The 288,358-nt window shown below is 37.0% G+C and overlaps 6 protein-coding genes, 1 long non-coding RNA gene and 1 other non-coding gene across 13 annotated transcripts; 4 read left to right on the top strand and 4 right to left on the bottom strand.

Moving 5' to 3' along the window:
- Positions 1-90,273: 90,273 nt before the first annotated feature.
- LOC101738364 (uncharacterized) lies at positions 90,274-98,897 on the top strand. Its single transcript, XR_009975396.1, has 2 exons — positions 90,274-91,066; positions 98,829-98,897. It is a non-coding gene; the product is annotated as an uncharacterized LOC101738364 (transcript).
- Positions 98,898-102,408: 3,511 nt separating this feature from the next.
- On the top strand, positions 102,409-143,281 carry LOC101738233 (sodium-independent sulfate anion transporter). 3 transcript variants are annotated; one of them, XM_004932418.5, is made up of 13 exons: positions 102,409-102,905; positions 117,634-117,843; positions 118,312-118,507; positions 125,558-125,697; positions 127,446-127,526; positions 127,869-128,032; positions 132,722-132,876; positions 134,511-134,672; positions 137,315-137,427; positions 138,117-138,290; positions 139,265-139,415; positions 139,684-139,857; positions 141,204-143,281. In XM_004932418.5, exons 2-13 carry the CDS (start codon positions 117,643-117,645, stop codon positions 141,392-141,394), a joined length of 1,902 nt encoding a protein of 633 aa, XP_004932475.1. In that variant the 5' UTR covers positions 102,409-102,905; positions 117,634-117,642; the 3' UTR covers positions 141,395-143,281. The 3 variants fall into 3 exon arrangements, with proteins under 3 accessions (XP_004932475.1, XP_062529354.1, XP_021207797.1); XM_062673370.1 differs by lacking the exon at positions 102,409-102,905 and adding an exon at positions 103,455-103,611; XM_021352122.3 differs by lacking the exon at positions 102,409-102,905 and adding an exon at positions 104,394-104,526.
- On the bottom strand, positions 103,794-104,250 carry LOC134200455 (uncharacterized). The gene is made up of 2 exons (XR_009975397.1): positions 104,126-104,250; positions 103,794-104,018 (listed from the first exon to the last, which is right to left on the bottom strand). It is a non-coding gene; the product is annotated as an uncharacterized LOC134200455 (long non-coding RNA).
- On the bottom strand, positions 143,275-212,864 carry LOC101743051 (zinc finger protein hangover). 3 transcript variants are annotated; one of them, XM_004932541.4, is made up of 9 exons: positions 212,334-212,864; positions 150,901-151,064; positions 150,562-150,776; positions 149,474-149,575; positions 148,872-149,261; positions 146,113-146,329; positions 145,390-145,843; positions 145,129-145,263; positions 143,275-144,742 (listed from the first exon to the last, which is right to left on the bottom strand). In XM_004932541.4, the coding sequence occupies exons 3-9, from the start codon at positions 150,767-150,769 to the stop codon at positions 144,605-144,607; spliced, it is 1,644 nt and encodes a 547-aa protein (XP_004932598.1). In that variant the 5' UTR covers positions 150,770-150,776; positions 150,901-151,064; positions 212,334-212,864; the 3' UTR covers positions 143,275-144,604. The 3 variants fall into 3 exon arrangements, with proteins under 3 accessions (XP_004932598.1, XP_012551266.1, XP_062529355.1); XM_012695812.4 differs by having other exon boundaries at positions 149,474-149,572; XM_062673371.1 differs by lacking the exon at positions 150,901-151,064.
- On the top strand, positions 195,234-254,007 carry LOC101742755 (heme peroxidase 2). The gene is made up of 24 exons (XM_012695839.4): positions 195,234-195,514; positions 219,968-220,135; positions 221,327-221,481; positions 227,041-227,207; positions 232,399-232,468; positions 235,099-235,228; positions 239,938-240,130; positions 240,724-240,861; positions 241,306-241,535; positions 241,851-241,976; positions 242,545-242,697; positions 243,139-243,314; positions 244,491-244,629; positions 245,065-245,339; positions 245,798-245,971; positions 246,551-246,727; positions 247,200-247,403; positions 248,260-248,502; positions 249,019-249,203; positions 249,423-249,691; positions 249,801-249,950; positions 250,030-250,176; positions 250,879-251,035; positions 251,414-254,007. The coding sequence occupies exons 1-24, from the start codon at positions 195,498-195,500 to the stop codon at positions 251,603-251,605; spliced, it is 4,035 nt and encodes a 1,344-aa protein (XP_012551293.2). The 5' UTR covers positions 195,234-195,497; the 3' UTR covers positions 251,606-254,007.
- A 2,437-nt stretch (positions 254,008-256,444) lies between these two features.
- On the bottom strand, positions 256,445-263,254 carry LOC101742609 (serine-threonine kinase receptor-associated protein). 2 transcript variants are annotated; one of them, XM_038016707.2, is made up of 8 exons: positions 262,915-263,254; positions 261,570-261,704; positions 260,838-260,996; positions 260,299-260,420; positions 259,388-259,469; positions 258,448-258,615; positions 257,590-257,810; positions 256,445-256,717 (listed from the first exon to the last, which is right to left on the bottom strand). In XM_038016707.2, the coding sequence occupies exons 1-7, from the start codon at positions 263,027-263,029 to the stop codon at positions 257,617-257,619; spliced, it is 975 nt and encodes a 324-aa protein (XP_037872635.1). In that variant the 5' UTR covers positions 263,030-263,254; the 3' UTR covers positions 256,445-256,717; positions 257,590-257,616. The 2 variants fall into 2 exon arrangements, with proteins under 2 accessions (XP_037872635.1, XP_062529353.1); XM_062673369.1 differs by lacking the exon at positions 262,915-263,254 and adding an exon at positions 262,478-262,744 and having other exon boundaries at positions 261,570-261,736.
- Positions 263,255-263,360: 106 nt separating this feature from the next.
- LOC101738101 (signal peptidase complex subunit 1) lies at positions 263,361-263,824 on the top strand. The gene has a single exon (XM_004932417.4). It carries the CDS (start codon positions 263,472-263,474, stop codon positions 263,751-263,753), a length of 282 nt encoding a protein of 93 aa, XP_004932474.1. The 5' UTR covers positions 263,361-263,471; the 3' UTR covers positions 263,754-263,824.
- A 528-nt stretch (positions 263,825-264,352) lies between these two features.
- LOC101737839 (GPI inositol-deacylase) lies at positions 264,353-279,172 on the bottom strand. Its single transcript, XM_038016705.2, has 17 exons — positions 278,794-279,172; positions 278,636-278,727; positions 278,373-278,503; positions 277,967-278,124; positions 277,261-277,539; positions 275,943-276,113; positions 274,770-274,891; positions 273,016-273,150; positions 271,325-271,481; positions 270,152-270,423; positions 268,631-268,759; positions 268,048-268,269; positions 267,236-267,424; positions 266,476-266,629; positions 265,815-266,248; positions 265,178-265,279; positions 264,353-264,869 (listed from the first exon to the last, which is right to left on the bottom strand). The coding sequence occupies exons 1-17, from the start codon at positions 278,944-278,946 to the stop codon at positions 264,530-264,532; spliced, it is 3,240 nt and encodes a 1,079-aa protein (XP_037872633.1). The 5' UTR covers positions 278,947-279,172; the 3' UTR covers positions 264,353-264,529.
- Positions 279,173-288,358: the final 9,186 nt, after the last annotated feature.

The raw sequence follows: 288,358 nt of genomic DNA, 5'->3' as shown, positions 1-288,358 counted from the left end.
GTTCTTATAACACAGGTTCGTGTACATAATTCGTCGCGACACGATCTCCTATCTTACGACGCTATTATTCTTTTACAAGCCGTTCACAACGTCCATAATACGTGACTTTTTTCACAGATGAGAACACAGCAGCTCATGGCTAACGTTTATCCGGGTAAATTGATTTCGAACAGGATATATTGTAAATTTGCTAGGTACGCTTGGATCAACTCAGTGTCAGCAAAACGTCACTGTAAACCGGAATGCGAGAGCTCACAAAATGCTTTTACTCTTTCCATTTACAATTACGCTGCAATGCTCCATTAAGCGGATTAAAATGATATTCTGATGGGAATTTCGTGGGTGTTCGCGCAGTTAAGAGCACCTCGTATTTGAATGTCGGTATAGTGTGGATGTTTCGCCTTAAGAGGTTTCGGTTATTAAAATGAGTGCGAGGTTAAATTTCCGTAGCTAGATAGCTACAACGGGTAGGTACCACCGCCCTGTCTATTTCTGCCGTGAAGCAGTAATTTCGGCTTGAAGGGTGGGGCAGTGTTGGCGTTGTAAAATTGATACCTACCTAGAGCTCATGTATCAAGATGGGTGACATTTACGTTGTTGATGTCTATGGGCTTCGGTAATCACTTAATACCAGATGGGAAATGAGGTCGTTCACTAATCTAAGCAATCAAGAAATTTTTTTTAGGGAATGCGTTTTTATCGTGGTTATAATGACAGACACATTAATTTTATTTTTATTTTATTTTATTAGGAAGACAAACAGTGAACTTAAACTATATAAACTCTAACCTTACAACTAGACACCATTTAAATGTCTCCGCATTTAAATAACTACAAACGATTGTGGCGTCGCATCGCCTAGAATTAAAAAATTAAAGTAAAACATAAAACTAAAACAAAAGTAAAACAGTTTGAGAAAAAAAAAACAGAAAAACGTAGTAAATAGAAAATAATTAATTAAATATTTGCATTCAACCATCGACTGACTAATTTTCTCCTAATACTCTTAGTAGAAGTGTTGAAAATGTCCAGTTCAGGGAAGTCAACTAGAGCATTGAAACTGCTAGCAGCTCTTATAAAGAATGCATTACGTCTGTAATTTGTACCACCACGAGGTACTCCGAGACGAGATGATTGACGGCTCTCGCGCATTATGGTTCTCGGGCCATTAAAGAGCCTTTTTTTTTTTTTTTTTTTTTTTTCGGGTAGAGGGCCGAACCTCCTACGAGGTCCCCGCGCAAAAGGGGCGCGCGGGGTATGTGAGACTCAACGATCTGCATGGTGTTGTGAGCAGACCGCGGGCCCAAGGATTTTAGAGCCCACCCACTAAACGACTCCCCTGCACTCTTACACCCGACGTCCGATCCCCTCCGAGGTCAGAACCCGGATGAGGTAGGGGGGCTACCGCGGTCAACACTACAACCAGACGGCGCGGCTCACCCCAAGGACGCCCAGCCGACGGAGCCTTCGAGGCGAATCGAAGGCTCTGAAACGTCGGCCGTCTCGGTACGGCAGCCCGTCGGGCCGCCCAGACGGTGCCGCTGGTGTCCCGGAATACCCCGCTGGACCAGAACCAGCCTGCCGGGTCGGGACGCGATACACCGTCGACCGGTCGCTCTAATCACTCCACGGCAGCGCGCTAGAGTGCTGGTAGCGCGCCGCGCGGCCTCACCCCCTCAGGTCGCCCCTTGACCTTCACCGGGGGGAGGCCGCCACCTACAGGGGCCGGGACGTACGGGCGTATTCCCGCCTCCGGCCCCCGGCTCGACGGCGACGGATCGGTGCGGAAAGGGAAGAGCTCTCCCTCTCTCGCTCCGCCGCCTCCTTCTGCGATATGGTGGACTCGCAGAAGTCGAGCATCGCCTTCCAGGACGCGTCGCTGCCGAGCATCGTAGCCACGACGCGCGGCAGCGAGAGGTCCTCTCCAATGACCGCGACGAGGGCGGCGCGTTGCTCGTCGAATCCAGAGCAACGCGCCAGCGTGTGTTCCGCTGTGTCTTCCTCGTCGCGGTCCGCGCAGTGGTGGCACTGCGCCGTCGGTTCCCTTCCGGCTATCTTGTGCAAGTACCGGCCGAAACAACCATGGCCGGTAAGCATCTGCGTTAGCCGGAAGGTGAGGCATCCGCGGTCGCGGCCCACCCAGTCAAGCCATTAAAGAGCCTTAAACTAGAATTTTTTTTACCGAAAAGAGTCTAATTATGTCCAGATCCAAAATACTATTAATTGTAAATTGTTTTAATAAGTTAATAACTCCAACCGGGAATTGGAAGTTATGTATTACTAAAAAATATAGGCAAGTACATAATTACAAGGAAACGGCATTGCACCTCAAAAAAAAACTTTGTTCTATAAACGGATTTTAGAATAATTAAAATATTTTTTTCGGTTTCATCAATCACGCGTTTATTACTTCCATTTGGACATACTTACATCGATTATTAAAAAACCGAAGAAGATAATATTGCATTTACAAACATGGGCATGAAAAAAAAAAATTTTAATTTGAGTATCAAACATCCATACGGATTATCGTGAAGACGCCGTTTTCGTTATGGTTTTCGTGGAATCTGAAAGTACAAGGGACAATGTACTGAATAGCGCGTTGAGCCTACTAATCTGATAGATTTGAGGGACCGATATGCAATGTAAGTTTTGAAACGTATTTGTGATATCGAATATAATCATGAACCTACGAGAGAAGATGAATATGGACACATTAGAAAATAACCCACACATCATTACTTTAATGGGTTGTCGGGTGTATTGTGATTCAGCACGGGTAGATCAACTTCATCTTGTTCTTACCCTTAAACCACACCATATTTGGTCAACGCAGCATGTCCTTTTTTTATAATTGAGATTACTGGTGGGGCGAGCAAGAGCTCAACCAGGATGGGTGGGATTTGCTAACAGCCACCCGAGCGCCTCCAAGGAGACCTAACAACTCAAGAGTAGCTGCTTTGCGAATGAATCTACTACCGTACCGGAATCGCGACCCGCTGAGAAGATCCGGCGAGAAACTCAGCGGGTTGATGTTTAGGTTAGGTTGCACGTCAAGCTCTTTGTTGACTTCGATGAGTACGGCTACCCGGGTCCCTAAGCCTGCTCCTAGTTTTAGAGCTAAATGCGTCTAATGCAAGGGTTATTGGATCTGATGGATCCGTAAGCACGTGTCTAGAGAGTCGACGGTGACTGGCTCCTGCGTGAGTATGTCCTCTTTCCTGTATAGGCATTTGGCATAGGTTCCACGACCGGCCGCCTGTTTGACGTCAATACTTCTTAAGCTAGATCTCCATATTACATTAATTGCAGTGTACCATAATTAGGATTTTTTCTGTTTTTTATTGGGGTATTTCTTTTACTTCATCCGTTTTTGGTTCTACGATTTCCATTTTATTATTATAAAGATATACACTAAAATTTAAATTTTCAAATATCAAAAGAAAAAAAATTACATATTTACATTAATAGGACAGTAAGGGTAAGTAAAAAATCTCCTGCCTATTTCTATAGCGAATTGATCATGCTCTTTGCATTTTAGGATTGTAGTTGGAACTTAAGATTTTTTGTCATAATACGTTGTTTCAACGAATGGATGTATTTAATAAAAGTATATTAAAAAAAACACTAAAAAGCAAAGATAATTTGACGAGGTGATTTGTGCTCTCTGGACATCAACTCAAATTTGATGGATACGAGCTCCATTATAAACTAAAGCTCAAACAAAGTTCTTACTATAATTAAGCTCTGATATATGACCAACGTGATTAACCCTCGAATTTCAGCGCAGAATTACGGCAGTTTCAGACGTCACCAGAACTTTTCTTTAGGTGATAAACGTTCGCGCAAATTGCTCACATTTATTTGGCCCGTGGGTAACCGCACCAAGAATGCGGATAGAAGGACACTGTGTTCACGAAACTTTCGGAAGGCAGGCTTTCTTTGTCTCATCGGCTGACTGTTAATTGTTATCTCGATGCCTCAAATGAACACTACTCTAACTCAAAATTTTTTAATTTTCGTTTTTCACGCAAATCGCTTCACTATTTTAAAAGTATTACAAATTATATTGATGGGGTTCGAAGCAAGAGTAAATCAGCTAGCTACACAAAAAAAAACCATCAATATATCTGCAATAATAAAGATTTTATCAACTTTTTTCGTTTAAACGCTCCTCCTGTAAACCTAAGAATTTTTGGAGTTAGCGTAGTGTTCATTGGAGGCATCGATCTCACTCATCACAAAAATATGTGTAATTTTAACAGAACTTATGAAATTCTTTCAGATATTTTACTTGACTCATTAATAATTATTTGCATACACAACCAAAAGACTATACTTAATGCTTTCTAAGAACAATCTATGGACACGATCTATTTTAGTTTTTTTTATCCCTGCTTACTCGTTGATAGACTAAGGGACAATTTCAATTACTCACGGATTCAACCTGAAAGAATTTGCCAACGCACAGACCTAACTAGAGCAGTACTTCGCTGGATCGGAATTAACACACGGAGGAGAACCGTGGACAAGCTCAAAAAATTAGGCTAGTATACCACAACCACGGATATTTAAGTCTTCAGACCAAATGATATGATGAAAATCAAAAATCATATAATTAAAAAATGTTCACTCATTGCTTTTCGATTTCTGATTTGATGCTTAGTGAGAAGAGCCCTTTACGTTACTACGATTTATAAACTGCGCATTCATTCATACTACACAGGGCTCAATCGAACATTCGCTGCAAATGCATTGGAAATCGTTTTTTAAAAGCATTAATAGTTCTCAGCGAGATTATCAAGGAGAGATCGTTCAATTAATTACCCTTATTTCAAGTTAAATTATAAACATGGCATTTTAAAACGCTTTTTGTCTTATAACTACACTATTTGTTGATATAATAATATTGCTAAAACATATAATTCAAAAGATGAAGTCAGTAAACTGGTTTTCATTGGAACAATTGTTTGGTGTTATCCCACAATTTCTTCTTTACATACCAAAATTCCTTCGCATTATCCTAGCGATATGTCAATGAGCGACGTCGAGAACTCTTCATCGGTTGAGCCGTGTGCTTATCTGATTTCTATTTGTCAATATAAACGCATTCATGTACATTAAAGTGATTTTTAAACAAACACTTATCTACACTAATATACAAACCTACAGTGGTTTTTACGGATGTTCCGTTATAACTACCGAACCATGCATCCGATTGACTTGAAACTTGGCATCCATGTAGAAAATACATGTACTTAATGGATAGGCTAATATTTCTATGAGTGTTGGACTCCCTCCACCAGTTGCGGAGGCGTTAATGATGAAAATCTTTGTGGGGGTGAGAAATAATAATGTTATTTTAAATGCCCAGCGAAGCGGACGGGTACAGCTAGTAATTATTAAATTTAACAAATAAGTCGTGCAAAAGTGCAAAAGGCACAAACGTGTCAACGACGGATTTAAATTTCGGATTTTCTGTATCGCGTTAAATAAATGTAAGTCAGAAACATAATCCGTTTATCTTATTACCAGCGTTTTATTTCCAACTAAGAAGGAAGATTCGTTTTCACCTTTTGTTCTTTTGGTTTTCGCCAGAATCCCAAAGCTCACCGGATTAACCTCTCGGGGAGTTGTCCCCATTTTATTTGTCGCTCCAAAAGCAACGTCAGAATCTTTGTTGTGTTCACTATCCGCAGTTACAGTTAAATGTGATCCGATATTCGATACGTCTCCCAGCTTTAAGGATATGTGGGTCGTGAAGAAGTTAAAAAATATTTGCAAGAATTGAATATCAATTAAACGATGCTGACAGTCGAGTTGATCGAAATCGGATTAAAAAAATAACAATAGTATATGGCATTATTTTAGTTGAACGTAAATATAGTAAAGAATAAAGGTAGGCAACGCACTGGCGTAAACGCTGGTGACCGTGGGCGGCGGTGAATCACTTACCATCAGGTGACCCGTCTTGCTCGTTTGCCTCTTAGTTGTTATAAAAAAAAAGAACAGCTAAGAAACGTGTCATGAAGATAAGTCGAGATATTAGTCCTCGGTTTTGGGCCACACGATGGCTATTGCCAAAGGCTACCGAATACGTAGCTCATATCCAAGTTGATGGCTATGAGGTTGCCTTTCTGAGGTTTTACTGAGGATATTCGATATTGTTTATTTAGCTAGGTATACCAAACAAAAATTCACTTCTGTCATACGTTTGATATTGTTATATTCAATCATTTTTGAAGTCCAAGAACTCTCCTAAAATTTCGTAGCTGGATGTGTCATAGCGCTCAGGAAAGACCGTCCAGAAAAATTTAACCCAAAAGCGGTTAATTGTAAAAAAGGTCTCGAAAAACACGTTATGGAAGAATGCGGTGATTCTAGATAGTATTAATGAACTTTACTCCGGTAGTAGGCAGGCAGAGACAAAGGGGTCATCCCAAACAATTTCTCAAAGCAATCACCATGTACCATATGATAAAAACCAAAAAAAAGATCCGATCACAAACCCATTCCAGTTGGTACATAAAATAAATAGTGTGACTATTCCAAATATTCAAATATGTCCTGTATCCAACTCACGATTTTCATAAAATCAACTCAAAATTGTGATGTGACAGTCCACACCACAATTCACTAATATCGTTCTAAAAGACTCAATTTATCCTTGAGCACCATTTATTCCAATGAAAAATACATCGGCGTGGTGTCTTGTTCTCTAGCATTAAAAGTCACGTAGTACGGTCACTATTGGCTACCGAAAGTCTATCTAGAAGCTGGGACACGAGAAACGACAGCTTAAAAATAGAAAGAAACCATTTTTTCAGGTTAAATGAAGACTCCACTTGTAAACTTTGCTCAACAAGTCCCGTAATTTTCTTGTCTTAATGGACGCATGTTGTTTAATTTTTTCAGAGATTAAGGAAGATCTTTGTAATGGAAATTTAAGACAAAAGAGAAGGTCACAAAAATACGTTGAGGCAAATTTTACTTGGCTCCGTGCTATTTTTACAATGCTTAATAAGATTTAATGAGCCTTAAAAGATTTGACAGATGCCACATAACTATACATAAATTTAAATGGACTTAATGAGAGGAACGAAGCTGTGTGAATTGTTTTATTTTGTTAATTTAGTGTTTCCTCAGATTTAAATGTGTAATAACGATGATTTATTAACTGTTTAGCATCTGTAAAAGAGCACATATGTGGGAAAATGAAACAAAGCCGCTGGACGTAGCTTCTCGGGATCTCCCAAAAAGTCCACTGAAAAAGTCTCAGTAAATGAACACTATCTTACTGAGGATTTTTTACTTTGGAATGAGCTCCCCTCCACGGTGTTTCCCGAGCGCTATGTCCTTCTTCGAACGAGGCTTGTGGAGAGTAGTATTAAACGGTAGGCAGCGACTTGGCTCTGTCTTGGTATTGCTGATGTCCATGAGCGACGGTAACCGCTTACCATCAACTGGGCCGTACGCTCGTCTGACTGCAAAGACAATAAAAAAAAAACACTCCATATCATTTTTCATAAAACACTATACAAAAGATCAGAGTCGGTTAGCAAATTCCACACATCCAGGCTGAGCCCTTGCTCGCCCAACTGCCCTGGTGAAACTAGAAAGGCCTCCGGGCCACTAGAAGTCATTCAATCATTAAAAAAAAGTAGGCTGTATGGTATGATACCTGAGCCTTTCCAGTTGAGAAAATAAAAACTATTACGTATATCTAAACGCCACAATGATTGTCACTACGAACAAAGTAACTTCAAAAACAAAAACTATTTCTTCTGAACCAATTTTTAATGGTAAGTTTTAAAAAAAAACGCTTGTATCTTTAATTTAAAAAATATATTTTGCAAACAAAATAATTATAATTAATATTTTAATAAGGAATATTCACGAGAATTGTACAGACTTCGTTAAGTAAATTTCTCAACAAAACCGAAAACAAAAACATAAGAAGATCTCATAATCGAAAGTATTTACTTGAGTGTTCATAATCTCTCTCTTTACGGGGCACCGGATATTGAGCTGGCTAACTTTTACGTCAACAAAGCAGTTTGATGTAGTTCGTTCGAGTTAGACAAGCAGAGGCTCCAATATTTATGACAAGTTCCCGCCTTGAATACAAACATAAAGTTCAAAACTAGCTTAACCCTTCGAGAGAACTCTCATCTTAAGGAAATCCGAACAATTTGGTTTGGAATTGAACTGTTTTCAGATCTTAGTGCCTTAATTGAACCATTCGCTCGAAGTTCTAAATCATCACTGTTAACTTTATTAATGCTTTGTTATTTGAAAGTTTATGGAAATAATAAACAAGGTGCTTAAAACTTCAATGCGTGTTTAATTTAAAATGCAAATTTGAACAAGGATTCGAGATTAGGTGTTTGCTGCTTTTTTATAATTTTTGCAAGCTCTGGATCAATTTTTTGCTTTTGGATGGGAAAGTCTTCTTTTGATAGATCGGCATAACGATTTACTTGTACCTTCATAGAGTTTGGTTGAAGATTAATACGGTTAACCTTTCTTAGGGTTTGCAAAAAGTTAAAATAACGCTTCTGGTAATCACTTTGTCCTTTAAACGTTTTGTTATATTTCTTCACAAAATGAGCATAAATTGTAGGGGCGTTTTCAAGTTTATAAACAAAAGGATAACTCAATTCCTGCGCGCAAAACAAAAACACGTTGCAGAAAAAAAACACTCCGATAATTGCTATCAAATTTTCCATGTCGTAAAAACGTATCCTCCGATAACATGAATCTTTGCTAGGCAATTGATTGGTCGCCATCATAAAATTATATTACGGTGAAATTTTATGCGTGAAATTACAATCTGAAATTTAATCTTAACTGCAGATGGCATCTAAAAGAGTTTCGGGTGACCATAAAAAGCGAACGTCGGGTATTCTTTCGGGATGTTTTAATTATCATAGCACTGAGCCTGAGGGCTGACTTGCTCAACCCCTTTCTTGTAGAAGAGCCGGTTCGGATCCTAATCAAAACACACTGCCCGAAATTTGCTTCGTACTACGGCGCTACTGATTATTAAATATATTATTCAAAGATCAACTTGTTTTAGTTCTCCTAAAACTAAGCAACTTTTAACATGCCCTTTATTAGCTTGACCTGTATTGGGCTATTTCATCGAATCTATTAACTTAATTTGTTTCACAAAAATTCAACCTTCAGTTATCTTGAAACTTTTGCAAACGTATCGATAACTGATGACAATACGATAAACGAAACTATTAACATTTCCTTGAAACTTGGGATTAGACCCGAGATAATCCTAGCACGGGACAATTGATAAGGAACGATTAAAATTTAAGTATTTTGTATTGACAATCAAATAAATTCTACTATGCGGTCGCAATTCACTCTGTACGATCATTCGAATTGGATGACGCAGAGGCATTCCCATTTATAAAAGCCAATGAAATATCTCAAAGGCAATAGAAATGTATCCATCCGTTTCATTCCGTCGCCGTCGTTGCTTCACAGTTGAGGATATTCGCCAAATAAATGGATATAAATGTATCTTCGCAAGGAGACTGAAGTCACTCGTCTGTGACAGGAATATGTCTCAGAGAATGGAACGTATCAGTACTTCGATATTATGATTTATAATAAAACTCTAGAGCTCAAACATTACTAGCATTACTAACGGAACAAAATTATGAGTTTTAATTATAGTAATAACAACAATAATTCGAAGATAACATAATAATATAGATAACTAAAAAGACTGGAAAGCAAACTCTATTTGCGTTGACAGATTTTTCGAGCAGTCGACATAGGCCGAAAAAACACTCCGCTAAAAACGTCGAGTCAGAATATCTTTTGAAAAAGACATTAGTCTTTACGACTTGCTGAAACAGCTTCCTAAGTGCAGTTTCGGCGGGTCACAGTGAGTAGTGACCAGCTAATGGCCGAATGAGACCGTCCCTTTCCTTGTACCTGGGGAGACTGCTCAAGTTGTCACCTAGACGCGTTCTTAGTCCGAGGAGTCGTAACTCGGTACCTAAGTAAGTTACGAAAACTTACTTAGGTACGAATATACGTCACCTCGTATTTTTCTCTGTTAATGCGACCATATAAGGTACTCCCGAGACATAGATCGTTGACTTCAATATACACAGTCTAACATTACGACGAGAATGGGCGGCTTGAGGCAATAATCTTCAGAAAAAATTGGAATTTAGGTCCATAAACATAAATTCATAATACAAGAATGTAGGTTGAAATACATTTATGTACATATGGAATGTTTCTGTCTATTGTCATGTATGTTTTTTGTATTATCGAATTTTTTTGCTTTAGAAAATGTGGTATAAATCTTTGAATACATTAAAATTTAATAATTTGCTTGTTTGTTGATCAAAATTGGAATTGTAGTATCATCGTTCAATACTGAGTGGCTGACTGAATAGAGGTCTCTCACATATGTGTCGATAGTACAAACTTTATCTTACAATTAAATAGCATACTTTCATTGGAAAGATAATAAAATTCTAACAGCTCTCCAACAAACACAATGTTTATTACAGTGGAAGCATAAAACTTTTAAATAAAACGAACAACCCAAAACACGATACTTATCGCAGGCTTATAAAACATTATTTTTATGGGCCTCTCTAAATGGAACCTAAATTACGGATTCTAGCAACGAAAGACTGAACATCTACAGAATATTTAGAAATAACTTAGTTTCTCATTTGAAGAATATCTCTGGGATCACAGGGTATAGTTATCCTTGAAACTTTAGTGGGCTTAACGCACACGTATCCACCACCAAGTCTTAACACGTTCCATGATGATGAGGCAATTCAAGCTTTGGTGCAAGGAGAAAAATACTTAAGCTGTTCGTAGCATTAGCCTTTTCTTTGTCAAACCCAAATTTAAGTTAATTCAAGAAAAAATAAGACTGTGTTAAAAATAGGCAATCATCTTATATCTGGAAGTGGCTGGTAAATAAGCTGGCTGGTAAATTGCTGTGATTATTCGAATTATGTAATTAAATTGGGGAGCAGGTATTTAGATACTGATACAAGAAAGGCAACCTTTCGGAAGGATTGTCCAATTTAGAAAGATCCCCCAATAGTCACGAACGGCACCTTCCAAAAAAATCAATACACGAAATGGAAGCAATCCATCGCTTTGTCTATCTTTCCGCTATCTTCCCTCTTGACGACATGAGATATAAGGCGTGTCTTCAATCCTTAGAAAGAAATCTAATGCAGGTGAATGAGTTTAACCGTAATCTAGCTAAGTATTACAGCGGCTTAACGCAATTTTATCTGTCAATTGGGAACTTTTTTTTTATTGCTTGGATGGGTGGACTAGCTCACAGCCCACCTGATGTTAAGTGGTTACTGGAGACCATAGACATCTAGAACGTAAATACCATCCACCTTGAGATACGAGTTCTAAGGTCTCAAGTATAGTTACAACGGCTTCACCCTTCAAACCGAAACGCATTACTGCTTCACGGCAGAAATAGGCGGGGTGGTGGTACCTACCCCTGCGGACTCACAAGAGGTCCTACCACCAGTAAACTCAGTTATATCATACATTAGTATCATGAAATCATACCATAGAAGGTATTTTTCACCATAGTGTGTTGGGATATTGACCAGAAGATATAAATATCGTGACCTCTTCGTCAAGGCTATCAGCAGAGGAAGGAAAAAAAATGCTTTGACTATTCGGACATGGTATCAAAGTAGGGTTCATTATCCCTCCGAAGCATCAGCATAACTTACATGTTTAAGTTTCAATTTCGTGTATATTTTTTTTAGCTGACAGCCTCACTGCTTGACATAATTTATATTATGTTTATGTCATAAGCAATAACGTACATTTTAATTATTACTTTTGAAGGTATTACTACTATTTACTAAATTTATTTGAATGCCATGTTTTCTTTTTTCAATAAATTTTGTTAAATTATGTTTTGTTGCCCATAATGTATAAATTATATTTTAAATTATAACGCTATAAGTATACTAGCTGAAAGAGAACGCATATCTTAAATAAACTCGCCCTTGTTTACTTATTTTTGCGAATTTTTTTTGAGTCGCCTACAATTCAGCTGTTTAAGTTATTTAATTTTAATTAATTTAATTTAATCTTTTAGTCGATTCAATGTGTAGCGTAACTTAGGCACGCCTCACGTATTTCAGTCAAGTAAGACGAAATAATCAAACATAAGCAAAATTAAATACAATCTTATTTATAATTCAAACAAAAGCAGTTTTACGAAACAATTAGATTAATTCATATTTAAAAAAAAAAAACGAACGCACGTAATTTGGCGAGAGGTTGACACTTGGCTTCGTCCGCAACTTAATAACTACGTTTTCATGAAGCCATAATTACGTTTAAGAACTATAAAAGAGTAGTTAACACGAATAGATGGTATCATATTTCCATTCCAATGGTTGTTCCTACAAGGATATAAGAATGTATTTTTTCACATTGTTGTTTTATAACAATCAATCAAAACAATTTTTATGTGGATTATCGTGGATCGTTAAGGACACGATTTTTGTTCGTAAAATCAATAACGTAACCAACAAAAGAACAGACAAACAAAAACAAAAGTTGATTATTCTTTCATCTATTAACATTATGATTTTAGATTTGTTGGTCATTGATGTTTTCAATCAACCACAATACACATACAACATACATACAACCACAGTATTATAGTAAAAGAGAAAGTGAGGAGACACGTATTTATTTATTTATTCAACTTCATGCACAAAGGTACAATGGCGGACTTAATGGCTGAGGCATTCATTCTCTATCAGTCAATCAAGGGTGACGTAGAGTCGCATTACGTACAATACGTACACAATATTATATCATGATAATAATATAAAATTTACACATATATCTATACTTCTATACTAATATTATAAAGAGGAAAAATTTGTTTGTTTTTTTGTATTGAATAGTCTCCAAAACTACTGAACCGATTTGAAAAATTCTTTCACTGTTTGGAAGCTACACTATTCCCGAGTGACATAGGCTATAATCTTTTTTGAAAAAAAATAGTGGTCCTTACTAAAACTCCAATAATGTAACCCAAGGTGTAAAAAAAATACCTAAAATATTCTTTACATCGCGTGCCCTGCGAAAACTATTGATGATAGAATAAAATAATGTACTACGACTTTGTAGAACACATTATTATTTACAAACAGTTATGCCGTAATGAGTGTTCTTTTATTTAAAAAAATAAAACAACATCAAATATCGTTGAAATTTTTGTTAAAGGCCCGAGCGGAGCCGGAGCGGGCCGCTTGTCTATATATAAATTCACATACATATATAATCATATACACATTTATACACAACATAAAAATATAACACATTTATCAGATATAAAGAAGAATATAGTATAAGTATAATAAGATTATAATAGTATATTGCATAGAACACACTAGATTGCGAGTCGAATTTTTAAGTTTGCGCCAATTCATTCGTAAAAAGTTGCCGAACGTTTATTTTGAAAGTTAGGCGATCAGTGGAAGTGAATTCCAAAGTTGACGTATTTATTGTTTTATTAACTTTAAATCTGACATACGGAATTTTTTTTTTGACATTCGTGAATATTACTTTCCGGATACCTAGCCCAGAGGTAGCTGCCCATCTGAATCTAACCTCTGGATAGACGGCCTCTTCACAGGCAATTTTAGCATTTTAAAATGAAGCTTGATTACTTTATTACAACGGATGAAGGTATCGACCTAAACATGCCCTCTACATAATTTACATTCAGTACCTGTATTAACTTGTAAATTTTGAGTTTATTTATAGTACGTGATTCTAATTAAATATTGTGTCGGACTACAATAAAAATAAATATACCAAAGAGAACGATTTACTTATGCGAAAGGTTATTCGTTTCTGAATGCAAAGAGTTTGAATCACCAGCAGTACTATTTTGCATAAAGTAACACTTGCGTTTGAATATCAAACCATGTATGAATATAGTCGAGGTTGACAACTTGGCACTGGCATCACCGTGAAATAGAGTCGCTAAAATTACTTTCCGTATGAATGCGTTTTTGTACAACCATCATAAGAAATACGCCACTGACTCAAATTGGAATGTCTGTTTAATTTTAAGGAAAAATGCAAATTTATTTATCTTTGTGTATTAATTTGTGTGCTCTACTAGGCCACTAGCCATGTGATCAGCCACGAAATCCTTATAGTCTTATCTTATACATTTTTCTATCTATTGTACCAGCTATCTTGCTCTGGCCCAAGCAACACTGCATTTCTCTATAAATAGCAAATTATCATCATTTCTATTTTTGTCAATGTGACTAGTACTTAATATTTTTTATTTTACTTAATGCCTTAGTTTTAATCACTTTTCAATTCATCATTTATGCATTTGTTTCAATGTATCTTAGTATTAAAAATGGACAAATATAGATGAAAACTCGGAATACAAATAACATGATAAAGAAGACAGAAAAACAGGTATAAATACAGCGTTGTCGTGAAAAAAGCGATCTGGGTTTGTAATCTAGTTTCAGGTGTAATAAAATAAAAAGTTCTAATTTTTTAATATCTAGTGCGGATTACTGTTAATAAATGTCTCGTAAATCTATATATTATACGTGAAGCAAAAACTTTGTATCCCTTTTTACGAAAATTGCGCGGACGGAGGAGTATGAAATTTTCCACACTTATAGAAAATATAGAGAAGAAGTGCACAATGCTAATATTTTTTTAAATAATGCCTAAAAGATACATTAAATCAATAAAGAAAACATTACACACACTACATACCATGTATTTTACGCACACACGCATGCATACTATTTATAGTCAAACTTTTGTTCTTGACGTCTGTTGTCAAATTGAGAATAGATTAAATATTGTTTGTCTTTGTTAATATTTTTTAGTGTAGTCTTGGTGAAATTTGTGATTATAGAAGTATAAAATACAATCATAATAGTGTACAAACATACAATTCCAATTGATTATAGTCGAATTTCGACCACTGCGGGACCTCTAGTCTTTTTAATTAGGTCCGAATAATTAGTCGCATTTGCGCTTTTTGCATGAGCGTGGGCAGAGTCGTAAAAGTGCGATACCCGGTTCTAAATTGCAATAAAGAATCGGGAATAAATCACAAACGGTCATCTAGCGCCGAACTAATACTCCCTGTACTACCAGAACCAAAAGCGAATGTATATACGTATACGTAAGATATGAAACATCATGTTATATGGTAAAAAATTTAATTTAAGGCGTACTGAGAAAACACATTAAAAGATTATATCTTCTATCTGGACTTAAATAATAAGGTTTCCCATAATTATTAGCAAAAATGTTTAAACTAATAAAATGTTATTTGTTGCAATTAAAGGCAAAACGACCACATGGTCCTCCTGATAGCAAGCGGTCACCATTGTAGATGCCATCAATTCAATTGTTTAAATAAAAATACATAATATATATTAATAGCATTTACTATCCTGTAATCAACTCAAACCCGTAATTCAGTTTGGATTCTACCTATGTAATATTTTCTTCAGTTTTCGAGACTCGCAAATTAAATTGAAACTGCTTTTGTGTCTTAATATTGCGTTTATTTTTTCAGAATAGACGGCAGTTAGCACAAGATTCAAGTGTCAACAAATAACAACTTAATCATCTTTTACCACCAACGTAAAGTATTCGAAACACGAAGATAATAAACGCGAGATTTAGCTGTAAAAGGGCTCATCCTTTTAGGTATGGCTGCCATACTAATATTAGTTTCATAATCCCACAAAAACTGCTCTATGTCTCAAAGAATAGTTATTGCTTTATTATCTTTAAAATAAAAGGCTCATTAAAGATTCAACGCCTGTTTTTTTTTTACTAATTTAAAATCTATTTAAATCTAAAAAGTAAGTAGATTTTCTTTTAATTCTCGATGGATGACACATAGAAAAATGAAGAGAAATTTTCACTAGACTGCCGGAGAAATCTTAATAATTAGATACACCGATATTTAAGACGGAACATGTTATAAATAAACTATATCCGCTTTTTTTTTTCCACATTAGCATACATATGGAATTTAATAAAGCTAACAAAATTGTAGTTTCTGTGAGAACACCAGCGGTGTCTTATCTCACTGTGCTTAACGACAGTCGTGCCCCTGCATGCACTCTACCACAAGTATTCGCACATATTGCTTATATTATTATCTACTTTGAATATAATACACGACTTTAATATAAAGTTAGTAATATGATTAATAATATATTATCTATATATTATGAGAGAGAGAAAGATAGAGAGAGAGAGAGAGAGAGAGAGAGAGAAAGATAGAGAGAGAGAGAGAGAGAGAGAGAGAACATACATTATTGCCCACTCTTCCAGGCAACGTTTAATTACCCTAAATTATGTTAATGTCTGGGCGTGATCGCTCTTATCAGCAAAACTTAGCGTCGATTGTACCTTCTGTCTTTAACGTTTTGTATTTGCTTGTGATTTTATATTGGTAGAAAGTAAAGCAAATTCTATTCTACTTTATTTTTTATAACACTGGAATTACCAGTGTTTGGGAGAAAAGTCGTGTATAAGGTTAATTCGAGCTTTTTCAACACCATTCGAATTATTTCTTTTCTAATACATTATTTTTGTGTTAAAAAATTCATAAGTCTATAAACAAATAGTTTTGGGAGTTAATTTATTAAATTACTGCATTAATATCACTCGTCCACCCACGGCAGCAGCATCTTCGCTTATTTTTCAAACTAACTTCTAAGTTCCTGACCTTGTCATAATGTTATATGCATTATGCAATATTTCGACCAACGCTACCTAATGTATAATTTTTCATCTTATTTCTGGGACCAAATAGAATTGCGTTCCGTTTTCCATATAATAATATTCTTTATATAATAATAAAGATATTACATTACATAATACGACTACATATCTCAAGGTAACCTTGAGATATGTAGTCGAAATTTAAATACCACATTTAATGTGGTATTCACTTTGTTATCTAAATAGACTTGGCACCAGGAGAAGTGTGACTTCGTTCATCCATATATTAGAGAAAAAATATTCAGAAGGTACAATGTGTTGTTAGTCTAGACGAATTGATATCGCCTTCCTATTTCCAGACCCGCTTTCCGATTCGACAGGAAGACCGTGGTTACACTAATGCAGTTGAGGTGTCAAACTATGCTGGAACGCAGAGACTTCGTGGCTTAAAGGATAAGAGGTCCGGTGCATTCGTGCTGAGCGATGCACCTGTGTTCGAATCCCAGGCGGATACCAATTTTTATAATGAAATACGTACTCAACAAATGTTCACGATTGACTTCCACGGTGAAGGAGTAACATCGTGTAATAAAAATGAAACCCGCAAAATTATAATTTGCGTAATTACTGGTGGTAGAACCTCTTGTGAGTCCGCATGGCTAGGTACCACTACCCCGCCTATTTCTGCCGTGAAGCAGTAATGCGTTTCGGTTTGAATGGTGGAGCAGCCGTTGCAACTATACTGAGACCTTAGAACGTATATCTCAAAGTGGGTGGCGCATTTACGTTGTAGATGTCTATAGACTCTAGTATCCACTTCACATCAGGTGGGCTGTGAGCTCGTCCATCCAACTAAGCAACAACGAAAAAAAAACCAGCATTTACGTTGCAGTTTCCATGAGTTTACTAGAAAGAACACGTATTTTAATAAATTTGTAGCTTCTATTGTTTATACTTGACTGGGCTATGTACGTACGAAATACATTTCCTGATTCTCGGTCTATGAGACAATACCGCAACTAAATATAATGATGTGGTTGTTAACGAAGAGAATTCATTTCAAAAGACCCTCGCTTTATCCATATCATAAATGAACGGTACAAAATAATGTACCATTTGTAATAAATATACATACATACGTATATATAACGAGAGATTATTAAAAGAAGAGTTCACAGTTGTTATATAGAAAGCCCACTGAGTTTCTCGCCGGATCTTCTCAGTGGGTCGCGTTTCCGATCCGGTGGTAGATTCAGCGAAGCACTGCTCTTGCTAGGGTCAGTGTTAGCAACTCTCCGGTTGAGCCCCGCGAGCTCACCTACTAACGTTAGGGTGAAACTGAAATAGCCTCTCAAGGCTATCAGCATAGGCAGGAAAAAAAAAAAAAAAAGTTATATAGAATACTAGATGAAGACCGAGCTTTGCTCGTTTTTTTTTTTTTTTATTACGCCATCTTGTTGTGTCTTTAAAGCAGAAAATAGTATTATTATTCGCCAATAGATGTCGGGAAGAGTCATAAAGTTGATTATCGATAAAGTTGATTATTGAAAACACGAATAAAACAACATTTTCTGAAAATAAATCGTAGCTAGATCGATTTATCGCCCCCGAAATCCCCGTATGCTAAATTTCATAAAAATCGTTGGAGCCGTTTCCGAGATTCGGATTATATAACTAGTCAGGTCATAAGTATTGTCACACAGTAAAAACTTTTCTTTTAGAATGCTGGCCACAAAAAAGTTTATTGAATTCGAATTTCGAATTGTTCATGAAAATAAAAATGTATACTTTTAGAATTTTACTCATTTTTAAATATGGAGTGGACGCTTAAAGAAGACCGTGTTGCAGTCAATGCGTTGCATCGTTGCGGTTACGCGCCAATTCAAATTTTTAACATACTGAAAAATTTGAATATAACCAAAAGATTCGTTTATCGTACCATCAAACGATACAATGAAGACTCTAGTGTAGATGACAGGTCAAGAAGTGGTCGCCCTCGGTCTGTTAGGACTCCAGAAGTGATAAAAGCTGTGAAGGCGCGAATTCAAAGAAATCCCAAACGTAAGCAGAAACTGTTAGCCCTTCAGATGGGGTTAAGCAGAACCACGGTGAAAAGGGTGTTAAATGAAGACTTAGGGCTTCGGGCATATCGAAGAAAAACAGGACATCGTTTGAATGCTCGTCTAATGGACCTGAGACTGAAGAGATACCGCGCTTTGTTGAAGCGGTACGCGGGAAAAAAATATCGGGAAATTCTTTTTTCGGATGAAAAAATTTTTACCGTAGAAGAGAGCTACAACAAACAAAATGATAAGGTGTACGCACACAGTAGTGAAGAATCGAGCAACCGTATTCCGCGTGTCCAACGAGGTCATTTTCCATCCTCGCTCATGGTATGGTTGGGAGTTTCTTATTGGGGCTTAACAGAGGTACATTTTTGTGAGAAAGGTGTAAAAACGAATGCAGTTGTGTATCAAAATACAGTCCTGACGAACCTTGTGGAACCTGTTTCTCATATCATGTTCAATAACAGGCACTCGGTATTCCAACAAGATTCGGCGCCAGCTCATAGAGCGAAGAGCACACAAGACTGGCTGGCGGCGCGTGAAATCGACTTCATCCGGCACGAAGACTGGCCCTCCTCCAGTCCAGATTTGAATCCGTCAGATTACAAGATATGGCAACACTTGGAGGAAAAGGCGTGCTCAAAGCCTCATCCCAATTTGGAGTCACTCAAGACATACTTGATTAAGGCAGCCGCCGATATTGACATGGACCTCGTTCGTGCTGCGATAGACGACTGGCCGCGCAGATTGAAGGCCTCTATTCAAAATCACGGAGGTCATTTTGAATAAACTTTAGTGTCATAAGAATTTATGTTTTGTTAAGTTCATTTTGGTATATGAATGGTTACATAATGAATAAACTTGTTTCAATTATTTTACATTAAACATGTGACAGAATTTATGACCTGACTAGGTATATATATATACAAGAATTGGTCGTTTAAAGGTATAAGATTTTCTCAAAGCTTCATTCTGTGAGATCCGTATTTATATTAACTGCCTCAATTGAAGTGTAACGACTTGGTATCATGATGTCTCTTTAGAGCCTATTTATCAATGTAAAAGCTAAAATAGCGAAATTTGATCTGGAGTGAATTTGTGTTAAAATTGGAAAACCCAACCCGCTTTGAGACATGACTCGAATTCCTAATTACATTAGAATAATCGTTAGCATATACTTACTGGTGGTAGAACCTCTTAAGAGTCCGCGCGGGTAGGTACCACCGCCGTGCCTATTTCTGCCGTGAAGCAGTAATGCGTTTCGGTTTGAAGGGTGGGGCAGCCGTTGTAACTATACTTGAGACCTTAGAACTTATATCTCAAGGTGGGTGGCGCATTTACGTTGTAGACGTCTATGGGCTCCAGTAACCACTTAACACCAGGTGGGGTGTGACCTCGTCCAATCATCAAAGCAATACAAAAATTAAAAAACATATGCTCATCCAACAGATGAACCACATGATTGTAGAGTTATGTAGTGTCGGAAAACGCTGTTTTTTTATTTTTTGCCTAGATGGGTGGACGAGCTCACGGCCCACTTGGTGTGGTTACGGGATCCCCCAGACATCTAAAATGTAAATGCCGCCACCGACCTTGAGATGAGAGTTCTAAGCTCTCATTATTCTATGTACAGAACAACGGCTGCCTAACCCTTCAAACCGAAACACATTACTGCTTCACGGCAGAAATAGGCAGGGTGGTGGTATCTACCCGTGCGGACTCACAAGACGTGCTACCACCAGTAATTACGCAAACTATAATTTTGCGAGTTTCATTTTTATTACACGATGTTATTCCTTTAACCGTGGAAGTCAATCGTGAACATTTAAATTTGTTAAGTACGTATTTCATTAGAAAAATTGGTATAATATTTGCCTGCGGGATTCGCACACCGTTACATCGCTCGATAGGTTTTTTTTATTGCTTAGATTGGTGGACGAGCTCACAGCCCACCTGGTGTTAAGTGGTTACTGGAGCCCATAGACATCCACAACGTAAATGCGCCACCCACCTTGAGATGTATGTTCTAAGGTCTCAGTATTGTTACAACGGCTGCCCCACCCTTCAAACCGAAACGCATTACTGCTTCACGGCAGAAATAGGCAGGGCGGTGGTACCCACCCGCGCGGACTCACAAGAGGTCCTACCACCAGTAAAAAATACGAATGAACCAGGAGTCTTATTCTTTAGGCCACGACGACTTGATCAACTTTCTAGAGGGTGGATATAGTCTGGTAATGATACCATAAATCATCAGCTGTGTGGGGGCAGTGTGCGATCGTTAGTTGTTCAGCAAAAATAGCTAATTCGGTATTGAGTTGGTGTCGACCGATTCACATATATTTATTGTTAAGATGAGTCAACTAGCTCACGGCTTACTTCCTGTGCTTACCTGACGTCATAATGTGAATTCCGCCACCCATTACATTTCAAAATACACAACAGATTCAAAGCCCAAATACGTGAGATAGTGGTGCCCATATGGACTTATTATTAAAGCCAGTTAACGCCAGTTGGCGATGGCTTGTAATATTTATAATATATACTTATAATAGAATACTTATAAAATACTGTTGCTTATTCTTCGGAAACTCCTTTAGTCGTCTTTCACGAGACATGCGGGAAGAGATGACATGGCGTCACATGGCGATATTCTGGGCCGACACCACACACCTGAAAATTCGACAAATGTTGATTTACTGCACCATTCTTTATTCATAGAAGTTGTTCGTGGAAATGTGTTAGGTCCATATATACTTAAATGAATTGGTACGTAGCCAAAATAGAACCAGATATAATGGACAGTGGTTTTACTACATCTGCAGAATGATAATGGTAAAATCGTAGTAGAAATCGAGATAAATAGACGTAAAAATTATAATCACGTGCTCCTAAAATATTATTAACGTTTAAAACTGCAAGGAATGAGATATTATGAGTATCATTACGACAGCTGTGTCGTAGAGTTATAGTGTGACAAAAAATAATGTAGATGAATGTTGAAGGCGAGGGTCGCACCGATAAGGACCCACGTTAGAACCTGATGAATTCACGTTGAGGATTAGCCCTTACAATATGAGCACAATTTCACAAACGCCAAGGGTCTAAGGGTGACAAATGCTGGCGTGAACGTAGCACAATTTATTCGCGGTGTCCCATCTTACATACACCTCGCCTTTAAGTATATTTTCTAATAAAAATGGTAATATGAAATATTTTTAACGGGCTTATGTGAGTTCATGCGTTGTTGTAAAATGCGGCAGCTACGATTATGTCGTCGAGATGTGGATAAGCTTGAAACTGATAAGTTAAAAAGAAAATACTTGGATAATGTAAGACGCTTCGTTTAAATGTTGTAATACTTTAACGTTTCGACAAAACACGACTTTGTGACATAATGAGATTAATATAAAATTAAATTATACAAAAACTTTAGATGAACACCTAAAATCATGTCATCATTGTACGTAGTGTCATTTCTTTATTATATTATAAAGCTGTTTGTTTGAACGCGCTAATCTCAGGAACTACTGGCCCGATTTGAAAAATTATTTCAGTGTTAGATAACCCATTTATTGAGGAAGGCTATAGACTATATAACATCACGGTAAAGCCAATACAAGTGGAGCACCAATAAAGAATGTTTCAAAATAGGTGTTTAAATAGCTTATTAACATTCTATAATTCAAAAATATTTTGACTTTCTACGTAAATGAAGTGGGGGTAAAATTTAACGTTATGCCAAAGTAACTATTCCACGCGGACGGAGTCGCGGGCAAAAGCTAGTATTAGTTGTATAGCAATACTGTTATAATAAATTGTCCATAAATTTGGGGCTTAATCAGATTTACTACAAATAACCGTAATAGAATGATACAAAAAAGACTTTCACGAAATTCAATAAGGTCTTTTATAAAAAGGTTCCAAAAATTCAATCACACAATTACATTTATTAAGTAGGACCTTCAAGAAAACCTGCGTAAAACGCACTTTTCGTTACTTTCTTTAGTAACGTCGAATTCGCAATCACATTATAAAAATAAAAATAAAAACCAAATAAATTTCCGAAAACGAAATATTTAATCTCCGTAAACGCGATAAAATTGAATTCGGATGAAATGATTATTGTCAAATGGCTTCGTGTTTTTCCTACCGATCGCGTTCGATTTTAAACAAATTGCTTACTCAAACATCCGTTGCGAATTATAAACATTTTCTGTTTACTTTCCCCCTCTCCGCTGCCGATATTCATACGAGATCGTCATTGGAAAATTGCTGATCGGTTCGCAGTCAATAAAAAGAGAATAACGTAACAGGGTTGATGGGGCTCGGTCGTTGTTTTTGGACTCTAGGGAGTAACTGGCTGTTGATCTAATTTACCAATGGAGCAAGGGTTGTTCGAAGTTTGTACGGAATGCGATCGCTTGGTTTTTGCGGACCGCAATAAAAAGGGTAGGAAATGAAGCATGCAAAGCCAAGAATGCAGCTTACTTATACATTCAACCCTCAAAATGTCGTGCTTTGCGAGCAGTCATATATAACAATCTCAATCTATAAACAATCTCTCCTTTCCTACCTAGCTGAGAGCCTTGGGAGGCTATTTCCGCGAAAACTTAACTAGTAGGTGAGCTCACGGGGCTTAAGCCTGACGACGTTGCTGTCTGGGAGACCTATATCAACCTATCTATATATACAATATAAATTAATTGCTGTTCCTGTCTCGCTAAAACTCGAGAACGGCTGGACCGATTTGGCTAATTTTGATCTTGAATTATTTGTGAAAGTGCAGAGAAGGTTTAAAAAGTATAAAAATATGAAAATGCTCGGAATTAAATAAAAATAACAAATTTGTTTTCCCTTCTATACGTCCCACGTCGGACGGATTCCTTTTGTTTGTTTTAAGTTTATTTTATATAAAAATTTAGGTCTTTTATGTTTTTTTTTTTTTTTTTATGATTGAAAGTTTACTGGTGGCCCGAAGGCCTTTCCAGTTTCACCAGGACAGGTGGGCGAGCAAAGGCTCAGCCAAGAGGGGTGGGATTTGCTAACAACTGCCCGAGCGCCTCCGAAGGAGACCTAACAACTCAAGAGCAATTGTTTCGCGAATGAATCTACTACCGGATCGGAATCGCGACCCGCTGAGAAGATCCGGCGAGAAACTCAGCGGGCTGATGCATGGGTTAGGTTGCACGTCGACCTCTTTGTCGAGTTCGACGAGTACGGTTACCGGGGTCCCTAAGCCTGCCCCTAGTATTAGAGCTGAAGGCATCTAATGCAAAGGTTATTGGATCTGATGGATCCGTAAGGACGTGTCTAGGGCGTCGACGGTGACTGGCTCCTGCATGATCAGGATTCGGGGAGTAGTCAGCGGCGGCAACGATAAGGCGATTATCATGACGCATAGCCTTATCGAAGTATCGTTCCGACGCTGACTTCATGTATTTCCGAATTGATTCGAGGCCCAGGTCGTCGTGTAGGTCAACGTTCCTCACGAACCACGGAGCCCCGACAGCTAACCTGCAAAAGCGGGATTGTAGGGATTGGAGGGTGTCTATGTGTGTGCGGGCCGCGTGAGCGAACACCACACTCGCGTAAGTCATGACGGGCCTTATGCAAGTTTTGTAAAGTGTCACCTTGTTCCGAAGGGACATTTTACTCCGCTTACAGATCATGGGGTAGAGTCTACCGAGAATAAACGCGGCACGGTCACGGACTGATTTTATATGCGGGCGGAATGTCATCGATGCATCCAGGGTAACGCCCAGGTACTTGACCTTCCTGGCCCAGGGTATGGGTTGTCTAAAGAGAGTAATCGGGGGTGTGAGATTCCTCCTCCTAATCCGGGAGGAAATCCGTGTGGAGCTTCCCCTCTGAAATAGCACCGCAGTACTTTTCGCTGGGTTGATGTCTATGCGCCATTTTCGGAACCACTGTCCTAGGGCTAGGGCTGCGCTCTGAAGCTTCTTCGCGATTAGGGACTTATTTCTACTAGAATAGTAAACAGTCGTGTCGTCGGCGAATAAAGCTAAATGGGTCGGCGGCGACCGGGGAATATCGTTGACGAATAAGCTAAATAGGAGGGGTGAGAGGACAGAGCCTTGCGGGACTCCAGCTGTGAGAGGTCGTGAGGAGGAGCGGGTTCCCTCGACTCGATATCGAAAAGAGCGGTTCGACAAGAAGTCCCGTATGATGAGCACGAGACTATCCGGCACGCCCATGTTGAATAGTTTGAAAATCAAACCATTGTGCCAGACTTTGTCGAACGCTTTTGCGACGTCGAAGAAGAGAGCTCCCGTGTATAACGGTTTTGGTCGATTAAGCCCCACAAGAATGTGCTCCGTGAGGCGGTGCACCTGTTGAACGCATGAGTGATTTGTACGAAATCCGAATTGTTCATCGATGAGAATGCCCTTGGATGAGACGAAATCTCTGAGGCGCTTGTAGAGCAGACGCTCATACAGTTTGCCTAGAGACATGAGGAGGCTAATCGGGCGGTAGCTCGTCGGATGATTTTTTGGTTTACCGGGTTTATGTATGCCGATAACGTCCGCTTCTTTCCACACCGCGGGAAAGATACAGTTCGCCATAGCGGCATTGAAAATAGATGCCAACATCACGATGAGTTGGACGGGTAGAAGTTTAATAACGCGGTTAGATATACCGTCGGAACCGGGAGCCTTGCGAGGACGTAGGTCTTTGATCAAGTCTTTAACTTCCATCGGGGTGACGGGTGGTAACGCATCCGAGGGTGGCGAGGAGGCTCTGCGTTCTACCTCACTGTCTACTAATTCTACATGAACAGGGTCCACGGATTGAGTGCTGGGCGTGCACTGGGTTTGCAATGTATCGGCCAGTAGCTCTGCTTTTTCGTCATCATCGAACGCCGCGAGTCGGCCTGAGGGGCCTACGAGGGGGGGCATAGTTACTACCGTATCCGATTTGAGAGTACGAGCTAGGCGGTAGTAAGACCTTTGGGAGGGCGCGAGTCCTTCTAAGAAATCAGACCATCTGGCATCTCGGACTTCGGCGATGCGAGACTTTACGTCGCGTTGTAGGGCACGCATTCGAATACGATTTTCCGCGGTAGGATACCTGTCGTAGGCGCGTATCGAGGCGTTCTTAGCTCTAAGGAGTTCCCTAATATCGTCGGACAATTTGAAGCGGTGAAGGAAGTCCTCCGCTACAACTTGTTTCGATGACCTATCTAATGTCGAGGTGATGTGTGATGTTAAGATGTCTATGGCTTCAGCGGTATCCTGAGGAGACGGGGTAGAGTCCGGGTTAAACGGGAGTGATGGTGGATCAGATTCAGCCAGGCTGATGCCCAGCGTGTGCCAATCCACCACAGTCCTCGTGACGGGAACGGAATCGGGAGCGCGACCGAGCTTCATAACGACGGGACGGTGGTCTGAATCTAACTCTGAAACTACTTCAATCGAGTGTAAGCGCAGAGTTACGTTTTTTAATAACGCTATGTCGAGTATATCCGGGCGATGCGCGATATTTAGCGGGTAGTGAGTCGGGGTTAGCGGAGCGACGATATCGAAGGCGAGATCATCGACTAACGCGTCAAGCCGCCTGCCATTTGGGGTTGCGGTGTGTGAGTTCCACCTGATGTGTTTACAATTTAGGTCGCCCGCCAGAATGACAGAGCTCCCCATACCGAGCAGCGCTTCGATATCACTGCTTAGAACGATCTTATCCGGTGGAAGATAAACGGACGCGATAACGATCGGCGCGTGTCCCGTCAGTGAGATTCGGCACACTGATGCTTCGATATTAGCGAGCGCGGGAGGATCGAGCGGGACGCAATGCAGGGCTCTTCTATAGTAAATGACGGTACCACCACCACGGGCAGAGAGCCTGTCGTTCCTGACCATGTTATAGTTCGCGATTTTAGGGTCACGGCGCGCGGGCTTAAGTAGGGTCTCCTGCACTAAAAAGATATCAATTTGATGGTCACGCAAAAAGTCAGAAACCTGATCACGTTGATTTGCGAGACCGTAAGCGTTAAAAAATCCTATCGTTACGGATAGGGGCTTTATTCTACTTATATACGCCATTGATTACCGGCGGAGTGAGGGGAGGACGTACGTATTTAATGACGCGTATACGTCGGCGTATTCCTGCACAACGGCGATAAAGTGTTGTGCAGTGGAGGCAGCGCGAATGGCGTCGCCCAAAGCGTTAACGCGCTCAAAGTTGATCGACTGAAAGAAGTCGATCGCTAAAGCGAGATTTTCGGACGCGGTCGGAGGGCAAGTCGCGGGAGAGGGACGAGTCGCGGGGGCGGGACGAATCGCGGAGGAGGGAGTTGTAGCCGTGTTCGTGTACGGCAGCGGTTTTGCCCAGGCCGAGACACTGGGCACCGCCGCCGGAACGAACGCTGGCTTAGCCTGCGACGCAGAGGGTGCCGAGGCTTTGATGTCTGGGCCGGAAGCTCGGAGGCGGTTTTGGCGGGCGACGCGGCGATTTATTTTAGGGGCTCGGGGGCAACCACGGTAATTCGCGGGGTGACCCTGTGTTCGACACAGGACGCAGCTAGGCGGTTCCGTCGCGGTTGTTTGGTCGCGAGCGCAGAGGGCCGTGGCGTGATCGCCCAAACACTTAACACATCGGGGGCGCGCGTGACAGTTACGGGAAGAGTGCCCGTACAATTGACAGTTATGGCACTGGCTAGGAGTGCCTTTTTTATGGGGGGCTTCGACAGCGATACCAGAGAGCCTACAGACGGTCTGTGTGTTAAAGATTTTCTTACCCTCGGGGGTAGGCTGGAGAGCGACTAGAACCATATTATATGGCTCCCTACCGCGACCGGTGTGCATACGGTGCACAGAATTCACTGGTAGGCCTTGTTCTAACAGGTCGGCTTTTACGAGCTCTACATCTAACTCTTTAGGGATTCCGCGTATTACAACGCGGAGTTCGCGCTCCTCCTGGAGCGTATACGTATGGAAACTTATACGCTCCGTACGGAGGTAAGAAGAGAGGGCCCTATGGTCGTCGGGTGTTTGAACCTTAATTTGAATGCCATTCGCAAGGTTACGGGCATTCGTGAAATTTATATTTTTGGCCTTAAGGGCTAGGCAAACTCGATCCCAAGCTGCCTTCTCCTGAAGGATAACCGGGGGAGGGGTCTGGGTTTTATTTTGTGCCACCGGATGCGGCGACGGAGTGGCACGGGCTGGGGGCGCAACGGGAGTCTGAGGGCGGGGGCGCGACGCGTTCACGGCTTTGCTAATTTTAGCGGCCGCGGGAGCTCGAGACTCCGCGGCACGCTTCTTACCCTTCTGTACCAGGGTGAATCCATCCGTCGATGAGGCGGGGGCGAGGTCGACCTCCATGTCCGAGTCAGAGTCGGAGCACGAGGAGGCGGGTGCAGGCGACCTACGAGCAAGTGTAGGTGTTTTAGAGGGCGCGACGGAGGCCGCGGATGATCGCTCAGCTGAAACGATGGTCACGGCGGACGACGCAGCAGCTTTTCTCGCCAGTATAGGCGACACGGGAGCGGCAGGCACGACAGAGGCTGCGGTGCTCAATGCAGAAGCTCTGCACGCAGGTACAGGCGACGCAGGAGCAGCGAGCGCGGCGGAGTCCTCGAGAGGGCTCGCAGTGTGATTGGCCTTGAAGGCCAGAAACTCCGAGGCGAGCTGTGGGTGGCGAAGTCGGAGGGATTCCGCGAATACAGCGTCCATGATCGCTGAGTACCCAGGTGGGGCGGCCCCGGGTCTTGAAAACACTCGCCTTGCGGCGAGGCCCCAACTTCTCGGACCTGAGCGGTTCTATTGAACACAGGTGGCAATGCGGCGCGATTACTACAGGACAAAGAAAAAGCACAACAAAACAGAAATTACGAAAAGAAACAAAACAAAATAAATACTTGCAGGAAACCACTTTGTCGGCAAATGTTCCACGAACACAAAAATAACTAAAACAAAACAAATAAAAGCTTCCAGGAAACACACTTGGTCGGCAGATGTATCACGAACACAGGCCGCGCGAACAATGGCCGGGCTAACAAAAGCCGGGCGAACAAAGACCGGGCGATCGAGTGGACGATGAGCACGTCCGCACGTGACGGGTGCCTCTATCGGAATGTGTCTTTTATGTATCGATTGACGCACTACGAAGTCTGCCGGGTCAGCTAGTTTCAAATAAATTTTAACTTATCCGTGATCTGTCAAATACAAATAAATACATGTGCTGTAAGCCAGTCATTTAGATAAACAGAAAGTTAGCTATTATCCGCTACTAGCAATACAAAACGAAATGTAATTACAAGGCGGTATGCTAAAACGAATGAATAGGTAACATAATTATCAATTTAGTCCATGTCAGAGTGTCAACACAATGAAAGACACATTTGTAATTATCTATTTAGTTACTGTGACCTTCACCTGTACTCCACAAATCGATACAGGCGCTGTAAAGATTAAAGACTTACTCAAAATTAACTGTAATTGTCTTCATGCTCAGTTATCAAAAGATGTACATATAATTAAGGACCATTTTTACTTACTTGCCAACTCTTGAACATAATTCACACAAAATTTGATAAAAGCCGTTATCAGAAAATCTAGAGATTAATAATGAAAGATATACATTTATTTATCCCTTGCTCAGTAACAAAAAAAGTCATCATCATTATCATCAGTCTAGAGACGTTCACTGCTGGAAAAAAGCCTTTTACAAAATTCTTCTTAAATACCGGTCTTGCACTGCGCACATCTGGCGGATTCGACCTTCATCAAATGGTCAGTCAATTATCTCAACAGCCTATCCAGATACCTTTCGATGCGCGGTTACCACTTGAGAACTCTTTGGCGACAGTGGCCACCTATTCTACGAACAATGCTATGCTCTGCTTTAACCTCGCAATATTTCTGCCACTGTCTACTAGCATGATTCCCCTGCGAATCTCCTTATTCCAGACTAGGTCGAGAAATTTAGACCTTCATTGTTCTTTAAGAATCTTTAAGCCTTCCTCTTTAAGCAACTTTAAACCTTATAATAACCAGTTTGAGCGACTACGTGTCAGTGCCGTAAGCCGTAACTGGCCAAAAATTTAAGGTCAATCTTTGGATACTTCTCGGATAGACAGCATTTGGGATGCTGCAGAAAGTTATCTCAACAGCCTATCCAGATACCTTTCGGTGCGCAGTTTGGTAACTGAGACCACTTGAGAACTCTTTGGCGACAGTGGCCACCTATTCTACGAACAATGCTATGCTCTGCTTTAATCTCGCAATAGTTCTGCCACTGTCTATTACCATGAATCCCCTGCGAATCTCCTTATTCCAGACTAGGTCGAGAAATTTAGACCTTCATTGCTCTTTAAGCAACTTTGGGCCTTCTAATAAGACCAGTTTGAGCTACTACATGTCAGTGACGTATGCCATCATCATCATCATGCTTTCCTATTACCCTCTGCTGGGGTGTAGGGCTCGAATCAAATTTTTCCATTTGTATCGTATGCCATAACTGGCAAAAAATTTAAGGTCAATCATTGGATCCTGCTAGGATAGACAGCATTTGGGATGCTGCGGAAAAGTATCTCCTCCCAAATACCGCAGTGTTTCAATACGAAAGTCCTCGATCAGTGTTAAAAAAATAATTTCATTATACGTATTGTTTACTATACGCAATGTTACGCAACTAAAAATGAGCTGATGTGGTAGGGTAAAGAAGGCAACCGTTTCCCGCCAGACGCCTTATCCTTTAGGCCACGACAACTTCAAAAATGTCATGTATTAACACAATACAACATTCCTATTTTCAGAGTGAGTGACACACCTATTATTTTGTGATTATAATAATAATATAGCTAAGCAACGCATAGTAAACAAAAGTTAAAATTACAAAAAAAATGTGAGCCGTCACGGGACGCCTGGCAGATGTGAAACATCGACTTTATTTTGCAAAAGTAATATGCAGAAAAGAACAGATTGTGATAGTAACTAAATATGTCATAGTGATAACATAAAATAATACGAAAAAATAATTTGATTTCAAGTAAAACACAGGTTATGTGTACTGTAGTAAACAACACTGTATACACTACGGAGTATACACTATAGGTATCCGAGCTCAGTGTAGCGAGAGAGAGGCTTAACGCCGGATCGAGTGGGAGAGAATCGCACAGTCGATTGCGCATGGCGACGCGTCGCCACACCGTACACACTACTGCATAAAGACTGTATATATACCATCGTATAGCGTGGCGATGCGTCGCCACGGCATGCGTCGCCACGCCAGAAATCGGTTTTACGTGCAGCTATGGATGTTTCACATCAAAAGAAAAACAATTCGCTGAGTATTGTTATACACATGTAAACTATCGATATTTAAATGGAATAGAATGACGCAATGACAGCCATATTCGTTGATCATATGAAAAATATATCTACTGATCTTGTTTACACTGACATCGTAATCCGTACGGGCTGGGTACGCATTTTTACGCTTTGCTGACTAGATACGAGAGTACAGGGCTGCCTTGTTTTGACAGTACGCTGGAAGAGATTTAGAACGCGAACATTTCTTGGAAACACTTCGAAGAAGGAACGTTAAAAATATGTATAAGTTCGAGCGGTATGATATTCTTTGTTTATTATATAAAATATCTACATTACCTTATTAGATATTAAAATGAAACAAAAACAATCTCAAAATTGAAAAAGCTACATTTAACTTCAGTGTGCTTGCTTATTGCGAGTTTTTTAACGTTCTCGAAAGCATAAAAGTTAACCTGAATTTGTATGTATAAAATGATCCCATTCCATACAAATTTGAGTTAACTTTTACGTTATCGAGAACGTTAAAAAACTCGCACTAAGCATACTGATCATGTGCAGCAGATCGATATAACTGACCTATTTTAATGAACAGTTCGATAAATCTGATACAATATGAGCTAATTTAAAGATGCCACTTTAAAGATGGTACTTTTGAAATCGTCGTGGCCTAAAGGATAAGACGCCCGGTGCAATCGTATCGTGTGTGCTGACGTTCGAATCTCGCAAGCAGGTACCAAATTTTCTAATGAAATTCGAATGAACAGCTTTTTATGAATGACCAAATAAGTATAACTACACTAATGGAAAGTCATCGAAGCCCTTCATGCGGCCAATGATCGGAGGCGCTGGAGGGATATTACAAGGAGTATCAGGTTTGAGCCCCGTTAGCTCACCTACTAGTTAAGGCGACGCTGATATAGCCTATCAAGGCTATCAAATAAGTTAGAAAAAAAAAAAAACAAGGACTAAAATCCTGTCGAAATATGATGGTCACGACCCTCAGCGGTGAGGAAACGACGCGAGGAGAAAAGTCATGAATATCGCTATATTGATTTGCATTTAAATTCAAGCAAGTTTTATTTTACATAAAATAAATTGCATGCACTGTGACATTATATAATTATGTATATAAATTATTGGTGTTCTCTTGTCTTCTTTTCTCAGCAAAGGCTTCGAATTTAGTATATGAATATACGAGCTGAAGGTTCTTCAAACAAACTTTAAGTTGTTTCTCTCAATCGTGAGCTACGTACAGCCTTAGGCAAATGAGGAAACCGACTAGCATTCGTATACCCATATCTCTGAACTTGCTCAGCCATTCTATAAGTACAAAGAATTATGTCTCTGTATATACAAAATGTAATGTGAACGCGAGAAATATTTTTTTCCCATTTCTTTTGATCCTGTTATGACAGCCCTGAAAAAACGAGGTAGCGAGGGAATCAAAATCCTCTTATCGTACAGGAGCATAAAGCTTAAAATTGGAATTTAATAACTATATCGAATGCGATTTTAAAATATGCTTCAAACTAACACATCGGTGGATGTCAGATCGCAAAACGTACACGAGACTTTACGGGGATTTAAACTTTCCTTTTAAATTTTGTTAAAAAAATGTATTCCGTTTTAGACGATTTACTTGTCAATTATTTTATTAAATTATACATTTTTTTAGAGATTACAGTGATTTTTGTGTTGTGGATTTGAAAAATGTTGCGCGTATAAATTTTGTGTTCTATAAAAAGTATAAAATGTTGTTGTTATCTACAATGATATATAATAAAAACTTATAAAATAAAAATCTTATAATTCGCGACATCACAGTGTGTTAGTATTGAAAATAACTTAAGACCTATGTTACTCTTTAAGTAAATTTAAGTTACCTAAGGTCGATGCATCAACTCTTTCTGCTAATACCGAAATAATGAAAGATTACTTCATTTTAATGTTTCTCCATTGCTAAAAAACATATTATTTGCTATAATTAGTATTGTTTAATTATTCAAGATACCTTCTAAAATAAAGACACATTCTCAACTGCTAGGAGTACCAAGTAACAGGTATGTTCAACACGCTCTAGATGCATAGAAATTCAATGATTTTTGTAGTCACGAGGCGGACAACTATCATCAAATTACAGGATTTTTTTTACTAAAACAGCTCAGATTTTATTCCTCGCTTATACACATGTACTTCACAGAATCCACACGTAACTTGTTCAATCATTGTAAAGATTGACATCAAACGCATACATAAATCTTTTAAAGTTTCTTTTATGATTTTTGGCATGATTATTATTACAATTACGATTATTCTCGAATTATTCTCTAAAAATAAAAGTAGCTTTCTGAATAAAATAAACGAATAGTTGATGATAGAAATATTATAATATAACATATGTAGGCAGGGAATGTTTGTTCTCCAATTGCGTGGGTAGCAACCTTCATCAACTTACATCAATTCCAACGTGTTCAGTTGGGAAAAATCACACTTACACTTTTTATGGTAGTATAGTTGCAATCTAAAGCAATGGAGACTTTATCCTTGTTTTTTAAGATAAAAAAAATATTTACTGTTCTTATTGTTTCACCTATGGGTTCAGGTGTATATTTAAGTTTTAGGTAAAATCTTCTTCAGCACCGCTGTGATTTAAAACATGATGAAATGGAAATGACTCTAAAAAATGTGATGTTGCATTAAAGAAACTTATACTATGTATGTATGTATGTGTATAAAATTAAGCCTGTGTGATAATAATATAGTAGAATACTTGTAAAATATATGAATTTCATCATTTGTTATTATTATTATTTTATGTCAAATCGAAGTTTAAATTGAATCTTATAGCAGCAATCTCACCCTTCAAATGCATGAATAATTCGCGGTAGACACAGGCAGACTGGTTTTATTTACCCTTGGGGGTCCCGATAGGGAGGCCCAAGTCCAGGTAGAAAGGTTCGTCCCTTGGCCCGTATCGTGCTCCGTAGCGCACGACGACTTCATTTATGCCCTACCGCCAACCTGTGCGAGCCGGTGAGCCCAGGACCATCTTACCCATTTGCAACTATAAAAATTTTTAAAAAGAGTAACCAGAAATTTCGAACGTTTTATACACTTAAAAAATACTAGCCGTACTCGCTCGCTTCGCTGGAAATTTAAAATTTAAAAGAAAGTCCAACATTCATATAAATATTAGCCTATCCATTAAGTACATGTATTTTCTACATAGATACCAAGTTTCAAGTCAATCGGATGCATGATTCTGTAGTTATAACGGAACATCCGTAAAAACCACTGTAGATTTACATATTAGTATAGACGGTATATTTTCATTGTCAAAAATCACGACATTTAATAAAACCAGTGCTGACGTATGTGAGCAAACAAAAAAGGGACGACGAGTACGTGATAAAAATTTTAAGTTCAATTTACTGTATGATTGTAAGAACATTATGATATGACAACCGAAGCTCGCTGTTTTATTTGTACAAATTTATTCTTGTAAATTGGATTATAAAACAGCATTAGAATCACGTCTGTTCAAGCTCGGCTCGTTTCATTTTGGTCACGATTTTTGTTTTGTTTTCGCGAAACATATGTTTTTCATTTGTTCGCCTGAAATTGATTTCATAATATTAGAAAAGCACCCAAATAAATAACAGAGAAAATAACAAAACCTCCTTTACAAAACAAAAGTCAACGGAGAGCTCACTATGTTAAATAGTGAGCTTTGTTTCTCGCACATAAGTCCCGTCCTGTCAATCACGCATCCTGCGGTCTACTGAATAATACAAGAGAACGTCACAAGAGCAACATGTATTTTTAATGAAATAACCAGGACTTTATCCACATCTCATGTAGAATTCAAACCTAGGTCTCTCCAACCAAAGAAACCTGTTTAAGACAATGTTGAAGGGCGGTTTGTTTTGTACGTCGTAATACGCCCAGGGAGTTCGTACGCGGTAATTATCTACATACGATAAGAACTTTGCCCTTAATAACATGCAAAATTTCTAACAAGATTTAAGTAATCTTGCTTGTTTTGCTTCAAGTTATTTGATATGTAAATGTAGGTACGTTATGCGTAAATTCTTGTTTTAAAGCATTTTATTCGCATCGATAAATAAGATTATTTTCGTGGTAAGGTAAATAGTATTATGATATAGGCAATTTCTAGTAGATACATGGTGTAGGGCTTGGTGAGCTCTTTGGTATTTCTTTATCATACTGCTTATTATTTGTCTAGTACTCCAATACAGTACTGATTAACAGCATTCTATCGACAAATTCCACAATGAGGTCCGAACTAATGAATGGAATTTAACGCGCAAAATGTTGGTGAACGACTATAATATCCTATCATATTAATGCCTAAATTCAACCTATAGATGTTTTTTGCGATATCAGGAAAAAATAAACTTGTAGGGAAAACAATAATGTAAAGTAAAGCAATGTATTTTTTTCAATTAATAAAAGAATACGAAATTTGAAAAGTAGTCGATAAAAAATTACTTACATAGAAAAAAGGAATCGAATCTAATAACTAGCAGCTAGGGTCAATGACACTCGTAATTTGTAATTATTGCATACCATATACATTCCAATTTTAGTTACTTTCGGGCAGTTTTAGGAATGTCTTCCAAAATATTCGCAGTATCCGAAATTACAGGCTTCCTTAGATTCTCTAGTATCGAGAAATTCCCGACAAAACGCCTCACTGTCACTAATTACATTACTAACAGCATTGAACACTATGAAAAGATATTTTTGGCTTTGGATTGTTGAGCACAAAGGTAATAAATTTACCAGATTTTAATTCGTAGATAAAACACCATTCGAGACTTCTCATGTTTCAGGGTACATGGCAACATTAACGTTAGTTTAAAGGGCACCAGAATAAACACCAGATTGAGCATCCATCTACCCATCATCATCATCGTCATCAGCAGCCCATAGCTGTCCGCTATTGGACATAGGCCTCTCCCAATTCACACCATTAAGCTCAGTCTTCGGCTCTCCTCGTACTGGCCACCCACCTAGGGAAAGTACATGATAAGTGACATAAAATATAGACACAATAATGTTAATACTTTTATCCTAACGTAGTAAACCTTGTTTCCGTTATTTATGAATTTTATGACATCGTAAAGCTTCCTGCCTACGACGCAAATGTATCAAACCAACACAGATCCATATTTTACCTTATTCAATTTGGTTTCACGTTGCCCATGTTTGCCTATCGCCGGAATCGAAGTATTCAAGGACCCTTTGGAGTTAGATGGAAAGCAACGTGCATATCGGGTACTCTGTTTCATATGTACTAGCGTTATTTGCGACTTTAAAACTCTCTCTCTCTCTCCCTAGCTATTCATGCCACATGGTGGTAGGGTCAGTTTTCCTTTTTTTCTACTGCAATTCGCTCGTCTTCGATATCGTCATTACTAACATTGCATCCCCTTTTGTCCATCAGCACTACATCTTTCCACGGTGTCTTAAGACTTCCACTAGGTCTCCGACCGGGAATTTCAAACCTCTAACCTCTAACCTCTAAACCCAAATTCCCGACGTAGCCTGATGGTCTCCATTTTACGTGCTCATACAATCATATCCTACTTCCCTGTATCTTGTCGGCGACGTCTCGTACACCAGGGATCCTTTGTATGTACTCGATGAGTGTAGCTGTTTTAAGTAGTACTCCAGAGGATCTACAAAGGCCACATTTCACTTAATAATTTTCTTCCTTCGAACAACAAGCAAAGTAAAATAGAATATTATTGTATACTGTAAGGAAATAAATTACATTTGTTTACAGCACTTGCGATTTATTTATGTAAATTTCAGTATAGTGACGTAACAATTAAAAAGATCAATTTTATGAATGTGTTTTTAACAGATTCTAAATAGCTATTTTTCATTCTATAAATTCACAAATTAGGACTTTTTTTTTAATAGAACCGATATATTGCAAAAAGTTCGCAGAATATTGGACGCGGTAACTAATTGGCTGAAAAAGCGTACCAATTAAATTATAGTCTCTCTGATGTTGTTAACAAAGACCTCTCGAATTTGCATCAGTGATTAAGATAATGGAGTAATTAATAATGCAAACAAGTTGTTTATTCGCGAACTGTCAGCGACGAAGCATTTTTTTGACAGTCACAGCTTCGTAGGATTTGAAATGCTCTTTTTAATTAATAGTTATTTTTTATTACTCGACATATTTGAAACCTTGATATATTTCAAAACATAACTGTGTCATACTTCTTCTCTGGTGTATGCTTAATGTACTGAAATACTCGATTAATTGTGCTTTTTTTTTTGTTTTGTCAGGATGAAATCACCGGACTTCCGCCCTCCACTGGGGATGGAGGACGGGGCATCTCGAAGTTGAACCGACTAAAACCTCCTGTCGCTCAACAACCAGCATCCAAACCTTGCGTGAGGCAGAACTCATGAAAAGGCAAAGGGAGGAAAGTGAAGCGCTTAGTGCGGAGCACATCTCTCCCATCACCCTTCCCCTCTGGACGCCGGACCGGCAGTCGTCGGCGCCACGACCACGAGCCCTCTCGGTCGGCAGGCTATCCGAAGACCGCCTAGATAGTGCCGGTTAGAATGGTCCGATTAATTAGGCTAGTAACTTCTTCTTTTTCTTTCAGGCCACAACCGTCCACTGCTGGACATAGCACTCCCTGCTAGCCACTCATAATAATAATAACTATCTACTTCCATCGCTCAACCGTCTACGAGTATTATATGAAGTTGGTATTTTTTATACATTGAAATTATTTAATCAGAAATAATAGTTGTGTAGAAATGTTTAAAGATTGACTTTGCCTTTTGTATCGTTTCATAAGACTTAATAAGAAGTCTTTATAAAAAAATTACATACAACTTTATCTTTGTCTTTTTCTTTGTATTTCTATACACTTATTTTATTTCCATTTGAATTTGCTGTTTAAGCTGATGTATTATAATATAAATGAACTTTTAGTTTAATATTTTTGTTAATTTAATATGTACCCACATGAAGGAGAAAGCCCTGAACAGAGCAGTCTGGAGAGACATACTGGACCAGGCTAAGGCCCACCCTGGGCTATAAGGCCTAAGATGATGATGACATGTTGGATTACCTTGAAACTTTTGAAAAATACAATCTAGTCTTATAAAAAAGCAGAAGTACATAATTCCAACGAAAACGAAATTAAATCTCTTTGCGAAATATAATTTATACGTTTGATATGAACTGTTTCATTTGATGCTGAACAAAGAACACTGTTTATTATAAGATAAAATGAATGTTGTCCAATGTAAGTAGATCAAACCTTACTTCTTACTAGTCGTGTTTAATAAAACAGTTATCCCTGTTCAATGATCTTGCGCGTCATGAAAATCCATGGAGACAATAGCTGTGCGGGAAAAGGTTCGAACAACACCATAAACTCCCCCTTCGGCAACTTTAAAAGCTTAACCTTTACAACATTTACAAAACAATTAAATTCAGCTTTGTGAAAGTTGTCCTACGAACTAATGATATCGCTCCAACAAAACTTAGTAAAGTTAATGTACTAAAATAATTGGCTTACTAAAATTTTATTTATAAAAGTGTACTCCTCTGTGATCGTTCATTATATTACAGCTTCAAAGTCTTTTGAACACCCTTTTTCATTTCTTGCAAACAGGATTAAATAGGTACGTAAACCCTTAAGTTCAGAAGGGCGGGGAAGCGTCAAACCTCATGGGAGGAAAAGTGGGAGGGTTCTTCAAAAGGGTCAATACCTATGACATCACAAGGGCACGGCAAAGGTACGGGGCTGTAAATAATCAACATATTTGTATTTTTTACTTCCTTGTTATTTGTTGAATTTGTTCATAATGGTAAAGGAAAACATTAGAAGAAGAAAAAAACATTGATTAATATTACCAAGAAACGATTTCCTTAAAGTTCTTAGAGAGCGAGTGTATTTTTTTAGATTATTCATCATTCTCCTGCCCTTTTCTCAGTCACCTGTGGTCGGCGCAACAAGTTTTCTCCTTCCATACCCCTCTTATTATATACCATTTCTTCGCTCACTCTCTTCTTACACATATCGTCTTTCACGAAATCTATCCATTTCTTCTTAGGTCTACCTCTTCCTCTATATCCTTCCACATTCATAATTAACATTCTCTTACCAACCTCATTTTCATTTCGTCTCATCACATGTCCATACCATCCCAAGCGCGTACTTCTCAGCTTCTCTGTTACCGGTGCCACTTTCAGACTTCCTCTAACATATTCATTCCGTATTCTATCCATTCTACTTACTCCACACATCCATAGCAACATTTGCATCTCTGCTGCATGCAATCGCCTTTCATCCACCATTTTAGTCGCGATTCCATGCAGCAGAGATGCGAATGTTCCGATGGATGTATAGATATATAGCATTTTTTAAGATTATTATGATGTGATAAAATTTCTCAATATTTTTTGTCGACGCCTTTATCTTCTTCTTACTTACTTATTGTAGTCGCAGTAGTCGGTTGTACCTTTATTTGTCACATTACTCGCCGAGGAAATTTATTTATAACTAATCAACTCCTGAACTTATTCGAATGTCTCTAATCGTTTTTATCATCGCGTCTGCAAACTTGTGTATAATGACAAGTTAAGGATGTATATTATAAGGTATGCTGCACACAGCTTTTCTAAAATTGACAAATTCATTTTGTAATTGTAGAAAATATTAATTAAAGTAAAGGCCACAGTCGTTGTTATGTTTTTAGATTCCCGAGCTGTAGAAGCATTTAACTTTCACTAGTCTAAATAATGTAAGAGTTTAAGGGAATATTTTTTGGAGTGATTATATTAAATCGGCTTGCGTTTCACATTAGTGACAGTGTTGAATTTATGTATTATTACCAAAGTCGTCATGAAATGTGACATCGCAACAGAAAAGGCCATGATATCTTTTCTTACCTCCAAACTCTTTTTCAATACTGAGTATCCGAGCGATGTTCGGAGTTAAAGAGTAGAAAGAAGAAGAATGATACAAAATATCCTAAAGCTCAAAATATCGGATAATTGTTTACTCAGTCTCTAAATAATGGGCAGGATAAATGTAAACAGCAACCACAAAATATTGTTAATCGAATACTCAAATGATAATGGCTGATTAATATTTGCCTATCGTAAAAGGGTCAGCTATATATTCGTTGTGAGAATTTAATTTAGTGCCTCTCGAAGCCCCACACTTGTCAGACTCATCTATTCCCAGTGAAGAGTACTCTGCAAATGTTGATGTCGAAACGTCATGCACAAACGTCAAAATCTCACTTTAAGCCCCAACACTTAGACAAATCATAAAACAAGAGGAAATTAAATGATTGTGAAATTAATATGAAATAGTTTTATTTATTTGATTTGATTTGTCGTTTTGGACGACACAAGTATTTCATTATGCTTTTTATTCTCATATGTACTTACATATTAAATATGTGTAGATCTATTGTATTTTTTATATTTTCTACAATAAGTATTTCGTAAGTATAAAATTATATTTTTTTTATCTAAAACCGCTTTTCTGCTTACAAGCTTGCTTGCAAGAGATCGCTTAAGCCGATGGGGCTGATTAAACACTCTGTTCTGTGTTAAGTTTCTATAATTCATTTATATTTCAAAGGAGAGTTTTCTATTCTCTCCTATTATGGTGCAAAATCACAGGACGATAGATATAGTTTTATAGAACAGCGATCTTATTGGTCGGCGGCAATCCCGCTTAATTTTTTATGGGCAACCGCTAGGTCTGAAGCATCTGGTTATTTTGACTAATAAAACAAATGCGTAAATCTGTAACAATAAAAATCTTTAGTAGGTAGGTATATGCGGTTAATGAAATGGAAAAAATACGAGCACTATATTTAAATATAATATAATATCCCCCAAAATTGAATGGATCCGACAAATGTGACAGATCTAACCTAACCTTTATACAAAATTTATATACCTAAACGCCTAACCCAGCTCCAAATCTTCATTATCATTCGAGGTAGTATAACTTGATTCAATACTGTTCTTCGATTTTAACACACAAGTTTAACGACCGGCATCAATCCTAAGTAACGAAAATGCTCACCGTAATTTTCACAGATTAACCATCCAATTAAACAAAAAAATCGCCCACGTATCAATGATTGTTCACAGCATAATAATTTTATTACTTTTGCAAAATATCTAGTTTCGTTTGCCATTAAACCGGGGTTTTGTGTTTTTAAACTACCTACCTAGCTAGATATATTTAGCATTAATTCACATTATGGTGGAAGTCGAATTTCCATGAAAGTACGGTACCTTATCCTTTAGGCCACTACGTCGATTTCAGCTTAGCAACGAGGAAGCCCCATCGAGTCACACATATCCCACGCACCCGCTCTGACTCGGGAGATTTGTAGAAGGCTCGACCCCGACCAGAAAAAAAAAGTTGCAAAAGATTTGTATCTTTCATCAGTTCATCAGGCTCATAAAGGCTCAGGCTTATAAATAAAAGAAATTCTTATAACATTTAATAAATAAGTATGTAGTTGTTTTCTTACATCAAATGATCTAGCGTGACGCTAAGGTTAGAAGCAAATGCAATTAATTAACACTACTTTTCAACGGTGTCAATTGAAGATCAAATTTATTCTCTTAATTAACTACAAAATGTTGATGCTATATGTTTAAACTATAACGTTATATAATAAGTTGTAGTGTGCTTAATGGTTATTATAAACTTTGAATATGTACTTAATAATACTTATATTTTTTTGTAATAAAATTAGGAACATTAATAATTAATAAGTATATCACTTCTTCGTATTGACAAACATAAACAAAGAAAAGAAAATAAAAATACCTTCTAACCTACACGATTTAACATTTGAAACAATTGAAAATGTAAAATGACAATAGTCAAGACAACTATTTCGAAATAAGCATGCTGTGTGCTTAATACTTTGACGGGCTTCCAACTTTTAGAGCCAGACTACAAACTGAGGTACAATCAGAGGGAATGTACTCGATTTAAAACGAAAAGCCTTCACTTTGAATGCATCGAGTGATTGCCCGATGCGACTTAACATAATGAAAACATGAATAATTTAAAAGGTTTTTGTGATTTTAACTGATATTAATAATATATCTTGACTAGATCGATGAGACTTGAGAGATTATTTATATTTATTTTATATTATATTTATATATTTTTTTGCTTATATAGGTAGACGAGCTCACGGCCCACCTGATGTCAAGTCGTTACTGGAGCTCATAGACATCTACAACGTAAATGCGCCACCCACCTTGAGATATAAGTTCTAAGGTCTCAGTATAGTTACAACGGCTGCCCCTCTCTTCAAACCGAAACGCATTACTGCTTTACGGTAAATATAGGCAGGGTTGTGGTAATTATCCGTGCGGACTCACAAGAGGTCCTACCACCAGTAATTACACAAATTATAATTTTGCGGGTTTGATTTTTATTACACGATGTTATTCCTTCATCGTGGAAGTCAATCGTGAACATTTGTCAAGTACGTATTTCATTAGAAAAATTGGTACCCGCCTGCGGGATTCGAACACTGTTGCATTGCTAGATACGAATGCACCGGACGTCTTATCCTTTAGGCAACGACGACTTCGATGATGTTACTGTGATCATCGATAAATATGTATGTACAATTCGTGTTTCACCTATCATTAGCTGATGATGGAATTGTTCTAGAAAACTGCCAGGAAAGGTCAAGAATGCTTTTAGAAAATAATAGCAAGGCTGCGCTTAGTCATGCTTCTACCTCGGCTAATGAAACCACAGTTTTTTTACACGATTCGATCTATCGTTCGTTTCTATGTATCTTTTTTGAGTATTAGGGACATTCCAAAATTAGGAAAACACGCCATTTTTATAGTGTGCTTAGTGCGTTTTTTTTAACCATCTTGATAACGTAAAAGCTATCTCAAACTGTTACGCAGTTAGAACAGCGCCCATAGCGGCAAACGTTGGCAAACTTTCCAACTCTATACAAATTTGAGATAACTTTTACGGTATCGAAAACGTTAAACAACTCGCACTAAGCACACTGGTGTCTTTAGCTGTTCCATTTTTCGGCGAACTCTTTCCGGTACGAGCTTAAAGTCTCCATTATATTTATATGACCCTTCTCCCACCTCTTTTTTTACCCTACCTATTCGCTGGTATCCTTTTCTTTTCTTTTCTTTTTTTTTTTTTTTTTTTTTTTTTTTTTTTTTTTTTTTTTTTTTTTAACGCTGGGGAATCCATTTACGGATACCCGGTCGAGGGGGGTAACGAACCGGGTTATGTCGGACTCCGGCGCCTCCTGAGAGGAAGAAGGAGAGAAGAGAAGGGCCGAGGTCCTTCACCTCCCCCAATTTCTCACAGGAGACTACGCCTTGAAAAAGGCGCGCGAAGCACTTGCCCCGCAGAACGACTACCGACTAAACCCCATCGAGCTCCACCACACCGACTACACGAAACTTACGGTACCGCGATGCGCGCCGAAAGTCTCGCCTTAGGCGGTACCCGTACCAATGTTAAGACGGGATTTCATCCCCGGGAAAATCCCGTAGAGCCTCGTCTCGGGCGACACACCGTGAGCGGCGCACAGGAGCCACCTTGCACCGCTTCACCACCGGACCAACAGTCGAGTGCCGGGAGCCCCCGCACCCGGCACTCGATAGTCCCTACGAGGGCTGAGCGGCGGCCTCTCGCACGCGCCGTCCACCCCGCCTTCTACGCTGATTCTTATATTTATTATATACCTTCGCTGGTATCCTACGAGACTATTTCAACCAATCTCGGACAGCCCACCTCCTCTTCAGAATAGAACGCACTATACTTACAATACGGTACACCACCAGTAAATCCCGATTGGCGATACCAGTACGCCGGTATAATAATATTGTAAAAACACCGTTGAAAAATGCGTTATTTTTTTTTATTGTCCTTGTAGGCAGACGAGCATACGGCCCACCTGATGATGAGTGGTCACCGTCGCCATGGACTTCAGCAATGCCAGGGGCAGAGCCAAGCCGCTGCCTACCGCTCTGTAGTTACTCCCACTAACTAATTCTTCAGTAACGCTAGAACAGATTCTCATTCTTGCTTGTTTTTTTTGTAGCCCAGTTATTCAATGTAAATTTTGGTGAAAGATATCGGTATCCTAAATAGTTCCAAAGTAATTTAAAGTTGGCAGTCAGTTAAAAGGTTAGATAAATAAAACTGGAAGGTAAAATGTAACAGTTTGATGCATGCTCGTGAAGTTCACTCCGGAACTAATTTAAACTTTGAATGGCAGAGTTATTTATTTGCCACTTTCGTTAGTTTTCAGTTTGCGACTAATTTTTGTAACTTTTCAATTGTTTTTGTTATATATGTGAAATTGATAATTTTTATCATTTTTTTTGTAGAGCCTGCCACATTTTGAAGCATAAATTGTGGAAGTGTTCATTATATTAAAATTGTCGCGAAAATTATATATCCTATACATAATATGACTATATAAAAATACATACAGAAAAACATGTGAATAAGACAGACGATTATGAGACCAGCCTGATAATAAGTGGTCATCGTAGCTCATAGATATTGGCGATCTACTACTGAAAATCCCTTTCAAATCACGTTTGAAGAAGGGTATATCCGTGTACAATTTTTTATTCTTAAATTTGTATACACGCAATGTTAAATAAATTTTTTTAATGCTTAGCTGGGTGGACGAGCTCACAGCCCACCTGATGTTAAGTGTTACTGGAGCCCATAGACATCGACAACGTAAATGCGCCACCCACCTTGAGATATAAGTTCTAAGGTCTCAGTATAGTTACAACGGCTGCTCCACCCTTCAAACCGAAACGCATTACTGCTTCACGGCAGAAATAGGCGGGGTGGTGGTACCTACCTGCACGGACTCACAAAAGGTCCTACCACCAGTTAAAAATCATATATTGTGCGGAGTACGTTAACTTCAGATTATAAACTCACTAAATATATAGTTACTAAAGAGACAAGTTTCTCGATCTTAGAAACACCTTTCGATCATAGAACATATTGTATATATATATATACCTAGTCAGGTCATAAGTATTGTCATACAGTAAAAACTTTTCTTTTAGTATGCTGGCCACAAAAAAGTTTATTGAATTCGAATATCGAATTGTTCATGAAAATAAAAATGTATACTTTTAAGAATTTTACTCATTTTTAAATATGGAGTGGACGCTTAAAGAAGACCGTGTTGCAGTTATTGCGTTGCATCGTTGCGGTTACGCGCCAATTCAAATTTGTAACATACTGAAAAATTTGAATATAACCAAAAGATTCGCTTATCGTACCATCAAACGATACAATGAAGACTCTAGTATAGATGACAGGTCAAGAAGTGGTCGCCCTCGGTCTGTTAGGACTCCAGCAGTGATAAAAGCTGTGAAGGCGCGAATTCAAAGAAATCCCAAACGTAAGCAGAAACTGTTGGCCCTTCAGATGGGGTTAAGCAGAACCACGGTGAAAAGGGTGTTAAATGAAGACTTAGGGCTTCGGGCATATCGAAGAAAAACAAGACATCGTTTGAATGCTCGTCTAATGGATCTGAGACTGAAGAGATGCCGCGCTTTGTTGAAGCGGTACGCGGGAAAAAAATATCGGGTAATTCTTTTTTTGGATGAAAAAGTTTTTACCGTAGAAGAGAGCTACAACAGACAAAATGATAAGGTGTACGCACACAGTAGTGAAGAAGCGAGCAACCGTATTCCGCGTGTCCAACGAGGTCATTTTCCATCCTCGCTCATGGTATGGTTGGGAGTTTCTTATTGGGGCTTAACAGAGGTACATTTTTGTGAGAAAGGTGTAAAAACGATGCAGTTGTGTATCAAAATACAGTCCTGACGAACCTTGTGGAACCTGTTTCTCATACCATGTTCAATAACAGGCACTGGGTATTCCAACAAGATTCGGCGCCAGCCATAGAGCGAAGAGCACACAAGACTGGCTGGCGGCGCGTGAAATCGACTTCATCCGGCACGAAGACTGGTCCTCCTCCAGTCCAGATTTGAATCCGTTAGATTACAAGATATGGCAACACTTGGAGGAAAAGGCGTGCTCAAAGCCTCATCCCAATTTGGAGTCACTCAAGACATCCTTGATTAAGGCAGCCGCCGATATTGACATGGACCTCGTTCGTGCTGCGATAGACGACTGGCCGCGCAGATTGAAGGCCTGTATTCAAAATCACGGAGGTCATTTTGAATAAACTTTAGTGTCATAAGAATCTATGTTTTGTTAAGTTCATTTCGGTATATGAATGATTACATAATGAATAAACTTGTTTCAATTATTTGACATTAAACATGTGACAGAATGTATGACCTGACTAGGTATATATATATATTAGTTAGACCACTAATACGGCTAAAATAAAATATTATTACATCACAATACAATGTTTTTTTTTTTTTTTTTTTATTGACGGCGGGCGGAGCATGTCGGAGTCGAAAAAACCTCCTGTCGCTCAACAACCAACGTCCAAACCTCACATGAGACAGAACTCATGAAAAGGCAAAGGGGGGAAAGTGAAGTGTTTAGTGCGGAGCACATCTCTCCCATCACCCCCCCCTTGGGACGCCGGACTGGCGGTCGTCGGCGCCACGACCACCAGCCCTCTCGGTCGGCAGGCTATCCGGAGCCCGCCTAGATGGCGCCGGTTAGAGTGAGCTATCCTACGGAATACCCCACTGGGTCAGAACCAGCGTGGGTCGAGGATAGCCGGCCTTCCATCACCCGGATGCTCTTGCGTAAAACGCGTGCAGAGCAGCTTGCACGACGTCTTCTTAGGTCCCCCTCGCCGGTCCCCAGACCGACATATGAGGGGGACCCGAAACACTTAGAGGGCCAGGGCTTGGGCGAGATCCGCCTCCCTGGCCCCCGCTCGACAGCGGCGGGCTTGCGCGTCTCTAACGCGCCCCGCCGCCTCCTTCTGCGAGATGGTGCACTCGCAGAAGTCGAGCATCGCCTTCCACGACTCGTCGTCGCCGAGCATCGATGCCACAACACTCGGCAACGACAAGTCGTTTCCTATTTTTGCGACGAGGACACGGCGCCACCCCTCCCATGCGGGGCAGGCTACGAGCGTATGCTCTGCCGTATCCAAGTCGCAATCACAATGGTGGCACTCTGCCGTCGGCTCGGCTCTGATCCGGTGCAGGAACTCACCGAAGCAACCATGCCCAGTGAGAACCTGCGTGAGCCGGAAAGTGAGGCGTCCTCTGTCACGATTCACCCAATCCACAAGGACTGGGCGAATCGCCTCGACGGTCCTACGACCAGCCGAAGGATCGGCCAGCCGCCTGGACCATGATTCCAGCACGGACCGCCGAGATTGGGCCCTCCGCGCTCTGACCACACTGGGGCTGGGACGCGCCACGCCCCGGGCACGAAGGTCAGCCCGCCACTGATAGTCAGCGGCGAGCGCCTCCGCTTCCAGAACCCAAGGCGGCGTCCCAGCCAGTAGACACGCCACCTCGAAGGAGATGGTGCGATAACCACGAATGACCCTGACCGCGATGGTGCGTTGCGGCTTTTGCAGCAGCCTCGCCACCCCCACGGCCAGGGACTGGCCCCACACGGGCGCCCCGTATAGGGCCATTGATCGCACCACAATACAATGTAACCATTGAAATTGAAAACTATCATTGTCAATATTCATTGCGTTTACGAATTTTTGCGCCAATCTTTGTTAAATATTCTTCGACCATTAAAACAGAACCGGATTGCTGCAATAGCATTACACAATGTAGATATGGAGCCAACTACATTTTTACTCAATCAGCTTGGTATCGGTCGAATGCTAGGAGAACAGGATTCGATAAGAATAGTGAAATATTCTAAACTAGTGAGAAAACAATCTGGCCGTCTACGTAAGTTTTGAACTTAAAAAAACGATCAAAGCAATAAAGGAAAGAGTCTAAAGAAATCTGTTCCGAAAGCAAAATGGCTTATCTAGGGGAATGAATATAAAAAGCGCTAATCGTGTGACAGCGTTAGCATTATCCGACTTTAACGATTGTTCGGTGGAGTATGAGGTATTGTTACTTAAGCCCTTTTTGGAGCAAATTTTTCAAAACATCAGCTCAAGTGTGTACCATAAACGTTAGTTTGTGATAAAAAAAAACAACACACATAAGAAGGTGGAAGGTGATTATTAACATTTTGAATCTTAACAGCATCAGACTTCACAATCAAGAATCCTTTTTTCGGCAAGAATCAACACCGGGTCATAATTCATTTTACACAAACAATATCGGAAAGGAACGTGTCTGAATTAACCATAACTCAAACTTTACTACTACATCAAACTACTTGTACTATTTTCTTTATCAAAGAATTACGCATCTCTTATTTGGTTCAGAATAAATTAGAGAATCGGTGACTTATATTTAGTAAGAACTGAACGTTTATGTGAGAATGCGTTAATCATAGTTATTCACATAGTTTTAACTCGTAACAAAATCCATTAAAACAAAATTTTACCTGCAAGTGTTAAAACTGTCAAGATAAATGAAATTTCATCTCATTATATTCCGCGAAAACGGTACTACACGTCCCAAAAGTGAACTTTAAATGTCATCCCTTAGATCAACCTGTGAAGCGGTGCGGTCAAAGGGACCCACGTCCTCACCAACTTCTGCGATGTTTTATACAACGCGGAGTCGGGTTTTGATTTCTGTGGACCCCTGTTTGTTCAAGTCACAAGTTAATGTTGTTTTAGGACTAATGAGGTCTTTGAATTTTTGTCACGATATTCGCACGGCGATACCTTTGACTTCTTGGTGTAGAACATCTCATTTATTATTTAAAAAAATAACTTTGTTCTTCAGTACGATTTAAGATTGAATGTTTTTGTCTATTTTAATCTACATCTTCAACAAACAACAAATCGTAAACTTGTCTATTAATACGTGAAGAAAAAACTTTGTACACTTTTTTACGAAAATTGCGCGGCCGGAGGCGTATGAAATTTCCCACATTTATAGAGAGTATAGAGAAGGAGTGCAGAATGCTAACATATTTTTAAAATTTTATATAAATAACACATTAAATCAATAAAAAAAACAATACACACACTACCATGTATTTGTCACACATACATATGTAAGCTTGTAAACTGCATGTTGTGTACGTGGCCATAGAGTAAGATGATATATAAGAATGACATTGGCACTGACACACTCAGATAGAGAATTTGATCTTAACCGTGAAGTGATTTATGAAATATTGGAAGTAAAAAACCTTTAATTGTCGATTTTTCTATTTTTAGGTAAATAGATTCACAATGTTTTTAGTGTTTAATTTTATAATAACAATAAACTTTTCTATTTTTAGATAAATCAAATTTGCGTTATTTACTCCAGTACCATCTGACATATTACAAATCGACAATTGTCAGAGTTTGATTGGATAATAGTAGATCATGAAAAAATTACAATTTGAAGTTGAGCTGGCGGCAGATGAAGACCCGAAGAATAACATCTTGATTATAAAATCAGTAACAAAAGAAGATGGAACAACATATCTCATACCACCATGTTTGCAAGCAGCGAAACATCACCCTCAATTGGTAAAGTTACCAGAATTTTTGAAAATAAAAAAAACATTACAGAGAAGAGGTCATAATAGAAAGATGTGGATGTCCATGCCAAGTGATGTTTTAGCACTATACATGGATGATGCTGAAAATATGGTATTTAATGATTATTTATTACAAGAAATGACTCAAGTCACAAGCCAATCTATTACAGATGGAAAATTATTAGAAATATTAGAGAAATTAAGTGATAAAACCAAGGTCAACAAAGAAAAACATAACAAGTTAAGCAAATTGAATGAAAAATTTGTTTTAAAGAAGTTTGATAACAAAATCACTAACGCCAAACAATGGTTGCAAAATTTTGAGAGTGAATGTACAAGATTTGATTTAAATGATGATACAGAGAAAATTAGTGCTTTGAGATTATTTTTAAATGACTCAGAAAGTGACTGGTATGAGTCTATGTTAATTAAACACAGCTTAAACTCGATGTGGCAAATATGGCAAGCAAGTTTCCTAAACACGTTCGCAGATAAAAGTTGGTCCTCTGTAATGTATGCATTGAGTTTCAAACATTTAAATGGCTCTCTTCTGGAATATGCATTGAAAAAGCAGAGATTGTTACTCGAGTATAATAGTGATATAGATACCAGAACTCTCACTGATTTAATTGTTATAGGATTGCCAACTTATATTACAAGTAAACTAGATAGACAAGAGGTAACCGACCCAACTCTTCTATTTAATGCCTTACGGATGCATGAAAGTCAGAATAAATATGTACAAAAACATTTTACTGAAAAGAAAAGCTGGACTAAAACAGAAGCTGAATATAAAAAAAAAATACCTTGTCAAATATGTTACAAGATGGGAAAGAAAAACAGATTTCACTCTGAAGATTTGTGCTGGTTCAAAGAAGACAAGAAGAGTAACGACAGTGTAAGACACTGCAAAAACTTGATGTTGGAGATTGATGAATTTCAGGATACAAAAAACTAAATATTCCCCCACTAATAGATGTTGAAGTTACACTGGATGACACATTGAACTGCACAGGTATTTATGACCCTGGCTCAAATATAACCTTAATAAATTCCAAATTAATAAAAGTAACAAATTCAAAGAAAAATTACATAGAAAGTAAATTCAATACAATTGGTGGTGGGGGAAAAACAACAGGTTTAATAAGATTAAAGGGAAAAATACTGAATATTGAAAAAGAAATAAATGCATTCGTTTGCAAGGATAAAAACTTCACTCATGATTTACTTTTGGGACTGGATACAATAAAGCGGTTTGGATTGACTCATGATGGGAATTTAAACATCCAACTACAGAAAGGTGCCAACCCAACTGAAAATAAATATGTCAGCCCCACTAAAGAAATGGAAACCAGGGAGTTTAATTATGAAATAAATTTCAATGAGGGCATAGATGTGAATAATTTTGATATAGATACTACTTACTTGGAACATGACCAAATAATGAAAATTAGTACATTATTAAATGATTATAAGCACATATTTGCCAAAGATAAATATGATGTAGGCCAAGTGAAAAACTATGAAGCATTTATAGACCTACAAATAGATAAATATTGCTCAAAAAGACCATATAGATGCTCCTTAGATGATAAGGAAGAAATTGAAAAGCAAATTGGACAATTGCTAAAGAAAGAATTAATTGAAGAATCTTACAGCCCATTCGCAGCACCAGTAACATTGGCATTCAAACGGGATGAAGGAAAGAAGTCAAGATTGTGTATTGACTTTAGAGATCTTAATAAGATTATTACCCCACAGCCACAGCCGTTTCCTCTAATAGAAGATCTAATGGTAAAAACGATAAACTGTAAATATTTTACCACCCTCGACATTAATTCTGCTTTTTGGTCTATACCATTAAGGATTAGCGACAGAAAAAAGACAGGCTTTGTTACACAAGAAGGTCATTATCAATGGACTTGCCTTCCCTTTGGACTGAAAACATCTCCGGCAATTTTTCAAAGAATCCTGACTAATGTAATAAGAAAACATAAGCTGTCAAGCTTTGTGATTAATTATATTGATGATATTATGGTGTTTTCGAAAACTTTTAGTGATCACATGAACCATTTATCGAAACTACTGGATGCAGTTGCTGAAGAAGGATTCCGTCTGAAATTAACAAAATGTAAATTTGCAGCACAGTCTGTAAAATTCTTGGGACACGTAGTAAAAGGTAATACAATCACACCTTTGAAAGATAACCTCAGATCTATAGCAGAATTTGCAGCACCACAAAACAAGAAACAAATAAGACAGTTTCTAGGTAAAGTAAATTTTTATAATAAATACATTCCGAATGCTACAATAACTCTTGACCCAATACACAATCTACTTAGGAAAAACGTCAATTTTGATTGGTCAGCTGATTGTGAAAAAGCTTTCCAAACAATAAAAAAGAATTTATGCTCTGCCCCAATTCTTGCTATTTTCGATCGAGAAGCGACAACCTTTATATACACTGATGCAAGTATAAAAGGAATTGGCGCAATACTAAAACAAACACAGAAATGTGGAGAAATCAAACCAGTGGCATACTTTTCAAAGAAGTTGAATGAATCACAAAAGCAGAAGAAAGCCATATTTTTAGAATGCTTAGCCATTAAAGAAAGTTTAAAGTTTTGGCAACACTGGCTAATAGGAAAATCGTTCACAATTTATACGGACCACAAGCCACTAGAAAATTTAAACATAAAAAACAGAACAGATGATGAACTGGGAGACATGACTCATTACCTATCACAATACAACTTTGAAATAAAATACAACCCTGGTAGAAATAATATAGAAGCGGACTGCTTAAGCAGAAATCCTGTGTTTGAAAGCCACGAAAACGAAGAAGATAATTTGAAAACAGTAAATATTGTAAGGATTGAGGAAATATTGGAGGACCAGAACAAAAATCTAAATATACAGAACAGACATAGTTTTATTAGAGAAAATGGTATATATTACAAAAGGAACAACAAGAGGAAAAAAATCATTTTGTCCGAAGACTACAGTAAAATATTAATAAAAAAGGTGCATGAGCATTTGTGTCATGTAGGAATAAATCAGATTGAGTCAAAAATAAGACCTTTCTACACAGCATCAAATCTACTGGATAATATAAAATTGATTTGCCGTCAATGTGAAGTTTGTATAAAAAACAAATCACGGTTGAATAGGAATTATGGACTCATGTCACAATTAGGACCGGCAGAAAAACCTTTCCAAATCATGTCCCTAGATACAATAGGAGGATTCGGTGGTAACAGATCTTCAAAAAAGTATCTACATTTGTTGATAGATCATTTCACACGTTATGCTTACATATCATGCTCGAAGACACAACTGGCTAAGGACTTTATAAAACTGGTAGACCAAGTAATCAAGGATAATGAAGTTGAAATATTGCTCTCTGATCAATATCCAGCACTGAATTCAAAAGAGTTTAAAAAATATTTAAAGGACTACTCTGTTAATTTAATTTTTACAGCAGTAGATGCTCCTTTTTCAAATGGTCATAATGAGAGGTTGAACCAGACGCTGGTAAATAGGATTAGATGTGTCCTGAATAGCAAAGAGAAAAGAACAGCTTGGACAACCGTGGCAATGGATTGTGTGAAAGCCTACAACTCAACAAACCACACAGTGACAGGTTATTCGCCTCTATATCTGTTAAGTGGGGAACCAACCGATGTACTACCAATGAATCTAATAAAAAAACAAGTGGAACCAGGAGAACTGGAAAAAGACCGTCATACAGCATATCTCAGATCAAAAAAATCACATGAATTGAACAAGGCTATTTTTGACAAAAACAGAATAAATTACAAGTTTCAAAAAGGTGATATGGTTTACATAATGGACTGTAATAAGTTAAACAGATCTAAAATGGATGAACTAAGAATAGGTCCTTTTGAGATCGAAGAAATGATATCAGATTCAGTATGTAGAATCAACACTGGAAAGAATAAAAAGTCTTTGGGATTGTACCATGTGACAAAACTCATTCCCCAGTTGGATTATTCAAATTAGCCCGAACTAATTTGCACTTTTGAGGGGGGGAGATGTAAGCTTGTAAACTGCATGTTGTGTACGTGGCCATAGAGTAAGATGATATATAAGAATGACATTGGCACTGACACACTCAGATAGAGAATTTGATCTTAACCGTGAAGTGATTTATGAAATATTGGAAGTAAAAAACCTTTAATTGTCGATTTTTCTATTTTTAGGTAAATAGATTCACAATGTTTTTAGTGTTTAATTTTATAATAACAATAAACTTTTCTATTTTTAGATAAATCAAATTTGCGTTATTTACTCCAGTACCATCTGACATATTACACATATAATATACTTATATAGGTATACCTTGTTTATTGTCAAACTTTTCTTATTGCTTAGTCTGTGGTCAAATTGAGAATAGATTAATATTGTTTACCTTTAATATTATTTGTCTATAGTGTAGTCTTGGCGAAATCTGTGATTATACAGGTATAATTAGTCTTTTACAATAGAATTTTAATAATGTTCAAACCGATAATTTCTATTAATTATAGTCGAACTTCGACTACTGCGGGAACACTGGTAAATATTGGTCACTCGAAACTAAATAATAAGCTCCATTAAATATTAGACTTGTCCAACAAAAGTCATTAACAATTATTTTTTGATGAACATATCAATAGTAACATAAAGTACACACAGTCATATATACTTTAATTAACTTTTAAAGTACCTAAATAAATCTATATATATAAAAATGAATTGCTGTTCGTTAGTCTCGCTAAAACTCGAGAACAGCTGGACCAATTTGGCAAATTTTGGTTTTAAATTATTTGTGGAGGTCCAGAGAAGGTTTAAAAGGCATATAAATATGAAAATGCTCAGAATTAAATAAAAATAACAATTTTGTTTGTCCTTTGATGTGTCCCCCATCGGACGGATTCCTTTTGTCTTTTATTTATCGACTGAGGCACTACGAAGTCTGCCAGGTCAGCTAGTACATATTATTATATAAATACAGAGAAAAAGGATCATAATAATAAGCATTAATGAAAACATAGTCGTCATTGTTGTCATAGATTAAATGCTTGTTTGAACTAAGATCTACTCGTTTGATCACAATGTGGCAGCATTTCCAGCAATGTAGTCATCACCGAAATTGTTTTCAAAATCGACGCTATATTCGTGGATGTTTGGAACTTTGCTTGCTGATTAAACATGGCCCATCATGTTCAGCTCAGATTAAATATTGGCTGTCGTCGGGCTGCATCGCTACGTACTCACTAAGCCCTTAATTAAACCGACATTTCATTAACCAAAACAATATGCGTCCAATATACGCTAGAACAGTCACTGCTTTTGAGCGATATTCGAATTTAACCAATGATTACTATCAGCATTACATCTGCATATTAAATACAAAACTCACAAGAGGAACACTTGTAGTAAAAAAACCAATAAACATTCTGAATAGAAGCTGTATTAAACTATTTAAATACCGGGAATGCTTTTTTGAACCATCGGTTATAATCCAATTCGTGTTTTGTAAATTTCACCTATAGAAACGGAATCCGCTCGACCATTAGTAAATTCCTTTTTCAAGTGAGCCACGCAAATTACATGCAATTTGCTTGAACTGTTTCCCTGCTACCTAAAGTTATCAACGTTTGCTATTTCCACAGTATTCCCTCTATTAAGCGTTTACATAATCCAAGTTTCTCAATTTGTTTAAATTGCAATAAACGGCCTTTTACCTTCAGTAATTGCCTTTTGAGCAATCTGTAGCTTTCCCGAAACTTTCACAAAGTATTTGATGTTCAATGTCAGTCTTGATGCTTTTCTTTAGAGTACACTATTGTTAATCTGGGTTTTGCTGTATTTTTTTTAAATTTAGTTATAGCCTCAAATCAGGTTAGCTACATTAAGTGAATGAATAATTTTAAATGTTAATAAGACTTTTTTTTGTTAAATTTTTATTCTACTATTTCTGTTATTGGTTTAAAAAAGCTTAGTTTAGTTACAGCTATTTGCAAATTTAAAATAAAACGTAGTTTGTGTCACCTAATAAAATATTTTATCTCATAGTTTACTATAATATAAATCTGTCGTCAAAACAAGCTGGTGTTGAATTTTATTAATTTTTTTGGTAGGTGTTTGTCCCCTTAATCCTTAATAAGATTTAGAGCCATATCTTATTCACAAATGTTGCTCTTATCTGAATCGATAATTAAATCACCCTATTTTACCAATTCAGACACCGTTCAAACAAAAACAAGAAGCAGATATCGGGTGCTTGCGATCTCGTATAAAGCTAGCATAGAAATTTACCAGTTTTCGCCTCGGATAAGATCAGCAAATCCATTATTCGTCGCGGTCATATCTCGAATAGCCCCAATAGGATTAAGCGCTGCTCCATTAGATACTGTTTTACTACTCTTTTGTTTTATGATCGTATTTTTCCGATAATGTATTAGAAGTGGTCAGTAATATCTTTTGTTTACACTAAAAATAATGTATTGGCAAGAAAACAGAAAGTAAAATATTAAGTATGACTTTTAGGTTTTATCTTTATTGTGTTTGACTACCTGTTGGTTTTATCTTCGGGTTTTTTTTCTATATTGACTGTTTAAACGATAAAGAAATGGATAAGTTTGGTATTTAATGTGTTTAAAACGTTCAAAAACAAGATTACTTGAGAAATTATGAGGACCTGAAATCTATCAGATGTTTATGCAATTCCTATTTTAGCTATGATAGTTCTGAACAATTAAAATGTAGATAAGTTATGCAAATTTTTATCTTAAATTTATGGTATGATACAGATAGCTAACAGGATTCTCCAATATTTTGAATACGTATCGCGACGGCCAACAGAGTCTATTGAGAAACTTGTTGTTCAAGGTAGGGTCAATGGTAAAAGGTCACGTGAATGAAACCCCATGTGCTGGACTGATCAGACGAAAATCCTTACCAAAATCCCACTTAACGAGTGCGTGCGCCAGGCCTTAGTTCGCGAACTATGGAAAACAGCTGTCAAGGCTTTAATAAACAAGAATTCCACATGAACACGACTGCTCTGCCAAGAGTAGCCGACTATGATGTTGATGACAGATAGATGCCAAAAATAACTCGGACAAATATTTATCCAATTGATAAATGAACTAGGAAATTTTAAAATATTTTTATCTCGAACTCGTGGTGCCTAAAGTTTAAGATGCTTAATGTACTCGTTTAAAACGATGAGACTACGCTGGTGCTTAAATACAATGGAATCTATCTTTACTATATGAAATACGTACTAGATACGAATCAACTCCACGATGAAGGATTGTCATCATGTAGCAAGAATCAATATGCGTAATTGCTATAAAGTTAAGACATAGACCTTAATTTTCAAGGTGAGCGGCAGCAATAAAATAATATTGTTACTAAGAGGTGTAAATATAGTGGTTGTTAAACTATTGATGTAACTGAACAAGTTGAAGTTAGGCTTTTGATACACGAGGATTGTGGTCGGGCCGCGTAATTAGTCCGCATGCAAAATCAGTGCGGTCAGCTTCATATGTTTTTGACATTATCCCGGCTAGCAAAAAGTACTTGCTGTTTTGCGAACACGTGCGGCTTAGGCAATTGCGATTTAAACTACGAAATTATTTTAACTGATATAAAGTACTCGTAATATCCACACTAAATAGCTTGCTTTATTTAATGTTGCGATAATGCGATTCTGATTTCAGATTATTTAATTTAATTGAAGCACCTTTAGCGATGTGATGTAATATGGAAGCCGAGTTAAGATCAGACTATCATGCTCTCCTCGTAGTCCAATCTCTTACAAAAGTCCACTTCGATAAGCGGCGCAGTATATGTGGAACTCCCTCTTTGTCGACTCCTCTGCTATTTTCGCCCGAGCATCTGAGCCCAGGGAGAGAACCGGAAGAGATAGTCACTAGACTAACATCCCTAACTTCAGATTTGAGTCACTAGTACCGACTAAGCTTGAGGTCTGTACTACGGAGTTAGGTTTCAACGAGTATTTGAGGTTTGGATGTACTTATTCTCATTTTGAATGTATTTACTGGTAATAGGGCGAGTTATGAGCCCGCACGCGTAGGTACCACCACCTTGTCTATTTCTGCCGTGAAGCAATAATGAGTTTCAGTTTCAAGGATGGGGCAACTGTTGTACTATAAAACTAATACAGCACAATTATCAGCACCCAACCTGAGCTATGAAGTCGAAGTGCTTTTTGCAGTGGAACAATTTTTTACTTGAACATTACTCCAACCTCTTGCCAACTAATCAATTTTAACACGGCTAATTCCTTTAAATTGAAAATTAGCCACGAACTAGTGAGCAATATAACAATAGCCTCGCAGTGAAATGCTTTATTTGTTCTACAGAAATTATTTATTGTAGCAATTATAGCTGTTTTTTAAATAGCTTTAAAAATCACCAAAAGCTACCATCGAATCATGCATGCAATTGACGGTATGGTCTCAGCCTAAAATTGACAATACACCATCTTTTCACGTGGGTGTCGTAAAAGTTGATAAAGGGATTTACCAAAAAATGGATAGCATTCATTAAGTATTATACCAAAGAATTGCGATCGCCAACCGAGATTTACTGGTGATAGGGCGTAATGTACGCCTGCAGAGATAGGTGCAAACATTCTGCCGATTTCTTTCCGATTTGAAGCATAGGATATTAGTATTTAACAAAACATCGGTCAGAAAAGCGAATAAAATATAAATACTAGCTGAGAAGATTATCGCCGCTGAGCTATTTAGTTCTACAGTTTTCTAAGTCAAAGTGAACACGTCCACTGGCTGAAACACAACGAATTCTTTGTTAAGCCGAATGAGGAACGCCCTTACATGTCAGCTGATTCATATTTTTGAATAACCGAATCAAATTTGGAATTTGAATACTTCGAATACATGATATCGAGTGCACGGGGATTCACAGTGCTCGTTTTGGCACAAAGGGGATTGTCGGGAAAAAACGACAGCCTCGGCCCGAAACGCTGAAAGGTGCGCGCCACTGATTGGCGAGTGCGGAGCTTTGCCACTGATTAACGAATTTCGCACATGCCTCGCCAACAGGGCTGTCAGCTATGTTAAAATTCAAAAGTTTTACTCATTTGTAAATAGACTAATGTAACTCACAATTTATATTCATAAACTTCTTTATTTCTTTCGACTGTCTCGTCTTAGTGGTGACTGACGCTGACTACTATGGCTGGTCTTTTATTTTATACATTTCCAATACAAAAACGTGACAACCTTAACTTGGATGGAATCTTCAAGAAGAGTAATGTTTTTGTTAACACTCACTTAAATTAAAAAAATAAAAATATTTTACCTTTGACCTTATTAAAACCAAAGTCGCTATCTAATTTATAAGCAAAATCAATGTTACTTGACTGACTAAAATACAATGCCAAGCTTTAATTTACAAACCCAATTTACCATGTAATCTTCTAAGGTACTGTTTCTATTGTAACACAAAAAGGTGAATCTTGGAGTTTAGCCTACTTTTAATATTACTCTTGTTTTTTATATTTACAAGCTATACCGATTTTTTCCTACTACACCTTATTCAATGCCTTCATTTTGTGCTAAAATGGAAAGTTGCCTGAAATTCAATAGACCCCTAATGTTTTATTTTACTTTTACGTTGCTAAAAGCGTATTCATATCAGTTCCATATTTACAAATAAAACAAGAGTAATGATTGGTTATATTCTGATATTTTTGCGGAAATTCAAACAGGAAGATTCGAGAATAATTCGCCAGTGCGATTGAGCTACACGTTCGGTTATGTTCACTTTTTTTTCCTACCTAAGCTGATGATCTAGAGAGACCATATCAGCGTAACCTTAACTAGTAGGTGAGGTGAGCTCACGGGGCGGACGATGTTGTTAACATGAACCCTAGCAAGAGCCGTGCTTTGCAGAATCTACCACCGGATCGGAAACGCGACCCACTGAGAAGCTCCGGCGAGAAACTCAGTGGGCTGTGTCTGTGGGTTAATTTACTCGCCGAGCCCTTCGTCGCAAGTGACGGGTTCGACGAGAACGATGACCGGTTCACATAATGAAAATCGACGTCTAACATTTACTAGGTTTGCCCCCAATACAGTACTTTATACTGTACATATGTACACTTATTCAATGAAGTCTAAATTTTGCGGCCGTTGTGCATAAAACCAATCTTTTAATCGTTATTTTTGGTTCAACCCTGAGACGAAAACATCTGGTACCATCACCCACACGAATTTATGTCGAAGTAATTCTGGTAGCTTTAATCATTAGTTAGGAAATATCAGCATTTAATATCACAGAATTTGATTGTATTTTTTACTTATTTAAATTGTTTTCACTTTCACTAAACGAAGCTCATCATGTCAAATATGGAAACATTTATTGCTGCATATGGCTTAGGGTCCATCTAGTGTTAAACAATTACCCTTGTGCTTAGTGCGAATTTTGTTAACCTTCTCTATGGCATAAAAATCGTCGTGGCCTAAAGGATAAGAGGTCCGGTGTACTCGTATAGAGGGATACGACTCTACCGGTGTTCGAATCCCGCAGGCGGGTACAATTTTTTCTAATGTTTCTCTATAGCGTAAAAGTAAACTAAAATTGGTATGCAGTTGGAACAGCGCCCCTATCGGCAAACATAGGAAAACGTTCCAACTCCATACAAATTTGAGTTAACTTTTACGCTATCGAGAACGTTAAAGCACACTGAGCCCTTGAAACATGAGGCCCAAGTCTCAAGTCGTTAATACATATACATATATAATATTCTTTGTCTAGTTTAACATTGTTGTACCGAAGTAGTTCAATGTATATTATACCACATAAATATACTAAAACATTATAATATTGTAATGTTTGTATGCACTCCTAGTATTCACGAGAAATTCGTCGGACAGTACCAGGAGTAGCGACAATGCCGAGAAGTATTTAGATATTAATTACACTCATACTATGTTTGTTTATTTATATAATTTAACTTTTACTGATTCATAATAAACTCGATACTAGTTTCACATACGTCCTGATCCCGAGAAAACAGTATTTTCACAATAAACAGAAATTAAACTAAAATTGTTAAGCTGAAAATTTTCTCATATATCTTTCAACATTAACGGTACTTGAACCATTGTACCATGGTTCACTTGCGGACTAAACAATAATAATAATAATAATGGTTGGTTCGAAGTAGGTATCAGTGGAATGAAATTTTTGAAATGTATTCAACTGATAACTACTTTTAATAAATGTATCTTTTTTATTTGATTGGCTTTGTTAATTTTAAGTATGTTTCAATGATACTATGTACACATATGGACTTATTGTTGTCTGAAATAAAATAAATTATTCATTCATTCATTAAATCTGGACTGCCTAAGCCGTAATCAAACAGCCGACATCTAATCCATTTAAATAAACAATACGTTTCCGAGGAGCATTAAGTCTTCATCGATCAGAAGCGGGTGATTAAACGTTTGTAGTACCAACTCGGCCGAAGGAGAAGACGTTTGTGGACAAGTGACAAAAGATACGCTGCGGTCTCGGAGCCTCGCCGACAGCCAGCCAGATTTACGGCGAAAGACAGGGTCGGAATCTAGACTCTCTAAGCAATATTATAGTACATTCAAATTAAGCTGTGAACTTTTTGTGCTCGTACCGACTAATGCAACTGAATATGCAACGCTCTGTAAATGTAAAATGTTCAGGAAAGAAAAAAAAACTGGTTATTTTCTAAAGCAGTGTAAAATTTAAAATATTAACTTTTGAGATATATTTTAGTGTTAATTAGCAATTGAAAATTACTGGAAGTATTATAAAATGGGTGTAGGTAAACCTCAAAATTACATGTATATGAAAAAACGTATTTGACAAAATAGGCGACATGTGCCCTTTTCGAAATTGCATATTCAAGTATACTTTAGCCCAAATTCTATTAATAATATTTCTGAATTCACATCTCGTACGCTCACGAATAAATTCCACAATGAATCGTGAATTCCACATCGTGTAATGAAATAAAAACAATAATCTCTTTCTGACCCTTTTACTTGAGCCACTTTATATGGGGCTACCATCGCAACGCTTGCTGGAGTCATGGTCCAGACGGCTGGCTGATCCTTCGGCCGGTCGTAGGACCGTCGAGGCGATTCGCCCGGTCCTTGTGGATTGGGTGAATCGTGACAGAGGACGCCTCACTTTCCGGCTCACGCAGGTGCTCACTGGGCATGGTTGCTTCGGTGAGTTCCTGCACCGGATCGGAGCCGAGCCGACGGCAGAGTGCCACCATTGTGGTTGCGACTTGGACACGGCGGAGCACACGCTCGTTGCCTGCCCCGCATGGGAGGGGTGGCGCCGTGTCCTCGTCGCAAAAACAGGAAACGACTTGTCGTTGCCGAGTGTCGTGGCATCGATGCTCGGCGACGACGAGTCGTGGAAGGCGATGCTCGACTTCTGCGAGTGCACCATCTCGCAGAAGGAGGCGGCGGGGCGCGTGAGAGACGCACAATCCCGCCGCCGTCGAGCGGGGGCCAGGGAGGCGGATTTCGCCCAAGCCCTGGCCCTCTAAGTGTTTCGGGTCCCCCTCACATGTCGGTCTGGGGACCGGCGAGGGGGGCCTAAGAAGACGACGTGCAAGCTGCTCTGCACGCGTTTTACGCAAGAGCATCCGGGTGATGGAAGGCCGGCTATCCTCGACTCACGCTGGTTCTGGTCCAGCGGGGTATTCCGTAGGATAGCTCACTCTAACCGGCGCCATCTAGGCGGGCTTCGGATAGCCTGCCGACCGAGAGGGCTGGTGGTCGTGGCGCCGACGACCGCCGGTCCGGCGTCCCGAGGGGGAGGGTGATGGGAGAGATGTGCTCCGCACTAAACGCTTCACTTTACCCCCTCTGCCTCTTCATGAGTTCTGTCTCATGCGAGGTTTGGACGTTGGTTGTTGAGCGACAGGAGGTTTTAGTCAGTTCGACTCTGACATGCCCCGCCCTCCATCCCAGTGGAGGGCGGAAGTCCGGCGATTTCCTCCTGACAAAAAAAAAAAAAAAAAAAACCATCGCAACGCTTGCCACCGGAGTAGAGTTCACCCACAGTACTTTTCCAGAGATATTTTCTGCTGCTAACCTAAGCTTTGTAAATAACTACCCTCCTTGATGTTTCTCGAGCGCCATGATATGTCTTTTTTCAAAATAAGCTCACGGTGTGTACTCAGCCGTAAACAGTGGCTTGGCTTTGCTCCTGGCATTCTTGATGTCCATGAGCAACGGTAACCATTCACTATCAGATGGGTGCTATGCTCGTCTGCCTACAAGGGTAATAAATAAAAGCTCGTATTATTTTCCATTGAGGCCTATCAAACGTCATGTCTGAAGTGACCATTTGGTCGCATATCCTCTATCACAGAGTCCATCCAATTATTTTTAGGACGCCCCGCAAGATTCAACCAACAATACATATATATTCATAATATACCTATATATCGGTATTGGTAATATACCCGTATTGTAAGTCCCGGTAAATCCAAGAGAGGACGGAACACAGTTCACCTTATCGCATAAAAAGTGTACAATTTCCAAAAATATTCGAAATTGAGTTAATATGCCTTAATATTTGGTATCGCCAGTATTTTTCCCATAAATACTTTCAAAAGAGCGTAGTTTTTTTTTTTTTTAGTTTACCTGTTTTAACTCCTATTAACAAAATGAATACATAATTTTATCTTACTTTAAAAGACAGATAATGTAACTGGTAAAAAAAAGTTGCAAATATGATTAATATCAAAGATATTACATGTGAAACCTTTAAAACACTTTCCTGTAAAATTAGTAAGTTTTGAGATTATAGAGTTTTAATTCGAGAAGACGAGTTATTAATTCCGGTTTGATTGGTGGGCAGTCTTTCAACAATAAAATTTTGGTTTTCACTTTTTGTCTCAAGGTGGATGATGGAACTGAAGTTGCGATGTCTATGGTCTACAATAACCACTTAACACACTGTTCAGAATGCATATATGTACTGTTGGCAAAAAAAAAAAAACAAATAGTTATTTCCAATACTAAACTCGGCCCTGTTAAAGACAATCTTGCTTCCCCATTAAACTGTACCGTTGAAAGCAATTTATAACGAAGAATTTATTTTACGGAAAAATTGTACCTGGAAACATTTAAATCATTTATTAGAATTGAGTTCTATGACTGCATGTCAAATCAATAAATTGAAGCCTACATTAAATTATATGCTTGAATACACACTAGTTTAGTATTTTTTGATGATCACTTAATCGAAGTGTTCTTTCTATACATTGCTTCTTATCATTTTTATCAGCTGTCGCTGGAAGATGAATAGGCAGCTTAAATGTAATCATCGTCGATACATATGCAAATACTTCAAACAGCACATACTTTACATAAACAACATAACAATTACGCGCAAAATTTTCAACTTTATAGATATGATTTTTTTGAATAGATGTAATAATTCCTTCATTGTGGAAATCATTCGTCAACATATAGTAGGTACGTATAATCTTAAATAAAAATACGTACTTGCGAGAATTAAACACTGCCGGTGTCACATCTCAATACGAATACAACGGGTAAATTGTCTTTTAGTCAAGACGAATACTTATTTTGTGATCTTTCTGTCAGGAGTTATTTCCAATTTAGAAACCCCAAATGGACATTCTAATAATAATATGGCTTCTCCCTTTTTTTGGTGATTGATAGGTACTATTTCAATATTATTGACAGATTGATCCACCTCAAAATCGCAAGTAAAGACTTAAAACTACATAGATATCTCATCATTTCTATATATCAAAAATATATTAGCGCATACAAAATAATGGGATCGTCCACTTACATTAGCGTTAATGATTGGCAAATTAGAAATCACACCCGCAATCAGACGGGTCAAAGTCGGTTCCATTATACGCGAGGAGCAAGGAGACGCTCAATTAGATCGTATTTCAGAATAATGGCATTGAGATGTCGTTTGGTTTCCGTTAACTGCAATTTTATAGTTCCTCCAGTCTCCCCTCGACTTGCGGTCAAACTTCCCCAATTATATTAATGGAAATTTCACAAAATTGCCCTCAGTTAGTATTTGTTTTTATTTATAGGCTTTTCGGGCTCAACACGTTTTTTTTAATTTTTTTTATTGCTTAAATGTGTGGACGAGCTCACAGCTCACCTGGTGTTAAGTGGTTACTGGAGCCCATGGACATCTACAACGTAAATGCGCCACCCACCTTGAGATATAAGTTCTAAGATATCAGTATAGTTACGACGGCTGCCCCACCCTTCAAACCGAAACGCATTACTGCTTCACGGTAGAAATAGGCAGGGCGGTGGTACCTACCCGCGCGGACTCACAAGAGGTCCTACCACCAGTAAGTTAACGTTTATTAACCGACTAGCCGTACTCGCCGGTTCGCTGCGCATTTAAAATTAACATTATTATTTATTGTCATTATTATTAGGGAGTCCAATATCCACAATGTCCACTCATATAAATATTAGCCTATCCATTAAGTACATGTATTTTCTACATAGATACTAAGTTTCAAGTCAATCGGATGTATGGTTCAGTAGTTATAACGGAACATCCATAAAAACCACTGTAGATTTATATATTAGTATAGATATTGACAGTTTATTTGAATTGTAATTTCTATAAATTAAATGACGTATAAATTTTTATATGCACTGAAATCTTTTACATCAAAGGAAACGAATAAATATTTGCATTTATGCAAAACGTTTGCATTTCCTAACTACGTCAATCGGGGAACCGTGTTATTTCTTCTTCGTATTTTTCAGATCACAGTATCTTGAATTATTAGTAAGTAAATACAGAAAAGATAAAAATAAAACTATTGTTTCCTAAAGTCATAAACACTGACTAAACTACTCAAAATCAATTAAAGTTAACCAGTGAATTTATTACAATAAAAATGAAACGAAAATAAGCGTCTTCTAAATTTCACCACGGAAACTTATCTATATTTTCGAGATTAAGGAAGAATCAACATTCTCATCGCATGTTCGGTGGATATAACCATCTCGTCCGGAGCGAACGAAGCAAAATCATTCTAAGACGGTCGGGTGTGCGCAGACACCCTTTTTATAGCTCAGATGAATTATGACATAAAATATTTATCTCCTTTTCGGATATGTAACGCGTCTGCTTCTTTTTAGATGATAATACAGTAAATCCCCATTTTATATCTCAACAAAATAAATTGACATGTCCCCTCGACAATACGCGGGCCAACAATGAGCTTTGATGATGTTAATATAACCATGCTTTACAGTACTTCTGTTGAAGTATTGGAAATGCGGATCTAAATAAATTCCTATAATATTTCTTTTTAGCGATCGCTATCAAACTAAATAACGTAGAATTAATTAAATGACGTCACTTTAAAAGATAAACTTTTCTTTGTACTTTTCAGAACAAAACAATAATAAAATTCTACCAATAAGTTAGTAAAATAAACTCCACATTCTATTACGTTTTAGGAGACTAATGGATCGCTTCCAACATAATTAGCTCATACAATTCCTAAATTAAGCCACATTAATTTCTGCCCGAGGCTACATGAATTATATCAAAACGACGACGTAAACACATAAGAAACTTGAACGCGGAGGCAGAGAACACACGATTACACTGAACGTATCATTTTCCAACAATATTATTATGTTTCAGGCTGTTGGCATTAACTAGATTTAGTATGGAGGCGAATAAATTGCGGGTCATCTACTAAGACATTTGTCACGAGTCAGTAATTTGTGGCAACGCGCGGTTTTCTTCATATTCCCGGGCGGTAATCCACGGGTGTAATTTGTCAAAATTTCAACATTCCGCCAGTTCTCGACGAGCTTTTCCACGGCCTACTGAGCTGTCTAAACTCAGTGTATTATTTCAAGTCACAATTATGCCATCCAGAATTGTATGCTCTTTCATATCATTTTTTACTGTTGGTAGGACCTCTTGTGAGTCCGCGCGGTTGGGTACCACCACCCTGCCTATTTCTGCCGTGAAGCAGTAATGCATTTCGGTTTGAAGAGTGGGGTAGCCGTTGTAACTATACTTGAGACCTTAGAACTTATACCTCAAGGTGGGTGGCGCATTTACGTTGTGGATATCTATGAGCTCCAGTAACCACTCAACACCACCGCTGTGAGATCGTCCATTCATCTAAGCGATAAAAAAATAAAAAAAATTAGATGATTTTTTCTTTCTTTCAATAATTCTTCAAAGTTAAGTGAAAGACGATTATGTAATTTCGCTGACAATCGACAATGGAATTGTTACTTGATTCACGAAAAGAGATGAGCCCTTTATTGATCAGGAGTAGACGAGATTTAATATATTATAATAGTATAAAATCATTACTCGGCGATCTATATTTCCGCTTGAACAAGAATAATGAGGTATCTTGTATTAAATTTGGATTTTTGTTTATTTTACTAAAGCAGTAGGAACAACGGAACAATTATGTGCGCAACTGTATCTTAAGCGGCTCTTGAATTTTGTTTGTTAAGGAAACATGTCTGATGATCCATTGAACGTGTTGAGAAAATGAGAAAATCATAAATATTTCTTATCGAAACTCGACAATATTGTCGCAATATTTTCTTTACTTGTTTTTATTCTTTTTTTTTATTGCTTAGATGGGTGGATGAGCTCACAGCCCGCCTGGTGTTAAGTGGTTACTGGAGCCCATAGACATCTACAATGTAAATGCGCCACCCACCTTGAGATATAAGTTCTAAGGTCTCGAGTATAGTTACAATGGCTGCCCCGCCCTTCAAACCGAAACCCATTACTGCTTCACGGCAGAAATAGGCAGGGTGGTGGTACCTGCCCGTGCGGACTCTAATATAATACTTTTACTTATTTTAATATAATACTTTTATAACAAAGGTACGAGTACATTATCATTAAATGCAAATTTCATTAAATTAAAAGAGTATATTGTGATAGGTGTGTACAATTTTTAATATTTTTTTAAACAAGTAACTGAATCTATTGCCAATAACTTACACCTATTAGATATTCAGCAGAATTGAGAAGTATTAAGACTGCCCATATTAAGGCATAAAAACGAAGTTTTGCCTTGTTTCGAAAGCCACTACTATCGAACAAGTCTAAACAAAATGCGTGATGATATCGACAAGCCGTTAGCAAAAGTTTTAGCGCGATAATTCAATGCCATAGTTTCCTTTACAAATGCCAAGAAAGTTATATTTCCGCTAACATCACTCGAAGGAACAACAACTACAATGTTTACGATGACACGCAGTACTTTACTCCATTAGACAGTTGCGACTTTAGTGGAAATAAAACAATCTCATTTCTTTACTTGTTTGCTGAGACATGTTGACGCAAGTATCTGTTTCGAAGCCAACAGAATAAGTATAGATCAGATGTACAAAAGGGAACAAAGCATACCCAATAATTTGCTTCCGCTGACAGAGAAGCAAGTGGCTTAGAGGAACCATCGCTCATTCATTTAACAACGTATTGAAATTGTTAACAGAATACCGAACTGACATTATAACTCTGTGTTTGTGCTAACGGGTTAGAGATTTATTTCTATCATCCTACTAAATATATTTTTTCTCGTCGCTAATAAGCATCTCGACAACAACAGATATATAATTACTATTTCTGCCATGAACCAGCAATGCATGATGAATTGAAGTGTGGGACAGTAATTGAAATTTAGACATCATGCCCTGCGGTAGGCAGCGGCTTGGCTTTGCCCTTGGCATTGCTGAAGTCCATGGGCGACGGTAACCACTCACCATCAGGTGGGCCGTATGCTCGTCTGCCTACAAAGGCAATAAAAAATAAATAAAAAAATCCCAAGGTGGCACTTACGTAGTTGATGTCTATGGACTCCGATAATCACTTAAGACCAGGTGCGCCGTGAGCTTGTTCATCTATCTGTAAAATAAAAAAACCAAAATACAACACAGCAGCTACGTATCCTTATTTGACGACTTGATAAAAATCCCCAGGAGGAATTTACCTCTATGCATGTTATTTTCGATCAAAATGAGATATAGTAGATAGATAGATCAATTATAGTAATAATTTCTAGTAAGTAATCTCAATTATAGTGCAATATCCAAACTTTCAAATTCAATATATATATATATATATATATATATATTTTTTTTAACCGGAGGCCAAACTCCCTACGATGTCTCCGCACCTAAGGCCCGCGAGGGGTATATGAGACTGGACGATCCAATTTCTCTTACGCTAAGATTATTGTAAACAAAAATTTAAACTAGAACAAGAATCTTTTTCTAATACGTTTTAACACAATCTATATATTTCTATAAATTTCTCAAAATGAACAAAAAAATATTTAGTTGATAATTTCCTCATTGATGTGAGTGAGGTATGGGGCCCAATATCTTCTTAGAAAGTTTGGAAGGGATATTATGAAAGTAACCATGACTATCCGTCTGGACTTAGCTGAAAAACCACTTTAGGCTACCAGCAAATAGGTAGGGAAAAAAACCTTTTTCAGAATAGCACTACGACTTTTTTAGTCACCGTATCTTTTTATTTCAACGATTCACCGTATTATTTGACTGTATATATTATTATATACTCTATTGCACCTTCTATAATTAGTACTCTTCTTTTCCTCGGTGATGAAAATTAGTAGCCCTAATGAATAACAAAAGGTTCGCAATACTGGAATCTGCTTTCTACAAAAAACACTAAGTAACAAATTCTTAAAAAGAATAAAGTAGCGCAATAAATCAGTTATCTGATTTAGTTCTATTCATTTCATTAGATCGAGCTTTACAATGAAATTATACGCAGAGTAAAAAACAGCTTCGAACAAAAAGAATATCTCGACTGTCAATTCAAAGGCTCCAATAAAATGTAAAAGTAAGCACCTGTATTTGAGACGAAGAAGCTTCTTAATTAGGAGACTCTGAAAATAAATTACTTCGAAAAGGATTGGCCTTAGAATAAAATCGCAAAAAGGGGATAAAAGCTTCCATTCAAGTCGTTTCTTTAATGGATAAGTAATTCGCAAAGCCATTTGCGCTATTTGTCGAGCTAATTCCATTACATTACCTGTAATATTGATTTTTGCAATGGTCCACTAGTGAACATCTACTGGCACGGAACTTCTCCCATTAGGGTGCCTTAGTTAGTGCTGCTAGCGTTCCATAAAACTACGCTGAACAAGAACCAGCAACCCGGATCGGAGGCGCGATACACCGACAAACCAGTTGCTCTAACACAGCAGTTCCGTTGAACTGATATCATACAGCGCGCTGTAGTAGGATTCACCGTCTTGCTGTCCTGCCATACTTCCCATTTGAAAGTAGGGATAGGTACTACTAAATAGTTGACACATCGACCCAATGTCTTAAGCTGACGGCATTCACGTTGTGACGTCTGTGGGCTCGACAAATCAACTACACCAAGTGAGCCGTGATGTCTTTTACCTAACTATGGGATAAATAAATAAAAATTAAGAACCTGCATCACAGATATATAAAACCCTAACAACGGTGAAGGAAACCATGCTGTTGATCACTGTTAAGCTGGCAATCCTTTAAATACCAGGGGAACCCAAACAAAACAAACAATAAAAATAACATAGAATAATACGCAAATTTTGGTTTAATGTTATTAACGTAATCCATAGTAAATATTAACGAGCAATATGAACACATAATCACATCAACAGATTACGGCAGCCCAACCTAATTAATTTAATGAGTAGCATTTTGACAATGCCGAAACACAGTTAAAAGGTGGCAACCCCGCTTGTTAGGACAACAACGTGAAAATATTAAACAAACGTACGCAGCGCGAAGTGGATATGAAAATGTTATCATTTGAGCAAAGTTTCTTCGGTCGGCAACCCTCCAGCGTTATAAGTTCAACTAAGTTGAATGTCATTTTGACGCGGTCCTATTTATTTTCCTCCAGCGGTGACTAGATAGGGGAAACGCGGAAAGTTTTCGAATGTAATGTGTTAAGCATTGACAAAGAATCGTGACTATTGTACTGTGCGATTTAATGTCGATCGTTATTTTTGTGATTTCGTTCAGTTTGAACGAGCTAATCAGCTTTCCAAACTTTTTAGAAGAGCTATCTTGTCATCGTAAATTTCCTGATAGGTAAAATTGTTCTTTCCATTTGCATCGGCACAACAGCTGTATTAAAATATCTATATATTAATACGGGAAGTAAAAACTTTGTACCCCTTTTTACGAAAATTGCGCGGACGGAGGAGTATGAAATTTCTCACACTTATAGGGAATATAGAGAAGTAGTGCACAATGCTAATATTTTTTGAAAATAATGCATAAAAGATACTTTAAATCAATAAAGAAAACATTACACAAACCACCATGTATTTGACACAGCACATACACAAAAATATACTCTTTGCTTACTGTCAATTGTCGAATTGAAAATAGATTAATATTGTTTGTCTTTAATATTATTGATCTATAGTGCAGTTTTGGCGAATACTGTGATTATATTATCGAAATACAATAGTGTTTGACAATAGAACCATAATAATGTTTAAACTTATAATTTCAATTAATTATAGTCGAATCTCGACTACTGCGGGGCCACTAGTATGTATGTAAACGTCATAGTAGTGTGAGTTCGCAACATACTCTGTTGTCTACTTTTAAACTAGCAAGAAGAAGACTGAGATTAGAAAATGGATGATAGCTATTGCTACAGTAAATTGATGAGCCTAGTCAATCACTCATGTCATTAACGGAGCGCATAGAATATCACAGCGTAAGTGCAATGACACACCTACAAACATGACTTGAAATTTTCAATTAAGTTGCCTCAGAGCTATCTCCTTCCCACTGATACGCTATACAGTAGAAATTATTAGAACGGATATCAAGAACAACAACCAACAATTATGCAAAGTTTTTGAAATCTAAAAATATTTTTTCCTACGAGAATCACTTAGTTTCAAATAAAGTAAAGAAGTTAAGAAAAAGAAGTTTTTTTTTCTATTTAAACTTGCTCAAATTATTTGGAGCTTATTATGCTCCGAGCAAAAGTTCAAGCAAAATCCTTAATTTACGTAAAAGCTTTCCATAAGCCGTAAGTTGGGAAAATAAGCTAAAATACATGCTCCATTTCCAATTTTTCAGCTGAGCAGCGAGGCTATTAGACACAGGATACTCCCAGTGTAATCTAGCCTAGAAAAATGACATCAAAACGCGTAGCTCAATTAAGATTATTTAATCTTTTTTCAACTTTCTTTATGTTTTAGCTCGTCTCAATTACATACAGCTAAAATACTGCATGATAACCCAAAGTTTGTAGTTAGGTTTTCAGAGTACAAATAGCACTTTTTGATATAAAATTGAATCACAGAAGAAATTGGCACAAAAAAAAACCTAAATGAAACATAAGTTAGAATGGATCTAGTAGCAATTAATAATATGTAGTAGTAATATTTGATTCAACGATAAAACTCTTTTATGAAAATTCTTGTTATTCACGCCTTAACAAGTACTTTCAATACATGTGCATATTCTAACATTATTACCCAAATTGACCACTATGCCTGATCTCGACTATTGGTTGGGGTTGTATCCCACGATGATGTCGTGGACGCCAAGATAATAACCTTGGTGATCGCAAATGGATATCTAGATAAGACTAAGAGACTCTTAAATCATCATTAGATCTGCCTGGAGTTCCAAGCATTCCCCATATGAGCACTTAAGCTTCTAATTCCTATTCGAGTAGACGTATTTCACTACTATGACACACTACGAAGTCAAATTCGTTGATCCTATCTTATTTTTTAAAACAGACCACATGGCTGTTTTGCAACAGACATAAATGGATGGTTTTGGATATATATATATTTTTTTTTTTTTTTTTTTCCTACCTAATCTGATAGCCCTAGCGGCTATGTCAGCGTAACCCTAACTTTAGTAGGTGAGCTCACGGGGCTCAAACCTGACGATGTTGCTAACACGAACCCAAGAGCCGTGCTTCGCAGAATCTACCACCGGATCGGAAACGCGACCCACTGAGAAGATCCGGCGAGAAACTCAGTGGGCTGTGTCTGAGAGTTAATTTACTCGTCGAGCCCTTCGTCGCAAGCGACGGGTTCGACGAGAACGGTGACCGGTGCTTGAAGCACCGTTAGTGGATCGGGAGGATCCGAGATGACGTGTTTTGGGCGACGTCGACTGCTTTCCATTCTGTCCGCAGGATCGGGAATGGGATTTTAGTGATTGCGAAGACATAATATTGAAGCTTTGAACTATCCATAGCTTTCCCATTACTATTGAAGATGGGCAAACTTGAATTCGTTTTCTTCTAATGTTCCTTTTATTTTAACTCTGTATATTATTTACGAGGTCTACCCAGCGATTTCACTTGAGTTAAATGTAAAAACCAAATGAACATACGCTCATCGTAATTAAAAAAATGCGTTTTCAAATTATGCGTAAAACAGTTATATTTTTACATTTTCAAAAATAGGATTTCAAAGAATGTAGTGAGTGCTTTTTTTCAAATGCTAAACTAATATACTCTCGTTTTTTTAAAGTCTGTACATATTATGTACGCTAATCTCCACTATCGAAGGGACTTTGAATATTTTTTTTCAATGTCCATTGAGATTACCTTTTATTAACTAAATGTGTGTGCTTTCTTCTTACAAAGCTCATTTCAAATCGCGGTAATAATAAAAATAGAATACCTGTCTTCGGTACAATTCAATACATTTTATTATTCTAGGTAAGGATACAGAGACAAAAAGGCGACCTTTAAGCAACTTATCTCGAAAAAGCAACACAAGAATAACGCTCTGAACTTTATTTTCTCTTTGTTTGTTATCCTGTATTTTTCTCCGTGTCGATAACATTGTCAAGGGAGACCCTTTCCCTTAGGCTTCACGGAGATATGATGACAACAAAGTTCAATAAAAACAATCTATTTCTGCGCCAATCTTTACTATCTTGTTATAACTTGTTTTGACCTTAAAAAACGGGTTTTGGTTTCTTTGTAACAAACACTCCAATTAAATCCATATCATTCTACTTCCAAAAAAGAATAACAACCTTTTGTCCATTCGAAATGAGATTTTACATTTTAAGTACAAAGGTTTTTTGCAACACAGCGCTTTTGCTTTTTTAAAACAAACGAATGAAAGACCGTCTTAATGAAAAACGTTACGATAAAAGCGACATTATGCACATAAATGACTTCAACAAAAACGCACCAGCGTGAAATTGACCGACAAATACTTTCGTGAAATCCGAGTCCCTGACAGGAATACATTTCAGGGACACTCGGTTGCCTTACCCCTTCCTTTGTTATGTAAATATCGGCGCCTGGTGAAAGTTTGCCAACAAATATTCCCTCAGTGCCGATCCATTAGAAAATGAAAGAACGTTCGCTTGAAACGAAACAAGAGCTTGGACGAACTTGTCTAACCCCGTCCGCGATATTATACATAGGTGTGACTGATATTCTTTATTTGCACGATACATAATAACTGTTTGCTTAGGACTAATGATTCATTGGACGTACATGTGCCATTCCACCTGCACTTCTTATGCAAATTGTATTATTAACACGATTAAAATTACTTTTATGGCTTTATCTCGCGTTCGTGACGTGACCACCCAAAATATTCGAAAGTATTCGACCCGTCGCATATAAGATACGCAAATGAATTAATTAAATTAGATATGAATTATTCCTAAGACTCGTTAAAACTGGATAAACTAATTTAGGTGTAGACTTTCAAAAACGATGATTAAATCGAATATTTTACTATTTGTGGTTTCATTGTTAATTGGCTTTGTCTTTATCTTTTCGAGCATCTAAAACCTCGCCTCAGACCCAGTAAATATTGTATTATTAAAGAGTTCGTTTTATGAATTAATCTCCCAGATAAGTCTTGCGCAAAAGTTAAACAGAGCCTAAATTGAATAAATGTTTACCATTCCATTCTATTTACCCTCTTCCACGGAATTATTAATGAAATTATTATTCCCTTTTACCTAATAGGTAAAGTAAAATGTAAAATAACAGCCTAATAACGTTTCGTTAATTCCAAAAAGCTTTTCGTAAATTCGTAATGCTTCATTTTCTTTTATTGCTTTCGGAGGGTAGACAATCTCACGGACACGGCTCATGTTAAATGATTATCAAATTCTCGTGGACATCACAACTTGAAAACGGCCTCTGAGTTTGCAACTCGAGATTTTAATCTCATTTTAAAGTATTTAACGCACTATCAAGTCAACCGGAAATTATGACTGCTTTACGGTACATTAGGCAGAATTATTATGATCGTACCGTTTTTGAAGGATTGAATTTAACACGTTGATAAATAAGAATAAGAAGAGTATTTGAAAATGTTCGAGACCTAATACTTATGGCTGGTGAAAACCTACTATTTTTTTAGTCATCTTCTCACTAAAAATAATATTTAATTTACGACAATAATAACACCATTTATTAGCAATATCCTAATAATTACGATAAATACTGATACTCGCAGATATTGTAAGGCTGTACTAGTCGAAAATAACATTTAGCTACTTGTCATTAAACGGTCCTATGAAATAATTAATTTGAATGTATTTAATCTATAATATATTTCTATTTGAATGAAGTCTAGGACTTAATCTCTCAACCAAAATAATATTGTCAAACGTTTTTTTTTTTCTGATGCATCCGCGTATTGAATTGATTACTAGTAATAATAATTATTACAACAAAATTTTTTGTACATAATTTCCAAATCAAATCTAATTGTTTCTGGATATGTTTTCGTAAACAAAACGATCTGAAAACTCATCATATAGGTAGCTCAACGTAGGAATTTGTACGCACAACGAAGTTCGTATTAAAACCGGTAACCCGATATATGCAATGTGTACAACGCCAGAGACCAATCCTCTGCACAAACATACATCCAGTACGGAAACGTTCACACTGTTTTCGTATGTCGAATAAGTATACTTAGATGACTGAATTCCAGGTTTAGCTGTCTTAAAACTAACCATAATCAAAGTCAGGGTCAAAGAAAGGGTTTTACCAGAAACACTTGCGAGATATAAACTATTGCACCCATAATTCTTAATTATATATTTCACAAAAAGACTGGCTTAGATCGCGAATCGAACTCAGATCTCGAGGTACATAAGATACAATGCAGTCATATTGGTAAAATTTACATTTTTAGATATTAGTATATACAAATACTAGATAGATAATAGACGTTAGTATATACTAACATCTAATAATATTAGTCTAGCTAGTAATACAATCTAGTAATATTACGGAGTAAATGAGATAGGGAAAATCATCCACAGAACTGATTTACCCACTATCTGTCCACCGGATAATGTCGGGTACATTAGCCCGTATGTTGTTATCCGGAAATTGTATGTATATGTCAACTTCTCTTAAAAATCCTTGGCAGGATTCAGGTTTTCCTCAAATATCTTGGATTCTATGACAGATACTGCCAAATAGTTGATATTAGCCTTGCTTTCGCCTTATGAGGTAGTTGACTTCTGTATCGAGCTGCGTATGATCCTCGATCGAAGTCAGTGTCCTTGATTAATTAATTCAAACTCTAAATGCACTTCCCTGTGTATTTTCAAATGTATTATATTATTTACATATTTGTATCCAGTTCGGTATAAGATGAGATAATCAAATTGGAACGTTAAACATATTTTTAATTTGAAAGTTTTTTTGCATGTCACTATTACCTATATGTATGTAAACAAGTAATTTAATGCAAGGCCTACAAGACTATAAACAAAGTTCAACGCCTTAGGTAAATAACAAGCACATCCCGGATCCTGCTGACGTGAATTTAGTACGCCGTAAATTATTTCTCTTATATCTGTCAATGGGCATCATGAGACGCTCCGCATATTACGCATTTAAACGCTGCTTTACACCGCGAACGAGACGTGTGGTGAACGCCCAGCATTCGCTAATATGTTAATTTCAAATCCTGGATAATCAACGCTCAGACTAAAAGCCATCGGGAATTCGAGATTACGACGTTTGTAAACTTATCTCGTCTTCTCGTTAGCTGGCGGGACGAGCTCACTGAATACGTAAACGTGTCATTCATGATTAAGCAACCGTTCGGGACGTGACTGTTGACAAAAACACGCCCCGAGACAATCCCGGGGACCTATTGGAACCAAAAATTACAAACAGAGGCCACGATATAGGCTAGTTTGTTGTATCTTATACTATGTATGCAGTGACGTACTGAGGGCGAATGATTTTATTTAAATGTAACATTACAAAACATTATCGGATAAAGCGATTTCTATGTAAGATAATTTTACAGTAATAACAAAGAACAGCTTTAATTAAAAGAATTAAAGTGAAAAGACAAATTTCCTAAATAACTACAACTGAATTCGTTAAGCCTAAAGAAAAACAAACTCGTGTGCTTATAGTAAGTTTATATTTGTTTATGAATTTTAGGATCGTATCAATGGCGAGCCGACGCGTGGTAAACGACCCCGAAAATTGTCCGCAATTTGTACGGTTCAAGGGTTCCCGGGAATAAAAAGGAATGAGACGTTTGTCACTTAGTATATTATTTACTCGCGGACAGTAAAAGTGGGCAAAAAATCGGCGTCTAGCGGGTTAGTGGAGTTTAGCTGAACGCAGATGTTTCGCTATATTTCCCTAACGACCTATTACAAGTATACAGCCTCGCTTAAGTTAGCAGTGCGAGATAAATTTGTAGCTGGGCCTGTAGGATTTATTATCTTCGCCTAAAATTTATATTTAGTGCACGTTATAAAGTTTTACAACGTTTTTATTATTTAGTATTCATTAATATAGATGTTATTTTAGTTTCATATCTGAAATGCTCGGTTTTAGTACCGCAAAGGTTTTTATTCAAATTTTATGAATTTTGCATTAAAATTTAAAACTCAGTATACAATTTTAATATTAATGCATTTGACGGCGTTAACGATATTTATGTTATATAGCACGTGCAATAGGAGTGACTCACACAAGCCAGGTGCGCCGGCCGTGTCATTCCACTCGTAAACAACAGCTGCAACAGAAGTGACTCATAAGCCAGCTGCGTCGGCTAGTATAAGAAGGCGGAACGTGCCTTGAAATGAACATCATTCCGATAGAGGCACCCGTCACGTGCGGACGTGCCCATCGACCACTCGATCGCCCGGCCTTTGTTCGCCCGGCTTTTGTTAGCCCGGCCATTGTTCGCGCGGCCTGTGTTCGTGGTACATCTGCCGACCAAGTGTATTTTTTTTTTTTTCCTGGAAGTTTTTATTTGTTTTGTTTCCTTTCGTTATTTCTGTGTTCGTGTTACATCTGCCGACAAACTGCTTTCCTGGAAGTGTTTAATTGTTTTGTTTCTTTTTGTTATTTCCGTTTTGTTGTGTTTTTCTTTGTCCTGTAGTAATCGTGCCGCATCGCCACCTGTGTTCAATAGAACCGCTCAGGTCCGAGAAGTTGGGGCCTCGCCGCAAGGCGAGTGTCTTCAAGACCCGGGGCCGCCCCACCTGGGCACTCAGCGATCATGGACGCTGTGTTCGCGGAATTCCTCCGACTTCGTCATCCACAGCTCGCCTCAGAGTTTCTGGCTTTCAAGGCCAATCACACTGCGAGCTCTCTCGAAGACTCCGCCGTGCTCGCTGCTCCTGCGTCGCCTGTACCTGCGTGCAAAGCTTCTGCATCGAGCACCGCAACCTCCGTCGTGCCTGCCGTTCCCGCGTCGCCTATACTGGCGAGTAAAACTGCTGCGTCGTCCGCCGTGGCCACCGTTCCAGCTGTGCGATCATCCGCGGCCTCCGTCGCGCCCTCCAAAATACCTGCTCGTAGGTCACCGGCGCCCGCCTCCTCGTCCTCCGACTCTGACTCGGAGATGGAGGTCGACCTCGCCCCCGCCTCATCGACGGATGGATTTACCCTGGTACAAAAGGGTAAGAAGCGTGCCGCGGAGTCTCGAGCTCCCGCGGCCGCTAAAATTAGCAAAGCCGCGAACGCGTCGCGCCCCCGCCCCCAGACTCCAGTTGCGCCTCCAGCCCGTGCCAGTCCGTCGCCGCGTCCGGTGGCACAAAATAAAACCCAGTCCCCTCCTCCGGTAATCCTTCAAGAGAAGGCAGCTTGGGATCGAGTTTCCCTGGCCCTTAAGGCCAAAAATATCAATTTCACGAATGCCCGTAACCTCGCGAACGGCATTCAAATAAAGGTGCATTCATCTGATGACCATAGGGCCCTCACCTCTTACCTCCGTAAGGAGCGTATAAGCTTCCACACTTATACGCTTCAGGAGGAGCGCGAACTCCGCGTTGTAATACGCGGAATCCCTAAAGAGTTAGATGTAGAGCTCGTAAAAGCCGACCTGTTAGAACAAGGCCTACCAGTGAATTCTGTGCACCGTATGCACACCGGTCGCGGTAGGGAGCCATATAATATGGTTCTAGTCGCTCTCCAGCCTTCCCCCGAGGGTAAGAAAATCTTTAACACACAGACCGTCTGTAGGCTCTCTGGTATCGCTGTCGAAGCCCCCCATAAAAAAGGCACTCCTAGCCAGTGCCATAACTGTCAATTGTATGGGCACTCTTCCCGTAACTGTCACGCGCGCCCCCGATGCGTCAAATGTTTAGGCGATCACGCCACGGCCCTATGCACTCGCGATCAAAAAACCGCGACGGAACCGCCTAGCTGCGTCCTGTGTCGAACACAGGGTCACCCCGCAAATTACCGCGGATGCCCCCGAGCCCCGAAAATAAATCGCCGCGTCGCCCGCCAAAACCGCCTCCGAGCTTCCGGCCCAGACATCAAAGCCTCGGCACCCTCTGCGTCGCAGGCTAAGCCAGCGTTCGTTCCGGCGGCGGTGCCCAGTGTCTCGGCCTGGGCGAAACCGCTGCCGTACACGAACACGGCTACAACTCCCTTCTCCGCGATTCGTCCTGCCCCCGCGACTCGTCCCTCTCCCGCGACTTGCCCTCCGACCGCGTCCGAAAATCTCGCTTTAGCTATCGACTTCTTTCAGTCGATCAACTTTGAGCGCGTTAACGCTTTGGGCGACGCCATTCGCGCTGCCTCCACTGCACAACACTTTATCGCCGTTGTGCAGGAATACACCGACGTATACGCGTCATTAAATACGTACGTCCTCCCCTCACTCCGCCGGTAATCAATGGCGTATATAAGTAGAATAAAGCCCCTATCCGTAACGATAGGATTTTTTAACGCTTACGGTCTCGCAAATCAACGTGATCAGGTTTCTGACTTTTTGCGTGACCATCAAATTGATATCTTTTTAGTGCAGGAGACCCTACTTAAGCCCGCGCGCCGTGACCCTAAAATCGCGAACTATAACATGGTCAGGAACGACAGGCTCTCTGCCCGTGGTGGTGGTACCGTCATTTACTATAGAAGAGCCCTGCATTGCGTCCCGCTCGATCCTCCCGCGCTCGCTAATATCGAAGCATCAGTGTGCCGAATCTCACTGACGGGACACGCGCCGATCGTTATCGCGTCCGTTTATCTTCCACCGGATAAGATCGTTCTAAGCAGTGATATCGAGGCGCTGCTCGGTATGGGGAGCTCTGTCATTCTGGCGGGCGACCTAAATTGTAAACACATCAGGTGGAACTCACACACCACAACCCCGAATGGCAGGCGGCTTGACGCGTTAGTCGATGATTTCGCCTTCGATATCGTCGCTCCGTTAACCCCGACTCACTACCCGCTAAATATCGCGCATCGCCCGGATATACTCGACATAGCGTTATTAAAAAACGTAACTCTGCGCTTACACTCGATCGAAGTAGTTTCAGAGTTAGATTCAGACCACCGTCCCGTCGTTATGAAGCTCGGTCGCGCTCCCGATTCCGTTCCCGTCACGAGGACTGTGGTGGATTGGCACACGCTGGGCATCAGCCTGGCTGAATCTGATCCACCATCGCTCCCGTTTAACCCGGACTCTACCCCGTCTCCTCAGGATACCGCTGAAGCCATAGACATCTTAACATCACACATCACCTCGACATTAGATAGGTCATCGAAACAAGTTGTAGCGGAGGACTTCCTTCACCGCTTCAAATTGTCCGACGATATTAGGGAACTCCTTAGAGCTAAGAACGCCTCGATACGCGCCTACGACAGGTATCCTACCGCGGAAAATCGTATTCGAATGCGTGCCCTACAACGCGACGTAAAGTCTCGCATCGCCGAAGTCCGAGATGCCAGATGGTCTGATTTCTTAGAAGGACTCGCGCCCTCCCAAAGGTCTTACTACCGCTTAGCTCGTACTCTCAAATCGGATACGGTAGTAACTATGCCCCCCCTCGTAGGCCCCTCAGGCCGACTCGCGGCCTTTGATGATGACGAAAAAGCAGAGCTGCTGGCCGATACATTGCAAACCCAGTGCACGCCCAGCACTCAATCCGTGGACCCTGTTCATGTAGAATTAGTAGACAGTGAGGTAGAACGCAGAGCCTCCTTGCCACCCTCGGATGCGTTACCACCCGTCACCCCGATGGAAGTTAAAGACTTGATCAAAGACCTACGCCCTCGCAAGGCTCCCGGTTCCGACGGTATATCTAACCGCGTTATTAAACTTCTACCCGTCCAACTCATCGTGATGTTGGCATCTATTTTCAATGCCGCTATGGCGAACTGTATCTTTCCCGCGGTGTGGAAAGAAGCGGACGTTATCGGCATACATAAACCCGGTAAACCAACAAATCATCCGACGAGTTACCGCCCGATTAGCCTCCTCATGTCTCTAGGCAAGCTGTATGAGCGTCTGCTCTACAAGCGCCTCAGAGATTTCGTCTCATCCAAGGGCATTCTCATCGATGAACAATTCGGATTCCGTACAAATCACTCATGCGTTCAACAGGTGCACCGCCTCACGGAGCACATTCTTGTGGGGCTTAATCGACCAAAACCGTTATACACGGGAGCTCTCTTCTTCGACGTCGCAAAAGCGTTCGACAAAGTCTGGCACAACGGTTTGATTTTCAAACTATTCAACATGGGCGTGCCGGATAGTCTCGTGCTCATCATACGGGACTTCTTGTCGAACCGCTCTTTTCGATATCGTGTCGAGGGAACCCGCTCCTCCCCACGACCTCTCACAGCTGGAGTCCCGCAAGGCTCTGTCCTCTCACCCCTCCTATTTAGCTTATTCGTCAACGATATTCCCCGGTCGCCGCCGACCCATTTAGCTTTATTCGCCGACGACACGACTGTTTACTATTCTAGTAGAAATAAGTCCCTAATCGCGAAGAAGCTTCAGAGCGCAGCCCTAGCCCTAGGACAGTGGTTCCGAAAATGGCGCATAGACATCAACCCAGCGAAAAGTACTGCGGTGCTATTTCAGAGGGGAAGCTCCACACGGATTTCCTCCCGGATTAGGAGGAGGAATCTCACACCCCCGATTACTCTCTTTAGACAACCCATACCCTGGGCCAGGAAGGTCAAGTACCTGGGCGTTACCCTGGATGCATCGATGACATTCCGCCCGCATATAAAATCAGTCCGTGACCGTGCCGCGTTTATTCTCGGTAGACTCTACCCCATGATCTGTAAGCGGAGTAAAATGTCCCTTCGGAACAAGGTGACACTTTACAAAACTTGCATAAGGCCCGTCATGACTTACGCGAGTGTGGTGTTCGCTCACGCGGCCCGCACACACATAGACACCCTCCAATCCCTACAATCCCGCTTTTGCAGGTTAGCTGTCGGGGCTCCGTGGTTCGTGAGGAACGTTGACCTACACGACGACCTGGGCCTCGAATCAATTCGGAAATACATGAAGTCAGCGTCGGAACGATACTTCGATAAGGCTATGCGTCATGATAATCGCCTTATCGTTGCCGCCGCTGACTACTCCCCGAATCCTGATCATGCAGGAGCCAGTCACCGTCGACGCCCTAGACACGTCCTTACGGATCCATCAGATCCAATAACCTTTGCATTAGATGCCTTCAGCTCTAATACTAGGGGCAGGCTTAGGGACCCCGGTAACCGTACTCGTCGAACTCGACAAAGAGGTCAACGTGCAACCTAACCCATGCATCAGCCCGCTGAGTTTCTCGCCGGATCTTCTCAGCGGGTCGCGATTCCGATCCGGTAGTAGATTCATTCGCGAAACAATTGCTCTTGAGTTGTTAGGTCTCCTTCGGAGGCGCTCGGGCAGTTGTTAGCAAATCCCACCCCTCTTGGCTGAGCCTTTGCTCGCCCACCTGTCCTGGTGAAACTGGAAAGGCCTTCGGGCCACCAGTAAACTTTCAATAATAAAAAAAAAAAAAAAAAAAGAAATGAACATTCGTTGGACTGCGCTTGCCTGGTGCACTTACTATATCCTTGTTACGTTGTGTGATTCAGTGACTGTTGTACGTACTGGTTAAAGTTGGACAAGTGTTAAAGTGAATTGTTAAGATAACATATTGTTGATTAAATCAGGAATCAAAAGTGACATCGTTTTACTTGGTGTTCAACAAGAAATATGTCTACCCTCAAGTTTACACATTTATATTTTAGTATTATATTATTGTACTGTTCTTGATGCGTATAGGACCGAGCTCACAGTTCAGATGACGTGAAATCGTTATCAAAGATATAATGTAAATGCCGCAACTCACCTTGAGACATAAGGCCGGGCCGATCTTTCAATTGAATAATACATGCCGCCACGCACAAGAAAGTGCCTGTAAGCATGAATAAGCAGAACACCAATAGTGGATTTATTAATATCATTTAATTACATTGTTGTAATTCCATGAGAACCTTGCCGAATTTTAGAGGAACGACAATGTCGCAAGCGCGGCAAAAACACTAAAAATAATTTGAAGTTTACGCAAATATAGCTTTAATTCGGCATCTAATGTACGTCTTATTTTAATCTCACCTTAGTCAGACTCACTATGGTGACAAAGTGACGAGACCGCATGCCTCCCCGGCATTACTTCACAGTTTATTTTCGTATTCCGTAGCCTCCAACCCAAGCACGCCCGAAACAAGGTAATCCTTTATTCGGCTTACTTATCTCTTAGCGCGGCGAACTAATTTATTAGTCAACTTATACAATACGGACGGATGGCTGCCACAAGAGAGTCGCATTTACATAAAACTTTCACGTTTATAGCCAAGGGTCACGTCTGAATGTCTAAACATTGTGCCTGAATGACCCCCGAGCGGGACAGTTTCTAAGTACAAAAATGTTTCGGTTGCATGCCGAAGTTTTGTGTTCTTGGTCTCCGAATGGTTCGTTTGTCAACCTATTTTCGGACGCTTATGTTACAGGAGTCTGGTAAATAAAGTCACAAAGTGTTTTGTTTTTTTTTCCTACCTAAGCTGATAGCCTTGAGAGACTATTTCAGCGTAACTTTAACTAGTAGGTGAGCTCACGGGGCTCAAACCGGAGTGATGCTAACACTTACCGTAGCAAGAGTAGTGCTGCGCAGAATCTAGCACCGGATTGGAAACGCGACTCACTGAGAAGATCCGGCAAGAAACTCAGTGGGCTGTGCCTATGGGTTAATTCGCTTGTCGAGCCCTTCGTCGCAAGCGACGGGTTCGACGAAGACGGTGACCGGAGCAAAGTGTACTGATGAGCCCGCACGGATGTGTACCGTTCTGTCTATTCCTACGCGAAACAAGTTTGTAGAGTGGATTAGCCATCATATTATTTTAATGCGATACAAATGAGACTTTGACATTCAAGGTGGGTGACGCCATTCATGCTGTCGTTGTTGAAAGGTTACGCTAAGCACTTACTTAAATGTATTTATTTATTGAATAGATGGTTGTACGAAGTCACGGCGTATCCGGTATTAAATTACTCGTTTTACTACGGTTACCGGAAATACAGAAAAACGAATGTAAAAAGTCTTATTCGTCGACTGTTATCGTTTCGGCATTTTAAATTTAAAACTTTAGCGTAAATGTTGTAATGCATATTAACGAACCAAAAATGAATGAAGTAAATAAAAGACCATTACAAAAAAAAGGTCCCCTCCCTATGGCACGTTAAACTACTAAAGATATGACACAAGGAGAGGTGACATCTGGCAGACAGCCGATCGTAAAACTCATGCCAAATCCCTATGCAGAATTATAAGAGAGCCGGTTGCGCCGACCCTGCATACTGTAGACTAAGGGCAAGAGAAAGAAGACCTGATGACACATAGACAATACTAATAACAATAGACAATACACACGTGAATACTGTCACCCGCTTCGAGACATGTCTGAAACTCAATTGTATAGGCTTCGAGTGACGAGTGAATTAACCCATAGATACAGCCCACTGAGTTTCTCGCCGGATCTTCTCAGTGGGTCGCGTTTCCGATCCAGTGGTAGATTCTGTGAAGCACTGCTCTTACTAGGGCCAGTGTTAGCAACACTCCCCGTTTGAGCCCCGTGAGCTCACCTACACGTCAAGGAGAAGCTGATATAGCCACTCAAGGCTATCAGCATAGGTAGGGGAAAAAAAGTGGAAATGGGTAGTATCCTCGGGTGCTACATACTCGTACGGGTTCATATGACGTCCTACTACCGCTCAACATCAGGTATCCCGTAAGCTTATCTGTTTGTTGATAATTACCGTAGTCAGTGAATAAATAAAACATGACCGCCTCCACCTATCTATAATAGAGGTTGTTTTTCGTTATTTTTTTTACAATACTCACCTTAATTAGTTCTCAGTCCTTGCAATTTATGGATAGCTATTAGTAATATTATTCAAGACCAGGCTGTACAAACAGATAAAATAAATGTATGCAACTAAAAAAGATATGACAACTACAAGAAGCTATGACGGGTTGTTCGGAGATTCAACTTCAGGAGGTACACAAACAGAGAAACATTTTGACGATTATAACCATTTTATCAACTTCGATATATTTTATAGTAGATTAATTCTGGCGTTACGAACACTTTGAAGTTTTCGTTTATAAAAATACTAGCGACCCACCCTCGCTTCGCTTCGGAAACTGTAATTTATTATTGATTTTTCCACTATTTAATGGATGTTATTATACATATAAACCTTCCTCTTCAATCACTCTATTAAAATCAATCTATTAAAAAAACCGTATCAAAATCCGTTGCATAGTTTTAAAGATTTAAGCATACATAGGGACAGAGAAAGCGACTTTGTTTTATACTATGTAGTGATTATACGTGGACATATTTTGACTATACAAGTTCGACTATTTGTAGTCGTAACCGACAGTGATAACGACATCTGAGATCTAAATATTAATATTTAATTCACCTAAATCAGAATTTGACCAAAATTTCTTCACAACACACAAAATTTATTTAAGCATGTGTTTTGTGTGTACGTTCTTTTTTGTGTCATAATTTTTGGATGTGTTAGTTTTCTTTATCATATGCAAAAACTATGTTCTAAATAATTAGAGTTTGGTAAAAAAATAATATTGATATACAAGAAAAAGGAGAAAGTCGGTTGATCACTTAAATGTAACAAAAACAAATCAAGTGATTAAAGCCATACCAACGGATTACGTATCAAACAATACATTAATTGCTTCTACGCATTTGTAGCCTACAAATACATAAAGATGCATCAGCAATATTGTTTATGGTCGTGCCGTAACGAACTCTACCCTCATATTTTCACAAACCCTTTCGTTAGATAACAGGTAATGTTTTGTTGACAGATAAGACTGAGCCAAGTCGTGTTCCGCCACAACGTAATTCGGCGGCTTTGAAAGTCTACGTGCCTACAGTCTAAACAGGACCGTAGTTGAGAAAAATTAATAACGTCCACAAATACGATTTAATAAATATCTAAGAAATATTTAGATCAGAATTTGGTGCAAATCGATTTGTAGATTAAGCACCAAGGATTTTTTGCGGGGCGCTAATGTTCCATAGTATAGTTATTAGTAAAATTGCTTAGTAGTATATTATGTATAAAGAATATACGTATTATGAATAGTAAGCTTTTCGCCAACGTTGCCCCTGAGAGCTTCTTTGTGTTTTTTAGTTAATTTTATATTCGATTGTCTGGTTGCGGCCCTGCAATGAGCTGATAAACCTTTGTCTGTTTATCTCTCCTCGCCACTGGGCCCACGTTACACTACAATTAAAAATCTACAGACAATAAAATATGCTTCTTTGTTAAAGAACGAGACTGGCCGACTTTTGCAGCTTTAAAAAAAACCTCTAATATTTTTTCCTCGACAAAACAAGGTTTAATGAAATGATGTTATTTAGAATTCATCGCTTGTAGGCTTTTGCAGTTAACATCGTGGGTTTCTTATTCTTAAGCTATGACAAGAACACATAGGCACGATAATGTAACCATCTTGAATCATGAGGTCAAAATTTCTCTTGTGTTATAATAACTACTATCCTACCCGTCAAATTGACTGGATTGTGTCATAAATAGGTAGAATGGTGAATTAAAAATCTACCCCGCAATGACGCTTGCCCAAACGATATTGGAAAACAAGAGGTGGCAGCGGTGGCAAGAGGCAGGAGGAACCGTCTTGGCTATACCCCTGGCATTGCTGATATCCATGAGGTGGGTTGCAGGCTATTCTATCTACAAAGACAAAGAAGTTGTTCTAGCTCTTGAACATTATTTGAATAGAGATGCACGTATTTTATAAAAACTAGACGTAATTATTTATAATAATATAATAATATAGGTGATTATTAACTAACGAGTTCTAATGTACCATGATTTTCACATTAAATAGCTTCTCGATGCTTCCAGATCTAGTGAAAAAAGTGGTAAAAGCCCGTAAAATAATGGCGTTTATAATGTTCGTGATTATAAACGCGAAAGCGTAAAACAAATAGACACCAGTCGGCCTCTGCATACCCGACCGTGACGGTGCAACCCGGCGTCACCCGAAACATGTTTTGTCGAAGCCTCCGAATTCAATATCGGTGATTTTAGGGCTCTCTAGTACCATCCTCGTCGAACTCGTCGATTACGACGAGTGAACTAACCCATAGGCACATCCCATTGAGTTTCTCGCCGGATCTTCTAAGTCGCGATCCCGATCCGGTGGCAGATTTTGCGAATCACTACTCTTGCTAGGGCTAGTGTTAGCAAATTCTCTCAGGTTGAGCCCGTGAGCTCACCTACTCGTCCGGGCGTAGCTGAAATAGCCTCTTAGGCTACCAGCGAATAGGTAAGGAGAAAAAAAGTAAAAACAAAAATAAATCGGCCTTGGTTGCCACGATGACTGTCTAAGAATTGTGGAAGACCGAGCAACTAGGGATCCCGCTGAAATTCGACAGACGTTTAAATCCGTAATGTCCACTCCTAACACATTCACGCTTCAATGCAAGCTGTAACATTTATCCCTCCTTCGACAAAAATGTAAGGTTTTTTTGCTTTGCATTCAAAGAACATCACCCATAAAATAAAAAAAGATGTCTTGCTGTTTAAGTTGTATAATTTTTGTATAAGCTGCAAACACGATCGTCAAGTATTTTAGTCACCAGACTAAGTATATTAATATAATACAACAGAAAAAAATCTCACTAGACGAGTTTCGGAAAATGCTAATTGATAACACGACGGTTTTATCGTGTAAACTTGGAAATGTTTTTAGAACTTAACAGGATGTACAAAAAGCAACCTACGTAAAAACAAGTCCGCAAAATGGTTCCGTAGAAAATATAAATTAAAATTATAAAAGGTAAAGAAAACACCGTTTGAAAACGAAAATAATCATTTTTTCTTCTCCTGATCCTGGCCAGGGCATACGGGCAAAATTATATTTTATATTTAAATATTTTTATTTTTCTATTGCATTTGTAGGCAGACGAGCGTACCACCTGATGGTAATTGATTACCGTTCCCCATGGACTTCAGGCCAGGGGCAACGCCAAGCCATTGCCTACTGTTTAATACTCGCCACAATCCTCGTTTGAACAAGGATATGTCATAGCGCTCGGAAAATACCGTGGAGGGGAGCTCATTCCAAAGCCGGATGTTATGTGGCAAAAATATATCTGGAAACGCACTTTGGATGACCGCAATGGCTCCAGGTAGTATGGACGAACTCTACTCCGGTGATAGGCGGTGCGATGGTAAAAACGAGATGATGGTATCATCTTAAACAATTCCTTAGAGGACTCCCTATGGTACATACGGTACAAAATACAGAGGGAACTGAAGTCCCACCGAAGACCCAGAAGTTCCAAACGATCCGTAAGAATGGGATTATCGACAATCCGAGCGGCCCTCTTCTGTATGGAGTCAAATGGAATGTTAGCTGGTATTTGGAAGCCCTCGCCCAGAAGTGGGAGCAGTACTCCAGCCGAGGCCGGACCTGTGCTTTGTATAGCAAAAGTCTTTATCCAGGCGTGAAGTACCGCTTCGCTCTGTTAAAGACTCCCAGCATTTTTGACGCCAACTTGTCTTTGCCCTGCAAAATTCTCCGAAATTGGACATTGCTCGATATATCGACCCCAGGTATCCCAATACCACTCTTGGAAGGCTGCAGGGATACTCCGTAGAATTGCGGCACCATGGCAAAGGGGTCCTTCTGCGCAGTGAACACGCAAACTTGTGTCTTCAACGGGTGGCATTGAACTAAGTATACTTAGTGAACTATATAATCTGTAACTTATATCATCTGTTCTTCACACAAACATTAAAGTAAATCGAACATCTCAAAGTTATTGAAAACTACTTTAAAAAATTCCATTACGTAGATAAATAGATACAAATCAAGCCAAGCAAATCTTTACTATGAACAATAGCTATCATCTATGATCCAACATCGAACTCATTTCAGCCTTAGTGGTCACGGTAAACTAACGATTAATAATTTTATTTCTATGATATTAAACACGGCCAAATTAATTATTATGCAGTTTATCGAATCGCACCATTTAAATTGTATTGTCGCATCATACTTTAATCCGATTGAGGTTAAAAAGGATGTTACGTAATTTAATTTTAAATATAGAACTCGCATAGTTTAGGGTACGTGGTTTCGGCATAGAATAATATAGAATATCCAGGCCACTGAGGGACTCACTGGAGAACAGACAGAAGCTTTCTTGAATACTTTAGGAGGGTACTCCGATCGCCAACCGGCTTTTACCGGTGGCAGATAATTTTTTTTTATTGCTTAGATGGGTGGACGAGCTCACAACCCACCTGGTGTTAAGTGGTTACTGGAGCCCATAGACATCTTGAGATATAAGTTCTAAGATCTCAGTATAGTTACAACGGCTGCCCCACCCTTCAAACCGAAACGCATTACTGCTTCACGGCAGAAATATGCAGAGCAGTGGTACCTACCCGCGTGGACTCACAAGAGGTCCTACCACCGGTAATAAACCACCAGGCATAATGTAAGCCTGCACGTATAGGTACCACGGTCTTACCAATTTCGACCGCGAACCAGTAATGCATTCCGGCTTGAAGAACAGCTCTTGACGGTGGATGGCGACATTTACGTAGTAACGTCTATACACTCCGGTAACAAATTATCCTCAATTCGGCCGTGACCATCAATCGAAGTAATAAAATAAAGTACTTAATTAGTATGTATGTAAATCAAAGAATGTCGTTTTGGTATCTTCAAAGATGATCTCTCAAATATTTGGCTTCAATAGTTTATAATAGATAATGAATGTCTTAGTAGAAAACGAAAAAAATAATAATAACAATGCTAATAAAATAATTTCAATGCAAAAAACACCGAGACTGGTTCACGAGGCCTGATGCAGGTTTACAATATAAATAGTACATTCTCTCAGATACCGTGTATCCCTCGTATGTTACGCACGTGTGCAATATGAACAAAATAATATTCATCGCTTTAACTATATGTATTTACGAAGTTTATTCGTATGATTACGTTAATAAATATGATGAAAACAATGGTGATAAGAAAGATTCTGAATCTGAAGATTATTGGGGTGATCCGGAAAATTTAGAAAAGCCATCGTACAACTTAAACGAAGCCCCGGAACTGTTCAAGAAATTTATTACGGACTACCAGAGGCAGTACAAAGATGAGTCCGAATACAATCTGCGTTACACTTACTTCGTGCAGAACTTGAAGGACATTATTGAACTGAACGCTAAAAACAAACATTCCTCATCTGATATAAACATGTTCGCGGACTACTCGCCTTCTGAATTGGCGTCGCTCGGATAAAGATTGACAAGGTAGGTAGTTTTTCTTTTATTTTAATTTCATTAACTACATATTTTATATGACTTTAAAACAATTCGCAAAAATTCAGTTTTCGCTGGTTTTATTGATCATCTTCGAAGCGCGGTAAATTAGGGTATGCAAACTATTTAAAACTAATAAAACATAAATGATAAAATTATTTTGTCTATGACTGTTTCATAGGCGTGCATAGACAAATCGGTGAATTTGAAAAGCTGGAATTTTTAAAGAATTTTCCTATCGTTTCATAGACTACTAAAAATATTTTAAAAACAAGCATCCTTCCCTTAAGGGGATTAGTATGGAAATATCTTACACAATGCGTTTTTTTTTTTGAACCTTCTTTTATATTAAAATTAAAAAAAAGGCTAAAAAGTTATTTATTTATTTATTTCATTAAATGATAAAAAAATCAGAACTCTATCCCTTATGGTATGTGCAATACGGTGATTACGTTTCAATTGAGAAAATGTATTCCTTTGGCGAATTCATATGAAACATATAATACGTGTCTCTCAGAACTTTACGTTCCATCTTTGTAAAGTTTCAACGAGATATTTAAAGAAGCTTAATCTCACGTCTTTTCCTGTCTATATATCATTTCCGAAGTTTCAAATACTTATCAATTTTCGTAGTCACGGACAAACACTCGTCTATGATGCGTGAAAATCGAAGAAAATACCAATAAGGTTATTTACAAAAAAATCTATACATCGACCGATTCCCTGAATGTCCCTATGGTCGTTTTGCAGCTCAATATAAGTATATCTATCGTATTCAATGACAATCCATCGCGCAATCGTACCAAAAAATTTGTTACACTTGGGAAAACTCACTTAGTGCACATTCGAATTATTTATCTCATTTCTATAACTATTACCGAATGTACCTGCATTCACATAACGTAATTGTAGAGGTGTCCGCGACCTGTAAAATAAGATACATGATTACCCTTTTGAAATATGAGTATGCCGAGGTTCCAATCCGGCAATCGATTCTATCGAAACACGCTGTTCGCTAAAAGATAAGACGCCCGGAGTAATACTATTAGGCGATGCGGCTATGCCGGTACTAAAATCCCGCCGGTGATTACCAATTTTTCTAAGGGAATACGTACTTCACTAATTCACAGGAACGAGTTCCATGATGAAGAAATAACTTGTGTAATAAACATCAAACTCGCAAACATTAGAATTTATGTAAAGATTATACAATGGACGCTTTGTGATAATTGTGGCCTCCACTAAACACTTAGCACTTGATGCACCGTGAATTCGTACACAAGTGTACGCCATGAATTAAAAAAAAATTAACATTAACAACTTCTACGATTATGGCACGATATCGTTTACTAAATTTAAACCAGTATTTTTTTTATTTTTTCCACAATTACTCGTACTAAAGTGTATTGATTGATCCTCACGCGAATGTAGCAGTATCCTCCCTATTTTTTGTTCCAAACATTTTTAAATGCGTTCAGGCTTAAAAAAGCAATGCCACCAACCACCACCCGTAACACGTGCGCCCCAGTACTAGCGGTATAACTTTAAAACAAAGTAAAATTGTGCTATCCGGGGGCGAGTGAGGCAAAGCTCTCCTCACTACGCAGAAATCCGCCGCCGCCGAGCAGGGGGTCGGGACCGGGGTCTCGTCCGTAACCCGGCCCCCTAAGAGCTTCGGGCTCCACCCGTTTTGTGCGGGAAAGAGCCTAGGCGTGGGGCGGCGTGGTAAGCCGCGTTCCCCCGACCGCTCCGGGGCAAGGTGTAGCGCGGCGCCATCAATGCGGGCTCTTGGCCCGTCGACTGAGGGAACCGGCGGTCGTGTCGCTGGCGGCCGCCGGTCCGGCGTCTGGGGGACGGCGGGATGGATGTAATATGCTCTGCGTAAACGCTGTCCCGCCGTCTCAATAGCTCCGACTGGGTTTCCGCCCGGTCCGGGGTAGGGCGCCGGCTGTGAGCGGCAGGAGTTTTTAGTGAGGTTCAACTCCCACATACGGGGATCCGGCGATTTTCTCCTGCGAAAAAAAAAAAAAAAAAAAACTGAACCTGCGATACTTTTAAAGACGTTTTTGTAAGTAAATAGTTTTTTCTTTTCAAAAAACATTCAAAACGTTTTTTATATATTTTTATTGCCCTAGTAAGCAGACGAGCGTACGGCCCACCTGATGATGAGTGGTTACCGTTGCACATGGGCTTCAGCATTGCTAGGAGTATAGCCAAGCTGCTGGCTACCGTTAAGTACTCTCCACAAGCTTCGTTTGAAGAAGGACATGTCATAGCGCTCAGGTAACACCGTGGAGGGGAGCTCATTCCAAAGCCGGATGGTACGTGGCAAAAAAGATCTCTGGAAACTCCCTGTGGATAACTCTACTCCGGTGGCGGGCAGTGCGATGATAAAAACGATATGATGGGATCATCTCAAACAATTTCTCAAAGCACTCCGCATGGAACATACGGTACAAAATACAGATGGAACTGAAGTCCCTCCGCAGACCCAGAGGTTCCAAACGATCCGTGAGAATAGGATGGACGGCATTCTTCTGTATGGAGTCAAATGGAAGTAGCTGGTATTTGGGAGCCCCAGCCCAGAGGTCGAAGCAGTACTCCACGCGAGGCTGGACTTGTGCTTTATAAACAAAAAGTATTTGTCCAGGCGTGAAGTACTGCTTCGCTCTGTTGAGGAATCCCCACATTTTGGATGCCAACCTGGCTTTGCTGCAAATGACTCCGAAACTGGACATCACTCGAAATGTCGACTCCAAGTATCCCAATACTCGTGCAACGTTGCAGGGATACTCCTTGGAATTGCGGCGTCATAACAAAGGGGTCGTTCTTCGCAGCGAACGCGCAAACTTGTGTCTTCAACGGGTTGAATTGAACCAGGTCCAATTCGCCCCACTTGGAGACTCGCCCCAGAGAGTTCTCCACTTCAGACACAAACTATAATACCTGGCAATTGATCTCGCACGGTAACAACACAACTAATAATAAACTCGATTACGGATTTACGCTATGCACACAAAGATTAATTACTAGAAATACACGAAAACGGTGAAAGTAAGCGGCCCTAATATATTAGAATTATATATGAATAGAATTGTTTTTTTCCCTATTCGATGGTAGCTTAACGAGCTATTCCAGCTAATAATTACCTATATATTGGACATTATGTAACGTATTTAGTAAAGATGGATTTACACTTTAAACATAATATGAAATTCCTATACTTTGTTGTTTATCATAACACTTTGAACATAATCTCCAGGCCCCTCTTTTCACGGGGCTTCTGGGTCAACGTCCAAGCGCTTCTAAACCCATGTAGCCGTCTGGTTTCTGCTGGTTTACCAGCCAATAACGATTGCGAAACGATAAAATACCCGCATGCATTTGCAAGTTGTGAGAAAAAGTCAATTCTAATATTAAATCCTTTGGACAAATGCAAAGGTGTTCTAATGAGTTAGATAATCCTTCGTTTATAATATTAGTACATTAAACAGAAATGCTATTGTAAAATTTAATAAAATCTATACATTAATACGCGAAGCAAAAACTTTGTACCCCTTTTTACGAAAATTGCGCAGACGCAGGACTATGACATTTCCCACACTTATATAGATTATAGAGAAGGAGTACAGAATGTTAATATTTTTTTCAAGTTTGCATAAAAATACATTAAATCAATAAAAAAAACAATATACACACTGCTCTGTATTTTACACAACACATATTTTACAACTTTTGTTATTATTTGTTTAACAAGATTTTGTTATTTAAAGACCGTGGTCAAATCGAGAATAGATTGATATTGTTTGTCTTTAATATTATTTGTCTATAGTGTAGTCTTGGCAAAATTTGTGATGATAGAACCATAATAATGATCAAACTTATAATTTCAATTACATATTACATACATATTATATATTATACTGGGGGAGCACTAGTAAATATTACAACGACAGAGAAATCATTGATAAACAGAGAATAATCAGGCTTACTTGCAACATTTCAACGATATCGCAAGGATATCGGAGCTAAGTTCCGTAATCCTCCAATAAAATGCAACTATTTATTTCATTACGTACGTACGTACGTATTATTATTATGTGCTTTATATAAACATATTGTTCTTTATGGTGATTTTTGCGGCCGAGATGTAAAACCTGTTTTGATAACCGATGACTTGATAATTTTACTGTGGGAATGGAATTATTATTTTTCAGGGACATTTTTTTCTCTAAATGGATAAACGAGAATTGAGCCAATATGTGGCTTTTCTGGACTACTTGGGCCCGTTTAGATCACAATGTGATATAACAGACCCACGTTGAAACAAGAACATCAAATATCAATTGTATTGTTTAACGAATTATTATTTAAATTGTGTCCATAACTGCTTCACCGTAGAATCAGACAGGTCAGTTGTACCGGCCAAAGCGAGCTCAAAATCCTCCAACTACCAATAATAACCAATTATAATAAAACAGTAAAATTGGTATTCTGCGTAGTTTGACCGATAGATTTTAGTTATTTTGTCTAAAGACAGCGTTGAATATGTCCAATTAAGCCGCTTATATTTTAAATTTAGACTTGCCATTTGATATTTAAGATAATCCGGTTGTTATCGAATCCTTTTTATTTGAACATATATCATTTTCTAACAAAAAATTTAATTATGGTTTCGATGAGTTTGGGTTTTTTTGAATGATTAAATAAAAATAATATCTAAGCATAAAACAAGAAGATGGTTGAATGTGAAGGCCATGCAGGCAGTTTTTCTTTTTAAATTTTTATATCTTCGTCCCAAATAAGATTACGATGAATAGCTGTCTCTTGAACACATTATAAATGGAATAGATCTCGCCAATCCAGGATCGAGATACTCTAACGAGGCCACATTAATAATGCAAGTTAAAGAATTTTGCATAGGGACGCTTCAACCGAACGGAAGGGTCCATAGAGGCGGCATAATGAATTAAATTAGGTTCCACTGATAACCTCCGTACGCAATCTCGGCTTTCTACGAAGCATACACGGGATTAAAGCCGATAGATTTGGTTACATTTATGAATTTATTAAAATTATCTTACGTTTGCCAATATCCAATACATAACAAAAACTATGCCAATTAAAAACTGTCAGCTCTTAATATTACCAATGATATTGATTATACTTGATTGTTTAAACAATAAAATTATTTTACAAAACACATTTAATTGCTATTAGGCTAGGTAGATGAACACATTATTCAAAACGCTCGGAAGAATAGACGTCTTATCTTCCTAATTACTTGTTCATATCGTCTTACCTGTGCGTTAATTAATCATGATCACATCTATATCTATACTAATATTATAAAGAGGAAAGATTTGTTTGTTTGTTTCGAATAGGCTCCGAAACTACTGGACCGATTTGAAAAATTCTTTTTCCATTAGAAGCCGACATTGTCCCTGATGAACATAGGCTACTTTTTTTTTTTTTTTTGTTTCCTGTGTATTGTAATGTTTCCGAAGCGAAGCGAGGGCGGGTCGTTAGTGTAATATAAAATGGTATATTGTTTCAATAGATTGGTATTTTTCATTCCTTTTACAACAGTTAGAGTAGCCGGGTTTGACTAGTAAGCTGTAATAATTATTATTTCTTGTACACAAAATCGAAACGGCGTTGTAAGAACGCTTACATTCAAACTAAAACGCGAATTCGCGGTGGATTTTGTTCTGCTCTAGCTCAGAATCCGCTCTATCACTAGTACTTGTTGGCGGGTTTGTTTGTTACACGATGCTATTCCTTCATAATGAAAGTAATTCGTGTCAATGAGTTCATAAGCTACGTATTTGATTAGAAAAATTAGTAGCAACCTACATGATTTGAACATCGGTATAGCCACATCGCTGGATACGAATGAACCAAGGGTTTTGTCCTTTGAATGAAAAGCCATAATGACTTTCTTTTGTTAATTCATTTTTATTTTCATTTTACCTGTCGGTGTTTTGAATACTCGTAATATATCAAACAGTATCAAACAGTCGTTCAAATTTAAATAGTTATGAGGTATGATATAATAATATGATCATGATAGTGACGTATATTACTAAGATGTTGGATAATATTTAAGTTACTGTACGTACCTCAAAAACTTACTATTAACAACTATTTGTTTCTTACTAACAGAATATTAATATTACGATTTAAGTCAGATTGAAGTTGGTAAAAAAATTTAATTTTGTAATAAAATGACGAATTCTACGATTATCAGTTACCGCAAAAAACTTTTTTTGTTGCACAGTTACCAAGTTAGAAAAATAAAGTGACCTTGTTCGCTTATGTCCTAACGTTTTCTAAGTCCTGTAATCGTAGACGTTGGCGTCTCTTTACACCGCTTCAGGCGTAGAGGTATTTTCGTACGATTTAAAATTGTTCCACGGGGATCACTTCAAAGAACGGTGGTAGGGCGTATTGTAAGTCCACACACCCGTGTTCCCTCGGCGGTATGCTCGTCTGCTTTCTAAGGCAGTAAAAACCTTTTCTTACCGTGACAACCGTACGTGTCGGTCTGTAGGGTAAGGTAGGTATATGTTTTATAATATTATTGAGGCTTCATCACATCCCATTGTGACCTTCAATAAACCTATACCTATCTAGTTCACAAATTTTCACAGCAGTATCACTTATAGTTGTGCCCAGTGCTAAATCTTAACCGATCAAGAACACACATAATCTCGTGTCAGTTTCTGATAAAATATGACCGATTCTATCTCTTCGACGAGAGGAGACCTTGCTAATGTCAAGTGGCCCGTAGCCCGAGAGTTATGTGCATAACGCCTGCTCTGTGATTTATCTCGTTTCAGATTCGGTGACCCATACATATGCATGTATGACCACAAGTCAGTTCCATGGAGTTAAAAGAAAAATGACACAAGTTCGAAAACCCTTTTTGGATTTAATAGCAAAGTTTCATTATGGCTAAATGAAGTACACGTTCTTATTTCTGCAAAGTTTTATAGTTTATTGCGTCGCGCGGAAGGAAATTCGACGTCGCCCTAAGCACGTCATTACGGATCCTCCCGATCCATTAACGGTGCTTTTAGACACCACAAGCACCAGTCACCGTCCTCGCCGAACCCGTGGCTTGTGACGAAAGGCTCGACGAATAAATTAACCCATGACCCATAGACACAACCCACTGAATTTCTCGACGGAATTTCTCAGTGGGTCGCGTTTCCGATCCGGTGGTAAATTCTGCGAAGCACTGTTTTTGCTGGGGCTAGCGTTAGCAACACTTCCGGTTTAAGCTCCGTGAGCTCACCTACATGTTAAGGCGAAGCTGAAATAGCCTCTCAAGGCTATCAGCATAGGTAGGAAAGAAAACAAAAAGGAAGGTCATTTTACGTCTTGCTTTCTGCGCAATGTGGGACTTTCTGTATACTCTTGAACATTTATATTGCGAATTCGACCTCATGTCAGAAGGTGATTAGCACTTCATGCAGCTCAAAGAATGAATGTAGGTAGAATACGATTTATCCTAATCATGCTACAGAGTTATTTTGATAAATATGATACAGCCTGCATTAGACCAACTCATCAATCGTAAAGGATTTTCTAAGTCGTAAATAACTCAGAATTGTCAAGTTTCGGAGTTATACTCCTTCCTGGTTGAGGGAGCACGTTTTAACAAACGGTTTTTCGACCGCCATTGAAGAGGGGTGCCTGTTTCATTTTCAGGATTTATGTGAAACTTTTTGTTCTGTTTTGTTCGCAGATTCGAACGCTGACACCGCAGTGAAGAAAGGCCCAGTGAAATTAATTAAATACATCATTAAAAATAAAAGCTCGTCTCATTCTTTTACTTTTATACCTGCGATAAAAGAATTACGTGATTGCTGTGAGTTTTTAGGTTAATACATTTTTGGTTTAGATCTTATGCCGCAGCGACACTGACGCTATGATGGCTATAGACTCCAATTGTCACTTTACGCCAAACAAGCCGTGGGCTCGTTGATCCGTCTAGTTTTTTTAACGTAATATACTATAAAAAAGCCCTAAGATACACCGGCGAAAGTTCCAATTGTTTTAGGATTAAGGAGCGTTCTTTTCAAACGGGCGTAAAACAGTTCACGTGTGTGCGGGCTTTTTTTATCCTATCACCAATAAAATTCGTTTTAACAATATACATTCGACCTCTGTGTGTTCGAATTATCATATATGTTTATTTTGCGAAAGGAACACTAACCTAAGTTACAAAACAAATAAACTATGTAAGTAAGTACGAACAGGTATCCAATGTCCGGCCCAATGAATAACAAAGTAGAAACATGTTAAGCAAGTTTACTGAACCGTATTACGTTAGGAACTCGACCGACTGGGAGGCATCTAAGTACCTATTGTTAGTTACTTCTCATCAAAAGGTACGCTCATGCGTGACTGTTGATGTAGGACGTGATAGAAAATAAGAGATAAAGATCACGCAGCCTAGTGTACCTAAGTAATTTCTACAGATGAAAGGTTACATACGCAGTTTATTTTCCTGATTTTATATAGTTTTCTGATTTTGCACAAATTCTCGGAATCTGTCAATTGTTCGCTGACTTCCTATTTTTCTTCCTAACTAATTTCAACCGTAACCACCTCCTACTTATGCTGATAGCCTTGAGAGGGTATTTCAGCTTCACCCTAACGTGTGTAAGTGAGCTCATGGGGCTCAAGCCGGAGTATTGCTAACACTGACCCTAGCAAGAGCAGTGCTTCGCAGAATCTACCACCGGATCGGAAACGCGACCCACTGAGAAAATTCGGCGAGAAACTCAGTGGGCTGTGTCTATGGGTTAATTCGCTCATCGAGCCTTTCGTCGCAAGCGACGGGATCGACGAGGACGGTGACCGGAGTCGTAACCACCAATATCCATGTTACGTACTAGAGTTAGGAAGTATTATGATATAGCACAGGCACAAAACCTATCATTCATGCAATATGGTCTTAAGACTGGATAGCTGCTATTTCAATTATATCTGAACAAGACTCTGGCAAAATTAAATTATTTCGAAGACTTGGTCAGTTTCACTAGTGAAGCTTACAAAGCCTTCAAAGTTATTAAAATAAATGGAATGAGCGAAGAGCTAGGCTAAAATGATATTCAATTTGGTGTGATACTGAGCATAAACAAAAATATATTAATTTTAGTCGATAACTTAATTCTGAGACAAATTATAATTGTAATTAAACCGATAGTGCACTGGCCTGACTGTGCTTACGAACATCTATGAGCAACGGTGAACACCACCTTAGGATAAGGCATATTTTGCTTACAAAAACAACAAGAACAATTACCTATAAAAACTAACTATCAGAAACACAAAGAAGAATTCGAAACTGTTAATTTCAAAATATGAAACCTTGTTGCTTTAAAATGTAAATTAAAAGAAAACGAAAGAAACACATATTCAGCATTTGTATTCTAATAATTTACGTAGCTATAACAACATTTACAGACCATAACTTAGTTGAGTTTTTCCAAGTCATTCAATCCCGTTTTTGCAGGATATCCGTCGGAGCTCCGTGGTTCGTCAGGAACGTCGACCTCCATGACGACCTGGACATAGAGTCCAGCAGTAAGGATCTGCAGTCGGCGTCGATGCGCCACTTCGATAAAGCGGCACGGCACGAGAACCCTCTCATCGTGGCTGCTGGTAACTACATTCCCGATCCTGCGGAAAGAATGGAAAGCAGTCGACATTGCCCCAAATACGTCATTTCGGATCCTCCCGATCCACTAACGGTGCTTTTAGGTACCTCAAACACCGGTCATCGTTGTCGTCGAACCTGTCGCTTGCGACGAAGGGCTCGACGAGTAAATTAACCCTCAGACACAGCCCACTGAGTTTCTCGCCCAATATATTACCATTTCAAATAAATCAACTTTATTTCATGGCACTCCATTTTTCATTTAAACTTTAAAATATTTATACGTACCTAGGGGCTCAATGAATTTGGGCCCCTTTTTTAATTTTCGGAATGTGCATTGTAGGTGATGGTTTGCTTAATAGATATAAAATAATTAATAATTGGGAATTTAATTGTTAATAGTCATCGAACAATTAAATTAATTAATCTGAGCGATAAAAATAAAGATATCTAGTAAGAGGGGCCAACTTAAGGGTGATCATCTGTTTAATTAATTATAAATAAATAAAAGACGAACAAATATTTTTTACATTCGAACATTAACGAACAAATGACGAACAAATAATTCAAAATAAAAAAAATCCGAAATACAAAAAAGGGGCCCAATTCAGTGAGCCGTACCTAGGTAGGTAGTATTTGAATGAAAATATTTCTCAACACTGGCAACAATGAGATCACAAGAAGCCAATTGCCAAACTAAAAAAAAAGAAAAAGAGCAGTACCTATCTAGCGAACCGGGTAATTTCAATTTATTAAAACTGATTGACTTGACAGTATTAGGAACATTGACGGGATAGCGAGTCAAAAATACATTTTTATTGCATTATGATTAAGCACAATTTACAAATTTAATGTTTTGTCAGGTCTTGAAAGGCCTAGCCAGTAAAAAGTATCTCTGAGGTAACTTTGTTGTTGTGGTCCTAGAGTACCTCATTGGTACATAGGGTCCTCCACAAGCTGTTTCCACTTCACCCTGTCTTGCACTTGCTCCTTAACATCACTCCATGTCAGGCCGGCAGTCCTCATCTCCCCCTCCACGGTACGTCGCCAAATGTATACGGAGCAACCAGGTTTTCTCCTGCTACACGGTTGCCATTGATAAGCCATCGACGCTGTGTTGACTCTACTGAACCGTAATGCTATCTAAAGGTAACCTTACATAAAACTTAATTACAAAGTGTCCATGTAAAATCATTTAATAAGTAACAGATATAACTGTGCGCACTTGCGCTAATCGTAACGAGAGTATTTGTTTATAATATGTATGTATATATTTATACATGTATACTAAAATATATATATATATATATATATATATATAAACTTCGGTATACTGTATTGTTTTGAGAGTGATAGTTATGTATTTTAGAAAATACTAAAATATATAAGTTAAACATCTAAGTTAAAATGGTAACGTAATTTAATACAGGTACATATGTAATTAAATAATGACATAAAAAGTAAATAATTCTGAATTGGAAAATGGAATTATAGGAGGCTGTCATTTTCAATGTTCCATTTCCATGCTGTTGATCAATAATTTTGTTAATATTATAGCGCTTCTTTTCATATTTGGTAAATTAGCTACAGTAGCGCCATCTTAAAATCATTTTAATTCGGGGATGCATAAAACACAGAGAGTCCTCTGTAATATATATATTTTTTATAAATAATGTAATATAATGGTATCTTTTTAACTGTTTAAATGTTCGAATGCTCGTGAAAGTGTACAATTTTTTTTTTAGAGATTATTTATATATTAAATCGATTTTTCCCCCAAAATACAAAACTTCGGCTATAAAGTATAAAAGTAGTCGTGGGTCGGACACATTTCTTTTGTTTACCTCAAACAAAAACCAAAAAAACACAGCTGGAGAGTTAACAAATATCGCACAGAGTACTTCTCAGTGAAATTTATTTTTTATCTGTGAAAAAAGAATGTTTATGCGTGGAAGTGTCTACTCTACTGTCTACATTCCAGTTTGAATTTTTTGTGAAAAGTGTGTTTAAACCACTGATTACATATTAAGTACTAGACGTACTAGTTGTAATTTTAGTGTCTCTTAAGAATGCTGTTGATATGATACACTGAGCGAAATTTACTGAATATCGAAATTTCATATCTATTTTCATTCATATTGAGTGAATCTGATTTAGGTAAGCAATTTTAGTTTTTTTAAATGTTTTCGCATTAGGATATAATTTAATTTTATGAAATCTGCATAATAAAATATGTATTCTATCGTTTTATTCAATAACATTGTTTTATGATACAAAGTAATCAGATATTACAAAAATATTTAACAATTTTTATTACTCTTTAATTTGTTTTATCTTCTACAAAGTAGTTATTATAATTTATATTAGATAGATTTTGTTGAAAATTAGGCTGCACAGCAAGTAGTATTATTCAAATACCCTCCCTCAAAATTGCATTATTTCAATAAATAAAAAAAAGTATACTTTAATATATTCTTAAACATTAAAGGGATATAATAAAATGAAGAATATTATAATAAAAAATACAGTAACTAACTTTTATTTAAAATATGTTTCAAGCCAATTTTTTTCCATGTACCTGAATCTAAAGATTAAAATCATTGAATTTGAAATGATTTCTCCCCGTTTCTAGTTTTGTTATCTAGAACAATCATTTTCGATAAATAAATTAAAACAAAAAATATTTTAATTTTTATTTTAGCATCCGTCATTCATTTTATTTATAAAATTTATTAAACTGTTAACTGACTGACTCAGAGAAGTAATAGTTAACGCTTCTGACTGTTACACCGAGGGTAGTAGGTATGATTCCCACATCTGGAAAACATTGTGTGATGAACATGAATGCGTGCTCGTTGTCTGGGTTTGTATTATATATATATTTAAATATATATAAGTATGTATATAAGGGAATCCTAAATTAGTGTTGGATAACCACATGTAATTTGTTCCCAGTTATTATTATTATTATTAAAATGGTTATACTATATGCAGAGCTCAAAGAGATAGGTAGATTTTTTTTAAATATTTAATAAAACTCAAGAACATACTTATGCATAGTAATATTCTGGAAAATCATAATAAACATCATTCTCCCTTTAAAACAGTTCAGGACTACTCTAGTTAAAACAACGGGATAACTGTATTTTGATCTGGTGTTTGACGGTTTATCTTCACAATGTCATAAGTGTCCAACTTTTGCTGTGTTTTTTCTGGTGATCTGAATGCAAATGATTTTGGTGGTATCCATCTGTCTGTAACTATCTAATTCTGTAAAGAAAGCTAAAATATATTTATGCTGCCATCCTACTAAAATACATTGTGTTGCCAACAGTAACTGATTATAGCAATGGTGTTGACTCTTCCAAACTGCTTACTTTCAACTGCACTGGGAAGGGTCTAAGGCTAAGCCATCAACATGATAGTACACTGTTTCTAAACAGCATTCATCAAAATATATCTGCTAGAATTCTCACGTTAAGATCGCCATTCGTACGATCACTCCTAACAAATGGAAGTTGCACGAAATACCTTATTGCATGCAGTATTTTATGTAGTTATCAAAGAATAATAATTCTACGCTTGGTAAATGTGAGATATTAAATTGTACAAATTCGCAATACATAATCGCGAATGACCACACGTGGCGCAGCTCGTTGCCGCAACATTCGACTTCGCGCCAGTTACTTAACGGTCGCGAATGTTGTTGGCGCTTGTTTAAGGTTTAATAAAAAAAAAAGTATATTAAAAAAATCGTGATTTTTTTTTGTTATCTGTGGTAAGTTCATTATTGTATTGACACAAAAGTATTTTTTTGTGTAGACGAATTTGCCATTTGAGTCAATTTTATAATTATATGTACTTCCAATTTGAAATAAATTTAAACATTTCAAATAGTTCATTGACCTTAAGCAAGAACTGAGGATTACAAAATGTTATGTTACCTACTCGTAATTTTGTCATGTTTTTTGTTATTTTTAAATGTTGTCAACGCCTACTACTACCTGTTAATGGAATTTATATAATATAAACAGGCTTCTTTCTAAAGGAAGTATTAATTTTTATTATGTATCAACTATAACGATATTTAAAGAGTCATTGAACTTTTAATTACGAATAAAAAGGATATTAGCTTCACTGGATATTATTATGCCGCATTTTACCTCAAATTTATTACTTTGAAATTGTATACTTCAGAGTTAACGTGTATTATAATTAAAGTTATTCGCAAAAACCGAAGTACTAAATGACTGAACGAAATACTTCTTAGATTATGTTACGTTTGAAAAATATACGTCATTATATCTCTATCGAAATATCGTGTAACTATAATATACGGTATAATTATTAACAGTCTTAACACGCTGCGTTTTTGCACGCTAATCTCAACAAGCGCTAAATAAAATCGAAATCAGCTTTCAATGATTAATTTATATAAGCTTGGAATAATAGAGATTAGGTATGTCTATTATTATTCCATTACCATGCACATAGGTATGACGAGTATTATGGAACAAGTATATATTATTATGACGTCTTAAAAAACTTATTTTCCTGTTTTGCCTTGATCCTGAGCTTAGTTTCAAAATGTCGTGTGCCCGCTCACCGAATACAAGTCGTCGTGGCCTAAAGGATAAGACGTCCGGTGCATTCGTATATAGCGATGCAACGGTGTTCGAATCCCGAAGGCGGGTACCAATTTTTCTAATGAAATACGTACTCAACAAAAATGTTCACGACTGACTTCCACGGTGAAGGAATAACATTGTGTAATAAAAACCAAACCCGCAAAATTATAATTTGCGTAATCACTGGTGGTAGGACCTCTTGGGAGTCCGCACGGGTAGGTACCACCACCCCGCCTATTTCCGCCGTGAAGCAGTAATGTGTTTCGGTTCGAAGGGTGGGGTAGCCGTTGTTACTATACTGAGACCTTAGAACTTATATCTCGAGGTGGGTGGCTCATTTACGTTGTAGATGTCTATGGGCTTCAGTAACCACTTAACACCAGGTGGGCTGGAGCCATCTGTCTTTACAAATCAATTATAAAAATTGTAACTATTATAAATTGTCGTGCAAAAAATTACGTATTTCGTCATTTTTAAAGTATATGTTCGGTGAGGTTGATACAACAGCACTCATTATCAAAAAAAAATCAAGGAAATTATTTAACACTACTTTTTATTCCTACCTAAGCTGATAGCCTGGAGAGGCTATTTCAGCTTTACCCTACCGTGTAGGTGAGCTCTCGCGGCTCAAACCGAAGGCGTTGCTAACACTGGCCCTAGCAAGAGCAGTGCTTCGCAGAATCTACCACCGGATCGGAAACGCGACCCACTGAGAAGATATGGCGAGAAACTCAGTGGTCTGTGTCTATGGGTTAATTTACTCGCCGAGCCGTTCGGCGAGGACGGACCACTTCTTGAGGCCGAGCAGGCTTTTATCACGTTCGTAAAAACAAATATGATAACTGAAATATTCAACAGAAACGGAGCTTAAGATGAATGAGTAATCTTATTGGCCTCGAGAACTTGAAAATAAGTTCTTCACCTGTTCAAACAACAGTCGTTTTCGAATGGAACACAGGTGCGCAGGCAAAAAAATAATAATAACGAATTACATAGAATAGTTAAATGACAAAACTTACTACAATTTGCACATTTGCGGAAACTAAATTCCAGTTAGACAAAGACGACACAATAAAATTGTAAATTATTAACTGGTGGTAGGAGGAACTCTTGTGAGTCCGCGCGAGTAGGTACCACCACCCTGCAATAATTCGTTTCGGTTTGAAGGGTGGGGCAGCCGTTGTAACTATACTTGAGACCTTAGAACTTATATCTCAAGGTGGTTGGCGCATTTTACGTTGTAGATGTCCATAGGCTACAGTAACCACTTAACACCAGGCGGGCTGTGAGCTCGTCCACCCATATAAACAATAAAACTCGATCCTGTGAACCGAATGGTAAACAGTCGTCGTCGCACTTCATTACGAATCCTCCTGATTGATTAACGGTGCTTTTAGGTACCTCAAGCACCGGTCACCGTCCTCGCCAAACCCGTGGCTTGCGACGAAGATCTCGACGAGTAAATTAACCCATAGACACAGTCCACTGGGTTTTTTTTTATTGCCTTTGTGGGCAGACGAGCATACGGCCCACCTGATGGTAAGTGGTCACCGTCGCTCATGGACGTCAGCAATGCCAGGGGCAAAGCCAAGCCGCTGCCTACCATAGCAGGATCTCGCAGGATCTTCTCAGTGGGTCGCGTTTCGTATCAGGTGTTAGATTCTGCGAAGCACTGCTCTTGCTAGGGCCAGTGCTAGCAACACTCCCGGTTTGAGCCCTGTGAGCTCACCTACACCTCATAGAGAAGCTGAAATAGCCTCTCAAGGCTATCAGCATATGTAGGAAAAAAAAGGTGTTTGAAAACAATAGATGTTTATTGTCCAATAACTTCAAAGTAAACAAAAGAATTACCTCTTTAAATATTCGATATTAATAATAGAATATGCAGATGTGCATTTCTTTTATTATGTTGTTTAAGTGCGGTCTTAATTTTTTTTTTTTATTCCTACCTATGCTGATAGCCTTGAGAGGCTATTTCAGCTTCACCCTAACGTGTGTAGGTGAGCTCACGGGGCTCAAACCGGAAAGTTGCTAACACTGACCCTAGCAAGAGCAGTGCTTCGCAGAATCTACCACCGGATCGGAAACGCGACCCACTGAGAAGATCCGGCGAGAAACTCAGTGGGCTGTGTCTAGGGGTTAATTCGCTCGTCGAGCCCTTCGTCGCAAGCGACGGGTTCGACGAGGACGGTGACCGGTGCTTGTGGTGCCTAAAAGCACCGTTAATGGATCGGGAGGATCCGTAATGACGTGCTTTGGGCGACGTCGACTGTTTACCATTCGGTCTACTGGGTCGGATATGTAATTTCCAGCGGCCACGACAAGAGGGTTCTCATGTCGTGCCGCCTTCTCGAAATGGCGCAATGATGCCGACTGTAGATACTTACTGACAGAGTCGAGCTCCAGGTCATCGTGAAGATCCACGTTCCTCAGGAACCATGGTGCTCCGACGGCTATCCTGCAGAATCGGGATTGAATAACCTGAAGGGGCTTCAAGTTGGTGCGGGCTGCGTGAGCGAACACTACGCTTGCATACGTCATAACGGGGCGTATGCAAGTTTTGTAGAGAGTTAGTTACCTTATTACGGAGGGACAGTTTGCTTCGCTTGCAAAGCATAGGGTAGAGACGTCCTAATATGAAGGCGGCACGGTCGCGTACCGTTTTAATATGGGGACGGAATGTCATCCCTCTGTCGAGGGTGACGCCTAGGTATTTGACCTGCGAGGCCCACGGTATGGGTTGGCCAAAGAGAGTGACGGGGCTAACGGCGGAGGTGTTTGCGCGCCTATTAGGGAGTGGGATGCTCGAAGTGGTATTCGGAGGGCGACCCCTTTTGAAGAGCTCCGCTGTGCTTTTCGTGGGGTTGATGTCGATGCGCCACTTCCGGAACCACTGTCCCATGGTGGCTACTGCGATCTGGAGTCGCCGATGAAGCAACGACATCTTCCTACACGAGTAGTAGATAGCCGTGTCATCGGCGAAGAGCGCTAGATGGGTCTCCGGAGACCTGCGGTCTTAAACTTTTGGCCGACAGTGTACATATGTGAACAGTATCTTTCACAATATTGTTTTCCCATTCGTACATTGATTTTTATTCAATTAAAAAGAATATACATATATACATAAATGTATGAATTAAATTTTAATGTGCATTTTTTATTGGACCCAAACATCGAAAAAATAAGTTTTGAAGATATAACCGAATAATAAAAATATCAATTAAAACATAACGTCTTTCATTGACCTAAATATAAATATTTTCATTGAAGCGAAAAGTGTACACGTGCATTACCGAAATATATTAAAATTTTTAAGAAATCAATTAAAATAAATCGAATGTAAATACAAGATAGGTTATCGATTATTTTAAAAGTGATCAAAATAGCAAAGCAGTCAACAATGTTATGAAATCTATTTTTTAAATGTATTTATCGCAATATATTACCTTGAAACCATCTCCAAACAGTAATTAACACTGCGGCCAATTTTGATATAAATTAATCGACGGATCCGAAAAGAAGTTTAGGTTTGATGATGACGACGCAGTAAATGGCAGCTTATAAAAAAAAAGATATTCTTATTGTTGTTTATGAGTCAATGAGCTCACATCCCACCTGGTGTTAAGTGGTTACTGGAACCCATAGACATCTACAACGTAAATGCGCCACACACCTTGAGATATAAGTTCTAAGGTCTCAGTATAGTTACAACGGCTGCCCCACCTTTCAAACCGAAACGCATTACTGCTTCACGGCAGAAATAGGCGGGGCGGTGGTACCTACCCGTGCGGACTCACAAGAGCTCCTACCACCAGTAACCTCCTTACCAGTACCACCTTATTGCTGTTTAGGAGTCAATGAGCTCACAGACCCGCTATTTAGTGATAAGATTACTCAATATAGACACAAGAGGCAATATGGTATAAATAAAATCGTATAATAAAAATGAGATTAGCTAAATTTATAAATTAGCGCAAATACTAGCGGTACCACGCGGGTGCGAACCACTAGCCGACCTATTTAACCGCGAGGCAGTGAAGCTTTTAGTATGAATACATAATACAACCGAGATTATAATATTACATGTTTTGTGATTCTTCGTTAGTCACAAACATGTACATATTTCTGAACAGTTCAGACATTTTTTCTTATTTTGTGTACATAGATCGAACAAAGCTCATTGTTATGCGATAAATGTCTGAAGCCTTTTTCACGAGACAACCAATATTTCTTATATGTAATCATATATTTCATGTATACGGAAATATGGTAAACATATTACAAGATCAATTTGCATAATTGTTCAATTTTGATAAAGCCTAATAACGGTTACCTAATAGCAAAATATTCTGGGTTTTAGGGAACTGTTCTAAAAACCTAAGATAGCTAGCTAGTCAGAACTTAAAATACAGATTTGCGAAATATTTTAAAAGAGGATGTATGTACAATTATTTATTATTTTTCGTTCTTTGATGTTCTGCTTATCGATGAATTTCTGATAAAATGTCTGTAACCTAATGAATATTGGTCAACTCATATTAAAAACATACGAAATAAAAAAAACGACTACCAAGTTAAATTTAAGTTGAAACTAAAATGCCAGTTCTGTCTTAAATATTAATTTGTCTTAATAATGCTGTGAAATTTAATTCCGCGTCTTAAATGTCATTAACATTTTAATAGAAGACATTAGCTGAGCTGATGATATGTATAATATTTTTCAGTGCTCGTTTTGCGATCACCGAAAACTAGATACGTTATTTATCGTCTTTTACATACTCTCTAACCATATACATACATAGTTTCAAAGTCCCGATACAAGAATTTTTCGGTGTTCATATAACAAAAGTACAAGTATTACATCTAAAAGTTGTATCTTTCTCGTAATATTGTAGGAACAACACCAGTCATTTTCTTGAGCTGCGCTAGTTTTACGGGTTCGCCAATATAAGTTTCGACCGAAGTCAAATCTATACGCAAATTCTTTATATGTTCCATACTTCTAGAGAAGGTACTGACTGACTCAGCAGGTATATGAAAGTATTTCAAGCTTACGCTGTCTGTTTATTGTGTATCTTGTTTTTTATACTTTTAATATAAGCTGAACATAAGCTTTCGAGGAACTTTTGTGTAATGGAACTTATTTAATTTTTTCTAATATGTAATTCTGATACTAGTAAAACAATATCTTAGTGCAATTTATAGATTTCGAAATATAGATCTTGAAAACGTACCATCACAGAAGCGACTTCATTTTTAAAGTTGTAAAATTTGAAGTAGGTAAAAACTTTACAGTAATTAATCTGATATTTATCATATAATGCAATATGAACATGTATTTTCTTCGATAAAGCGGCACGACACGAGAACCCTTTCATCGTGGCCGCCGGTACCTACATTCCCGATCCTGCAGAAAGAATGGAAACTCATCGCTTGCTACGAAGGGCTCGACGAGTAAATTAACCTCAGACAGCCCACTGAGTTTCTCGCCGGATCTTCTCAGTGGGTCGCGTTTCCGATCCGGTGGTAGATTCTGCAAAACACGGCTCTTGCTAGGGTTCGTGTTAGCAACTTCGTCAGGTTTGAGCCCCGTGAGCTCACCTACTAGTTAAGGTTCCGCTGAAATAGCCTCTCAAGGCTATCAGCTCAGGTAGGAAAAAAAAAAAGTTCGTAAGTGATTAAATATGGTATGTTCAGTATTTACTGTTTAATCTCGGGTTACTTATTAGCATTTTATTATTTCCGACGTTACGAGTATTTCATAGTTTTCGTGATCACAGATTATTTGTAGATATTGGAATACAAATTATACTATAGTAACTACCGCCTAATTTGAAAAAAAAAACTTAACATTTATGTTTATTTTCTTATAGAGTGATTTAAATTAGGTCTTTTAACATGTTTAAAAAAAAAAAAATTATTAAAATGAAATATTTTCGTACTTGTCATTGATGTATCTAAGTATATACAAGCAAGTGTAGAAAATTAATTTTACAGCTCAGTAGAGAGAGAACGCTGCTGCCGGACTTGATTTCTGATAGCGCTGACTGATCGGCTCCACGACGGGGAGAATAGATGGGAGAAGTACGTGTTGTGCCCCCGAAAGCGGTACTTGATGAATCGGCGACTTGTAATCGTTAAACTAACACGGGTCCAGTAATTTGTTAAAGGGAGAGTTCGTAAGGCCCCTTGCAGATGTGCACAGTCATCTGTTGAACGATTACGCGACCAGATTTTAAATTACTGAACGTCATCCTTCCGTTTTTGCCTGCGCACTAGATTCTATAATGGAGCTCATAATTTTTCGATCGAATATCTTGATCGGTTTTTTGCCTGTTGTAGACATAATTAAAGCTAATTTTACGGTCCGGTACGGTTGTGGTAACAATAGTATTCCAAACCTCCGAAATAATATGACAATAAAATCATGAGATTAAACCGTAAAAGTAGTTTTATTTATTTAATAAGAGTTAGTTTTTCAAATTAAAATTCCTACAATATTTATAAATTTCCAGGTGTGTATGTGTTAAAAATCTCATTAAATTACTTGTGATAGTAGTAAAATTAATGCTGACAAAAGATAATTTGATGGTGATAAAAAAATATAATGTTTGTGCTATTTGTTTATTTGATACGTATCTAGAATTTAATAGCACATTGTTGTTAAATGAACTTCAAAGAATTGAAAATGACAACACAGAATATTACGCTAAAAAATAAATTTAACAATGAACTCTTTTAACATTTCGTTATTGATTGCACAGTAAATATAAACAATAAAAATTGTATTCCTTAACACATTTTTGATCACCGGCGATCGAAGAACTCCTTTTTTTTTTGTTTGAGACGTAGGAACAACGTCGAGAGGTTGTATTAATGACATCTACGTGCTGACCTCGAAGGGTGCGAAACAAATCGATGTCTCGTAATCGACAGACTGACATTTCTAGCGATTTTTCACAAAAACTTTATCACCTCCCTTTATAACTTGTAATTTATTTAAACGTAACAGATTACGCTTCTAAAATTATCTCCCTTCAAAACTTAGTGCTTTAATTATGTACTTCAAGGTCTGACGCAACGCTATTGCTTTCTAATTTTAATGCTGTTAATGTTTAGTATTCAGGCATATTGTAACAAAGAGGTAGATAATTTTTTGTGATACTTGCGTGAATTTAAGTCAAATATGCTCGAAATATACGTCATACGATTGACATAAAACAACCTTGGGGTAGGTAAGTCAGTGAAAAAAAAATTCTGGTAAAAAAATAACGTATCAGCTTTATCAGACAAACATTAGTAGGGCATATTTTGTAGTAACTATATAAACAAATTAGAGTTATATCTTTTGATTCGACTTGCAGTATGAGAATACATTTAATGCGAAGACTATCACGAAAATGGTCTTACCCTTGATTCGTACTTCCCACTGATACACGGATTATAAAGCACTATACCGTTATTACATAAAGCTATTTGATAGTTACTGGGACGATGCGGCCGACGATATTTTTTGCAATTTGCATTCAAAACGCAATTCAAATCGACGATGAATACTAATCATAAGAAAATAATGTTGGATACTTGTCATCGTCCTGTATAACAACAATGAAAAGTTTCTTTTTTTTATTACATAACAGGGTACGTGAACTCAAGACCCAAATAGTGTAATGCTGTGAATGCCCTCAACCACATTGAAGCTTAAGGTCGATTTTTTTTTAATGTACGGACGAGCTCACATCCCACCTGGTGTGAAGTGATTACTGGAGCCCATAGACATCTACAACGTAAATGCCGCCACTCACCTTGAGATACAAGTTCTAAAGGTCTCAGTATAGTTACAACGGCTGCCCCAACCAATCTCAATTGTATTATGATATATAACGGCTGTCCCACCCTATATTAATAGGCCGGATGGTTTATAGCTATAGTAAACGTTATTATAAGTATGTTCCAAACGGAGATACATAATTGTTATTACGATTGAAAATACCGCTAAAATTTAAATTCATAAAACATTCGATGAACACAAATCAAGCGAGCGGTTATCTCTGCATTCTTTACATCCCGACACTGACTGATAACTTGACAGGGGACATAGAGGTCGACTGATTGATCTAGGAATTGCGTGGCCAACCCTCAAAATGATAGATCACTGTCTTGGGATGGCGGATTATTACTGGATCCCAGATAGGCGTTTAGTGAGTGATAGTTGATTCCAACGGTCGTTTTGAACCGCCACATCACCGAGGATCCTGCCTATCGTAATACCCTATTTTCGGCCTTTATCAGTTAGATATTGCAGATTTATGGAACTGGGAAACTTTACACCACTTTCGTAAAAAAAAGCATTTCCTAGTACCTATCTATACGCAAAGCATTCATAAGAATAAAACATTTTGTTTATATTTTTTTTATATTTTAGTTGGATTACAAGAACTGTTTTTTTACACCAAAAAAATTCATTCGAATGGCATAGCTTCGTACTACCTATATTAATTAAATGGGTACGATTGTAGGGTATAAAAAAACTAGGAAGTAAAGTTCTATACATTAAGTTCAAGGATATTATTTACGTTTTACGCGTGTCATTGATTCTACAATAAACTCATAAGTTAATTGTGAAACATAAAAATTAAGATATTTTGTGTATATTAGTGTTTTTTTTTTATTGCTCAGATGGGTGGACGAGCTCACAGCCCATCTGGTATTAAGTGGTTTCTGGAGCCCATAGACATCGACAACGTAAATGCGCCACCCACCTTGAGATATAAGTTCTAAGGTCTCAAGTATAGTTACAACCCCGCCCTTCAAGCCGAAACGCATTACTGCTTCACGACAAAAAATAGGCAGGATGGTGGTACTTACCCGCGCGAACTCACAAGAGCTCCTACCACCAGTAATTACGCAAATTATAATTTTTCGGGTTCGATTTTTATTACACGATGTTATTCCATCACCGTGGAAGTCAATCGTGAACATTTGTTGAGTACGTATTTCATTAGAAAAATTGGTACCCGCCTGAGATTCGAACACCGGCGTATCGCTCAACACGAATGCACAGGACGTCTTATCCTTTAGACCACGACGACGACTAATTGTATTAATAGTACATATATGGAAAACGAAACAGTACGGCCAAGAATTATAATAATTTATTGCTCATATTTTTAATAAAAGTAAACAGAATACTACCTCCGCTAATCAGTGACGTTTATATTCCGTTCCCTACATTAGTAATAGTAAGATATAATGGTGTCCAAATATAACACCGAGAGTTAATGGAAATCTTCAATCCAATCTTGGCAAATAATTGGTTAGACGCACCTGGTTTTGGCAACAAAGGTTCCCTGTTTCATTGTTCGGGGTGGGTTTATTAGTAGCGTACGCAACATTCCATCGCAAATTAACACGGAACCGGACCGCAGAACATGACCAACGACTTCCATCTGAACCATATTTTTCCTTAATAAGTAATTTTCTTCAAACATCCACTGCCGAAGAGATGAATTGGCAGTAATTGATCTGTTTCTTTCGTATGTCGGTTCGCGTATCTCTCTCTCTGACTTGTAACATCCAACTTAGTTTTATGTTGTTCTCGCTTATCGTTATAGTCTGATTAAAATTGTATTATTTCTATTTTATTTTATATACCTTAGAAGTCTTTTGAATGAATGAATACCTAACAATTAGGTATGTATACAAATAATATTCTGCTTTGATTAGGTTTGACCCTATCGAATACAAAATAATGTCTATAATAAAATCTGAAACGGCTTTTTATTTTTGTTTTACGTTGGTCATATCGAAATGGCCGACCTTTGTTAGGAAATTGGAAATGTACCACACAAAGGATCTTAAATTAAATCAACTATCCTAATATCCCTTTAGGACTACATAGAGGGTAGGGAGGTGAGAGGCCTCTATATAACTTGCTATTTTGTCTTAGTTCCATTAAACAAGTAAACGTGAAATAACTTTTATAATAAATTAAAATCAACAATTTTAGTGAGCTTTATTTCTGTCTGATAGTCTGTGGCTCTAAATGTAGTATCAATGTATCGTCAAAATAAAGTATAAATATAAGGTAGCATTTAATATTGAAGATCAATAAGGATAGTTAGTTAGTTAGGAATCGAAGCTATCTATCTGGAAACTTTTACAACTAAACTATATTTCATGTTCTTGATTAACTATTAATTTGTTCTCAAAAGACCTTCATTTATTTCGGAGCGATCTAAGTTTCACAAACATTTTCAAATGCGAACTCGAGTAAAAGAGTTATTTGAGTTAAATGTTTTGCTCATTTATGTGTCTGCTATATCGAACTTTTACGTACTCATATTTAGTATTATATTAAGTTAAGTTATAATATAATAAATGCATTTGAACACACAATATGTGAAAAAGTTTTTGTTAAATTGTTTTCACTGCATAGATGAGTGAAACTCAAGCTTAATACTAGCGTTTTTATTTTATTTATTTATTGCATAGATAGGTGGACGAACTCACAGCCCACCTGGTGTTAAGTGGTTACCGGAGCCCATAGACATCACAACATGAATGCCGCCACCCACCTTGACACATGAGGTCGAAGTCTCAATTGTACTGTGTAGTGTAATAGATATAATAATTAATAGTATTAATTAGTATGAAGCGGTAGGCAGCGGCTTGGCTCTGCCCCTGGCATTGCTGAAGTCCATGGGCGACGGTAACCACTCACCATCAGGTGGGCCGTATCCTCGTCTGCCTACAAGGGCAATAAAAAAAAAAAAAAATACTTGGAACTCAGGCCTCAAAGTGGTGTGTGGTGGCATTCTAATTATCGGTGAGCTATGGTAACCATTTAAGATCAGGTGGATTGTGAGCTCGAAGTAAAAATAATACTTTCTTATTCATAGTTTATTTTTTAAATATTTTTACATTAATTCTGATATTTTATCTGTTCGATGCATGATTAACAATAATATAATTACGAAAACCTAAAGCGATACATTTTATACCGAGACCGAAGAAGACATGGATGGAGTGTGTGAATGAGGATATGAGAGAGTGAGGAGTGAGTGTTGAGATGACAGCTGATAAAAAAGAATGGAATAGAAAAATTCGCTGTGCCGACTCCACCTAGAGATAAGATAGAGACAGTGAAAATTTTAACATGACAGAAAAAAAAAAAACCTTGCTGTTCCATTTTTTTTAATCGCAAAACATTAAAAATCGTTGACAAACAAAGAAAATGGTCCAGATCAGAAGTCCTTGCCTATTTATATTCAGACTAGTGAATCCCGACACGGTTTGTTGGGCCGATCTTTGGTTTAATTTTGACCAAATCCCTACTAAAAATTTCAATATCATCCCCTAGATCAATTCGAACCTTTCGTCAATTTTTTTTCGAAATCGGTCCAGCCCTTTCGGAGTCCAAAGAGAACATAATATGAACATACACACGTGTACTTATATATACTATATACATCAAAAGATAACACCACGGAATTAGTAGACAATACCAACAGACATTCAAAAAGAATACCCCTTTTAGTTGCGATAAAAATACAATCCAAACCAATTAAATAACAAGAGGTCATGACTTTTCCATTTCAACTTCGTCTAAAAGTGTATCGTTAAACTTTATCTAACGTGTAGTTGTTTTGTGTTCTTCAAATAGCAGTCAGTAACATTGCGAATTAACGTCTTAATTACGCATACATTGTATGAAGGAAAAAGTCAAAGAACTTCTTTAAAATAGTAACAATAAGGTCATACAAATCACTATTTTCTTTTTTTTTCTTCACGGCAAAAATAGGCAGGGTTGTGGTACCTACCCGTGCTGGCTCACAAGAATTTTGTACTACCAGTTATTACGCAAATAATAATTTTGCGGGTTTGATTTTTATTACACCATGTTATTGCTTCACCGTGGAAGTCAATCGTGAACATTTGTTAAGTACGTACTTCAATAGGGAAATTGGTACCCGCCTAGCCTGCCGGATTCAAACATCGTTGCATCGCTCGACACAATTGCACCGGACGTTTTATCCTTTAGGGAACGATTTTTTTTTATATTATGTTGAGCCACAATTATATTTAAAAAAAATGTAAATGTTGTGTGTACTAATATCGTGTAAAGGGCGATATTATCTTATTAATAAAAAAATATTCACAGAGGAGTTTGGCTACCTTATAACCTTCGTTGCGTTCACGAATTAGCACGCTTATCAACTTACAAGTGCTCTTCAGGAATTGTCTATTGTCATCAGGGTGCAAATATGTCGTCTCCATCGAAACATCGCTCCAAAAAGCAATCGAAATTCAAGAGGTTAATGCACAAAAGGCTTCCAATTTCAAAATGGCTCCCAGAGTACAACTCAAGTAAAGCCGTTGCAGATTTGATAGCCGGGATCACAGTCGGACTGACAGTCATTCCCCAGGCTTTAGCGTACGCCACGTTGGCCGGGCTAGAACCACAGGTAAAATCTACATAATTATTATGAAATAGCAACATTACTGACTCAAGTGCCTTAATAGTCAACCTATGGTCCGACTGAAATTTCAAAAAGGGCACTTCCATTTTTCTAAATTGTAGTAATTTAGGAAATCTTTTATTTAAATAATAGATTTTTTTACCTAATAGCTTGCACTACTGATGATAGTATTACATGCCCGAACGAATAGATATCACTGCCTATTTCTATGCAGCTATACGTTCTGGTGCGAGTGGGACAGCAGTCGTCATAGAGTACATTTGAGAATTCAACATCATGTGTCTATGGACTCCGACAATCACCTGACCCCGTGTGTACCAATTTTAAAATACAAACGACATGCAAAATACATTCTGTAATGCAACCTGCGTAGTGTGTATGTAACATTAACTTAGCTAGCATTGTGTAGCTTATTCACGGATGTCACATTTTTCTAACCGCATTTGTTTTCAGTACGGTCTCTATTCGTCATTCGTGGGCTGCTTTATATACATCATATTTGGATCATGCAAAGATATCACCCTGGGCCCCACAGCTCTATTGGCTCTCATGACGCATCAGCAGATACTAGGAAGGAATACAGACTACGCTATATTGCTCTGTTTTTTATCCGGAGTGGTGCAGTTGGCTATGGGAATATTGCACTTAGGTAAGCTTAGAAATGCATACACCTACACAGTAAACACTACATATCTTCACTATTACATATTTTATATACACGAATACACGAGCAATATAAAAATAAATTTATATTATGCAGTCATTGACAGATACTGGAAACTTTGTTGAGCTTATAAAAATAACAATTAGAACTTGGATCTAATGTCTAAACGTCAAAAACTGTATTCATTCGGTGCCTATAAGCTTTGGTGACAGTTTTTTGCCATTAAAGTTATGATTATGTCTTCCTGTGTACATCATTAAGAAAACATGTAAATCTACTTGAGTTTAGATCACGTGGCTGTTTGTTTACCACATCAAAAAACAATGACAAAACCGGATAACCTGCTCTGTCAATATCATGTTAACTTTTATTTTGGCCGATTTAATAGGAAGTAAAATCTTGTGATGCCAATATCTCGTGCTAAAGTCCTCACGGTCCATGCGCTCTTCAGGTGGCGGATTAGTTGGACGGAGACTTGTACAATTAAGAATAAAAGCATCGTGACAATATTCACTTTAAAAGATTAAGATATGAGAATTCTGCGGACAGAAGCGCATCGTGACGTGCTTGAATAGTATGCAACTATTAAAATGGTTAGATTCGTATATTCGATAACTCTTCCATAAACCTTAACATAACATTACCTAACTTAGGAAAAAAACTTAAGGTTGCCATCGAAATGACTATCGCATAAGTACGACTTAATCTATATATTATATAAAAATGAATTGCTGTTCGTTAGTCTCGCTAAAACTCGAGAACGGCTGGACTGATTTGGCTAATTTTGGTCTTGAATTATTTGTCGAAGTCCAGAGAAGGTTTAAAAGGTAGATGAATATGAAAATGCTCGGAATTAAATAAAAATAACAATTTTGTTTTTCCTTTGATGCGTCCTCCGTCGGACGGATTCCTTTTGTTTGTTTTAAGTTTATTTTATACAAAAGCTTAGGTATTTTATTTATCGATTGAGGCACTACAAAGTCTACCCGGTCAGCTAGTATTTATTAAAAATCTAATATGAACTATTTAACTATTAATGTCAATCTATCAATCCTTCGATGACTAATCGATTAAAATCAACTAATGGGTAATAGGTAGATACAAAGTTGTTATCAAAACACCTTAATTATCATATTAAACGGGTGGTGAAATGATTATTTTAATTTAAGAAATACAGCTGTTTTTTTCAGTAAAGACATTTAAAATTTACACAAAATTATGTGGTAAGGTGGCGAAATATGTGTTGCGGTAAAATAATGTTAATAGTATACTACCAACTGTTGTCTTCGTATCCAAAACACACATTCTTCTCATAAACCTACTATTTTTACATTTCAGTATTGCCTTGAAGGTTGTTTTTTTAAAAATAACAATTTCTGCCTTATATGCCAATTACAGTACCTATCAAATACAATAGCACTGTATTATAATAACTTCCTCTTTGGTACAAGGTCGCTTTGATGTAATAAGCGCTGCGAAAGAGAAAACCACTCCGAAGTAATAATAGGTAGGGAAAAAGTTTTTTCGTATTTTATATGTAAATTCAAGTCATTTGGTTATAAATAAATGTACCATTTGGTCTATAGTTTCTGTAGGTAGTGGCATAATCCCATTGATGTAGAAATGTTGAATTTCTGAACCAAAACTACGACAAGTAGCTTAGGCATTGCTATCTTGATGTTAATCTAATCTATACTAATATATAAAACTACAGTGGTTTTTACGGATGTTCCGTTATAACTACTGAACCATGTATCCGATTGACTTGAAACTTGGTATCCACGTAGAAAATACATGTACTTAATGGATAGACTAATATTTATATCAGTGTTGGACTCCATTGGACACCAGTTGCGGGAGCGTTAATGATGAGAATCTCTGTGGGGCTGAGAAATAATAATGTTAATTTTAAATGCCCAGCGAAGCGGACGGTACAGCTAGTACTATCTAAATACAATAATTCTAAAGAGACAAGTGAGAATTTGAAGGTGCAAGATCCGCTCTAAACCATAGATCCATTAACACCATCCAACCAAGCTCTCAATATTTTCTGGTATCTAAAGTGTGTGTTATCGTGATGGAAAACCACATTCTATCTATTGATAAGTTCAGGCAGTTTTTTCTCTTTTTCTTTATTGAAGTATCTTCAACTGTAAGCAATACAGATCCGAATGGATTATTTCATCTGGCGGTAAAAACTTATAACAAACGATGCTCTACCAATCCCACCGTGCACACAGCATTATATTATTGCTAGTTAACCGCGTTTCGCTAGTAATTTTAATAAACGATTCGATTTCATTAGGTTTCAATAGAGAATCGTAAATGAATCCTCGATTAGTTAGGTCTCTTTCAGTGAGCTTGTGTTGTAACCAAATATCGAGCCCATAAATCCAGGTTTTGATGTGAAACATCTATAGCCGCACGTTAAACCGATTTCTGGCGTGGCGACGCGTCGCCACGGCATGCGCAATCGACTGTGCGATTCTCTCCCACTTGATCCGGCGTTAAGCCATCTCTCTCGCTACACTGAGCTCGGAAACCTATAGTGTATACTCCGTAGTGTATACAGCGTTGTTTACTACAGTACACATAACCTGTGTTTTACTTGAAAACAAATTATTTTTTCGTAATATTTTATTTTATCATTATGACATATTTTTGTGTTCTAATATTCAAGAATACCGTATATAATAATAATTTTATTTTGGCCCACTTTTCAGAAGATGGCATATTCTTTATCAAGCTCTAATGCTATGTGATCAAAATCTCCGAACTAAAAACACTCAAATTAATTTTATGCTAATCTTACTGACAATGCGCTAAGTACATAAACATCACAGATTCTTTTTGCTTCTTGTGTCGCTTTTTTTTTGTATTAAAACATCAAAACGTATTGAAGTTTATCATTCAATTCACTTATTTTAGCAGATAGAAAAACATAAATGGCATAAAACATTACCGTTTTTACTTTTTATTTTTCTGTTATCAAAACGTTATCTATTTAATAACAGTATCAATACCAGCCAGATACCAACAGTACAACCAAAGAGATTTTACCGAAGCTTTTTCATCAATCTAATGTAATACATACTTTGAATGTCTAAAAATATAAAGAAAAAGTCAAATTTGAGGCCAACCACCCAAACCTTCTTGTTAGACTTAAAAAAAAAGTTTGTAAATGCGATATTTTTCGAAAATTTAGCATTTTTTAAATATCAATGATAATTTTTCGAAGCTTTTTGTGAACGCTTTCTAATCATATATTCATGTAATCATTTACCATAAATATCGTGTACCACACACGTGCCTTCTACATTTGAATAATGAATGTTCATAATCCAACGAACCTTGAGCCTTGGCCTAATAAATCACGCTTAAACATAAACAAAGTAAATTGTTCATCATCTATAATAAAATGCCTACGTAACATGTGAAATTTAAATTAAATTTTCATTACTTTCGTATCAACGCTAGCCAATCCCAATAATTTCCCCTTTGTTATCATTTAATTGAAACGGCCCATATACGTAATACGATGTATGAATACAATAAAATCAGGCAACGTTCACTCTCTCGTGGGCTTCGGGGTCACAAATTTATGAAGTAATCGATGTCATGTTGCTTTTTAATATCCACAGACACAAATTTTACGGACATTCAACACATATACATACTAGCTTGTTAGTGGGGAATATTAAAAGCCTACAAAGACTAATGCAGTCTTGCTCATTCTGTGAATGCGTTGAAGGGTAAGCTTCTGACAGGCTGTATCCACGTTGTGATACCACTTTGGGCATTGGTAATTAGTTTATGCCAAGTTGGCGTTAAACGCCCTTTTTATTTTATTAAATAAATTATAACTGAAATCGAATTTAATCGAACCCTCAAACAATAGTGCAAGGTGTTTTTGTATCACCATTTGTTTTTTTGTGTTAAACAATTTTGGGAACGCTCCAATTTGAAAAATACATTAAACTCACATTAAATTATTTCAAGTGCGATAGTTAAAAACACTAGATGCTGTCTCCTAACATTGACCACGTCACAATCGCTATAGACATTATTTTCAGTGAGATTATTAGGATTCGAATATTGTAACGGTTCCTTACATTATTTACATCGGACGACAACTTCGAAAATTATATTTAATTTAAAATTTCGAAAACAGTTTAAAACACCATTTAAAAATGGAAGATACAAATAAAATTATTTATTCTAATATGCAGAGCGGTGGTATCTACCGTAGGAGTTGACAAGACACCCAATAACCAACAGTAAATAGCACCTATGCTATTTTTAATGTGATGTGTAATTAGATACTCCAATCTCTTTCGTGTATCGTGTAGAACCGCTTCTCCACTATTTGAATTATCAGGACCGTGTGAAATTATCCTTACACCATCATAAAATTTGATTAGTTAATAATTGCGATTAGTGTAAACGAATTCTATTTATGCGTGCAGCGGCGATAGGTAAACGCTCAGTTGTGTTTCGTTTCGCAAAGCACACATTCATTCCGGTTTGGACATTATTTGTAGTATATATAAAATGTTGACTTTAGACACACTTTATACTATGGACGGTAGAGGTAAGGAGTACCATCTTGTATATGGGACAAGTTTTTTTTATATTTTTATTGCTTAGATGGATGGACGAGCTCACAGCCCACCTGGAGTTAAGTGGTTACTGGAGCCCATAGACATCTACAATGTAAATGCGCCACCCAACTTGAGATATAAGTTATAAGGTCTCAGTATAGTTACAACGGCTGTCCCGCCCTTCAAACCGAAACGCATTACTGCTTCACGGCGGAAATAGGCAGGGCGGTGGTTTTAGCGGTAGGCAGCGGCTTGGCTCTGCCCCTGGCATTGCTGAAGTCCATGGGCGACGGTAACCACTCACCATCAGGTGGGCCGTATGAACGTCTGCCTACAAGGGCAATAAAAAAAATAAAAAAAACCTACCCGTGCGTACTCACAAATGGTCCTACCACCAGTAATTACGCAAATTATAATTTTGCGGGTTTGATTTTTATTACACGATGTTATTATTCCTTCACCGTGGAAGTCAATCGTGAAAATTTGTCAAGCACTAAGTATTTCATTAGAAAAATTGGTACTTGGCCTGCGGGATTCGAACACTAGTGCACCGCTAGATACATTAGTGTAGTAAGTGGAAATGATATGACTATAGCAGTTTTAAATAGAGTAAGGTGTGCTGGATTTAGGTGAATTGTGGTAGTTTATAATGCTGTTTTTTTTTTTTTTTTTGTAACTTGCTATTATAGCGCCATTCTTCCTTGCTCCCTTTAAGCGGATACTTTTTAATACACCGAAATGGTGCTCCTTACTTCTATCCTCCATATTTTAGACTTGACTATGACGACACTTGTGGCTGAAAGTAAGTATTGTACTTTTTGACGAAGCATGTTGCTGATAACTCTGTTTCTGTAATCTGACGAAGCGTGTCGCGGATAATAATATGTACTTTTAGGTTATTAAAATAATATTTTGTGTAAATGTTTGGAAATAAATTGCATTAATAAATCTATATATTAATACGTGAAGCAAAAACTTTGTATCCCTTTTTACGAAAATTGCGCGGATGGAGGAGTATGAAATTTTCCACACTTATAGAGAATATAGAGAAGAAGTGCACAATGCTAATTTTTTTTAAATAATGCATAAAAGATACATTAAATCAATAAAGAAAACATTACACACACTACATACCATGTATTTGACGCACACACGCATATGGATACTATTTATTGTCAAACTTTTGTCCTTGACGTCTGTTGTCAAATTGAGAATAGATTAAATATTGTTTGCCTTTGTTAATATTTTTTATAGTGTAGTCTTGGCGAAATTTGTGAAGTATAAAATACAATCATAATAGTGTACAAACTTAAATTCCAATTAATTATAGTCGAATTTCGACTACTGCGGGACGTCTAGTTAGTAGTAAATTGGTAAAATAAAAAAATTTTTTTGACTTAGACTTTATGTCTGAACCCACGTTGTGGTGATTATGATCTGCGGCACACACTTTCTATACGTCACAACGTTCAAACAACGTTTAAAAAGAAATTTGAGTCGAACTTTCTCATTTCACACATAAACGGTGACGGTAATTTGTATTTTTAAGTATAGTGTTATAAGATCAGATATCGAACTAAATAAGTTTATGGTTTTACTATGGTTTTACCATCAGACCAAAATAAGCTAAATAATTTTTACTGGTGGTAGGACCTCTTGTGAGTCCGGGCGGGTAGGTACCACCATCCTGGCTATTTCTGCCGTGAAACAGTAACGCGTTTTGGTTTGGAGGGTGGGACAGCTGTTGTAACTATACTGAGACCTTAGAACTTATATCTCAAGGTGGGTGGCGCATTTATGTTGTAGATGTCTATGGGCTCCAGTAACCACTTAACACCAGGTGGACTGTGAGCTCCTCCATCCAACTAAGCAATAAAAAAAAAATCTGTTACAATAATACTAACTTTGATAATGTGATTACATTCTATTTCAATAAGCCTCTTTGTTTTTATCACCAACTAGCTGACCCGGCAGACTTCGTAGTGCCTCAATAGATAAATAAAATACCTAAACTTTTGTATAAATTAAACTTAAAACAAACAAAAGGAATCAGTCCGACGGGGGACACATCAAAGCAAAAACAAAATTGTTATTTTTATTTAATTCAGAGCAATTTCATATTTATCTACCTTTTAAACCTTCTCTAGACTTCTACAAATAATTCAAGACCAAAATTAGCCAAATCGGTCTAGCCGTTCTCGAGTTTTAGCGAGACTAACGAACAGCAATTCATTTTTATATATATTATAAGATAACGAACAACAACACACAATATCTTCAACAGAGACGCTAAGTACTGCATAGGTGCTGCGATATTTTGTATTGAAAACTATAAGGCCCTGCGCGCGACTACCCTGCTGTAAATATAAGCAGGATTTCGGATCATTCAGGGTTTAAACACGCTCCAATAATCGCTTATTTTCGCTCCTCACAGGCGTCCTCATTGATTTCATATCGGTGCCTGTAACCGTCGGTTTCACATCAGCCACGTCTGTGATAATAGCCGTGTCGCAACTGAAAGGATTACTCGGCCTACAATTTGAGTCTGGTGGGTTTTTGGATACTTTGAAAAAGGTAAGGATTTGTTGGTGTTTTTTTTAAAAAACATTGTATAGCATGGGTGCCTGGCGACATTATTTACTACCCAGATAGGCATACGATGAAAATGGGGAAAATGGGAAATGGTCGTTTCTTATTTTGTTTTAGATGGACAGGTACATATTATTAATTGATTACTGGACAATACCCGATCCTGTGGACCGAATGGTAAACAGTCGACGTCGCTCTAAACACGTCATTACGGATCCTACTGATCCATTACCGGTGCTTTTAGGTACCTCAAGCACCGGTCACCGTCTTCGCCGAACCCGACGCTTACGACGAAGGGCTCGACGAGTAAATCAACCCATAGACACAGCCCACTGAGTTTCTCGCCGGATCTTCTCAGTGGGTCGCGTTTCCGATCCGGTGGTAGATTCTGCGAAGCACTGCTCTTGCTAGGGCCAGTGTTAGCAACGCCTCCTGGTTTGAGCCCAGAGAGCTCACCTACACGTCAAGGAGAAGCTGAAACAGCCTCTCAAGGCTATCAGCATAGGTAGGAGAAAAAAAAGGTTACTGGACTGGACCTCTCATCTTAAGAAATGAGATCGGAGTATTAAATGGTTTTCTATAGTGCCTGTCCCACCCTTCATCTCATAATGTGGACCTTACCACTAATAAATTCGGATAGCTATCTTCTGCTACAGTATTCAGCAAGATTTTAAAGAACTCTCTTTTGCGACACGTTTCTTAGCAAAAAATCCTAAATAAATAGAAACAACAAAAGTAAGAAGTAAAGTAAAGAAAAAATGCAAACATCTCATGTTAAATAAACAAAAATCCGTCTCGTTATTATTTAAAAAACATAATATCTACATATAACATAATATCTACATAATATCATAATATCATAATATCTAAAAATATAATACAAATTATATTTGTATGTATACTACAATATAATACAAATTATATTATATTCGACAAATCGTCACTACAACAAATGCTTTGGTAGGTAAGTTCTGAACTAGACCATTAAATACTAATCGCCGTTTCTAATTCGCTTTAATAATTAATTAATTCCGTTGTTACGCAAATACCATTCGAACGGCTCCATGATCGGTTTTATAAGTTTTCCACAAGGATATCTGAATAAGTGTTGTGTATCTGTAATACAAAAGTGACTAATTGTAACTGCGCTGACTCGTGTTCGATGCGTGCGCGCGACTTGTGTGCGTGTTTGGAATTACATGTGTGTGTTTTTCAAATTACACGATGATTACAGGTTACAGTACGTTTGCCGCTAGGGGCGCTGTTCCAACTGCATTCAAATTTGAGTTAACTTTTACGCTATCGAGAACGTTAACAAAATCGCACTAAGCACACATGTTACACTAGTTGTCGGTAGTGATTAGGAACTTTTGTACCAAGATACCATCCGATACTGGGACGATTGGAACTATTCCGATTCAAACCACCATTCAAAAAGGTTACTTTCCACGAACTTGAAATAAATCCTAAAATTAAAAATTTAAGGTCGAATAGTAGTTTAGTGGCATATCGTGTTATCTCTGTCGCACGCTGATTTAATAATTGTGACGACATACGATATGCTCCTATTTTTGATACTCGACAAAATAACTAGAGATGTCATTATAAGTTTTTCCTGAGTTGACGTTTGAATAATCCCCAAGATAGTTTCAACACAAAAAAGTTCCTTTATTTATAAAATAGTGGACGTAAAAACATCAATCTTAAAGGATTTTTTTTCTATTTTTTTTTAGGTTATTACAAATATACCCAAAGCTAGAGTTGAGGACAGCACGCTGGGTATTTCGTGCATAGTCATTCTGCTTTTAATGAGAGTAAGTATATATTGAATTATTAAACTGTAATGCATTGTACTCTCACTTACTGAAATTTATATAAATTATCTTAATATAATATATTTATAAAATATTAATGATAAGTAAAAAAGTATTAGTATTGGATTATGTGATTAATTAATTATTTGTTTTAGAACACTAAAAATAAGGATGAAAAATGTCATTTTTGCCTAGTGACCTACTTACTGCAATATTTCAATTATTTACGCGCCATAGTAGATTTTTTTTACAATGTTTTAAATCAAAACCATTGACACGGTTGAATGCCGAAAATTATTTAGAATTAACGATGTAGTAGTAATTAATGTTTTTTTGTTTCAGAAAATAAAAGCTATAAATTTATCACCCAGCAGAAAGGGCTTGAAGAAAACACTATGGCTTCTGTCGACTTCCAGAAATGCAGTCATTGTTGTTCTGTGCTCCGTAGCGGCTTTTATACTGAAACAATATCAATTGACTCCGTTCAAGCTGACCGGAAAAGTTAAGTAAGTTCATTTATTTTCAACAAGAATTAGGACATTCCGTAATTAGCGCAGGGTAGATCGGCGGCTCTGACCCAAAAATCCAAAAAACGAGAGTGCGTTCCATTTTTGTTTAATTAGCGTAATGTCGTATTTGGTACAAAATGATTTAGAAAAAAAATTATCGGCCGTCGTTTGTTCTCATTCTATTTAAGAATGAAAAATAATTAGCAAATTGCAAATAATAAACATTATTGGAGTTTTATAACATGAAGAATCTCGTCTCTCCGAGACCGCAGAATAACCAAAAACACAAAAGTTCGGTTAATGAGATGCCTGGTCTTTCCAATCTTTCTGTATGGGGCTGAGACGTGGACGCTGAGGATGCAAGACCGTCGTAAGATTGACGCACTGGAAATGTGGTGTTGGAGACGTCTCCTCAGAATTCCGTGGACCGCGCACCGTACCAACATTTCGATCCTGTAAGAGCTCAAAATCAAGGAGAGACTATCGTCAACATTCCAATTACGAATCCTCAAGTTCTTCGGGCACATCACTCGTAATGAGGACTCCATTGAGCGGTTGGTGGTGCAAGGGAAAGTCGAGGGCAAAAGATCTCGCGGACGATCTCCAACACGATGGACCGACCTCATAAAATCTGTGACTCACTCCAACATAAAAGTTTGCTCTCACTCTGTGAAACATCGTGCCACATGGCGTCGCATCGCGAGAGCATCGGTATCGCAGGATCCGACTGATGCATGACCGCGACCACTCTGTCAAGAGTGTACGAATAGGAAGAATAACATGAAGATAAAGTTTATAAGATTTTCTTTGAACTTAAGTGCGAATGCACTAAGACATAGTGGATTGATAATATTCTTTGGTATGGTAATGTTATAACTCAATGCGATTTACGGAGCTTAGACATAATTTTTGCCTGCCTATAGTATGTGGTAACGTCGAGGGGTTACACTGGCCTTGTCGAACGTGTAGGTAAGCTCACGCAGTTCAGCCTGGGAGACTGCGAACAACTGCCCTAACCTGAGCAGTGTGTAGCGATAGCCATCATACAACACAAGATATTTGACAGATGCCTGAATCTCGCTTACGACATTTTCAAGATAAGCTTACTATAAGCTCTACTGGTGGTAGGACCTCTTGTGAGTCCGCGCGGGTGGGTACCACCACCCTGCCTATTTCTGCCGTGAAGCAGTAATGCGTTTCGGTTTGAAGGGTGGGGCAGCCGTTGTAACTATACTTGAGACCTTAGAACTTTTATCTCAAGGTCGGTGGCGCATTTACGTTGTGGATGTCTATGGGCTCCAGTAACCACTTAACACCAGGTGGGCTGTGAGCTCGTCCAACCATCTAAGCAATAAAAAAAAAAAAAACTTGCATATATACAAGCTCCGAACAACAACATACGTCGTTCTGATATCGAGTCGAGGGAACGCGCTCTCGCCCCTGTCACATAACAGCCGGAGTTCCGCAAGGCTCCGCCCTCTCCCCGTTACTGTTCAGTTTGTATATCAACGATATACCCCTGTCTCCGGAGACACCCATCTGGCGCCCTTCGCCGATGACACGGCTATCTACTACTCGTCCTTATTATATCGGCGACTCCAGACCGTGCCTGTTCAAGGTCGCAGGAATCCGCGAAATCAGGCACTGGTTGTACTCAAGCACTTTTTATACTATGAATGACGGTGAACCCTAAGCGTCGGTCAGTGTGCTTAGCTGCATTTGTAAGTAATGAAAAATAATCGAACAGCGCAGACTGATCGTTGTGTTGGACCTTGAGAGAGACCTCTCTTTCGTTTTTATAATGATAGATTGAAATTGTTCTCAGAAATGATATAAAAAGAACGCGTTCGCGTTAAAATTGGTAATAGATTTTTTTTTTAAGTATGCATACATTTTCGGATTGATAACATTTTGTAACAAGTATAATGAATAAAATTTACAACGTACCAACTTCAATTAAGAATTTCAAAAAGTGTTTGTATTGAACGAACAAAGTGGAATATTACCTTTTCACGCCTCATAATTTAATGTTCAATACAAAAAATATTCGCAGCTGAAAAATGTTATCGAGTGGGGAATGGGTATTTGGTTTAAGCGACATTTCACTTAATACGCGATATTTATGTTTGTAATTAAAGGTGCGTTTTATTTGGTATTAGCATCGAAAGTACGATGTTTTTAGTTGAACTTCAGTTTTTTTTTTGGTCAGGAGGAAACACTTAAAGGGCCAGGGCTTGGGCGAGATCCGCCTCCTTGGCCCCCGCTCGACGGCGGCGGGATTGTGCGTCTCTCACGCGCCCCGCCGCCTCCTTCTTCGAGATGATGCACTCCCAGAAGTCGAACATCGCCTTCCACGACTCGTCGTCGTCGAGGGTCGATGCCACAACACTCGGCAACGACAAGTCGTTTCCTATTTTTGCGACGAGGACACGGCGCCACCCCTCCCATGCGGGGCAGGCGGCGAGCGTATGCTCTGCCGTGTCCAAGTCGCAACCACAATGTGGCACTCTGCCGTCGGCTCGGTTGTGATCCGGTGCAGGAACTTGCCGAAACAACCATGCCCAGTGAGCACCTGCGTGAGCCGGAAAGTGAGACGTCCTCTGTCACGATTCACCCAGTCCACAAGGACCGGGCGAATCGCCTCAACGGTCCTACGACCAGCCGAAAGATCAGCCAGGTGTTTGGACCATGACTCCAGCATGGACCGCCGAGATTAGGCCCTCCGCGCTCTGACCACACTGGGGCTGGGACGCGCCACGCCCCGGGCACGAAGGACAGCCCACCACTGACAGTCAGCAGCGAGCGCCTCCGCTTCCAGAACCCAAGGCGACGTCCCAGCCAGGAACTTTAGTTAAGCTTATTAGGAAAATCATAAACATTTTATATATAATTGTTTCTGTTGTGGCAACAAGTCCTTGTAGTTGTACAAAATATCTGATCGTACTTAGCATGTGTGTTGTATTGTGTACCAAGAGAAATAAAAAGCCTTCTTTCTAAATCAAATTTTATCGAAGCTAACCAACCACACAAGATGCAGTCCACTGTCCGAAACAACTCCATTGAAATAGCTGAAAATGTTTCTTTGTTACGATATTTTTTCCAAATTTTAAAGTTTAAATGGCTGTAAGGCTTCAAAAATGACACTTAAACCAAATAGCCTTTTACCCCATCGATATGTTAATTTTTTGTTTCAATTTCCGCATTAAAAATGAACCAATTGCAGAGGCAATTGTTTGTTTTTTCGCCTTTTTTATTATTGTTGTTCGGCAGCTCTGCCGTTAAAAACATCCACCGAAAATACGATTTCGGTTAGATCTTTGACCTTCTGATAAACTTTAGATTATCGCGATATTTGAGAGAATTAATTTCACAACATTTTATCACTAACTCATATATTATTACATCAACATTTAACCAATCTTTATATCGGGAGGTCGCAATCGCATTCGACATTCGCTTTAGGTCGGCAATTAAGATAACAGTATAGTAATTAATTGTGAAAAATACTATACAAATCAAAACTGTGTGCTTTTACGACCGACTTCATGAGAACGAATAGTGTACAGTTATGGAGGATAGAAGTAAGGAGGAATCTCAGTGTATTAAAAAGTGTCCGCCGAAACGGATCCTACGAAGGTGGCGCCATAGTAGCAAGTGGAAAGATTAAAAAATAGCGCCATAAACTATTAGAGTAAGATACTAAATTAAGAAGGAAAGAAACACTTCCCAAGTAAATGGTTAATATTATAATACATATTATTAACATTTAAAATTACAAATTTACAATTAATTAAGTACAATCTACAACAAATTTACAATTAATACACAGATATCTGCAGCTGAAAAATAATGATATTCATTAGGGGGCGTCCATTAATTACGTGAGGTGTTGAGGGGGGTTGAGGAAGTCAGGAGGGGGAAAGCTAAATCTTTCCAAATCTCACTTAAATGGAAGGGGGAGTCTTAGCTAATATCACGTAAAAAATCTTTCAGAAAACCGTGTAAAATTGCGTGAAAATTTATATCTAGAATAATAATGGCCAAATCTGACATAATAGTGCTTGTCGTATTCGTCCGAACCCCACAGATCAGCAAAGTATCGCTCGATCGTCTAAGCACTATCGACCAGCTGTATCGACATGTGTTCGACAAACGTCGTTATTTAATTTTATGATTGTGATTTTATATTACAGTAATATTCACAAATACTAATCTTTTCTAGTCTTCAATAAAAGTAATAGAACAAGTTATGTTTTTTTTTCTCAATAATCCAACATGCCTACAGGCAAAACATAAATTTTGAAGAAGAAGAATTTTTGAAAAGAATGAATATGGAGAAAGCAGGTGCGGAGGGAGAGAATTGAGGAAAATCTTACGAAAATTCATCGAGAGGGGGGGGGAAAATTCATCGAAAAATTTACAAAAATGCCTCACGTGATTAATGTACGTGCCCCCTTATTTGTGATATATTGAATTTTGTGGCGTCCGTTTCAAATCTAAGTTGTTTTGTATTACGGGAACTGATGGCAATTTGCTACTCCGAGGTGTTCGTGTGGTGTACTAAGTTTTAGAGAGCACTAATCCGTAGTAGCAGGAGAGCCTGTATGAGCTACGACCTTTGAACCCTAAGTCATGGTGACCTTTATGTTAGTATTTATACGGTGAAATTGTGATTTTTTTTTTCAGAGAAGGCCTTCCCTCGTTCAAGCTACCGCCGTTCAGCACGGAATACGGCGGCAAAAATGTCACCTTCATAGAAATGTGCTCCGATCTCGGTTCTTCCATAGTTTTAGTTCCTATCATAGCGGTATTGGGCAATGTGGCTATTGCTAAAGCTTTTGGTGAGTCAACAACTATATTAAGTTATTTTTTATATCGATAACAAGCTAATTTATGTCGCATCTAATGCAAAGTTAAAGAAACTTAATAAAAATTGATAGTTAGTACCGCTGCTAATTCTCGTATCATCGAACTACAGTGAGTCGCAGGTCCTTGTGCCTTTGTTAATTATAGGTAAAACGTGGATGAAGCTTCCGCTATTGCACGTATTTCCATGAAGTAATTTACATTGAAATTAGCGTAAAATACATATCGACGCTTGAAAGGCAAACGTGACTAAGCGACAATAACTGCTTTGTACATAAATGATAGGCAATAACCATATTCGATGCGCAAAAAATATATATTTCTAGGTATATTAAAATCATTTCAATCCTACAGCTACTAGCTAGATTCTACTGTAGTAGCTGTAGCTAGATTCGTTAAAATAAATTTAGTTTTTGGTTTTTCAACTTTAAATTAGTCTACTGTAAAGTTCACGCATTGTCGCTTAGTCACGTTTGACTTTCAAGCGTCGATTTTATTTAAGAAATCGTATATTTAAGAAATCGTACATTCGAGAACTTTTGTTTTAGAAAAAAATAATCTCAGAGGATAAGAGCAGATCCGAGACAAGCACTTCGAGTCACATTGAATACATTCCCAATGATCGAAGCCTATAGTAGTCCGTATCATTAATGTATTTTCCTATCGAATTCTTCATATTAGTTAAGCAAATACCATACATCGTGTTCGTGATCTGAACGATAACAAGCTTCTAAAGCTAGTTTGGTGTTCGGGATTGGTAGTGATTATTTTTTTCTGACATCACACTCACGTGAAGTACTCGTTGGCGATTATTCACAGTTGACAGACTGTTAACAATGTATCAACATTGGATATGCCTACCAACTAAACATACAAGTAGGCAGACTGTCCCTGAAGCCGTAACCGGAACGAAATAATTGTCGATTTAATTAATATCACATTGACACGCAATGTAACGCAAAATAGGTGGCAGTCGCCAGTATTCCCCCCAGATCGGTAATTTTACACTTCAGTTTTTTTTTAATTGCAATTACGTAGTATGTAATTAGTAAACTAATGCTTTTCGAATTTTTTTGAGAGGTATCATTCTAGAAATCGCCGGTCTACTTTTTCGGTAATATTTACAATACCCCTTTTATGTAACTATCATTTGATTGGTGAGCGCACTGAGTTTCTTGCCGGATCTGCTCAGTGGGTCGCGTTTCCGATCCGGTGCTAGATTTTGGGAAGCACTGCTCTTGCTAGGGTTAGTGTTAGCAACGTCGAGATCAGCCATCAGGCTTAGGTAGGAAAAAAGAAATTGACGGATGCGAAAACATTAATTGGATTTCTTGGATGTATCGCGATGTGTCAAGTGATTCTTCTGAATTATACGTGCAACAATAGTTGCTTTTTATGCTTTTAGTATCAAGATACAAAATCGCTGGACTAAATACATATGGTTGAACTCTATGGTTGAATTATCATTATTTAATTTTATCCCAAAAACAATTTCATATTAGTCATCTAAATTTTTTCATTTTTACTTCCCATTTCAAATATTGTTATTCAAGATTCCGCTCAAAGGACTAGAATCCAGGTCACTATGTAACTATGTAATATGTTCCAGCAAGCGGAGACTCGATAGACGCGACCCAAGAACTGATAACCATATCGTTTGCGAATATTTTTGGTTCGTTTGTTGGCGCAATGCCGATAACGGGTTCGTTTTCGAGAAGTGCTGTGAACCACGCCAGCGGTGTAGCAACACAGTTCGGGAGTATATACACAGGTTCGTCTAAACTTGGTCACCCTCATAACACCGTCAATAATAATAAATGTCATCAATGTCACACGTTCGGATGTTTAATGCCAACTCAAACTACACAAGTGTTTTTTGAATTATTATTTTTTGCTTGGATGGGTGGACGAACTCACAGCTCACCTGGTGTTAAGTGGTTACTGGAGCCCATAGACATCTACAACGTAATTGCGCCACCCACCTTGTGATGTTAGTTCTAAGGTCTCCGTATAGTTAGTACGGCTGTCCCACCCTTCAAGCCGAAACGCATTGCTGCTTCACGGCAGAAACAGGCAGGGTGGTGGTACCTACCCGCGCCTAGATACAATACAACTAAGATTTCAACCTCATCTCGTGATGTTCATTCCGCTTACCACTTAACGTCAGGTAGACACGCAGACCGTTCACATATTTATGCGAATAAAATACTATACTATAACGTTCATTTCCTTTTTAATATAATAGATTCGTATAAAATATAATAACACATTTAAATAATAATACAATTTCGTGAACGAATTGTTTGTAATGTCTGGTTTATACCATTCTTCAATTTCAATAGTCATGCTTCGTCAAATTATTTGCTTTTAAAGTAAAAGCAAGTGTTTATTTTTTTCATTTTATGTATTTTAAATACTTCCTGCTTTACTTTTGACAATTGACTTCCACGGTGAAGGAATAACATCGTGTAATAAAAATCAAACCCGCAAAATTATAATTTGCGTAATTACTGGTGGTAGGACCATTTGTGAGTACGCACGGGTAGGTATCACCGCCCCACCTATTTCTGCCGTTAAGCAGTAATGCGTTTCGGTTTGAAGGGTGGGGCAGCGTTGTAACTATACTGAGACCTTAGAACTTATATCTCAAGGTGTGTGGCGCATTTACGTTGTAGATGTGTAAGGGTTCCAGTAACCACTTAACACTAGGTGGGCTGTGAGCTCGTCAAAACATCTAGGCAATAAAATTTTTTTTTATTATGCTCCAATTATTTGTAAATCTTGTTTTAATAACGAGACTCGGCTCATGTCCATTATGATAAACTTCGTTATCTTGCGCTGATGAAAACTGTCCCTAAATGCCAACAAATGTATCAAATTCCATATCTATCGGATAAAGCATTCCCGAACTCATAAATTACGAACAACCATTATCAAATATCAGATACGGTAAGCTTACACGCGTAATTAAAAAAAAAAAACTTTATTTTCCAATTTTAAAATTTATCTAGAACTTGAAATGGATATGTTATTTTCTTTCTTTATAAAAAAAGAAAGCATTTAAGCACCTTTATAAGCTAAAGACACACAGCACTATTTTAAAGATATTTAAATTAATAATTTAACTTAGACTACATTTATTTATATTTATTTTTTATTAACAAAAAGTCAAATCAAAATAATTTAACATAACTCAACCCACACAGTAGAACAGATCTTCCAACGCGCTTGAAGGAGGCACAGTCCCCAAGATACTGGCTACGTTGCCTCGTTGGACAGCCAGACTCACTCTCTGTGCAAAGTACCAGCCAGCCTTAGCATCATGTGTAACCTCCTTCAAGCGTTTGGAGATTTCTGTTAAAAATTTCTTTGCTTCAGGGCCCCAAGGGCCCATCGTCTCAACCGCGAAAGGCAAAAAAGAATAAGAAGACCTCAAACCCGAATACTTCCGCTTTTTTGTAATTTCTGCTGAAGCTGCAACTGAACCGGGGCGGGACGAAGTACCATCTAACTACTTAGACTACATTAAATATAAAAAAATATCATTTCACGAAACCTGATTTATTTTTAAATTCATTCGCAACTGGAAACTACAGACGCCAATAGAAATAATTATTTGGAAGAGGAATTAGTGGAGAGATTAAAATAGAAAATAAGGTGTAAAGTATTTTTTTTTATTGCTTAGATCGGTCGACGAGCCCATAGCCCATCTGGTGTTAAGTGGTTGCCGGAGACCATAGAATTTTTTTCTTTGGTACACTTTTTCCTTATTAGGAAAGGCAAGGGGATCTAAGCCCATATGGCCTTGTCTGTTCTAGCCCATAGACATCTACAACGTAAATGCCGCCACCCACCTTGAGATATGAGTTCTAAGTTAAGTATAGTTACGAGGGGTGCACATTACAGTACACGGAGTATATATCGGAGCATAACCTAAGTAAAGTATTCGTAATTATTTAGATTAGAGACATGCCACGTTCGATATTTGTTGAGATTAGGGGAACCTTCATAACCATTAGAATTAGTTCATGGCATTGTAAATTAAAACATCTATATCATATACATATTTTTCCTGTCAATCATTATACAAAATACAAATGTCAACGAATGACTTCCGCTGTGAAGGAATAATAAATATGGTGCAATAAAAAAACCACAACAATTATATTTTGCCTAATTACTGGTGGTTTTTATCCCTCCGAATAGTGAGGGAGAACGAGTTCTCCTAGCCCACCTGGCGCTAGGTTACAGGAATCCATCATCACACCATAATGCTGCGCCATTCTTGAGACATGAGTTCGAAGTCTTATTTATACAGTTTGACGGCCATCCTACCCTCAATTTTAGTAGATTAAAATAAAAGAATTAAAATATGTTTAAGAAAAGTTATGGAGCTCCTTTTTTAATTCTCAGGTGCTTTGGTACTTCTCGCCTTAAGTCTGCTCACTCCATACTTCTACTACATACCAAAGGCGGCACTCGCGGCGGTCATCATTTGCGCTGTGATATTTATGATAGAATACGAGGTAAATATAAATTCCTAAAAAAAAATATTTTTGAAAAGTGCACTAGTTTTTCTGCTGTATATAAATCTTCTTCTCTTATCAGTCTTTGTCACTTTGTTCTTATAGCAAACTAGATCACGACTAGCTTCCTTGTGTTCATGTTCATTTTACACGCTTATTGTACACAGAAAATTTCATGTTTATAAGCACTTCAATGGGAATCTAGCTACTAAACGTACTTTTCTTGTGTCCTACCCCCATTAGACAGCATCTGAGCCGCAACTCTCGCCTGATTAATTAACAACGTCAATACCCTAACATATTTCATTTAGGGTACATTCAACAATTTCTCTCTTTGTTCTTCTTATTAAAGCGCCGGAATATCTAGTAGACTCTGGGAAAGACCAATCCGAAGATACTGACAATGAATCTATTTCTAAGAGACCTAAAAGACTAAAACATACATTATCAAACAAAAGAGGCAAAGTTAGGAAATCCAGGCGCTTAGTAACAGAAATCGACATAATTACTTGAGTGCGCCGCGTAGGTCACCGGTGACCTACATGGCAGTGAATGTGTTAAACCAAAATAGCATGTTGCTTAAACCACAATAGCATGCTGCTAAACCAAAATAGCATGTTGCTAAACCAAAATAGCATGGTGCTTAAACTAAAATAGCATTTCACCTCCCTATATTGCTCCATGAACAGGTAGTGAAACCGATGTGGCGTTCTCGTCGGGCCGATTTAGTGCCTGCGTTCGCGACGTTCGCCCTGTGTCTGGCCATCGGGGTGGAGCTCGGGATATTGGCGGGCGTGGCCGTGAACGTGCTGCTGCTTCTGTACCCGAGCGCGAGGCCACAGCTGGACTCTGAAGTCATAACGGTAACAGGATATTTTTTTACTGCCCTAGTAAGCAGATGCTAGGAATTCCCTGGACAGCACATCGCACCAACGTGTCGATCCTCCAAGAACTCCTGATAAAGACGAGGCTTTCTACCATCTGCCTACATAGAGTTCTGGATTACTTTGGCCACATTGCAAGTAAGGATCACGACAGCTTGGAGAAGGTAATGGTGACTGGCAAGGTGAACGGAAGAAGACCACGAGGTACAGGCCCGATACGTTAGACTGACCAGATCCGCACTACACTCGACACCACAGCTCACGATGCTCTATACTCGGCGGCAGATAGAGGCAAATGGCGTGGAATGGTCCGTAATAAACTCTTGTTGCGAGGAGGAGGTCACGACCCTCAGTATTGAGGAAACCGAAGTAAGAAGAAGTAGGCAGATGAGCGTACGGCCAACCTGATGATAAGTGGTTACCCATGGACTTCAGCAATGCCAAGGGCAAAGCCAAGCCGCTACCTACCGTTAAGTACTCTCCACTAGGCTAGTTCGAAGAAGGACATGTCATAGCGCTCGGAAAACATCGTGGAGGGGAGCTCATTCCAAAGCCGAATCGATTCGTCGATAGTGCAACTTCAAAGTCGGATACCCGTGTTTTTATCATCGCACTGCCCGCCTGCGAAGCAATAAAACTACCCAAAACCACTGCATGCATCTACAATACTTTCATAGATATTTTTTATAGCGATTACCATCCGACTGTCCAATGAACTTCCCTCCAATGTTTCCAGAGCGCTACGACATATCTTTCGTCCTATAAGGCTGCATCAAGGCATATAAAGAAAGATATACATAACATCGTAGTATTATTTATTAGCCAACAAATTTAACTATCTCAATTTTTCAATAATAGCAATATCAAAACTTTAAACATAGAAAGGTTATTTGTAATTTATATCGAAATATATATATATATTTATAATAATTATTATTTTTGAATTATTGTAGAATGGATCGGGCTTTTCGTATTTAATGGTGACCGTTGGGAATAGTCTATATTTCCCCGGAGTTGAATACATCAGGCAGTACGTTGAGAGGGTCGCTAAGAAGCAGGGCGGGTGCAGTATGCCCGTCGTTATAGACTGCAGATATGTTCTCGGTAAGTAAACCAAACTGATGGTAGGAACTCTTGTGAGTCCGCGCGGGTAGGTACCACCACCCCGCCTATTTCTGCCGTGCAGCAGTAATGCGTTTCGGTTTGAAGGGCGGGGCAGCCGTTGTAACTATACTGAGGCCTTAGAACTTATATCTCGAGGTGGGCGGCGCATTTACGTTGTAGATGTCTATGGGCTCCAGTAACCACTTAACACCAGGTGCCTATCTAAGCAAAAAAAAAATGTAAGTTGTTTTTCTTGATGCTGTTTCAGGAGCGGATTTCACGGCAGCTAAAGGAATGTGTTCATTGTCAAACTCTCTGTCGTCGCGCGGTCAGCCTTTGATCCTGCTTTCCCCGCGAGCCAGCGTCGCGTCGGTGTTCAGGAACGCGGGCTCCAGTGTGGTCGTCGTGCTCACTAATTCTGAACTCGACACGACGCTACAAAGTAAGCGGACATTTTGAATCTATCATAAAACCCGTCGCAATGTCCTAATGTGCAACACGACCGGGGTCGCATAATGCCAAGCCACTGCTTATCGTTAAAAATATTTCTAGTTTTTTCCCTACCTAAGTTGACCGGAGTGATATGGGAGTGCTCATAATGAGTGCCCCCATGGGACTGAGCTGTCCGCACTCATCGTTCCCCCCACATTGTTGGGATTTCCCCCTATGGGGATCCATTTCACCCCCGTGGGTGGACCACTCCCCCGTCTGGGGAGTGTCTGTTAAGTCGGTCCCTCCCCGCTTCAGTCTTCCCCTTCTGGGGAGCCCGGAGCGGGTGAGCGCCTAAATTAGTGCCGCGGCTCCCCCTCTGTTTTGTAGAGGTGGGGCCGGTAGCGGGACCCTCGTATGCTGACTGTTGTCCTCGCTTTGTAAATAGTAGTGTAGTGTAGTTTTAGTAAGTTGTAGATAGTTTGTAGTTAGTTCTAAGGAAAAAAAGAATCCGCAAGCAGAGGACAACACGACGCCGAAGGGTCCTGCCGCCGGAAGTCATTCCCGGAATTAACCAAGCCCATCGTATTATGTATAAGTATATATTTTTTGTCGATGTAATTGTGACGAGCACGCTGCGAACAGTCCCCCCTTCATCTCATCCTGCATCCACCTCACCCCTGTCCTGTGCGGCAGGGAGCTTCTGCCCGGGCAGTGGGGTTTGTCTCGAGGCCCGTTCCGTGCCCCCGTAAGGGAGTACGATGGCCCCTCTTGGTTTGTTTCCTACCTAAGCTGATAGCCTTCAGAGGCTATTTCAGCATATCCTTAACTAGTAGGTGAGCTCACGGGGCTCAAACCGGACGATGTTGCTAACACGAACCCTAGCAAGAGCAGTGCTTCGCAGAATCTACCACCGAATCGGAAACGCATCCCACTGAGAAGATCCGGCTAGAAACTCAGTGGGCTGTGTCTGTGGGTGAGTTTACTCGTCGAGCCCTTCGTCACAAGCGACGGGTTCGACGAGAACGATGACCAGTGCTTGAGGTTCCTAAAAGCACCGTTAGTGGATCGGGAATGTTTCTCACCTCACACCCTCAACAACGACTTTGGCCGTGAAACAATTTAATCACATTCAAAGTCATAAGAAATTGTAACCACTACTGGCGGTTTAATGTACTTGTAGGCAAACAGAAATATAAGCGGATAATAAATTTAATTTCGACTAATTAAACCAATTAAAAGTTATCCCACACTCACATACTTACATATGCATCCTTAATGGCTAGAATCTTTCTTTATCCTCTGAGCTAACCTGCGCTTGTCATAGAGCACAATTCACAAATTTGTTTTTTTTTTCAGACATTACCGGCCAGGTACCTTTACTAGTGATAAATGGGCAGGAGAAACGCCAAACACCCCCGCCCAACTACGAGTCGTTAAGAGTCGACGATGACGTCACAGAGATAGTCATAACCGACGAAAAAAATACGACCCCTCTTCTAAACAGAAACGGAAACAAACCGCGCAGCAACGAGGTCAATAACACATGACGTCATAGTACTAAATATCACCAGTAGACTTAGTCAGTACAATGTAAAGTTGCATGTAATTAATTAATTATAACAGTTTAGTTTTTTTCTATTACGTTACGTAAACGCTGCGTTACCAGTATATAGTAATATTAAAATTGAGGTGCTATTTTTGTATTAATATAAAAAAATACTTAATTATTTTAATGTTTTACACAATTAGGCAAATTTCTCATTTCTCACATACATCAAACGGCTCTCTAAAAATTTTTTTTTGTTGTTTATTTCCTCAACCAGATACTGTTAATCGTAAAGGATATCTCGAATTATTTATCGCATTTATATTCTTAAAGTATTATATTTGAAGCGAATTAATAAGTAAGTATGCACGTGTATGTTACGTCATCGAATCATTGGTGAGCGTTCTTTTAATCCAACTAAAGGCAGCCAAGCATACCGCCCACCTAATAGTAGTGGTAGGACTTCAGTGTGCTCTGTGCGAGTTTTTTAACGTTCTCGATAGCGTAAAAGTTAACTCAAATTTGTATGCAGTTGGAACGTTTGCCGCTAGGGGCGCTGTTCCTAGTTACTAATGGTCCCACAGTAGTCGAAATACGACTATAATTAATTGAAATTATAAGTTTGAACATTATTAAGGTTCTATTATAATTCTATAATCACAGATTTCGCCAAGACTATACTATAGACAAATAATATTAAAGATAAACAATATTAACCTATTCTCAATTTGACCACAGACTATTTGCAATAATAACAAAAGTTTGACAATAAACAAAGAGTATATCTATGTGTGTGCGTACATGGTAGTATTTGTAATGTTTTTTTTATTGATTTAATGTATTATTAAAGCATAGTTTTTTTTTAAATATATTAGAATTCTTCACTCCTTCTCTATACACTCTGTAAGTGTGGAAAATTTCATACTCCTCCGTCCGCGCAATTTTCGTAAAAAGGGGTACAAAGTTTTTGTTTCACGTATTAATATATAGATTAGTTATTTTGAGTTAACTGTTACGCTATTGAGAAGCTAAAAAACTCACAATAAGTACACTGGACGTCAGCAAATCCGGGGAATACAACCAGGATGTATTCCTCCTACCTTTGAAGTTTTCTCGATCGTCGTTTGAAAAAGACATATCACGTACGATGAGGAAATTATTTAATAATAAACCTCAGGTACAATAGAAATGCTTCCTAATTAATTAGATGTGATTTTGTACGTTTTGTAAGAAGTAAATCATTTTGTAAAGTGGCAACATTCGTTGGATAATCATACAGCCATCAATATTTAAAAAATAGCCATTATCAGAAATAATAGTAGAAATAAAAGAGGTACTTACCAACTTAAATTACTTCTTTTTATTTATTTCAGTAACACGTAAGCGTGCAAATGTATAATTTACATATGCATATAAATATTATTGCGTTCCACAATTAACTTATATAATATTATAACAATTTCGAATATGTAAAAAGTTCCTGAATAAATACATACCATAGTGTAATAAGTGAATAATATTTTATAAATGTTTTATAAAATACGTATAATTAAGTACCTAAATGAATCGTAAATAAAAAATCATGACATACAAAATTCACGATTTTATACCAAGTTTTTCGTAAATAATTGTTATGTGCCAAAGAAAATAATACTATTATATACATTTTTTTTTAATTCTTTTATTCGCAAAAAGATAGTTTATTAATAAAATACTGTAACAAAATGTAATTTTGTTCGTATTTAATAGAAGATAGAATCTTCTAGAGTTTTCGAAATAATTAAATACCGAATCGGTTTGATTTTCAATATTAATTTATTGTGTGCTCGTTTTGTGCTTTGAAACTTTAATCAAGTACATTCCTTAAATAAAAAATATTCAAAAACTTTATTTGTATATTATTTATTGATTACAGAGATTATTCTTAGAAATTTTTCATTTTACACACTCTATTAATTTTAATTGCATGTGTCATAGTGAGATGATTAAATTCAAATTTCATCTATTTTTAATAAAACTTAACAATATAAGACCAAAGAGCTGGTCTAATGGTGAACCTAGAAGCTGTGAATGGAACTCATGATATGCCACTCGTCAACTCATCTAGTTTGGTCTCATTAGATTTGTCTCAACGTTTTTACCTGTAAATTTTGTGTGAGAACATAAATCGCGTAATAAATACTGAATCCCGTACTTTCAAAGCTAAAATTTAAAATGTCGATTTATCTTAAACAATGAATAACTATTGACTCGAATGAATACTTTTAATCGGAGTATTAAATTTCCCCATATTTGATACCAGCATTTATATAGTTTATACTTAACTCAATCTTCAATACTTAAAGCAATCAATAAGTTTATACTTATTGATTGCTTATGATAAACTGATAAATTGACGTCATTTTGTACTAGACAAATCGACAATGATTTTAAATTAAGGGTCTAAGAGAAGTCAAAACAGTAGCAACGTCTTTAACTAGTAAATATTTTTTTCAATTGTATCTTCATATTTCCCAAGCCCGCAATGAGAGAGAGAGTATTGGTATTTTGGTTTATGTTCCACAATTTGTTTATATCTACAACTTAGTTGATACAAGTTTTAAATAATATTTAGTGGGTAGTTTAACCGAACCAGCATGAGTCGGCAGTGCTGTTGTTGATAAACTAATTTGTACGCTTTTTTGCTTCTTGCGTTTGCTTAATATTGACAGAATTGAAAATCATCCTTTTTCTTCGTTAAATAAATATAATTATTCACATAACTTAGCACCATTCGTTACAAAGTAATAAATGCATTTTTCTGACTACAGTACACAGTGAGTATCATAAATTTAAAATACTAAATTATTTTTGCTTAATTAATACACAAACAAATTCATAAATCAGTCAAATAGTATTCTTCTGTAATTGTACCATCACCTCTTATTCTTCTAAACACCCCAATAGTTGCAGTAGTACACCATAGCAAGAAAATCAACAAACCGAAAATCAGTAATATTGTCTATAAATCAGTAATTTTCATTATTGTAGTAAACAATGCAAAATGTTGATTTCACTAAAGCTAAGGAATACTACCGTGTTATGCCAATTATGAAATAGTAAATGCAAGTTTTTTAATAATTATAAATTAAATTCTAAATCGATAACTCTTTTCATTCATTCATTTTAGATAGAAAAATATTTTAAATTCAGAAAAAATGTGTGTGAAAATTTACTGTTTTACTACAGTATGTTGGTTGAACATAGGTCTAGATGCGGACAACAACTTTTCAGAGACGACGTGAGCTATTCTTGAGCTTCGTTGCCATACTAACTCACGAGTGCGCTCGTGATTACTGACGACTCGTACCTATGAAAAAATATGCCAATATAATCTATGAAATAGATTGTATTCATCAAAGATAGGGGTGTACGAAAGAAAAAGAAACCAAAAAGTTTGATTACTTTGACGACTGTACATAAACCAATCATAAACATTTTCACTTTGGAATCAGTTTTTTATGCCTTTATAGGCAGACGAGCGTACGGCCCACCTGATGGTAAGTGGTTGCCGTTGCCCATTGACTTCAGCAATGCCAGGAACAGAGCCAAGCCGCTGCCTACTGCTTAATACTCTCCACAAGCCTCGTTTGAAGAAGGACAGAAATAATTATCTAATTTCTTTTAAAGGTAATTTGAATGGAGAGCAGTTTATAGTTGGATTCAAGATGTTCAAATTGTAATTGAATTCATTACCTGTTTCGGCTGTAGAACCTTGATCGAATGCAGTGTGGCGACACCCTGGCTACTAACTCTGAAACTCAATTTCCCGATCATCTCCTCCGTGGTGGCGGTGGCAGATTTCAACTCTTTCTTAGCTCCACGTCCGACCTATGAATAAATAATTTCGCGATAAATTAATTATTTTTCACATAGAAAGCTTCAAGGAATCTACAACTGTATATCAGATTCGAAATATTTCTAGGAAACGCATATTGAAATATTTCCGAAGCTCACCTCTTTCTCGACTCTTAAAACAAGAGGTCCAACTGCGAAATTACTTTTAACAGTCGTGTGATCTGCCTCTATTTTGACAGAAACGTCTCCCTTTCTCCTCAAAGAAGATAATCCGTATAGAGTCCCTTTGGCTCTCGGTCTGCTTTTTTCACTTGTCTTTGTCTTGTTCTTTGTTGTGACTGGTTTCTTTGTTGTTGTCTTTGTTGGGGGCTTGGGTTTTGGTTTAGTGGCTTTCGTTGGCGGTTTAGCTTTAATAGTTGTCGGCTTAGCCTTTGTGTCTTTAATAGCTCTAGATTCAGATGTAGCATTGGTAATTTCCTCAATGACATTTTCGATAGGCTTAACATCGCTATTTTCTACAATTTCTTCTTTTCTAGTTTCAGGGATTTCAGTTGACTTAACTTTATTTTTCTTAGTCGAATTTCGTCGAGATGTGTTCTTTTTGTTTGTTTTCCTGAAAATAAACGTATTTCCTTTTGAAAATTGGCGTTGCAGAAAAAGTATTGATTAATCAATTAAGTGGGTGGAAATAGCCAAATTGCCCAAACGTAGAACGTTTTAGGATATTTAAAGTGAATGTAATAAATCGACATAATATTATCTCATTCAGTAGATCATTCGAATTACAAAAGGTTTCAAAATCAGAGAAAGTGAAAGTATTGCAAAATTCCTGTCTAAAGATGACAATCTCTTACTACTAATTGACTGACTAACAAAACGTACCTTTTATTTGATTTTGGTTTGTTCTTTTTGGGTTTATTACTTTTTTTACTTGCGTCTATCGGCTGTAGCTTTACGTTCACTGGGTCGTAGGACTTCCTTAAAATGTCGTTCATCTTCTGCAGGATATTATCTACGAATCTGTTATATCTTTTGAAAATATCGTTGTGCGCCGCAGCCTCAGGAGCAGGCTTCTTGTTCGGTTCATCACTCAAGGCGCCTATTAGAATGCAACATTACTTTTTTAACAGGTTTTTTTTTCTAATTCTATGAATGCTTGTAAATAGCACTAACTCTGCGATTAAACATAGATATGAGATTAAGTGGTTTTCTGTTGTGAAGTGGTAGTCTATTGTAAACTCTTGAAAGGTTTAAAGTTAAGCTTACTAGCACTGCAACGAACATATGATTACAGTCACTCGTCATTACGAGTAATAAGATAATATTGCATCCTGCTTTGATATAAAATAATTTATTTTCTCGGGAGAAAGAACGGCTTTTGGATCTATAATCGAACAGTCGATTTTTAGATAATTCGGTACGTAAAATCACGAATGAGCAGATACTTTCGTATTTATTAAGATATACCTGGAGCTGCCTGGGTAATGTAAATAATTTACTGTGATGAAAAGTATCCTGTGTGAGTGTATGCAAACAAACCCAGATTATAAATTATTTTTGTTCGTAATTTCATCCAAATCCGTTATGCAAGTTTTGCGTGAATAATCGTGAAACATCAAAGGTGCTTGCTTTACATTATTTAAATGTTATTATTAAAATAATATTTTACATATATTATTAATAAATATACTTTCGGCTTTCACTTGTGACCAACATCACACTTCTAAATAATGATTACAAAATCAGAGAAACTTCATTTGTAAACAATTTCTCTTTTGACCGGCGCGATATGGCTTTTCTCATTTAAATATTCAAAACTATCAGATGCACATTGTCATTCCGACGTGGCTACCTAACGATGTGTAAGTTACACCTTATAATTATTCATCGGAACAGCCACATAGCCCCATTCGAGACACGTTGAGCACCGGCACGCGAACTAACCGTAACGTTCTCGAAGAGCCGTTTGAATTCTAATCATTGATTACAATTAATACGTCCACTGAACGGTGAATTTTCTATTTTCCACACGTAAAAGAAATTGCGTGCCGCGCCACGCACATTCAAAGAAATCTAGTTACAACACACTTTGATACTTCACTGAACCTAATTCAAAGCTCTATACCAAGTTTGTTTTTTTGGATTCAGAGTGTTTAGATATTTTTGTAATATTCACGTAAAGCTTATAAAATCATGTTAATAAATCCGTTTTCTAAACCATACGAACATATAAACATCCGTGATCGGAGCCCGTCGGCGAGATAGCGGCAGTGGCGTCAATAACCGATCTCAAACAAGTTCGATTTGGGTCGAATGTGCCTTCTCGCGACACTCCCCACGTTTCACGACGGTAAACATTTAAAAAATTTCTCTTTTCACATCTCGTTGTCTAGTTTCACCGAGCCGGACGTTCGTAATGCAAATTTCGTGAATTACGTCATAATCGAGTGAGAGTAAACATTTAACTCGATTTACTTTCTATCTGAATTGAAATTCGAATTTACTTCCTACCAAGGTCGTTCCTAAGATTGAACAAGCAAGGTCATAGAAAGAAAGTGTCAAGGTTTTAGAAGAAATCGGGCGAGTTCATCGAACTCGTTGGGAAAGTAAGCGGACGGACGACCTCATAACATACATGGGGCCTGAACTAGTTCCTTCGGGGCAACCTGCTGTGTGCTACCTTACATATACCGGGCACCGACTTAGCTCTAGATTTCTAATTTATTACCACGGGAGTTTTCAAACGTTATTAGTATTATAATTCACGCAAAACTTTATCGTGTGGCATTAGGCGTTAACATTTGAAATTATTTAGGGAATGAACAAAATATAGGAAAGGATGATTTATGCGTTAAACTACATAGATAAATCGGTCAAAAAGCTAGTTAATACCATATAAATATAATTCGTTATATATTTATTGTTATATGTACAAAAAATGAATAAATAAATAATGTTATGTTATGCATTTGACAACCTTTATAGGATACTTTTATATGAACGGGAAGGAAAGAGAATATAAATACTATAGCTGACTAGTATAACACATTTATTATAACAATCAAAATTAAATTAATTACTAGATAATGTCACTCGATTAACTTTTAACCGAAATCTAACACTGAAACAGCCAACTAGTATTCTGACCGATTTTTATGTAATTCAAATTCGACGAAAATTTATGATATATTTCAGTCGAGATTTGATGTATTCAACGCACGAATGCTCGAAAAGGTACGAGAATAAATTTCATACAACAAATTAGAACAACAGATTTATTTCAAATAAATTGCCACGTGACCAGTGTGACACGATCTAGACATTAATTTATCTCGCTCGGTTCCATGCTAAAAATCACTTTCATACATCAAACACGCACACTTAATAAGTTAAATAAATATTAAAATAAATAAATAGTCAATAAATAGCTAAGCTAAAGGAGGGGACCGTGGAGGTCTCTCAGGTGGATGAATGGACGAGGACTCCGCCGTCGCCTAATCACTATCTGAACTTTTTGTGTTCGGCTGCTGCCGCCGCGGCCATTGTTGCTTTGGTTTTCTTTATTTTAGCCGCATAACTGGCTTTTTTCCCTGATTTTTTGGCATACACGGCAATGTTCGCCTTCAACTTTTTGGACTCACGTGAGTGCTTAGCCGAGACATTTCTGCCGAAAGCGTCAGTGACATCGTCTTCTTCGTCGTCATCTTCTTCCTCGTCTTCCTCATCATCATCTTCTGGTTCGAGAGCGTCGTCGATGTCATCTTCGTCGTCGTCGTCGTCTTCGGCTTCGGTGGCAGCGGCAGCTTCTGAACTAGCTGCAACGGCTTCTGTCTCAGCACTAATGGGATCCTTTTGCACCTCGTTTTCTTCGCCTTCAGCGACGGTTTCGGTTTCTGATGCTTCGACGTCTTCAGCAGCAGCGGCAGCTTCTTCAGCAACAGCAGCTACGGGTGCTGCTGCTGCAGTATCCACTGGGGCTGCTACAGGCTGTACAGCTGCTACAGCTGGTTCGTCATCATCATCTTCGTCTCCTGAAAATGATATGTAATATCAATTCGTAAACAGTTACTAAAACAAACAATTTGCCATTAAGTTCTTATAATCAGAGCCATAAAATCGGTCGTTCAAGCCATTTTTACGAACTTTTATGATGAACTTGTTTATTTGTCAACATAAAATAGACTTCTTTTTTACAGTTCTGAATTCGAGAAATTCGAAACTCATACTATCCATTCGCACTTACCCCCTAAAATTTCATCGAAAATCCTTTCCAGGTAGTCATCGTCTTCATCATCATCAGCTTCTTCTTCGTCGTCTTCATCATCGTCTTCATCGTCGTCATCTACTGCATTGAACAAAAACTGCTTTAGCATTCACCATTTTCAAGATGCAATACTAAACTAAATAAAGTCTGTGTCTACCGTTAGGATTCTGTGTTTATTTAGGCACGTCTCAAAACTACGGCAATGATAATAACGTATTGGCACCACTGATTAGCGGGTAGCAGAAATGAACTGTTAAAGAAACAGTTAATCAGTTTGAACGCGCCGTTGGTTCCCGATGCGTGACTTCCTGATCACTTAGGCTTTCTGAGAAAGCAAGGTTTGCATCAATTTCTTTGATTAAGTCTTCTACGAGAATTAATTAGCTAATGAGAGCGCTTGTCACGGTTATCGACTGGCATTCCGTGTTTGAGCGAACGTGTCCTGATTCTAAGGAATTTTTATCGACGACTTGTAATACTATTATTGATTGTTTCTCTAATTCTATACTGTGCTAAAGCACCACGACGCGGTTTATTCAGTTTCTATTTTTTATTTCATACAATACTTTGTTAAATTAGGTATTTATCTGAGTGTAGATATCAAAATTATAAAACGCGATTACTGAGTATTCATAAGGGTTAAACATTTTTCGAAATAGCTTGAATTACAATTTCAATTAAAATTATTTATTACATAAATATCGATAACAGTAAGCCTTTAAAATAATTTTGAGTTTTTTGGACATAGCCGTGAGATCTTACAAAAAATATTTCAATAGATATTTTTCACATATACTAGGCAAACCAACACAACACTAAATAGCTAATTCGAAGTGTACTAAATACGCCCCTATTTTGAAACTACTCGCGCGCCACCGTTTATACGTTAGTGATGCCAGAGATATTTCCTGAAGTTCTACAAGCAAGTTCAAAATTTTACTAATAGAAACATCGAAACAAATAAACCTACAAATCTCCCTTGGTTATTTTCCGAGAATGATGTTTTTAAAATAAGTATGAAATAAAAAACTTATGAAAAAAAAATTAAGCACAGTTGGAAGTCTGACCTGGCAAATCAAGACCAACATCATCATCATCGTCATCGTCATCATCGTCGTCGTCGTCGTCGTCATCAGCGGACGCGGCTGGCGCTACAGCGGCTGGAGCGACGGCCTGCCTCCCCACTTCCTTATCCTCTTCAGGCCGCGAGATAGGATTCCCGTAGGCTGACAAAACGAGACAGCATAACGCCGCCAAATAGAACAACGACCTCATCTCGTATCTGAAACAAATGCACACCTTTAATAACGCCACCGGGATGTCTAGTGTCGCTCGACGCGCACACGACACCGTTGCTAAACACAACACACTTCACAAGCACATGCACTGTGTCCATGACACTTCACCTTTTGATTGTCACTTGTTGAGTTCGTGGGCTCTTAGCGGAAGAGGTTCCGCTCGCGTCTTTGTTTGCCGGTGGTCGGGACGTTATGGCCCAGCCTGACGAGCGGAAACGGTATAGCGGCGGCGTCTTCACCGCGCACTCTTTTATAGAGTTACGTCACACACGCTGGAAAGGAAAGTAGTGATGGTAGTCACCGACTCAACGCCACCAAAGAGTATAAACGAAGGCAGAAGCGACTTCACAATATTCAAACCCGAATTTTAATGTGCGCGAGTCCATGTCCGGGATTGCAAAACTGTATTTCTTTATTAATTTTGACAATCAATTTATGTACACACTCCATGTGAGCCCATTTTAGCAAACTATTTGAAACTATTATCCAAAGTTTCTGCCACTGTGGCGAGACACGCCATTTAAGAAGAATCCTGTAGGTATATAGTAAACAAAAAGTGTACCTAACCGTTCAACAGAAAACATGAGTCTGCGATTGCGGCCTTCCTAAGCTAATACGTTTACTTAATTATCTAGGCTTAACTCCTCTGTTCCTACTGCTACTCTCCATCCACTGGTGCTAGGGTGAACCTAGACGAATTAGTACCGACTTGTTTATTTCTGGCGAAGCAACAATCATGCTGAAGTCTTAGGGGCGGGATGGCCTTATTATCTCTGATTGAATTAAGACTGTTCTAAGATAATCGTTAAACATCAGCATATCTACAAGCTAGTTTTCTCATTCTTTAAAAGACAAACAGTAAAAATCTAGAAACAAGTATACGTATTTTTTTTTTGTTAAACCCTAATTAAAGAAATCAATGTTAACACTAAAATTCCATAGTTAGAGAACTACATATCTGCAACTTTTAAAAAAATTGTTAATGTACAAAATTAATTTGATCATGCCTTATCTATTTGCCAACTCTGTACAAACCCTGTAGTACGAACTGAAAAATACAAACATAATGTGGATTTCCTTTTTTTTTCATATCTGAGTAATGAGTAAATTAGTGAATAGATCGATTTGAACTTAGAGCTATTTGAAACCATTGTATATTTATAATAATTAAATAGTGCACTTGGAGACAACATAAATCGTTAGAAACTATAAGCGAAAAATACTTTCTGGCAGCAAATGGACTCCAACAAATTTTCTTTTCATCGTATGGACATAGAAACGTGAAATTAAAGTCTCGGTTGTAACCAACCCTGCGGAATTATTAGGCAGCGGCCTGACTCTGCCCCTGGCATTACTAAAGTCCTTGGGTGAGGTGGGTCGTATGCTCGTCTGCCTACAAGGGCAGAAAAAAAAACAAAAAAGAATTCTTCAGTATTCGGGAATTGTTGACATATTAACCACGTACTCTGTAAAGCAATCGAAACCTCGAAATAAGTGACAATAAAAAACCACAAAATTAAACCGTAAAAGTAGTTTTAGTTTTATTTACGACTCGTGAAAAATAAAGAAAATACTACATTGACTAGCACGGCCTGGAAATAGTAAACAATATCGGGCGATTAGAATGTTTAAAAACTAAACGAAATGATTTATTTGTCCATGACCACGAGAATCATAATACATATTATTATATTCTCGAAAATTCGAGATTCAACCGTTCGAATAGTTTTAATTGTCTTCTTATATCTGTAATAAGTTAATAACGGTTGATCTTTGACGAAAGAGGGGTTGCACAGACTCGTCCGATTAATTTATTCAACTTATTTACCGAGTCGACGTGTCTCGATAGAGAAAAGTGTGGTCAACGCTAGTGTGGTGCCGGAATCATAAACATTTCAGTACATTAGTATGAGTGGACCGGACCCATACTTTCACTTAAGGTTATGTATGTAAACGCGCCTTAAGTATTACGGTGGAAATGACGTAAATACTAAAACGTGAGCGATTCTTAAAGCTCTCAAATAGAAATGTATCTTATACGTAGTTAACTAAACGAGTGTTCCTAGCTTTTAGGTGTGTGGCGCATTTTACGATGTCTATGGGCTCCAGTAACCACTTAGCAGCAGGTGGGCTGTGAGCTCATCCACACATATAAGCAACAAATAAAAAAAAAGCTTTTTAAATGTGTACATGATTTTTAATTCCTACCGCGCATTCTTATTCTAAGCATTTCTATTGAATTATATTAATGCCTACAAGTTTTTTTTTAAATGTAAATTGAATAATAATTATTTTATTAACTTATTACTGAAAACGGACAAACAAACTTATCAAATGAACTATTGAAATAATTAGATAATGAAATTTGGCTAATTGGCAAATAACCTGTAAAGTTTCACACCATGAAATTAATTCCACTGCTTGCATGTAAAGATTGTGCTGAAGTTTCAATTATATTGTAATAAGATTAATAATGAGTGACTCCTTTGCGGCAGAATGGGCAAGGGCACCCGAGCTTACGATATACGACTGTCAGTGTCAAAGTCGAGCAAAGGAAATAAGGTGAGTATATTAATAAAATCGACAAATCTGAAAGTTTACTAGCAGCAGCACGTAGAAGCTCCCATATCAGATCTTATTGGCTGGCTTTTAAAATTAGCTAACAACAAATTAATTTGTTTTTGTAATAATTTTAATAAAATGAAAATCTTAAAAGTAAAGTCGTCGCGACAGCAGAACAATGTGTGCTGTTGGCTTAACAAATTATTTACAAACTAAAAATCTTTGAATAAAAATCTGAATATTTGGACAGTAAAAAAAGATTTTCAACAAATGTATGCATTTTGGGTTACATTTCAAATTTCGAATTTTAGGCTATTCAAATAAGGTTAGAAATCTTAAAAATAATATTAGCATAATTAAACCATAAAAACGATTTTCGTTAACATTAAATATTAAAATAATTTATAAATAAACGTTCGACCATGAAATTCCGTACCGAAAGAATCTCATATGAAGTTGAAGTTATGAAAAAAATGCTCATTGTACTATATGTGCTTTAACAACAAACAAAAATGTTTAATTAAAACTAAATTTTCTTTTTTATTGCTTAGATGGGTGGACGAACTCACAGCCCACCTGGTGTTAAGTGGTTACTGGAGCCCATAGACATCTACAACGTAAATGCGTCACCCACCTTGAGATATAGTTACATTCTCAGTATAGTTACAACGGCTGCCCTGCCTTTCAAACCGAAACGCATTACTGCTTCACGGCAGAAATAAGTAGGTGGTACCTACCCGCGCGGACTCACAAGAGGTTTTTCCACCAATAATTACGCAAATTATAATTTGAAGGTTTGAAGGGTAGGGCAGCCCTTGTAACAACTATACTTGAGACCTTAGAACTTATATCATAAGGTGGGTTACGCATTTACGTTGTAGATGTCTATGGGTTTCAGTGACCACTAAACACCAGGTTGGCTGTGAGCTCTTACACCCATCTAAACAATAAAAAAATAAAAAATTTGAGAAGGGTTGGATGATGATCATGAAACTTCATTCTCATCAGGTCTGACGTTATACGGCTGATTTGGATCAAAAGCAACATTGTCTTCAATCATACGGGTAATTTTATACACAAAGAAATGCTAATTACCTCAATCTTTTTACAAAAACAATTAAGAATTCTGGTGCAACTTGATATCGCGACATAGCTTCCAAACGTAGAAAGGTCTAAACCTGTTTTGGTTTTGTAGGCGTCCACAAATATTTGTATGCGACTTGTGAATGAACCCCGAGGACTTTCTCTCCGTTCAACTGATTCTCTAACTGGTGTCGGTACACCATAGCATAGACGGTTTGTATACGTTTTGTTGTATGCCGATGTAGGAGGATTGGGCATTTTCAAAGCTATCTTACTTCAAATATAGTAAAAACTAGTTGCAAAACTCCGATTGTGACCGAAAGAAACAATACGCATTAGTGCGAGTATACGTAGTGTGAAAGGTTTTTTTTTAATGATTGAAAGATTACTGGTGGCCCGGTGGCCTTTCCAGCTTCACCAGGACAGGAGGGCGAGGAAATGCTCAGCCAGGAGGGGTGGGATTTGCTAACAACTGCCCGAGCGCCTCCGAAGGAGACCTAACAACTCAAGAGCAATTGCTTCGCGAATGAATCTAGTGTGAAATGTGTTTATGTCATTTAGTTGGCTCGCTGAAAAATGTCAACAGCCGAGTGGAAGCTGACCGTTAGTTATTCGCAAAAATGAATCCAGATTTGTTTCAGTGGTATTCGAAGTCCATGGATCATTTTTATTGCTTAGGTGGGTGGACGAGCTCACAGCCCACCTGGTGTTAAGTGGTTACTGGAGCTCATAGACATCTACAACGTAAATGCGCCACCCACCTTCAGATATAAGTTCTAAGGTCTCAAGTATAATTTTATTATGTATATGCGTTTTTTATCCATTTTAACCGTTTCTAACCTTAAAGGAAGGTTTATGATGTAATGCAGAGTATTATTAACACATTATAAGTGACACGCGAATAGATTTCATGGAACGATTACAAATTCATAAACTTGACGTTTGAGACAGCGAATCGTATTAGGGTTTTATCAGAAAAATATAACATGTAGTTACGGTAGGCAGTAGGCTCTCTCTGCCCCTGGCTGTGTTCACGTCCATGGGCGATGGTAACCACTCACCATCAGGTGGGCCGTATGCTAGTTTACCAACAAGAGCAATAAAAAAAGTTACTCATTTACAAAAAAACCACCTCATAAACATTAACATCATAAATCGAATACGCAGTATCTCAGTATATCTTAATATTATGTATAGGTATATTGAAGCTTTACATTATAACAAGTGTTCTAATAAACGGTGCCATTGGTAACTCGAGTGCTTGTAATCAACGGTAGATAGTGACATAAAATATTAAGGACAAGATATATAAATGAAAATAGTATGTAACGTCTATTTAATGTCAATGACATACATTTTTATTCTCAAAAGTTCAGACAATTTATTAAAAACCGAAAATTTTACTAAGCCTGCAACATAACCACCCATAAAAAGCGCTACTACAAGCTTGCACTCACAAACTGCGGCTCTGCTTGCACTAAGGTCAACGTATTCGCAAACAGACTGACACCGTTAGATCAATCGTGTTAAACTAGTATTTGCTTCCTTCAAAACTGTAATTGGATGTCGGCGTCCGTCATTAGGCCAAATTAACGTTACCCGTGTCCTATTTAAGTGGCTGATTTGTCGCCAAAGATCAAGTCGTGTCGGCTTCTAATCAAATATTCCGTTCAATACTGGAAACTGCTGTAGTAACATTTTTACCGCATTTTACATATTGCTGTTATACGTACTTTGTCGGTTTTGCAAGAATATGAGAACTAAAATGATCCTAAATTATCCATACAATATATTATATTCTTGCAGAGCTATTTGCGATTAAAACAATTATTTATTATAATGACACTGTAACAAACAACCTATTTTAAGAATTTCATAACAAATTATTTTCTTCGGATTTCTTTGTGTCGTAGACAAAATCAAAGTTATTTTTACTTCGCGCTTTTCATTCGCTGTTTTTATTATTATTACTACCGAAAATTTTACCGTTTTAATAGTACATAAAAATTGACCCGTCCACGTAAGGAAAGCACATTCTACTTTCATTGATAAAATATATGTTTATCACATAAAAAAATTTAATCTACCCAACTTTTACTGGCCGTTATATTATAATTGAAATGTTTTATGTAACAGCTTTCTAAGAATTTGTTAACATTTGTCAGTGTTTGAATATAAGTCAAAGATTTGTGTACCTACTTTTAAACAGCTCATTAATTATCAATTCATTCGACTTTAAGTTACGTAAAATGTTACAACATGAAAAACAAATTAGTTTTAAGGACTGTATTTTAACAGCTAAATTAATACATTAACTTTCTAATAAGCCAAATTTTTACACTATTATTTATAATATTAAATATTAAATGACAATTGAATAACAAAAAAAAACAAATTCAATGCGCAAAAAATTCAAAGAATACAAATTAGAAACCTAAAATTTAAAATCTACAAAGGGTGGGTTGAGATCTGATAAACTAGCTCGTAATTACGCCCGCTCACCTATGACCCGCCACTCGCGTATATGAGGTTGAAGTTTCAATTGTTCCATCCTTCAAACCAGAAGGCATGCCTGCAAAACCGTCGAAATTGCAAGAAGCATAGAAAAATACAAATTTTCGTACACAGTTCTTAGTGCTGTCGTGCTAGGATGCACCAATGCCTTCTCAAGGTGTAGTCTCCTAGAAGGAATTGAAAGAAGAGGAGATGACCTTGGTCTTTCTCTTCTCCCTCCCGTTCTTTAGAGGCACCGGAGTCGGACATAACCTGGTCTATTAACCCCTTCGACCATATATCCATAAATAGGTTCCCCAGCGATAAAAAAGGATATACCAATTATCTCCGTTCGGACTGAAATACTTCTTATATTTGTGTATTCTTCAAGGCTACGACTACACGATTCGCTCATTTCATTCATTATACGATTTATTTATACTATGTTAGCTTGCTAGGATATTAAACAAAAAAGACATCCGTGAACACATTATCTAAAAAAATGTAATTCCAATGTAACTGTAATCTTTTAAGATGGCATCTTAGGACTGTGTTTAAATACAGGCGCAAAGGTAATGGGCGTATTGTTATCTGTATATACTTGTATGTGTTTGTATATTTACTTTACATTTTAATGCACCTACCATTATATACTCTGCACTATCTTTGGCTGACTGGTAGAGAGTGTCTTAAGCATTAAGTCCGCCAATTTAAATATGTAAATACGTGCAGTGAAATAAATAAATAAAACTACCATTAATTAAAGAATCGCAATCTCTCCGTTGTCTCCAACAGCCCTTTTAAAAGTCGTAAAATTTAAGTCAACTTAATTAAATCGGCTTAGTGATATCGATAGAAATGGCCGAGAACCAACGGGCGCCGTGAACTCGCCTGGCCCACAAATGCGACCGGTTGCGCTGTGGTTACTTTCTTTAGTTGTCACTTCCGCCTGCCGCGGGCCTCCACGCAACCGGCACAAGGACTCCTGCAGCCCACTTACAAAGGAGGTGGCAGTTTCGCTTACGTTACATTTAATTATTACTTTTATAGGGTCTAAGTTTAAAAAATGTATGATGTGACATTTTGATTACACACAACTATATTTTGATTACAAATAAAAAAATTATCTTTTTTCATAATTGCAACGTTGAATACGCTTATGCTTTAAGAAAATAACGTTACGTTATGTTAATAAATTATCCGAATAAAAGCTTAATTTAAATGTTGGTGAAATTTTAATAATGATTTATTGTTCATTAACATTACGTATGTATATCCAAAGACACACAATCACCATTTCCTACATTGATCAGCAACACTTTTATATACTTATTTAAATTTTGCGTAAAATAGTTGATATTAATTTCGAAGGATGAAAGGCTATTTGGTATAAGCGACATTTTTCATTGTAATTTTTTAAATTCATATAAACATTTAAACTCTATTTGTTTATTTTAAATTTTCGGACGTTTTGAAAGTTTTAATTTTTTACGGATTTGAAGTTTTTATGAATTTTAATTACAAGTTCTATAAGTTCTATATTTGTTGTGAAAAGCTCACAGCATAATAATATGTTGCAGTAAGTTGACGTTAAGCCTATAGGTATAACAGTGTTGATGCCAACACACAGCTATTTCAATATATTCGAATATGGTGTGAATTTTCAATTAGGCAAATTCATCATATGTTGAAAAATTTTTACATTATTGTAAGCCCGTCGGAACGTAGAACCCAATGAACTATCAGAACGCATTAGAAATTTTTCCTTCAGTTTACTCAGAATTGCTTTCGAATGAAAGTTGTATAATGCCGTCATAATGAATTCGTTATAAACTTGAATTTTGCGATTTTTGTGTTTCATTTTCTCAATTTATACGCAGTCAAAGGTTATTGACTCAGTAGGTGATAAATGACAAAGCAATTTGGAAAGTAGTCATAAGTAATTTAAATTAAATTAAATAATCACGAAAACACTACTATTGGGAAACATTAAGGAATATTAAAATAAATAAATAAAAATAAAATTCATTTAATTCAGACCCTCTCAAGTCCATATGTTGTAAGTTGAATAATACTTAGAACTATGTTAGTAAAATTAAAATTAAAATTAAAATTAGCAATTAAAACATTTATACATTTAATTCATAAATCTGCGCTGCTTTGAGGCACCTGGTATATGGGTATGTATATGAACCCAGTGTCTCAAAACAGCACATTCGGGTTTATTACCTATAACCATCAGGATATTATTAGTACTCGCACGAACCCCACGCATCAGTGAGGCCGTTCGTTTGCGGATGATTGATGAAAAGTCATCCACGTGAGCATCCGCAAACATACCTGATGCGCTACAGTACCGCGGGAGCCCCAACAACATCCTGAAAGCATTATTATATTGCACTCGGAGAGCATTGTATGTCCGCCGCGCATATCGAACCCACAGGGTACAGGTATATAAGGACTGGCAAAACGCCTTGAACAAGGTTACCTTAACCTGTGCGGTACAACGGTAGAACCTGCGGGCCAGCATACTGCAGCGGACAGCCAACGCTCTCCGTTCCCTTTCAATATCTGCATCATCTTTAAGGTGCTCAGTTACAATATGGCCAAGGTATTTGAACTCAGTAACCCTCTTCAGTGGAGTACCTCCGAGCGTCACTGGTGGCACATAACTCGGTTTTGTCTTTGCTGCCTTAAAGACGAGCAGTTCACTTTTTTTAACATTATAGCGGAGCCCGTGAGATTCCGCGTACCTCTCACAGATGGACAACAACCGCCGGAGAGCACCGATCGATGGGCTCAACAGCACCATGTCGTCAGCGTAACTGATGCTGTTCACACAGTGACCATCAATCGAGCAGCCGACACGTGCCTCACCGAGTGCCTCGATCAACTCATTAATATACAGGTTGAAAAGCGCCGGTGAGGTTAAGCCCCCCTGCCTCACCCCGCATTCCAACCTGTACTCCTCCGAAAGTGTGTTTGACCATCTTACCTGATTGGTCTGATACTCGTACCAATGGGAGAACAAGTCCACGTAAGGTCCCGGTACACCCGTCTGCCTCAACTTACCCCACAACAAGTCGTACCTGACTAGGTCGAAAGCCTTCGAAAGATCGAGAAACACTGCATAAACAGGCGTATTCCTCTCCGTGTAGTATCCCACCACATGCTTTAGCGACAGGATTGCACACTCGGTAGATAACATCGGTCTAAAACCGAACTGAGCATCACTTAATGTAAGATGATCACTCACCTGCCGCTCGAGCACTGCATCGAGTACCTTAGCAGTTATGGTTGCCAGGGAGATCGGCCGATAGTTGTTACGATCCGATACGTCGCCTGTTTTATTTTTTAAAATCGGGACAACGACCGTTCTCATTAACGCCCCGGGCAGATACGAATGTCTGATACAGAAGGTATATAAGAGCGCTAGCAATCTAGGTAAATGCGGACCGGCGTGTTGAAAGTGCTCAATGCTGAGGTGGTCATGACCGGGAGACTTACCCTTAGTCATATTCATTATAATTTTAGTTATTTCCTTCGTTGTTATCCGAGGTGGTACATGCGAGGGTCGACTCGGGTCCACCACCCCAGCATCAGCACCTCTACTTAACTGACCGGGTGATTGTACCCTGAAATGGTTTCTAAACAGATTAGCAATCCTCACAGGCTCACACTCGCCATCAATGCTCACCGGGATACCAGCTTTTGGACTCAATCTCCTTGTTTGTTTCCAGAAACCTCGGAAGTCTTTTTGTTCGTGTTTTGTGGCAAGAATATTCATTTTTATTTGTTCCTGATGGTTTTGACAAAATTTAAGCTGTTTTTTGAATATTTTTCTCGATTCCACCATATCCCTATACACAGTTCCTTTCCGAGGTTTCCCGTTCCACACCCAGCAAAGAAAAGTTTGTCTAGCCACCCGGTGAGCACTGCGGACGTGCTTGTTCCACCCAATCAATGGTCGAATACCCCTATGGGTTATTTCACACTTATTTCACACTTATTTCACACTATATATATTTTAGTAAATAAAATTTAGCAATTTTTACATTTTTACACGTCAAGCCTCACACTAATCGCTATAACTTGACGTCATACATGGAATTGTGATATATGTAGCTTTGTAGTAAAATTTACCCTCAAATGACGTCACAAATATTGAAGTAGCGTTGATCTAAGATTTGTAGAGTCCCCGCGAAATAATAATAAATAGTTAAGCATTCGCATTGTTGGTACATTAGTTACTGTTGCAGTACCTTGTTGTGAAAAAAAATTGCCCCAGGAGGGGCTATCTTCCCTCTCGGCGGGAGAAGAATCCCTCCGTGCCTCCAAGTAATCGGAGGAACAACGATTGCCAATACGAAGGGGGTGGCAGCACAAGCTACGAAAGGGAGAAGGTCTTGACAGCGCCGGGTGATTTTTCAGCCGGAAACAGGCTGACCTTAGGACTTGGAGGAAGCGGAAGACGGTCCAACGACCGGCAACTTCCGTCCCTTCCAACTCCTCGGAATCGATCTATCAGATTGATCCCCAGCATAGGGCGTTCCATTGCTAGCTATACAATGTCCATTCTGTAGTTAGTCTCAATATTAAGGGTCCAAGTTTTTGTTAATGTGAGTAAAATACATTGATTGTAAGTCTTATCTTGAGATATTGTGGGATGTTTTTTGAATTTGAATTTAATTTCTTAGGTAAACAGTTCTAACTTAGGGAAAACCGTTTGAATTTTACTGAGTATCCATAATCAAAATATTGTATTTGATAAGTAAAAAAATAGTGGGGACATTTTAAAGTCATTTAATTTTTTGGTATTAGTACTAGTAGAGTCAGGAACAATACACAAATCTTCAATCTTTTCACGTATTAGACATCAACGCGCTTTAAAGCTTTACGGCAAAGCATACCAGCCTGAATTATTCTTGTTCTACTGTGACACTAAGAATACTACTTATAGACAATTAATAAAACTATACTTCATTCTATAATTCGACTAAGTCCATACTTATATTTAGTTCCGAAAATGAATATACTTTTTGGTAATGCTACGCCATCTAGTGACCACCGGAGACTTTAATTCCCATCCAAATTCATGTTTTAGACAACCATTGCATTTACAGAAAAAATCGAAAGGTGTAACATTTAATCCGACAGACGATAGATGTCGTTAGTAGTAGGTAATCAAACTCAACAGTAAGCTCTAATACACTCAATTCTAATTACATAGAGTTATGAACTAACAAAGTAATTTGAGGTATCAAATAAAAATATCAGGGGCTTAAGAAAACTAATAGTCAAAGGCCATAATCACTACGTCCTCAAGATTTAAAGGTATCTTGTGTATTAATCTTCTGTTTTTTGTTTACATCGTAATTGGCATTTTTAATAGCTTAAAGAAAACCTGTTTCAATTTTTTTTTCAGAGAAATTTTGAAGAACGTTAATAGCTAACAAATAACAAAAAAAATCGGTTAAATAAAAAAAGGTTCGGCTTTGTCAGTAGGTATCTATATTGAGAAATGAATATTATTGTTTCCTACTTACATTCAGTATTCAGTCAGTAAATATTGCTACGTTTACCATTCAGTTACAATTCCTTCACACTTTGCATAATTGTTTCCAATTTTTTTTTATTGCTTAGATGGGTGGACGAGCTCACAGCCCACCTGGTGTTAAGTGGTTACTGGAGCCCATAGACATCCACAACGTAAGTGCGCCACCTACCTTGAGATATAAGTTCTAAGGTCTCAAGTATAGTTGGTCCAGGACAAGAAATGGAACGAATACCCTGGCTCGTGTAGGAACCGGTCATCGCATCGCCATATATACACTCTAAAGGAACTAAACCAGTCACATTCTTTTGGAAGCTACTGGTAGAAGCAACCAACGCACTGGTCTCCATACTCATCGAACTCGTCAACGATTTCAATGTGAAACCTAGCTCATAGCATCAGCCGACTGAGTATCTTGTTGGATCATCTCGGCTTTTCTTTTTTTATTGCCCTTGTAGGCAGACGAGCATACGGCCCACCTGATGGTGAGTGGTTACCGTTGCCCATGGATTTCACGCTCGGAGGACTGTTAGCAAATCTCATCCTCCTAGCTGGGACCCCGGTAACCGTACTCGTCGAACTCGACAAAGAGGTCGACGTGCAACCTAACCTATGCGTCGGCCCGCTGAGTTTCTCGCCGTATCTTCTCAGCGGGTCGCGATTCCGATCCGGTAGTAGATTCATTCGCGAAGCAATTGCTCTTGAGTTGTTAGGTCTCCTTCGGAGGCGCTCGGGCAGCTGTTAGCAAATCCTACCCCTCCTGGCTGAGCCTTTTCTCGCCCACCTGTCCTGGTGAAACTGGCCCCTGAGCCAATAGCAATCGTTACAATGCAATCGAAACTTCGACCACATATCTCATAGCTGAGGTGACAGTAGGCGGACATGTGGCTCTAAGCCCGGAACCTTGATAAGTAAGCTTAGCGTAGGATGCTCACTTGCCGTGTGACGAGTGTATTGAGAACTAAATGAACAGTACTGGTGGTGATTTTGAATCCGAAAACCACAAAAATCAAGTTTGATATATTAACAAATATTTTAAAACACGCAATATTTTATTAATAAGCAGCAGTCTTTCCTCATCAAACTCTTCGATTGCGACTAAGAGTTCGAAGAACGAACTAACCCATAGACACAGCCCACTGAGTTTCTCGCAGGATCTTGTCAGTGGGTCGCCGATTCCGATCCTGTGGTAGACTGCGAAGCACTACTCTTGAAGGACTAGTGTTGGCAAATTCTCTGAGCCCGTGAGCTCACCTAGCCGTCTGGACGTACTCGGAATAGGCCCTAAGAGTACCAGCGAATCGGCATGAAAAAAAAAAATAGCAGTCAACAATCTCATGCGAGCCCTTTAACTTGCCTTTGCCTTTCATGAAGTCCGATTTATCGAGTACAAAATATACATTTACAAAATAAACATTTTGTACTCGATAAATCTAAAGCTAAAAGAATGAATACAAATTTTTTTGTTTGTATTTTTGCATACAGGGTGTATTGAAACTGTCCTAGAAACAAAGACATGTGCCACCAACAAGAAAAAATAACAATACTGAAAAATCAGACCCATTTTTTTTTCATATATCCTCGCTTAGCTTCCTCAAAAAAGTTGTAGTCACACGATACGCCATATTAGTTTACGCATTGATTGGAAGTATCGGCTTCAAATAAAATCTTTAGACTATATAAATATTATTTATTTTTTGTCTTTGCTGCAAACTAGACAAATTTAACTTGCGCGGTATTATGCGCAAAGGGACGCAATGTACTTTGTTATTGCAGGGAAATTGAAAATTAACCGAACCATGGGGTAAACCGTCTCGAGAAAATACCTACCCTCTCCGGCTACCAGCTTTGTTCTCATTCTATTGCGGACTCACAAACTATAAACTAACAAAAATGTCATTAATTTATTTCCTTACTCAACGAGTCAATTTTGCGGTATTACTAGTGGTAGGACCTCTTGTGAGTCCGCATAGGTAGATAACGCTACCCTGCCTGTTTCTGCCGTGAAGCAGTAATGCGTTTCGGTTTGAAGGGTGGGGCGTCCGTTGTAACTATACTTGAGATCTTAGAACTTATATCGCAAGGTATCATCTCAGGCGCATTTACGTTGTAGATGTCTATGGGCTCCAGTTAGCACTTAACACCAGGTGGGCTTTGAGCTCCACACATCGAAGCAATAAAAAAAATGTTCTCCGTCAAATTTACTTGAGAAATACGCGTTTTGTTTTCTTCAAATTTATTGCCCCCTGACTGCCCCCTGACGGTGACTGGTGCTTGAAGAGCGTAAAAGCACCGAAAATGGATCCGCAGTTCAATCACTTCCACATGAGGTCGAAGTCTCAAATACGATTTGATTGTCCCAATTTTCAAACTGCTTCACCGCTTCCTGACAGAAACACAATAGTGGTGCTAATACAAAAAATACACAAATTTTAGAAATTTTACGGGTTTGATTTTACTATACAATCTTATTATTTGGTCACGGTATTAATCACGTGTTAGATACTCGATTTTTATTTTGTTTTAATAATCAGCCTATTCACACGGATACAGGGCGTTGTTATCCTTTAAGCCGCGACGGCTTTTACGCAATAGAGAAAACCCGTCCCATTTACAAATAAACCAAGATAACCTTTACACATAATGTTTGTAGACGTAAACAGTAGTCGGTTATTTGTAATCGAGGAGGCATTAGCATCGTCAGCCGTCATGTGACCCACGAACAACTACAGCCTTGACATTTCCCGATGAGGACGGCGCGATGCCGCAACCGGTCGCGATTTTCACGATAACGTTGTACTGTTTTTTTTTTATAAATAGAAAACGAATTTCCTTTTTTTACAGGTGAGCATTATAAACGCTCACGGTATTCATATAATAGCTGCACTTCAAACTTCTAGATCCTTCAAAACTTAAACAACACTTAAGAATCAAACTAACTTAACAAGAAACTTAAACGACAATGGGCAGACAAGGTCATTACTCATTTCCGAGCCCAAAGACTTGATATATGAATTTACAGGTGAGCATAAAAGCTCACGGTGTTCTAATAATAGCTACACTTCAAACTCCTAGAGCCTTCAAAACTTAAACTAACTAACTTAACAAAACTTAAGAAAACCTTAAATGACAATGGGCAGCTAAGGTCATTACTCATTTGCATTTCATCTTGACACATAAGGTTAAAAGCTCAGTGGTATCGCATTACGAGTGTCACACCTCTCAAACCGAAACACACTGCATCATCAAGTCAAAATCAGGTATAGTAAGTACCTAGTGATATCTACAGATACAGACTTATAATACGTCATATCACCGGCATTTAGGTAATCTTAAAAATTTTAAGATTTAAATTTATTTTGTGAAATAAATTTCTTAAGTATCAATAAAAAAATATCATCTATACTTTTATAAATTATTACATAGAATTATTTTGTATCTTATGGTGCTTCTCTTCTGCTGAAGGTGGGCTTTTAATGCAGCTTATTTCATACATCGGGAGATAGCTACTTGTTACTAAATCAAATAAGTAAATACAGCTTAACAAAACAGGTTTGAAAATAAACTTAAAATGTAAGGTATGTTTTTTTTAATTCTAGTCTGTGTATTAGAGCTAAACTAAGAAAGTATAGTGCTGTCATTGATCCTTGATATGTTGCACACTCTCACAGTAGTTGGCGATAATTATGTTTAAGATTCCGTTACATTTCAAGCAAATAAAAAAGGTGTTAATACAAACAACTGACATTGAGCAATTCACTGAACACCCTGTATATTGCTAAGAGTTCTCGAATAAAACGAATATGATACAGAGGCAAGAAGACGGTACCTTAGAAAATGTGTATTAACAAACATGGGCCCACAATACTAATAAAAAAATTAATCAGATTACTGCACTAATTATCATTTAAGTTTTGCAATTTAAACTGAACCAATGAATATATATGTATAATATATGTATACATAAAGCACGTGACTCGATTCAAAACATTCCACAATCTATCATTAATAACGAAACACTTAAGGCGTATTTGAATTCAAGATGCGAACATTCAGTCTGATTGCCAAACAACAATCCTGAGATTCATTCAGAGTCAACAGGTTTACCGACAATTATGTGACGATAGAAACAATAAGATTTTTATCAAGCTCTTAACTTAACTTTGTTTTTATTGCCCTGGTAGGCAGACGAGTATACGGCCCACCTGATGGTGAGTGGTTACCGTCGCCCATGGACATCAGCAACGCCAGGGGCAGAGCCAAGCCGCTGCCTAGTGCTAACTGTAAATTTTTTTCTATATCTATAAATACAAATCAGAATTTGACATTGATGCTTAGCCCGGAATTAGGAATAATTTATTTTTACAAAGCAACAAATAATTGTCACTAAATATTGTTTAGAAATCATTCATTATATCGTTTTGATGTCACAACCAATTAAAAACATTGCGTAACAAACGCATTTCGTTGTATGAGTACAGTATCGATCATCCGTGTTGCGACAACATCCGACTTACTGACTTACCCAATGACGGGACAACTCTAATAATTATTATTAATAAACATTATTATTATTGTATTTATTTATAATCATATTAATTATACAATTTTTTTTTTTAAATATCAAAATAAAAATTTAAAAAACACTATACATAAAAATAGATTGCCGCTGATGGCGTCGTCTGACACAAACCACCAGCGGCTAGGACTCCAGAGTAAGAAACCTCCTCACTATACACGCCGTATCAAGAATAACTGTCTTCTGTATCAGGCTCCTAACCCAGTAGAATAACGACAGTTTCTTAAGGTGCTAGTCGAAACTCCTCGCTGTCAAATCATGTACCGAGAGAGCTATTGGATACAACAACAACTGGTATGTATGATGGTAGTCTCGTGCGCCTGATCTACTGGTGGTAGGACCTCTTGTGAGTCCGAGCGGGTAGGTACCACCGCCCTGCCTATTTCTGCCGTGAAGCAGTAATGCGTTTCGGTCTGAAGGGTAGAGCAGCCGTTGTAACTATACTGAGATCTTAAAACTGATATCTCAAGGTGGGTGGCGCATTTACGTCGTAGATGTCTATGGGCTCCAGTAACTACTTAACACCAGGTGGGCTGTAAGCTCGTCCACCCATCTAAGCAATATTTTTTTTTATTAATTTGTCCTTTTCTGCCTTTACGAGGTTCTAAGCTCTCATAAAATAAAATGACCATTTTCAAGAACTGGTTGAGGTTGGTATCGGTAATTTAATAAGGTACAGCAAAAAACCATATTTTAGAGCAAGTTGTTGATGGATAATCAATCCTACCCACTTGCTTATGTCTATGCAAGTACTCACCATTAGCAAAACGAGTAAAGCCAGGAACAATATGTCTAATAGATTCTCCCGGACGGTGACCGTCCCATCCTTTAGTATAAATATATACATATTTCTGGTAGTTGTTTATCATGATAACTTCGTCCATAACTGCAAAATTGAAACCTTCAGTTTACCCAAAGAGGTTATTGAATCGTAACCAGGCGACGGAAGCTAATTGATCTATATCAGGCCCTGTGAGAGCTTGGTAGATTCGAAATACTCTCCAACTTCGGCTTCTTCCAATTCTCGTAATTATTCGATGATTCATATTGACATTCACATTCATTTGGAATAAATCTAGTGTGCCAGGTTGAACTAATTAAGAATTTATTATAATTAAAACTGCCCACGGGAGGCGTGGTACCACAACTGTCCGCTTAGCAACTGAAACACAAATAATGATTGTGTTTCTACTTCTATATTAACAATAAATAAATAAATCAACTATACATACTATACAGATATGGTAACTGTACGTAAAACCTAGTCTAAATATACTTTTGAAGTTCAATTTTATCAAGAAAAAAACGGGGAAAAAACAGAGAACTATGACTATTTCGTGCTGGCACCAGAACAAGGGTATGTAATATAACTTCACCTATATACCTTGTCATTAACAACAAACATCTATACCTATAGTATATTAATACGTGAAGCAAAAATTTTGTACCCCTTTTTACGAAAATTGTGCGAACAGAGGAGTATGAAATTTTCCACACTTATAGAGTATATTAGAGAGAAGGAGTGCAGAATGTTAATATTTTCTCAAATTATGCATAAAAAATACATTAAATCAATAAACAAAATATTACACACACTACCATATATTTAACACACACACGCATGCATACTATTTGTTTCTTATTCTCAAGATTAAAATATGCAGTATTTACAATCTGTGGTCAAATTGAGAACAGATTAAAATATATTGTTTGTCTTTATACAGTGTAGTCTTGGCGAAATCTGTGATTACAGAATTATAATAAACAAATAGTCTTTGACAATAGAATCATAATAGTGTACAAACTTAAAATTTTAGTTAATTGTAGTCGAATTTCGACTACCGGGGTTCACTAGTATATGAGTCGTCTATTATCAAAGGTGGCAATCTGTGCATTTGGACAAAAAAATGTTATTGATATGTCAATACAGATTGATTTGAATATAATCGTCTCCTTCAAAGAATACGGTTCAAAACCTGCATTAAATAAAGGTTAATAGTTAACCTGTTATTTATCTAAGATGACGTTCCGAAGAGTTTTGTGACTGCCAATGGAATACAAAGTCAATAATTCGTTTTTCTGATTTACCTATAATTGTCCAAAAGTCAGATTGCCGGCTTTGATAATAGTCGACTCATATACTAGTACTCATACGTGGGAAGATCGGTATTTTTTAGTTAGTTCAAACTGACATAATAGATTCATTTTAAAATACGAAGATTGTCGACATGAATCATCGATTGAAATTACGACGCTACGAGTGGTTTTATGAAATAAATATTTTATATTAAAATCCACTAGAATTCGCTCTACGATCTCACATATATTTAATTTTAATTTCAGGAAATCTAAATGATGTGTGGTGCTTAGTTTTGAACCTGAAACTTCTCGCGTAGCAAAGTTTGATGCCACTGAACCATAACCATGACCATGGTATATCATCTAATAACATCATAACAAAATCTACGTCACCTTCAAACAATCTCAATAAAATATTACAACCAGGAAACGATCAACTGCATTCATGGCGTATCGAGATAATTCAGAACCATAAATTGAATACTAAATAGAAACACGAATTTACATCTGTCAATATTTGATTTATCCGGCTCAAAATCTTCTCAGAAACAGATGAGTCATTTTTTGTTTCAATATTAGTAAAATATTTGGTTTAAATATTATTATTGGTGGTAGGACCTCTTGTCACTCGGCGCGGGTAGGTACCACCGCCCTGCCTATTTCTGCCGTGAAGCAGTAACGCGTTTCGACTTGAAGGGTGGGGCAGCCGCTCTAACTATACTTGAGACCTTAGAACTTATATCTCAAGGTGGGTGGCGGATTTACGTCGTAGATGTCAATGGGCTCCAGTAACCACTTCACACCAGGTGGGCTGTGAGTTCGTCCACCCACCTAAGCAATAAATAAAAAAAATGTTGTGATTTAAAAATTTTACGCCGAGTGGATGCTTTGAACGATCACTTCTAGTAGTTTAATTTTTATGACAAAAAAATATTTTAAATAAATATTTCAGTGTTAATATTAGAAAAGATCGCTATTTAATTTAAGGAACAATTCCTCTGAAGTTCGATATTTAAGAAAAAAATCAAAATTTACGTAGGTATATGAAAGACGTTTTCGTGTCAACGTTCCGTAAATTACAATTCATTAGAACAGATCAATTAATGATGTAATTATGTACAGCTATTTTTTAGACAATTCAAGTATAGTTGGTAGCATAGTAACAACAACAAAAAATGGTGGCGCTTTTGTCGCTTAAATAAATTATATATTTAAATTTCAAATAAATTATATATTTAAATTTCAAAAAGAGATATCAACAATGTGAGGAGTACAGCCTCCCTTCACTTAATAGTCGTAGCAAAATGTGTCAAAGATTTATTAGCTATGGTGGAAAAACATTTTGATTGTATCCGAAAACACATCTACTTAATAACAACTATACAATCGACCCGAGCTTTAGTCAAATATCAAAATAAAACAATAAATTTTCATGTTGACAGTCAATTAACGTAGATATGTGTTTTTTATTGTAAAACTTGTAGTAATTACCAGATTAATACATTATTTACAGTTGCATAAATATATATCGGTCATCTAAAATAATATGTTACCTATAACCTTATATGGTAATGTTGTTAAATTATGTAAATATATTGAAATAATTATGTAACTTTGCTCTTCCGTATTCATCGTAAAACAATATTTATAGGGACTGTTTATCGTTTTAATGAACAACCGGTTACATTCATGAATTTGTAACAATCAATCTAATTCAAATTCCTTTTGATTCAAATGATTAAATAAATAAATAAATAATAAATATTTTACTAACAATCACGCCACGTTAACTGGTCCCGTGATAAGTTCGTAAAGAACTTGTGTTACAGATACCAGATAACGGATATAAATGTAAGATTTTATTATACACATACATATATTTAATACACATCCATAACCCTGGAAAAGATATTTATATTTATCATACAAATATCCTCCCTTGGCGGGATTCGAACCCGCGACCCCCTTGTGTAGTGACCATGTCACTTACCACTACACCAGACGGCCGTTAAATTGTAGTCTAACTGGAAGTTTGAAGCGTTTGCGAAGGTAAAAAAACTCGTTACACTCGACTCATGACGCGCTTATCCTGTTGAAACACGTCACGAACACAGAACACTATTACTTCTAGAATGACATTCAATCTTTTTTCTCTGTCTAAGCGGATCTCTTCGCTCAGTGACGTCATCAATCATTTTTTTATAATATACACTGCTAGTAAACCCTATCACACTTCGCTGAGTATTATCGTTGATTGGATTAAATATCCCGTGGAATTTCATATATAAAATTTTTGATAATTACGAACACAATAAAAAAGAAATGAAACAAATTGATTGACCGATAGAGCCGCTCTCTCGCGATATTTTATCATAGGTGATATGGTAATTGACGATCAAAACTGAAATCAGTGTTGAATGTTTAACTAAACCCAAAGAACACCACGTCTGGATTCCGCCTTGAATTGAGAGTTTAAGTTGAACTCCTGATTTCATCGGATTAGCAGTGATCCTATCTTTATTACGAGCTCAAAACACGCTATCGGTAGTCAAGATAAGGTATTTGGACAGTAATAATACAATGAAAGAATGGCAATAGTATTAAGAGCTTTTTTAGAAATTCATATTCCAACGTGCTGCTTGTAATTCAGTGCAATTATTGATATTGCTCTTACGTCATGGCAGCTGATAGAAAAGTTTAGGTGTGATTATTAAAAAAAAAAAAAAAAACACTGTCTTGTTATTTTGGAAGCTCCAATATATAGGTCTAATAAACATCGCAATACTTTTGTTTAATTAAAAATATCATACAGGAACTAATTGTAATGAATTCTTAGAAAGGACGTCAAAGAATACCAGCACGGTCTTCTTTGTGCAATCTCTTTTATAATGTCAATAAAAACACATGCCAGCAATACAAAATACTACGTAATGTGAACGTAACCCGCGTAGCCTAGTTTACGTGTAGCCACAGTTTCGAGTAATTTAGTAAATCAACTACCAATTAATTTTGAAAGATTTTACGGTTATCTTCTATAGTCATATCATATATCCGATCTAAAGATCCCTGAATTGGAGTCAGCTTACTTCGATCTACATTAAGAGACTCTTTACTAAATATTGATTGAAAGTAAGATTAAAACAAGGGGTGTAAAAAATGTAGTGTAATAAATAATAATAATGTAAAAAATTGTAAAAGTATCCTCAGATTGGACGCTATGAGAATTCGTTCATAATGTTGCGACCAAATCTTAATTATTCGTAAACATACGTTTTAAGCCGTTCCAATTAAATTGTTGAAATAATTTAATGATTGTTATCTATATCACTTAACAGCCATACGGTATTGCAAACTAAAAAGTACGATAGAACCTTATGTTAGTAAAGAGGTAACTAGTATGATGAACTAGATGAATTATACTGGTGGTAGGACTTCTCTGAGTCCGCACGAGTAGGTACCACCACCCCGCCTATTTCGGCCGTGAAGCAGTAATGCGTTTCGATTCGAAGGGTGGGACAGCCGTTGTAACTATACTGAGACCTTAGAGCTTATATCTCAAGGTGGGTGGCGCATTTACTTTGTAGATGTCTATGGGCTCCAGTAACCACTTAACATCAGGTGGGCTGTGAGCTCGTCCACCCATCTAAGCAATAAAAAATAAAAATAAATATTCTGACATTCTCTGTAACCGAGCGTTAACCAAGCTTGTTGGGCGTAAAATTTGTTTTTGTACAAACGGAATAAATTGACGCAACTGCATCGAATCTGTACTGTGCTCGTTTTCGCAAGGCATTGTCAGTTGGCGGGAGCGCCCCTTCTCCAGACGTCGCGGTCGCGCTGGTCACATGAGCCGAGTCACATGCTTCGCCCGGTGTGGTTGCGGAAGATCACTTTCGCCTACTACTTGACGTGTTTACGAGCCCCCACCAAGCCTGACGTAAAGGGCGCTCGCTTTGTTCGAGACCGTTTCTCTTTGAATTCTATTTACATTTGCAAGAAACATCGATGGCTTTACGCTTACTAACAAAATCAAAAAAACTTACAAAAAATAAACATTAAAAAGACATGTAACTAAATCATGTATTATTTTTTTTAAAGTACCTAATAAACAATTTAATAACACCCGTCAATTCGGATCCTCACAAAAAAATCAACATTCTTAGAACACGATTTGAAAATTGAACAGGAAATTCGTTTAGAACATCTGAATCTCTCAACATAATATAGAATTTATATTGTCGGGAATTCCGTAACAGTAATACGGCTTCACAGGATATGAAACAAATTGATAATATCTTTATGGGATTCCCAAACAGGTATATTCTGTTACAAATAAACATTTAAATAACGAGGCAATTTCTACAAATAAGAACAAAACAAAGACATTTCACGACACGAACAATTGTTATCTGTCTAGTCGTAAACGTGTCTTTGATAATATGATAGCGTATTTAGTACAACACCGCAGACTTAGACTGCACGTGAATATCTTATTTAAAGTTTCAGAATTAAAAGTGTGCAGCTTATTGAATAAACAACTCTGCTTTCAGTAGCGCAGAGGAAAATGAATACGAAGAACTATAATTTTACTGCATTGGAACAATATTTCATTGTCTGTATGCTATCGATGTAAATGGAAGGATTTGATCCGAGCCCTACACCCCAGCAGAGGGTAATAGGAAATAAAGAAGAAAAAGAGTATGCTATCGGCTAAAATATCAGCAATGCGTTTCAAGCCGAAACGCATTGGCTGTTTCACGGTAGAAATAGGCAGGGTGGTGGTACCTGCCCGTGCGGACTCATAAGAGGTCCTACCACCAGTATTTAAGATAGGTAGGAAGATCCACTACGATGATTCGGCAGTAACAACCAAAACCCTTGAAGGTCGAGAACGCACATTTATCTATTGATTAGTAAGAACCTGAACGATCATTAACATCCTCTTGGTATTTTTATTACACAGTTAAATTATTTGTAGTGGATATAATTACAATACCTACGTAAAATTAAAATTCATAATTTCAGTACACATTCTTATCCTCAATTAATAAAGCTAACAAAGGATCTTCGTATTTCGTATCTAATAGATGCAAAAACAAATTCCTAAACGAGTTTCGGTGAATCATTTCATTCTGGCGGATTTCGATTAGGTACCTAGTCATGTGACTTACAAGATCGCTGCAATCGTCCTTAGTGAGTGTTCACAATCATTGAAAACACAAGATTTATTGTTGTTTACCTAAAATATGTAATTTGATGTCCAATCTGTTTATGAATATTACATTCGTTCGTCATTAAACATAATGCAAGACGTTTTTGTTATGTTGAAATAGAAATTTTATATTCAACTTTGAGTTACATTTTACAGCTATCTGTCTGTGGAATAGCTAGTCGCATTGAAAACTTTAAACGGTCTTAGATTACAATTTTACAAAAACAGAAGAGCTAGTACCTACTCGAATCTGATATGTTTCCGTCATATTCCTACAACAACAGTCCCTGGTACTACTAAATTCAACAACACTACGAATTTCCCGAGCGCTAATCATAAGATGCGTAATAAAGAAAAAAATAGAAAATAAATAATGGTAGAAAACTCAATTGTTGAGTTAAGCTCGCCATTTTTTATATCTTACGCAATTATTGTAATATTAACTGTGTGTACAATAAAGAATAAAGAAGAAGAAGAAAAAAATTTCATTAACAAAATAAAAAACTTCGTAATCTTGTATTCTTTATTTATTCGAAGCGATTCTTGTGAACAATGCTTAACCTCACGTCCGCTAGATTACGTAAGCCAAAGACAATTTTATTGGTATCTCGAACCGGTTGGTTTATTTTACGTGCCATTATGCGAATCACATGATTTTCTTGTAGCTGTGTGGGTGTATTCTCGCAAACACACGACATTCGTTAAACAATCTTTACCAATAAACTATTAAATATGTTTTTGTCCTAAAACACACCGCGCTTAATCGTTTTAGTTGTTGCTTAGACGAATTTACGAGGCTGCTAAATTTAATTTTTTAGTAATGTTATGTTGGTATTTTGAAACCGAAACGGTAGGTACTACCTTCGAGTCTCTGGGGTTTCGAGGGCCCCGGAAAGCGCCCCCTGTCGACGCCCACATCGTGGCTAGAGGCATCCGGATAGGGGTTGGGGTGCAGTTGAGGTACCTCGACCTCGTCTTGGACAGCCGGTGGGCTTTTCGTGCTCACTTTGCGGAGCTGATCCCTCGATTGATGAGGACGGCCGGTTCTTTGAGCCGACTGCTCCCGAATGTTGGAGAGCCGGGTCAGGTTGTGCGCCGCCTCTACGAGGGGGTGGTGCGATCGATGGCCCTGTACGGTGCCCCTGTATGGGCTGAGCCGCGCAACCGGGCCGCTATGGCTCGGTTCCTGCGCCGGCCGCAGCACACCGTTGCTATCAGGGTCATCCCTGGATATCGCACCGTCTCCTTCAGGCGGCGTGTGTGTTGGCGGGGACGCCACCATGGGAGCTGGAGGTGGAGTCGCTCGCTGATTATCGGTGGCGCAGCGAGCTTCGTGCTCTGGGAGTGGCGCGTCTCCCCAATAGTGAATTGCGGGCAAGGAAGGCCCATTCTCGGCAGTGGTCGTGGTCGAAGCGGTTGGCCAACCCCACGTGGGGCTTACAGACCGTGGAGGTGGCTTACCCGGTCTTTGATGACTGGATGAATAGTGGCAAAGGACGCCTCACCTTTTGTCTGGTGCAGATGCTGACCAGGCACGGATGCTTCGGGAAGTACCTGCACCGGATAGGAGCTGAGCCGACGACGAGGTGTCACCATTGTAGATACGACCTGGACACGGCGGAGCATACGCTCGCTGTCTGCCCCGCTTGGGAGGTGCAGCGCCGTGTTCTGGTCGCAAAGATGGGACCGGACTGGTCGCTGTCTGGCGTAGTGGCATCGGTGCTTGGCGGCGACGAGTCCTGAAAGGCTACGCTTCTGCGAGATGGTGCACTCGCAGAAGGAGGCGGCGGGGCGAGTGAGGCAAAGCTCTCCTCACTACGTAGAAATCCGCCGAGCACGGGGTCGGGACTGGACTTCCGTCCGTGACCCGACCCCGATCAGACTTAAAAAAATAATATCACAATTTGTACCTACATCTTTTTACCCTTAAAACCATAAAATGAATATTTGTTCAAATGACTTTTGATTATGACGAATCAACCTTCTATAGGGATGGTACTCGTAGGCTAGTGACGATAAAATATAGTAGGAAATTGAAAATGACAAAATAACTACGCTCTAGACTACAGACGAATGTCGAGTAAGTGATGCGAGTAACTAAAGAGTGTCCTGTCCATATCCGTATCTGATTATTAGCTGGTCAGACTTTAGTCCGATATTGTTTTTTTATTACTTAGATGAGTGGACGAGCTCACAGCCCACCTGGTGTTAAGTGGTTACTGAGCCCATAGATATCTACAACGTAGATGCGCCATCCACCTTGAGATATAAGTTCTAAGGTCTCAAGTATAGTTACAACGGTTGCCCCACCCTTCAAACCGAAACGCATTACTGCTTCACGGCAGAAATAGGCGGGGTGGTGGTACCTACCCGCGCGGACTCACAAGAGCTTCTACCACCAGTATTGTGTTTCTATTGCACGAACTCTACAGTTCATTATGCACTTTGTCCTAAGATATTCCACGAGTACATAGACATCATCAAATGTATGAAGTCATGTTGGAACATTATAAGAGACAGTATAGCAGATGTGCTAACCATAACGCAACATTGTAAGACGACAGAAATATGCAAGATGGTAACGAGCCGCTCGTGCAAACTTCCAACAGTATTATACGCGTCATTCCCAATTAATTGATAAATGATTACCTATATAAATATTTTTTGCTTCAGGATGTTGTGAGTCAATTAAAAACAAACATCTTAAAATCATATCGTTCATCACGTTTGATTACACGAGATTGTTTATGCATATATGTATTTACATTTTAATTTGAAAATTTCGAACGTTTGCTAAATTCCCTGGTAACAAGGGGCCAAGCTATTTCTTGGATCCGGTTCAACGACCCGAACAAAAAGAATTTAGTTAAAAAAAACCTTGTCGTAAGTTCGTCGTGGAACGAATATTTATTTATAGAGAAAAATTGCAGTTTCGAAGTTCGTTCGATTTGATTTGAATTATATTTACTCATTGTTACAAACACAAATAGACCTGCTTAACGTATTAGACCAGCCTTTCCCAAAGTAGGCGATAACGCCCCCTTGTGGGCGCTACAGGCCTAAAAGGGGGCCTTAACAGACCCAGAAAAAAATGGGAGCATTGTGTAGAAGCTTGAGAGGTGATTTGTAATTTCATCTAGGAGGACTCTTACACACCGACTAAGCCCTCGCTATAGTGGTTTTTAAGTAGGTGAAAAAATGGGGGCGCTAAAAAATAATTTATTCTCAAAGTGGGCAGTAGACAAAATAAGTTTGGGAGCCCCTGTATTAGATCAAAGTCTCAATTGCATTGTACTATAATTCGATCATACAACTCGTATATCACTATATGCCATATCTCCTTTATTGTATAAATGAGTGAACGAACTTACATTCCAAGGTATGTACAATGGTTATCAAAGTCTATAGAAATCCCCTTAATTTAGACATAAGACCAATGTCTCAGTTGTATTGTATAAGAGCGTTTGTACCCTTAAAATCCGAATGCATTATTGCTTCGCAGCAGAAATAGGCAAGACGGTGCTTACTCGTGTACTTACTCGTGTCTTTATTGGTGGTAGAACCTCTTGTGAGTCCGCCCGGGTAGGTACCACCACCTTGCCTATTTCTGCCGTGAAGCAGCAATGCGTTTCAGTTTGAAGGGTAGGGCGGCCGTTGTAATTATACTGAGAACTTAGAACTTATATCTCAAGGTGGGTGGTGGTATTTACGTTGTAGATGTCTATGGGCTCCCAAATTATAGCGCAAAAAGTTCTACTATTCGTTTTCAGAACAGAAGAACATGTTTTTTTCTAAATCAGGTTATAAAAAGTCTAGATGCCAGCAGCGGTTTAATTGCGCCCCTGAAATTTCTGGCTTTCATGAGCGTCGATGATAATGAGTTGTACCGTAGGTTCATTTTTTATATTGATAAAGCACGTCTTCAGTACCTCATGCAGATTAAATATTCTGAGAATCCTCGATTCCATTTACCGCAGCAACCTCCGTTGGCGTCCGTTGTTTTTCCAAGTAACAATTCAAATATTCGTCATGTCATTATTAAGCTCTAGGTCGGTACTAAGCCTTGATCAAAACTTTACGGCACGTACTAAAAGTTAATTCAAGAATATAATTGTAGGATTACAGAAACATTTAACGTAGCCGCAGAAGGTTTAACGCGTGTAGTATCAACTGAACATTATTTGATTATAGTGTTGTCAGACTATTCAAATACAATAGAGTGTTTTGTTTTATTATGTTTTCATAATTTCCTCCTTTATCAGCACTAGTCTCTTGTTTGTGGGATATCTCAATGATTTATATAAATTTCCCCTTATCACAAAATCTGGTTCTAAATGAACGATTATAAATAGACTTATAAAAAATAACAACATATTTTTTACCAGCAAATGCATGTTAATTCTATTGAATCATTAGTATCCGTTCTATTTTTATAGAGGAGAAACGATGCGATGAAATCGGGAGGATTTTCAAGTACTCACATCTCATATCGGACGGCTTACATTTTAGTTTTGGCTGCAAGACACTTTGGATATGACTCTATTAAAATTGTGTAAACTTTAAGGCGACATCTAGCAACACTAACCGTAGGGTAACAATAATGTTACGCGGTCACGAGCAGATCTCACGCGCATCCTTGGCTTCAGTTAACGATTGTCCCTTCTCTGCCTCGTAGGTTGCCGACCCTGACTCAGCTGGGAATACTACTTACTTAGTGCTTATCAATATTTATATAAACCATCAAAACCAGTAATGCAAACTTTGGAATGTGACATCGTTAATTAATATTAAAATGCAGATCGCACTGGAGCCAAAGGTTTATTAAATTTTTAATTTGCATAGATGAGTGAATAAGCTCACAACGTACCACCACCTACCTTGAGGCTTGAGGTATATATCACAATTCTATTGTTATTACGCAATTTTTTTTTTTTTGCGGGGTCGATTTTTATTACACGATGTTATTCCTTCGTCACTAGGATATGGAAAGACTGCAATGTATCCCGCAAAACCAAAGTGAGGCTGGTACGTACATTGGTCTTCTCAGTTTTTCTCTATGGCGCCAAATCCTGGACGATAAGATGAAGTGAGAGGGCAAAGATCGACGCTTTTGAAATGTGTTGTTGGAGACGGATGTTGCGAATTCCATGAACAACACGCCGGACCAAACTATCTATTCTGAAGGATCTCGATATTGCCACAAGGCTGTCCGCTATCTGCTTCTTACGTATTCTCACGTACTTCGGCTACATCGCTCGTAGAGGCCCCGATAACTTAGAGAAGCTGATGGTAGTTGGTCAGGTTGACGGGAGAAGATCACGCGGACGCTCACCTACCGGTTGGTCTGATCAGGTAAAGACGTTCACCGGCCTGCCAATAACCGAGGCTATAAAGACCCCCAAGGGCAGGAAGACGTGGGGAAGCATTGTGCATTGAGTGGTCAACATTTCTAATTCGACACGACCTTCAGCAATAAAGAAGACCAACTCAGAAGATTCCTCCATCGTGGTCAAGTAATCCGTAAACATGAGCTATGGGTGGTTTTTATATCGATATAATGGTCGCAATATTTATTAATTAACAATAAAATGATTTCTTAAGTTATGGTTATTAATTGTAAGTTTCATAAGTCTAAAACAGATGGCGCCTTAAATCAGTTTTTACAGACAATTGTAATACTGTCTGACATTAATATCTCATAGAGGGTGCTGTGCTAAAAATACCAATGTTTCACATAAGCTACAATTTAATGGCATAAACACCACGTGTTGCTGAAGCTAAAGTATAAGTGAAATTTATTTCGTAGTAAACGCAATACAGTGAAATCCAATTGTTCTTACTTAGTTAATTTTTGGTATTAGCATAGCCGGCCACGTGTTGTTTAGAAACAAAAATCTTAGCCACAGCAACGTGTGGCCGGGTCTGCTATAACGATATAAAACAATATCGTAATATAAATCAATGTCTTGTGAAGCTATTTCAGACAACTTTATGATGTAGAAAGGCTATCTCTAACCAGAATGACATATAGAACTGCAATGTTTTGCGTAGACTTCTTATAAATATTGTTCTCGGACTAAACGCGTATTTCTGTAGATTTTAATATTTTGTTAAGAATAAAAGTGTTTAAACGTGAACCAAATCAATAAATAACTGAAAATCATACTTAAAAAATCATTACTATATCGAAATAATTTGTATTTTTTATTTGTTTGTAAAGAGCCTTTCAAATATTTCCATCACAGCACTAATGCAACACTTTAAAGCGAAAGCAGTCATTATATAAATTGACACTAAAGTTGAATTACTGAATTTCGTTAATTGCTGATAATTGTAAAAGTTTCACTTACAGATTTGTTTACGACTTTAATGTTAAAAATAAATCTGTTTTAGTTCACATAATATTTAAATGAAAGATTTTTCTGTATGCAAATGTGAATATTTTATTCGCAATACAACAATTATATTCGTGATATAAAAAAAAAGATTTTTAGCGTTTAAAATAGTCACTTTTTTGGGTTCCGTAGCCATAATATATTACACAAAACCTTCATGACTTCGTCTGGTTTGTCTGTTTGTATTTCACAGACATTTTATTACATATACAAAACATATTACATAACACCTAGATATGGAATTGATATTAAAGATGAGTACTAAAGATACTACATACGGGTTACTATATATTTATTTGAATTTCTGTACAACTAAGATTGCGCGTTATTTAAATTAAGTATGGCAGTGAGCTTTTAGGGTCTGTAGATGTATTCATTATGCAAGTGGTTGTAAAAAATGTAAATTTAAAATATTGTTTCTATTTTAATTACTACAGATTGGATTCTAAAGTAAATCTACAAATTTGGGTAGGTATTGGTGAGTCTGCATATTGAAGCATAGTTAGCTGAGATATAGCATTCATCTGTTTAAATTTGAAGGATTAGGCAGTCATTACCTCATATAACATAAGGTAGGGAAGACGAATATATTAAAAAAAATAGCACTTTCAATATTAAATAGTAATAGCACACCGCGTCATCCTTGTCTTGAAATTTAATCAAAATTAGGGATTGAATTTTTCGGTTAAAAGATTATTTAATTAACTTTTACTTTTAAGTTTAAACCGATTCCGCACCGTCGTTTAATGTGAAGTCGAAAATAATTTAGAAGTTCTATCGAACCCCGAGTTCACAGAGATTTCATTTATTTAATATGAATACCTATTTTTGTCAACATAATTATAATAATAACATGTATCTAAATTCTTATATGAGTTTGTACTGAGTTTTGAAAATCTTCTTTTTTTTTTTTTTTTTTTTTTTATTGCTTAGATGGGTTGCCGAGCTCACAGCCCACCTGGTGTTAAGTGGTTACTGGAGCCCATAGACATCTACAACGTAAATGCGCCACCCACCTCGAGATATAAGTTCTAAGGTCTCAGTATAGTTACAACGGCTACCCCACCCTTCGAACCGAAACGCATTACTGCTTCACGGCAGAAATAGGCAGGGCGGTGGTACCTACCCGCGCGGACTCACAACAGGTCCTACCACCAGTAATTACGCAAATTATAATTTTGCGGGTTTGGTTTTTATTACACGATGTTATTCCTTCACCGTGGAAGTCAATCGTGAACATTTGTTGAGTACGTATTTCATTAGAAAAATTGGTACCCGCCAGCGGGATTCGAACACCGGTGCATCGCTACATACGAATGCACCGGACGTCTTATCCTTTAGGCCACGACGACTTCAAAACTTCTCCTTCTTCTTGCTCTTATCCCAATATTTGTGGTCCGCACAGCATGTCCTCTCTTTCCTCATGTCTACACACTCGCATATCCTCCTTCACGCATTATTTTCAAGACTTTTAAGAAGCCCCCTCCTCAGTTTTGAAAACCGTAATAAAAATATCTATTGATTGAAATTTCATTTCAGCTACAGAACTCTTTACTGAGATTGACCTAAATCACGCTTACTCGGTTTATTAGTTCAATACACCAGAATAAACTTCTTAAAAAATTGACAAATGTCTCAAATTCTTGCAAACGATCCATTTTATATGTCAGCCATCTGCATATAATTGATCTCTTGTTGACCTCTTAATTAAGATATTCAAATATGAATCACAATACGACGAATTATGTTAATCTAGAACTATCGAAACCATTAACACTGACACCATTCTTTAAATGAGATCAAATAAAACCTTCGACAGGAAATTTGTGTTCGTAAAAACTAAAAACAACATTTAGGTAAGTTTTTATTATATGTTGTCTGCAATTGTTCTTGATAACAGCTTCTAATAGGTATATTATACACACTATTATTTAACACCACGATTTTACCACGATTTTCACGTTGAATGAGGTCCCGATATTTCGGCATTTTAACAAGCGTCATAATCATGGGTAGATAACATTATATTATTGTATTTGAAGATCGAGGTAGGAACGCCATAAATAATAATGTATTTAATAAAGATAGACCAAATTTTAAAATATTCGTAACAGACATTTTATATTTTTACATAAAGATAGACAAAATGTGTATGTAAAACGGAAGATAAGGAAGGACTGGATAATTGGCCAAAGGTTGTCGGGAATGCTACTCTGGAATACCAAGCCAATTCAATAATATTTCATCGTGGCTTAAAGGATAAGATACTTGATGTAGATATTCAAATTCAAATTCAAATTCAAAATCATTTATTTCAACTTAGATGTCAGTATGACACACTTGTTGAATGTCAAAATACAAATAACAATGTTAACTCTACCACCGGTTCCAAAAAAAGCCACAGTCCTGAGAAGAACCGGCGAAACAAACTCAGCGGGCTTTTTTTTTTGTTTTTTCTCAAATATTTTCTTTTTTTTAAATAAATAGAAATATTCACAATAAAAGAAAAAACAAGTCAAAAAAATACAATTAAAAATAATAATAATAATAATAATGAAAAATGAAAAGGCCATTGAATGAATGAATTTCGGATGATGCGAGGATCGAATCTTGCAAATGAGATCCGATCTATCTAAGGTACATATTGTACCGATAACTCTGATTTTAAATGACTTGTACGATTAATAAATTATAATTTTTTTAATTACTGTTATTAGGGCGTATTGTGAGCACGCACGTGCCTGTATCAGTCTGCCTATTTCTGACGCGAATCAATCAGGCGTTGCGGTTCGAAGGGTGAAGCAGCCTTCTTTAAAATAATTGGTACTTGTATCAACTCATTATTGTCGATATAGCTCGTTATTATTTCTGTGAGCTCCAGTTACCATTTGATATGCCCTGAGCATGAACTGATTCAACCAAATAGTGAGATAAAAATACTATATTTCAAAGTAAGTCAGTTAATAATAGGAACTGTCATCGTGGTGTATCAGATAAATCTAATACTCAAAATGAATACCTGCGGTTTTGATTCTCTGTTTGTTGTGTTCTAGAAGCACACGTGCTATTTACCCCGTTGAATTGAAACTTTTCATTATTTGTTGCCATTTGATATAAATTTCAACGCAGGGAATCTGTCACATGAGTAATTTCAACAAAACCAAACTAAATGTACAACAACAAACCATTAGATTCTTGATCTCGAATAAAAAGAAAACAATATAGTCCAAAATAATTTGATTTCATTTTAATGCAAACAATATATTCGGGCATACATTTAATCGATCATGAAGTTAGTCTCATTGTTAAACGTTCGTTGGCCAAGTAAACTTTTGCAGCGGGTTGCGAAATATAGATCAATGAGGATTTTCCTCTCTCCTCCGATCACGAGTTTCACGAATCAGCATGCGATAACTATAAACGCTTGTGCAATATTAAGCTTGCTGGAATCAATATAATGCACAAATATTTCAAAAATATTTATTTATTTCACGTTTAAAACAACGGTGGTGAGTGGGTGAACCTGATATTATTGAAGTTTCCCAGTAAATAAATGATTATATTTGATGGATTTGATGGATGTTGGAATCGAATTTATGACAATCAGAAGCAATGAGTGAGCAGCTTGTGGAGGATGATATAAGCGTGGCGGACTCTTGAGGTATATTTCTGGGCTGGGGTTCACAAGCATCGCAATCTACCTTCCAAGATATATGATATTGTTTTAGTCGTAATACATTGCCTGTCCATAAGATATCCTTAACAAACGCACGTTGATGTGCATGTTGTACGCTTGCTCTTTTTTTGTAAAGCGCATTATGGCGATGTAGAAGATTATTGATTTTGTAAATTTTATAACGCAAAATAATAATACCATTTTATATAATACCATATTTGAATAATATTATATTTATATTAATACCATATTTATAGGTATATTGGATATAGACGATAAATTAATCCAAATCATACTTAGAGATCTCTCAAGAATGGTAGAGGTATTCGCGTTGTATTAAAATAGGCCCATCAAACCCACTCAACATCGGGTAGGTCATGGCCCATTTATAATAGTTGATATTGAAGTAATTGTTGATGAATGACTTTTGAATTCATTTATACACATCATTTTTGTCCGTTCATTTCTTCTCTTCATTCTCCACAATTACAGTAGCAAGTTCAATCATTGTTTTAACACTGTTCTGAATGGCATAACACGTATATTTAGTGCCATATAATTTATAAAAATCGGTAAAAAAGCAATTGCGGAATTATATGCAAGTGAACATGTTTCACGAACAAAGTAAATTTGTATTTTTTTTTGCCAAGACTTGCAATTCTATTTAAATAATACATGACCCCAAATCTAAAATACGCTAACTAATAAAACTTCTTTATCACTAAGACATAAAACGGGTTTTAATTCAAATTAACACACAGTTCAGGCAGTTAAATAGATAATATGCTATAAAACAATAGGACTTAGAATTTAATAAAATATACGAAAAGGTTAATTTTTAAAAATAATCTTAGAATTTGTAAAGCAACATTTTGTATTGCAATATCGAATGTTAATGTATAAAAACACGGATTTATGAATAATTAAAATTGAATAAAAAATCATACTTTTAAATTAATTTCATAATATATCCTTGGTGACGTTACACAATTATTGTGAAATCGGTCACGTGTGTTTGCAGTAATTTTCTTATAAGCACTAGTTTACAGACTGTCGAAATGTTAACACAACTGGTGGTGGCACCTATTTTCAGCCCAGATAGGTAGGTACATTACGCCTTATTAATATCGTGAAGTAGTCAAGTGGAACGTTTTTTGACTAAATTGACCGACCCTACGCTAGGAATTTCCACAAACAAGTTCCTTCACCCAAGACTCTAGTTATGAAATATTCACATAAATACTCACTGGGATAGGAAATCGAATCGGGACCTTGTACTGCAGGCAGGTACTGACCGTTTCAGGCTTTGAGAGTAGGACACCTGTCTACAGTGATATTTTATGTGATACCTTCTATTTTTGCATGAATGAAATTTCGCATCAAGGGAGTTTATAACTGGAATTAAGCGGTTATAGCCAAATGTCCCGGGTAACGTCGGATACATCTGCTGCTGTTATAAAATATGACAGTGTGTTCAGCGGTCCGTGTGTTTACGTAACAACAGATCTACAAGTCAACCGATACTGTTCGGGTCGGAGAATGACACAAGCAGCTATTTATCCCGGGAAAAGGCTTCATTATATCTGAATTACAAAATACAACACGGTTGTAATCGCGAAGCTAGTTGTACAATGAAACCTCAATTTAATATCTCAAGGTGTTTTCTGAGCTCTGGGTACAAATGAGCATCAAGCTTAACTTGAGTTTCTCTGTCTCTCAACGCCACTAAAAGATAACTTATCGGTAACATCTTTAAAGTAACTCCTAATGTTCTTGAGAATCTGTACAATGAAGTTGCGTGATCAGCGTGTGTCTGCGAATGCACGGACACAATGTGTCATTGCGACATCTACGCATCCTATTAAGAAACACAACTTCGAAACATTCAAGTAAATCAAGAGTGTCATTGATGCATGATGCACTTCAATACGGACATTTTTTTTATAGACGATTTAAATTAAAAATGCGATACAATGTTACAAATCTCCCTTCAATAAGCTTTGACTTGGCTAATATTGAAAACTGGTCCAATGACCATTTGGTCGGTTAAAATCCTTAGACATTAATTTTGGTTTCCTTTTTATACAGACGAACATACTGTTCTCCTTATGTTGAGTGGTTGCCCCCCCCCCCACATCACATGGAAGTCAGTAATTCCAAAGGCCCATCCAAGTCTTGCCTACAAGCCTACAAGACTTGAGTTCTCGATTCCGATCCGGTAGTGGATTCATTCGCGAAGCAGCTACTCTTGAGTTGTTAGGTTTCCTTTGGAGGCGCTCGGGTAGTCGTTAGCGAATCCTATCCCTCCTGGCTGAGCCCTTGCTCGTCCACCTGTCCTGGAAAAACTGGAAGGTCCTTGGGGTACCAGTAATCTCACAAACAAAAAAAAAGGCTTGAGTTCTATTAACATCTCCTTATTCTTTTTTACACCCTATGTCTATTAGTGTCTTTTTTATTGCTTAAGTATGTTTTGCAATAAAACTAAAATTGGCGTTTATCAACTGATGTCAGTCGCCTAAGCTAGTCTAATGGCCTTCACTCTCCTTGAACACCAGACAGTTCGAATTTAGAACCAAAATATTTCCGCATTAATATTTTAATTTGTGTTAAACGTGATTACTGCAATACAAAAACAATTAATTTAAAATTTTTATGCAATCGTTTTTAGTAAGCCAACTTTGTCTTTTTATTACATCCGGATAATAAGTTTACTAAGTCGTTTTAGCTTTTTTATTACTGTAGCAGGCAGACATACGGATGGCCCACCTGATGATAAGTATTCATCGTCGCTCATAGACATCAGCACGACTGGGGACACAGCCTCTTCATAAACTTCGTTTGAATAAGGACGTCGCGTTTCAGAAATAGCATAACTGACTCAAAACTAATCTATATATACAGTCAAACCTGGATAAGCGAGAGTTCAAGGGAGCACAATCTCATTCTCGCTTATAGAGGTTTCTCACTAACCCGAGTTTCTCGCTAATGCTCCCTCTGAATTTCGATTCGCGATTTTCCGCATTCAAATGCATTCACTATTTTAAGTTTATGACTTTAATGATAGTACTTTAATTTTCCGTTTTGACATTATGCAGAACAGAACTTTCCTTCGCAATTGATTAACGATAAACTGAGTAAGTCCGACAAACAGGACGGTACACAGGCACACGTGTCCATACGAAAATAATGCGATAAAAGAATACGATAAAATAACAACGTTATTTAGTTCCACGAAATAAAATAGGTTCAATATTCACGAGAAAACAATACAAAAACAATGATAAGAGGTTCCACGAAAGTTAAAAATGAGTCATAAAATAGCAGATGTTAAATTTGTAATTTGTTTTGTCATTTGTTCCTCCTAAATAATATAAATAAATAAATAAAGCTTGGCTGTCGCTTATAGAGGTATAGATAGGTAGCAGTCTCACTTACGGAGGTCCATGAGGAAAAAACGACTCTCTCTTACAGAGGTTTCTGTTTCGCTAATAGAGATTTTGGGAGCTTAAAATGACGGGTCCTTGCTTACTCCCACTTATAGAGTTTTCTTACTTATCCAGTTCTCACTTACCCAGGTTTGACTGTATATAAATGAATTGCTGTTCGTTAGTCTCGCTAAAACTTGAGAACGGCTGGACCGATTTGGCTAATAAATATGAAAATGCTCGGAATTAAATAAAAATAACAATTTTGTTTTTCCTTTGATGTGTCACCCGTCGGACGGATTCCTTTTGTTTTTTTTTTCTAGTTTATTTTATAAAAGTTTAGGTCTTTTATTTATCAATTGAGGCACTACGAAGTCTGCCGGGTCAGCTAGTCTTTAATAATTCTTTAGAATTAATCGTTCGAAAACCAACCAATCTCAGCAGCAGCGAACGTATTCAAACATAAAACCGTTTTTACGTTCATAATAATTATGTACGTAATAATTTTCTGCTTAGACCCAGATACGATATCTGTGGATAATTATTTGGACAAAGCAACAAATGTCAAACAGTCTCGCCGCTACAAGCAATAAAATTAAACGAATGACATTTTAAGCGGTGCCGCACTATTATTGTCAAATTTGACAATGAACATGAAAAATGTTTTAGAATGTACACACAGACGCTATCATTTCGGTACAATAGTTCCTAGTTAGGATAATCTATTACACAATAACAGACTTAGTCGATATGATCTCACAGTGAAAGCTGCAGAAAGCTTGAAACCAGTTCGGTGACATCACTAGCTTCAAAAAAGGTTCAACGTTCATTTCACTACAAATTCATACGACTAATGATAAAATGACAAACTGTTTAGTTGAGTTAATGAAATCATTAAGAATAGGATTTTTGTGCCATACAGAAAAAAAACCTTAAATCTCAAAAGTCTTTGCGAATATCCAGCCATAAGTAAATAAAGATGGGACGTAATTTTAACGTTTTTCCTCTAAAGTTAATTTAATGTTGAAGTCGAAATAAAAACGTAACAGGAACATAAAACAACTTATCATTACGCACGTGATTTTGAAGGCCTTATTTGATGTTTTCGAAATATCTGCAATATTACGTTGTAAGCAAACATTTACATATTTAACTTGAAACAATATTGACGGAAATTTCACTTTCGTTAAACTCCAAACAGAGTACCACATCTATAGTAGGTATTTAGTCTAATATGCCTTATGATTATTTCGAAATATTCGAATTCGAAAATAAGTAAATATTTGAAATTTTATTACAAGCAAATTTGTAAAAAAAATAGGAAAATGTGAAATCAATCTGATCAGCTATACGATTCTTTTTCATTAATTTTATGCACACAAATGATGCTCGGTGATCAGTGATTGCCACCATGTCGCTGATACAAAATTCAGAGCATTGAACAATCCCCTGCCACCCTAAATAAATTTTTTTGGTTTATATCTTAGTTCTTTTTTTTTATTGCATAGATGGGTGAGCGAGCTCACAGCCCACCTGGTGCTAAGTGGTTACTGGAGCCCATAGACATCTACAACGTAAATGCCTCCACCCGCCTTGGATATGAGTTCTAAGGTCTCGGTACAGTTACAACGGCGGCCCCACCCTTCAAATCGAAACGTATTACTGCTTCACGGCAAAAATAGGCAGGGTGGTGGTAACTACCCGTGCGGACTCGCAAGAGGTTTTACCACCAGTAAAAGTTGCACTACAGACCAGAAAGAAGTACTTAACTAAAAAATATATTAGTAAATGTACTTGTAAACATAAATATACTGTATCCAGAGTACTCGCTATATTACTCTTTCAAATCTGTTTTCTAAATACATCGTCACAGCTACTCCGCAGTTTCAGATATTGCTAATAGATAAAACAGAGCTAAAAAGAGTCATGACGATACATCTATATTCACATGAACAAAGCCATGTGTAGATCAAAGTATTGCTTTGAATAAAATGATTAAGCCATACCCTGTATAAGTATGACCTATGAATTTGACGCCAAGTGGTTTGGCTGCATCTATGTATACTGTTCAATATATGTACAGGCGATTCGTCAAGCTTTTCTGTATTATGAAATGAGCCTATTGTTTTTGGTTTACTTTGAATTTCGCTTCAGCTCTTTTTTTTTCAATTCGACTCTTCAAACAAACGTTTAAGATTCCGCCATTTTCAGGACCCGTATTTTACTTATATACGTCAATTTTCACACATATGTTACACAGAAAAGGTACAGCAGTTGTATTACATAAATTTAGTAATCAACTTTTCGATTTTTATTACAATAAATTACTAACGGTTACTACCACAATCCCAAAAATATCTATTCAATATAATTATTTGTTTGATGCTGTTGGAGTTTGAATATAATATTAATGGCAGGCAACACTTGACACATGATTACAGATTTCGAATATTAGAATTATTTTAAATGTTTAAAAAACAGCTGATTGTATTCTCGTAAGAAAAAGTCAGACTTCTCATCTTGACACGGTCAAAGAAACATGTAATAGTTTTATAAAAATATAAAGATAATAATTTTATAATGGTGTAAAAGTGTTCAAGCTATCTGCAATATAATTATAATGAAGCAGTGTATTTTTAAATAGCCCCTCGTCACCTACAGAACCCAATCCCTTCAAATTTAACCGTCCAACAGATGCTGTTTTAATATTAATATTTTGTTTTTCCGAGACAATAAAAATATCACTTGACTCGTAGATTGCGTATTAAGAGATATCTGACACTATTCAACCTTCGGCCGCATAGTCTATGGTTTTAAATTTTTATTTCACTCAATCAGCCTTGACCTTCCGCTGTAACAATAACTAATTAAAATTTGTTGTTACAGTCATTTGACTAGTGCAATAATTTGTTAGTAGCAATGTCTTTGGTTATTTTTTAATTATATTTTGTGTACAAAAATACTACCTTACAGGTCAATGATATTATAAAGATAAAGCCAATATGTTTCCGAACGTGAGGTCAGGGTTTGGCTATGCGCGGAGCATTGCTGGCGTCTATGAGCGACAGGGACCACTCGCCATCAGGTGGGCCTCAATAAACAACACAAGCTGTTTAATTTTATAAATTTCAAAATATTTCAACTGTACGAATGGGCGAACGAGTAAACAGTCTATCTGGTATTAAGTGAGTACTGTAGCCAATAGACATTACAAAGCGATTGATACGTGACTCCCTTTTTGACTTTTTTCCCGCGGTGCATATACTATTTTATCTCCTACTAGGCCGAAAGTTCGACATTGTAAAATACTTAGCACCCGTGGAATACCGAGCCGGGGCCCAGGGGCGAAGCCCTGGTGTAATAATTGAATAAGAACTGTCTGATGAACTCATCTTTGTTTAATACTTTATTGCCTTTTGTTTATTTCACTTTTACACTAAACACAATATTGCAAATTACCCGAACACAACAATGGTGGAGAATTTTAGGTGCGCGAGAGTAGACGTAGACACTAACGCGCATGCGCACTTGTACTCAGGGAGAAAAAGTTACACTTTCTTCCCTGTACAGCGGGAGGAAAAAGTTACACTTTCTTCCCTGTACAGCGGGACGAAAACCGAACTTTCGGCGTAGGTAGGAGAAAAAATTAATTAGATTTTGAATTTTACTAAACGATTACTGTTATTCGAACGTCCTAGAAAACGATTGTGAACACTCATTAAATACGTATTCATTAGAAACTAATATCAGAATTCACCACGACTTGAACCTTAGCTTGATCGCAGTGACATCATTCGATATGAGCGAACCGAGTGCCTTACCAATTGCACCACGGACGCTCGTCTTTAGAAAGCTTTCAGAATTTTATTTCCAATAACGGAAATAAACTTTACCGCTTTCGAGTTGCATAACAATGTACATATATAAAACAAAAAACGAACATGGCGATTCTTACCTTTTGTTATGATTTGGGACGTTTCTCACAATTACATTGAAGATGTCCGTACGTTATTTTTTTTGAATTGACGCACTCTGTATAATTATTTATATAACCTATAAAAAGGCATGAATTTAAAGAATATTAGGATAACATTGAAACTAAACCACATTGAAATACTACAAGAATATAAACTACAAGCCGTACTCGCCCGCTTCGCTGGGCATTTAAAATTAACATTATTATTTATTGTCATTATTATTAGAGAGTCCACTCACACTCATATAAATATTAGCCTATCCAGTATATACATATTATATATTTTCTACATGGATACCAAGTTTCAAGTCAAGCATGGTTTAGTAGTTATAACGGAACATCCGTAAAAAACCACTGTAGATTTATATATTAGTATAGATTATATAAAACTATTTTAGAAGTGCTTCTGATAATGAAGAGTGACATATCTAACTCTATGAAATATACAATATAAAAACTGTAAGAATAACATTGCAATGTACTACAGTGTTAACCACAGAAATAAATCAATCTTGATACTATCTCTGTGGTGTTAACCGTCGGCAGGCCAAGCTTCTTTAAATATAAACGATACTATATAGCTCTAATAGACTCTTCTGAATCTAATAGACGCTTCTAGCTTTAAGCTTTAGTGCTGGGATCAGATATCTCCAAGTCATCTTACAAATGGAACCCGTCGAAGAGTATAACTAACCTATCTCATAGCATTAAACCACTGAGTTTCCCGCCAGATCTTCTCAGTCTCGCGATTCCGATCCAGTAGTAGATTCATTCGCGAAACATCTGCTGAGCTGTTAGGTCTTTCGGTACTATTAAAAAAAACTATAGATTTGTAAAAAAAATATAAGTAGCGATATACTAATAATAATAATAATAGTTAATAATAACCAATAGTTGTGTCGGTACACGGCTTGATAGCGAAAAGTTTCGATCAACATCTTAAGAAACTTTCGTTATCCAGCTGGGTTAAGGGCCTAATACAGAAGGCAGTTATCCTCGATACTGCACGCATTGTGAGGAGGTTTCTCACTCTGGAGTCCTAACCACCGGTGGCTTGTGTCGTAGACACCGCCATCAACGGCAATCTATTTTTATATAGTGTTTTTTAAAAATTGTATTTTTAATATCTTTTTTAAAAAATATTATGTAATTAATAAGATTTTAAATAAATATAAATAAATAATAATAATAGTAAACATTTATTCCAAACATAAATTTACAAAAAATGAAACAAATGAAACAAAAATTATACCTGTTGGGAGTCAAATAATATAATAAAGTATTTATAAAAAACATTTTTTCGTACGATTCAGTAAATTTATGAAGTCTACCTGTATACGTATGTATCATATGACCTAATACTACCTAACAAATAATACCTAACACTATGAGCCCTTGAATTTAGAATGTCTTTTTTTTTTTTTATTCTAATACAACCTCGTCCAATTTTATTCATATTTAATGCGAATATTGGGAAGCTCTTCACAAAGCGTTCACACGTCCAGTTCGATTTATCACGTGACTTTTCTTAACGCGTCGGGGTCGTCGCAAAAGTGAAAGTCAGTTGCGCCGGTCACCACTTACAATCGAATAAATATTAACCCGTACATTATGTAATGACGATCAACATATCCACTTGATCTTGCGTATAACAAAAAGGTATAATGTCGTGTTTTCGCTATTGCCGCTATAACTAAAACAATGGAGTCTAAATCGATCGATTAATATAAAGATTAAAATGACTGGTGGAAAGACCTCTTGTGAGTCCGCGCGGGTAGGTACCACCACCCTGCCTATTTCTGCCGTGAAGCAGTAATGCGTTTCGGTTTGAAGGGTGGGGCAGCCGTTGTAACTATACTTGAGACCTTAGAACTTATATCTCAAGGTAGGTGGCGCATTTACCTTGTAGATGTCTATGGGCTCCAGTAACCACTTAACACCAGGTGGGCTGTGAGCTAGTTCACTCATCTAAGCAAAAAAAAACATGAAAATATGGGATACAAGATAAAAGAAAACATCACGATTCAAATACACAAAACGTTTCATTGCTAATACGTCTTCACCTATATTTTTTCTTTCTAATTTTATCAAATAGTTTTTTTATAAATTAAAGTTCCTAGTACTAGGCATAATAATGGAGCCCGCTGAGTTTCTCGCTGGATCTTCTCAGCGGGTCGCGATTTCAATCCGGTAGTAGATTCATTCGCGAAGCAGCTACTCTTGAGATGTTAGCTCTCCTTTGGAGGCGCTCGGGTAGCTGTAAGCAAATCCCACCCCTCCTGCTGAGCCCTTGCTCGCCCACCTGTCCTGGTGAAACTGGAAAAGCCTCTGGATTGCCAATAATACCTCATTCATAAAAAAGGTACAATAATTCTATTCTACGTGGAACGTATGATTTCTTTACAGCATAAAGTATTTGTGAGCCAACACAAGTGGGTACCACCCGCCTCTTTCGAATATGAAGAAGCATGCGAACTCATGTTTAAAGATAGGTGGCGGCATTTACATTATTGATGTCTATAAGCTCCGATAACCACTTAGCGCCATGTAGGTGGTGACCTCGGCAACCGATGTCAAGATATAAAGAAAATATGTTAAGAAAATATGTTCGCAGTAGGCAGCGGCTTGGCTCTGCTCCTGGCATTGCTGAAGTCCATGGGCGACGGTAACCACTTACCATCAGGTGGAGCGTACGCTCGTCTGCCTACAAAGGCAATAAAAAAATAAAAAATAGATGGTAATAGCCACATGTGACTTTTCGACTTACCAGCAGTATACTTAAAATACTCGGAACTCTGTGATCAACTTTTTGATACTTAGATTATAATTTAAAATATCTAGAGACCCTTCAATCCTTTATTAGCTGTTAATTGTAGAAATGTATTTTGGTATGCAAACTAATGCTATTGATATTACATATATTATTTACAAATCAGAAAATTACGTTTTTATAGCGTACTATGATAGTAAAGATTACGTTAAAATTTATATAAATTACACTAGATCTAAAGTTACTATGATTTTATTTGCTATACTATATATTTTTTAAAACTTGGTGCATCCGTTTTCATATTCGATTTTAGGATAAAAAGCCAATAATATTATTTGAACAAAAATTCTGTAACCGCTAACAGCGATTAGATTAGAGATTCACGAATACAAAACTGTAACACACGCACTTACAACTCTTAGCACTTTGTGATGTAATCAAGTCGTTTTATTTACCGAAAGAAAGTAAATGTTTTGCTGCTAAAAAAGTGGGACGCCTATGTATTCTGAACGATCACTGTGTCAGTGGCGCGCCAATTTAGCGGGTGGACGGAAAATTGAATTTTGTCACTGCATACGCAATAAGCGCGAGGAAGATAGGCGTCATCGTCGGACGTAACCGCGAAGTTTGATAACTTTGGTAACTTTCTCTCGGTGGTTGGCTGCGGTACAGCCTGCGTCAGCCTCATTCCGCGTCACCCATCGAGCCAGCACGGTCGTCGCGACCGGTGTGCGCTCATCACACCACCGACTCGTGCACATTTATATTTTATTTACATTCGAATGTACAATAAAAAAAAAAAGTGATTCCGTTCAAAGAAGTCGTGCTTCTCAGCTTCGTTTTCGTAGGGTAAATGTTCTATTGAGTGTCCTTTGTTCGTTTGACTATTGTTGGCGACAACATGGGAGCATTTAAAGCGTAAGTCGGATTTTTTTAGTAATTAAAAAAAAATGTGTGGTGTCGTGGAACACCGGAAGTTCTTATTATAAAAATATTCATTTTAAGCTCTATTCGAGGTATAAAGAAAATAATTATTCGGGTATACATTTTTGTTATGATTTTTAATTGAAAAAAAAAACCACTTTACAAAGTTATCAACTTTATTTTATTCACAATGATTTATAAAAAATATATAATACAAATATGTTATTTTTTGTACGTTATTACAAAGTTAAGCCATAAATTGTGTGCATTACTAATAAAAATCTTACGTTACGGACGTTTTTTCCCGGTTAGCGTACCCCTCCGCATCGTCCCATAAGGAACTTCGTTCCAAAAACTTACATTAATTTCCGGTTTTATCATTAAAACTCATTAGATAATTTATAGCGACGAATATGGACTTAGGGAATTAAAATGTTGACAATGACACTGCGCCAAATTAGCGAAATTCCTTTCAACTACAAAATGTAGGACAATGCCATTCGGGGCTAAGGTGAAATAAATATGATATTCAATAAATTATACACTGATAAGAATGTTTAATTAAAAACAACATTACCTATATCAATCTGTAAAATTTGTATTATATAAAAATTTACAAAAAAAATAACACATAAAAATGTCTAAACCTTAACAAATAAAACATGTAAATTTTTGTTTTAATAAAAACACTATGAACAAAAATCAAAACCGAATCAATTTTTAAATAACGTGTTACATCGAAATTCAAAACAAATGAAAATAAAAGTTTGACTCTTTTCAACCCAATCTACTACATATTATTATGTACATGTATGCTCCACATAGATACGAATAGCTTCACCCCAGAATATTACACAACCGTGTCATTTAATACGGACATCTTGTAACTTCCTGGGTTTATGCAAATAAAAGAATATTAATATTTAATGTGTCCATCAAATAAGTACAGATATATCTGTGTAATTTTGACCTGTACCTGAAAGTAAACAATAATACGCTAAAAAAACGAATTAGTTGAATCCTTAAAACTTTTTTTTTATTGCTAGATGGGTGGATGAGCTCACAGCCCACCTGGTGTTAAGTGGTTACTGGAGCCCATAGACATCTACGACGTAAATGCGCCACCCACCTTGAGATAAGTTCTAAGGTCTCAAGTATAGTTACAACGGCTGCCCCACCCTTCAAACCGAAACGCATTACTGCTTCACGACAGAAATAGGCAGGGCGGTGGTACCTACCCGCGCGGACTCACAAGAGGTCCTACCACCAGTAAATCACCAAAACACGGTTTTTCTCTTATTACAGCTATCTATCTATCTCAGTACAGCTTATTTCAAACTGCTTAACTAATGTTGTCTAAGAAATGTTAATCGCATCGAAGATTTTTAGTACGCCTAATAAAAGTTGAAGTCTTAAAGTACTCTTTTTAATTAGTTTATTTGCGATAATAAACCATAGTGATTATAAATAATACTACGAGAATTGTAGTCACAAACATTTAATGAAAATTTGAAATGGCGGGAATCAATGCTGATCTTATGAGTCATAGAGAATAGAGCATAGTAGCATTAAATATAATTTTTATTTATGAAAATACAATACAGCTCCTTCACGATGAACAATAAATAACATACGTTAATCTGTCAACATGAAACGCATTGCAAGCATTGTTGTTAAACGAAAAGACCACATTTTAGTTATTCATTAAAAATTTAAATTTTCTACCATCAAATGTCAACAACCTCGTTTACACTGATCACTATTTATGAGTAAATTTATTAAAAGTTCCGCTATCCATCATGTTTTAATTAATTTTCACGGTGGATTCCATCCGATTAACAAATCCGTTTATAACGTTTTTTTACGATATTTCGAATTTCTTCACAGATTAATATTTAGCCAATCGGTTTTTTTTTCTGCGTGGGATGTATAGCTTAATTGGTTATTTCTACATAAATATGAACACAAATAAATTTTATTTCAAAACCGACGTTGAATGAGTTTAGATTTTACTGGTGGTAGGACGTCTTGTGAGTCCACACGGGTAGGTACCACCTCCCTGCCTATTTCAGCCGTGAAGCAGTAATGCGTTTCGGTTTGAAGGGCGGGGCAGCCGTTGTAACTGTACTGAAACCTTAGAACTTGTATCTCAAGACGCGTGGCGCATTTACGTTGTAAATGTCTATGGGCTCCAGTAACCACTTAACACCAGGTGGGCTGTGAGCTCGTCCACACATCTAAGCAATAAAAAAAAAAAAACTATTAATTACATATAAGCGCATTCATTCTTTTTTAATATTTTGATATTCATTTTTCGAATTCGCCAATATTATATAGCTAAAAAATTAATATAAACACACAAGTCACCTTTGAGACCAATGAAAAGTGTTTCGACGCTGTGTTATTTCAAACGAATGCTAAATTTTCATAACATAAATGACAGATTTGTTTTATTTCTTCTTACAGCATACGTACGTACGGGTAACACACATTATTTCTTACAAATGTTCATTTATGTAATTATATTTACGTAATATTTGATGTTAATAGTATATTTATTACATTACGTGTATTTTAAAATTATAATTAATGTATGCTTTGTATATTTATACAGGTATGTACATAAGTATTTTACTAGTTTATTAATTTACAAGAAAAATTGTTGATATAAATTCAAATGGAAAGCAGTCTACCTACTCCTTACTTACTTTGTTCTTATTTTCGGTGAATAGTTGTCTAGTAGACATCGGTTTGAGTAATAAAACCGCCCTATTATATATAAAATTATAATTTGCGTAATTACTGGTGGTGGGACCTCTTGTGAGTCCGCGCGGGTATGTACCACCACCCCGCCTATTTCTGCCGTGAAGCAGTAATGCGTTTCGGTTTGAAGACTAGGGTGGCCGTTGTAGCTATACTGAGACCTTAGAACTTATATCTCAAGGTGGGTGGCGCATTTACGTTATAGATGTCTATGGGCTACTGTAACCACTTAACACCAGGTTGCCTGTGAACTCGTCCACCCATCAAAACAATAAAAAAACAAAAAAATAAAAAAAACTTTACGCTATGACGAATCTTTGTCTATTATTTGACCTAGAATAAACACTTTACACGCCCTTACAGATCGAAGGCAATTTTGACACTTCCATTGCGTTAAAAACAAGCTAAATAAACGAAAAATGATTTGTGTCAAGGATTCATCATTGGATATAATATTACATGTGCCTAATGACAACACAAAGCGCTTGCTCGTAATCAAGCAAAATGATTTACAGTAAAATTGATTGCTTCAAATCATTATGGAGAATGATGCAGTAATTAGCTTTTTTTTTACTTGACCTCTGTCAGTTGAAGGTTTTCTAATTTAATGCACGTGCATGATAACAACATATTGAATATCTAACATATTATTAAAAACTAATGCGATTAACTTTATCATGAGCCAATATTTTCATCACGTAATTTCTTCAGTTTTCGCGAGTCGTAGATACAATTAAAACATTTTTTTACCATTTAATCTCGGTTTTTACTGTCATTATATTATTTACAAAATTTCGAATTCTTTACAGTTTTCGTGGTCACCAACGACTGGTTAAAGGGTAAAAGGTTTACAATAAGCCTAGTCGGTTCAAATTCAACTGGGTCACGGGACCTTGTATTCGGTAAAGCGGGTAGTAAGCCTAAGTCACGAACTAGAAGCCTGTATACCGCCTAAAACACAATTAACTTAAACTAAAAAGGAACATCGAAAAAACTTAAAGCAACGAATACCGAACTCAACATTTAGAAATACTTTTAATTATTAACAATAGGGGTCTGCCTAAATCCCGACGTGAAACAGTCATGATTTTTAATTTGTGGTATAGGCCATATAATCGAATGCGCTTGAGATTTTGATTTCATATCTCCAATCGGATGGTGACGCGTTGTGGTAAAACTGTGTAAAAACTCAAACGCGCAAAAAATATCATTTGCGTAATTACTGGTAATAGTCAGCGGTAAGGGTTCACTCGTCTAAGCAATAAAAGGAATCTTTGTGTTCCGGTAGCTATCTAATTACGAGTATGTTGGATGTCGTCAGCTTAGCATCCATAAATATCTGCCTGTGATTATCGTAAAAGGCAACTCAGGAATTGGTCGGAGAATAAACAGTAACATTCACCAAGCATTTACTGGTGGTAACACGTGTTCTGAGCCCATATGTACCACCACCCTTTCGATCTCTTGTCTCAAGGTAGGCAGTGGCATTCGCGTTATGTTATATATGAGAACCGATGAACAGTTTATATACCAGCTGGGCTGTAAGCTCATTGATCTGCCGTTATGCAGAAACGGAAAACCAATTAAAAATATACATTTACTCAAAATATATTCAAAATTGTATGGAGTTGGAACAGCTTCTTTCGTTTGCCGCTAGGGGTGGTGTTCTAACTCCATACAAATTTGAGTTAACTTTTACGCGATCGAGAAGTTAAAAAACTCATATTTCGCACACAAATGTTGATCGCAGGGAACAATAACCAAGCTACTGTCACAGCTTAAACCAATTCTACCATTTGTTTATTAGAGAACAAGCGGCCCGCTTCGGCTCCGCTCGGGTCTTTAACAAAAATCAATGATATTTAACGTTGTTTTATTTTTTAAACAATAGAACACATATTGCGACTTAACTATAATAGTTAGACATATGCTGTCGCGACACTTTTTGCAAATAATAATTTGTTCTATAAAGCCGTAGTACATTATTTTATTCTGTTATCAATAGTTTTCGCAGTGCACGCGATGTAAAGAATATTTTAGGATTTTTAGGTAATTTTTTTTACACCTTGGGTTACATTATTGGAGTTTTAGTAAGGATCCCTAATTTTTTTCAAAAAAGATTATGGCCTATGTCACTCCGGAATAGTGTAGCTTCCAAACAGTGAAAGAATTTTACAAATCGGTTCAGTAGTTTCGGAGCCTATTCAATACAAACAAACAAACAAACAAATCTTTCCTCTTTATAATATTAAGTATAGATAATTAAGCTATTATAAACACTCCCTAAAACGATTATCAGGAATGAGCGTGCGTAATCCGGTATCGTAAGTTGCGTAATAACGAAGCGACTTTCGCGCGTGATCCACGTTACAATCGCGACCCGCATTTCTGTCGGTGTCACGGCGATGTTGCGTCAACTTCGCTTTTATTATCCGGCCCTTATTGGCTTCCTTACTCGGTTTTTTTTAATTAGTGAATCCCGGATACGCTTCATTGTAGTATATGTTTCATCGCGCATCATCCATTGAACTTTAATAAGTGCTGCACTTGCAAATTTGGTTCGAATCCTGAAAGAAAGAAGAGAGATAGGTGCTTTTCTTTTTGTAGTTGTGGGTCAGGCCGTTCAAAGCTTTTTGTATGCAAAGATTGAGGATAATGGAATTCAGTGTAACACCCGTGAGATCCTGACGTGGATCTTGTGCGATTTTTTCTCACATACTGCCACTTCATCGGTTCTAGGGAGAGCAATTGGTTGTGAAACAGTTTTGATAATCAGATAAATACATCAAATAAGAATTCAAAGAAGCTTAAGATCAATAGTCAAAACTTTTCCAATTCAAATTTGTTTTACGATATTATAGGCACAGATATCTATCTATAAACGAATTTTAGGAAAAATATTATTAGAAAATATAAATAATGTAAAATAGAATTTAGAACGCCATATACAAAATAACACACGAATACTACTTCTAGAAGTAGATATATAGATGTCAAAATAATTAAATTAAAAATTTTAATGTTCTTCACTCGTATCTAATTACACTGAAATAATTTTGAACCCTTGTGTCTATCTTCACTGTCTAACCTCTACCCAGTTCTACCGCCAACCAGTCATGTGCTCTTGTTTGAAGGATCAAAACTATGAGCACTTTTATTCTATTTTATTCCACTATTATTAGTAATACCAAAAATCTATCTAACTGTTAATATGCAATAGAAAGAAAGTAATTTACGAAATTTGACTTCGGTAAACTTTTGTCGACGCGATAAATAAATTACCGGTCGAGAACAGTTTAATCTAAAAGTAAATTACTAGCACAATGACTAGACTCATATGTTACGGTCACTAGACGATTACGTAAGATCACGCGTGCTCATCATAACAGCATTACCGTATTATAGTTATATATTCTTCCTTCCTTAGTTATTACACAAGATTACACGCCATTAAATAACTTGCATTAATAGTTATTCCGATTTTTAAACACGACTTAATAAGGCTTACTTTCGTATAACATTAATTAGTTAGCATTTTATTTGGCGGAATCACTTTGTCCGGTTTCATTTGCGGTATTTTTGAACTGTTTGTGATGACATATATATTAAACAATTTACTTTTATTTAAACACAACACAACTTAAAAACAATACAACTTTTGTGTTATTTACGGCACAGATCCTAACTGGATTGAAATGCTTAGTAGAACCCGTACATACCACAAGGCATTTAAGTATACCGGTATTAAGGATATATCCCTTATTCCAAAACAAGAAAAAGAGAGTTTAACCTATTGACACCAGTAAAAGCAAATAAAAGTTGAAATACTTGAAAATACGCCTTTGACCGGCGCATGTAAGATATAAAGAGACACCAAAGTTGAACACCTGCACGAAAATAAACAGATAAACATAATAATGATTTTGTCTGTGGTAACTACATTTTCTAACCGAAGGCTAACCAGTCGTTAAGTCTAGTTTGGTTACAATTTACTTTATTGATTATAATATGCAACAACACTCAATTCAAACGATATGTTAAGCAGCTTCATACGGATAATGTACACTAATATAAAAACGGCAATAGGCGTCGAAACGCCTCCCACCTGTTCTGGTGAAGCTGGTATTCATCCGGGTCACCAGAAAAAAAAAGACACGATTGAATTCAACCATACTTCCGATTTCGCCTACAAAGAAGTCCTGCACTGTAACCTAAAGGGTGTGATTTTAAATCGCATTTGAAAGTTCAGCAACATATCTCAAAGTAAGTACAAGTACTCACTTGAGACCAATAACCAATGTACTGAATGAGCCCCGAATAATCAATGACATTATTTCTAAGAGAAAGTATACTTAGTTGGATGCAACCATGATTATGATAATTTTCTTTACAAATTAATAAACGAGGAAGCTATTAAGCTTATAAAAAATGTAGGAAATATTAACGGCATACCATAGAAATTAATTATTCGCCGTGGGTTTGTATGTTGTGTGTTCCACGTCGTGACTTACGAGTAACGTCGAATAAAGCGCGTCTGCATGAATAATTATTAAAGTAATATCTCGAGATACCATATTTTTTTAATTTATTAACCGTAATATTAGATTATTTTTAATTAAAATATTACATAGGAACTTATGTACCACTCGGTATTAAGTGGCTACCGAAGCCCATAAATATGACTGTGGCGGGTAGCCATCATACAACGCAAGATATTTGACAGATGCCTGAATCTCGCTTACGACATTTTCAAGATAAGCTTGCATATATACAAGTTCCGAACAACAACATTCGGACCGTCGGTCTACCGAGCAATATCATCCGCTCGGTGGAAGATCTTCCCTTTCGTCGTTTAAGCCTCTCCAAAATCACAACTAGAAAGTCACTAGCCACCTTGAGACGTGCGGAATTCCTAAGAGTATTCACGACTATTCTACAAGTACATTACAGATCGAAACGCATGATTGCTTCCGGGACAGGAACTTAGGAAATTAAAGTGGGTAGGAATATAGACGACGATAAAATGCCCTACTGCGTTCAATTAGCAAAACTAGCTCGAAGAGATGGGATATTTTATCTCCTTATTAACAGCGAAATTTAGATTATAAATAAATTCACTGACCCGAAAATTTTGTTTTCTTATTTTGTCGTCAGTTGCTGTTTTTCTGTTTAAAATTTTGCTTAAATCTGACTGATCAGTATAGCCTTGGTCATCTTTGAAAATCCTTTCATACCAGCCGATGATCAGATCAAACTTATGGTCTGCAATATAATCTATTTGAACTGGTGGTGGAGCATATTGTAGGGCCACACTTGTCAGTATTATCAGAAGATTTTTTAATGATTGTAGGGCGTTTAGTGATCCAGACGGATGGGTACTACCATCCAACCTGTTTCTGCCAAGAAGCAGTGATGCATTTCGGCTTGAAAGGTGGGACAGCCGTTATACTGTAAATCCGAGACTTAGAACTCATGTCTCAAGATGGGCGGCGCCATTATCAATGCCATTGGCAACACTAGGTGGACCGTGAGCTCGTCCACCCCCTATCATAACAAAATAAAAAAAGAATGGAATTACCGTATTATAAAGCTAATTGAATATCCAGCTCATACAGATGGTGGCGACTATATCCACGCTATAAGACATGTATGATCCCCGGTAGCTAATTATTAATAATTAAATAGATCATAGCTCGCCTTCACGTCTTAACAAAAAACGCTTCATCGTGGATTCCCTTTAGAGAGAGAGAGAATACACTTTATTGCACACCAAAACACAATTTACATTAAAAACACAATCAGAAAAAGTAGATACATTTGTGTGTGTCTTTAATGTGTTTTAATAGATTGTAACGTTAAGTAGTTTGTACAAACTGACCTTTACATTACAAACACACGTTAGGAAGTAATCAAAGTCTAATCAACCGATCTTACTTATTATCGACACATTAATTACGCTTCACTTTAAGCCGACTAATAAACAATCATAATAATGAACAATGGACAAGATTTGAAAAATACACGGATACTTTTATTGCATTTATAGGCAAATTTATAGAACTAGTGGTGGTAGGACCTCTTGTGAGTCCGCACGGGTAGGTACCATCACCCTGCCTATTTCTGCCGTGAAGCAGTAATGCGTTTCGGTTTGAAGAGTGGGGCAGCCCTTGTAACTATACTGAGACCTTAGAACTTATATGTCAAGGTGGGTGGCGCATTTGCGTTGTCTATGGGTTCCAGTAATTACTTAACACCAGGTGAGCTGTGAGCTCGTCCACCCATCTTAGTATTAAAAAAAAACGAGAATACGGAGTCATTCGGATGTTGAATGATCACCGCGCGATATGACCGACCGAATGATATCGATAGCGATAGGCCGGAATATCACTATACCCTATACTTCATTTTAATGCCGCGTGATGCATAGCAGAAATAATCTCCGAGAACCTCGGATGAGTTCTGTTACGGTGACGTTTGGCTATAACGAAAGAAAAAGGAGACAATCGGCTCATCTCAAGAAATTCTTCAAAACCCTCTTCATGGAACATGCTGTACAATGCATAGAAAGAGAACCGAAGTCTCCCACCGCACGGCCATTCTTTGTAATAACGATTTGTAATGATATTGGTAATTGCTGGCTATTACTTGATTTTTACTTTGTTTTCAATGACAACATTGGTTGACTAATCCTATAAGTTTTTTTCTTTCTTACGTGGGTGGACGAGCTCACAGCCTACCTGGTGTTAAGTGGTTACTGGAGCCCATTGACATCTATAACGTAAATGCGCCACCCACCTTGAGATATAAGTTCTATGGTCTCAGTATAGTTACAACGGCTGCCCCACCCTTCAAACCGAAACGCATTACTGCTACACGGCAGAAATAGGCAAGGTGGTGGTACCTATCCGCGCGGACTCACAAGAGGTCTTACCACCAGCAGAAAAGTATTTATTGATCGATGCTCTGCTCACGAACTCAGCAAGATATCTCTTTTTAATTCTTTCTCGCTGGTAGATAGTAAATACATTTATATAGTAATATATTATATAGTAAATACATAGATAGTAAATACATTAAGTCATTGATAGAACAAGATAAAAAACGAATTAAATTCTAAATGTAGACATCACATTTGAGTGTGTGTGTGTGTGTGTGTGTGTGTGTGTGTGTATTATTATACATAAAATAATAGCATCAATATAAACTTGAAAAAAAAAAGGAACCAAACCTCAAAATATTGGAATTTTCATCACTTCGAATTAAACAACAAACTAAGCAAATTAATAAAACAAATACGCCTTATTACAACGAACGTTATAAAAAAGACAGGCAGACACCTGTTTCGTGAGATTCGTACAAAAAACTGCCACGTGACTGAACCATCACTACTCTAAGCGGATTTGTGCAAAAAACTAAAGGCTATTACCATCTATTACATTGTATACGGCTGTTTCATTGTAATCAATGTTGACACTTCAATCGTATACGCCAACGGATCAAGAAAAAAAGTTAGTTCGAAAATTAACCGATTTTACGATGTGATCACACGCAATACGGACGTGCGAAATTTGTTTCGGTAAATGAAAAAAAGGCGCGAATTATTATTATCAAAGTTCTTTTTTTGGAAAAACAACTTTTGATTTGTATCAAATTAAAGTAATTATATGTTTATTCTAAATTATATTATTCGATTAACAGCCTATAGTGATTTTCATTTTAACAGCTCAAATTGAATTTTGATTTATAATTGTTATCATCATAAATTTAAGTTATAGATATTATTTACGCATCAAACCCGCAAACTGGTCTCCTCTCCTCGGGAAACCAATAATCACTAAGCACACGTTAATTACAAACGTGAGAAATAGATAGAAAACTATAAATAATATACGGAGACCGCCTACGAAGCGATGAAACGTAAAATTAACGTGAAGAATTAACTTTATTCTTCGCGGCTTTGTAATTATCCGTTTTAAAATGATTACGCAACGTTCTATGTGTTGGATTAAAAGAAATTGACTTTTTGGCCCGAAGATTATAATGAAAAAGGTTTTAATTTATAGTTAAATACTTTTTTTTTATTGTTCTATATGGGTGTAAGAGATTATAGACCACGTGATGCTTGGTAGTTACCTAAGTAGATAGAGATCATAAAGTTAATCCCGCAGCTTAAGATATGAGTTCTCAATATCATTTTATATCCTTCAAACCGGCAAACCGGTAAGAGGTCAACGTTGTCGCCATGCGATTTATATTAGGTCTTTCTATAATTGTATTATAATAGAAGTGTGAAAAATGAGCTATTATTATCTATCTATAGTCGGTTGCTGTTGTATATTTAATGTTATTAGAGGTCCCGCAGTAGTCGAAATTCGACTATAGTTAATTGTAATTGTAAGCTTTTACACTATTATGATTGTATTTTATACTTCTATAATCACAAATTTCGCCAAGACTACACTATAAAAAATATTAACAAAGACAAACAACATTTAATCTCAATTTGACGACAGACGTCAAGAACCAAAGTTTGACAATAAATAGTAGGTATGCATGCGTGTGTGCGTCAAATATATGGTATGTAGTGTGTGTAATGTTTTCTTTATTAATTTAATGTATATTTTATGCAATATTTTAAAAAAAATATTAGCATAGTGCACTTCTTCTATATATTCTCTATAAGTGTGGAAAATTTCATACTCCTCCGTCCGTGCAAATTTCGTAAAAAGGGATACAAAGTTTTTGCTTCACGTATTAATATATAGATATAATAAAAGCTAAAGTATCGCTTAATACCGATTATTGCTGAAAATGATATGTTGTGGTTTGTAACTTAGAATATGCGGACTAACTTATACATGTACTACATAGACATCAGCCTAACATACTCCAAAATAATACATGATGAGATTAAACTTGCTTTGCTTGAAACGTATCTGATTCGCCACGTCTAAGGAATTAATAAGGATTTAAATTTTACCATTCTTCAATGTGCTCTTAAACTAATCTAGTTATGTTTACTTGTACAATGATATTTTTTGATAAACCTCCATCTTGTTGTGCACTTCTCTATATTTTTAAATAATTGTGCAAAATCTCTTTACTTCCTAAAACTAACCAGAATTCAGTATTGAAAATTAAGATTCACGCGTACGTAAATCAGAAAGCATGTTCTATTTTGAAAGTCACTGTTTTATTAAATATTAAAAGAATATAGGTTTCACATACCTTTTTCTTTTAGCTATTGAGTTTGACGCTTCGTTCTGAAATTAATACAAACATACCTATCTAAATATCTTAAATTGATTCTAATTTAATTCAAGTTCCAATTTATTACAGACCGACGTCTCAATACTTCACGTAAAAATAGATAGCTATTCTAAATACTACTTCAATAATTTATTTATCCTTTTTAATATTCATCAAACTTAAAATCCACGAAAATTTATTTTCGAAGCATGAAAAATTAAAGTAGCAAGGCAGTATTCATTTATTAATGGATCGATAAAACTCATTTCATTTAATTACTAAATATCAAGGAACTTTTATTATATGTATAAAGCCATTCTGTTGTATGTCATGTTACTAAGTTATTTGCCTACATAGCGTACAGTGCTTTTTTTATTAGACGTTTCTAAAAACATACATCTAGTCTACAGTAATAGCTGATCCGCCTTTATTTTTACTGGATGACTAGAGTTCGCACTAGAGGTAAAGGGGGAAGAGGTCGACCGAAGAAGACATGGATGGAGTGTGTGAATGACGATATGAGAGAGAGAGGAGTGAGTGTTGAGATGACGGCTGATAGAAGAGAATGGAAGAGAAAAATTAGCTGTGCCGACCCCACCTAGTGAGATAAGGTGGAGAAAAAGAAGACTAGAGTTCGCACTCAATTGGCGCTAAGTGGTTATTGTTACTCTAAGAATCCTAAAAAACCGTTTCACCCTACAGACCGTAATACATAATTAATTATTCCGAGGCAGAAACGCTTTAACTAAGTGAACGATCTTTGTTTATCGTTGGTTTAATTTTAATAACACTGACTTAGTATTGTTGATAAATCATTCATTTCACTACCAGAAGATTTTATGTCAGATTGCCGATCGACACTTAGTTTTAAATAACATGATATTTAACAAACAAAAGGTCGTAGTGGCCTAAAGGATAAGACGTCCGGTGCATTCGTATATAGCGATGCAACGGTGTTCGAATCCCGCAGGCGGGTACCAATTTTTCTAATGAAATACGTACTTAACAATTGGTCACGAATGACTTCCACGGTGAAGGAATAACATCGTGTAATAAAAATCAAACCCGCAAAATTATAATTTGCGTAATTACTGGTGGTAGGACCTCTTGTGAGTCCGCACGGGTAGGTACCACCGCTCCGCCTATTTCTGCCGTTAAGCAGTAATGCGTTTCGGTTTGAAGGGCGGGGCAGCCGTTGTAACTATACTGAGACCTTAGAACTTATATCTCAAGGTGTGTGGCGCATTTACGTTGTAGATGTCTATGGGTTCCAGTAACCACTTAGCACCAGGTGGGATGTGAGCTCGTCCACACATCTAGGCAATAAAAAATAAAAAAAATCTAATGTCCTTAATAACTTCGTTCTGCTGAAATACGTAACTGTAAAATCATCGATCTGACACAGGTTATTGCTGCCTAAATGCATTTAAGCAAAAGTCAGGTAAACTACAACCCACCAAAAGCCGAGAGACTAACAAAACAGACAGATTTTGAGTAGGTAACGGTTCAAGTGCTTCTGACGTTCACAATTAGCCGAGACCTGATGTGGTAATGCGATTGCGAAAAGTATCCGTAGCTCGGGGAAAACGATTACCTAACCGCTGACAATACTGTTTATTCAAGCCCGTCGTTGTGTGTTCAACGTTGGTGTGGTATTTTGATTCAAGCAAGTTGATATTCATATTGTTTGTAATTGATATTGATTTTTCATTATTATTTTTTAAAGTGGGAAGGCCTAATCTTAGTTTTTTCTTCGATTTTTTTTATCGAGGCTTAGACATAATTTCAATTATTTTTACGATTTGGTCCGGCATTTTTTGTTGTTGCTGTCATTATATTAAACCGTAAACTATTTGAAACGTCGGAAATAATGTAATGACAATAAAATAAAAGTCAGATTAAATCGTCAAGTTTAATTAGGTACGACGGTACCAGGATGACGATCCTGAATATTTCTGCTCAAAACTTTACTACGGTAATAGTTGATATGTCACACGAAAGTAAATTTTGAGAGCCCTTAATTAAGAACCAGTGAATATAAACGGTTGTTACATAAGACGGAATGACTATATGACATACTTTAGCAGTAATTTATATGTATTACACACCAACTATGAAGTTAAAGAGGCTATGTGCGATGGCGCTATAGACAGACATGTACTTTTGGAACATCTATTTTTTTTTATTGCTGAGGTGGGTGGACTTACTCACGGCCCACCTGGTGTTAAGCGGTTGCCGGAGCCCATAGACATCTACAACGTAAATACCGCCACCTACCTTGAGATATAAGTTCTAAGGTCTCAGTATAGTTACAACGGCTGCCCCACCCTTCAAACCGAAACGCATTACTGCTTCACGGCAGAAATAGGCAAGGCGGTGGTACCTACCCGTGCGGACTCAGAAGAGGTCAAGTAAACATGAAAACAGTAGAAAATACGAATTTACTTTTTTAATTTCCCCATAGCTTCGTTTTTTACAAGCACTTTATGATAATAAAATTACGTTTAATAACACAATATATGCTTTTGATTGCCTATGTCGATCTCTATTATTAAACAATAAACCCGGCAACGTGAAATTTGTGAATATTTTTATTTTATGTTTTATATTATTCTTATAAACAGCATTCTATATAGTGTTATTTCCCATTGTATAAATGAATGAACGTTTTCACCACTCACCTGTTGTTAAGTGGTTACCGGAGCCCCATAGACATCAACTAAATAAAATCTAAATCTGAATTGTATAGTTGTAACAAAAAATAATAATCTAATATTAAAAAAACATAAAATCTAATATTAAAAAAAAAGACATGCCCGCTGAGTTTCTTGCCAATTCTTCTCAGAACGGAGGCTAGTTTTTGTGAATTGGCGGTAGTTCTTTTGACGTTCAACAAGTATGTACTTTCATTTATGTTGAATAAAAATTTTTTGATTTGATTTGATTTGTCTCACCCTTTACATCGGAACGCGATTCGAAACGAATTACTGCTACAGCATAAATATACAGGTTGCTACCCACCGGTACGAACTCGTAAAGAAATAAAATAAGCCACTTTATTATTCTAATGATTGGTTCGTCGCGTAAAATATTTTGAAAAAATAAATAAATAACACATCTCCGAATTATAATTACGTATATTAATGTTCGTCTGTGACTTCTTCGACTTTATACGTATCGAAAAAGCATTCAGGATGTTGTGAGGCAAAGGTCGACCAGTGTCCGGTATGTGAGGTCATCGCCGTGTGTTCGCGTCATGTGATATGATAATTTTGGAATGTTTTTTTTTGTTTTTTAATTTGCGAATAGGAAACAAGATCATTTTTTTTTTCATTAACATATGTACGAAATTTGATTAAAAATGTAGATGTCAAATAAGTTCTGTCAAACGGAACTGTCTACTTCATGAATAATTGTATGTGAACCGTAATGAATTCAGTAACATAATTTTTGCAATATACTATTAATATATATTTTTTTTTTATTGCTTAGATGGATGGACGAGCTCACAGCCCTCCTGGTGTTAAGTGGTTACTGGAGCCCATAGACATCCACAACGTAAATGCGCCACCCACCTCGAGATATAAGTTCTAAGGTCTCAGTATAGTTACAACGGCTACCCCACCCTTCGAACCGAAACGCATTACTGCTTCACGGCGGAAATAGGCGGGGTGGTGGTACCTACCCGTGCGGACTCACAAGAGGTCCTACCACCAGTGATTACGCAAATTATAATTTTGCGGGTTTGGTTTTTATTACACGATGTTATTCCTTCACCGTGGAAGTCAGTCGTGAACATTTGTTGAGTACGTATTTCATTAGAAAAATTGGTACCCGCCTGCGGGATTCGAACACCGGTGCATCGCTACATACGAATGCACCGGACGTCTTATCCTTTAGGCCACGACGACTTCAATTCAATATTATAAGGTTTTATTTAAAAAAAACCACAAAACATTGTAAATCTCACTCAACTACGAATACATTTTAAATTAGAGATTCACTTAGTAACATAATGATGCTCATCTTTCATAATAACTTACAAACATAAGCTAGTGATTTGAAGTATTGACTACGTGACATCAAACATGAATATAATTATGTATTCGATGATCATAGAATAACACTTTAAATGCTATAATAATACCGCAAATGCGCAAAATTTTTTAGTGTTTAATTATTATTTTTTAGGAACTTTAAGAAATAAGCTAGTTTTTAGTCTTGAAAAATTATACGTGGCTTATTATTATCTTATACCTTTAAACGAGCAATTCTTGTATATTAATATATATATAATCTGAATCTCCGAAACGGCTCCAACGATTTTCATAAAATTTAGTATACAGGGGATTTCGGGGGCGATAAATCGATCTAGCTACGATTTATTTTCAGAAAATATTGTTTTATTCGTGTTTTCAATAATCAACTCTTCCCGATATCTATTGGCGAATAATAATACTATTTTTCTTAACTGAGGGCAACTAACCGCTTTAAAGACACAACAAGATGGCGTTACCAAAAAAACCGGTCAGCATCTAGTATTATTAAATTGAGAAACTGCATAACCAAGGTGCATCTAGTTTTTTTATTAAAACAATTAATTTCAGAGCTGCACACTCCAAAGGATAAAGTACAAACACCCATACCATTGTTTCAACTGCGAACCAATCTAATTGTTATGGTTAACGTAGACATGTTTCCATTGAGCGCAAATAAACGCTAGCGTTTTCGTAACCTTCCCAAAAGAACAATATGCGTTTGCGTAATGTTGCGTGTCTCTATATACATTGATATTACTTACCCCTTGGCCACAGCCGAGAGCGGTGCGAATTGCGGTGCGTCGTGAGGCGCGGCAAGCGGGAGCGGCAAAAACAAATGGTAGACAACCTATGAAGTATGCCACAGCTACTGGCGGTGCGTTTTGCGGTGCGTTGCGAGGCGCGGTGAGAGGCGCGTGACATCTGGCGGTGACGAGCTGCACGATGTGCGAGTGAAACAAATGTACTAGACAATATGGAGGCGGCCACAGTTCAGAGCGGCGCGCGCGGCGGTGTCGGTGGACGCATTGAGGCATCGCGCGACCGAAACAAATCATTTTGTTTTTACCGCGCGTTGAGCTAATAAAATATAATGGATGTGGAACAATTCATTAGTGAAATACTGAGTAGACCAGAAATATGGATGTTAATACATCCACATCATAAATATAGGCATGTTATAAAAAAATGTGGGACGAAATAAAACAACAATTTTCTGGTACTAATGGTTTCCTAGATACTCTTGGATAGGATTATTGAAATAAAATTTGAAATTTGAATTGATTTCGTATTCTAGATGCTTGAACCGTTGCTCGATTTTCCGTCTTGATCTGCGTACGCTATTGTGAATATTGGAGTTTCCAAACTGGGAAACAAACTGCTGAAAATCTGCATCTCTGTCTCCATCTCTTTCTTTTAAGGCACGAAACCTTTATAATCAATATCGCGTGCTTTTTGTTTGCCTTTACACTTTTCGTAAAAATACGAAATTTATTAGTTAGAATACCAAACGCGTACTGAATTGTGACACTTGCCCGGGATAATATTTTGTCGAAAATTATTTGTTCCGCATCTAAACTACCCGGTGGATATGGGCGCATCAAATAATTTTTAAGAGAATAGGCTTTATCAACAATTAACACGTATGGTAAATTGAGATTTGAAGGTTGAATCTATTAATAATCTATTTATCGGGATAGTTCTTATATTCCTAATATTCCTAATATAATACCTAATAAATAGGGTGAAATTCGCCAAGTTCTCTCTTTTTCTAACTGGGTGCGCTTCTATTCTTGATTGAATAATATCTTCAGCTAAGAACGCACTTATTTCAAGGTAATATCGTGCCACTTTTGAAAGGGAAATTGATAGGGCTTTCTAAATACGTGCACCTCTGACGCCGCCGCCGTCGCAACTAGTCTAGCTGTGGCATACCCCCGCAAATCACGCCGCCCGCCGCGCCTCGCAACGCACCGCAAAACGCACCGCCAGTAGCTGTGGCCAGGCCCTTACACTATTCATTCTGGATAAGCTAGATTTTGTTGACAAAAAATAACATTGTTTGTTTCTGTATTTCTAATATATTGTTTGCTGGGGATGGGTAGACAAGCTCATTCCGTATTAAGAGGTTACCTGAGGCAATAGAGATCAGAACTAAATTGTAACGATTACTCCACGATTCAAACCGGATCGCACAACTGCTTATCCGCAAAAATAGGGACGGCATGTCGTTACAGTATGCAGTAATTTTTTAGTGCCCTACCTAATTATTGGGAAGCCTAAAAAGCTCCAACTACATGCAGATTGCTAGTTGAGCTCACCTAGGAAAACTTGCTAACGTAACCCTAGCAAAAGCAACGCTTCGCTGAATCTACCACCGGATCGGAATAATTACCCATTCAGAAGACACTGCGAGAAACTCAACGGGTTGTGTTTTTTTTTATTGCTTAGATGGGTGGACGAGCTTACAGCCCACCTGGTGTTAAGTGGTTACTGGAGCCCATAGACATCTACAACGTAAATACGCCACCCATCTTGAGATATAAGTTCTAAGGTCTCATTATATATACACCGGCTGCCCCACTCTTCAAACCGAAACGCATAACTACTTCACGGTAAAAATAGGCGGGGTAGTGGTACCTACCCGTGCGTACTCACAATAAGTCCTACCACCAGTCAATATGTGTATATGCAAGGTTGCACGTCCCACGAGAACAATGACCGATGCTTGGAGTACTCGATCACTCAAGGATAGTGGGTCGGGAGGATCCGATAGAACATACTTAGGGTCTACGGTGGGTTTGCGTTGCCCCGTCTCCTGGGTTGGAGATGTAACTTGAAGCAGCTACGATATGAGCACCGCGTAATTTTCTCGAAGAAGCATTTTCACTATGTCTCCAGAAGCACTACCACAAATAATTATCCACATTAATAAATTCTTCGCTATTATATTTTACTAGACGGTGTTATTCTTTTATCATGAAAGTTCTTCGTGAGCACATATCAATACACACTTTCTTAGATATTCCTGCTTACATAATTTGGACCCCGACGGATTAAACAGTACATAATAGCCACGACGATTTCAAAAGCCATTTTCATTTACTCCAAAAAAGTAATTGAAATCGAAAACGTTCTAGTTTAATAATTATAATTTGAAACATATTATGATATATTACAGAGCATAGGATTAGGCACACAGACTACATTCAGACTATGTCAACATAGCGTCAATGTCTCATCTATTCGCATTGTTTTCGTGGAAGTTTCGTCAACTTTGCCCTTGTCCAACATACAGTGATATCCACATTTAGTATTCTATAGTTTTTGCTCACGTATTCTTGACGAACGCACTTTCGCTTTGAGGTTGGTAATGTCAAAACGTTTCAGCGCATTGTTGCGTAGTCGACATTGAAATTATGAATTTGCTAGATTAATGTTTCGGTAATTGAAACTATCTTTGAATTTAAACAAAAATTGTCATTCTCACAGCTTTTCTAAAACAAAAGAAGAATGTTTAAAAAAAATTATGATTGTTGCTTGATGAATGATGATGAAACTATATTAGATACTATAGTAGGTCATGACTTAAAACCATCGGCATACTTCATGCATTTGAGTTGAAAAAGTAATTAAAAGTATCAAATTAGTGATCAACATCTCGTACTTTACTAGATTGAGGTCATTGTTATTAGGGAGCTCGGTTATCTGTTATATTAACCGATTTCAAAAACCAAAATGGGCTTAGAAACAAAAGAACCAAACTGCCTTAGCTCAATGACCCACCGCAGACTTTGACTACCACTTGCCAGCTAATACCCGTATGGGCAATAATGGCACGACTTCCGAGTACTGGTGAGCGTGGCGTAGCGACTAAAATAGCCATCAAGCTATTTTAGAATAAAAGAAATTCGGCAAAAACATTATTTTTATAAAAGTCACTAACATATAAAATATTTTTGAAAAACTTTTATCAGAAACTAACGTATTTAGAATCCTTTGTGATTTTTGTAAACTTTGTGATTTGCAGTCACGCTGTGGCGGCAGCTGTTCGGAAAACCAAAAATTGCAAACAAAATCTGAATCACGTAAACGACATTTACAAGAACTAAGAAGCTTTTTTATCGAGTTTCTTATATTTTAAAATTAGCTGCCGCTGCAAGTTCTTAAATTTATACTACCTAAAAATTAATAACGTTTGAATTATACGACTTTATGCCACATAAAGTATCTAACATTTACATCAAAGTGAACTAGTTTATTCATATATTCCAATTACCGTGTCATAATTAAGAATAATAGCCTGCGACTTTGTCAGTGTTGCATAATATCAACTTTATAACATAACGCAGATAATTTAACCCAGTTCTTCGTGCATACATTAATTTTATTACAGTACTTACACCGAATATCATAAAATCTGGTCGACGATCCAATTACATTTATTTATAAATCAAAATATTGCAGAAATGTGTCTGTAGATTAAAAATATTTATATGTAGTTATAAAAAACGTTACTGATGTTGAGACGTAGTTGACAATGACTTTTTTTTTCAATCCATTTGTTAATCCGCACTACACAAAAAACGCTAAGCTAATTTTGAAACTGGTGTATACTTTATTGTATGATGTGGTACCTCGATATTTCAACGAAAGCCCAAAACTTTACCGCAAAACCGCAATTTTAGAAAAAGATCATTACGTTAAGAACGTCGCTCGAAACACGAGACCCTCCTAATTTATTAAGTCATTAGTAGCTTTATAGTTATTTTGCATATTTTTTCTTTGTATATTCCAAAGTCACCTATAATTTAAACATTAATTTAAACTAGAAGATTGCACAAAGTGGGAATGAGTTGCTCGCTCCGGGCATTTCAATATTGCAATAATTGTTACGTTATAATGCTCATTGTAAAAATGAATATTAGAAAAAAAAATGTAATAGCTAAAAAACTCTAATATTTAAAAAAAATACATGCCCGCTAATTTTCTTGCCAGTTCTTCTCAGGACGGAGGCTAGTTTTTGTGAATTGGCGGTAGTTCTTTTGACGTTCAACAAGTATGTAATTTCATTTATTATGAATATTTTTTTTTTGATTTAATTTGATTTGATTTGATTTAATTTTTTTTAATTACAAAGACTTGTATAGTTGAACAATGATCAGTTTTAGAAACAGAACGTACCTATGTGAATACTTGTTCGTTCTGTCCGCAATCAAAAAACTTCTTTTAAGTTATAATAAATTATATATGATTTTTATTTGCCTATACTGGAAGATATTCAAATAGCTAAAAGTAACAAAGCTATTTATGAAGTTTACAAATAACGAATACTTAAGAAAACACTTTAAGTACATCGTGATACCATCGAATTCAAACGACTACGACTGATTATGTCACAACATGGGGACGCGACAGTTGATCCAATGAAGAGACTAATATCACTAGTTCAGCTTAAAACAATTCCTACTAATGACACATTAGATTGAGGTACCTATGGAACATTAAAGTACTCTACTTATGGAACGAACGTGAAAGTTGCTTGACATTTGCGGAGGCATGCACGATTAACTGACACTTCAGCTTCCTATTCCCTTTCAAGGTGATGGATATAAACGGTTTGAACTTTAGTTATGACTGTTATATAAAAGAGACAAATGAACTATATGTTAACTATAAATAACAATCAAATTGTAATAATAAGTTAGACAGTTTAGTCGTCGTGGCCTAAAGGATAAGACGTCCGGAGCATTCGTATATAGCGATGCACCGGTGTTCGAATCCCGCAGGCGGGTACCAATTTTTTTAATGAAATACGAACTTAACAAATATTCATGGTTGACTTCCACGGTGAAGGAATAACATCGTGTAATAAAAATCAAACCTGCAAAATAATAATTTTTCGTAATTACTGGTAGTGAGACCTCTTGTGAGTCCGCACGCGTAGGTACCACCACCCTGCCTATTTCTGCGGTGAAGCAGTGATGCGTTTCGGTTTGAAGGGTGGGGCAGCAGATATCAAAGTAGGTGGCGGCAGTTACGCTGTAGATATCTATGGGCTGCGATAACCACTCAAATTTAAATTTAAATTGAAAAAATTTCAATGATGTTTACTTTCTTTATTAAGTAATTTTAGTTAAATAAAAATCGCAAATCACTTCCATTTCTAAAAACTAATAAGCTAACATTAATAAATATGCTGCCTTTGTCACTAATAAAAATAAATACAAAATTTCAAGGTAAATATTTAAAAAAATTATCAATTCGCCATCCCTAAATAGTACCTTACTACAAATACAAAAATTATCAATCGCCATCCCTAAATAACGCCTTACTACAAATAGTTGCTACTGATACCGTATTGCACACGAAATAAACAAAACGAAACGAAACTTTTAAAAGATTGTGAAAACATTTTACTTACAGTAAAAATCGTATTGTTGTGCAAATTAGAAGGTTTCTCTGACACTTGTGTTTCGTTACTTTCATTATTTTTAGTAATTACCATTTTGAATACGCGAGTTCTGTTTTATTAAAATACGGTTCTCTGTGTTGTCCATTTTATGAGCCATAATAAGAATTTCCAAATATCTGCCTTCAAAAAATTAAAACAAAATTTTGATTGTACCTATCAGTCTATAATTCTGACCATCAATTGCCCGTGTAGACAGACGAGCATACGGCCCACCTGATGGTGAATGGTTACCGTCGCCCATGGATTTTAGCAATGTCAGGGGCAGAGCCAAGCACCTGCCTACCGTTAAGTACTCTCCACAAGCCTCATTTGAAGAAGGATATGTCATAGCGCTCGGGAAACACCGTGAAGGAGAGCCCATTCCAAAGTCGGATGATACGTGGTAAAAAAGATCTCTGGAAGCGTACTGTGGATTTAAATAACCTATTCATAAATTCGAACAAAGTTGTGTAGCAATCTCTTTTACATTGCAGCGAAATATGTAGAAATGGGTAGACCGCGCTTATAAAGAGATCAAAGTTTCAACTGTTTTTAGATAATTTTTATTTATCGGGATTTAATTTTCAAAACTTATTGGACGCCCAAATAAACTAGCTTTAGTACAGGTCCAAAAAAGTCATAGTAAAAAAGAGCAAATCCGCGGAATTGTATTGTACATATTATGTTTTCTTAACTACTAACGGTAGGGCCTGTAGCAAGTAAGCAAGGACGGGTAAGACCATCGGCACCAACCGCAAACCAGCAAATTAAGACCTGTCTCATGATGCGCAGTGGTATCGACATTGTGGTTGGTATCTGCAGGTTCAAGTAATCACTTGCGTGAGCTCATCTGCTCACATCCGTAATTTAGTCAAAAGTAAATTAAAAAGAGCCCAAGACGTAAAAATAACGATCATCTATAGCCGTGTCATGTATTATTGTGTAAGAAAAATCCGGAAAAAACAGAATCGCATCGGCCACAATTTCAGTAAATACAGATAATAAAATTAAGAGTGACGATATAACCGGTAAAGACACTGGATTTGTGGAATCTATTCCTTTATCAAGCGAAAATAATTTTAATATTCACTTTTCGTATAAGTCCATTACGACAAGCAGGCGTTGCATTGATTATTTGTGCTCACAGACCGAAGTTCTTAACGATAGATCAGACGTGGGCGGTAGTGTCGCAAGTATGCAGTTAATCTGTTATGTACGATTAAGTTTTTGTACAATGTCAATGACATACAAGTAGAAAGTATGAAGTATAACCGGTGTATGTCATAATAGATGTCGGATAAAACGAAAGCGCACCTGCGGTCGGTACATTCGGTTGTGGTCTCACGAATGTCGCTTCCTGTTACAAATACACCTATGTACACTATCGATCACGTAATACAACATGTTACTATACAAATAAATGCGATTACGGTAATTGATTTTTTTTTTACCATAGATATGATGATAGATGCTTAACTGCTAATATATAAATGTACAGTGGTCTTATGCATCCGATTGACTTGAAACTTGGTATCCATGTAGAAAATACATGCACATAACGGATAGGCTAATATTTATATGACTGTTGGACCCCCTAATAATAATAACAATATATAATAATGTTAATTTTAAATGCCCAGCGAAGTGGGCGAGTACGGCTAGTAACTGCTAACTTTACGCAAAATCATAAAATAATGTTAATATTCGTCGAAACTTGAGCGACTAAATACATAAACATATTTTTGTCTATATCTTGTAGATGGACAAACAAGCTTATAATATACCTGAGATTAAGTGGTTATCGGATTCTATAAACATCTCAATCTTAACGCAAATTTTCTTCTCTCTTCTGACCTCGTACTCAAAGCTTTCCTTCCACCACACTTAAATATTCTCCAAACATTTATATTCTATCGTTTTCTTATTCCTATTGTTTTTTTGCAGATCAATACGAAGCCTGTTACTCTTCACGTTAGCACTCACAGCAGAGACACAAGTAGCGAAGAACAAAGCTGACGACAGTAATGTACAGTCAGTCCCTAGCGATCTAAGGCGAATGGTCAACGAAGCTCTCGCTTTGGAACGAAGATTCTTATTAGGCGCTAATGATGCGTGAGTATAAAATATGTAACACTATAGCACACAAATTCCCGGATTTTCATATGTTTTTCTTTATTTAATGTTGGGTGTCGAACTCGTGTTGAAGTCGTCGTGGCCTAAATGATAAGACGTCTAGTGCATTCGTATCTAGCGATGCAACGGTGTTCGAATCCCACAGGCGGCTACCAATCTTTGTAATGAAATACGTACTTAACAAATGTTCACGATTAACTTCCACGGTGAAGGAATAACATCGTGTAATAAAAATCAAACCCGCAAAATTATAATTTGCGGAATTACTGGTGGTAGGACCTCTTCTGAGTCCGCACGGGTAGGTACCACCACCCCATCTATTTCTGCGGTGAAGCAGTAATGAGTGCCGGCTTGAAGGGCGCGGCAGCCGTTGTAACTATACTGAGACTTTAGAACTAACATCTCAAGGTAGGTGGCGCATTTACGTTGTAAATGTCTATGGGCTCCAGTAACCACTTAACACCAGGTGGGCTGTGAGCTCGTCCACACATCTAAGCTATAAAAAAAAAGAACTCGGGCAAGTGAGATGTTAAATGGCTATCAAAGACAAGGCTACCATAGACATCGCGTTAATGCCATCACCTTTATATTTATAATCGAAGTTTTATTTCCCACCCCACCTTTCAAACAGAAACTAATGACTGCTTTGCTCCAGAAGCAAACAGAATGATGCTACTCACCCGCACGGATACCTTTTGAACGACCGGTTGTTCGTGAACTAATTTTTGGTCTAGTCGTATGTATTAGAATAGTTTAGAGAGAGAAAAAAACCCGTAAAATTTGTTGAATACATTTCAGAAATTCGACCAGTTTGCTTTTTGTCGGCAAAATATTTTTTTTAAAGAATCCCCGGGATGGTTTAATATATGTACAGTTTTTATTGACGCTGACAAAATAAGAATATATCCCCACAGTATTAAAAGAAACGGGACTATATCCGAATATGTAAAAATCTCTCTTTGGAGATTAGGAAAATAGTTCTACATTACAATTCAGACCTCATGTATCGAGATGGGTGGCAATATTCATGTTGTCATACTTATGGGCCCAGGAACCCATTTAACACCGGATTAGCTATGAGCTCCTCCTTCCAAAATAAAAGTCTAACTTATATCATAGGTACCTAAACAATCTCCCATGACGGCTTTGTAATAAAACTATTTGTTGCAGATCAAACTGTACGTACGATGATGAGATCAGCAACATCCCTTGTCCACCCAGCAAGTATCGCAGCGCGAGCGGAGAATGCAACAACGTTCGACATAGGCCCTGGGGTAGAAGAGGAGATATATTCTTACGGTTGATGCCACCTAATTACGCTAATGGTAAGCTTAGAATATTATCTATATATATAAAAATGAATCGCTGTTCGTTATTCTCGCTAAAACTCGAGAATGGCTAGACCGATTTGGCTAATTTTGGTCTTAAATTATTTGTGGAAGTCCAGAAGAGGTTTAAAAGGTAGATAAATATGCTCAGTATTAAATAAAAATAACAATTTTGTTTGTCCTTTGATGTGTCCCCCGTCGGACGGATTCCTTTTGTTTGTTTTAACTTTATTTTATACAAAAATTTCGGTCCTTTATTTGTCGATTGAGGCACTACGAAGTCTGCCGGGTCAGCTAGTCGTTAATATTTACGATGATGATTTTATGTTAGAGGAAGTCTGAAAGTGGCACCTGTGACAGAGAAGTTGGGAAGTGCGCGTTTGGGACGTATTAGACATGTCATAAGACGAAATGACAATTAGTTTGGTAAGAGACTGTTAACTATGAATGTAGAAGGCTATAGAGGAAGAGGTAGACCTAAGAAGAAATGGATGGCTTGCCTGAAAGACGATGTGTGTAAAAAGGGGGTGAGCGAAGAAATGGTATATGATAGAGGAGTATGGAAGTAGAAAACATGTTGCGCCGACCCCAGGTTACTGAAAGAAGGGCAGGAGAATGATGATAATTTATGATGATTTAATACAGTAAGCCACAGTCCACGATGTTGTAAATAACCACCGTTAGTAACTGGAGCAGAGCTAAGGCTGCTTACTGCTAAACAATAAGTCTTGTTTTCTATTGCGCAGAACTAATCACCCTCTTTGTCACGTTTATCACGACTAAGTTATAAATTCTAAACTAAAGTTAGACTAAGAAAGCGCCATAGTCGGTTTTTTTAAAATGTATCATTGTAAATTGTACAATAACATTGTATTAAATTTGCCGCCTTTTATTTTATTAATTCTTTATATAATTTTTTCAAAAATTATTATGGAAAGTTTGAGGCCACAAAGGACATCAAAAGTAAGCGTTTTAAAAATAGAAACTCAACCATATACGCTTCTGAAGTCTAGAATAAAACTTGTGCGTTAAAATATCAATTTTGTTCAAACCAATAAACTACCAATGTTAGAGTTAAGCCCAATGGAATTTTTAACAGTTTTCCATCATTCTATTGGCCAATCTATACTAATATTATAAAGAGGAAAGATTTGTTTGTTTGTTTGTTTCGAATAGGCTCCGAAACTACTGGACCGATTTGAAAAATTCTTTTTCCATTAGAAGCCGACATTGTCCCTGATGAACATAGGCTATTTTTTTTTTTTTTTTTATTATTGTTTTTTGGTTTCATGTTTGTTTTAATGTTTCCGAAGCGAAGCGAGGGCGGGTCGCTAGTCGCTTAATAAAAGTTGCCTTAACCCACATAATAAAAAACAATTTTCATGGGCTTTTGAATCACAAATGAATTGTTCATTTATTTATTCCTTAGGTTGACGAGCTCACGGCCCACCTGGTGTTAAGTGGTTATTGGAGTCCATAGACATTTACGTCGTCTACAAGTCTATCAAAATAATTCGTAGGTACCGCAGATGGGGTTGTGTTGCTTAAATTAAATCGTTAGTTATTTGGATGTGTATGAACGCTAAAATCACTATCATCAGATTCAAAGATCATAACAGTGGTGTCACCGATCATTAGGCGATTACTGAAAGAGAAAACAATCGTGAAATATGTTTTTATTCACCGAGAGAGATCCGCCTAACAGACAGAACCTACTATCATTCTACCCCGCTCAGTGGGCCGCGATTCCGATCCAGTGATAGATTCAACGAAGCACTGCTCTTGCTAGGGCTAGGGTTAGCAAATTCTCACAGCGTGAGTCCATGAGATCACCTACCCGTCCGTGCGTAGCTGGAATAGCTCCTTAGGCTACCAACGAATAGGTCGGATCCTCCCGACCCCCTCCATTAACGGTGCTTTTAGGCACCACAAGCACCTGTCAACGTCCTCGTCGCAAGCGACGGGTTCGACGAGCGAATTAACCCACAGATACAGCCAACTGAGTTTCACGCCGTATCTTCGCAGTTGGTGGCGTTTCCGATCCGGTGGTAGATTCTGCTCTTGCTAGGGTCAGTGTTAGCAACACTCCGGTTTGAGCCCCGTGAGCTCACCTAACACACGTTAAGGTGAAGCTGAAATAGCCTCTCAAGGCTATCAGTATAGGTAGGTAAAAAAAGGGAACCACTCGGTAACCACGTGATCGAGTTACCGGGAATTATAGATGTCACAACGTGAATTTCATTTACGTTACTTTTATTACGTTACGTTATTACTTTACGTTAAACAAACTCATGCGACTTCAGGATATGCCATACCATTAGTGAATACGCTGATTTATATATTCTGCAAATGTCATTTTAATAACATTACATTATTTATACGTAGCAAAAAGATTGTATGATAATAAGTTTGGGAAAAGTTTGACACTCTAGCCGAATATTTGGTAATCTTTTGTGATGCCTAGGAAACCATATAAACGTGCCATTAAGTTCTTCTTCATATTTAATATAATGATAATCGTAATTTTACTAGTCACCTGTCAATTTTAATAGACATTAACTCTGAGCCATGTAATCGGACTAAAATGATTGATGATGTCAACGTCAATACAGTGCCGAAAATTTGCTTTTAAATTATCTGCATAATCAGTGAACTTACTTGAACGTATTCTGAGAATCAATGAATGTTAGATGTTCGGTTTGTATTAAAGAAATATTTAATGAACAATTATTATTCATTACGGTTCAAATCAATTATATACTTCTTATATATTGCGTACTTCTTAGTCATCATAAAGATGTGAATCGGTGGAAGTTGATTGGTATTAAATGAGGAAATTGATGCGGGATTGGATCGATTACGTCGTTTATCTCGTTTTTACAATCTCGGATTACAATTATAGATCAATAATTATTATCTATAATAATCGCTAACATTGTCATACTCCAAACCTTTTCGCTTACGAGTCTTGGGTACATTCAAGTTTTGATAATATTTGAAATATTTGATGAGCTATTTTTAATCAACGACTCTTTATGATGCAGATGCCTTATTTTAACATTCGTTCTAACTTTGTTTGAGACGGAGTTGACCTCAAAGCATTTTAAAGAATTTATTAAAGGAATTTATTAAAAAAATTATTAAAGAAACATTCCAATCAAGCTCCAAAAAAGCATCGTCGTAATTGAGCGATTTAAAGCATTTCTACATCGGTCTTATGCCAGACGACAGCTTTCTGGTCCATCCAACGAAAATTTACAAACGCTGTTTTTTATTGTAGCAGACGAACAGTCGATCGGATCATCTGATCGAAAGCAATCATCGTCGCTTATTAAGACATTGTTAACGGTAATTCTAAAACTAGGATAAACCGATTATTAATCACTATTTAGGACACATTAAGACAATTGAACGCATGGAGAGAGGAGTAAATTTTATAATACAACTGACGTTACATGGAACATAAATAATAAACACGGCAACCTAGCTTTTAGCGCTATGACGATCTGTCACAATGAGTTCTAATTGTATTTAAATGAAATTCATTTGAAAAATCGTGTTCATTTCACCAATCATGTAACTTAATGGGGGCGAATAACACGTCAGGTACTTGTACAGGTATGTTCTGAATCAGTACGTATTTCTACATCCTGCCTATATTTGCTCCAAGCTTATAGATTTCGATTTCGTCTCTCCATTAAGCAGCATTCATATTGCAATATTGATGGATACTATAAATGGCGAGCATTCACCTTGGCCGTTAAAGGCAATAACAATTGGCTTTAGTGTGATTACCCCAAAATATGAAATAGATATGCCTATCCATCCAAACTCGCGCGATTACGGCCCTAAAATGATCAATACTAGATCAGAAACCTTGAAGATGTTAGTTAGAATAGACGCTGTACGAAAATTTAAACGAAAATCCAATAAACTAATGAACAAAGCCAATATATTCACGTTCATGCGGCAGGCAGCGGCTTGGCTCTGCCCCTGGCATTGCTGAAGTCCATGGACGACGATAACCACTCACCATCAGGTGGGCCGTATGCTCGTCTGCCTACACGGGCCATAAAAAAAAAATCATATCAGTGGATTCCAAATTATGAAAACTTTAAATTATGTTAAACCATAAAATAATACCGAAATCGTATCGGATTTATAATGTACCTTAACGAATTTCGCACTTGGAAACAGAAACTTGATCTAGTTAAGGTCACATTCTGTTAAAGTCACGACCGATGGCCATTTTAAACTGACCTATTTGGGTACTGAATTGTTTTTTGCTCTTAAATACCTAATAAAATGTTAAATTTTTGGTTGAAGCATACTTTTAAAATACGTATGTTATTAACGGAAGATTCACTTTTTTAGGTATTTTGATGTTAGATAAATATAAATAATCAAATGACTCAGGCTAAACTGGTTAGGTTAGGGTCGCAAAGCCTATAGATATCAGCTTATGAACATTGAGACATCACCGGGGCCGTAAGCTTTTCCATAATACTAAGCAATAAAACAGTTGTATAATAATATGAAAAAATGCCTTTGTTTGTTCCCAGAGGGTATTACATCGCATCTGTTTCAATCGTAAAAGTCATATTATCGATTCGAATCCCAAAGACACCTTGGAAATAATTCAAATTTATGTTTTATAATTAGAGGCATACCGTTTAGGTCTGTTGCAACTTGTTTGTTTAATATAGCAATAACCTCTAAATAGGTATCACATATTTATCAAAACTTCTTGGTTTGAATACACTATCATCATTAAAAGTGAAAATCATAAAATGGTACAGATCACATTTTGAATTATTTTTTTAAGATATTGATGACGTCATTTTAACAATTTCAGTTCAATAAAGAATAATGTCGAACCTTAAATTTAATTGGGAAATGTAAGGTCAGTAGAAGACGTAACAGGAAATGAACTCTGATATTACCGATCAATTTTCATGGTGCCTTTCAAGAACAGAATCCACATGTGAACGTGCCTTTTGAGAAACACAATACTCGTAATTATTTAATATCAATAAACCGTTTTTTATGTGTTAAATTACGGATTTTAAAACGTCGGCGTGTTTTGCATCACCTTTAAAATTTCGATTATCATTTTATTAATCGTTTATAGACATCATCCTGTATAGGGGGACTTATTCAAATAACTAAATGATGCACTCACGAAATCTGCCAATAAATTTTACAGCTATAATCACTGGAACGGTTTCTTAAATGATTTTGTGGGAATTCCAAATATTAAATTCGATTTTTCTACGAAATCATGTTGCGTTTTCTTATCATTTAGGCCACGCCGACTTAGATTAGTCAAGATGGGCGGGATTCACGTTATATGATAGCTATGAACTTTAATAACGACTCAATACCAGGAGGGCCCTGAGCCCCTCTGCTAATGAGCAACAATTAGAGGGTAGATAAATAATTTAAGTTTATTACTCAGCACTTATTGTCAAGGAAGTCGTATAATGAGGCGGGGATGGCAAACCTTGTGGATAATAATCAATTATGTTCATTAATTTAATTTTTTTTATTACTCAGATGTATCGCTGCCTCTGTCAACGCCTCATCTGCCGGAGCCGTCGCTGGCCATCCGTGCGGCGGCACACTTGTCTCTGCCAGCCGACCATGACTTCGTGACCAGTATGCTGGCTGCCTGGGGGCAATTTCTTATCGACGATCTCGTTGAAACTTCTAATGGCGATAAGGTATTTTGAATTTTCGTACTGCCTTAACAAAGTACTACAATCTACACAGCGAATGTTTGTCAGAAGAATATAGAATATAGAATTAGAAAACAATAAAGGACATCAAATAGTAATCTACACTTTGTACCGATAAGTATTTTAGTTTATAGCACCATCAGTTCTTCTTCTTCTTCATCGCTTCCTCATTACTGAGGGTCGTGATTACCTTGGTCCAGTTTTTGCACGAGCTTCCTCCAATGTTGCCTGATTTCGGCCTCCTTAATGGCGCCCGGGACGCTGGTGTTTGTGGCCTCCTTGACAATGCCGGTCCACATGGTTGGCAATCTTCCTCGACTTCTCTTTCCTTCCACGTGACCTACAACTATTATTTTTTCCAAGTTGTCAGGATTTCGCAAATCTTTTCTGGTTCATTTTTTTTATTCTACTTCAGCATTTAATACAAAGTCCAATCGAGCTAATCTCAAACACACCTCATCACTCTCGCAGGTCAATTCATTTTATTTACGTTTAATATATCAATGCATGTAAGGTCAAACCATTCAAATCTATAATCTATTTTATTGAAGCACAATTCAAAATTAAATTACTCTTATGTGTTTGTGCCTTGAAGATTCACACGTCACGTAGAAGGCCAACGGACGTATGCTTTTTATTGAGAAGAACCGACAGTGTCGCAATAAACACATCCGATGTTAATAATCGCACCTAATGATCCGAGTACCTCGTCTTGAACTTGACCTTAAACCATTATTAGGCTTTAAACAATCATAGAAAATACATATGTTTTAACTTTAAGTGGCAAATACTGTGGCTAATGAGGAGTAATTTTAGATGATTGAGGCTTTTAATTTTTCGGCATATTAATGTAATATATGAATGCATAATGGCTGGCTCGGCAAACGTTGTTTTGCCATATACATTATTTCTAGGAAAGATAAATAACCTAGATACCGACTGCAGCACCTCTGCCGGGCTGATTTCTGAATCTAAACCATTCTCCAATCCACTTGAAAGTACATAGAAAATTTCATTAAAATCGGTCCAGCCGTTTAGGAGGAGTTCAGTGACAAACACACGCATAGAAGAAATATATAAATGAAGATTACAAAAAAAAAAAACAGAAAAAACATTTTGTCTTACGCTATGGCTTGTGATCGGCAACATGTGACCTATCACGCGAAACTAACTTAAAATGTTTGGAAAACATTTACTACCGCAATGGGAACCTTGCGAATTTTATCCAAGAAACTATTTCACGTGACTATTATTATTTAGCGATAATCCAAAACTCGTTTTGTATGTTTTAATATGGTCCAGTTTTTTGCGTAATTCAATTAAAGAATAAAACTGCGATATCCTCTTTAATAAATAAAAAATATTAACTGGTATCTGATGAAATGATATATGGTTTTAAACGTGTAAAATTTATACCACATATCTACATTAGTTTCGTAATATTCGTGATAGTTCGCGAGGTCGCTTATAGAAAGGTTACGTGGCACAGTGAAAGCGATGAAGCAATGAAAGGTGATCTTAGTTCCTTGCGGACTTGTGCCATCAGAGCTACGCACAGGTAATAGTGACACGGTAAACGCTGGTGTAAGTGCGAACGAATATATTTTTAAATTTAACGGCCCTAAACTAGGGTTGTCTCTTGTATTATGAGTATCGGAAACCGAGACAAGAGCAAGTAAAGTTATTAAAGAAACGTCTCGCTGTACTCTTATTCGAAATTTTATTAAATTTACCAGTATCCTACGCTATCTTAGCATATAATAGCATGTTGTTCTACTTAATACAGGAATGCAAAATCACTTTTAGACCAAAATCCATTTAAAACGTTGACTGCCGAATCATTTTTGTGTGACTTTCACTCCGTATGATACCTGATAAGAAGAACGCAGGTTTGACTGCAAAACCACAGAATGGGGTCGCGCATGGGGTTTTTTAAGCCGCGTATCGCAGTCAACGTGTTAAGCGTAATATTTCATGTAATTTTCCCAACCAGTATTAATTAAGAAATAAAAATAATTTGTATAGGAACCTCCAATACATTTTTAAAACTTAGTAATGATCGATACCACTTGTATTTTTTTTTCCTTAATTACGGCGACAGAATATTTGCATTTTATATAATAATATCTTAATATACATATGTACCGAATTGGGAATCATTTTTTTAATAAAGTAATCAGTTAAGTAAATACGATTCGACTGAATTGTGACCACCAAATAATTGTAATACTAATTTTCACGGATCCACCCGTAAATATATTATAGTTATCAATAATTATTATTCATTTGGATTCGCATCGTTCGATCTTCTATGGTTTCAACTGTATGGAAAAGACTTTTCACTATTTAATAAAATGTTTGGTTGCTGGACTAGGTACTAGTGAACGGACATCTTAAAACCAAATGACCGTGAACGTGTCCACTCATTTACATCAGTAAAACAATAATAACACACCTACATACATACATACATCTAAATCGTACCTTCGTGAAAGTTATTTCGGCACAACTAACAATCGTGATGTTGTACTGTTTGTTGGCCATTGTTTGCGTGATGCTGACATGATTCACAAAATTAGAGTTTGTCTCTAAAATTGCTGTCTAAGTAATCCAATTTACGAGTACAAATCTTATCTAATACAACAAATGTGACCTCGTTCGTTTGTACTATTTGTTCGTGCATCGTTTATGCGGACTTTAAAAAATCTGAGTCTGCCTGGGGCTAAGTGGAAAAAACTATTAGTTTTTTTTTATTGCCCTTGTAGGCAGACGAGCATACGGCCCACCGGATAGTGAGTGGTTACCGTCGCCCATGGACTTCAGCAATGCCCGCCGAATAAAAAAGAGAACGGATAGAATGCGAATAAATTAACAAACAAGCACAACATAAAATATTCATCTTATTAAAGTACTAGCGGCCCGCTCCGGCTTCGCTCGGGTCTTTAACATAAATTTCAAAATAAAAAATTATAATAACCCTTGTATTTGCGTCAGGTTTCTAAAAATAAAAAATTATAAAGATAGTTTGAATATGATTATTTTAATGAACATTTATTTTCATTTAAATAATATTTGTTTTTACACCTAGTGTTTTTTTTACACCTTCGGTTACATTATTGGAATTTTAGTAAGGATCGCTAATTTAAAAAAAAGAGACTGAATATAGCCCATATCACTCGGGAATAGTGTAGCTTCCAAACAGTGAAAGAATTTTTCAAATCGGTTCAGTAGTTTCGGAGCCTATTCAATCCAAGCAAACAAACAAATATTTCCTCTTTATAATATTAATTATAATATTTCATTACAATACTTTTAAATTCGTTATTAGTAATCAATGATTATTGCAGAAATTCAGAACGCCGTGTCCAACGTGTAACTTAACGTTAAAACTCTATTAAAAAATATAAGGCCTAAAAAATAGCGTTCGATTTTCGAATGTGATAATTAGCCCAATAAAATTGTCATAAATAGTTTTATATCAATTGAATTTACATAATTTATCTTAATGTCGTCGTCGTAATCAACATAATGTGTGATCAGACCACACATATTTGTCGCTTATAGGCTCAGGATCCGTATATCCTCATTAAGTTTCGATTTCAGAATTGACGCATTCCCCACAATACTATTGCGCACTGGTTCTTTATTTATTCAGACGACCATACCTTAGGTACTAGAAGATTGCACAAAGTGGGAATGAGTTGCTCGCTTCGGGCATTTCAATATTGCAATAATTGTTACCTTATAACACTTATAAAAAATAATATTTAAAAAAATCTAATATTTAAAAAAAAAAACATGCCCGCTGAGTTTCTTGCCAGTTCTTCTCAGGACGGAGGCTAGTTTTTGTGAATTGGCTGTAGTTTTTTTTGACGTTCAACAAGTATGTACTTTCATTTATCTATATATATAAAAATGAATTGCTGTTTGTTAGTCTCACTAAAACTCGGGAACGGCTGGAGCGATTTGGTTAATTTTGGTTTTAAACTATTTGTGGAAATCCAGAGAAGTAGATAAATATAAAAGCGCTAGGAATTAAATAAAAATAACAATTTTGTTTTTCCTTTGATGTGTCCCCCGTCGTAAGGATTCCTTTTGTTTGTTTTAAGTTTATTTTATACAAAAGCTCAGGTCTTTTATTTATCGAATGAGGCACTACGAAGTCTGCCGGGTCAGCTAACGTTGAATCATTTTTTTTTGATTTGATTTGATTTGATTTGTGCACATAAGTCTGACAAAGCCATATTATTGTCTATAGTTCCATTTTTAATTCTGTTTACTAGAATTCGTTACTATTTTATAACATCTGCAACTACTATAATACTAGTATCTAGTATCTGTAGCTAGTATATTAGAACTACGTTACGTTATAACACTGATATCTAGAAGTCGTAGTGGCCTAAAGGATAAGACAATGTCGGAGTTAAATTCCGTATGCAAATACCAAGTTTCCTAGTGAAATAGGTATTTAACTCATGTTCACGAATTGTAATCTTAATATTTGAACTTTTGCATTTGTGAACTTTCTAGATACTCGTATTTACAACAAGAGGTCAAGGATGGATTTGTTTGGCATCGTGTCTTGTTTTGTTTTCAAAATTAACCAACCACTGTAGTAGTAGGTATTTTAAATTAAATTTGTTTTTTTTTAGAGTACAGTTATCTGAATGTGTGTTTTGGATTTTGTTCAAATGTAAAATATCAACTGTATGATGATTCTTGCTACTTACACAAATAACACATATCACACATGTCACACATGCCTATCCCACGAAAATGGCTTACTTACTACACGATTAACTTTCAACTAGATGATGACCGAGCTATGCTCGTTTTTTTTTTTTGACAACGCCATCTTGTTTTGTCTTTAAAGTGGTTAGTTGCACTCAATTAAGAAAAATAGTATTATTATTCGCCAATAGATGTCGGGAAGAGTCATAAAGTTGATTATCGATAAAATTGATTATTGAAAACACGAATAAAACAAGATTTTCTGAAAATAAATCGTAGCTAGATCGATTTATCGCCCCCGAAATCACCTGTATACTAAATTTTATGATTTTCATAAAATTTTGCCGTTGGAGCTGTTCCGAGATTCAGATTATATATATATATATAAACAAGAATTGCTCGTTTAAAGGTATAAGATATGAAGTAATAGCTGATTTTATTTCAGGACTGCGGCGATTCCTATTGCGAGTACATACGCTCTGCGCCAACGAGAGACATCGGTTCATGTGGCTTTGGTATGTTTATCAATATAATTTTAATCGACAGACATATTACTCAAAAAATTATAGTTATTTATATACTAACTCAATCGTACTATATCAGCGGTCGGGGAACCGAGGTAAATTACCCCAAATGGGGTAAAATGAAATTTTGGGGGGTAAAAATGAAACTTTTTTGAGTAAAAAATATATGTTGAAGTGAAACTTCTTTAGAATCGTTAAATTTTTAGTTATTGTTTTCTTTTCAAAATTATTATGAGGGCTATAATATGAAAGATACTAAAAAGAACCGATTTCATTTTTTTCTTTGTTCTCCGTATTTTGAGGTAATAATTAAAAAAGTTCCCCGACCGCTGTACTATATGTATCTACTAATTAATTATCCTATACATTGGAGGCGGAGAAATAGCACTGGAACACAACGAGAGATTCAAGCTAGGCGATATAGTTGCGAAACCGTGTCTATATAAACATGTTATATTGATAAAATATGTTATTTATCTATTTCCCGTGTCCTTTTCCGTCGAAGTAGAAGTCATGACCCAGACCTTTGCAAATTAATCGAATTTTAAACTAGACTCGAGTAATAAATAGTGAATAAGTCGATTGCCGTAATGAAAATATGGATATATGTAGTTTTTTTTTACTGCCCTTGTAGACAGATGACGGCCCTTGATGGTGAGTGGTTAAACTCATGGACGTCAGTAATGCTTAGCCCAGCTGCTGCCTACCGCTGTAGTTATAATTAACGAACTGTGATAATTTTTTTCGAACGAAATTAGGTAGATTTTTTATAATATTACTCTACTTAGGTTAGTCCAAGGCCTATCTTATAGACACCACAGGTATGTAAATTAGGTAGCTTCGTTGTATCCTTGGCCGATGATCATTAGTGACGGTAACTATTCACCATCACACGAACTGTGTACCCGACTACATGAGGGTAATTAGTAAAAGAATTTCATTAGAATTTTAGATATACAATTACGCTTACGTTCGGGGCACGTCAGTTTGAAATCAAATTAAAAGTGTTTTACTATAAAGAATGATGTCAACCGTCTCTTAACAGTCCGTAATGTGACTTTAAAAATATAGGTATAAGTAAGGATATACGTCAAGAGGCACGTACTGTTACCACCGCACCGCGAGGCTACAATGAAGTAATTAAATCTGTTCCGGAATGTCAAAAATATGCGCGATAAACAATGTTTCCGGGAAGTATAATATAAGCTTCACTCAATAAAATCAGATAGTCAACCAAACTTTTTAATCTTCCTGATATATATTTTGACTTGGGGTTACAATGTTGTATAACGTATGTCGTGAGCATAGGTTGGGAGGTTATGACGATTTCTGCCGCGAAGCTATCGCGCGTTTCGAACCAGATTGGACGTCGATATTCATGCCATAATGCATGTGACCTCGCAACAAGCTCGTTACCAAATACAAACCAAATCGGGCGTGTCTCGTTCAGATATTATACGCGAATTATCTTTTACAAGAATAATAATGTACTGAATGTAATTGAGAGGTGAAACCGGTCGCTGTGCTATTATGATTTTTACATTTAATTCGCCATATTTGTTTTAATCAGTACAAAAAATTCATATCCTCAATCGCTTTTCCTTTATTCTGTGAATGATATTGAAAAACGAAAAATACAACGTCACTTGAATCATCTCAATTCAGCTAAAATATGTTATCATGTAAAAATCATATCAACACCATTGATTCAAGAACAAAACAAACAAACGGCCGTCTGGTGTAATGGTAAGTGACATGGTCACTACACAAGGGGGTCGCGGGTTCGAATCCCGCCAAGGGAAGATATTTGTATGATAAATATAAATATCTTTTCTAGGGTTAGGGATGTATATTAAATATATGTATGTGTATAATAAAAATCTTACATTTATATCCGTTATCTAGTACCTGTAATACAAGTTCTTTACGAACTTATCACGGGACCAGTTTAAAAAAAAAAAAAAAAGTATTAATTTAATGAAATGCGGTGTTTCCCGATACAAGCGGTCTTTCACTTAAAAAGCTGACTCCAGTGTACTATTCTACTTGTAATTTGTCTTAGAATGAAATGAACAATTGTCATTTTAATAAAATATTTAGACCTGGCCTACGAGACTACCACCGTGTGGCATGTTGATTATTCTGATAATTGTGTTGGTGCACGGTTTGATAGCGAAATGTTTCGACCCTCACCTTAAGAAACTTTCTTTATCCAGCCGGGTTAGGGACGTTGTACAGAAAGCCGTTAACTTTGATACGGGACGTATTAATTCCTATCTATATACATAAAAATGAATTGCTGTTCGTTAGTCTCGCTAAAGCTCGAGAACGGCTGGACCGATTTGGCTAATTTTGGTCTTGAATTATTTGTGGAAGTCCAGAGAAGGTTTAAAAGGTAGATGAATATGAAAATGCTCGGAATTAAATTAAAATAACAATTTTGTTTTTCCTTTGATGCGTCCTCCGTCGGACGGATTCCTTTTGTTTGTTTTAAGTTTATTTTAAACAAAAGTTTAGGTCTTTTATTTATCGATTAATAGCACTACGAAGTCTGTCGGGTCAGCTAGTAATATATACAAATGTTTTATCCACACCATTCTAATTATAATCTTTGTTCTCAGAGCACCGCGAACAGATGAACTTGGCTACATCTTTCCTCGACGGTTCCGCGTTATACGGAAGCTCGGAGAAGGAACTGCGGTCGCTACGTCTATACGACGCTGGGAAAGTTGATATAGCCTCGTGCAGAAAGTGAGTACAACATTTTTTTGTGTTAATACGTACATATAAATTGAGAGACAAACTCGTATGCGATTGGTAGAGGTTATGGTTAGGGTATGGGTATGGTTATTACAACATGAACACATCTGGCCAGAATTAGTTAGTATAGTTGTAAGGAACGTTGTGTACAAATTCAGCACTTTGTCTTGTTTAGTCGTGCGCACATACCTTATGTTGCAAGCCATATTTTGTTTCTTTTTACTTGTGTTTTTTATGTATATTTTTAGCTGGTGATGTGTTTTGTCGGTTTTGTGTTGTTCTATTGCTAATTCAGCTTACAACTTCGGTGTCAGATACCTATAGAAAATTTGCACACCTACATCCATTTAATAAAAATACCAGAAATTCTGTGCTGAAAATATGTCCTAACTAGCTGACCCGGCAGACTTCGTAGTGCCTCAATCGATAAAGAAAAGACCTAAACTTTTGTATAAAATAAATTTAAAACAAACAAAAGGAATCCGTCCGACGGGGGACACATGAAAAGAAAAACAAAATTGTAATTTTTATTTAATTCCGAGCATTTTCATATTTATCTACCTTTTAAACCTTCTCTGGACTTCTTCCACAAATAATTCAAGAGCAAAATTAGCCAAATCGATCCAGCGGTTCTCGAGCTTTAGCGAGACTAACGAACAGGAATACATTTTTATCTATATACAAAATATCAAGTACAATCGATCTCAAATTCGCTAATATTACTTTACTGCACTGTCAAAATCAAACAGGCAGCCAGACAGAAAGAGAAACATTCGAAAATACAAGCATATATAAAGCATAAATCAATTTCGTTATTAACCAAAGAATTATATGTTACATGTATACATAAAGTTTAAAAGGTAATTAAATTGAGGAAACAACGTTGTATCATATTGCATCACAGTCGTTTTATTAAGGAAATCTTCTCATACAATACTGATTCTCAGATATTATTGAAACACAACATTAATGTGTGAATTATTCTCATAATCACACTTAACAACGACATCGACTCATATTGCTTTTTTTTCAATTATTAGAATATAATGTTCCCAGAAACACCAATTAAGGACTTTCACTAAAGCTTAACTGAACACAGCATTTCCTAGAAAATCGAACGTAAATTTTTACCTAAAAATAAAATATATATATTTTCTTGTACCTACACGATTTATCACACTGTTATTCATATAATTTGTATATTACCACCACCAGATTGGTAAGGTTGTTTTATTACATTGCAGACAGAAAGATAAATAATAATTTGACGATTGTAAAATTAGCAAAATTGCCAGTAAGTTACAATTGTGCTTCATAAACATAATACTTTATTAGAATTAAAAAACCCAAAACAAATAAGAAAAAACAACAACATTACAATATTTTATGATAATAGTCTATAGTCAATGTTATATATATTTAAACCATTTTTTTTTATTGCTTCGATGGGTTGACGAGCTCACAGCCAACCTGGTGTTAAGTGGTTACTGGAGCTCATAGACATCTACAACGTAAATACGACACCCACCATGAGATAAAGGTTCTAAGGTCTCAGTATGGTTACAACCACAACGGCTGCCCCACCCTTCAAGCCGAAACGCATTACTGCAAACATTGCAAATCACTTTGTAATTACGATTTACAACTAAACAAAACGCGGATATCGTGTGATGAATCATGTGAATTTGCGAAACTAATCAGCATGTTGGTTTTAGTCATCATCGAAAATCTCGGAATTCAAAATAAACAAAGACGGCTATTACATTGGGTTGACTCGTCGCTTTAACAATATACATATGTAAAAATGATAATTGTTTCACGTTACGCTCATCTTAATGTGAACGGAAAATAAAATTCACAGTTGTGTGACGCTGTTCGTGGTCATGCAAGGCGGCAAACGCACCGGCAGGTTATTTTTAAGTTCATATACGTTGAATCATTTATAAAAAAATAAAAACATTAGTGATTCTATCGTAAATTTTACAATGGAACCAATCCCGACGATTGAGCGTCTTGGTGCTGTTTTACAGTCTGTTCCATTATGACTAATTAATTACACTTGCGATTCACGTGACTAAACATTTGGCTCATCTTATAGCGGGTTACCGTCATGATAATCGCCTTATCGTTGCCGCCGCTGACTACTCCCCGAATTCTGATCACGCAGGAGCCAGTCACTGTCGACGCCCTAGACACGTCCTTACGGATCCATCAGATCCAATAACCTTTGCATTAGACGCCTTCAGCTCTAACATTAGGAGCCCCGGTAACCGTACTCGTCGAACACGACAAAGAGGTCGACGTGCAACCTAACCCATGCATCAGCTCGCTGAGTTTCTCGCCGGATCTTCTCGGCGGGTCGCGATTCCGATCCGGTAGTAGATTCATTCGCGAAGCAGTTGCTCTTGAGTTGTTAGGGGCTGCTGTTAGCAAATCCTACCCCTTCTGGCTGAGCCTTTGCTCGCCCACCTGTCTTGGTGAAACTGAAAAGGCCTCCGGGCCACCAGTAATCCTTCAATCATAAAAAAATAAAATAGTGGGTTGAATGAGCAGGGTATAATACACATAAAACAGATGGCCGCTGGGGCCAAGAAGTTCTAGAGTGATGAATGTGTACCAAAAGACGTAGCGTGGGAATGCCTCCCACAAGTTGGACCGACGACCTGTAGAGGTCGCGGGTATCCGCTGGGTGTAAGCATGTAGGCAGTGCAACACTAGTCATTGTGGCGAGGTTTGGACGAGGCCTATTTTCCTCAATGTACGTCTGTGGGTTGAAAGATAGATAAAACATATCAAGAGCCCTTATTTACCATTGAAATATTCAGAAGTACCTATAGGGATTAACCGCGATGAACAATATAAAATAATTGAAAAAAAATTATACATCAAAACAAATTATTATTTCATTGATTAAATAAATCTGGTATCGATTCTAAAAACAGCTTATCAATATCGATATTTTAGAATGTTAATAATAAAAATGTTTTAAATGAATGGTACGGTTCATTCACCTTTAAATTAATAAACGCTACAAATAATCTGTTCCGTTTAATAACTACTCGTATTATAAAAGGCATCAGTTGTTTCATTAATTTGAAATAATTTCCATTTTCATAACAATGTGTACCATCTGTTCGTATCAATCCAGGCTGTACGACATGAAGTTATTGTATGCAAATTATGAACTACTTAACCTTGCAATGATATGCATTCTCACGTACAGATTCCAATCTTTAACATATTTACATCAGTGTTTACCGAGTTAATAAATGCTTTTGTTTTCGTTGCCTATTCAAAGACATGTACACATACACAATTGTGCTCCTGTTTGACGTTTATAATTGAAAACAATTTTAAATCACCAACATTCGGACGGCCATTATATCGAAGTAGAAAATAAAAATTGTTTCGACAGTTATTATAACCAAATTTAAAAAGACGATGTAATCGTCTATCGCTTTCAAAACAGTACAAGACAATTTTAAAGGATCCACAGAGGTTCTGGTAATTGACTTTCTTAATCGATGTTTCGATCGATCGAAATAGTCCGCAAAAAATACGCGTACAACTTCCTTGTCACCAAAGAATACTTGAAATTACCGTCACTTAACCTTCGTACAAACAAAGTAGTAAGACAAGTCTACATATTTTTTTATTTACATCCAATTTAAAAAAAAAAGTGTCAAATGGCTCTTGACTTTAGTATCTGCAGAAAATAATCGTAAATGATCTCTTTTTTGAAACAAAATCAGATAGCATCCCAAAAAAAATTAAAAAATCTAACTAACACATGACGCGAATTATACTTCTAACGATTCGAACTAGTAATTCTTCATTTTGCATTTACTACAACTTAATTTGAATATTGACTTAAAAAGTAATATATACAATTATTTATGACTAATAGGAATCCTACTTTTTTATTCATTACTAGCGACCCGCCCTCGCTTCGCTTCAGAAACATTAAAACACACATGAAACCAAAAAAATAAAATAATTTTTTTTTTTTTAAAAGTAGCCTATGTTCATCAGGGACAATATCGGCTTCTAATGGAAAAAGAATTTTTCAAATCGGTCCAGTAGTTTCGGAGCCTATTCGAAACAAACAAACAAACAAATCTTTCCTCTTTATAATATTAGTATAGATAGTTTCCATTTATCTGATTTGATCAATGATTCGTTACCCCAAATACTATATTTAAATATTACTAATAAACATATTCATATTCATTAGTAACCCGGCAGACTTCGTAGTGCCTCATACGATAAGTAAAGGACCTAAACTTTTGTATAAAATAAACTTAAAACAAACAAAAGGAATCGGTCCGACGGAGGAAACATCAAAGGAAAAAAAAAAAAAAATATTTTTTCATTACATTTTCATATTTATCTACCTTTTAAACCTTCTCTGGACTTCCACAAATAATTCAAGACCAAAATTAGCCAAATCGGTTCAGCCGTTCTCGAGTTTTAGCGAGACTAACGAACAGCAATTCATTTTTATATATAGAGATATTCATATAAAATTATATAGTTTACATGGCTTTAACACGATAGAAGAGGAACAAACGTGCTGTAAGTTGGGATCAACTACTCCGCGTCTTTTATTGACCTGTCAATTTTATATTATTATAAAATATATAAACTTTATATTATATTTTTATTGCTAAAACAATTTTGAATGGATTGTAAACTTTCAGATGCAACATTCAGACACCGACAGCTCCTCTGTACAAAGCTCTTTTATCGGAGCACAACCGCATCGCCGGACAACTATACTCTTTGAATCCCTTCTGGGACGACACCACCTTGTTCTTGGAAACGAGACGTGCTATGGCCGCTATCATTCAGCATATCACCTACAATGAGTTCTTGCCGGTATTACTAGGCGAGGTACGATGCGTTTTCATTAATAAAATCTCAATTTTTTACCAAAAAAGTGTGTTAAATAATAATAATAATAATAATGTTTTTATTTCAAGTATCCATGACTCATATAAATTGTTAATAAGACTTAGACCTATGTTAGTAGTTATATTTACATCACAATGAATTACTGTGGTAACATCCCATGGGAGATGGCACCACAGCGACCCATGTATATACAGTCCAGCCTGCTTGCGATCATGCTCAGGATACTGTTGGAGCTGGTATATTATATATTATATTATAGTAATGTTAAATGAATTAAAAGGTAAGCAGCGGCTTTGCTGGTAGGCAGCTTTTTGGCTCTGCCCCTGGCATTGCTGAAGTCCATGAGCGACGGTAACCACTCACCATCAGGTGGGACGTACGCTCGTCAGCCTACCTCAAAAAAAAATTGCTTATAGAAAACTTTTTTATTGGACAACGAAACAAATTAATATTATGTAACAAAATTATATGAAGTAATTTAAATTATTTTCATTACCGTCCCGTAGGTACGTACGTAATACTTGAGAGCTACGAAAGTGAAACGTGATTTTAGTGTCTAATCTGATGTTCAGGTGGGAATGGCCAAAGCAGAATTGAAATTGACTTCCCTCGGATTTTGGCGAGGCTACTCAAGTGCCAACCGCGCAGGAATCTACACGGAACTGGTGGCGGTAGCGCCTGTTTTCAAGGCGATGATGAATCAAAAATTGGTAAGTAGATCACTTCCTGTGTTAATCATCTTCGAATTCTAAAGAAAAACTCGGGTAAATCGATTGATAATCACTGTCTCGTAGTACATCTGCCGAGCAGCAGTAATGCGTTTCGGTTTGAAGGGTGTGACAGCCTTTGTAAGCATACTGAGACCTTAGAACTTATATCTCAAGGTGGGGGCGCATTTATGTTGTAGATGTCTATGGACTCCAGTAACCACTTAATACCAGGTGGGCTGTGAGCTCGTCCATCAATCTAAGCAATAAAAAAGAACATGATCGTCAATTATTTTATTGTTTTTGTATCTGATTTGAAATACAAATTTACCATATCACAATACTCGTTATGATAGTTAAAACAAGAATAATTTAAGAAATCATATTTGAGAAATTTTTGATAAAAACAATTAATTGTACTACTCATACATCATAATTACATTTCAGGTCAACACTACGATCTCTCTTGAACATTTAATCCACACCAGCGCCCAACACGTCTCAAGATTCCCTCCCTCAACACAATGGGACCTGAACAGATCAAGAGATCACGGTGTTGCCCCATATTTGAGGGCCTTAAAAATGTGCGAACCGACAGCTGCTGTGAAGACATTCGGAGACTTGGAGAAAATGGGATTTGATCAGACCCAGCAAGAGATGATGGCTGATTTGTACAGGTACTTTTAATTTGTTAGTGAAAATTAATGAAATTAGTTTCATGATAAGAAAAAATTTTATTATGATTTTTTTTATACACACTCACAGTTCAATCAATACATAAATCGAGGATAGTTTTATTGAATTGTACTTTTAGAAGCGCTTTTAAACCATTATGACCACTGAGTAAATACATAAATTTGTTCCAAATTTACATGCATCGTAACACATAGATGTTTGATTATATTATGTTTCATCAGTGTTATTGCGTCGAGAACAACTTCAAATTTGTTTTTAGTATATACCGAAAATAATTCATTTTCCCCCGTCTACAGGAACGCTGAAGACATGGAATTAATGATAGGCGGTGCAATGGAGAAACCGGCGTCCGGTGCTGTCGTGGGCTCAACACTCGCTTGTGTATTAGCGTTGCAGTTTGCCAACATGAAGAAAAGCGACAGGTAATTTCAATAGCCGTTGGTAAGACATGTTGTAGACCAACATAGCGCCGCGCAACTTATGTATAGCAAAATGCTCTTTTTGTTATTGTCAGTCAGCAATGCCAGGGGTAGAGCCAAGCCGCTGCCAACAAAATAATAATAATAATATTTCGTCCCAGTTTGATGGCAGTAATGTATGCCTGTTACTATGATGCTGGTTATAATTAACATCAAGTGTACTCGAGCATGCATACAAAGACAATAGCAAATCTGAAAACATTTTAAAAACATACTGAATATTTAACAAAAATTACTGATTATTATTTTATTACTGGTGGACCTCTTGTGAGTCCGCGCGAATAGGTAACATCACCCTGCCTATTTCTGCCATGAAGCAGTAATGCGTTTCGGTTTGAAAAGTGGGGCAGCCTTTGTAACTATACTGAGACCTTAGAACTGATATCTCAAGGTGGGTGGCGCATTTACGTCGTAGATGTCTATGCGCTCCATTGACCACTTAACACCAGGTGGGCTGTGAGCCTGTCCACCCATCTAAGCAATAAAAAAAAAACCAATTTTTTTGTTTTAGATTTTGGTATGAAAATGATATTCCTCCTTCATCGTTCGCACCGGAACAACTGGCCGCCATCAGGAAAGTTTCTTTGTCCGGCTTACTCTGTGCAGCTGACGACACGATTGTGAACATACAACCTAAGGCTTTTGTTAAGGAAGATCCCTTCTTGTAAGTTAATACAAAAAAATCGTAACTTAGACCTGATAAGTTTATATTTCTTTTATTTTTTGTTTATGATTAAACGTTATTCTTGGATTTGTAAATGTTTTTAATACAAATAATTTAACAAATCTGGAAGATCACATACACTAATTACTACGTACATTTACAACAATTTACAACACTTAGCAAATTACATTTACAACAATTTAGCAAATTATTTAAGGTTCAATGACGCGTTTTCATTCTTTTTTCGACTTTCGACATTCTGAATGCTAAATACACTTTTCATAAGTCATTTGACTTAAGTACTCTACTTAAGCAGTTACTACTTAACTGCTTAAGTTGACTACTTAAGTAAGTTAACGTGAGATTAAAATTTATCCAATTAAATCGACCACAACTATCCGATTGTCACTAGTTTAATAAGCATATTTTGTTTTCGCTCAGAAACGCTGCCCAGCATTGCTCCCAACACAATCGTTTGGAACTCGCCGCCTGGAGAGACGAAACTGGCGCCAAAGCAGCTGAACGTTTATCCCACGATATGTTGAACGCCGCTATTGAAAAAGCTAAGCAGGAAATGATCGACAGAAAGAAACTGGAATATATGCTGTGGGAATCACGTGAGTCACCAGGAATACTGTTTCATCTATGATTTTGAACAGAAAAACGATTATACGCGATTATTTGGCTATTCAATGCACGTAATCTATACTAATAAATAAATCTACAGTGTTTTTACGGATGTTCCGTTATAACTACTGAACCATGCATCCGATTGACTTGAAACTTGGTATCCATGTAGAAAACACATGTACTTAATGGATAGGCTAATATTTATATGAGTCTTGGACTCCCTAATAATAATGACAATAAATAATAATGATAATTTTAAATAGCCAGCGAAGCGGCCGAGTGCGGCTAGTCTATACTAATATTATAAAGAGGAAAGATTTGTTTGTTTGTTTGTTTCGAATAGGCTCCGAAACTACTGGACCGATTTGAAAAATTATTTTTCCATTAGAAGCCGACATTGTCCCTGATGAACATAGGCTACTTTTTTTTTTTTTTTTATTTTTTTTTTTGGTTTCATGTGTGTTTTAATGTTTCCGAAGCGAAGCGAGGGCGGGTCGCTATTATTTTATAAAGTAGAACTCCATTGTGATAATTTTGTGTGAGTTATCGTGGCTTTAAAAATAAGATGCTCGGTGTATTTGTATCAAGCTACACTTCTATGTAGGTGTTGAAATCCTCCAAGCAGATGCCGATTTTTTCTATAAATATATCAATGACTTCCACGATGAAGGAATAACATAGTGTGACAAAAATCAGAACCTGAAAAAACCATATTTTACATATTTAGAATTGTGTATTGTAAGCCCACGTTGATAAGTATCACTACCTTGTATATTTCTGTCACGAAACAGTCACATCTTCTCGTGTGAAGTGTGGTATAGCTAATTCAGACTTAAACCTCATGGTTCAAGGTGGTGGCATTTACTTTACGACGTCTGTGGACTCGGCTAATCACGTTATACACATTGATCAATTTAAATCAGACAAGAAAACAAAGGTTTAAAAAAAAGGTAGCTTTTAACAAAGATTAGATTTCTATAAAACACTAAGTCTCAATACCACCATCAATAGTCATACCACCCGAAGTTCGTGTACTTTTTACACATTAACGAAAATGTAGTTTAAGAGATAAATATGTTTGTAGGTACGTTGTCAATACAATTACAATTGCACGTGTGTTAATTATCTTAATCGAATTAAATTCTTAATTGGAAAAAAAATAGGTGGAGGTGCAGACCCTAAGTCCCCGGTCGGTACAGCCGCGTCGTTCTCAAAAGCCAACAAATATGCTTTGAAACTGGCCAACACTTCGCTGTTCTTGGAGTTTGCTACTAATGAACTGATCAACTCCGTTGGGGAAGGGTAAGTTTACATTAAGGTTTCCTTTTAATTACAACTGTGCATTATTACAGGTAACTTATATACCATACTTAAACTTTAAAAAAAAAGTTACAATATACCATTATATTTACAACCAATAGTGTGTTTGTGTGTGTGATGGTAGTAATTATCTGAAAATCTTTAATAATGCAATGTGATCTTCACAAAAAAACCATGGAGTGTTCATGGAACAAGTTACGAATCATAAAAACTCAGTTATGCAAACAAACTGAAAACTACTGACTACGGACTGTGTGAAAGGGAATATGCGAAAGAAGGATGTGAGTGCAGAGATGAGGTATGATAGGCCTGAATGGAAAAATATGGTGCCCAGCCCCACATAGTGGGTTAAGAACAAGCAGAAGAAGAAGAATCCTTATAGAGGCTTTGATTTTTATAATTTTCGTCCAATTTCAGGCATCGTCGCAAACGTCAAATCTTCGACGACGCTCTCGGGTTCGGCACGACCAACGATTTCGCTGATTCATTGCAGTCGGTCGACATTAGCAGCTTCCTCGGACAAGATCAACTCGGTGGGCCGACAATAGAACCGCAATGTGACGACAGCGGCCCGTGCGACGCTAACAGTCCGTTCAGAACGTACACCGGCTACTGCAACAACTTGAGGAACCCAAACCTCGGGAAGAGTTTAACGACCTTCGCTAGACTGCTGCCACCGGTGTATGAAGACGGTAATAAATGTCCTACCTTTTTTGCTTTTGCGCCAAAAATCGAGTTGGGTACCGTAAGTGATTAAAGGGGCCTATCATATCCTGCTAATATTATAGTTGTTTGTGCTTTAAAAACAGAAGATACAAATACGGTACCGTTTCCAGTTACCACCAATTATCTTCCCTACAATACGTTCATAGTAAAAGTCGTTATTCTCCAACCCAATTCTTTCTAAATTGTAGCTGTGTTGCCATTTGATGTATTTCATTCGCAAAAGGGTCAAATAATTTAGTTTAAAGTGTGGTATTGGATTGGATTGAAATCTAAACTCCTAACTTCATTATACAAATTGGGCGAAGATGATCAAGTCCTATTGTTAATAATCTATCACTATACTTAACTAGTTTACCATGGCCCATTTGTGCTTCAAACAAAAAACCTTTATTTTCTTTATTAAATGCAGTTTTTTCTTCCTCAGGAGTCAGTCGTCCCCGCATTAACTCAGTTACCGGAACTCCTTTACCGTCGCCTCGTGTGATATCAACTGTAATCCATCCTGATATATCTAACTTGCATACCCGATATACGCTAATGGTGATGCAGTTCGCACAATTTTTGGACCACGAGCTCACCATGACACCGATTCACAAAGGTATTGTTTTAAGTATTCTATAACTCTGCCAAATTATATTCATATCTTAAACGTACACTAATACATATTTAAGGTAAACTTATAATTGTCTAATTAGATTTGAGTGAATTTTAATTTAATTTACCGAATACATTCAACAAAAGAATCACACCCAAAATTTTATCGAAAATTTGTTTTTATGTCACAATTGCTCTATAATATAAGCAACATCTTAAATAAAATAATTAACACACAATGAATACTCGTAATATGATGAACAAAGAACAGAACAAAACACTTTTACGTGAAAACCTATGATTATTGTACACTTTCGTATCTAGCTAATTACTAATTGAATTAATTATTAATTATTATTCATATTATCTATCTATTATTAATTATTAATGAGTCTAACTTGGTATAAAATTATCAAGTCGTAATCAAATCTATCAGTTGAAATTTTGAATATCGACAAGTCTGACAATAGTCTGACACTTTTTTTTTACAGAACTATATATGCATATTCGTTGTCATAAAAGGACTGTTTTATTTCAGCTACAAATGATAGTGACTTAACAAAATTATGTTGACATGCAACAGGTTTCCACGAGTCCATACCGGACTGCAGATCTTGCGATTCGCCTCGCACCGTCCATCCTGAATGCAATCCATTCCCAGTACCACGAGGCGACCATTACTATCCAGAAGTCAACGTCACTTCCGGAGAACGACTATGCTTCCCCTTCATGAGAAGTTTGCCAGGACAACAGCAGTTAGGTATTTAACTGATTTACATTTTCTTAGGTTATATCTCGAACGCCGAAGAAAATTGCTTCAATTTGTATAAAATTGTATTTTATACTTAACTAGCGACCCGTCCTCGCTTCGCTTCGGAAACATTAAATTTTATTATTAATAGTTGAGTCCCGCGATGTTACAAAGTACAACGTACAACGTAAATGCGCCACCCACCTCGAGATATAAGTTCTAAGGTCTCAGTATAGTTACAACGGCTACCCCACCCTTCGAACCGAAACGCATTACTGCTTCACGGCGGAAATAGGCATGTAGTAAAAAGCGGTTATTTCAATATTACAAACAGACACTCCAATTTTATTTATGTATATAGATTAATTCTACTGCATTTTGTTTCATTGCATACAAAGTTAGATTATTCAGTAAATGGGTTGCAAAAATAAATTTCCATGGCCCTTCTCAAATTATGTATTTATTTTGCTCGTTTTTCCAGGACCACGTGAACAAGTTAATCAGAATACGCCGTACATTGACGGTTCCGTGATTTATGGAGAGAATCCTTGCATATTCCGCAAATTGCGTGGTTTCAATGGACGTTTGAACGCTACAAACAATCCTTTCAACGGTAAAGATTTGTTGCCGCGATCTGACAGCCATCCAGAATGCAAAGCCGCCAGTGGATATTGCTTCATTGCTGGTAAATTAACTAAAATCCTAAAGATGTTTTAGATGTGTTTGTTTTAGATATAAATGAAAAAGTATTTAAATATTTATAATACGTAATTAAATTATAATCGAAATAGATCACGTTGAATTTTATACACCATTAATTTATTACGACGATTTGAGATCTAGGTACAATAGGACTCTCGAATATATAATTATTACCAGGCATTGTTCAAAAATTATGATTTAAATGAATTAAATGACATCTCAAACCAACTTCATCTTTACGAACGAATGCAAAGATATAGAATAATTCACCTACGTCAAAGATTAACCAGGGTTTACCTACGATTATTTTCTTTGCTTTTTACATTATCGGCTGCACAACACTATTTTATTAGTCTTAGTTAATTTAAAAATTAGTCATGTACATTATTCTTCTTGTCTTTTGTTCTACAAACTGAGATAAACATAATGTTTAGGTATGCAAATTATAATATGATTTGAATAACTTCCAATAAATGATAATGGGTTAGTACAACGGTCGGGGAATTTGTTTAATTATTACCCCAAAATATTTTTGTGTGAGTTGATATTACCACATGGCGAAGAACAAAAAAAAACGAAATCGCTTCTTTTTAGCATCTTTCATATTATAGCCCCCATGATAATTTTGAAAAGAAAACGATAACTAAAAATTTAACGATTCTAAAGAAGTTTCACTTCAATATATACTTTTTACTCGCAAAAGTTTCATTTTTATCACCCAAAATTTCATTTTACCACATTCGGGGTAATTTACCCCGGTTCCCCGACCACTGGGTTAGTAGTAGCTCTAAAATGAATTAGCACCAAATACTATACGTATACCTTACATTTGTTGACAGGTGACGGCAGAGCTTCAGAGCAACCGGCACTGACAGCGATTCACACCATCTTCCTTAGGGAACATAACCGAATTGTCGAAGGCCTGAGAGGCGTGAACCCACACTGGGATACAGAATTGCTCTTCGAACACGCTCGTCGTATTATGGCTGCCCAGTTCACGCATATAATCTATAATGAATTCCTACCCAGATTGCTATCGTGGAACGCTGTCAACCTTTATGGCCTGAAACTGTTGCCTTCCGGTAAAAATAATATCTGCTTTTACACTTTCACATTAAAGTGCAACCTTAATATAACGAACCTCAATATAACGACGTCCTCGATTTATCAAATTATTGGTTATCCGCTTGAACTGTCCATATGAGTCAATGTAAAATATACCTAAAGAACCTCTTTATAACGAATTTACAACTATCAAAAAAGTGTAAATACCTCTAATTACCGAATTTTGTCAACCCAAAATCTTTCTATAATAGACCTCAGTTTACCGAATTACTTGATATAACGAATATTTAATTGTTCCCTTCCGATTTCTTATATTGAGGTTATAAGTTTACGTATACTTATACGTTTTTGCGGAAAAATCAAACGTAACACAAAAAAGTTGTTTAGCGATCGATATTAGACCTAATTAATTATTTTTTTCAATTTGTTATTGTCAACTTACTACTTCCTAATATGAATTGTTAATATACCATGAATTATTCGAAGCCTGATGATGAAAGACGAAAGTTACCTGACTAACACATTATTTGCAGGATACTACAAAGAGTACTCTCCTACCTGTAACCCTGCAATCGTGACCGAGTTCGCTACAGCAGCCTTCAGGATTGGACATTCATTACTGCGACCACATCTTCCGCGCCTCTCACCCAACTACCAGCCTGTGGAACCACCAATTCTCCTAAGGGACGGCTTTTTCAGAACCGATATGTTCATGTCTGTAAGTATTTCTAATAATTCATATAGTCTCTAGGAAACGTATTGTACTGCTTGTACTTTGAGGTATATAATGAGCCTAAATGGATGTTGACTTCGATATAAGCGCGTTCACCTATTAGGTCCAAAAAAACGAGGCTTAATTGGCAACCTTAAACCTGTAGCCAAAGGTCCAAATTTGAACTAAGAAGAGTCGCCAAGAAGATTTTTTTTATTTTTCCAGCATCCTCCACTTGTCGACGAGCTTATGCGGGGTCTTTCCTCAACTCCGATGGAAACCCTTGACCAGTTCATCACCGGCGAAGTCACTAACCATCTATTCGAAGACCGTCGTATCCCGTTCTCGGGGATCGATTTAATCGCTCTCAACATCCAAAGAGCTAGGGACCACGGTGTTCCTGGATACAATAACTACAGGGCCCTGTGTAATTTAAAAAGAGCTACCACATTCGATGACTTGGCTAGAGAAATTCCTGATGAGGTTATCGCAAGGTGAGATTGGTTGAGTTCAATTCTAACATGGAGTTTAAGCAGTGTTTAAATCTTAGGTATATGATCTATTCTCACTTTTAAAAATTTTTTTTTCATATAAACTTTTTAGGTTTAAGAGAATTTATGCAACCGTGGATGATATTGATCTGTTCCCCGGTGGAATGAGTGAAAGGCCACTTCAAGGAGGGCTTATCGGACCGACCTTTGCTTGCATCATTGCTATCCAATTCAGGCAGCTAAGAAAATGCGATCGTTTTTGGTAAGAAGCTTGTTGCGCATATTTAAGGACTTTCAACAAAATCTGTTTGTGTATTTTTAAAATAAATCTTATGATTTAGGTACGAAAACGACAATACGGCTGCTCGTTTTACCGAACAACAACTTGCCGAAATCCGTAAAGCGACTCTTTCGAAGGTGCTCTGTGATAACTTTGACATACCCGGCGACATTCAAAGAGCCGCCTTTGACCTACCCAGCAACTTCCTGTGAGTACCTTATAGACTTATAATGGATTTAACAAGACATATCTTCCTTTGAGGGCAGGTGAACACTCGGCTCAGAATTAATGGTCACATTGTAGCATATAGAAAAGCTATTTTAAAACTTTTATAAGGTGATTTAGCCCGATAAATAGTATAGTTGATGTATAAAATAATATGTGCGGATTTGTGTTGCTTTTGTTTTTTTGTAATTTAAATTTCTCTTCTTGTTCACTCTCTACTTATATGTGATTTTGATTGTGGAAACATTTTTGGTTATTGTTTTAGCTATATTTTTTTAAATATTATATGTTTGTATTGTACTGTTTGTTTCCCAAATAAATAAATTACATAATGAACGACATACGAAATAGCAAAACTAGGGACACAATCAAGCCGTTACGATTCCTGCGAAACCTACCTGTTAAAAGGAAGTCGTGTAAATCGTTAATCCATCTCATTCTTGCCTCACACCAGAAACCGCAGGTTTAAATTGCTTAGACTTACAGCTATACTATCAGTTTTACAGACAATAACATTTACGTAATATTAACTGGGTTTATATTAGAAGACGATTGACAGTATTAATTTTATACATACATGCAAGGATAGTTAACCATCATGTCTAGTTTTTAAAGATCTTATATTGAATCGATCTGAAACCATTCTGTCATAGTCAATTACACAATAACTTGGATGTATTTTCAGTAATCCACGTGTACCATGCGCATCTCTACCTAAGTTGGATCTGTCAGCGTGGCGTGAAAGCTCAACGCAGGGCTGTCTCATCGCAGGCCGCTCAGTCGCTGTGGGCGAGTCCGCTTTCCCATCACCGTGTACTTCGTGTATCTGCACTGTAGAAGGAGTAAGTACTAAAACGAATTGAATCATTCGTTATAGGTAGCGGTAGGCAGCGGCTTGGCTCTGCCTCTGGCGAAGTCCACCACCCTGCCTATTTCTGCCGTGAAGCAGTAATGCGTTTCGGTTTGAAAGGGTGGGGCAGCCGTTGTAACTATACTTGAAACCTTAGAACTTATATCTCGAGGTGGTTGGCGCATTTACGTTGTAGATGGCTATGGGCTTCAGTAACCACTTAAAACCAAGTGAGCTGTGAGCTTGTCCAGCCATCTAAGCAATAAAAAAAAACGTAACCACGTTGAATTTTAATCGTACTGCGTAATCAATCATGCCGATATCGTATCGTAATTTAGAAAATGAATTTATGTCCTTATAATTGTTTCAGGCACAATGCGCCTCTCTCCGTATCACCGACTGCGCGCAGTTGGTCCGCGAGTGGCCGCGCGAGGCGATCCTGCGCGATGACGTGTGCACCGCGCAGTGTCCCACCCCCGCGCCCGTCACACACCCTCGCCCGCCTCGAAGACAGACCATTAACTTCAAATTCCCCGACCTGACACCCTACATAGCGAAGTGAGCAACTACACCATCGGACATTGACGATAGTCGGACTCATCCTGACCTCGAGTGAACCGATTACTCTCTGGGTAGCTAAACGTTCCAAACTTCAGTCACTACATACGAATTTTACTATTTTCTGGCACAAATATGCAGACAATTTACCCGAGCCTATTATAGACTTCGCATCTTTTTTTTTCCTACCTAAGCTGATAGCCTTGAGAGGCTATGTCAGCGTAACCGGGCGAGTAGGTGAGCTCACGGGGCTCGAACCGGGAGTGTTGCTAACATTGGCCCTAGCAAGAGCAGTGCTTAGCAGAATCACATCGCCTCGCTTACCGTCGTTCACCTTAAAACTTCAACTCGAAGTCCTAATTATATTGCAGACTAGCTGACCCGGCAGACTTCGTAGTGCCTCAATCGATAAACAACAGACCGAAACTTTTATAAACTTAAAACAAACAAAAGGAATCCGTCCGACGGGGGACACATCAAAGGAAAAACAAAATCGTTATTTTTATTTAATTCCGAGCATTTTCATATTTTTTTCACCTTCTCTCACCACTTTTAAACCTTCTCTGGACTTCCACAAATAATTTAAGACCAAAATTAGCCAGATCGGTCCAGCCGTTCTCGAGTTTTAGCGAGACTAACGAACAGCAAATCATTTATATATATATAGATTATACTGCAGATACTATAACGGATATCATACCCCACAAAGTGAAAAGTATGATAGCTACTTAGCAGTAATGCAAGTTCAGTGGTAGGCTTTCACGCTGAATTTAAAATAACAGTTACTTATTAACCCATTGTGGCACTCGGCTTTAAGCCGATGGTAAACGACGGAGTTTAATCTCAAATGGCCTTGTCTGCCAAATCGTTCTTGCAAACATTGAGAGAAATTGATATGGTCTCTCAATCAAGTAGTTACAATATTGTATGATTACGTAAAATGAAATTTAAAAGTTCACAGTATTATGTAGTTACTGAATTGGAAAATCGATTGGCGATCGAATCGAATCACAAGTGTTCAAGAACAGCTTTGACCATCTTTTTTTTTTTAAATAAACTAAAATTTAAATTATTCCACTCTAATATTTCATTGTAATATACCTATCATTTGACTTGAATTTAAGAGATAAAAATTTGGTCTTCAAGCTTGTTCTAGAAGTGAGGCCTATGAAATCAAAGGCAGCTAAACGCCATAATGTCGTAAAATGTATTAACAATGGCTCTACCTTGTTTAGTTAGTTGAACATGCTTTAGTGTTTTCATGTTTTATCAAATGCAGCTAAACCTCTAACAAATTCAGTTCAAAAAAGTTAAGTTTACTTTGTATTCAGTACTAATAAACGAAGTTTTATCATTTAAAATTCAGATTATTAGTAATATTCTCATTTTTTATAAATCTGTTTTAAAATACAGAATATCGTAGCTATACGAACAAAGTTATTTCTGATTCTCAAACCGGGAGTGTTATCAACACTGGCCCTAGCAAGAGCAGTACTTCGATGGATCGGGAGGATCCGTAATGACGTGTTTAGGGCCGATTTTTGTAGTTTACCTGAATACATATTTGACAGACTTGGATATAGCTGCCTTTGATTTTATAGGCCTCATTAGTATTTAAATGTAAATAAAACTAGTCTAAAGGTGCGTCAACAAATAATTGTAAGATTTTTTCGTAAGGTACTGCGCACTAAATAAAACAATATATTTAAGTAACATCTTCGACTGTTAATTTTCCATGAATAGATGACGATGACAATATTCATTTATCCGATAAATATCAAGCTATCTACCGTACAAGTTCTAGAGATACCGTTTCTTTAATTATAGCTAATATTTGCAAAAATTAATTCCCAAACAAAATTAAACTAAATAAAAATATTTGGGACATCTTAATTAAAATTGTTAAATAGTCGCACAAAATAAGCTTTTTTAAACTTCGATAAACTAAACCGTTTCCATGATCCGATATTTCGTAATGTTTTTTTTTTCGTTATAGATATTATAATTATTTCACTAACGCCATGATTACCATAGATTAGCTCACTCACTTTTTTTCCTACCTAAGCTGGTAACCCAGAGGGCTGTTCCAGCGTAACTGGGCGAGACACTCACAATTCTCCCTGTACAAACTGTAGTGATATCAAACATAAATGATAGAAAATATTTAATAAAACCACAATGTTACCATATTTTACCGTAAACTAAGAACAACAAACAACAATATTAGATAAAAATTTAATTAAGTTTATTCTTGTACCTTCACTGCCTAGAAAATAAAGTTTAAGAACTCTTGTAAATTATTTGTATAATATTGAGTAAGTAATAGTTTTTATGTTGTAGCTTTAGGTTTTTTTAGTTTTTTATCTGGTATATCACCTAAAAACAAAAAATAAAGAAACTTGGTAATTGTTCTTTTAATGTTGAAAACGAACCCAAACAAAAACCGCTTTTTTTTCTTACCTATGCTGGTAATCTAGAGGGTTATATTAGCGTAACCGGGCGAGCAGGTGAGCTCACGGGCTTCTAACCTGACAACGTTGCTAGCACTAACCCTAGCAAGAGCAGTGCTTCGCAGAATCTACCACCGGATCGGAAACCCACTGAGAAGATCCGGCGAAAAGCTCAGTGAGCTTTCCGAATGTTGTTGTTCGGAACGAATAGATTGAGAAAGATCGTGCGTGCGAAGGTGATACAAAAGGGTGGTCACGACCCTCAGCAGTGAGGAATACGACGCAAGGAGGATCTTGAAAATGTCGTAAACTAGATTCAGGCATCTGTCATATATCTTTCTGTTGTATGATGGCTTCCACCACAAAGCCTAGGCATCTGTTGAATTTAAACACTGCATTTATTTTAAAACACATTTTTTAAATCCCCACTGTCAGTTGATAAGTTTCCGTTGCGAAAAAAAAATAAAAAGATTTTTTTTTTTCGAAGAATGCTTGCTTATTATTTTTATTATTATTACAACTAGCTAGCCGTCGACAATTTTTTCTAACCGAAAACATATATGTGTATAAACCATTAGTTGGATAAAATCACTTAAAACAACACTATTATTAAAAACGAAAGAAAAAAACCTTGGTTTTGTATTGGTTTCACGACCAAATTTTAGTGACAACTTTACTTGCTCAAAGGTGAAGAAATACTCGATCGAACTGTCAAAATCATTATTTTGTAACTCGCAATCGCACAAACATTATTCGAGATGCTCACTTCAGTAAAGTTACTCGATACATGAGACGGCAACTTATACAACCTTCTCTCTCCCACAAAATGGGATTCTTATGCTTCCTACTAGGCAGAGCTGATACAATCTCATACAAATTAGTTCTGACATCAACATCGACTGAGTAGGTAAAAAAAACTCGCACTAAGCACAGTGACATTATCCATTAAGCGATGAATTATGATAGCAAGCAGTCCTTATTCAAATGCTGTTAGAAATCTTGGCATTTCGTTAAAGAAAAAACGCTGCGTGCTACCAATATACGAGAAAAAATTATCGTTGCTCACGGTGAAGAAACGACCTGCGAATCGAGTAACTCGTGTCCACACGCACTCAGAGTGCGACTCACTCTTCACCGAACGTACACTCGATTTACGCAGTTGTTAAGTCATTCGATTCGTTTTATAGAACTCGCACTAACCACACAGACACCCGTAACATAAATCATGAAATTAATTAATTTCGATGAACCTATAACTGGAAGCCAGTGCTTACTTAATATACGGTCGGTTGTCGGTTGCCGTCGACATCGAACTCTTCGATAACGACAAAGAGTTCTACGAGCGACCTATGTACACAACACACTGAGTTTCTCGGCGGATCTCGATGAGTCGAGATTCCAATGCGAGATCAAATTCTCTCAGGTTGAGCTCGTGACCTCACCTACCCGTCTGCGCGTAGCTGAAAATGGAACAGCGCATTATGATACCAGAGAATAAGTGAAAAAACACGTTATAAATACGTCTAATGATAAGTTGCAATGCTGATAAAATAATATCTAAAAATGTGTATTTTGTTTAACATTTTTATGTAATTTATACAGAATAACAATTACATGGTTGCAATAGTGCATGGATAGTTGGTATAGTAAATAAATCGTTTGTAACTGATGGTACCTTTACATTGCTGGTTAACCAAAACCAACTTTGTAACGTTGTACTGTAATGATGAACAATATTATTTAGAACATATACAATGGTAGTTAAATATGAAGCACAACTATCCAAGTGTTCACAGGATTTTTTTTATTGCTTAGACGGGTGGACGAGCTCACAGACCACCTGGTGTTAAGTGGTTACTGGAGCCCATAGACATCCACATCGTAAATGCGCCTCCCACCTTGAGATATAAGTTCTAAGATCTCAAGTATAGTTACACAATTTAATGTAACTATTAAACACTGTAGCTGATTGCACTTTAGTCATTGTATTTCATTTATTGCTGTTTCTTCGGAAGCGGTCCCTTTACAACTTTCAATATGAAATCCCGTAAGCCTTGTTCGGACTAGGCGAGTATTTTAGTCGAGTACCGAGTAATTTAGTAGCTAAATGTGTCTGAGCACCAAAAAATTTAGTCGAGTAGGTTAGTAAATAATTTAGTCAAGTCAATCCATTTTGTTCTATTTTTTTGAGCGAGTAGCGAGTAGTTTAGCCACTAAATTACTCGGTACTCGACTAAAATACTCGCCTAGTCCGAACAAGGCTTTACAACATAAATAGACAATGACACTAGATCTTATATAGCGCTCCTCACACGCCTGTAATTCGAGAGAAACTGAAATTAATCACGAACGCATCACCCAAAATCCCTTAATCTTAAGAAAACTACAAAACATATTTACAAATCACTTTATTTGTTGCATATCAAGTCTATTTAGTTTCCTTTTTACAATAAATACATAAGTTTGAGTATAAAAAACAAGTGTTGCAATAAAATAAACAACACAAACACAGTTTAAAATGTTACGAACAGTTTGTAAAGTCTTGATTTGTTCACGCTACTTATCTTCACAAGTCCGTTATACACATGCTTTGGTGACTAAAACAACACATTGTTTTTACTTCACCAAATGCACAATTTTGATTGCACTGCTGATCACATGTAGCCCTGTTGACAATTTGGTAACTTTATTATTGTTGTTTTAACCCACTTCAAAAAAGTAAGTGACTTTCGATTCGACTTTTTGTTTGTGTATATATCTGAAATACATTCCGCCCTTAGAACTTTTTTCTAGATGGTTCTTTTTCCCTATGTGGTGCCATTTTTATTTTATAAAGATAGTAGAAGAAAGCAGTTTTTGACTTATCCATAATAATGGATATATTTTACTAAATGTTTGTATTTATTATAGATTTTTCGAAATCGAACAAAAATTCGCGGAATTTCGCAATACACGATATTTTGTAGATGTTTTTAAGATATATTTTGTGCAGAATAAGTTTCTCAAGTGTTAATCTGACAAAATACAATAATAGATACATTAGGGATATTGAAGTGACGCTCAAAGGCAATTATTCAGATCACTATTATATTTTAATATAGCTTTTTTTATTGCCTTATGGGTGGACGAGCTCACAGCCCACCTGGTGTTAGGTGGTTACTGGAGCCCATAGACATCTACAACGTAAATGCGCCACCCACCTCGAGATATAAATTCTAAGGTCTCAGTATATTTACAACGGCTGCTCCACCCTTCAAACCGAAACGCTGCTTCACGGCAGAAATAAGCAGGCTAGTAATTACCAGTAATTACGCAAATTTAGCATTTAAGAGTACTTTTTACAGCTCCAAAAAAAAATTTATGACAAGTCCTTCTTCAAACGAGTCTTGTGGAGAGTATTAAACGGTAGGTAGGGAATAGATCTGCCCCTGCATTGCTGATATCCATGAGCGACGGTACCCACTCACCACTATCAGATGGGCTGCATAAACTCGTATGCCTACGGGGAAAATACAAAAAAAGATAATTAAGATATGACCTGGCTAGTGGAGGGTTGGCACGCGTGTCAGTTGGCCGGCACCTCCTTGTACCCGTTAGCGAGGGGCACGGTCTCGTTGGCGCGGCGCCACAGCCCGTAGGCGCGGCCCGGCACCGCCTGCCACAGCCGCACCGTGCCGTCCTCCGAGCCGGACGCGTACAGCTCTCCGTCCGGGGACCATCGCACGCAGTGCACCGGACCGAAGTGACCCCTGTTCGACTCTGTTACAAACGTTTAGCTTTTTAATACGCTTTTATTAGCTTGAGTGTGCTTAGTGAGAGTTTTTTAAAGTTCTCGATAGCGTAAAAGTTAGCTCATATTTGTATGGAATGGGATCGTTTGCGTACGTTTACCGCTAGGGGCGCTGTTCCAACTACATACGAAATTGGGTTAACTTTTACGCTATCGAGAAGTACAAGTATCTGAAATACAAAATGTAATATAATACGTATTTTCATCTTGTAACTATAAAACTTTTTTTAATTCATTTTGTAACTTTCATTTTAAATAAGTTTTGTTTGATATTTTAGTATTTTGTAAATACTATTTTTGCTAAAATACTTTTAGTAATAGATAACTGATTCTTTGATGACATCTTAGGCGACATTATTTTTATACGTCATTGTCGCCGTAAATAAAACTGAACGCGCCATTGAAACTTTAGTCTGGGGCCAAATTGATAGATGGTCTGGCAATACTTTCCCCTTCTACAAAATATCGGCTATGGCGCTTGAGTCGTGTCATATATATTTTTTTTTTAAATATATTATTTATTTTGTATCACGTTTGTTCGATCAATGCGATTTACATGTAAAAAAATAAACTTTCATTTCAAAAATAAAAATTCAACCAACTAACCCAGTTCAGTTCCAGTATTGTAGTCATATTTGTAGACTTTTAGATCGTCTCCGCCGCACACGAAGGTCGCCCGGCTCGGAGCCAGCGACGCCGAATAGCACTTCGTTGGCACGGGGAACTCGCGTAGCTTGCGCATCGTGTCCGACGTATAAAACGATACGTTTGTACCTGGAAAAAAAAAACTAAATATTGTTACGCCTTTACGAGCAACGCCATCTATCGTCGATTAGTAGAAACGAATATCAAAAGAACCAATAAAACCTAGAACGCTCGTAAAGTACAACGCCATCTATTATCAAATGACGGAAACATACGTCGAAACTACTCGACTTGTCAAGAATGTTCTCGATAATTCTAGGGATGTCATATTGAGTATAAAAGCGTTGCAGAGATGCGAAGCGAAACAGTGAACGGATGAGCTAAAGCGATGCGGGAGCAGTAAATTAAGAATTTTAAAGTGTTCGTTAGTGTTCTAAGTCTTAATACAGTTACTATTTGTACTTCGGTAGAATTTTTATTTATCCCGAACCCCAGCGCGTAACAATATTAATTCGCCATATATTTTGCAGATGCCACACTAAAACCGAGTAGAGCCTTTTGATTTATCGAATCAATTATCGCATCGCATTCTGATGGTAGGCAGCGTTTCAGCTGTTATCTAATAGTTCTTGAAGTTTTCCATACCGCTAACACGCAAGCACTTTTGTGACGTCACAGTTGTGAGCGTTAAGATTTTTTTTCAATGGACACCATCTTACTGCTTACAGCATATTCTCTGTGTGTCATTTACTTTCACAAAAGTGAAAAAGGTTTTATCTCAAGTCATAAGATATTCGTTACAAATTTCTTAAACTGCATATTGCAGTTGTACAGAACCCAATTTTGTATTTTTTTTAAAACTTATACAACAATGTTATTTTACTAACAAAACAAAAAGTACCGTGTGCAACAGTCAATATGGCTCCATCCCTGGACAACTCTAGACTATTAGGGACCGACTGGAATTCAACCTTTTGGACTTCCTGAAAATGTTGAGAATATGACATTTTAAATTATCATCACAGAAAATGACATTATTTTATTTATATTATATTATTATTTTATTATATTATTTATGTTTAAGCTTCTCTTAAAAGTTATTTTAAATTTGATTTGTATGAAGACAACTTTTCGCTATATAAATGATGCTTTCACTATTGGCGTATTCTTTTGTAATAATTCTTGTTTCATGAACAGCCACATGACGTACTTCGTGTACTGATATATATAATATAAAGCTTTCGTAAGTTTAAAATTGGAGATACCACATTTTCAAATTACAAAATACTTCAATCTTTTCCAATATACTCTATTTTTCAGTAGCATTGTAAGTATGAAATTCTTCTCTTTATTTATTAATTCAAATATGTATTAACCATATTAAGTTTTATGGCGTTTGTTACCAACAAATACAAAGCCAGCTTAAAACCCCTCTGACCATAGGACTATTTTCGAAGTTGACTTGAAGAAGTACAATAAATATAACAATTATTATTATTTCGTTACAATTTTAGAATTTATATTTAAAAATATAAATACATAGATTGGTAGTATGATGTTTTAGCACTGAATGAGGATTTCAATGTCTTCCTAAAATATTTATAAAGGCTCTCACTTATTGTCTTATGTCACATATTTTACTTACTAAAAAATATAGTTGTTTTTATAGTTTATAGCAAAATAAGAAATTTATAGCAACACTGGCAATATAAAATTATCTTGATAAAACTGTCAAAAAATATTATGATCCTATACAAGTATGTACTGTAGTCTGTGATAGGACGATTCATAGTATACATTTCGATTACTCACTTCTCCACTGTTACGATCCCAAACGCGCATAGTATTGTCATCACTGACACTCACGATTCGAGAGTTATTCAGGAACACTGCGTGTCTTATGCTACTTGTATGTCCGTTTATTTTTTCGATTGCTGTGAAATATAAACATTATTATTTGTAGTAAAATTAATTAACCACCCGCCCACCAAGAACATTTATGCTAGGCAAGTAAGCAGGATTTTGATCGGACCACTATTGCTAATAAAAGGAGTGATCCACAATTGTCAAAAATATTTTGACTGTCATCAGTTAACAAAAGAAATCAACATAATTTTTCTATGAGATTAATATTAAAATTCAGACCACATATTGTAGGCTTTGATAATATATACCAGCCTTTTTTGCTGTATTCAGTTTGTCATATCTATGGTCTCCAGTAACTACGTAACAATAAAGCAATAATAAGATTATATAAAGAAATTTTAGTTCATAGTTACTATAGTGGTCTTAATTCATTCAAAAACTAGTCTAAACAGTAACATAAACCAAATTAAGCAACAATTACATACGTCCAGCTTCAAGCTTGTTGAGGTCAAAAACTCGTATAAGTTTCTCATTGCTAGCAGTCACCAACAATGTGTCATCGGCATTGAAATTGACACTTTTCACAATGTGTTCATGTTCAAAAGTGTGGACCATATCACCATATCGAGCATCCCACAATTTTGCTGTAAATATAAAATTTGATTTTAAGTAATTTGTAATAGTTATTTTAATCACTTTTTACTAAATTTACTATTTTGGGTTTTGTGACCAAAAATTATCATTAACTCAAAATCTACACACTCGAAATAGGTTAGGCATATTTTTAGTTATTTCAAATCGTGAAATCGGTCACATATCACAGAGTGGAATGGAAATTTAATATGAAAAAACTTTTTTATATTATTATATTTATTTCAAAAAATATGTATTTTGTTCAGCATTTTAGCTTCACAAAGCACTTTAAGTACATATCTAAGAAAATACTCAGAGCTTAAACATTTAATATTTTTGGCTTCTTTCATTACTATTTTAGTAAGTCAGTGGCTAAAGTAGACCATGGTATTTTGTGTAAATGACAAAAATATTATAACTTTAGATCATATTAATAAAACAAAAAATTCAAACCTATGAGATTAAAGTACAAAATAATCACTCACAGTGTGATATCCTTAATCTAATTAGTAGCTTATTTGAAGTGTACAGTTTCAGATTTACATTTCAATAAAAGCAGTTTAACTTACTTGTTTAATATTTACCTGTAAAATCGGCTGCCCCACTAGCAGCCAAGTTTGCATTTTGTGTAAGTGCCACACCCCAAACAGCACCCTTGTGACCTTCAAATGTTCCAATCCAGTCACCAGTTTCACCTTGTCGTAACATAGGCTTGCCATCTTAATAACAAAACATGCCATTACATTATAATCTGAATAAAAGCAAAACCAGAAATCATATTAATAAAATATGAGGAATAAACAACCTTGTTAACAGTGAAGATAGCTCATTTATGTAAATAATTAGACAAATTAAGCATTCATACATAAACTATGTTGATACATGAGATAGTATATAATGATAGTAAAAGACAATCATAGCTCATACATTGTTTAAAGCTCTTTGTAAATTAACTAGTTGCTATTACATTTTAGTTTTGTTATGTTTAAAAATATCTGGTTATTGCTTTTTTACAACTACTAAATTATTTTCAGTGTCCAGATTATAACTCATAATAAGTTTCTGTTGATATTATTTTAAAATTCTGATTTTGTATAAAAGAACACAAAACATGATAACAACTATTAATTATACAAGGAAATAAATAAACAATACTACACTACATAATAACAACATTCAAGTATGCTATTTCCTGATTTTTATACTTATTTACATATAAAAAAAAGATTAATTCATCAGAGATTAATGGAACTATTAAATCAGAACCAAAACAGGTAACAGCTAAAACCAAGGATATCATACAAACAAAACATGTAAGCCAAGACTTGAATATAATTAATTTCACATTAGCAATACAAGGAAGTGAAAATTATAATAATTATCATTTATTTCTGATTTTCATTATAATAAAATTTACAGATAAGTCATTGTGTTAGAGTATTATGTTGTCAGAACTCCCATATCATTATTAATAATGTCAAGTACAACAAACCTTGAGCTGGTACAAGGTGACCCAGAATAAGTGAAATGTCAACATTTAATTTAATACAGGAATAAACTTCCGAGCTCGCTCCAAATTTGTATGCATTCAAAGTTGAAAAACTTGTATGTCATGCACTAGCCTCTAGTACATGAATAAAAAGCACGACGCGGCCCAAGGCAAACTGGCGCCGAGGAAACACACAAGTGGATATTCAAGGTGCTTCCTGCATGTCCGGAAAGAGAAGGTCGCAACATGCATAGAATGCACGCCGGCCAAACCTACTGTTCAGAACAAAACAACTAAAGTGAAGGTCTCATAAACGTAGCACGACGCCCGACATTTGTCAACGTGAAACACACCCCACTAATATTAGAAAAAATTATGTTTCCTATATATGTCACGACTAAGGCAAAAGCACCCCAAACGAATAAACAATAAAAACTTACCTTTGCAGGCAGAAATCAAATAATATCCGTCTTTTGTAACGTCACTAAAATCCAAATGCACGACTGGTCTCGTGTGGCCACCGCATGTAAGAGGAACTTGTTTAAGCGTTGTCATTTTGTTAAATTAATTTTGATTGTTGTACTTTGGAAAAATAAAACTAAATTATCTTTTTGTAAAACTAAAATTAACCTAATGAGTCTGATCGTACTGAATGTTGACAATCGACTGACGGAAAGGAAAAAGCAGTATTACTAGAAAATATCTTAAAACTACTATCAACATAGCTTTGTTGCAAGCCATCTAAATTTTAAGATATGGCTAAAAGTTTTTTGATAAAATAAAATTTAGGAAGAACAAAAAAAATATTGGCTAATAAAAAGAAACGTTTAGAAATCAGTTTTATAATACTGGTAATATCTTTTATGACGACGTCAATTTAGTATTGACGTGTCTATTGCTTGACGTTTAATGTCAGACCGTTTAATTGGTTACTTCTGATAAGTTTCTTCAAAATAATTTGTTGTTGTGGCAAGTGATATTAATCTAATTTAGCAAGATGGATTTCTTTACATCTATACCAACCCACATAGATTACGTCGGACAAGCAAAAGCAGAGAAATTATACAGGGCAATAATTACATTGTTCAGTATAGTTGGTTTTGTATGGGGTTATATAGTTCAGCAATTCTCGCAGTCAGTGTATATTCTTGGTGCTGGATTTCTGCTTGCTGCCATTCTTACTGTTCCTCCATGGCCAATGTACCGACGCAATCCTCTGAACTGGCAGGTTCCTAAGAACGGTGATGACAAACCAGCAGCCAAGAAAGGAAAGAAGTGAAATTCATTATCTCAAAATTTGTCTGTACAACTTTTACTTCTCAAATATATCCAATAGTTAATAAGTTTTAATTTTGTTTTATTTACATAACTGTCAATCTTAGTTTACACACACTTAAACGCACTATTATAAAATATGTACCAAATTAATCTTTTGAACTTTTAAACTAGCTAAGAAATATATGCACGTACTACAAAAATAAACTCTTACTATTAAGGACAAATGTTTTAAAATGAAACTATTATTAGTTACTTAGATAGATGTGCTCACAGTCCAACTAGTGTGAAGTGGTTATGAGGCCCATAGGCATGAACAACATAAATTATGTCATACTTGAAACATGAGGTCTAAATGTTAGTGCTATAGAGCAATGGCTGCCTGATCCTTCAAATTAAAACACATTACTGCTTTACAGCAGAAATAAGGTTGTAGGAACTACCTATGTGGGCTAACAAGATGCCTTAACACCAATAATTACAAAAATTATCATTTTTACAGGTTCGGTTTGTATTTCCTTATTAGTATTTCAGTGTTGATGTCAATGTTATGAACAATGATAGGTATGAATATCCAAATTGGTACCTTAATGAAAGAAAACATTTTCTGTTTAAATCACATATATTCCTTATGCAAACCAAACATTTCAACAAAAATTTTACTTGTTTCCTATTTGTGACAAATTATGGCATTCATTGTTGCTCAATGTTTATCATTATTACAATCCTACAAATACTATTTATATAAATATTTCAAAAACAAAACAAGTACACAAGTTGTTACAAATTATCCATTGTAGTTAAATCAAATTTATCTTGAAGATTCTTAAAAGCATCAAATATTCTGTTCTCATTGCATGGATCACAATCATTCGTTTGAATATTATCAGCTTCTTCTTTTTGGTTTTCTTTTGGTTTTTCATCATTATCATTCTTGGATTCATTTGTACCTTCAATGGTAGAACTTTGAACATCTTCCTTATCACATACTTGTTGTAATGTAATAACGACAAATGTGAAAGTGATTCCATAGTTGACTATTGTGAGTGATAGGGGTCCCAAAGCTAATATAAATATAGCCATTGTAAATAGTAAAGATGAAACCGCTTCATAATGCTTCCTATAACAATATATAACAAAATGTTTAATTTTATGTGTGTATTGTGTGATTCATTTAGTTTTTATTACACAAGCAAAGTTATTAAGTACATAAATTAATGCGAGCTATAAACTTACATGATGAAATACACCTTATACCACTGTGTAAGGACTAAGATGAGACCATGTGTGTTTCAAAATTACACTATTAACTTGAAATATGTATATGTAAAAGCAAAGAATGACCTTGGGATCATAACAAATAAAAGGAAAATACTAGAAATTAATTTCTTGCAATTTTTTTGACTGTAAAATAGTTCTCACACTTACAAATTTCTTCTGGGACCATTGATTTGCCAGATACAACTGGAACAAACTGACATGACTAGACCAGTGTGATATGACGTATCTGGTTTTAGTACCATGGAATACCTGTTGTAATAATTTTATTTAGTTAGTTAAATTTCATCATTTGGTCTGAGCACACTCGGGATCTTGCCTTCATCAATACATATAAAAAAAATGTAATCTGGTGTCTGTACATTGAATAGAGGTAAAAAAAATACAAATGGGATTAACAACATAACAGTAATAGAAAATCACTATTTTAGGAGTTTCATTATTTTGTTTTGTTCACAACATCTGAACAACTGAATTAATTTTCATATAGTCATCACAGGTAGTTATTAATTTGGCTAAGTTTCATTAAAATTGGATGTACTAAAAAAATTAGTATCATTTAAAAAAAAATCGATATCACTTTTTTACCGAAAGAATTGGTCTGAACCCTGGAAAAGAATATAGACTGCCTTTGATCGTACTGCTGAACACGGGTCTCCGCCTATACAAAATACTACGGTAAACGAAGATGCAAACGGGGCGCAAATAATTTAAATATTTTTTCTCTATACTTTTTTTTACATTGTGACATACCATAATACTGATCATGACGTCAATTTAAACTTACTTAAAGTTTCGCGCCCATGTTAATAATGCTGGAACATTGACTAGAGTTACTGTGATCCACATGAAAAACAACATCATGTGGAAGTTAATGCTATTAAAATCCTCGTCCAAGTCTTTGCTTTCACCTTTAATACTGCCTTCTTTGGGCTTTCGTTCGCTTTCTTTATTCGCAGAAACTAAAGCACAGTCTGTGTTTGAAGAACCGTCTTGTCCTACATTGTTCGTTGAATCCTTATCATTACCTTCAATTTCGTCAATTTCTTTAGATCTGAGATTACTTTCCTTTGCATCCGATAAAGCTTTTGAAATCAAATTGGTTTCAGATTTTTCATATTTGTTTCTTGTCGAGTTGAACATACGACAGACTTTAGAAGCTAGCTTTGCCATTATTTTGTAAACGTAATCTTCTAAATATTCTTCATACATTTTCGAGAGCTGTAAAAGTTAATACAGAATTATTAATTAATTTACGGTAGGCAGCGGCTTGGCTCTGCCCCTGGCATTGCTGAAGTTCATGGGCGACGATAACCACTCACCATCAGGTGGGCCGTATGCTCGTCTGCCTACAAGGGCAATTTTTTTTTTTTGCGATATTTAGTGACGTTTGCTAGATTTTAATAGTCATAAACAATGATAAATTCATTATATTGATCATCACTAACCATAAATGCATAAAATGCGGCACCGGCAGCCAATGAAGCTGCTCCGCATGATAAAGGAACCGCACAAACTAGCGCTGCACTCACGATCATGGGGAGCTTGTGCAATCCGGTGGCCATTTTCTCTGCTAAACTACCACCGCCTCGCCATACTATTCTGAAGCAAAAAAAAGACTATTCAAATGATAGATTCACTTTTACAAAATATGTCAGGCTGACTTATTGTATACTAGCTGACCCGGCACATTTGTGGAGAGTATTAAGCGATAGGCAGCGGCTTGGCTCTGCCCCTGGCATTGCTGAAGTCCATGGGCGACGGTAACCACTCACCATCAGGTGGGCCGTACGCTCGTCTGCCTGCAAGGGCAATAAAAAAAAAACAAAAAAAGAAAAGACTTTGTTGTGCCTCAATCGATAAATAAAAAACCTAAACTTTTGTATAATAATCTTAAAACAAACAAAAGGAAGCCGTCCGACGGGGGACACATCAAAAGAAAAACAAAATTGTTATTTTTATTTAATTCAGAGCATTTTTATATTTATCTAATCTTTTAAACCTTCTCTGGACTTCCACAAATAATTCAAGACCAAAATTAGCCAAATCGGTCCAGCCGTTCTCGAGTTTTAGCGAGACTAACGAACAGCAATTCATTTATATATATATATATATATATATAGACTCTTAATACTCCAAAGATGTAATATTAGCTTTGTGGTGACGATAGTATATTTTTAGAAAATAATCATAAATCAAAGTACTTACTTAAACAGTAATCTATGCGCTATCTGTGATGAAAACACCATTGCACCCATTATAGCAGCAGCTACAATATTGACAATCCCTAATGCTGTCATATAAGCTGGCAACACTAACAGGGATTTGATAAAATACTGCAATTCGAGATCCCTCCAGCTTGCGCTTTCGAACATAAATGAGAACAGCGGAATCGCCCTGAAATAATACAATAAAAAGAGAATAAAACAGGCTTAAAATGAAGAGTGGCTGATGTTATATTTTTATATTCTATAGAATGATGCACGACGCTATGATCGTCGTTATGTTTTGTGTGCAAAAGAATGCAATGAGTTCCCAGTTGTCCCAAAAGTTTGTTAAATGATTATGAGCAAGTTGAAACAGCTGAACGTATTGAGCTTTTATTTTCGGCCATTAATCATAAATTCACCGCCCTATAGACATCACAACATAATGTGACCGCCTACTGAAAGATATGACGTCGAATGTATAATTTTTTTTAACAATAACGGCTACGGAATGAGCTCCCCTCCACGGTGTTTACCGAGCGCTATGACATGTTCTTCTTCAAAAGAGGCTCGTGGAGAGTAATAAGCGGTAGGCAGCGGCTTTGGCTCTGCCCCTGGCATTGCTGAAGTCCATGGGCGACGGTAACCACTCACCATCAGGTGGGCCGTATGCTCGTCTGCCGACAATGCCAATAATAAAAAAACAACTATCGTAGCCTTCAATCAAATACATATTATGAAGATCCGTTACATTTTGGTTTCTAACAGAACCGGCTCATCTGCAAAAATTCTTCAAACCGAAAAGTTACTTACAAAAAAATCTTAGTTGCTAATCTTGAAAACACGAGACAATAATAGGGTTTGACGCCTTCGCTCATTAAAGCTCCATGAATGGTCAAGCATGATCCAGATTCTTGAAAGTTCATAATAATACTTCTGGCAGCTAATAACACTATGGCGGCTACATACGGAATAAGTACTGGACCGTAATTTCGAGTAAACTGAGCGAGGCGATTGTACCACGATGACGATATACTGTATGATGAATAAAAAATAAATTTAGCATTAATGAAAAACAAAAAAATATTTTTGTCAAATTAAAAATAGAATTTCAAATATTGAAACATAGATTAAGAAGTAAACATTTCTATTAAAAAACCCAGACACATATCGATATAGTATTCAGTTACGTTTATAAAACTCACCCTGGAAATAAGTTAAAAAATATTCGTGTGGAATACAGAAAGAAGACTTCTGTTCTAATTTAAAATTGGTTAAATTTGTCCATCAAATAAAGACCGTGTATCTTTATCATACTCTGTCACACACATAGCCAAGTGGACAAACTTATTATAACTGTAATTTAAAACTACACAAAATCACAAGTATAACTCACCTGAGAATAAATTGACATTGAGGATCCAATAGCAAAGTAATTTTCGCGTGCTCGGTGGTTTCCAACCCAAGTGTTAAATTAGGGTTTGTTTTAAAGAGCCTTAACTTCATAGGCGACCTTTTCAAATGCCTAAAAATAGGATTATCACATAACAAAATGTTTTGTGTTGATACAAATATGTTCGAAACATAGCAACCCTATTTTCCTCACCGCGGCGGAAGCGGGAGAGGCGTGGACTTGCAAAATAAAACGACGTGCATCAACGAAAAAACGCACAATCATTTTCGGTCCCGTAAAACTGTACTAATTTTGATCCAATTTAATAAACCAGCTATAAATAAAGTCCACTTTTATTTGAATAAGCCTTGCACCCAACATCTCATCGCAACGGCGCCAACAATATATGATCTTATTTTAATGTTGTTTGACAAAGGAATCCATTATTACACTTTGATCAAGTACCTAAATCCTGTTATTGGCCTCTTTTAATTATATTTTAGCTTTGTTATTGAGGCATATGATCATAAATAGTTACATAATACTACTAGCTGACCCGGCAAACGTTGTTTTGCCATATAAATGATTTCTAGGAAAGACAAATAACCCAGGTACCGACTGCAGCACCCTCTGCCGGGCTGATTTGTGAATCTAAGCCATCCAGGGTGCCATCCAAACGCATACAAAAAAATCATTCAAATCGGTCCAGCCGTTTAGGAGTTCAGTGACAAACACACGCACAGAAAAAATATCTATATATTAATACGTGAAGCAAAAACTTTGTACCCCTTTTTACGAAAATTGCGCGGACGGAGGAGTATAAAATTTCTCACACTTATAGAGAATATAGAGAAGGAGTGCACAATGCTATTTTTTTTTTTAAATAATGCTTAAGAGATATTTTAAATCAATAAAGAAAACATTACACACAACCATGTATTTGATACAACACATATATAAAAATATACTCTTTGTTTGCTGTCAATTGGGAAACTTTTGTTAGGTATATGTTTAAAGTCTGTGGTCGAATTGAAAATAGATTAATATTATTTGTCTTTAATATTATTGATCTATAGTGCAGTTTTGACGAATATTGTGATTATATTATCGAATTATAATAGTTTTTGACAATAGAACCATAATAATGTTTAAACTTATGATTTCATTTAATTATAGTCGAATTTCGACTACTGCGGAGCCACTAATATATGAGTCGACTATTATCAAAGCCGGCAATGTGACTTTTGGACAATTATTGGTAAATCAGAAAAACGAATTATTGACTTTGTATTCCATTGGCAGTCACAAAACTCTTCTGAACGACATCTTAGATAAATAACAGGTTAAGTATTAACCTTTATTTAATGCAGGTTATGAACCGTATTCTTTGAAGGAGACGATTATATTCAAATCAATCTGTATTGACATATCAATAACATTTTTTTGTCCAAATGCACAGATTGCCACCTTTGATAATAGACGACTCATATATAAAAAAGATAATTTCAAAAACTCTAGACTTACGTAAAATAATGATAATATTCGTGATTTTTCGCCCACGGAACATGCAACTCCGCCGAAACGTGATATCGGCTTGCTTTACAATTCGCAGTCGGCTCAACGTAAAGGAGGTACGCTTCGTGTATCGCATTAAAATCTCGCAAGATCAATTCGTAATACAAACTGTCTCGTTCGGTTTCTGGTTTCACGATCCTCTTTCCGAATTCAAAAAACGTGGGTAGATCCACGAATATCTGCCGGGACGCATAATCGTTGATGTCGATGTTCATAGTTACCTGAAAAAAAACATAAGAGCTCATTATAATAAAGCCTTGCTTCCGTGAGCTCGTATGGAGTGATGCGAATAGCATTTCGATGCCTCCAATGAACACTACTCTCACTCAAAATTTTGAAATTTTCGTTTTTCACGCAAATTCCATCACTATTTTAAAAGTATTACAAATTCATTATTAATGGGGTTCGAAGCAAGAGTAAATCAGCTAGTTACACAAGAAAAAACCATAAAATCTTTATTATTGCAGATATATTTATCAACTTTTTTCGTTTAAACTCTCCTCCTGTAAACCTACGAATTTGGAGTTAGAGTAGTGTTCATTGGAGGCATCGATTTGTACTTGAGCAATGTTCAAGTATTGAAGTAAGCTGCCAACAATAAACAAATAACATTATATTTACTATTAAACTATGAGTTCAAACCTCAAATTTAACTATCTGCATCTTGATATAAGAAATAATCGTGTTAGTAAACTAAACTACGAAACTTTTGGAGAGTACTTAGCGGGAAGCAGCGGTTTTGCCTCTGCCCCTGGCATTGCTGACGTCCATGGGCGACGGTAGCCACTAACCATCATATGGGCCTGCCTACAAGGGCAATAAAAAAAATACAATTCAGTACATATACTAAAAAAATTTATTTTTGTCTGTCTGTCTGTTTGTTCCGGCTAATCCTGGAACGGCTGGGCCGATTTTGACGAGACTTCACCGATAGGTGGCTGATGATATAAGGAGTAACTTTTTTAGGCTAGCTTCGCCCCGCGGCATCACCCGCGGTATGACAATAACCGCGGGTAACATCGCGGGACTCAGCCAGTCAATAATAAAACTTAATGTTTCCGAAGCGAAGCGAGGGAGGGTCGCTTGTGATTTATATAATTTCAGCTCATATACCAAACTTACGGGTTTTCGTGTAGGCGATACCTTGACGACAACATGAGACCAATCCGGGTAATGTTCCATCACATTGTGCAGGTTCACTGTTGCTAACTTCCTCTTTCGAAATTCGGTCGCAGCTCCGGACCAACGACTTAATTCTGTTAACGATACTGCGTGTTTACTGTAAATATCGAATCAAACAACATATTATGAACGCTTATCTATACTAATATTATAAAGAGGAAAAATTTGTTTGTTTGTTTGTATTGAATAGGCTCCCGAAACTACTGGACCGATTTGAAAAAATCTTTCACTGCTTGGAAGCTATACTATTCCCCAGTGACATAGACTATAATCTTTTTTGAAAAAATTAGGGATCCTTACTAAAACTCCAATAATGTAACCCAAGGTACAAAAAAATTACCTAAAATATTCTTTACGTGCGACTTTGTAGAACATATTATTATTTACAAAAAGTGTCGCGACAGCATATGTCTAACTATTATAGTTATGCAGCAATAAGTGTTCTTTTATTAAAAAAAATAAAACAACGTCAAATAACGGAGCCGGAGCGGGCTGCTTGTGTATTATATTTTAATCAACTTAAAAAATAATTATGGAATTTATAGAATAATTAAGCATGTCTGATGCCTTTGATGGTTTATAATAGCGATAAGCCATTTTGTGAACTCGCTCGTGTATTTCTGTCGTGAAGCAGTAATGCGTTTCGGTGTGAACGGTGGTTATATTAATTGAAAAGGTGGGACATCCGTACAAGTGAGCCTTAGAACTCATTCTTGAGGTTGATGGCGGCAATTACATCGTCGATGTCTATGGGCTCCGGTAACCACTTAACACCAGGTGGGCCGTGAGATCGACTATCCACAAACAAAAAAATACAAACTAAAAAATTTATCAGATTTGTAATACGATAAACAATTTCAGTTTAGGATCACGTCAGTAATTTTTTATCTACTAAAGTACGTATACTAAGATTATTCAGCCGCATAATTTTCAGATCACAATCTTCGTACTTTAAGCCTCATATTGACATTTCTTATATTGTGAGAAGATGGGACAGCCGTACAAGTGAGTCTTAGAACTCATGTTTCGAGGTTGGTGGCGGCAATTACATCGTCGATGTCTATGGGCTCCTGTAACCACTTAACACCAGGTGGGCCGTGAGATCGACTATCCACAAACAAAAAAATACAAACTAAAAAATTTATCAGATTTGTAATACGATAAACAATTTCAGTTTAGGATCACGTCAGTAATTTTTTATCTACTAAAGTACGTATACTAAGATTATTCAGCCGCATAATTTTCAGATCACAATCTTCGTACTTTAAGCCTCATATTGACATTTCTTATATTGTGAGAAGATGGGACAGCCGTACAAGTGAGTCTTAGAACTCATGTTTCGAGGTTGGTGGCGGCAATTACATCGTCGATGTCTATGGGCTCCTGTAACCACTTAACACCAGGTGGGCCGTGAGATCGGCTATCCACAAACAAAAAAATACAAACTAACAAAATTATCAGATTTGTAATACGATAAACAATTTCAGTTTAGGATCAAGCCAGTAATTTTTTATCTACTTAAAGTACGTATACTAAGATTATTCTGCCGCATAATTTTAAGATCACAACCTTCGTGCTTTAAGCCTCATATTGACATTTCTTATATTGACATTCGATTTATTAATACTCACCAATATCTGTGCGTGTTGTATGTATGTTTCGCGTTACATCCATATATCCAATCTTTATCAGACACATTAACAGCCTCGACAGCTACGAATCTGTTCTGCGGGAATTTAACTAATCTTATCATTAGATATGTTGTTCTGCAATAAAGAATAGAGGTTTTTTTATTGCTTAGATGGTGGACGAGTTCACAGTCCGCCCGGTGTTAAGTGGTTACTGGAGCCCATAGACATCTACAACGTAAATGCGCCACCCACCTTGAGATATAAGTTCTAAGGTCTCATTATAGTTACAACGGCTACCCCACCCTTCAAGCCGAAACGCATTACTGCTTCACGGCAGAAACAGGTGGGGTGGTGGTACCTACCCGTGCGGACTCACAAGAGGTCCTACCACCAGTAGAGTAGTTTCGTGGAGCATGGTCATTAGTAGTACAAGAGACATAATAGCACTCACCGCCTAATGTAAAATGCAACATCACCTTCTGACGTGCAAACGGAAAGGATAATTACATTAATAGCACCCACCCGTCCGGACTCACATAACGCCACCTTAATAATCGGACTTGTCGACTATGTCGCAGAGTTCTACGTGCGAACTAGTCCATAGACACAACCCACTGAGTTTCTCGTCGGATCTTCTCAGTGGGTCGCGATTCTGATCCGGTAGTAGATTCAGTGAAGCACTCCTCTTTCTAGGGCTAGTGTTAGCAATTCTCTCAGGTTGAGCCCGTGAACTCACCTACCGGTCCGCGCGTAGCGCCCCTTAGGTTCCGTTCACACAGATCGGCTCGGAGAGGAGAGCAGATTTTGATCAAGTTGGAAACAGAGTTTTGAGTAATTGTAATAAAGTTTATTTTTGCATGTGCACTTCTTTGTCATTAAGAATGCTTGAACGCGCTGCGTGTGAAATAATAAGAGGAGCGATTGCGAGCTCTTTTTCGGTCGCGTAGCCGATCGGCTCCGATTGCGAGCGCATCCGTTTTTAGATGTCTTCCAGCCGGTATAGGTATGTGAAATATGTAGTTAGCAATTAAGCCTTTTTATAAAATTTTCCCATTTTTATTTTTATTGCGTGGTCTTATAATTTTATCGTGGAAGTCGTTCGTAAACACGTGGTCAGTACTTATTTCTCTATAAAACCCGTCGTATCAATCTTTAGCGCGTTGACGTTTCTGTGATGTATGGATTATTGAGCAGTACTACACTACTGATATCTCTGTTGTATTTAGAATAGTAAGTCATTCAATTTCTCAAATGACTTTTCGAAGATACGGCCAAATTCTTATAATGAGTACAATTATGTATTTCGAGTATTTCTTTTCATTGCATCAAAACTTTTTATACAATTTTTCTGAAACACCAAACGAAATATTGGCGTATCTATTTTTTATTGCTGGAAATCGACAGGCGGGTTCACTAATCTTCTGTATTAAGTGGAAGTCGTAAACTATAGATATCACAGCTTGTAGTCATCATAATGACTTTTGATTTTAGTCATAGAAGTTTAATGATATTTAGATAAAAATCTCAATGACGTAATTTTGACAAGCTGGCATGAAATTTCAGTTTACTGACTAATAGATAGCGAAGTTAACAAAAAATAGACAAATGTTAAGAAAACAGTGGGCAGCGGCTTGGCTCTGCCCCTGGCAATGCTGACGTCCATGAGCGACGGTAACTACTCACCATCAGGTGGGCCGTATGCTCGTCTGCATATACGGCAATAAAAAAAAAAAAAAACAGGATGTTAGTTTTACTTGTCAATTTCCGGTCGTTGCACTTGATACATCCTCCGGTTATCTTCGTACCAGAACGCATCCGCTGTCATAGTCACATTGGCTTTAGGAATTTCTGGATTAATTGTCATTGAACGATTCGCCTGAAAATTTTAAGGAAACGCTTAAAATGCAAAAGGCTAACTCATATTTTCCTTAATACTATGTAGAAGATTATCTGGTAGACAGTATAATATCGAATAACTTCACGGGTAAAAAAAAAAGTTTATTATGAAAGTATAGTAGTACCACCATGATAGACGTCGTGGCCTAAAGGATAAGACGTCCGGTAAATTCGTGTTGAGCGATGCACCGGTGTTCGAATCCCAGGCGGATACCAATTTTTCTAATGAAATACGTAGGTTCTTAACAAATGTTGACGATTGACTTCCAGGGTGAAGGATCGTGTAATAAAAATCAAACCCGCAAAATTATAATTCGCGTAATTACTGGTGGTAGGACCTCTTGTGAGTTCGCGCGGGTAGGTTACCCTGCTTATTTCTGCCGTGAAGCAGTAATGCGTTTCGGTTTAAAGGGTAGGGCAGCCGTTGTAACTATACTAAGACCTTAGAACATATATCTCAAGGTGGGTGGCGCATTTACGTTGTAGATGTCTATGGGCTCCAGTAACCACTTAACACCAGGTGGGCTGTGAGCTCGTCCAACCATATAAGCAAATAAAAAAAAATTCTTCATTTCAGCCTTGTCAAGGTGACTAAGGAAATAATTGGCAAATGTTTTGCAAAGTTCCACAGCATTCAGATCGTGATATCTATAGGCTCTGATACCAGTTATCGAATCGCCCAGTTCGTAAGCTCTAGCTGAGCATTTTGCACAATTACTCTATATAGGGCTGGATGTGACCAAATCTAGGTCTATAAGCTTGCGTTGTTCCCTATCGTTCCGAGACAGCTCAGATACTGATTTCATTGAAATTTCCGGGGAATCATCAGATTGGCCTAGCTGCTGAACATATGAATGATGATCAGATCAAAGTCAAGTCAAACATTGAACAGCAAATCTGGCCAAGTTTGCTACTAGAACTATAAAAGTGAAAACTAGTGTAATTAAGTAAATAGCATATTCCGATCCTACTCACAGCTATTTAGATCTCTTGCTGTTTCCAAGCAACAAATCTTATAGAAAATATCAAACCTGAAAATACTGCTTGGCTCTCGACATTAGCAACTGTTTATCATAACTTATTTGTTTCGTCATTGGATTAACTATCGAAAATAGGTATTTGTTTATTGCCATAACAAGTTGCTTGCACCATACAATACAGACGTGATCTGGTGATACCCAGACGCCTGGTATCGCTGTTGTCTGAAACAAAACTGTTTCATAGTGTTTTGTTTTTCTTTAATTGTAAATAAATATATACATGACACAAATAAATTCGAAGACACCACAACACGATAGATGTTTAGATCATGTCACTGTGTGTCATTTTGTAAAATAGTATACAGTCAAACCTGGATAAGTGAGAACTGGATAAGTGAGAAAACTCTATAAGTGAGAGTAATAGCCAGGACCCGTCATTTTAAGCTCCCAAAACCTCTATTAGCGAGAAATAGAAACCTCTGTAAGAGAGTCGTTTTTCCCTCATGGACCTCCGTAAGTGAGGCTGCTACTTATCTATACCTCTATAAGCGACAGTCGAGCTTTATTTATTTATATTATTTAGGAGGAATAAATGACAAAACAAATTACAAATTTAACATCTGCTATTTTATGACTCATTCTTAACTTTTGTGGAACTTCCATCCATTGTTTTTGTATTGTTTTCTCGTCAATATTGAACCTATTCTATTTCGTGGAACTAAATAACGTTGTAATTTTATCGCATTCTCTTCGAATGGACACGTGTGCCTGTGTACCGTCCTGTTTGTCAGACTTACTCAGTTTATCGTTAATCAATTCCGAAGGAAAGTTCTGTTCTGCATCATGTCAAAACGGAAAATTAAAGTACTGTCATTAAGTGATAAACATACAATAGTGAATGCGTTTGAATCCGGAAAATCGCGAAATGAAATTCAGAGGGAGCATTAGCGAGAAACTCGGGTTAGTGATATATACCTCTATAAACGAGAATGAGATTGTACTCCCTTGAACTCTCGCTTATCCAGGTTTGACTGTACTGTGATCACACACATATAGAAAAGCGAAAATTCTGATTATTTCTGTTCCAAATCAATCTGCAACTGTCATAAATATAGGGAAAGTTGAAGGGAAGACTCAACTCCACAGAAATTCGTTTGTTTTTTATTGCAGGCAGATGAGCAAAGGTCTCCAAAACCCATACATATGATACAGATCTCAATTATATTAAAATAGAGATTAATAGAGAAAAGAAAAATAAAGAGAAATTCTGACTAAAAAACAAGCAGAGTATCAATAAGTAAGACCTCTAAGGCCCGTTTCTCATAATTTTTAACCAAAAGCTTTAACTAATTAACTAATCAATACATACCAATGTATTTATATCACTGTCGTTTGATAATGTTAAGCCTGAAGGCATTAGTAAATCTCTTGGTCCATTTCCAAAACTTAAAAGCATCTTCTTATCCGTCATCAATTGATTGCCTCTTACGAAATTTTCCCATTCATGATTCATACTTAAATAGTAATCATTCATAGCTATATCAAAGTTAATCAGTGGGGCTTCTAAAGGAGCTGCTAAAGTGATTGCTATACTTGTCGAATTGACTGTACTTGGATGAACCAACAAACGCTTGGCTACAAGACCTCCCTAAAAATTCAATAAAATAAAACTTTTACTTTAATATAACAATTATAAACTTTAACACCAAAACTATTTTATTTGTGTTTCACTTTCACTAAATTTTTTAAATACACCCATGACATTTACAATGAAAACAGATTTTGTTGTCTATAGATTTCATTACCCACTTTACTGATAGGCCCTGTTTATATGCCAAAAAGAAAAATAAATAAATGCACATATACAGATGTATTGCCTGCCTTCATTCAGGCTCCATATAGATCATCTGTGAAGCCTATCATAAAAAGTGATAAAGTAAAAAAAATATGCATCATATGCCATCTCGTCTTAAGATGTCTGCAACAGTCCACTGATTCAGCACAGTTTGAATAGCAACCAATTATTATTGGAATCAATAAAAAATCTTTAAAATAAAATTGTTATTAATACTCACCATTGAATGTCCAATGAGGATAACAGATGTTGGTACAGATTTAATATAATTATTTTCTTTATACAGATCCAATATTTTTTCTATACAAGCAGCTGCAAATCTTGTTTGACTTTGTAGAACTCCTCCATAAAGGCCTGAGAGCTCCTCATTATAGCTTACTGTAATGAATTAAATGTATTTTTTTTCCACAAGATCCTTAATGTTCAATGTACTTTAATGTACCTTACTTCTATGGCTACTTTATCTTTTACTGTAATAGGTGCAATCTCATTATGTCTCTACATCTCCACGTGAATCATTCAATATTATTTGAGATTTCTTATTGAAGTAATAAAGTGAAAATTACTATTTTAAAGCTATTCCTAATTATGAATAGAATGATAAGTTTATTTAACTCATAACTTACTGGCAAAGTAATCAAAATGGTAATCATATCCTCCAGACAAGGCTTTTCTTAAGGCCACAGATGCCAGTGATCTTGCTTGCATGTGACTACCAGAATTGCCTGGTATGAATAACACTGGTACTCCGTCAAACCTATAAGAAGAGCTAATGTAACTCAACATAGCCACAATATATTTAGTTTAAATATACATGCATTCTTTATGAAACATTGATACCATGCCATTTGTTTAACTATTTCCTATTGATAACTGTGAAAGAACATACCACATTTTTCTTGCTCTCTCTGTGAATCTGCCTTCACTATATGCAAATAAGGCATATTGTGGATAAATTTTGTTTTCTGGCATAGACAGATGCTAAAAATAAAATTTGTAAACATTATTAGGTAACGTTTTATTTAAATCGCACTTTAAATTACTCACCACAAATTGTGGATATTCAAACATATATGTCATGAAACAATAGTTATTTTTGTCGCTGAAATGCAAATTTAAAACTCCTAAAAGATATCCCAGAAGAAATAATAGTGACAATCCTTGAAAAATACTTGAACGTATTAATTTCATTAGTTTCATTTTGAAAGCTTGATGTTTAGGGATTGTATGATAAATTTATCTTTATTTATGCATCTGTAGTTTTTAGTGTCAATTCTTTCATGTTTTCAGAGTATTACTAAATTGAAATAGTTATTTTAATTTTATTGAAATGGTCACCACAAAACACAACACAACAGTTAAGAAAAAAAAAAATTATTGGTACAAAACAGTTCAGAAAATTATTTAAGTGTATAATCTATGGTTCAGAAACTCTCAAATTTAAATGTCTCAAGGCTCAGTGAACTTAGCTCTCCGTTTTTTAACTTTCAGACTTTTTTAATTTTAATTATTTGTTCGTCGTTTGTTCGTTAATGTTCGAACATAAAAATTGTTTGTTCGTCTATTATTTATTTATATTTAATTAAACAAATGATCACATTAAGTTGACCCCATTACTAAGTGTCTTTATTTTTATCGCTCAGAGTATAGTAATCGGCAAACTTCTTGAGCAAATGACCTTGACTGCGCAGAACCGAATTTTAGGTCACTTTGGTGGTGAGGGTGAGGCGCGACGGCAGGGGAAATCGTATCGAGCGCGTTATTGGTAGAATCTGGTAGATCAGTCGAACCTTGCGTCCCGCACCGCGCCTTCGTTCCGCTTACTCCCAAAGGTACGCTTGCGTACAGTGAAAAGTCTATTAATATTAATCGTTGAAGTTATTTGTTATAATTATTATTGTTTGTTGATTTTGTTGTTATTGCTATTTGTTGAGTGTTTCTTGATTTTTTATAAAAAATATACTATGCCACGTCAAACTGGTGTAGTATTAAAAAGACAAGCTAGAAAAATGGTGTACGACGTATATTGCTTTCTTAAAAAGCAGGGAAATAATGATATGGAAACGGTAAAAGAGACTTCAGAGGCAACAAAAACATCAGTCAGTACTGTTAGGCGTATTATTAATGAAGCGAAGGGCTCTAACTTGGTCGCCGTGTTTCGTACTCCAGGTAAGAAAAGATCAGGGAAGAAGAAAGTTACCGGAATGGATAGTTTCGTTCAATCTGTAATAAAAAGATGTAATCATAATAACTACATAACAAGCAGCGAAACTCCGTACCGTAGAAAGGCTTCGAAGAATTTAAAGAAGATATAAATTTTAATAGCTCGGAACGAAGCTTACGACGAATTATGAAAGAGCTAGGCTTCAGATGGAAAAAAAGAACAGAAAATAATCGGAAGCTGGTAAATGAAAAAAGTAACATTCGATTACTACGAATCGAATATCTTCAAAAAATAATTAATTATAGACAAAAAAGAAGACCGAATCGACCGAGTTGTAAACTACGCCGATGAGCCCTATGTCGACTCATCACGATGATAGCGACTCGGGTGATGAAAACAGTGATGATGATTATAATAAAACAATGTTTTCAAGACATAGCATAAAATATAATAATGATAGGTAGCAAAAATGACAATGTGTTTGAAGTATATTTCAAATAATGGAATATGGAAAAGAAGGTTACAACATTCCTCCCCATCTACATCTCGTTGATCAGACGGCGGGGTGCCTGTTTAGGTCGATTACTTCGACGCGGAGCAAATGGCACAGGAGTGGAGACCGGAGCAGGTGAGGAGTATAACTTCGAATGCTGTGAAGGTGAATTTGGAGAAATTTGTACATTTGTAGGCGACTGCGGTGTAGGTAATGGTACTGCTGCCGAATTCTTATTGTTAGTTAGCCTTTCGCTAATTGATGTTTCCATTCCAATGTCTGGAGAAGCAGTCGTCGGCAGCATAGAAGAATGCGCCCTTTCATTCCTCGGGGTTTCTGAGGTGGAAGACTCGCGTGGCCTGATGTGATCAGCGTGTCTTCGTTTTTCTAGTCCTCCTGGTGTTGAAACAATATATGAATATTTATGTTTTCGGGATGTAATTACCGCTGGTTCCCATATTTTATCATTGCGTGTTTTAATATATACTTGGTCACTTGGTCGGTAACTCGGTGATCTGGTACGAATATTTTCTTTTACTTGTAAATACTGCATTAACCTTCTTTTGTCTGGCCGAATGTTGGAAAGTATGCAATTCAATTGTCTTCCAAACATCATCTCAGCTGGAGATTTACCAGTGGACGAGTGCGGAGTGTTTCTGTATGTAAACAGAAATTCTAATAGTCGGCGCTCGAGATTTGTGTTGTCTACCGATGCCATTCTATTTTTGAATGTTCTGACTAAACGTTCTGCCAGCCCATTTGTCCGAGGATGATATGGAGATGATGTGACATGTAAAATAGACTGTTTTGTGCAATATTCTTTAAATTCATAAGATGTAAATTGAGGTCCATTATCGGATATAATCATTTTTGGTAAGCCAAATGTACAAAATATGTTATCTAATGTAAGACAAAGTGATCTGGTGTTGATGTGTTTCATCGGTCGTATTTCCACCCATTTGGAGAGAGCGTCGCACAATACCAACCAATACGATCCTTCGAACGGTCCAGCAAAGTCGATATGGATTCTCTCCCATACTTCTTCTGGTATGGACCAGGAAAATACAGGAAGTTCAGGATTACAAGGGCGGTTCTGTTGGCATCTGGTACATTTCTTGACAAATAATTCTATGTCTTCGTCAAGGTTAGGCCACCAAACATAGTAACGTGAAAGTGCTTTCATAGCAGAAATGCCAGGGTGTCCTCGATGAAGGTATGTAAGAATGGCTTTTCGGAGTGCTGTAGGTATAACGATGCGTCCTTGCCTCATAAGTATCTTATTCTCAACAGATAATTCAGTCCGGTTTCTGTAGAATGGTTTCATTTCTGGATTGTATTCTGATTCTCTCCAGCCGGTTTTTAAATTATGACAAACTTTTGTGAGTATATGATCCTTTGCAGTTGTTTTCATAAGTAACTGTTCTGATAGGTTAAGGTCAGTCATTCGAGTGCTCAAAAGACGTAGATCTATTTTATGTACAAGCCCTTCTGTCTCGGAGGGTTCAGTTTCAGGGTTTGGTAATCTGGAAAGGCAATCAGCTAATGTGTTATTTTCACCTTTCCTGTAGTAAATGTCATATTGATAACTTCCCACTACTAGGGCCCATCTTACCAATCGGTTATTGGCTAGTTTAGGAAGGTTGCGGCGTGCACCCATAATATGTATAAGAGGCTTATGGTCCGTAACTAGATTAAATTTCGTTCCTCTCAAATACTGATCAAATTTTTTTATACCAAATACTATTGCTAAAGCTTCCCGATCAATAACGGAATATTTCATTTCCGCTGGTCGTAGTTTCCTTGAAGCAAAAGCAATTGGCTGTTCTATGTTCGAGTCCTTGTGGAATAATACTGCACCCAATCCCTTTTCGGAAGCGTCACATGCTAAATAAAGGGGACGTTTCTCGTCAAATGCAATTAATGGTTGTGAAGACGTTATGCATTTCTTTGTATCTTCAAATATTCTGTTTTCATGATCAGTCCAACGCCATCTATTTTTTTTACTAGTTAGATCATGAAGATCCGAACAAATTCCGTGAAGATGTGGTACAAACCGTTCGTAAAAGTTAACTAGTCCTAAAAATGATCGTAGTTCTTTTGCATTACTAGGTGCTGGGGCCTTAGTTATGGCATCAATTTTAGATTTGGTTGGGTGTATGCCATGTTTATCTATTATGTGACCTAGGTATTCAATCTGATTCTGTAAGAAATTACATTTCTTTAAATTAACTTTTAGGCCAGCGTTTTGTAAGCGATCGAATACAATAGATAAAGTTCGTAAATGTTCTGAAAGATCTTTCCCTGCTATAGCTATGTCGTCAAAATATACAGCTACATTGGTGATATCGCCTAGCAGTTGATCCAGAAAATGTTGAAAAATTGAAGGAGCAGTCGATATTCCAAAAGGCATTCTATTGTATTGGAAATACCCTTTATGGGTTGACAACGTCAAGTACTTTTTCGAATCTGGTGCTATTTCAAATTGTAAGTATGCGTCTTTAAGGTCTATTTTTGAAAATAATTTACCGTTTGCGAGATTTTGGCGTAGTTGATCGAAAACCGGAACTGGGTGTAGATGTTTAATAAGTACTGGATTAAGTGTAGTTCTGTAGTCTCCACATATCCTAATTTCCCCTGTAGATTTCAGAATGTTAACTGTGGGTGTAGCCCATTCAATAGGTGTAATATTAGGATCTACTTTTTCCACTATCCCTTCTGAGATCAGACGATCTAACTCCCTTTCTATATTCTTTTTCATGCTGAATTTTATAGGCCGTGCAGGAAGGTGGATCGGTTCAGCTTCTGGTTTGACATGTATGTTTACGTAATAATTGTTAACTTTTCCTAGTTTTCCATCAAAGAGTTGTACATGTTTATCCAATATTTGTTTAAGAGTCATCGGTGTTGATGTTTTGATGGAGTATACTGGTTTTGGAAATTCCATTTCAAAAACTTCACTCCAATGTAAACCAAATAACATTGGTTTGGCATTTTTCATTACGACCACAGGTAGAAGTTTTTGCAGTCCGTCGACTTCGACTGTTACTTTTGTAATTCCCTTTGTTTTTAAGTTTGTGTTACCGTAGGCCTTAAGTTTCGGGGCGGGTTGTAAAGATGGTGATCCTAATTTTTTCCATAATGTCGTGTTTATTATTGAATACGCAGAGCCGGGGTCCCAATCCATAGTGCAAGGTATGTCATTGATGCGTACATCGATTTGTTTGCATTCTCTCTTACGTGTACCCAAGACGCTGCAGATAACTTCATCATCGCTTTCTTCTTTGTTATTACTGATAGATGATGATGATGATGTTGAGGATTTATGAGGTCTTGTTATTTTTTTTAATTGATTTTCGGCTCCCTTCTGAATAGCTGATGTATGCCCGTCCAGACTTAATGCAACAACTCTCAAAGTGTGCTTTCGTGTTACATTCTTTACACATATGGTCCTTGGCTGAGCACTGTGATAGGCTGTGCCGTTCTTTCTTTCCACAGCGTAAACAATGCATTGGATTTAATTTTCGTGTTGTATTTTGATGTAATGGTACGGTTTTGGTTTTGCTCTTATTTATTTTTTTAATACTTGTTCGTGGTGTGTCTTGTTCTGCCTGTTCTCTTGATTGAGAGATTGTAAAAAATTGTTGGAAGGTTACTTCTCGTGGTATTCCGTCTACCATTTGAACTAAATCAGGCCATTTTTGTTTCAAGTCGGTTTCTAAATCTGGATGATTCAATCCAGTGGCAAAGCGGTCACGTAATTGTCGTTCCAGGAAGTCATTAGTGTAGCCACAATCCCGACTAAGACCTTTTAATCTGTTTGCATAGTGTTCCATCGTTTCATTTTGTTCTCTAGTGCAATTCCAAAATTCTGTTAAGGCTCTATACCTCGTCGTTTTTATGCGATAGAGGTCTAATAATTTGTTACAAATTTCGCTGTATGTAGCTATATCGAAATCAGGCGTTAAAGCTACTTTTAATTCGTGGAATATCTCTGGTGTTAGTAAATTCAGAAGCAAATCTTTCTGTAAGTCGCTGTTATCGATATCAAGAATTTTGCATTTGTTTTCGAAAAAATCAATGTAATCGTCAATTCTGAATGTATCTGGATTGTATTTATCCATATTGAAATGTTTGATTATACTTATCTTGTTATCCGTATCATGTTTTGTAAAAGAGTCGTTCGTCACGCTCTTGGCTGTTGTATTGCAAACTGCTGGTACCAACAATTTCAAGATTTGTAAAATCTGCTCTTGCTGGTTTTGTTGTGCATGTAAAAATAATGCGAATTGTTCATCGTTCATCTTAATTTCTTTTAACTCGTCGCCAATATAATAAAACAATGTTTTCAAGACATAGCATAAAATATAATAATGATAGGTAGCAAAAATGACAATGTGTTTGAAGTATATTTCAAATAATGGAATATGGAAAAGAAGGTTACAACAATGATGATGGTCAAGATTATGATAACGAAAAAAAATTACAAATACCAGCTTCGCTTTAACTGAACCAAGACCTGGCAACAGCTCTAGTTTTGACTTAATAGAAGGAATATCTATTTTACCCCAAGATTAAATTATTACAATTATTAACCTATATGTTTTGTTGATGTTCTAATAAATATATAAATAAATACATATGTTGATTTTAATAATTTAATAGCATTATGACGCAGAGTGAGTAATGTTTTTGCACGTGAGTGTACCATGCGCAAACTTACCCCCACTACGTCAACAAATGCTCAAGAAGTTTGCCGGTTATTATAATTAATTTTGATCAATTATCGTTTGTTCAACGGTTCAACAACTATTGGTGATTGTTCGATCATAAAAACAATTAAATTCCCAATTATTAATTATTTTATATCTAATAAGCAAACCACTACCTCACGCATACATTGCGCATGCACCGGTTTTGTCGGTCAGCTGGCAATGGCCGTATTTACTAGCGTTTTGTGTGGCGGGAAATAGGAAGGCGGCAAATTGAAAATTTTTTTACAAAAAAAATTATATTTAATATTTGTAAATATTAAAAGTTTATAAAATGTCGTCAGAAAGTGACGGCGATGATGAGGGAAAAAGAAACGAGGCGAAAAAACGCAGATATCAAGGGGACGACGGACAATCAGATTCGGACTACATTTATAAACCTTTTCTCAAACCTGGGTACCGTCGTAGTTATCCTGATAACTCTCTTAATGACGAGTTTCCTGTCTACATCGAAGGTATCAGTAGAGAAGATAAAATTGGTAACAAAAATCCTTTACTTTTATCAAAAATATTTAAGTCGGTGAAGGGCATCAAAGAGAACAGGCGCATTAATGCTAATAAAATAATGCTTATATTTAAACAGGCAGTGGCTGCCAATGATTTTATAAACCATAATTGCCTTAAAGAAAATAACATGAAAGCTTACATTCCGGCATCTTCAGTGGAGCGTGTGGGGAAAATAAGATTCATTCCTACAGAAACGAGTAACACTGAACTCTTCGACAAATTAATATCAGATTCAGAAATCATTGCTGTTAGACGTTTCACAAAAAAAGTAGGCGGAAATATAGTCCCAATGTCCATAATAAGTGTGACCTTTTCGAGTACTGTTCTTCCCGATTTTGTATATTTAGATAATTGGAGATATAAGGTATTCCAATATGTACCACCTTTGATGCAGTGTTTCAGATGCCTTAAATTTAGACATAGTGCCAAAGTGTGTCGGAATGAACAGGTCTGTTCTAAATGTTCAGGCAATCATTCATACAAAGATTGTTCAAGTGAAATTCTGAAATGTTGTAATTGCCAAGGCGATCATTTAGCTATCTCAAGATTTTGTCCAGTGAAACAAGCCCTTTATGAAAAACATAAAAATGTTTATTTAGCAAAACAATATGCTACAGTTGTATCTAAAGAATTTCCACCTTTGCAAAGACTTCAGAACAGACCAGATCATTCAATACAAAAGAATCAAATTAAATCACAGGCCTTAATAGATAATCCTAATTCTGTTAAAAAACAACCTACTAAATTAAACTCAACTAATAATGTATCTTATGAAAATTTATTAAATGATAATCAGTTCCTGGAAATAATTGTTAAAACTATAGTAATGATAGCCAATTCAAATTCTGCAAAAACTATGACACACATTAAAGATATACTTAAACAAAATTTAACCCTCTAATGGATCCACTTAAATTAATGCAATTTAACATTCAAAGCATAAACAATAAAAAATGGTTACTTAAAACTATACTTAAAGATAATTCCATAGATTTGTGTCTACTCAATGAAACTTGGCTTAAAAAATCTAGTCCTGTTAATATAACCGGATACAATTACATTGGAAAAAATGCACAAAACGAGCATGGCGGTGTAGGTATATTGATAAGAAATACTCTTCAATACAAAACTATCAAAACAGCATTTTATCAGGATATTCAAAGTATCGCTATTGTAGTGTCGACAGTATCAGGACCAGTGTCCATTCTTTGTGTATATTGTCCACCTAAAAACAATAATAGTCGTAATTCGATTAGACTGAATAAATTAAAAAATATTATTAGTAAAATACCGAAGCCATGTATAGTTTCTGGCGATTTTAACGCTCACCATATTGCTTTTGGCTGTAGCACTACGAATTCAAGAGGTAGAGAATTAATAGATATTTTTGATGAATTGGATTTATGCATCTTGAATACAGGATCAGCCACTACTATACAGAGACCAGGCTTCAATTCTTCAGCCATAGATGTTACTTGTGTCAGCCCAGTCCTCGCTCCACTATGTGAGTGGAAAGTCGGGGATGACCCTCATGGTAGCTACCATTATCCAACATTTATTGATCTGATTACCTCCCCTAAAAAGTATCAAATTAAGGATAGCTCACAAAAGTATTTATTCAAAAGAACAAATTGGGATGTATATATGGAAACATCTAAAGTAATGTTTGATAGCTTTTTAACAACTACTTGTCATGATCCTCTAAAAAGTTATAAAGAATTTTGTTCAATTTTAAACAATCTTAAAGTTAATTGTATTCCTGTTCATAAAAATAATATTCGTGTCTCTAATGCCCCTGCACCATGGTGGAGTCAGGACTGCGCTATATCTGTAAGGAAATCTAGAGAAGCTTTATTAAAATATAGAAACTGCATGTCCTTAGAAAACTATATTGAATACAAAAAAGCTGATGCACATAAAAAAATAACTATCAAACAGGCAAAATTGAATGGCTGGAAAAATCTCTGTCATTCATTCAATAGACACACTCCATTGACTAAAATTTGGAACGATATCAGAAAATTTAAAAGAATATATGTAAATAGAAACGTATATCGAAATGACGAATGGATAAATGATTTTATTAATAAACTATCCCAGACTGACATACCCGAACTAGACAATATTCAGCTGTATTTTGACAACAATAATAACCTAAACAATAATTTTTTATTGAAACCATTTATGTTACATGAACTAGATATAGCTCTGACATCAAGAAAATCCACAGCGCCTGGTTTAGATGACATCCCATATATCATGTTACAGAAATTGCATATTTCAGTGAAAAACAAATTACTTGATATTCTCAATTCTCTCTGGCTTAGTCAACAAATACCTGAATCATGGAAAACTCAGTGTGTAGTACCTATTTTGAAACCTGATAAACCACCAGATGATTATAAGTCTTATAGGCCAATTTCTCTAACATCATGCATTGGTAAATTACTAGAACACATGATCAAAGTAAGATTAGATTTTTTTGTAGAGACAAATAAACTATTACCCCCTTGTCAGTTTGGTTTCCGTAAAGGTAGGAGTACAGCTGAAAGTTTGATAACATTCCTTAATGATATGAAGAGTTGCCAGCTATCTAAATCCACTGCAGTGTGTGTCTTTTTGGATGTCCAAGGAGCCTACGACAATGTTGATCTTATACAGCTGATTAAAATTTTACAT

Source organism: Bombyx mori, chromosome 17 (genome assembly GCF_030269925.1).
Source record: "Bombyx mori chromosome 17, ASM3026992v2".
NCBI classification, from domain to species: Eukaryota; Metazoa; Arthropoda; class Insecta; order Lepidoptera; family Bombycidae; genus Bombyx; species Bombyx mori.
This window is presented reverse-complemented; position numbering and strand designations above follow the sequence as displayed.

Bases quoted from the DNA above. Each gene is read 5' to 3' on its own strand.
- LOC101742755 (XM_012695839.4), top strand. The intron at 220,136-221,326 runs GTGAGTATAAAA...TATTTGTTGCAG, and splicing joins TTATTAGGCGCTAATGATGC to ATCAAACTGTACGTACGATG. The intron at 249,692-249,800 runs GTGAGATTGGTT...TAAACTTTTTAG, and splicing joins CCTGATGAGGTTATCGCAAG to GTTTAAGAGAATTTATGCAA.
- LOC101742609 (XM_038016707.2), bottom strand. From the start codon at position 263,029: ATGACAACGCTTAAACAAGTTCCTCTTACATGCGGTGGCCACACGAGA. The intron at 261,705-262,914 runs GTAAGTTTTTAT...TTTGTTATTAAG, and splicing joins TTTGATTTCTGCCTGCAAAG to ATGGCAAGCCTATGTTACGA. The intron at 258,616-259,387 runs GTACTTTTTGTT...TTTTTTTTCCAG, and splicing joins CATATTGACTGTTGCACACG to GTACAAACGTATCGTTTTAT.
- LOC101738233 (XM_004932418.5), top strand. From the start codon at position 117,643: ATGTCGTCTCCATCGAAACATCGCTCCAAAAAGCAATCGAAATTCAAG. The intron at 138,291-139,264 runs GTAACAGGATAT...GAATTATTGTAG, and splicing joins TGGACTCTGAAGTCATAACG to AATGGATCGGGCTTTTCGTA. The intron at 139,858-141,203 runs GTAAGCGGACAT...TTTTTTTTTCAG, and splicing joins ACTCGACACGACGCTACAAA to ACATTACCGGCCAGGTACCT.
- LOC101738101 (XM_004932417.4), top strand. From the start codon at position 263,472: ATGGATTTCTTTACATCTATACCAACCCACATAGATTACGTCGGACAA.
- LOC101737839 (XM_038016705.2), bottom strand. From the start codon at position 278,946: ATGAAACTAATGAAATTAATACGTTCAAGTATTTTTCAAGGATTGTCA. The intron at 277,540-277,966 runs GTGAGTATTAAT...TTGAATTTTTAG, and splicing joins TCCTCATTGGACATTCAATG to GGAGGTCTTGTAGCCAAGCG. The intron at 271,482-273,015 runs GTGAGTATTAAT...CGATATTTACAG, and splicing joins TACAACACGCACAGATATTG to TAAACACGCAGTATCGTTAA.
- LOC101743051 (XM_004932541.4), bottom strand. From the start codon at position 150,769: ATGAGGTCGTTGTTCTATTTGGCGGCGTTATGCTGTCTCGTTTTGTCA. The intron at 149,262-149,473 runs GTAAGTGCGAAT...TATCATTTTCAG, and splicing joins TTTCGATGAAATTTTAGGGG to GAGACGAAGATGATGATGAC. The intron at 146,330-148,871 runs GTGAGTCCAAAA...GCATTCTAATAG, and splicing joins TGTCTCGGCTAAGCACTCAC to GCGCCTTGAGTGATGAACCG.